Source organism: Esox lucius, chromosome 5 (genome assembly GCF_011004845.1).
Source record: "Esox lucius isolate fEsoLuc1 chromosome 5, fEsoLuc1.pri, whole genome shotgun sequence".
NCBI classification, from domain to species: Eukaryota; Metazoa; Chordata; class Actinopteri; order Esociformes; family Esocidae; genus Esox; species Esox lucius.
In genome coordinates, this window is record NC_047573.1 from 6,735,589 (window position 1) to 6,985,087 (window position 249,499).

The following is a 249,499-nucleotide window of genomic DNA, read 5'->3' on the forward strand; positions in this document are numbered from 1 at the left end:
TTTAAAATACTCCTTTTAACCAGTCGCTACATTGCTTTATTTGGGCATGAAGAAATTCATAGGGAAATAAAACATTCCAGAATGTCTCTTGAAATGTCTCTACAGAATCTCATTTAATATCTTGGATATTTCAACAAACTGTGATGTCACCCTGAAAGAGTATCATCATCGACATATAATAAATAGAAACAACTAACTTACTGCTCCATCTCACCAAACCCTGTAACGATATGACACATGGAAAATGATTCACATGAGTGATTCACACCGTTGGTTCATTCCAGTTCCATAATAGTGAACTGAATATTTTGATGGAAACACTCCGCTGACGTTCACAATCTTCCCCCAGAATTCCCTGCACACTGTACAACAATGGCAAACCTCACGTTCAATCATCATTTTTTTTGTAGGAAATATAATTAACCACAATTCAAAACAATTTACAGAGATTTACAGCATACATGGCGGGTCAGTTCGTCTGTCAGTTAAGCTTGGTTGTTAGTTAGCATCCTATCTCTGAGGGCCGAACAGCTGCAGTCACTTCCTGTACAGACTGATAACACTGATAAAGGTTTTTCAGCAGGTTTATCTTCGGCATACAATAGACCAACATAGTACACAATGTAGTATGTTTGACATTTAAAAAAGGCACCTTGAAGCTTAAGGAAATCCTGGCGTTGTTTTATGCTTTGAATTTGAGGGGGGTTCACACTATTTGATGGGGAAGTGGATGGGGCGGCTATTGAAGAGGTCAGCATGGTAGGTTACACAGGTGCCTCAATGAAAGGAAAGAGAGATAGCCATATGGTTCATAAGGACGTGTGGTTTGTCTGGGGGTTCCTTTGCGGTCCCACATTCACATGGACAGCGGAAATACAAACAAGAAACGTCGGGTCTTTCAAAACAATCCAATCTTCGAAAACAGAGCACCCATTTCTGAACACACAGCTAAAAAAGCTGTCAGGTAAAAAATGAAACCAACAAAATACTTTTGTTCTGCATTCCTCGAGGTGGAAGTCTCCTTCGTGTTCCCGAAAAGAGATGTGGCTACCAGCACAGAACATTCTCACCGGCTGCAGATTGGATCACACGGTGTGGTCCGAGGCCTCACAGAGACAACCTTCAGCAGATAGAACAGGCGGTGAGAATGTTGTGTGCCCCCTGGATCGGTGAGGGCTGTCCATCTTAGTGTCTGTCCCTACCCCTCCCTGGACGGTGTGGAGTTGGAGGCTGGCGAAAGGGAGGACGGCTCACAGCAGTGGCTGTAATGAGATGAACGAAACAGAATCAAAGCTGTTTGATGGTGTCCCGTTCATTCCATTCCTGCCAGTACATCTCGTCCTGGGGTTTGAAGCGTTGCCAGCCTCCACTGGTGGTTCTAGTTTCTTGTTCCCTCTGGGCCCTTGATGCTGGTGTCCACGGCCCCCGGTCTCAGGTTGCAGGATGAGGGGTCACAGTAGCCATTCGGGCCCGCATTGCCAGGAGGCCCAGGTACCCCAGGCTGGCCAGGAACGCCTGGAGGTCCCCTCTCCCCGTCACGCCCCTCCTGGCCATAACCAGGCTTCCCTGGCTCCCCTGAGGGTGGAGAAAATTGAGCTTATCAGACACTTCTGAGAACACCCACTATCTCATGGAACGAGGCTTGAACACCCACAACCTCAAGGAACGAGGCTAGAACATCCACAACCTATGGTTCACCTCAAAGAACAAGCCTAGAACATCTACTATGAGAACATGAGAACAACATATATTATCTCAGAAAATAAGGGATCCTCTAGGAGCTTGGAGAACAAATAATAACAAAAACTTGAACATTTAAAACCTCTCAGGTGAAGAACAGAACATCTATAAATGCAATGCAAATATACAAATGTAAGACTTACAAACTACAAACGAATATTGTGACTATTTGCAAGGTGTTATGCAGCGTCTAAAGAAGCAATTCATTTGAATGATTCTCATTGGTCCAGGGCAATGTCACTCACCTGGCAGACCAGGTGGTCCCGGCTGACCCTTAGGCCCACGCACTGTGGGACCTCTGTCTCCTCTATCGCCCATTTCACCTGACCCCCCCCCCCCAACACACACACACACACACAGACACACACACACGTTGATCAAAAAAGGGGGATAACAACAGTGCTTTGTGTGCACAAGCAGATTTTTGAGACAACTTGACAACACATCCTCTCCCCACCTTTGGGTCCTTTGAGTCCCAGTAGCCCAGGAGGTCCTTTGAGGCCAGGAAGTCCCCTTGCTCCGGCCTGCCCAGGGAAGCCACTGTCCCCTGGAGGGCCAGGTGGACCGGGACGACCAGGCTTGCCAGGAAGTCCCGCGGCTCCGGACTCTGGCCTCCTTAAACTGGCGGCCAACTGGGCCAGCTGCTCTGTGGGACCACGAAGGAAAACGGGTTTATGAAGCCCCTCTCTCATTCCTCCCACGAGGGAAAACGGGTTTATGAAGCCCCTCTCTCATTCCTCCCACGAAGGAAAACGGGTTTCTGAAGCCCCTCTCTCATTCCTCCCTTTTCATCCGTACCCTCCCGCTGCAAATACGCCACTTATTTCAGACAATTGTATATATATTGATGTGTGTATATATGGGGTCAAGGGTTCAATACAAAACTCCACAAGGCTTTTTTTTGCAGTGTTACTTCATCCTTCCCTAATGAAAATTCCTATAGATGCCACTTGACTGAGTTTTGTACGATATTCTTTCTCTCTTATAACAGACTTTGCTTTTTTTTTTTTCTTCGCTCTTAGCAATAAGTGCAGGTCTACTGGAGGTGAAATTAATTTTTCAGCACGTTGGGTATAAAAGAGTCATGAGCTTAAGAGGGGGGAGGAGGGGTGAGGGGTGGGGTGAGTGGGTGGGTTGGCGGGGAGGGGGGGGGGGTTACAAAACATGGGTTAGAGAACGAGACAGAACAGAGGCTGCAACTTGAAAGCATTTCTGGGGGTTTAGAGATCTTTCATCCTACCCCTCTCGTCAGACGTGTCAGGAAGCCGCCAACACAGACCGGCTGTAGTATAACAGTGGGGTTACCGAGTGTTTCCACGCTTAAAGGTAGCGTGGGCTACGCCGATTTAAAGAACACGGAAATAATGAGGCGCAAAAATGACTTGTTTGCCTTGGTTTTACCTTGCATAACTCGCATGCAGACTTGTCGGATGTGTTGATCGCTTGGTTCTTTACCCTGGAGGACACAAAAGAAAACTTTTGATGAACAGCTTTAATACACTGGATTCAGCTCCTTGTATTAATTTATCTTCTGAAAATTGGCGCAGTCAGCATATTTGTGAAGGGGGACATGTTCCCTCTATTGTCTTCAAAATAATTGTCAGTGTCTTGAAAGCTTTAACTTCGCAGCGCCACCAAAGGAGAATACAGACTAACAGAACAGATCTTTGAATTGTCTCCTTCGTGTGCTTCTAAAGAAATAAGCAAGCGTTCTTACATTGTAAAGGACAAGGGCACTTAATTACCAGATTTCTGTTAGGTTAAAATAATACTGAAATTGTGAATATGTTGCTAATGTCATTTCTGTGTAAGTGTGGTTTCTTACTTCTGGACCACTTAATAAGGCTACAAATGTGATTCCATTATAAACGACTGTTCACCTGGATGTACGTCATGGCTATTCCATCAGCCAATCAGTGCTGCATGAATATTATCCAATGTCTTTCCTAAGGAATGGCATATTTTATGCTGTCTAGACTGGGAAACGTTTGACTCCAGCCTCGGCTCCATTAGAGGTGAAAGGCCTACAGGTCACTTAGGCAGCTAGTGCAGGTTCACAGTGTTGGTTGTGGGTGGTTTTGGCTGGTTCTGGGTGGAGGTAGCTCAGTGGGTACCTACCGCTGGCCCCTGGGAACCCCTAATCCCGGTTGCACCCCTGTTTCCTTGCATGCCCCGCGGTCCGGGGGAGCCAGCCGGACCTTCGATGCCAGGCTGTCCCCTGCTGCCCTCCGGTCCTCTGTTTCCAAGCTCTCCCGGGTTTCCAGTCTGGAGTAAAGAGACACCACTGGTTCAGAGATACATTGCATGGGCCGGGCTGAGCATAGAAATCTAATCCATAGAATGGACATATCCATTGAGGTCAGTGGTGGCGTAACTAATGGAGTAACATTATTTCTGCATTCGTCATCGTTTTAGGGAAATTAAACCGCCTGTGCAGTGATCATAACTTTTCATGAGATGACAGCTTTTAAGTTTTGCTGCGAGTATTTCTTTTTGATTTTGTGTCACGCATTTTATGTTTTGAGACTCCTTGTGCCAGACGTGTTTTAGTGAAAGGGAATTCCGATTGGACAGAAGCACTCAAGCAATTGATAAAACCACTCGGTTTTGCTTGTTTGGAGCCAATCATTTCATTGGCCGTTGTGGGAGCAGCTCAAAAACAAGACTATAAAGACGCCAAAATGGCAGGCCGTTACATAACCTGGACAAAGCTTTCAGCTTCTCCTTATTAAAATGTAACCGTTTTTATGCATCCTTAATAAAGAAGACTTAGTTTCAACACAACTCTTGCGTTGGAATGAATATGGATTGTATTCATTTGAGCAGAGTCAGTTGTGTCTACTGTTGAAATGTTCAGTGCTGAAGTTATAATACTGAAATATGGCTGCTAACACATTCCAAGGGTGTAGAGCACAGGCCAGGGGTAAACATCATTTCAACTGCCGTCAATTCAGAAAGTAACACTTATTCCAATTCCACACGTTCCTGAAAAGTGTTGAAGAAAAATGTTATTAATATAGCCGTGTACCCCTGAACTGGCCGACATTTTTATGGAATTCACCCCAACCCTGTAACCTGTCTCAACTGTACTTTGTATCCCTAGTTTGGAAAATGTACGGCAAAAAATATGATAGAAAAGTGGTCAGAACTTACTGCTCCTTTGGGTCCAGCTTCTCCAGGATCACCCTATAATTGAAATGTCCATAACATGGTTCATTAGCACAGGTGGAGTTAAAACGTGTGAGTGTGAGGAGTTAAGGTTTCAATGTAATGATAACACGACTGAATAATGACAACTCACAACGTCTCCCTTGTCTCCAGAGTTTCCCTCAGAACCTTGTTCTCCCTACACAAACAAAAAAACAATTTAAAGGCAAACAAACACAAAACAATTTGGGTGATCATTTGTCAAGGATATGAAAAATGATCAGATGGATTATGAGTCATATCCACACCCAGCTGGTGAATCATGTAGTCGTTGTGAGCCAACAACAGACACTTTAAAAGCTGGTATCTTACCTGATCTCCCTTAGGTCCTATGTCGCCAGCTTCTCCCTGAGTTAAAATTGATAAGGTGGTTAATGTACAGGACAGGTCATACAGTGTCACAGCATTACCAGTTACACCGCCATGACAAGCTATGCCACAATAACAGCAACCGTCTGTTTATGTTTCAACTCAAGAGGGGGGCAAAGGGTCGTATTCCACTGCATTCGGCAACACTTTGCCGCTATATTAGCGAGCAACTAAGGCAAAATGAAGAAGTGTCACTGCACAGAAAACCATGGCAGCAAATGAAAACGGGTGATTTTTTGTGACAGTTGAAAATGTAACTGAAAACGAGCAGCGGGAGGAGGAGCAGAACGGCCTGTGGAGATGTGCTTTAGTGGATACTTGTCCATCTTTTCGCCGTTTTTTTCGGGGGTTCCCGTAACGAGGCAAGGCCTTATGCCCGAAATGGAGAGCACGGTGTGGGAGGTGTTGGGAGGTGTTGGGAGGGGAGTAAAATTAGATAAAATAATAATAATAATTATTATAAAACAGTACAATGTCCAGTAATTCAATGTCCTCTCAACTCACCCTCTCTCCCTTTACTCCTGGGAGACCTGGGGGTCCAGGAAGACCAGGAAGACCAAGATCCCCTTTAGATCCCTACAGTGGCAGAGAGGGAACTGTGAGGTCCGAAAGAACACAACTCTACAGGATGTGGTTCAAAAAGTACAGCAATGTATAGCATGGAGTCCTTTCTCTCAGAAACTATATCTACCAGCTCTCCGATCATTATAACACACACAATGACTCGCATGATGAGAAACACACACACACACACACTATGACAAACACACGGTTAATTAACTGTTCCCGGAGACTGCTGGCTCATGATCATGATTGAAAGCGCACAGGAAAGTATTAGAATTCCCTAAAACCTGAACGCAGCGTTGCTTTCGTATGCTTTTGTGTTGGTGTCTAGCCTCAGTGTGAATACCTTTGATCCCTGACCGTGTGTCCCTGAGAGGGAGGAATGTGAGAGAAACACACGGCTCTTTCAGCCAGCTGGCTTTGGTCCTGAATCTCACCGTACCTTGAAAATAGGCCCTGGGTGAGATCCTGAGGTCCTTGTCAGGTCTGTTCTCTAGGGAACTTCTGTGTAACCACAGTCAGGTCCACATTTAATTCATGAAATTGTCTGACCTTTCTTTTTTTTTATGTATTAAGTCATCCTCATAGAATGGTCCCCTGTTTAGTGGTGGCAAGTTAAATAATGATTTTATTTAAATTAAAATTATTTATGTACAACACTTACTGTAAACTTTACATTCCTCTTTTAACCTGTACTGTGATGGTTCATGTGATCAGTATGAGTACCGCTGTGTGTGTGTGTGTGTGTTGGAACAGTGTGTTGTAGCATTAGAACACAAAATGGTGTCATTGGTGTCCTTGTTATAACAGAGTCGAAAATGGGGAAAGGTTGAGGGTGTGGTAAGACATATTGTCATCCATTTTTATAACATATTGTCATCCATTATTACAACATTTCAACATGTTGTAATTGTCATCCATTATTACAACATGTTGAAATCCATTACTTGTGATTTCATGGTCTTTGGTCTCATCACTTTTTAGTTGGGACAGTGTTTGACTTGGTCCGGAACAGTGTTCTGATTTTAGGCAAACAGCGTTACGATTTCTTTTTTAGGCAAAGGATCCTGGATAGGTGCCTTTAATGGAAGCCTTATTAACACATACACTTTGATGTGCGATTTGTCAGTTCCTGCACTTATTTTATCCCAAGTCAAGGGTTGTTTTGATTAGTCATGATTGAAACACCATTCTGAAATGGTTTTCTTTCAGTTCACCTGGAATGAAAACACAATACAACACAATCCATCAGACAGATAACAAAAACAACAACATCAACAACTCACCCTGGGTCCTGGTTTGCCAGGGGGACCCACTGGTCCAGCTTCTCCACTGTCTCCCTAGTAAGGTGTCAGAAAAGAAGTACTGATTCATTCACATCGAACCCAACATGCAAAACGTTCTGCAATGATGTCCGTTGTGATCTGGTTGTAATGGGATCAATTGTAATCTAGCTGTAATGGTATCATTTGTTATCTGGTTGTAATGGTATCAGTCGTGATCTGGTTGTTATGATATCAGTTGTGATCTGGTTGTTATTATATCAGTTGTGATCTGGTTGTTATGGCATCATAGGAACAGCGTTGCCTGCTAGGAGTTATAATGAATGACAGGTCACTCACTGGTCCACCAATGGGTCCAGTGGGCCCGAGTTCCCCTGCCTCTCCTCTCTCTCCCTGCAGAGACACAACAATGTGACCGGTCGGTTACAGGATGAATAATGTTTTATGCATTCAAAGCATTTCACATTTTGATTTGGACTTTTCCGTTTCCGTCCCACTTACTGTTTTACCAGCAGATCCCATTGTTCCAATAAGACCTGGATCTCCAGAGCTACCCTGAAATAGAAAACCAGAAAGAGAGTTATTTATATTCAATCTGTTCTTGACAAACACACAAAGCAGGATATTATCATAATGTTGTCAAGAGAACCTTTTTCCAGCTGCATAGATGTTTTTGTTCACTGACAGTTTTCCACTGGGTTCCTATCTTTCTAATTTGAGTGCATGGTGCAGCAAGATTCCTGCAGTCTGTAGAAGAATTTTGATGCGTACCTTCTCACCACCAGTTCCTTTTGGCCCAGGTGAACCAGGTAATCCCTAGAAAGGAGACAAGATATTGACAAAAACTTATAATCCACACTAACAATTATTATTATGTAAAATACTGAATAACTCAACATTTATTTTATTAATTTCAAACACGAAAACCTCACATTGTAAAACTAAAGAGCAAAAGGAATGGTTGTCAGATGAAAATAATCTTCAAAAAATGCTAGAGACAGAGGTGTACAGAAGTAAAGCCAATCAGAACGCCTGTTGGTGTGAGGTCAAAGGTTCTACTTACAGGAAGCCCCTGAAGCCCCACCTCTCCCGCAGACCCAGCCTTGCCAATGGCACCCTGTGGAGAAAGAATTATGTAGGTTGATCAAAGTTTGGCATTCCTGTTATAATCTTAACCTGACAGCTCCTGCTGATTCCCAGTTCTACCAGCGGGAATCTCATGCCATAGTGGACACATAAGGTTTCTGTTATTGGTCTCACCAGCCTGACTGAAATATGACAATATGTATTTCACTTCTGTCCACACAAAATTTATAATCATTTGTCATTGCATAAACAGACCTTGGCTCCCGGCATTCCAGGAATACCCTCGCGACCATCCACACCTGGCAAACCCTAGACATGAAAACAGGACCACAGCAATCACTCCATGACAGGTGTTAACGTGCTCCCATAAAGGGCTCCACAGCCTTAAGGGCTTTGTGAATCCATGAATCCACAACGGACATGACGCGCCGTGACGGTTAGTGTTGTAATAACACAGTGGTACTCACGCCCTCTCCCTTAGGCCCAGGTAGACCTGTGATTCCTCTTCCACCTTGAGGTCCCTGGATGAAAAGAGGACAGGATTAGGAGGCAACAGTGTCATGCTCTCTTCACACGCGTGGACTGTGGCGCCTCAGGAACACTTGGGTTACGGAACGGTTGTAGATCTGCAAAGGTACACTACTGCTTTTCAAATGCCGGCACAAAAAAAGCCTCGGAGGGGTGAACAGTCCTCTCCAGAGAAAGTCTGAAGCAGTACTAATGTCCATCACTAGGCACCGCCAGAGGAGCACTTGTCACCCCTCCGAGCCTGGTTCCTCTCTAGGTTTCTTCCAAAATGTTGGCCCCTCTTAAGGAGTTTATCCTTGCCACTGTGCTTCAACACTGTTGTTGCTTGCTCCTTGGGGTTTTTGGCTGGGTGTTTTGTAAAAGCACTCTGTGACAACTGCTGATGTGTAAAGGGATTTATAAATGCATTCGACTGAACCAGCACTGCCAATCAAATCAAACAGCATTAGCGCAGCCTGCCTGTCTGCTGCCTGCTGAAAAAGGCATGGTTGATTTGTAAAAGGACTTAACCGTATATTTAGTAGAAATAAAAGGCTTTTTGCTACTTTACCATGAGGTACGGTGCTGGCATCGACACATTACATAATATGTCTGTAGGGTATTAAAACCTCACCTCTAGCCAGACACTAAGCAAAAATATTTCACCATGTTCAGTTTCTTTTCTCATTCTGATACACACCTCATCACCCTTCGGACCTTGTTCACCCATTATGCCTCTCTGGCCTTGGTCACCCTGACAACACAGAGAATACACATTTTCCAAGTCACAGAGAGGACGTCTTTTATCAAGAACACTACACCAATTAGTGAGGGCATTCATTGTCCATTTATTGACTGATTCTGTGGACGGGGAGTTCGGTTTCGGGGGACTTACAGTGGCCCCCGCAGCTCCCTGGGAACCTGGATCTCCATCGTGTCCTCGTGGTCCCTGTGACAACACAACGAGGTTTACAAGCAACAGACTCAACCTGACACAAAGGACGGGAACACCAACCAGGATTAAAGTAGAAATAACTTTAAAAGGGCCCTCACCAGTTCACCTTTGGGCCCCATCATCCCAGTGGACCCTCTGATTCCCTGAGGACCCTGAATCACATGACGGCAGAGTGGCCAATTGTCACTAACGATCACCACAGGCCATCTGCCATGTTATATTACAACATTGAGAATGTTTCATGTGTTCTATTTAAATGAAGGGAGGTCAATGAGAGGGTTCTACCGTCGGGCCCTGGGAACCACGGTCTCCTGTCGGCCCCTGATCACCCTCCTCACCCTGCAGACAGAAGAAACAAGACATCAGATGAAAACCTGTGGCTGACACAGACATGAGGACATCAGTAAGATGAAAACCAGTGTCCTGACAGAGACGTGAAGACATCAGTAAGATGAAAACCAGTGTCCTGACAGAGACGTGAAGACATCAGTAAGATGAAAACCAATGTCCTGACAGAGAAATGAAGACATCAATAAGATGAAAACCAGTGTCCAGACAGAGACGTGAAGACATCAGTAAGATGAAAACCAGTGTCCTGACAGAGAAATGAAGACATCAATAAGATGAAAACCAGTGTCCAGACAGAGACGTGAAGACATCAGTAAGATGAAAACCAGTGTCCTGACAGAGAAATGAAGACATCAATAAGATGAAAACCAATGTCCTGACAGAGACGTGAAGACATCAGTAAGATGAAAACCAGTGTCCTGACAGAGAAATGAAGACATCAGTAAGATGAAAACCAATGTCCTGACAGAGACGTGAAGACATCAGTAAGATGAAAACCAATGTCCTGACAGAGACGTGAAGACATCAGTAAGATGAAAACCAGTGTCCTGACAGAGACGTGAAGACATCAGTAAGATGAAAACCAGTGTCCTGACAGAGACGTGAAGACATCAGTAAGATGAAAACCAGTGTCCTGACAGAGAAATGAAGACATCAATAAGATGAAAACCAGTGTCCAGACAGAGACGTGAAGACATCAGTAAGATGAAAACCAGTGTCCTGACAGAGACATGAAGACATCAGTAAGATGAAAACCAGTGTCCAGACAGAGAAATGAAGACATCAATAAGATGAAAACCAATGTCCTGACAGAGAAATGAAGACATCAATAAGATGAAAACCAGTGTCCTGACAGAGAAATGAAGACATCAGTAAGATGAAAACCAGTGTCCAGACAGAGAAATGAAGACATCAATAAGATGAAAACCAGTGTCCTGACAGAGAAATGAAGACATCAATAAGATGAAAACCAGTGTCCTGACAGAGAAATGAAGACATCAGTAAGATGAAAACCAGTGTCCTGACAGAGAAATGAAGACATCAGTAAGATGAAAACCAGTGTCCTGACAGAGACATGAAGACATCAGTAAGATGAAAACCAGTGTCCTGACAGAGACGTGAAGACATCAGTAAGATGAAAACCAGTGTCCTGACAGAGAAATGAAGACATCAATAAGATGAAAACCAGTGTCCTGACAGAGAAATGAAGACATCAATAAGATGAAAACCAGTGTCCTGACAGAGACGTGAAGACATCAATAAGATGAAAACCAATGTCCTGACAGAGAAATGAAGACATCAGTAAGATGAAAACCAATGTCCTGACAGAGACGTGAAGACATCAGTAAGATGAAAACCAATGTCCTGACAGAGACGTGAAGACATCAGTAAGATGAAAACCAATGTCCTGACAGAGACGTGAAGACATCAGTAAGATGAAAACCAGTGTCCTGACAGAGACGTGAAGACATCAGTAAGATGAAAACCAGTGTCCTGACAGAGACGTGAAGACATCAGTAAGATGAAAACCAATGTCCTGACAGAGAAATTTAGACATCGACAAGATGAAAACCAGTGTCCAGACAGAGAAATGAAGACATCAATAAGATGAAAACCAGTGTCCTGACAGAGACGTGAAGACATCAGTAAGATGAAAACCAGTGTCCTGACAGAGACGTGAAGACATCAGTAAGATGAAAACCAATGTCCTGACAGAGAAATTTAGACATCGACAAGATGAAAACCAGTGTCCAGACAGAGAAATGAAGACATCAATAAGATGAAAACCAGTGTCCAGACAGAGACGTGAAGACATCAGTAAGATGAAAACCAGTGTCCTGACAGAGACGTGAAGACATCAGTAAGATGAAAACCAGTGTCCTGACAGAGAAATGAAGACATCAATAAGATGAAAACCAGTGTCCAGACAGAGACGTGAAGACATCAGTAAGATGAAAACCAGTGTCCTGACAGAGAAATGAAGACATCAATAAGATGAAAACCAATGTCCTGACAGAGACGTGAAGACATCAGTAAGATGAAAACCAGTGTCCTGACAGAGAAATGAAGACATCAGTAAGATGAAAACCAATGTCCTGACAGAGACGTGAAGACATCAGTAAGATGAAAACCAATGTCCTGACAGAGACGTGAAGACATCAGTAAGATGAAAACCAATGTCCTGACAGAGACGTGAAGACATCAGTAAGATGAAAACCAGTGTCCTGACAGAGACGTGAAGACATCAGTAAGATGAAAACCAGTGTCCTGACAGAGACGTGAAGACATCAGTAAGATGAAAACCAGTGTCCTGACAGAGAAATGAAGACATCAATAAGATGAAAACCAGTGTCCAGACAGAGACGTGAAGACATCAGTAAGATGAAAACCAGTGTCCTGACAGAGACATGAAGACATCAGTAAGATGAAAACCAGTGTCCAGACAGAGAAATGAAGACATCAATAAGATGAAAACCAATGTCCTGACAGAGAAATGAAGACATCAATAAGATGAAAACCAGTGTCCTGACAGAGAAATGAAGACATCAGTAAGATGAAAACCAGTGTCCAGACAGAGAAATGAAGACATCAATAAGATGAAAACCAGTGTCCTGACAGAGAAATGAAGACATCAATAAGATGAAAACCAGTGTCCTGACAGAGAAATGAAGACATCAGTAAGATGAAAACCAGTGTCCTGACAGAGAAATGAAGACATCAGTAAGATGAAAACCAGTGTCCTGACAGAGACATGAAGACATCAGTAAGATGAAAACCAGTGTCCTGACAGAGACGTGAAGACATCAGTAAGATGAAAACCAGTGTCCTGACAGAGAAATGAAGACATCAATAAGATGAAAACCAGTGTCCTGACAGAGAAATGAAGACATCAATAAGATGAAAACCAGTGTCCTGACAGAGACGTGAAGACATCAATAAGATGAAAACCAATGTCCTGACAGAGAAATGAAGACATCAGTAAGATGAAAACCAATGTCCTGACAGAGACGTGAAGACATCAGTAAGATGAAAACCAATGTCCTGACAGAGACGTGAAGACATCAGTAAGATGAAAACCAATGTCCTGACAGAGACGTGAAGACATCAGTAAGATGAAAACCAGTGTCCTGACAGAGACGTGAAGACATCAGTAAGATGAAAACCAGTGTCCTGACAGAGACGTGAAGACATCAGTAAGATGAAAACCAATGTCCTGACAGAGAAATTTAGACATCGACAAGATGAAAACCAGTGTCCAGACAGAGAAATGAAGACATCAATAAGATGAAAACCAGTGTCCTGACAGAGACGTGAAGACATCAGTAAGATGAAAACCAGTGTCCTGACAGAGACGTGAAGACATCAGTAAGATGAAAACCAATGTCCTGACAGAGAAATTTAGACATCGACAAGATGAAAACCAGTGTCCAGACAGAGAAATGAAGACATCAATAAGATGAAAACCAGTGTCCAGACAGAGACGTGAAGACATCAGTAAGATGAAAACCAGTGTCCTGACAGAGAAATGAAGACATCAGTAAGATGAAAACCAGTGTCCAGACAGAGAAATGAAGACATCAATAAGATGAAAACCAGTGTCCAGACAGAGACGTGAAGACATCAGTAAGATGAAAACCAGTGTCCTGACAGAGAAATGAAGACATCAATAAGATGAAAACCAGTGTCCAGACAGAGAAATGAAGACATCAGTAAGATGAAAACCAGTGTCCAGACAGAGAAATGAAGACATCAGTAAGATGAAAACCAGTGTCCAGACAGAGAAATTAAGACATCAATAAGATGAAAACCAGTGTCCGGACAGAGAAATGAAGACATCAATAAGATGAAAACCAGTGTCCTGACAGAGAAATGAAGACATCAATAAGATGAAAACCAGTGTCCCGACAGAGAAATGAAGACATCAGAAAGACGAAAACCAGTGTCCTGACAGAGAAATGAAAACATCAGTAAGACGAAAACCAGTGTCCGGACAGAGAAATGAAGACATCGACAAGATGAAAACCAGTGTCCCGACAGAGAAATGAAGACATCAGAAAGACGAAAACCAGTGTCCTGACAGAGAAATTAAGGCATCAGCAAGATGAATAACTGTGTACCACAAACCATGAAGATGTCAGTGAAATCAGAGTGTATGATATATTATGAAGGAACCACTAAAATTAATGACAGTATATGACTGATTACGAAGACATAAATACATCTCTCAGAGAGGACTGAAAGATGGATTTTTAAAGTTAGCAGAACCTTATGTGAAGATGTTTACATTTTAGTATGTTTTTCCTCTTATTTATACTTCTCTTATTTACGATTATGCTTAAAATGTTTTCAATCTTTCTAATCATTAGCCTAATGTTCCAAAACACCATAAACGGCCTCAATAAAACTCATGGACTGGAAATCAATGTTCCCATAGCTTAATAGCGCAGTCAGACATACACAAAAACGCTTTTCAATCCAATTAAGTTCAGCACTGATCATGCTGCTAATTTTGTGTGCGTCCTCTCAGCATTCCCAAGAGAAGAACCTGAAAGAGACCAGCGAAAACCATGCAGGTGCATCTTGTGCAAGACATGCTGAATGGATGGAGCCCTTTCCAGTGCATGAATGGGTGGAGACTAGGCGCTGACTGACAGGCAATAAATGGAGGAATAGCCCCCCTACAGATGCCATGTCTTAATATGAACCATTCTGCAGCAGCAGGAAAATAACCCAGGAGTAACAAAAATGTTGATTTGTCATGTGAATAATCATTCATGAAGAAATACTGCAGGGCAGCGGTGTGCAACTCTGGCCCGCGAACCCAGTTCCAGACCTGGACACCAGGTGGGCGAAAAATACTAACGAGGCAGAGCAGAAAACCAGCAGGCTCCGGATCTCATAGGGTAAGAGTTGAATACCCCTGTTGTAGGAATTGCTAAATGTTTTGTTGGGCCAAATCAAGCCAGAAAGCTTCTAGTGGAAATTACAAACTTTACAAACCTCATCAAACCACACAAAGTTTGAATCTCCTGTTGTTTAGAGGAAACCCTGCAGATTAAGATACAGCCTCTGATGTTTAACTGTGTGCAGAACTGTACCACACACAGCATGTGGCTAACAGAGCTGAATGAGTATGCGTTAGCACGGCATTCTACATCAATCATCAACGCGTGTCCCAAAAAGGGTCTGCTTTTCCACTATAAACTGCACTTCTCTCGACAAGGGCAAATAAGTCTCTGGTCATTAGTAGTGGACTTCGTAGGGAATAAGCTATGATTTAGGTCACAGTCATGGAAGACACTCACAGGCATCATCACTCACAACCATTCTGAATGCAATGAGGCAAAAAAAAAAAAAACACAATCATGTAACTGAAAAAAGCATGACGTTTTCTTGGCCCTGTGATTCGTATGATTTAGATGATTTCACACATATTGGTTGGTTTTTTCCAATTGCATTTCATTTTACATTTCTAAACCCCTTACCTTGTGGCCTTGTTTCCCTGGCTCTCCCGATTCCCCTTTGACACCTTTGTGACCCTGATGAACAGACAGAACAGGATGGAAAAACCAATGATTAGCCAGGAACGCCGCATCGGCCGAAGCAGTGAGAGTCGCCGCCGGGACAGTAATGGATGACTGCACTTATGGGGTCAACCTGTCACACCAAGTGACTGGAAAGTCGCTGACCCCTGACCCCTCACCCTAGACTTACTTTCATGCCGGGGAGGCCAGGATGACCAGGTGTCCCAGGTGGGCAGGAATTAGAGCACTAAACAGTAGAATGACAAAACAACATTAGGAGGTCACTAAGCATGCACACCAAACGCTGAGTTTTGTAGGACTTGGAATCAGCAAGGTCTTACCAACTCTGCACTCAGATCCTGCATTCCTGCTGCACCCTGAAAAAAAAAAGATGTTTTAGACAACCGTTGATCGGTTGATTACGAAAAGTAGCTGAGTGCCGTTTTGACCTAACACAGTTGGCATCCGGCCACACTGTCTACTAGGGCCGGTCCATCCATCACCAAAGCGGGAGACACAGTTTTTCATTAACAACAATTTCCCTCTTAGACAGTTTTAGTGGAAGGAGGGAAGAGCTGAGGTACTTAGTTTCATCTCAGACAGCGTTAGTGGAACCTGTGAAGGGCTGAGGTACTTAGTTCCATCTCAGACAGCGTTAGTGGAACCTGTGAAGAGCTGAGGTACTTAGTTTCATCTCAGACAGCGTTAGTGGAACCCGTGAAGGGCTGAGGTACTTAGTTCCATCTCAGACAGCGTTAGTGGAACCTGTGAAGGGCTGAGGTAGTTAGTTCCATCTCAGACAGCGTTAGTGGAACCTGTGAAGAGCTGAGGTACTTAGTTTCATCTCAGACAGCGTTAGTGGAACCTGTGAAGGGCTGAGGTAGTTAGTTCCATCTCAGACAGCGTTAGTGGAACCTGTGAAGGGTTGAGGTAGTTAGTTCCATCTCAGACAGCGTTAGTGGAACCTGTGAAGAGCGGAGGTACATAGTTTCATCTCAGACAGCGTTAGTGGAACCTGTGAAGAGCTGAGGTACTTAGTTTCATCTCAGACAGCGTTAGTGGAACCTGTGAAGAGCTGAGGTACTTAGTTTCATCTCAGACAGCGTTAGTGGAACCTGTGAAGAGCTGAGGTACTTAGTTCCATCACATACAGCGTTAGTGGAAGGGGGGAAGAGCTGAGGTACTTACTCTGGGCCCTACAGGGCCACGAGGTCCAGTCGGTCCTCTCACTCCTATGGAGCCCTGTGGTAACAGACATATTTATGAAGCTTAAACCATCAGTTATGCCCCTTTCATTCACCTATGACAGTGAACTTGCTAATTGAGGCTACGTCCTACACACTCAGAAGTACTGGTGGGTACCTAAAAGGGACCAGATGCTTGTCACGGGGGGAGGTTCCTTTTTGAAAGACAACTGTGTACCTTTTAGTGCCAGTCCATTTTTGTACCTTATCAAATTGTACCAGCAAATGACCTTTCACATGTTCTCAATGCTGCAGGGTCCAATGCAGCCCCTACCCTTGGTACCATTTCTGTTGGTCAAAAGGTGCTCTTCGGTCCCCATAAAGACCAAAATTGCACCTTTGAGGGAACATTTTTCAAAAGTGTACCTATAAGTACAGAACTGTTCTTGTTTCATACCTACATTTTTGAGTGTGTACTTATACATACAGTACTCAGCACTAAGAATCTAAATTCCAAACATTTGATGCATGAGCTGGATTTAAATGTTCCGGTATACCAATTTTTTGTTCTGGGCATCTTTATATTTAAAAACAAGTGCCTCAAGCAGAAGAAAAGGGCAGAGAGGCAGACACTTCAGTTTAGTGTTAGGAAGAGGAACTGTCACAGGAGAATGACCGTGTCCCGACTAAGAAGCTAAACGTCTGGCGGATCGTTAGGTCACAGAGGTCAGTCACGGCTACTCACAGCCGGTCCAACTTCGCCCAATTCACCGGGAAGTCCTCCTGGCCCAGGGGGTCCCTGTTCAGAGAGACATCATATAAAATCAACGGGTATTTAGAAAACACCTGTTTACTTCAGCAGTTCTTATAGTGTGCTTTGACAGTGGGATGCCGGCAAAGATCTACCATAGGATTACTGTTTTCAGCAAGGTCACCAGAATAAGTATTAACTGTGGGTGTATGCATTGTAACACCCTTTAGTATTATAATGTGTGGAAGATGTGGTAGTGATATTGTAAATGACTTACAGGGGGTCCATCTTCTCCAACACCCTATGAAGAAAAATAAAACACGATCCAATGACATAAGGCTCTACGGTGTTCATACAGGCACTATAAACTGTTTACAAACTGAGTGCTTCATTACAGTGTTCCATTTCAATGTAGTACGGATGGACCCTCAAGGTCTTCAGTATGTAACTATTGCTAAAACGAATAGATGGTTTAAATATAGTTGATATAGTAATAGTTGAAAGAGAATAACGAAACTTACGGCTAATCCACGAGGTCCAGGTTTCCCAGGTTCACCCTTTAGCACAGGAAAACACAGCATTTCAGGTTGATAGAAGGTTTAGTACGCACTGTTAACCAGACTGACTAACTGGTGAGCAATCTGGGGTATCTGCCTTGTTCAAACCCAACACTTGTACTGCTGGCCTCAAGCACACTGAACATAAGACCACTGGTAAGAGAATTGCTAATGCAGTGAATGAGCTACTGGTCCTCCATCCAGCCAGCAACGTCAGCCATGCATGCAGAATACATCAAATCACTTTGTTATTAAGCTTATTTCCATTTCCACAAAAAAACTAATTCAGTGTCTTTCTGTGAAATGTACATTTTCTTTGGATAAAAGCATCCTTGAAGTTGCATATATTACATTGATTCACAAACTATAATATTCTAGCCAAATCCTTAGAAACATTTGGAAATGTAAGTGGTATCATTGTCAAAGACAAACCAAAATAATTCAGTATCCTTTTGATTCCTAGGCTGTAATATTTTCACCAGTTTGTTCCTTCTTAGACAAATCAATGGATCTAAGTAATTATTCTAACTAGGGACTTAGTTATGCAAACATCATGAAGACATGCTTTCATTTGATCAGAATCACACACTACAGTTTCATACTTTTTATCCTCGTGTGTCCTAGCCAACTTTCTTCTTAGAAATTACTAGAGATCTCAGACGGTCTGAATTAACATTATAACCGTTTAATCTTGTGACTAAAAGCCTGACCCATACAGAGTGCATTTAACCCATTAAATGAACCACCAACAATGACTAGTTCATATTCTTTAGAAACCAAAATACAGAAAAAAATGATTAAAACTAGGAGAGACTCATTAAGTAAGAAAGTTTTCATTTGGGTTTTTGTTCCAAGGCGTTTTTTAAAACATTTTTCCTTGCGTGTCCTAATTAACTGACCCGGACGCTGGGTTTTACTCTGGCCTCATTCCCCACGGAGATTACCCCGAACTCTGACAGGGAGTTTAGGGATTAAAGCTCATTTCTCACGAGGAATCGCTTTAAGCGTTGTAATTGTAATTCCTGCTGTCTCTGCAACCAACAGTGGACAAATGGACGTTCAGCAGCTTGGCTCAGTCACTCAGATGAGGGTTAGTGAGTGAGTAATCACTGTCTTGCCAGCCGATATGGTCCTTTGACAATGAACCTGATGGTAACAGATCTTCTTGTGATGTCATGCATATTCCTACGGTCATTGGACAAAAGGATAGCCTGGTAAAACACGTCTGGGTGCGGTTCCTCACATCAATTTCCAGAATGATTGCCAGGACAGCAACAACAGATCTGGGACCAGGCGGTCTGAGGTTCTCTGAAGCAGAAACATTAAAGGGCTCATTAGTGATTAATTAGTTACTCACTTTCTGTCCAATGGGACCGTCAGGACCTTCGTCTCCAGCCGGGCCTGTCAACCCCTGCAGAGAGAGGACATGAGGAGAGAGGACATGAGGAGAGAGGACATGAGGAGAGAGGACATGAGGAGAACGAGAGGACATGAGGAGAGAGGACATGAGGAGAACGAAGAGAGGACATGAGGAGAACGAAGAGAGGACATGAGGAGAACAAAGAGAGGACATGAGGAGAACAAAGAGAGGACATGAGGAGAACGAAGAGAGGACATGAGAGAGGACATGAGGAGAGAGGACATGAGGAGAGAGGACATGAGGAGAACAAAGAGAGGACATGAGGAGAACGAAGAGAGGACATGATGAGAACGAAGAGAGGACATGATGAGAACGAAGAGAGGACATGAGGAGAACAAAGAGAGGACATGAGAGAGGACATGAGGAGAGAGGACATGAGGAGAATGAAGAGAGGACATGAGAGAGGACATGAGAGAGGACATGAGAGAGGACATGAGGAGAACGAAGAGAGGACATGAGGAGAACGAAGAGAGGACATGAGGAGAGAGGAAATGAGGAGAACGAAGAGAGGACATGAGGAGAACAAAGAGAGGACATGAGGAGAGAAGCTTAACTAATATATAACAACTTAGCCAAAATTGTCATCTAATAACTAATACATCAAAATGTAGCCCTAACTTTGATCTAATAACTAATACATGACAACACAGCCAAAACTGTCAACTAATAACTTATACACCACAACATAGCCAACACTGTCATCTAACAACACACCACAACATAGCCAACACTGTCATCTAACAACACATCACAACATAGCCAACACTGTCATCTAACAACACACCACAACATAGCCAACACTGTCATCTAACAACACACCACAGCATAGCCAAAACTGTCATCTACAGTAATTAGTAATACATCAAAACAGAGCCCTAACTGCCATCTAATAACTAATACATGAAAACACAGCCAAAACTGTAACCTAATAAGTAATACAACTTAGTCAAAACTGTCATCTAACAACACACCACAATATAGCCACAAATAACTAATATATCATCAAATAACTAATATAATACAACCCGCTGTGACTGTCCTCTAATAACTAATACATTACAATCCGCTGTGCCTGTTATCTAATAGCTAATACATCACAATCAGCTGTGCTCTGGAAAGCTTTGAGATGTAGAAGGCCTTGAGATGTAGTATGAATTCACAAGAGAATATCTACCAACACATTTTTTACACAAACGCCCTCCTTAAAAAGGGTTTTAGGGTTTCTTAGGATTGATATCTCAAGGAAAACCCTATAAGTTCTTCAAACAACCTTTAATGTGGGGTAACCCAACAAATGATTTATGGAACACCTTAAACCATTTCAGGTCTTCTTTACCTCATAATAAATGTAGCTGTGTATTTCGGGTCATTTTATGTCGACTACAGGGCTAATGGAGTGTGGTAGAAGCGCTAAACAGGGCTGTGCATGTGGGCAGGGCTAAATGATGTCCCTCCCACAATGTGAAATAGGTATCTAGCATGCTGCCGTCCACAATGGCAAAGCTCTGAATAGCATAGCCTTTTCCCTCCACCTTTGCTGACATTTATTTTTCAAAACTAGCTGAAACAAATGCTACCTTGGATTACATTGATTTATGATGGATCATGTTCAGTTTGTGTAGTTGGCATCTACTTTGGAGTAGGCTTCCTCGCCACAACACGGTCGGGAGACCAGGACAAACTGAACTCTATCTCTGAGACACATGATGGCTCTTTCTCTGAGACACATGATGGCTCGCCCTAATAACCCACATTCCTCTTGTCCAACTCAAACAAGCCCCACTGACAGGTGTCATTCCACACCAGTCTGAGGATTCTTAACGGGAGACGAGAGAAAACACCAGTTCAAACATTGCTGGGAACGGATTCACTCAGGAGTGTCAGAAAGAATACTGCCCAGCAATTTAAAAAGATCATGTCACAGTGACCTTTTGCAATGTTATCCGTTTGGAAATAAATATTCATAAGCTTGATATTTTACTGTCTAGGCTAAGTCACTTTGTGCAGATTGGTAAAGGGTATCACTATTTAAAATCAATTGTGTCTTAAATATCCTAACATAAACATCATCAATATGCATACTTGAGTATGTTTTTGGATATTAGGACAACCAGAGTGCTTTTCTGAAGCACTCTGGTTGCTCCAATTTGGATAGAACTATAGTTGATTAACTTTAGGGCGTGTTCTGGCAGTATGTGAAATTGTGTGTGGTACAACTTTGAAAATAAACTGTGACTCTGGACTAAAACATATTGACTTATTGGTTCTCAACATCCTCTGCTTTGTGTTTTTTACCCCTTGCAATAACCCTCATAAATTTCAGGATATTCATATCGTCCTGGCCCTTTTCATAAAGCAAGAGCCTGCATTTAAAATCAAGAGATGCAGCTGCGGAAACGTACCGTCCGCTGGCTACTGTACTGCAGTACAGTAAAAGCCACCGACGTCTGCTGGTTGTTCTGAGAATGACTACCAGCGTTACTCATCCGCTCCTATCAAGGGGTCAGAGACGACAAGGGTGCCGACTGTTCACAGACGTTGATGAGGATACTTACATCAGCCCCAGGCAGACCTGGCAACCCAGACGATCCTGGTTTACCAGCGTCTCCGTCCGGACCCTGACGAAACAACAGAGGGAACCCACCCAACAGAAATCACATGTCATTGAAAACAACACGCACCGCATCAACATAATAATTAGTTTATAGTTATTGTACAGTTGAAAATATTCAAGTTCATCATTACAGCAGGGCCATCCTCTCCGTCGTCTCCTCTTTCACCCTGGAACAGAGAGAGGAGATTGATCAGTAACGCGGCCGTAACGGGGGATGTCAGAATATACACAGATCTGGCCTGCAAGTCTTAGTTTAATTTCCAGTTTCCAGGGAAACATTCTGCCACGGTGTTTGCAAAACTGGTTTGGGACCCAACACTGATCACTTATTCACCACGTATGACGAACATCAGTTAGGAGATCATGGACCTCTCGAGAATCCGTTGCAAGCGCGGGTTGCAACGGAGAGTTTATCGTTTAGAATACGATAACGTCTGAGGGAACTTACAGCCACGCCATCAATTCCCGGGACACCGGCAGGTCCTGGAGGGCCAGTGGGTCCAAGGCTCCTCTGGACAAACAGAGAGGCGAACAATAGGATCTGTTATTATGGTTCTACATGTTGCAGGCGAATGGACATGCAACCGCGTAGACGGGATGCACGGTGTGTCTAACTAGAAAGGGAAAGCCTCTAATGCATACATGGCAGACTTGTTTTCGGCATAGCCAGTAATAATGGATTCCAGTAAGAGCAGGTGTATAACAGGCATGGCAAAGTAGGCATAAGTTGCCAACGCAGCTCGAGTTCATGTAATAGTGCATTATGAAAATAAATATTTGCTCTGTCACAGTCAGGTATTTACAACAACTGCATTACTGTCCTTTTTGTTTTGTTATTTCTTATCGATTGACCAGCTTCAGTAGCAGGACGATAGGGCCTACTAGCTGCAATATTGACACGTGTTAGTTTGTTCCATATCAATACATTCATGAGAATAACGTCATGCAGATGAGCACACCTGAAGTACCGCTTCGTCAGTCTGAAAGAAGAGAAAAACAGGTGTGATTAGGACTTACTTGTGCGGAGCAAATGAGGACAAGCTGTAGCAAAAGCACCCAAAGAAATGGCCCGCGAGCCATAGTTTCCCTCTGGTCTCCCCTGTCCCCAAAGGCAAGATAGGGTAAAAAGTATTCCTTTTTCTTGGATGAGTTGGGTTGACGGACCCCCTGACGAAAAGTCACCCAACTGAATCAGTTTCTACCAACTGAACGGCCAGAGGTACCATAGGCACCGAAGCCTCATGTATATTCATGATGTGTTTGGTTATAGGAAGTGATTGGCGGAGTCCAGGGACTGTGCACTAGCGTAAAATGGGAGGGATTACTGTGGGGACTCTAGGGCAAATGGAAAAGAATAGCGGGTTATTTAAATTGCCTGCAATTTATTGACCCACCACCAGATTAGTGTTATGCTTTATTGTTGTTACTTTGCCTAAGATAGAAAATACCAACATCTGAACACGGTATATTGAACATTTTGTTTGGTAATTTGTGTATATTGAAGGTTTAGTAATTTGGCAATGATTCTAGTCTGTTTCGTCAATAGTTCTTACCGACGTCCTGGCGGGTAGGTCAGCGCATGTCTGCGGTGGCCTGACATCACAATGAATCAGCATCGATTGGAGTTCAAACTGAAAATGAATTAAACAATAATCATTCTAAGATAAGTCCTATGCAACCGTAATATATAATTGATCAAATAGTGATTTGTTGAAATGTATCAGCACCAATCCTCAATCTGATTAATCACCACGTTTAGTACCAGTCCTAAAACTGATAAACTCATATAACACCAATCGTAATATTTGGATCCTCAATTAAGTAGCCTATGGAGCAAAATCATGCAAGCCTACTAAATTGGCACTAACAGTAGTAATGCGATACTTTTTTAAAACTTATTTTCTCTTTACTGGGACACCGACATTGAAATATGCCATAAAGGGCAGTGTTGCGCGACATTACTTTTTTGGCCAATGTTATGACAAATATTTCCCAACAATATGTCGGTGTCATTGCAGTAACTAGACCTTTCTCTCATCCGCAGCCAGAGTAATTCTCTCACCGGCGACCAGGTCATCTTATGGACTATAACCTACGTGTTACAATTCCCACGTATCTGTAGGATTTGTCCCCGTGGAGCGCAACAGATTCAATATAAGCAGTTTCTTGGGGGGGGGGGGGGGGGTCACTCGGTCATTTACAGTACAACTCCCTCTAAATTTGATGAAGGATGTGCGCAGAAAAGGCTGGACTTGAACATTAGGAGCGGCCGGGCGGTTATTGGGCAAGCACAACGTTGTCACAACGTCCCAGTCCCTCGTGATCTCGGCACTCTTAGCAAGGGAGGTATGAAATATAAGTTTACAAAACAATGAACTTACTCGTACTGCCGAAGCGGGATTGTCCTTCATCTTTCCAATAAAGGTATATCCATCCAGGTTGACTGTACTTCTAGGGGGTGTGTTCTGAGAGTCTATCAATATGCAGTCGACGAACAGAGTAACAGAACGCCTCCTGACGTTTAGTTGGATCTTGTGCCATTGAGAATTAAAGAGGAATGGTAGGACAGGGAAGATCGCTGTCTGATGCATTTTATTAAGTGTTGCAAAGGTAAATTCAAGAGATCGGGATTCTCCATTCAGCCTTACGGCAAGCTGCTCCTCTCCGTTCAAATCTTGCATTTGCCAAATATTCCAGTTATCCGTTATGGTACTACCGTTCATACGAAAAACTGTCATAAATGTGAACTCCTCGGGCAGTCCTTGAGGATATGTTGATCTGAAACATGGAAAAGTATAGTCTCTTGATAGTCACGTTCTTATCTTAGCTCTGCTATAAATGTTATTTACATCACATACCGCAAATGCTGCATGTAACGTTTATATATCGATTCTAGTCATTTAATAACACTTTTACATAAATAACATGAATTATACACAATTGATGCTATAGCTACTACAACGGATAACGCAGGGCTCGCCAACCCTGTTCCTGGAGAGCCACAGTCCTGTAGGTTTTCTCTCCAACTCTTATTCAGCACACCTGATTCTAATTAGTAATAGGATGAAAAGCAGACTCAGGTTAGTCACAAATGAGGCTGAAGAGAAAACCTACAGGACTGTGGCTCTCCAGGAACAGGGTTGGCCAGCCCTGGTATAAATGTTAGCAGCGGACTTTCGTGTAGGCGTGGTCCGTAACAACTAGACTTTCTGTTTCGCTGATTCAGAACCATGGACAGGGACAGTACCAAACATGACCAGTAGAGCGCAGTGCTGATAAATTAATAAAAACAGCATTACCAGCGTCAGCGCCGTTTACCTCGTGTTAATTCTGAAGTTGAATGCCGGGCCTATTGAGTAGGCAACGTGCTGAGAGGTTGATCCATCCACCTTCCTAACAGATCCTCTTCTGGCCAGCTCAGCGATTTTAAACTGGGACATAATGTAAAAACCTGTTGGTATAATTTAGGATGTATATATTACACACAGCAAGGACATTAGCGGACATAGGGATAGTTTGAATTTGCTTTGAACTTGATTAGTTTGAACTCCGACCTGGAAAACGATTATCTCCAACTGCAATCTGAGGACATGCACTGTGCTCTGCACCAATGCCAGTTCCAGCTGGAAAAGACAGCCCTGCAAAGAGAAATATAAACTCTTATGTCTTGGCAGAAGTAGCATACATGCATATTTCTGTGTGTGTGCTCTTTTGTGTGTGTGTGTTTTCCAGAATGCATGCCCGGCAAAACATCCAAGAGTTTTGTCTTCTTCTTTTCATTCTTTTAATTTAGGTCAGATAGACTGGTTGTCAAGAAGGAACAGGCCTCCTGTGGGGCAGGGATTCAAATAATGTGTAGTACAAACAGCATAGAAGACACATGGAAACATAGATATATCAGCAGACAGACAGATATGCCATCAAACAGACAGGTATGCCAGTAGACAGAACAGGTAAATCAATAGACAGATAGCTATGCTGGTTGAGAGACTGGTACGCCAACAGACAGGACGGAGAGATCTGCAGACTGACTGTTATGCCAGCAGATAGATTGGTATGCCAGCAGACAGGACAGATAAATCAACACACAGACAGGAATGGCAGCAGATAGACAGGTATGCCAACAGACAGAACAGACAGATCAGCAGACAGACAGGAATGACAGCAGATAGACAGTTATGCCAACAGACAGGACAGACAGATCAGCAGACAGACAGGAATGACAGCAGATAGACAGTTATGCCAACAGACAGGACAGATAAATCAACAGACCGACAGGTATGACAGCAGAATGACAGCCGTCAGGCAGGACCGATACTGAATATCAGTTGATAGAGTGTGAAGAAATGCAAATCAGCATTTGAAATACACCACCTGGCCCCATGGATGGAGACCTATCACAGAAACGCAACATGGTACAAGAATTAAACAGAGCAGAGGACAACATGGCTGAGACAACACAAACAGGGGACAACACGGGCTGAAACAACACGGCTGAGACAACACGGGAAAGAGACAACACGGGCAGGGGACAACAAGGCAGGGACAACACGGGCAGGAGACAAAACAGGCAGGGGACAACACGGGCTGAGACAACACGGGCTGGGACAACACGGGCAGGGACAACACGGGCAGGGGACTACACGGGCTGAGACAACACGGGCTGAAACAACACAGGCTGGGGACAACATTGGCTGAGACAAAACGGGCTGAGACAACACAGGCTGAGACAACACAGGCTGAGACAACACAGGCTGGGGACAACATTGGCTGAGACAAAACGGGCTGAGACAACACAGGCTGAGACAACACAGGCTGAGACAACACAGGCTGGGGACAACATTGGCTGAGACAAAACGGGCTGAGACAACACAGGCTGGGGACAACACAGGCTGGGGACAACATTGGCTGAGACAAAACGGGCTGAGACAACACAGGCTGAGACAACACAGGCTGGGGACAACAGGGGCTGAGACAACACAAACTGGTACAAACAGCATAGAAGAAACATGGAAACACAGATTTATCAGACAGATATGCCATCAAACAGGAAACATGGATTAGCAGAGAGACAGATATTCCATCAGACAGACAGGTATGCTAGCAAAAAGGACAGTTTGACTTGCAAGTTTACGTAACAGCTACAGTTGTCAGTGAACATTTTCAAGACTGAGAGCTTGATCAGCAAAAATTATGATCACGAGACTTTTGGAGATTGTTTCAGTTTAACAGAACATGACAGTCAGAACCTGAACTGGCTGCTGTATGTAGATTTATGAAGGTTTTTACTGTAACCTAACATCTACACTACAAGATGCTTCCATGAGGTGATTAATGGGGGTAGACAGGTAACTGGTTAGAGCTTTTGACTAGTAAATGAAAACTTGCTTGAACTAACTGTATACTCCAAGCCGGCAATGTGAAAAGTTTGCCTTGAGCAAGACAGTCATCCCTGTAATTAGCTCTGGATAAGAGCATCAGCCAAAAGATAACTGATGGCGTTATCTGGCCAGTCATCCAATCAATCAACTAATCAGACAATATTTGAAAAGCTGCTGCTTTCATGTAGCCCTGCTGGGAGCACTAAGTAAATGTTGTCTCTGAGTGTCGGTTGTTTCCTGTTTTAACACCATGGTCCCAGACTGGACCTCTCAGCCCAGTGATGGACGACTTCTGTCCAGTTAAACCATCAGGCAATTTCTTACTGTCATGTAATGTTGAATTTACATAGCCATTATCGTCCCACTCCCGAATATCTGACATCCGTTCTCAGTAACATCACAGAAGCACAATTAAGGCCATACATTGCTACAATACCTGTCATATATTCACATCATAAATTTTAGTAATATACATTTCCTACACCGATGAAGCGTTTCTGTATTTCTTCCACAGATGAAGAGTGATTACTTACTCTGTGAATGAAGGCCTGTGCAGAGACATTGTGGAATCACATAGCATAATGTATACAGGAGGACTTCCCTAAAACACAAGTATCATCACAGATGTTAGGAACCAGACTTTAAATGAACCATTTACTGTTTACTAGGGTTAATACAAACATGCATGCACATGTATATCAATACATCAACATTTACCTTTTGAATCCACCCATTAGTTACGCCTGTAGTGTGTTTCTGATGGCAAAATTGGCCCCAGCTGTGTAAGGAACAAGACCATCCAAAAGAACTCCTCTGACACTAGTGAAGTGAGGACGTTTACTCAGGGTGGTGGTAATGGGTCGGGGGTGGGTCTGGTCAGTAGGAGGGTCTGGGCGGTAGGGGGTGGGTCTGGTCAGTAGGAGGGTCTGGGCGGTAGGGGGTGGGTCTGGGCGGTAGGAGGTGGGTCTGGGTGGTGGTGATGGATGGTAGGGGGTGGGTCTGGGTGGTGGTGATGGGTAATGGTGATGGGTGGTGGTGATGGGTGGTAGGGGGTGGTGATGGATAATGGTGATGGGTGATAGGGGGTTGTGGTGATGGGTTACGGTGATGGGTGGTGGTGATGGGTGGTAGGGGGTGGTGATGGGTGACGGTGATGGGTGACGGTGATGGGTGGTAGGGGGTGGGTCTGGGCGGTAGGGGGTGGGTCTGGGCGGTAGGAGTTGGGTCTGGGTGGTGGTGATGGGTAATGGTGATGGGTGGTGGTGATGGGTGGTAGGGGCTGGTGATGGGTGGTGGTGATGGGTGGTAGGGGGTGGGTCTGGGTAGTGGTGATGGGTGGTAGGGGGTGGTGATGGGTAATGGTGATGGGTGGTGTTGATGGGTGGTGGGGGGTGGTGATGGGTAATGGTGATGGGTGGTGGTGATGGGTGGTAGGGGGTGGTGTTACGAACCCTGTGGCTCTAGCAGTCTAGGGTGGATGGTACAGAGACCCGTAACATAAAACTCATATAAATTGGCGTGGTGTAAATGAACAGTGAGAACAAACGACACAAACAACCAAAGCTACCGTCAAACATAAAACATTTATTATAAACACACAGTAAAGGGGTTAGGGAAAAGGGGCTGAGCTGGACCCATGAAATTAAATAATATAGTCCGCACCCCTAAACTGAACTTGCCAGCTTCAAGAATCGCTTAGCTGACTACTAACCACTACAAAAATACAGTGGGTGGTCCGCTCAGTTCTAACTATTGTTTTTAGACAAAGTTTTCCTACAGGTTGTGTATGCCCAAGGGCGACTTGCTAAAAAAAAAAGAAAAATCCCAGGGACACAGGGACAAACAAAACACACAGGTTGAACATGGGCTAAACAGCAAACAATTGACTAGACAACACCAAACAAAACACAACAGCAATACATACTCACATGAAACAAGATAAAGTGAGATGTATGTGCTAAACTAATCAATCAATCAAATTTATTTATAATGCCCTTTTCACAACAGCAGTTGTCACAGAGTGCTTTTACAGAAACACCCGGCCTTAAACCCCAAACAACAGTAGTGTTGAATTTCAGTGGCTAGGAAAAACTCCCTAAGAAGGCTGAATTTTAGGAAGAAACCTAAAGAGGACCCAGGCTCAGAGGGGTGACCAGTCCTCCTCTGGCTGTGCCGGGTGAGATATTAAGAGTCCAATTGGAATAATTAATAAATGCATGTGGGCTAAATTTACACTAGGTCAGAAGTATGACCAGATGGACAAGGACAGGGACAGCAACAGGCCCCCCAAACCTGGTACTCCGCAGGTGTGGACCAGGACCTCATGTCCTCCTAAAGTTTAAAATGGGAGAAGACTGGGAAAATTCAGAAAATGCAATCATCATATCAACAATGATTTATAGTGGAGAAGGAGAACTTAGTGGGGAAGGAGAACTGACCCAATCCCCCAGCACAATAGTTTAGCAGCATAAGACCTTGGGCCTGAGACGGGGGTCCGGCGACACTGTGGCCCTACCCGGCAGTCAGGCAATGCACTCACGACTGCCAGGTGGGAAACACCAACAAGCACAATCAGGACCATAAGGGACACCTGGGGAAACGGCAGGAGGGGAAAAACACAAACGCACATACAGGGTACCTTCATGCGTAACATTCCCACCCTTAAAAGAGCAAACCCACTATGGTTTGGGACACAATACATAAAAAGTATACAGAACACTATTCAACGTGCAAGGGCATCCATACAGGATAGAAAAGAAATGCATCTGCCAGAATGTTATCAGACCCATTTTTGTGGCGGATCGCCAAATTCTAATTTGGCACAAGAAGTGCCGAACACATAAGGCGTTGGTTCTGGTTGTACATATGGTGTAGAAAAACTAAGGGGTTATTGTCCATATACGCTATCATTGGCAGTGCACTAGAACCAACATATACTTCGAAGTACTGCAGAGCTAACAACAAAGCAAGAGCTTCTGGTTCAATGGTTGAATAGTTAATCTGGCACTTGTAAAATATTTTCTAGAAAATAACAGATAGGATGGTCTACTCCTTTTTGGTCTGCCTGCAGCAGAACAGCACCAGCAACTCTGGCACTAGCATCTACCTCCAGTTTAAAAGGTTGCTCGAAATCCGGAGCAGCAAGAACAGGGGTACTACACAAAAGTGCTTTGGCAGTGTTGAAAGCAGCTTGACAATCTGTAGTCCATACAAATGTTCTCACTGGACGGAGCAAATCCGTTAGCGGAGCGACTACCGCAGAGAAGTACTTACAGAAACTACAGTAGTAGCCAACCATTCCTTAAAAACGTAGCTCTCGTCTGGTAGTAGGTGCGGGGAAGGTAGTAATAGCTGAGACCTTGGCATCAACAGGGCACACAAGAAAGTGTCTAAAGTAGCCTAACACATTGTCCTTTGCACACAATCCTTCTGATAAAAACTGATCCCTAAGGACTTTCAGAGGTCTTCTGATTGTGTGTCCAAACATCAATTCAGCTGGGCTGAACCCCAGGGATTCCTGTACCGTCTCATGGACAGCAAATAAAACTAGAGGAACTCCCTCATCCCAATCCTTCTCGGACTCCAAACAATATTTATGCCACGGTTCAAGCGTATCCTGAGACTCTGGATGATATGCGCTTAACACACGATTCATTATTGACAAGGTTTTTAACACTTGTTTTAAAAGCTTAGAAAAGAAATGTGTACCTTGATCAGTTTGTACCACCTTAGGTAACCCAAAGGTTGAAAATAATTTAATCAATGCTTTGCTCACCACCCGGACCAGTAATCCTTCACAGAAGAATGGCCTCTGGGTATCGTGTGGCCACATACATAATCGTCAACAGAAACTGGTTACCAGCTTTCGTTTTCGGTAATGGTCCAACACAATCAACTACCACATGTTCGAAGGGTTCGCCTATGGCGGGTATGGGACAAAGAGGAGTGGGAAGAATAACCTGGTTTGGTTTTCCAGTTACCTGACAGGTGTGGCATGTTCGACAGTACTGAGCCACATCCTGTTTTAAACAGGTCATAAGTCTTGGGGACTCCCAAATGACCGGACCACTGGTGATCATGGGCAAGGGATAAAACCATTTGTCCAGAGGCTGTAGGAACCATTATTTGGTAAATAGCATTCCAATCTCCACCAGCGTCACCATGGGATGTCCATTTGGGCATGAGGAGTTTACTATCAATGAAGTATGCCATGTTTTTCTTCTTAAGCTCCTCCAATGTGACAACACTGGAAAAACATTTAGCAAGGCTATTTTAACCCTTTTGGGTGATGGGTGGTAAGGGGTTGGGACCGGATGTTGGTGATGGTGATGGATGGTAGGGAGTGGGTCTGGGTGGTGGTGATGGGTGATAGGGGGTTGTAATGGGTGGTGGTGATGGGTGGTAGGGGGTGGGTCTGGGTGGTGGTGATGGGTGGGTCTGGGTGGTGGTGATGGGTGGTAGGGGGTGGTCCTGGGTGGTGGTAGTGGATGGGTGAGTTAGGGTGGTGGTGAGTGTGTCTGTGACTGTGGCTGAACACTGTATGTTTAATTGAACTGAGGTAGTGAAATGGTACTCAGAAGGAGTAGGGCCAATTTAACTACACAATTAATCTACTTGACGTTTAGCAGCATGGTATAATAGATGACCCCCACCTCATCACCTCTCTCTGATTACCTATTTGCTCAGTCTGTGTTCCTGGCAAACATGTACCCTAGATTTTCTGGCATCTCCATGGTTCCCATACAGCCCTGAGTGAAATCTCACTTTATTACAGGTTCACTGGGAGGACACTAACACAGGCGTTATTTGGTGAACGTCAAGAAAGACTCTTTAACAAACATTCTGTTCATGAAGGTTAGGAAGAGCTAAAATAAAAGGCTAGTGACATTAGGCAAGAGGGGTGTGAAATATGGCTACAATATAAGGATACAAACCTCTGATGTACCACCAAGTACAACAAGAAGAAAACCAATCTGGTTTCTTTACAGGTTCAAGCCCTACTAGGGAGTTTGCCCCATACACTCTGCTTAAATATCTTGATGTTGCTTGCTCTTTAGGCTTTAGGAGTGTCTGTATAAGCACTTCTTTTTTTTTTTTTAATAAAATGGAGGTACCTTGAATTATTAACTGGTTAACAGTTGGATGGATTGAATTTCCATCTGCCCAGCTTCATTGCTGCCACATTGAGTGAGTTCCGGAGAGTCGAAGATCGGGAAATGCTTCTTTCAAAGCACATCACATATGCCGTATATTCCCTATTACACTGGTCGTTCAACCAGAAATCAGTGCGAATCCAACGAAGCAATTAAATGACCTAACGTAAACACTGAGAAATACAAATTGGGTCTGTCACATAGTGAATACTTTGCAGGGACCTGCGCTGCAGCCGCACAGTGTTTATGTTGAACAAAGTGCGCAGCCGCTTTCACTCTTTTCGAGATTCAAACCGAACGTCTGTAGCCTTGAGACTTGCCAGGCTGCCGAAGCTGATCAAGGTACTGCGGGGATACTCATGGAGGTGTTCTGTTCTGTTTTGAAGTTGACCTAGTGCATTTTATTGTCCTTTTATAAAGACGAATTTATATTTGAAGAAGTGTTCGTCTGTCTTAGAAACTCTTTTGAATCGGGAAAGGATATCAACGCGCTAACGAGATAGGAAGCGGCTACGAGCTAACGGTAAAGGCGACGGGTTGAATATTATAACCCAATCTGGAGCTTTATTGCTTGAAAGATGAATGTTACCTAGTTAGCTAGCGTAGCTAACGTCACGAGTTTCATGTTTTCATGCTAGCTAGTTATTGTTCGTTAATTAATGTATTGTAAGGACAAATTTGGCAAACTTGGCTTGCTAGTGAACATTCGTAACGTTGTGTTGTAAAACTGACAGTTCATGTTAACTGTTATACTAATGTTAGTTAGCTAACATTACATTAGCAAGTGTGGCTACCGTTAGCTAGCTACGTAGCTATGTCTTGCTGACTCAACCACAGTTGTTGTTGTACGTTTCTTCCGAATAAACCCATATACTTCACATATTGTCCAAATTACCCACTTCAGCATTATCTGGCCAGCTAGGATCTTTTGCTAGGACGTTTTTCTGGAAACAAAACTAAAGTAGCCACCGTAGGCTAGGTAGCTATTCTGATGTGTGATTTCACTATAGCTACGTTGTTACATGCAGTAAGGGACGGACACTGAAGATTTCAACATCTTATCCTGTCTTTTCAGGAAATACAAACGTTGCTCAATCAACAGGGATCATATCAAGTGAAAGAAGTGTTTTTGTGTGTACTATTAATATTGTAATGTCTTCACTCTTATCATTGGTTTTATCCCTCATGATCTTTTATTATAATTGATATATTGGAATTAGTCAATATATACCATCATTACAGTACTTAGTTTCAGACATGCCTCGGACGAGCCTTTCACTTCAGTTTTCGAAAGTTTATTGCTGCGGTCTGTTGGTTAGCAACCTTTACACAAAGAATGTTGGAAAATCCCTGTTGTTGGACAAGTGTCTGTCCTGGTTGAAAAAAGAGGCAAGGGTGCGATTGTCTGAGGGGCTCAATAAGCATTCGCAAATAGATAAGCTAGGCCACGCAAAAGGAACTAAAACCCTGCAGTTATTTAATTACCATGCAGTGCACAAGGCTTCAAAAGTGTTATTGAAATATATATGTAAAATGTGAATTATTAATGAGCTGCACTTGGAGGAATGAAGCAAGGGGCTCCAATCTACAATGTTGATTAGAAGAGTGAACATCTGAACTGCAACGTAAACATTCTGCTAGTGGGCATCTTGATCAGTTTTAACTCTGAGGCAGCATGTTTCTGTGGTTTATACAAAGTAGGCTAGATACCACTGTTGGTCATCTTTGTGGTTTTACTGTTTTTATTTCCTTGCGCTAACATATGCCTAGGGGATGCTAAGATGTTGGTAGACTTCTAACAGTCAGACGGAAAGCAAACCTTACCTGGCACGGGCGATTTACAGGCTTGATGGAAGTCAAGTTAACTGCTTGTTAACTACCAACCACTGTTCCCTCAGCTTGTCATTCTTAAAGGAAGGTAGCCCTGGCAAAAGCAGTCACCCCGGTGTATGGTGTTCAGTGACAGTTAGACGTGTGAGTGCGCAGCAATGTAGTTTGAAGACTGGTTGCAGTCGATGTAAAAGCAAGGATAGAGGAGATATCAAGAAACACATGTCATCCATGACAATCGGAACTGATTTTCCAATGGTGGGCGTTGCCTCACTTGGGCATTTTGCAGATTGCTTTGGGTGAAATTCTTGGGTGATGTTGAGTTCTTGTGACAAACAGAAATCTTCAGAAATGTCTCACAATGAGGATAGTGACCAGTTCTGAAATCTCAATGGTTTGACTCGGCTTGTTTGTGTAAATTGGTTATGCAAATCTGTTTGTGAAAACAGTAGTCTAGATCAATATACTCACTTACTATGCAAAACGAATTCTCTAATGCAGGGAGAACAAAGCAGTTCTATGCTAGATCAATAGTTAGTGGACAGTTTACTTGTCTCTTGTAGTTCAGTTACATTCTTTCTTTTCTTCTTTTTTTTAGGAATGAATCGATTCAGAAAGATTTGGTAACTCAAACTGAACTGTTGCGCTCACTCAAATATACCGGATGTACCAGTGTTTCTAGAAATCAGTTACTCTGGCCCTAGTACATGTTGTTGTGAAACATGCAGAAGCAGGTACTGGTATAGTCCCAAGAGCAATGTTCAACAGGTTTGAACACGTGTCTTCTTCCAGCGCCTCTTTATGACATGGCTACAGAAGCCTAGAGGCGGTTGTCATGACATTGATGGATCACAGATGGTCTGATACTTCATGCAGACTGTCGGGTTGGATGATGTCACTGTTGTTACATAGTGATATTTGTGGTCGATGTCCCTCCCTGCCTTACCTGTATTAAGGCATTCTAGTATTGCCAAACTCTTCCTGGATCAGTCATACTCAAGAAGAAGGGAGAAAAAAGGATTGGTTAGATACCGTTTTGAAAGAGCAGCTAACCCAAAGGCTGTTTGTGTTGATATCATTACACTAAATTCCCTGCATTTTCACAGAAACTGAGAGGTTGTTATGTCCGCTCGCCTGCCTTGGTTAGATAATAGTGCATAAGTCTCTCTGGTTCGCTCCCTGCCTGGGGACCAGGTCTCGTTGTTTATCTTCCTCCTCTGGCTCTGAGTGTGTGATGAAAGAACGGAGAGAAAGGCGATGTAAGACAGATGGACAAAGAGAGCCCAAGTCAGAGAGCGAGACAAACTCTGTTAGACACGACATAACAGACTTGATGGGAGATAGTGGGCCCTGCTAAACATTCTTCAATAAAGGCTTCTGTGGTGTTTGATATCATAATAACCACGCTGGTTTGTGGCACCTGTTTGGCCTCCGTCCTGGGTGCTATGTAAATAACCCTGCTCAGGTCCTTATAGTTCAAAGTCATGTAGGTGCCATTTATCGCCTTTGAGATTTCCAGTACTCCAGTGCTTTGCACTGCCAGAAACACGTTGCCGTTAGCTTGACGAGACTCAAATCATTTATTCATAACACACATGAGTTATTTCAAAAAGGTGTGGGTGTGATTTGCGAGGACAGTTTCTGAACCGGTCCTTGCTCCATGACTGTCTTTGGCTGGGCCCTAGGTTGGGCCTCGACTGCGTTTGTTTAGGATGAGCTGAGACTTGGAGTAAAATCCAGCAGAATATATTTAGTTGAGTTGAGAGACGTGTAGGATCGTACTGAGTATATTTCTAGCATTGTCCACTAGTGTGGATATAGTATTTCAAGATTATTTTGGCCTAGTGATTCATAGCCCCCCCCCCCCCCACACACACACACACACTTTGCCCTTCTGTATGTCAGGCTGAGCGTCCAGCCAATTAGGGAAGACGTGTTATTTACAGCCATAGCGCCCAGCAGTCCTCTTAGGTCGTGCGATCAGGGGGTTTGGTGCTGATTATTGGAAACAGCTGAGCCAAGTACAATTCTGCGTGTGTGCATGAGTGCCCGTCTCTGTGCATGCACATCCCCGCGCTTGTGTGACCTTGTGTGTCCCGGTGACTACTCTGTTCGGGTAACTGACGTGGATGCGGTCTCCCCCCCCCCCCCCCAGGTGTGAAAATGCCCCTGATGATGTAAGCGGCCTGTGCTCCTGTGAAGCTGACGATGAGCGAGGTACAGGCCACGGTGGAGTTTGCCGTGGAGCTCCGCAAGTTCTACAACGTGGACCTGTTTCAAAGAGGGTGAGTGCCTGGGCCCGTCTGCCTGTCGGTGTCGACCTTCTTTTGCCCCCCGGTTCTCGTTCTGTCCGTTTTCGGGGGGCTGCGTCTCTTTCTCTTCTCATGGCCTGACGCTTCGGGAACAGAAACCGTTGTCCATAAGCCCTGTCAGTCGGTGCTCAGTGCGAACTGTGTCCGTTCTGGCGGACGTCCTTTGGTTTCGGTGGGAGACGTTCTGCAGTGCTGTGTGTTGCTCCCACGTGTTGGACGTTTCTGACTCTGGCCTTGCTTTACCGTGTGGAGTCAGAAACCGAGGTACCAGATCCACCACAGAAGTTGAATGCACTTACTGGTGTAAGTCGCTGTAAGCAGAAGCATGCGCTAAATAACTAAATAATCTGAATAATGATGTTCATGGGCCTGTGTGTCCACGCAGTTTTAGTCTCTGGTTTGAAATGGATGGCAGATAATGGTTTAGGTGAAGTTTTGAAATGGCTGTTATGGGGGATGTTTTGAAACTGATGGCGGATGATGTTCTGGGAGATGTTTTGAAATGGATGAATAGAAAACGTCCCCCTTTAAAGGACATCGTAAAGCTATGATGAGACCACCAGGCATTTGAAGAATTGAAGTTAATGTTTTATCTCTGAGGACTTTGATCTGCCTGTATGAGTCAGGAGAGTGATCTTTTTTATTGTCCACTGCACCAAATAACAATGTTTTTCTGAGAATTGAAATTATGACATGGCACGCGACACATACGTGTAAGCATTAAGTCAAATATAAAGTAAAAAATACATAGCAATGTAAACTAGCAGCAATTCCAAAGAGTGAAGAAAACGGGGTACATGGACAATATGGGAGAAATATTAAATATTATATAAATATAATTGTAATAGTGCCTATGAATGGTACATTAAAATATGCTAATGTACATTACATTTACGTGAAGTCATCAGGGTTTTTTAAATGTTCATGTGAACAATATGGTCATTGATTAATGTTGCTGATTAAGAAGCCTTATGGCCTGGGGGGGGAGAGTGTGTGTCCGTGTGTGTCCGTCCTGCCTTCCTGATCGCTACCATTGTACCCTGAAGGCGTTTGAATGCCCCCTGCTGATTGGTGTTGGTGCTTTTTGAGGGTGTTTTCTCCCTGGAACGTGACTCAAACCACTGCTTCGCTCTACCCTTCAAGCCCCTCTGCTGAAGGGAGCCCTGCCTCACTACAGTAGAGCAGGTTTCAGTCTAATCCACAGCATTAGTTACCCTGCCTGCCGCCGGTTTCCATGGGAGGTTCACAGTGACAAAGTGACAGCAGCAGCAGATACTGCGGGCGGCTTGTAGTGGGCGACCTTTCCGCCGCCAAACAGTAATGAGGATTCCGGGACGATTATTCAGATCGATTGGAAGGCAGAGAGGCGTAGTTTGTACATGTCTCCCACCCAACTAAGCAGGGTTTCGGGTGCCAAAAGCTCTGTGGGAACAAACCTGCACCAATTATTTGGGTGATTTCTTTGTGTTGGGACGATGAAGAAACCTGCGCCAGTTATTTGGGTGATTTCTTTGTGTTGGGACGATGAAGAAACCTGCACCAGTTATTTGGGTGATTTCTTTGTGTTGGGACGATGAAGAAACCTGCACCAGTTATTTGGGTGATTTCTTTGTGTTGGGACGATGAAGAAACCTGCACCAGTTATTTGGGTGATTTCTTTGTGTTGGGACGATGAAGAAACCTGCACCAGTTATTTGGGTGATTTCTTTGTGTTGGGACGATGAAGAAACCTGCACCAGTTATTTGGGTGATTTCTTTGTGTTGGGACGATGAAGAAACCTGCACCAATTATTTGGGTGATTTCTTTGTGTTGGGACGATGAAGAAACCTGCACCAGTTATTTGGGCGACTTGTTTGTGTTGGGACGATGAGTCCTCCACTTCAGACAGACATGCTGTTCAGCTGTTTCGGCACACTACTGATCGTATTTTAAAATGGTTTGGATTTTATTTTAAGACGAAATCTTTTGAGTCTGAGCAGGAAGTCTGTTCCCAGCCAAGGGTCAGGGACTGAGAACTGGCCTACATGATTACAAGGATACACGCGTCAAAGGGGTCCGGCTGATGCTATTTGAAGGGACAATATTTGCAGACATGTTGAGCAGAGAGGATCTGTCATGTCTATTCTCAGTTAGGTAACTGTATGTTCCTGGGGTGTTACAGTAACTGTAGGCTATTCGTCCTGTTGTCTAGGCATCATTTGACTACCAGTTCTTGTTTCCACCCATGTGGCATGCCACCTGTGAGCTCTCAGACGGTCAGCGTCGTGCCACCTGCGAGCTCTCAGACGGTCAGCGTCGTGCCACCTGCGAGCTCTCAGACGGTCAGCGTCGTGCCACCTGCGAGCTCTCAGACGGTCAGCGTCGTGCCACCTGCGAGCTCTCAGACGGTCAGCGTCGTGCCACCTGCGAGCTCTCAGACGGTCAGCGTCGTGCCACCTGCGAGCTCTCAGACGGTCAGCGTCGTGCCACCTGCGAGCTCTCAGACGGACAGCGTCGTGCCACCTGCGAGCTCTCAGACGGACAGCGTCGTGCCACCTGCGAGCTCTCAGACGGACAGCGTCATGCCACCTTTCACGAAGGATCAAATAGTGGCCATAATGACCTCCTTCTTTGGCCAAGTAGATTTCTTGATAATAACAAACAACGTAAAGACCATTTGTGTTGACAGGGAGAGAACATGACTTGCCATTTGTTTAATTGATTAGAAAATGCAGCCTACTATGGCTGAATAACTGTCCTGTGGCTTTTGGTAGTAGATGCTGTATGTCTAACCTCTTCAATGGGTTCAATGGCCTGTACGTCCTCCACTACACCTCTGCGTTGCATGGTTAAAGCTACAGTCGCACCCTTGGTAAACCCACGGTATTGGACCTTTTAAATTCAATTTGAAATGCTTTAGTTGGGCTGTGTTGGGTCTGCCCGGAGGAATGCAACTGGTGGTGCCGACCCAGAATTCACCTGTCACACCAGTCGCACTGAGATGTGATGCAAAACGTACAAGATGTTCCCCCACCTGTGTCCTGTTTATTGTAACGGCCAGGTCCGGTGGAGTTGGAAACTCAGTGGCTGCGGTCCAGATGTTTTCCCCATCCGAGTCCCCTGGCTATTGTTCCTTATTGCTTCCTGGTTACTGTTCCCAGCAGAGACATCAAGGCCCAGCGTAGACTGTCACAGACTTGATCCCAAATGGCACTCTATAGACCCTAGTCAAAAGTGTTTTTCTATTTAATAAAAAATATATGAAATCTGTAAATGTAATTCTGTTATAGGTTTAGTTAGGGGTCTGTTTGGAATGAAGGCTCTGTTGTGTCCAGGCAGGATCTCAGTAATCTGGCAACTTTTCCAAAATCTCCCGACAATTTCTAGGCGGGCGGCCTGTTATATTGTCCCGTTATCCCAATGCGTAGGCGCTGATGTATGTATTGCAATTCTATACTGTATGTATTGCAATTCTATACTGTATGTATTGCAATTCTATACTGTATGTATTGCAATTCTATACTGTGATAGCATTGCTGTACGATGTTCCAGGCATTGCTCCTTATCTGGGGAAGGAAAACAGAGCCGTTACCAATCAGTGTTGATAAGTGAAGCAAATAAAAAATATACTGGCTGTAATCTGGGGTCCGGATCCTGTTTCACCTGTGGAGTCCTCAGGCAGCTCTGGCTAATGGTGCTAATTTAATAGTGTGATAGAATCTGAATCGCCATCTCTGAGTTCACATTATTCAACTGGTCTGAATATGGCGTATGATTGTCACTTGTAGTTCTAGAGGGGAAAGAATGGCACCGTTTGTAAGCAGTCGTGATTTGGCGTTCAGGTGCTTGCAGAGGTATTTAAGGACATGGGATTGAAGCAAAAAGCTAACATCAGCTAACAGCTACCAAGGAGCAGTATGTGTTACTTTCTCGTTCATTCAGGTTCTGGGGAAGAGTTTCCTTCTTGGCGAGAAACTACAATTAATGTTGCTGTTGTTATCATTATTCATTTTTTATTATTCAGACAAGTTGCGGTGTTTCCTTTTATGAATTTATTACCGGTGTCGTTAACCTGCTTTGTTGTTGCCCCTGCTCCAAAATCCATGTGATGATCATGTTTTGTGTCCAAGATCTGTTTCCTAGATCAAAGGGGCCCAAAGTGGGCCCTGTGTACATTTGAAAGGAAGTGTGTGAAGTGGGGTGTTTGTCCAACCAGAATGCAGCTTCGGCATTTAACGTAACCCCTTTGAATGTGGGGAGCTGCCAGGACGAGTAGTCGGGGAAGCAGTTAGTCACCAATCACCAAATGACGTTATGGTCGGCTCTGGGATTCAATCTAGCAACCTCTGGGTTCCTGGTCAGATGCTCTAGGCTGTCTGCTGCTACGACCCCATGCTTCAGACTGTGTAAAGCCATATGCCGCATTGGTTGGCTAGAGGGCAAAACAATGCCTTTAGTAAAGCCCTTAGTTAACCTGAACTACATGTTCTTCTCGTCTTACTAGGCTCTATTCTGTCTCGGCTTGTGGCTGCCGTTGACATATGCGTCATGTTCCCCTGTGTTTCAACACTTCTTTTGAAGAGGCCTAAATGTTCTCATCTCTGTTTTGTTAAAGCAGTGACTGCATGACTTGTGTGCTCATGACTGGTACACGCGGTGGTTAGTCAGGACTGGTACACGCTGTGGTTAGTCAGGACTGGTACACGCGGTGGTTAGTCAGGACTGGTACACGCGGTGGTTAGTCAGGACTGGTACACGCGGGGGTTAGTCAGGACTGGTACACGCGGAGGTTAGTCAGGACTGGTACACGCGGGGGTTAGTCAGGACTGGTACACGCGGGGGTTAGTCAGGACTGGTACACGCGGGGGTTAGTCAGGACTGGTACACGCGGGGGTTAGTCAGGACTGGTACACGCGGTCGTTATTGAATGATTAGTGCCTTCATCAAGAGGTTCTGATGTCTTACCTTCTGGTTAAAGTGTTGGACCGATACCTGGGTTTGGGCTGACCATATGTGTCCTCCCATTTTCATTGCTAACTGTGTGTGTTTTATTTCCCAGGTTCTACCAGATCCGGGCCTGTATGAAAGTGCCACCACGGGTTCCTCACAAAGTAGAAGCTAGTCTCCTTTACCCAGCAGGTCTGTTAACGCGCTTGCACACACACTTACAATATCAAATTGGACAAACCAAGGCACGCTTCATATATTTTATTAAAATGCCTTTATTAGGTTATGGTGTTTTCGAGTTATAAACCTCTTAACCATCAATGTTTTTTTTTAACCATTCCCCTTTTTCAATCAGGACTAATGGGAACTTGTCCAATAGAACACATGCTCTCAATATTTAATTTACTCACTGAGGGCTGTGTGCCGAAACAGTTTCTTACCTTGAACATGCCATAATATAATAAATGCATGTTAATCAATTATATGAATAAGTCAGTGTCCATTTTCAGGAGTTGGTTTGGATTTGTCACTGGATCACTGGATGCTACCTTGACCAAATCGATAATGGAGGTTTTGGTGGTTTTATTTAAGGTCAATCGGCCTGACATTGCCCTGTTTTACTCTGTAACTAACACAACATACACTTGTTTTCCTATCCATTTGGAGACCAGAAAATGACTGCCTTTTTTTGTCTCAAAGTGTAGTTAAACCAGGATCTCACACACACTCATACCAACCTTCCTTTGTCCATGCATCCATCCATGCATCCATCCTTCCATGCATGCACCCATCCTTCCATGCATGCACCCATCCTTCCATGCATGCACCCATCCTTCCATGCATGCACCCATCCTTCCATGCATGCACCCATCCTTCCATGCATGCACCCATCCTTCCGTGCATCCTTCCGTGCGTGCGTGCATGCATCCTTCCGTGCGTGCGTGCGTGCATCCTTCCGTGCGTGCGTGCGTGCATCCTTCCGTGCGTGCGTGCGTGCATCCTTCCGTGCGTGCGTGCATCCTTCCGTGCGTGCGTGCGTGCATCCTTCCGTGCGTGCGTGCGTGCATCCTTCCGTGCGTGCGTGCGTGCATCCTTCCGTGCGTGCGTGCGTGCATCCTTCCGTGCGTGCATGCATCCTTCCGTGCGTGCATGCATCCTTCCGTGCGTGCATGCATCCTTCCAAAGCGGTGATGTTTTGGTCCTCATCTCTTCACTCTTACTGGGTCCTTGGTTGTAGACAGAGGTCTGCATTTGCTTTTTAAGTGACCTTCTGTGGTTGACGTGCATATTCAACGCATCTCCCAGAGGAGGGCGTGACCCTCTTTCTGCTCACATGCGGTCATACCCGAGTCTGACGTCTTTTGAATAGTAATGCATTGTCGGGTCCTGACCCAATAAAGGGGATTTTAGTGTTCAAATTTATTTCAGCTTTCGGTATTATGCAAAACGTCCTCATAAACACACGTGCACGAGAACAGTCACACGCACACTAACACAACCTGTGTCCCCTAATAAAGCCCTGTCCCTCCTCTGTGCCCTGCTTTTGACCACGGCCTGTTGGGAACAGGATGCCAATTTGGTAAACAGCCTAGTTCTCGGTTTTGTCAGTTAATATTTTCCCTCATTGTTTTCAATAGGAGGATTGAGAAGGCAGTATTGACATTGTAGTGTGAATACAGTCTGTTGTTTTTAGAACAGAATCAACAGTAAGGCAAAATGTCAGCCTGTTTTGGGCAGTTAGTAGATTGGATGGTCAACTCATTTTTCTTTGTGGGTGGATTGGGGGGGGGGGGGGGGGGCGGGTGTGAACATGAACAAACCTGGGGGTGATTGGTTAACTGCTCTTGTTTAATTTCTCTCGTTTCCAACCTTGTCCCTAATGGAATGTGGTCATATACAACAGTTATCCCTCCTGGACTCATTCTCCTCCTGGACTCTGCATGCATCAATAATTCCACATCATTAACGCTGTTATAGAAAGCTGAGGTGTACATGATGTGATATCCAGCTCTGCCCTGAATGCTGTCATCCGACTCCCTGGGTCCCGGAACGATGCACACATTTCTGAGTGGTTTGGTTTATTTACCGTGAAAGATGGCGTTCACCTATAGTTCCAGCCTGCTCCACATGACCGTCAGTGACAGGCGCTTGGGTTTAAAGAGGTGGAGGGAAACCGATTTAGATAAATGTGGATTTGGTGGGCTCATCCGTTAGGGTTTGGAGTGGCTGCTTGGTCGGCGTTGCCAGGAACCGCTTGCTGGCGGCCTGGCACGGTCTCATCCCTCTGAAAGAAATGGCGAGTTACCCGCTCCGCTCAAGCCCCACAATGCACTGCGTTGTGTTCCCTGCACAATGACCAACCCTCCAGTTAAAGGATTAAACTGTGTACTGTAAGCATGGGTTTGTTTTTTGCGCTCCGGTGGTTTCTGCTCTGCAGCTGATACATACCTTTCACAGTCGTATCTTTAGCTGCGCTGAATTGTTTCCTTGACCTTTGCTCGTCTTGCTGGGTTGCCTTTTGTCTCTAGCTAGACGCCAGGTCTGTGGCTTTGGTACCGGGGGTGGGCTAAAGCTATAAATGTTTGAATAGATTTCTGGACAAACCTGGACTAGTTATCATTCTCTGCATAGATCTATTTCACTTCATGTATTCCAGTTCCTGGCTTGTTTCTTTTCCACCTTCTCTGTTTTCTCTCTCTTCTCCGTCTCTGATGGCATAGTGTCAGGTTTTAGTGCTGTTATTCCCATAGACAGGATTGGAGATGGCTAGTGAATCTCTCTTTGTCTCTGCCACGTAAGCCGTCAGCTATGTGTAGAAACAACGACCAGGAGACAGACACCCTAGTCCTGCCAAGACAAACAGACAGATGCCAGTTCATCAAGGAAGAATGTACTGTATGTGGGAGGATACTTGCACACTTCTCACCGGTTTCTATCCCCCTCCATGCCAATCTGCCACACTAGAAACATACCTTTTCTTTACAGGTTCTGACCTGGCATTCCCTGCCACTGTGGTGGATGACGTCATCTGCAGCAAGACCTTCCAGATCCTCTATAAGAATGAGGAGGTGGTGGTCAACGACGTGCTGATCTTCAAAGTCCTGATGCTGTTGGATGAGAAGAAGGTCAGGAAGACCGGCTTGTTCAGCCTTGTCTTTGCCCATGGTTGTTGCTTTGCTCCTCAGAATCACTTCTGTTGTTGGGCAACGTGCTCACTTCTGCCCAGACTAGCGAGGTGATGGGTGTTGGTTCAGTTCCAACATGCATTCTGTTTCAAGGTCCTTAATGACATACTGTTTTGAGTGCATGCCCAACACGTTGGTTCAATTGTGAGTGGTTTTAGTGTTTTCGTTTAAGTGTCGCTCTTGAAACCGATCTAGTAGTGATTGAGCCAAAATAACTCCTGAAGTGTTGTGTGTCTGTCTGTTCCTGTATGTTACCAGGTAGAAGAGTCCCTCAATGACATGGACTTCCAGCTCTCATTGGATCTGTTCTTCACCGACGGCGACTACTCGTACGTTCCGACCAGGCTAAACGTTGGGCTCCAGATGCTGTTAATGTACCTGGATTCAAATACTGTTTGAAATGTTTCAGATACTTCTTTCCTATAAGTGGCGAGTTACGACCTGTCGCTCCAAGCATGCAGGGACGCGAATGAGGGCCAAGAGTTTCCAGCATGACTTGCTCGTCTTCGTCTCGCCTGTCGCCTTCCAGTGTGGTGGTGCGCGTGCGAGCATGTCAACGAACTCGGCCCGCTCCCCAGAGAACCGGCCGGGCCGCAGGCCTAAAAGAGTAGTAGATGCTTGGATCAATATTAGAGACATCCTCAGTCTCAGCTCATCCAAGAAACATTTGTGTTAATAACAAATTACTCTGGCTTCTCTTCATGAAACTAATTTGTCTTGATCAGCCTTGTAGTGCTGTTTTACCGCACTGACTTTTGCTTATAACTTATTGAGTGTATTTACTACTACTACTATCTTTATATGTATGAGCTTCATGTAAGTTGCTCCAGATGAGAGCATCTGCTAAATGATTAAAATGCAGTGAGTGTCTTGTCATGTTCATGCTGGCAGCATGTGTGATGTTGTACAGGTTAAAGATCGGACCGTCTTAAGACAAGTCTTAACTATTTGAAAACAATTACTAGGCTAGTAGTGGAATACAGAAATTGTGTGTCATTTTTCTTCTAGTGGTGAAGGTTTCTAAATGATCTGCTAGGCAGTGGGACAGCAGTTGTGCAGTGATAAATCAATGGCACTTAACAGGAATTTCCCAGGGAATGAATAGAGAAGGAAAAGCCCCTGAGTTCCAGTGAGATGTGGAAGCAGAGAGCTGAGTTTGTAGTGCAAACTGCAGGCTTTATCAAGCTATTGGTTGAACCCAAAGTGTCTGTTATAGAGGGTGCCCCTTTAAGAATTACATAAAGAATCAAAAGATTAAGAAAGAGCATGATGTTTTTATTATAAAGCATTTAAGGGTCAGTTATACAAATGGTCAGTAAATCACATTGTTTTTTTTGTGGTTAAGAATAGAGAGATTTGAAAGCCTTTGACGTGGAGGCCTGGGTAACCCTGTGTTTCAGACCAGTTATGTAAAGGTGACACGCTGCATCAGTTGGCCAGAAAGCCGGAGTGCCATCACTTGTGTTTGAACTCAGGTCTGTCTATTTTTAGGTGGGTTTCATGGTTTGTGCAGTGCACCAGTGAATATCAAGTAGTGATTATATTATCTGCCATTATTGTATTTGGCTCTCGTCAGTTTACTTCAACTTTATCTCCTCTGCAGCAAATATGAGATGCAGAGTTATTTAACAAGCTCGATATCCTATGGTCTAATGTCGAAGAAGTCCTTTAGATGGAAGCGTTGCGTGCATGTTATAAATGAGTACTGCGTTTTGTTTTGATCGATAGTTTTTAATGAACGTTAGCTCCTTCCTCTGTCCCACTAGGCCCGAGGACCCGAGCTTGCTGCAGAACATCAGCAGCCGTTCGCTCCGTTTGCACTTTAGCCTGAACCGAGGCATCCACCAGCACGTAAATGTCATGTTTGACTATTTTCACCTGGCCGTCGTCTCTGTGGCCGTCCACGCGTCTCTGGTCGCCCTGCACCAGCCCCTCATCAGGTGACTAACAAACCGTTTGATCCGACTTTGATATTTCATTACTTCTATCACCAGGCTACAGTTTTTCTATCCAAACTGCAATCTTTTCCATTGTGCCGTTAGTTTCCCTCGGCCAGTGAAGAACACGTGGCTGAACCGCAATGCCCCTCAACAGAGTAAAGATTCTGTTATCCCGGCCTTGGAAAATGTGGTGTTTGGAACCAGCTACATCAAACAGGTGTCTTCGGATGTAAGTATAGATTAGGACTAGTCCGCCTCGGTGTGTGCAATACATATTTGTGTGATTTCCGACTGTCGTACTTAATACACAACTGGCTAAGGCGTTCATCTTCCAAAATGGATATCCGGACATTATGCGCTTTGCAACCTAAAAAGCCATATACGAAGTTGATGCTGTTTAACGGTTGCCCCAGGAAAAAGTCAGGTAAATAGCAGTAGATGAGATTGACGAAGGAAAGCCAGTTGTCGTACAATAAGCAGTGCCATGGGGAAGAACAACAATTGGAATCAATTAGCAAGAGATGCTCAATTCTGCTTGAGGTCAAAGAGTAATTTGTGCAATATTACATTGTCATTGAGAAGGGTAGCGCGCACCCAAGCACGCGCGCGCGCACACAGTTTGATTTAATGCCTAACTGCAACAGGCTCATTGAAGTGGAACAACAGAGGTGATGCTCAGTCCTCCTCATCTAACTCAGATAGATGCAGCCAGAGCTAATGGGGCATCTCTGAACACACACACACACACACACACCCTAAAGCAGTGAAGTCCTTGAAGCTATTCTCTTGGTTTCATAACAGCCATACTTCCTAGTGATGACTATCCAGTCAGAAGCATCAATATAGGTCATCACACATTAAATGAAGGGAATGGGATCCGATTATAGGATTGATATCACATTGGAGATGCAGGTTGTTTTGTGTGTTCAGGTTTGCCAAAAGACAACATGTAAGATGCTTGTGAGAAGGGACGTTGTAGTATTTCTCAATGCAGCTCATTCATTCCACAACCGACAGGAAGCGTAATTAATATGAAGAATCTGGCCACTTCAGCATCAGCACCCTATGGAATGGTCATGTTACCTGTACTTGGTTAAATAATGACAAAATTAATTAATAAAAATAAATACCCCCAGTGAATATCAAGTAGTGATTATATTCTCTGCTATTATTGTATTTTGGCAACGAGTGCAAAGCATCTCAATGGATGGCATACGTCATACGAAGATTTGTGGTGCCGCCTTAAATGATTAAACACATTGGTTTTGTTGTGAAAACAATTGCAAGGCACTCTCGACAAAGTACCTGTTTTTGGTCAACATCATCCTGTCTGTAGACGAAATATTTCCTTGTAATTGACGATTCATTTCTTTTTGTAACCAAGTTCTCCATTTCGGTCTTTTTTGCCTGTTCCTCACTCATCATTTTGTCACGCAATGAACCGTGTTTAAAATAATAAAATAATAATAAACTGTGTATCCAATAACCCATAAATCTGAGTAAATTACCTTATCAGATAGACATAATGCTGGTGTTCCGTTTGAACAATAGATATGTTGTGGACTGATATGTTTACCTTACTAAGTCACACATCCTGCCATGTGACTGTTGCGAATGCGTACATCGCAATGGCCCTATATCAGACCCATGTCTGCAGCGTGTGTTCTGTGCAGCACAGCTTCTATAACTTATTACCTGCTTATTAACACCCTGTGTCTCTTTCAGGGCAGGACGTTCCTAGTATCAGACCAATGTCTGCAGCATGCATTCTCTCTGCACCACAGCCTCTGTGCCAGCCTGCTGTTGGCTTATCAGGGCCTGTTTGGTTACTTCACCAGCGTCAGCCAGGACCTGCCGTCCTCGCACCGCATGGAGCTAGGTAGGCCTGCGCCACGCTTCATCCCGGCAACACCTGGGTCTCTGACTCCGGAACAGCAAACTCCCGTATCTATCACTTTAGCAGCTCCATGGTGGAGAGCTGTATGTGCCCGAACCTCTAGGGCAGCTCCCTGTGACACTGCGCTGTCAGGTGCTCTTTTCAGGCGCCAAGCTACTGACCACAGGCTAGGTTTGGACATTGACTGTGACTCTAACTGACCGTGCAGATTTGCCAGCATCAACGCGAGGAGCGGAGCGGGAGGGGTGTTCAGCGGGGATTTCCTGGTCTCATCCCGCTCTCGACTCCCACAGTCCGCATCGCTCACTGGGTTTGTCCGTTGGGTGGACGTGTCCTCACACGAGTTGACCCACCTGACCCAACTGACCCACCTGACCCAACTGACCCACCTGACCCACCTGAGGTTTGAAGAACATTGGAGGGGAGGGGGGGCTGCACCAATGATTCGGGCTCTCCCTGCTCTTTTGGGAGTTGTTGTGAGGACAGGTCTGTAGATGCAGTCGGAGGATCTATAACACTGATGGGATGTAGACAGTGTTTTGCCTACCGTGAGGGATTGAGTTAAGTCAATTAGACTCAGAGCCTAGATACCCAGTGAGATGATTACAGGAGAATCAGGTATTACATCCTAACTTCATCCTCATCCATCATCCAGAAGTACGCTGACATTGACGTCTTTTCCTGTCTTCTCTCGTACGCGCCTGGTCATGTTGATCTAGATCATGTCAGAAAGATGTAAGCACTGTATGTACGAATGAATAATGTGTGTTACTCATGTGCATTGCTGTGTTGTTTTGTCCATCATAGTATTTTCGTCCTATCATTTGCCCGCTGCTTTGATGAAGTCCTACCTTTTAGTTGTGCTGCGTTGGGCTCACATGCTCCCCTTTTGACACGCACGACCCCGACTTCCTGTAGCCTGGAAGTGGCCCCGGTGGTGGTTAACCTCGCTAACACCACATCTTAGTCAACACTGAATGTAACTGGAAGTGGCCCCGGTGGTGGTTAACCTCGCTAACACAATCTTAGTCAACACTGAATGTAACTGGAAGTGGCCCCGGTGGTGGTTAACCTCGCTAACACAATCTTAGTCAACACTGAATGTAACTGGAAGTGGCCCCGGTGGTGGTTAACCTTGCTAACACAATCTTAGTCAACACTGAATGTAACTGGAAGTGGCTCCGGTGGTGGTTAACCTCGCTAACACCAAATCTTAGTCAACACTGAATGTGACTGATACATTGGTAACATTATTGCCGCCTGGCTGATGAGTGGCTGGGGAGGCCCAGAAACAGGGTGACTGTGTCGGCAGGGATGTACTGCTCTCTAGTGACCCCTGCAGGCCACTAGGGGGCATGCATTAATTAAATAAGATTGTCAGCTGAGTTGGCATTCTCCCACTTGAATTCCAGTTGGAAGAGCGGTCAGCAGACAGCATGCAGCAGATAAAAGTGGGTTTGTCAAAATAGGGAAGTGATATAATTAGGTAAAAAAATTTAATATAAGATAATTGGGATCATTTGCATAACCCACCTCACCAATGCAACCTACTGGACACCTACAACCTGCAAATCATACAAATATTAACAGTAGGCTGCTTTCCCCAGACTCGGATCAACTTGGAAAATGTTTGTATCTTAATGCAGTTTGAAGAGGTAGTTTCAAGACCCATAAACCATACCCACAATTTGTTTATACTCCCAACTTGGAAAAATTACTTCTAAAGCCAAATTTCACACACTCCCTTTAAACAACTTGTACAATTAAACCCGAGTCCATGTGTAACTCAACACACCCGCGCATAACTCAACACCACTGAACATAGCGTCACACCCACACACGGCTAACATTGCATCGTCAGCCTGCTACTAGCTTTCCACCGGTGACTCAGGCATTGAGTCACGGTCAAAACAAATGTATAATCCCAAGCATGGTAAAACCTATACTAATCTCCTTGGGGCTTAGAGGACAGTAACGACAGCACCAAAGTTAAACATGCCCTTATATATGTGCCAATCAATCCTAGCCAAGCCCAGCATGCAAGTGCTCTATGAGAGAGTACTCAGAAGACCCTTCCCTCCAGACCAAAGGCACGTCTTCATAGGTATGTCCCCCCTACCCGAACCCTCCGCCCCTTCTCCCTCTACCCCCCCAAAATCAACCTTCTTCTTCGGGGGTTTCTTTCGTCCCTCTTTTCTTTGTTCCCCTACGTTTGGTCACTGCTTCTCCTGTCACTCTGCTTTGTTTTATTAGCTGCACATTCAATGAGTGCTTGACCTGCCTGTCTACTGTTAAAACAGTACAACCTAATGCCTTTTCACGGTTACAACTCCAGCAGCAGCCTTGCTCTTCCGTCCTCTCCTGGTCTCTCTTTGCTTCCAGCTACTACTCTCTCCGGCTACTCCCTGTACAGTTTTTCCTGTCTTCTCGCCGTCATGTCATGTTGATCTTACTGAATCTGGCGTTTAATTGTACTGACTCTCCAGCCTTTCTCTTCTCGCAGACTCCGCCGAAACAACTAATCTTTAGGTGATTGTGGAACTGACCAAAATTCTAAAATAAATTAAATTCTGACAACGGTTCTTTTGCTCCCCAGAGAAACTAGATGTAGAGAACCGTCTGACTGAACTCTGTCATCAAGTGAAGGTACAGTACTATTCTGCCATCAGCTCACCCCCTGAACCTCAGTTAAGTCTGTAGGCCTACTTAGAGTGCTCATCAATTGCAACATTATGGGTCAGTTTCACGGACACGGATTAAGCTCGGTCCTAGTATTATATAATGAATGTATTTTTTTTAATCCAAGACCTAGTTTAATTTTAGTCTTGGGGTAGGAATTTCACATTAATTACCCCCCCATGTCTTGCAGTCTTCTCAAAGGGAGAGTGTCTCTGTAACTTTGACTCTCTGAGGTTGAGAAGAAAGCACGCAACTTAAGGAAAGCAAACATGAAGACGTCCTATTCTGCCTGATTGGGATTTGGCTCTTTATCGCCGCCTGGAGGCTGTACCAGGCTGACCTGTTTCTCCCCTCTCACACAGCAGAGGGCGGAGAGCCCGGACGAGCTTGCGGAGCTGATCAACATGAACCTGGCCCAGCTGTGTTCTCTGCTCATGGCTCTGTGGGGTCAGTTCCTGGAGGTGGTCTCGCTGCAGGAGAATGTCTCCGCCCTGCTGGCCATGGAGCACCACACGCTCAGAGTGAGTAGAAACCCCCAGAATCATTCATTTACAGGCGTTTTCCAATTTCAAAAGCCACGGCTGCTGTGATGTTTCGACGGCGTAGCAGCATTTCAGAGACCAGAGGCCCAAGTGCTGTTTGATGTTTATGTGTAGGAGTAAATCTGATGTCATCCTGCTCTGTTGCTCTTGATCTCTTTCAGGTTCGGAGATTTGCAGAGGCTTTCTTTTGTCTGGAACACCCGAGACAAACAGCACTGGCCTATCAAGAGCTACAGTAAGACGAACTACAAACTTATTTCTGTGTGTCTTTCTGGTGCTTCTCCTTTGAGAATTTCTGCTACTGGCCAACATTGTTTGTGTTAATGAGAGCTCTAGTGTCACTGTTTTTTCATTAGGAGTGTTTTATGTCAATGTGAGCTCTAGTTGTATTGTTTTCATCAGTCTTCCCACTTCTTGTGAGCTCTAGTGGTGTTTATGTCAGGAGTGTTTTATGTCAATGTGAGCTCTAGTTTCATTGTTTTCCCCTCTGGTTTGTTTCATGTTAAGGTGAGCTTTAGTGATATCTTTCTCAATTAGAGTTTTATGTAAATGTCAGCTCTTTTGTTTCTGGGTTTTCAATAGGGTGGTTTTATGTTGATTAGAGCTCTAATCTCACTGTGTTCCACGCTGCAATTAATTAAAGACTGTTGCTTTGTGAGCAGGTTAATATGCTGACTAGTACTGCATGTCTGTTAAAACTTAAAAATGGTGGTGTTTTTGTCTGACAGTGAAGGTTTATTTTGCTGTTATAATAGAAGCCCTATGTACTCTTCCGGGTATTGATTCAGCTCTTATGGAACTTGAATGAACTCGACGATGTAGCCTGTTCTCCACCAGTAAAGCAGAGACCGTGTGTGTGATAATTAACATGTAGAGGTTTCTGGGCACTAGATTCTGGCCTCCAGCTGACCAGACAGCAAAAACAGACCCCCAGCTGTGTTCCTAATTAAACAACCATGTAAAAGCTATTGTGGGTGTGTGAATGTGAGAGAAGACGTTCTGAATTATATCATTTATTCTGACTCGTATGGTTTTTGCCAAATGAAATTAATTAAAATATTTATTTGCCGTTATTTTACCGGGGATGTACTCTAGGAATGGCTTTATTTAGCGTAGCGACCCGGGAGCCTGCAGGGTTGGCTGGGTTGCTCCGGGGCAGAATGACACTGTTGTTCTCCCTTTCGATTTGTGGATCAGAACCAGGTGCCCTCCCCCCACTGGAATATCCTCATACATCACTCACCTGCACTGATGGAATGATTTATTCGGACCCATTTAACTGTTGCTTCTTCACCAATGTAATGATGTATGTGGACAAACGGAATGAGATTGTTTTTGACCGATTTGATTGTTTGTTCTGACTGATATATATTTTCCCCTGGACAGTGCTCACAGTCACCAGCAGATGACCACGGCCATCAAGAGCTCCTCCTACTTCCTGTCTCTGCCGCCGCTACCAGTTGAGTGTGCCGATCTGGATGGGGACGTTAACTCTTTACCGATCATCTTCGAGGACCGATACCTGGACTCCATCACGGAGGGTCAGTAACAACGTGGAAACGTTCTGCTCTTCTGGGACTAACTAGGCAGACGAGGAGGAGTTTTAAAGTCCGACACAGAGATTAGGTCATTTCAATCCGAGTTAGATGAGGACAGTATTACTTTGGCGGTAGGTCAGGATAAAGAAAGTTTTCCTTAGGTCATGAATTTTTGATTAATCCGCGAGAATCAGATTTGTTCTTAAACTGAGAAATGAGATGCAATCCTGTTTGCAGATTAGCCCAGCACCAGTGGGGTTTTGGGGGTTGGTAATCAGTAATGTTGGCCTGGCCTGGTCACGCTCCAGAAGGGCCTTTATCACTAATTGGGGAGAACGTTTCTTTTTTTGTTTTATAATTTAAAATGGTGATGCATACCTCTTTATAGAAGCCCCTAGAAACATTGAAACCAAAAAGGAAAGGGACGAGAGAGAAGAGCTTTCTTCTGCATCTCTGATTGTCTTCCTCTAGTTTCTTTCACTTATTTACTTTATATGTCAATACACGCTATGTACACACTATGTACACACACATCACTTATACACACACCCGTTACAAGTTCACTTGAATGGGCGTGTCCAAATATTTGTCCAAGTAATGTCTGTGTATATACTGTATATGCACACATTACATATATACACACACAAAAGAAATTAACATATGGGTTTCCATGGTGGCCCCAGATCGTGATGGGCCGTGGCTGGGCGTGCACACCTCCCGGACTGGCTCCTCGTCCTCGGGTAACTCCAAGGCCAGCTCTGCAGCGTCGGCCTCCTTCCCCAGCCCAATCCTGGAGCCTCAGCCCCCAGCCATGATGGACACGTCCTGGCCAGACGACTGCCCAGAACTGCCCAAGTCAAAAGGTGTGTTGGATGTGTGTGTATATGTGAAGTCACTGTGGTAGCTGTTGCAAAGTGGTTCTTTTTGACTTCTCCCAGACATTCTCCCTGAAAATCTCCCAGACAAATCTTCTTTGAAAATAAGAAGAACCCTGATCATGAATTCAACTTGTTTTACCGCAGCATTTTCTCACTGATAAAAAAAAAAAAAAGCCATATTAATCAAACACATTTTTTATTTTTTTTATTCAAGGCAAGTCTGTCAAACTGAAGAAAACCACCAAGACCGAGAAGGAGATGTCCAAGAAGCTCATCAGGCAGGCCTCCAAGGATTCTGTGGTTCTGGTGGGCTATAAGAACCTGGGCAAGGCTACTAACCCACATGGAGAAGCGGCCAAAAAGGAGGCCCAGGGAGAGGAGAAGGAAAAGGAGACCTTGCTGAGCCCAGAGGGGACTGCTGGGGACCCCAGTACTGACCTTAGGACTAGTAGCTCCAAATATGTTCCAGATCCTGGTGCTGGTGTCACCACACTCAGCGGGCATGCAAATGCTCTTCTTAATTTTGACTCTTTCCTAGAGGATGACGTCCTGGTTGCCAGTGGCGTTGCTAGCCAGAAAGGCTACTTCACCGCCCTCGTGAGCTTGGACACCCAGAACAAGCCAGCCCAGGCCGGTACTGGAGCTGCATTAGCCGCGGACGGCAACAAAGCAATAAACCAGAATGCTGTCGTCGACCACTGCAGCCAGAAGCTGCCCCTCCTTCCCACGCCCGGATGTACCGCGGCAGGGCTACGGCACATCGACGTCAAGCCCAGTGACAAGGACCCGTACACTGGGGACAGGGTTACCATTCTGCTCCCCTGTCGGACGGACGGGGATGGGACCTCCAGGACGGAGGTCCCTGAAATTACCCAGACGGACTTGTGTGTGTCTGATCCTTTAAAAGGCCGCCCTCTGGACGAGTTAAAGTCAGACGCGTTTAACAAGCCCCGGAGTCAGGAGTTGTTGACGGAGGTCAGTCAGAGGTCAGGTCTGGTGCTTCAGCAGCAGGTGAAGGGGGATTGTACTAGACTCCCACCCGACGGGGGCGCCGGACTCCCAGCTGTCTCCTCGCGCCACTCCGACTCTGGCATTGAGAGCGAGCCCAGCTCCTTCGCCACCCAGCTGGCCACCCAGGGTTGGCCCGGAGGGCTTGCTGGAGCCCCGGAGCCGGAGTTTTGTCCCCAGCAGACGGAGCGACTCCCCGTAGGCCCGGTGCCGCGGCCTGCCCCGCCCCCCTCCCTCCTGAAGGGTGGTCTGGGGGCCGGAGAGTGCGTCAACCTGGAGAGCACGGTCAGCGCGGTCAGCGGTGTCCAGTCGTCCCTCACGTCCATCAACTCGCTGCCCTCGGATGACGAAGTCGAGGGGGAGGGGGGCGCGTCGGTGTCCAGGGGCTCCAGCAGCAGCGGGGAGGCCGAGGAACCGCTGGGTCCAGCGCTACGGATCAGGTCCAGCATCCTGGTACAGGAGCAGCAGAGCCTGGTGTTCTCAGGATGTCCGCCTGTGCCGGCGCACTGCTCCGTGCCCAGCCGAACACACCCGAGCCCTGGCCTGGCTCCCGGCAGCGCCAACCCTGCCAGCGGAGCTCTTGGTTCTCTGGCTCCGCCTCCTAGGACTTTATCCTCGACGTCGGAGTCGACGCTTAACACCGACCCCAGGTTGTTAACCGGTGCCTGTTGGGGAGTTGCGCCGGAGGCCCTGCCAGCCTCCTGCCCCTCCAGCAACTCCACGGCCAGCAGCAGTGACCTGGTCAAGAAGGGACTGGTGGAGAACTACTTCGGCTCTCGCTCCAGCACCGACGTCTCCGAGATCAGCCCTGTGGAGACCTCCGCTATCACCCTGGGTATCCTGACGGGGCCGCCTGCCGAGGAAGAGGACGAGGACGAGGACAACGAGATGATCGAGAATGGCTTCTACGAGGAAGGGGACGGCTCCGCATTTGTGAACGGCGTCGTCGTCGATGATGATGATGAGGAGGAGAAGAAGGAGGGGAACGAAGGAGACGGGGGGGCGGTGGGGCGGAGTGTGTTGTTTGAACAGTTGGGCCTGGATCATGTACAGGAGCCAAGGGGACCTCCTCCAGGCTACGGGGCCCCTGTCCGGTCCCTGCTGGCCCCCGGCTCGGTGGGCTGTTCTCAGGGGCGACCTCCGGTCCGAACCCCCTCTGCCCTCACCTCCAACGCCCTGCGGTGGTATGAGAGCGCACCCACGCCACAGATGAAAGCGTGAGTCTCCCAAGTCTGGTCGTGTCAGTTCACACGCTCGTTGCTCAATCATTTCATCACTGCTTCTTTCGTGCTTTATTGTTATCTTGCGCCACGGTTGATACATGTTGCACAGTTCACTGTTGCAAGGTTGGACTGGTACGATGCCTCATTGATTTTTATGTCGTGCCTGTGTGGTCCAGCTCGCACAGTGTCTGGCATCTCTGGTCCCTGGGTCACGGGCCGGTATTCACACATGTATATGTCGCTGCGGGGGAAAAAACCCCTGCCAAATGACATTTATTATCATTGTTCGTTTTCTGTTATAGGCAATATTATTAGTAATTTCTGGATATGTTCCTTGTGTTACATTGCTAATATTTATTCATCATCATTTCTGTATAGTGATAGATTTTTCCTTCCAACCAGTGTTTATCTTAAGTCTCTGGACAGGTAACTCACTGTGCCTGTTGTTGCTTGACCTCCTGCTATAGTTTTGTGTTGGCCAAAGAGGAGTTGAAACAGCTGAGACTCCCAGGCTTCCTGTACAGTGAGGTTGGACAGCTGGCCTCTAGCGTTCCTTATTTCAGCCTGGAGGAAGATGAGAACTGTGACGAAGGCATCCACCTCATCGTCTGTGTCCACGGACTTGATGGTACCGACGCTATGTATATTTAGTCAGTTCATTTGTCCTGTTTTCAGGCAAAACCAAACACACACAAAAAAAAGCCAAACAGTATTTGGAGGCAGTTCTAATCTGAAGGATCTTCACATTTAAGTGGGTTAGCCATCGCTCTTCTCCAAAGTGAATTCAGTCTGTGGTGTTCTGTTGTTCTGTGTGGTCCAGGTAACAGTGCTGACCTACGTTTGGTGAAGACCTACCTGGAGCTGGGCCTACCTGGAGCCAGGATCGACTTCCTCATGTCTGAACGCAACCAGGTAATGAACTACACGTTAGCTGAACGCTTCAGCACACCACACGGTAGCTCATCTGGCTCTTCATTTCCTTTTTAAATGGATGGAATTTGTTGTGGTGTCTTCTGATGCAAGTACAGTTTTGACTGTATTCTCTTATAAAAGCAGGGGACCTTTCTGTATTCTAGCATTGCAATGTTTGACTTGGTGTTTTTTCACAGAATGACACGTTTGCAGACTTTGAGCAGATGACTGATCGGCTATTGGATGAGATCATTCAGTACATTCAGATCTACAACCTCACTGTGTCCAAGATCAGGTGTGTTTCAGGTTTACAACCTCACTGTGTCCACAATCAGGCGCGTTTCAGGTTTAAAACCTCACTATGTCCAAGACCAGGTATGTTTCAGTTTACAACCTCACAGTGTCCACAATCAGGCGCGTTTCAGGTCTACAACCTATGTCCACAATCAGGTATAGCCTTGTGAAACATCTTAGGGAGGTTTCCTTCTGAGAAGTCATAGCAAATTAGCCATTGGTTAAGGAGGGTTTGTGTTCACTGCGTTTGCCACATTGTGAGACATTGTTGTGGAGTAAAGTTTGTCAGACCTCAGGAGCCCCCTAACAGCTGGGAGCCCCAAGACGTTGCCTGCCTTACCTGTTCCCAAGCTACACGTCTGGTTCTGTGGATCTGAATCTACAATGTGCGTGTAGTCTGCAGAGCAGTAAGCATGTTTTAGAACCGTAGGGTTCTAAAACATACTGTGTACCGTTGCATCATGAATGGGAACATGTCATGACAAGACCAAAAGACCTATCCAAAAGAAATAGTATACCTGTCCAATCTAAAAAGACCTATCCTAAAGAAATATTAGACCTGTCCAATCTAAAAAGACCTATCCTAAAGAAATAGTAGACCTGTCCAATCTAAAAAGACCTATCCAAAAGAAAGAGTAGACCTGTCCAATCTAAAAAGACCTATCCAAAAGAAAGAGTAGACCTGTCCAATCTAAAAAGACCTATCCAAAAGAAAGAGTAGACCTGTCCAATCTAAAAAGACCTATCCAAAAGAAAGAGTAGACCTGTCCAATCTAAAAAGACCTATCCTAAAGAAATGGTAGACCTGTCCAATCTAAAAAGACCTATCCTAAAGAAATGTTAGTCATGTTGTCAATCAATGAAATGCTACAAACATCTAAATGTAATACTTTATCCAGATAGCATCAGATACCAAGCCGTACTGACACAAGGTTGCTGTTCTGCTCCAGAACCCAGGACTGAGAAACGTTCACCATGGGGGTTTCTGGTTCTATTGGATTGGAGCTCTGACCTGTTTTCTGTTCCTCAGCTTCGTAGGCCACTCCCTGGGGAACCTGATAGTGCGTTCAGTACTGACCAGACCCCGGTTTAAATGTTACCTCAGCAGACTGCACACCTTCCTGTCCCTGTCTGGACCTCACCTGGGAACCCTGTACAACAGCTCTGCTCTGGTCAACACTGGTATGTCTCCCTGGATGCGGGCCTCATCTGACAAGCACCCTGCTTGTTCTTGACTGTTTTACTGGGAACATGTTGAAGATATTTATTTTTAGTTGAACCCTTGGTTCCTAAGCCGCTTATCAAATATCCACTTGCTGGTGTGTCCAACAGTTACTCGAGGCTGCATGTTTTGTCCAAAATGATTATGTAGACGCTGCATTCTGGACACTCCACCTTGCATTTACCAGTGCAACCAAGATTTAGAGTTTTAGACGAGCACAGGTGTTATTGTGTTCCACGTTCATCAACGCTCGCAGTAGCTTCTGTAGCTTGTGTGTTTCTCCAGTCTCTCGAAGTTCAACGTTTGGCCCCTAGCTTTTCAGCATCGCAAAACTTTGCAGTTCGTATGCACGTGTGTGACACGTATCTCTTACCATCCTTTGCTCATGTCCGTCTCGTCCCCAGGCCTGTGGTTCATGCAGAAGTGGAAGAAGTCAGGCTCCCTTCTTCAGCTCACCTGCAGAGACCACTCTGACCCCAGACAGACCTTTCTCTACAAGCTCAGCAAGAAATCGGGTGAGCTAAAAATCTGCTGGGCATCGACCGTGGAACGGTGCGATTTTGTTTCACGGTCCACGCTTTGTGTCATTCTCCCGGCCGTTTGAATGAAGTCTGTTGTCTTCTTTTGCCACGTTATCGGGGGGTTTTACTGTGTCAATGGGCCCTGGCAGGTCTTCATCACTTCAGGAACGTTGTGTTGGTGGGATCTCTGCAGGACCGTTATGTCCCGTATCACTCCGCCAGGATAGAGATGTGCAAGACTGCCCTGAAGGACAAACAAACCGGTGAGCCGTACATTTGTACCAGACGCAGGGGTGCTGTTGACGTTTGTACCAGACGTGAGGGTGCTGTTGTCCCTCGCTGGCACGTTTTCCCTCTGCCTCGCTCACTTTCCATCTCATTCCCCCATCCTCTCGCCTAGGTCCAGTGTATGCAGAGATGATAGAGAACCTTCTTCTGCCGGTGCTTCAGAACAAAGACTGTAACCTGGTACGTTACGACGTCATCCACGCCCTGCCCAACACCGCCAACTCACTGATTGGCCGAGCAGCTCACATTGCCGTCCTGGACTCAGAGATCTTCTTGGAGAAGTTCTTCCTGGTCGCAGGCCTCAAATTCTTTCAGTAAGAAGGGGAAGGGCCTACTAGTCCAACCAATGGCTGAATGAGGGACTAAGCCGCCCTCCCAATCAATAGCCTTGTCCCATCTCTGTTTGTGCCATTTTGGTCCTATTCTCTTAGACAAAAGGTGCGTCTGTTGTCATGTCAGGGTACGCGGGGTGAAATTTGCACATTTGAGGCCATGTCATCGGTGCTACAGTAAAATATCCACCCGTCTAGGGCAGCGGGCTAGCTGTATCCAGCGCCCAAAATGACAAGACAGCACAAACTGATTTGGGACCAGGCTACCCTATCAAACCTGTGTCTGGAGGGAGAGGTGAAGAGAGAACATGGAACATAGAAATATAACGGCTAGAATGTCAATCTAATGTTTCTATGTCTATGATGTGGAGCTTATTACCTCACAGAAAAACCCAATTCTCAATATTGTATCTGGTAAACTTTTTTTTTTAATATATATATATATATACACACACAGTATATATATATACAGTATATATGCATATTCTTCCATTTGGAAGGTTAACATTTATAGATGTTTTTGTTTTTTTCCATTTTTCTTTTCATGTTTGTGGATGTATGTGGATTATGTTCACCTTATTTTTCTAATCATAATTTTCTTAAAAATTTAATTTTATTGAAGTTATATCATTGTTTCACAGTGTTATTTATCTATTAAGTGTATATTTGTACATGGTTTTGTTCAAACCATTCATTCATGTATTGAAACAATTGAAAAACCGAACTGGAAATGTAGCTGCTAAAAATGAAATGGTTAGTGGTCAGTGAGCGGACCCAAGCGACTAATCTTCTCATATTTGTTTTCTTCACAAAAAAAAAATCAAAAACTAAAAATATTATATTCATTAATTTGCACCACAACTGCATAAAAAACGTTTTTGTACTGAGGATGGTCATTTTTACAATGTACATTTCTTACAATCAAAATGTTTTTCTTTTATTTATTTTTTTCATTTCGCAAAGGTATAGGCTTCCAGTTTCAGTCAAACTTACTTCACGGAATCAATTTGATTGTAGCGCGTACAATGCAGCCTGAGGCCGTGTGGTTGTAGCTCTGGTCCACAGCTATGGGGGCCGCTTGCTGATTCTGAGCCTTTCTAAACAGAGGCAGTGGCTACTTGTCATTGCACAATGGACCAGAGCTACGTTTTATACAGTATGCTGTTCCTTTGCCATTACAGCATTGTGCACAACACTAAACCCAACCTGGCGTTGGAAGCATTACAAAAGCCTTGCTTAAGCATGAGAGCATTTTTATTACGAGTGGTTTTCGGTGAACTTTAACAGTTAAACTACTTCAGCCACTGGGGTCGTATTCATTGTGGCACCGGTTGCAAAACTTTCTGCAACAGCGGGGAGATGGATGCTAAATTTAGCATTTCTTATTGGACAATTGGTTGATTATTCTTTCTTCCGCTTGGTACATAATGAATTCGGGCCCAGATGAAAAGGTGTTTAGCCAAGGGTCAGTTGTCATGAATAGCACATATCTAGGTTCATGAAAAGTATGTATGTGTTGGCTTCATGCACGGGGGAATATTATTTATACCTTTAAACATGAAAGTATTGTTTTTAGATAAAAACGTCTAATTTTGTCAATGGTTTGTATCATAGCACTCTTTACCATTAAATACATGTATTATAAGTATTTGTTTTGGTCCTTTTTTTGCCGATTTATGTAATTTGAGTGTAGCGCTCCAATTTGTCACTAGGTGGCAGTGTTTCTAGTTGTGTGTTTTTCCATTTGTTTCAGCTCCCAAGATTTTAACCAGACCTGCGGAGGTCTAGGCTGTTGCCTAGTCTTATTCTCCTTTTTAACTGACTCCTTGATGGATTCTCGTCAATCAAATACATTTTGTAATGCGCTTTTTACATTTACAATTGTCACACCGAAACCTAGCCCAAAACTCCACAGAGTAAGCAAAATGTTGTTGAAACCGTGGTCAGCAAAAACGTCCTGTAAAGGCAGACACTTTGAAAGAAACCGAGAGAAGTGGGGCTTTAGGTCTTGGCAGTCGACTTCTGGCGGTTCCGACGGTGATTAGCTATAGGAGTACGCGGCCTATGAAAAGATGGCTTGACAGTAGGTAGGCAAAACTAAAAACAGCTCTGTGAGCCCCGGACCACGTGGTAGATTAAATTATGAATATAGCTATTTTATTCCACAGTCTAATATAACGTCTGATTTAAATCCTTCTGATTATTTTGTCACATCTGTTACTATTTGAGATCATGTCAATGCAATTTGCAGCGACTGTGGTTCTATTATTCAGGTACTCATGCACGAGTAAACGTTCTTCGAAGCTCTCATTCATTCGGTGTGTGCGGGTTCACACGTCTCCCTTTCCGGTCTGGAGTTTCTCTGAAACCCATTTTTGCGACCAGCCACCAGCTGATCTTGGGAATGTTGTATCCCGTGGTAACACAATTGAGTCCCAATTTAAAGCTGCCAAGTAACTACCCCGCCTACACACGGACACAAATACACACAGCCATCGCATACAGAAACCCACAAACTCCCCCGCTTCCCATCTCTCAACGCCCCCTTTCAAAAAACCGAGGGGTATTGTTGGGGTGACGTAATATGTTCCAAAGGAGAGAAGGGGAGTCTTCCAAAGCTCTGCTGACCTGACTGAGAAACAGGGTGAGGTTGGGAGGGTCAAAGGGCTGGTAGCTGCCGGGTAAGGACGGTTGAGGTGGGGGGAGGCGTGGGCCGTTATTAGTCTCATCTCCCACAGAGACGACAGGAAGCAAACAATGGATGTCTTCTTTTTTTTTTTTTATCTAGTTTTAAAAACAACAGGGCCAGGGAAGCCAGAATAGCAGGTGTGAGTGTGTCACGTCGGTGTGGATTGGGGACAGTATTGTCCAGAGGTCACAGTCCTGTGGTTAGGTTGGCCTTCTATAATGCCTTTAACGCTTCCTTTTCCGCTGGCAGAGCGCATGTATGTAAACATTCTTACGTGCATTAATTAGAGTTTGGCAAGAGGACGGGGTCTTTTTTCCTTTCTGTCATATAGGTGTGTTTAATCGACACTTGAAAGCCTCTCGTTTTATATAGTATATTTTTTCTCAATTGAAAGCCTAATGTTAGTCACATAGCAAGATATAACGTGTAGGCTAATCTAAATCGTGAGAATCTCGCTTGAAATGACCTGTTAGTCTAAAATTATGTTTAATCTGCGTTCCAGAAGCTTTCCTATGTAGTGTAAGCATCTGTTCGAAAATCTTGTTTGATTACAATAATCGCAGACTTTAGCTAGACTAGGTAACAATGGAAATCAACAGGTTTATGTGGAGACAGAAGTATGGTCTCTAACTGTGGAACTAATTATCTGTAATCTCAGATGAACTATAGGTAATCTGGGTAATCTTCCAATTAGACTGAACCCCGCCAGGCTGGCTCAAACAGAAAATGTGTCTTCGTTGTTGGATTCCTTGGATGATTTCCTAAAACAATGAAGGATTTCCTAAAACAGTGAAAATGAGTTCACCTTTAATACCAGGGTAAGAGTAGTCGAAGATTTGTAATTTTTTTCCAATTGAAATAGTTTTTGAAGAAAGATTTTTCATGATATATACCCAGTAGATCTTTCACAAAATAAAATGATACTTTCATATTGATGGCAATAGTGGCATATTATAATGTTGAATAAAGGAATGAGCTGTGGGTATCTAGCTTTGAATCATGTTGAATCCATATTACAATGAAAATAAACACTGGCTAACATTATATTGAGTCATCCCAATGTAATATGTACTTTTGGAAGTCCTGGTTATAATATTTAATGTAAAACCTATTGATTGTTAATCATGGATGTTATGTCATTACGAGAAACTACGTGCTGAATTTAATTCACAGGATCACCGTTCACTGTTTAATTATCTCAACCTGTTGTATGCCTAGTTTGCCTACACGTAGGGCTACACCGTATCATTTGTTTCCAAGTTATCACACCAAGCGTGCTCCCCTTCGGTTGACTGCATTTGGTATAGTCCAGTCCTGCCTGTCTCGCTCAGCCCAGGCGCAACTAAAAAGTTTTTGAACATCACGCCAAAGTTGCTGCTTTACTCTGTCTGACAAGACCCTCAAATACTTTCCGTTATCTTGTGACCCCGATAATTTCTCTTTAAAACAAAAAACATAGTTTTGGTTAAGATACGTGATACGTTACGTCATATCTATCGGTAAGTGATTTATTTTTAACATTTTGAGCGGCTGTTGTGGTAACGTACAGGCACTTGTTCTATTGATTCCGCATTAATGTTTGTGTAAGTGTTAGGTAGCGTCCCATAGATAATATAATTATTTTGGTTACAAGTTACACGCTTACTGTTTTAGTCTGTACGTCTTACACTCTAACGATTCTAAGATATTTTCTGCATGCATTATTGGCTACCACTTTAATATAGCTTAATTATAATAATTACACATTGCCCTAGCCTATTACATTTGGATTTTGATATACGCTTATATACATGCATTTACACGCATTTATATTTATACATAATTAACGTTTCAGTATTATTTTTAGTGTGATGCTGTCAAATGCTTCACTAAGTCTCCGATTGACCTTCTTGGAATGAATGCCATTGATTCCACTCGAAGGATTGAAATATATCATTTCAAAATAAGAACTGTGTTCCTTGTCCTTAAGGTCTTTAAAAAGAAGGACAAAATATAGGTCCTTAAGGTCTATATTTTGGAGTTAAGACTTTGTTTTGCCAATGTCGAAAAGTTCTAAAATATGCAATGTCAGTCAGTTTATTGTTATTAGAAAATTGTTCCCTGGGCTTGGTTTTCCGTTTATAGTTATTCTCTAGTGTTTGTTTATAAAGATGCATGGAGTCAATACAGACTGTTTTTTTGTTTTTGTACGGTCATGGTGAAGGTAGCTGGCAGGGAGTTACTGGACAGGCGTGTAACATCCTTAAAGTTTATAAGAAACGTTTGAGTACAATACATATATACACCTTCGGTATTACCTGGTATCCTTAAATAACTAACTTTCGTCACGGGTTCTCATAGTCTATAATTGTTTTCTCTCTGTCCGTTGTCGGTGTACATTTTTCGAGTTATGATATCTGTAGCACCCATAATGGTTTGGAGTTGCATTTACCAAAGCATTTTGTGCTTGTTCAGGGATGTGGGGCAGGCTTCTAGACTGTGTTATGTTAGGTGTTATGTATAGCTAAGATTCACTTCGGCAACATACATCCATGTCAAAATGCTTCGCTGTTGAATACTAGAACTATGTTCAGATAGTGTGGTGTGTTTACTATCCGTGAATGATCATGGATAGCCAATTTGCACCGCATACGAGGTCCACGGGCGTAGTTGTTACGGCTGTGCCCCGAAATCTTTAACGTCCACATAACGGAGGGTGAAACACACTTTACAGGCAGTTATCCTCCATGAAGTATTGATGGAAAATTACAGTGTATAAATATTTACATATTCGGGGGTATACTGTACATGTGGCACCCTGCTCGACATTCACTTCACCAACACCGGACAGTGCTGAGCGAAAATGCATTGCCCGATTTCACTTAAGTGTCTACAGAAAATGGTTATGCACTTGCCCCACATTCAATATTCAGCCTTTCATTGACTCACTCACACACACACACACACACACACACACACACACACACACACACAGTCCTTTCTACCTAAGGTTTCTAATATAGGAATCATGAAATTGATTCTTTGCTCCTGGTATGGAGTGCTGGATGGTCGTGGAGTGATTTGTTTTTGTTGTGTTTGAATGTCTGTTCTTCTAAAAGTCCTCATAGTTTAGGACATTCTGCCAGTCCTCACAAATACATTTTTTTAGGCTCAGCGATGAAGTTTAGGGTTGAATTAGATATTTGCGGTTACGTTTAAGGATCAGGAAAAAAATATCATTTTGAATGGCACTCATTTAAATAATAAGTACAGGAAAAGAAAACAGCGTTTGTCGTTTTCAGGCTGCGGCAGCATTGGCCCCAATGAGTTGGACTTTACATCCTCACCATTACAAGTTCTGCCAACACAATGTTATCTACCACACGGTTACCCAGCAAAAAATTATCAATTTTGACTTCTACACGAGTCAAATGAAATGGTGTATGTTGCCCATGCTGCTGGCAGTTTCTGCAGTGACCTTTTCATTTCTAGACATGACCGACTAGACCGTTTCATGGCCACTTAGATGATACAAGTCTAACCAGCAGCATACATCCACAAGCGTTCTAGAGTTAGGGGAAGTTGGTGCAGTGGTGATGCATTCTTATAATTAAAGTGGGATGCTCATTTGTCCTTTACTAAGGGAATTCATTTCAGCCAAGACGTTTGAGTATTTCACAGCCTCCCCGTTTGCAGACCTGTTTGTCAGTATGGCTGTGTATGGTTAAATACTTCATAGGGCTATACATGGTGAGACGGGCAGGAAGGTTTAGCACTGTGTAACGTTAAGTCTCCAAGGCAACAGTGCTACTGCTCCCTAATTAAAGGGGCAGCCTAAGAGTCAGACAACAGTAAAATGGTCGCCCGCTATTTTGAAAGTGGTGAACACCTGAGATGGAACTGATTAGGGCTTGTTTACACTACAATGCGATTTCCGACGGATATCGAAGAAGACTTGAGACGCTAGATTATTTTGTGGTGTCAACTTGATATAGGTAGAGACGCTACCTTCTGAAAGTACTGCACTGTGCAGCGCATTTTAGATCGTTTTGAAGTTTTGCTTATGAAGTGTGAAGACGATTGTGTTGGAACTATATCAAGTGTCTGTGCAGCCAGTACCCATATCGCTAAGATGTATTTGATTGACGCCCGCAACTCTGCATGGCAGGCTACATTTGAACATGTCAGTGTAAATTCAAATGCTATGGAAATTATTATGCAACTATAATCATTCTATATTCTCTCTCGTTGTGTAAACAAGCACTGAGAATGCATGGATATATACAATTTGTGCTGCATTGGTGCCCCTTTCCATTTTCACGAAGTACAGAACCACCTACAGGTGCTGGTCATAAAATTAGAATATCATCAAAAAGTTGATTTATTTCAGTAATTCCATTCAAAAGGTGAAACTTGTATAATGTATACATTCATTCCACACAGACTGATATATTTCAAGTGTTTATTTCATTTAATTTTGATGATTATAACTGACAACTAATGAAAAACCCAAATTCAGAATCTCAGAAAATTAGGATATTGTGAAAAGGTTCAATATTGAAGACACCTGGTGCCACACTCTAATCAGCTAATTAACCCAAAACATCTGCAAAGGCCTTTAAATGGTCTCTCAGTCTAGTTCTGTAGGCAACACAATCATGGGGATGACTGCTGACTTGACAGCTGTCCAAAAGACGACCATTGACACCTTGCACAAGGAGGGCAATACACAAAAGTTCATTGCTAAAGAGGATGGCTTTTCACAGAGCTCTGTGTCCAAGCACATTAATAGAGAGGCGAAGGGAAGGAAAAGATGTGGTAGAAAAAAGTATGCAAGCAATAGGGATAATCGCACCCTGGAGAGGATTGTGAAACAAAACCCATTCAAAAATGTGGGGGAGATTCACAAAGAGTGGACTGCAGCTGGAGTCAGTGCTTCAAGAACCACCACGCACAGACGTATGCAAGACATGGGTTTCAGCTGTCGTATTGCTTGTGTCAAGCCACTCTTGAACAAGACAGCGTCAGAAGCGTCTCGCCTGGGCTAAAGACAATAAGGACTGCTGCTGAGTTATGTTCTCGGATGAAAGTACATTTTGCATTTCCTTTGGAAATCAAGGTCCCAGAGTCTGGAGGAAGAGAGGAGAGGCACATAATCCACGTTGCTTGAAGTCCAGTGTAAAGTTTCCATAGTCAGTGATGGTTTGGGGTGCCATGTCATCTGCTGGTGTTGTTCCACTGTGTTTTCTGAGGTCCAAGGTCAAACTTCTACCAATAAGTTTTAGAGCACTTCATGCTTCCTGCTGCTGACCAACTTTATGGAGATGCAGATTTCATTTTCCAACAGGACTTGGCACCTGCACACAGTGCCAAAGCTACCAGTACCTGGTTTAAGGACCATGGTATCCCTGTTCTTAATTGACCAGCAAACTTGCCTGACCTTAACCCTATAGAAAATCTATGGGGTATTGTGAAGAGGAAGATGCGATACGCCAGACACAACAATGCAGAAGAGCTGAAGGCCACTATCAGAGCAACCTGAGCAGTGCCACAGACTGATCGACTCCATGCCACGCCACATTGCTGCAGTAATTCAGGCAAAAGGAGCCCCAACTAAGTATTGAGTGCTGTACATGCTCATACTTTTCAGTTGGCCAACATTTCTAAAAATACTTTTTTTGTATTGGTCTTAAGTAATATTCTAATTTTATGAGTTACTGAATTTGGGATTTTCATTAGTTGTCAGTTATAATCATCACAATTAAAAGAAATAAACATTTGAAATATATTATTCTGTGTGTAATTAATGAATATAATATACAAGTTTGTATATTACTGAAATAAATCAACTTTTTGATGATATTCTAATTTTATGACCAGCACCTGTAGAACATTAATGTCTATGAAAAATATTTTTGGTATATAGTTTTTCAGGGATTTTATTGTTTATTTATTGGACAAAGCGGCGGAAGACAGAGGAGGGTTTTTGTTGAAAGAGCAGCAGGTCAGAACCAGGCCACAGCAATACCTGCGAGGGGCGAAGCGGCTTTAGCCCCTGGATCAACACAGGTCACATGGCCTTGCAGTTTGGATGCGTGACTCCGTTTTATCCGTAACTCGCTTTCCTGGACGTTATGTTAAACAAACACTGTTCTCAAGAACAGCCACTGGAAATACTTTGAGCACTGATGGGCCTCGTAATGTTTGGACGACCTTTGACGAGCTCTAAATGCTCGAATCTTTCATCAACCGTCTGATGCTAACTCAGTGGGGTTTTATAGTTTTTTCTATTAAAAAGGCCAAAACCATTTCAGATATAGATTCTACTAGATATCTAATGTACTATCTGACGTGAAACAATGCAGACTACAATACCCGAAAAATGTACACGATCAGTGTCTAAACAGGTGTTTCTGATATGATTGATTGAGGAATGTGTGACGTACTCAGTGTTAATAACCAAACCAGATTACAGGTGCCACGAGCTGGAATATATTGATTTAGGGTAATGTTTTGACCTTGTGTGAACCTACTTAACCTTTTTATGGAAGAAATGGATGCAGCTCTAGCACACACTGTACGCTGATCTTGGCTGCTCTGTGTATAGTTGAATGGATCTCAGCTATGAACGGTCTTGACCTTCATCAGGCCTTTACAGAGACGTGACACACATTTATTCCAAAACAATTGAAAGCAAAATGTCTTGAAGTTCACCTCAAAATGGACAAAGAGGGACGTTCACCCAGCACTGGAGTCTGGAGCCACTTCCTCAGATCAGATGTACAGTATACCAGCAAGGTATTAATACTATCCAATCTATTACCTGGGCCCTGGGGGTTAGAATGGCTCCGTTGTCAAAAGTAAAGTCTTTAAACCGCAGGGCTTTTTAGGCTGCTGGATTTTCAGGTTTCTCCGTGCCGATCAGTTGCTCCTGTCTTCCTCCGAGGCCCAGGTGTGATGAGGCTTTGTTTGAACATGCCCTCTCCAGTGCCTACCCAGAATTCCTTTAGCACGCACGAGTCATGCCCCCACACACGAGCACTCAACCTGAACGCACACGCACACACTGTGTTCATTCTTAAAGCGTGTAGGTGAATCAGTGAAATGAAATGTGTGAAGGACGGCTTTTATTTTACCTGCACTCTGACTCACTGTGAATCGGGTAAATAAAATGTTAGAAATTGTGTATTTTGTTAACTCTTTTTTTAAAGGACATAAACAGACCTGTGTTCCATATTTAAATGGAGCTGTATTTGTTTCATTTTCAACACTGAAATGGGCGTCTCGTCAGTTATTATGAACCATAGTCTGGTGGAATATCCTGACAGGTGGATCCAGTTTTAAAAGCATGTTGAATCATGTCAGACCGTTGTTGGTTTAGCATCAAACCCCTTTTGTAAATGCAGGAGGTTAGTGACATGTTGCATCATGTTTTGTGGCTGTGAACTAGGCCAGTCCTCAAGAAAAGAAAATCAGGTTGCAGCGTAAACCCACTTTGATGATGGATCCACCACAACTAAACCACACAGACCACAGAGGAAGTACATCTTTTTGACCATTCAGACGGTTGTTTTCACATCCTCCAAAAGTTCAGAAACTGTCAGGCTTCTTAATCCCCAGACAATCACACTAGCAACAGAAGGTAGTGTTTTTGCGGTTGGTAATTGAGGCTTGCCCAGCGGCCCCCGAACGGCCAATTGACCCAAAGCTCTGGCTGGTACAGTTTTAGCAGATTAGCGGAGGCAGGGCTCTCCAGATCAATGAACCTGGTTTGTGACACCAGGCAACCCGAGTCCCTCACTGGCCCAGGGGAGGAAAGGGCATTTGTGGTGTAACTGAGGTGGATTTCCCAGGCCAGGTGAGGAGAGGGCCTGTGTGGTGTAACTGAGGTGGATTTCCCAGGCCAGGTGAGGAGAGGGCCTGTGTGGTGTAACTGAGGTGGATTTCCACTGTGCTTATCCAATGAGATAGACTTGAAGGGAAGGCAGATTGAGGCGATATAGCTAGTCGTTTAACCCACGCTGTTGTCCTGTGCCAGTTGCAGGACAAATTAGTGTGATGTTACAGGAGGTGTAGACTGAGAGGCGGGGCTGGGATTTCATACGATGGTATGATATAAGGCCTAGAAGTGGCATTGCAAGTGCTAAGGCTAGCAGCTTCAACCACACAACCACCTCTGGACACTGACACTAATTTCTGACTGGATTGTACAGCACGTAGCTTTGTTTGCGCTGTTAGACTAGAGGAGCAGGGTTTAGGGAGCGTCCTTTTAGACTTGGCCATGTGAGAAGAAATGCGATGGTCTCCCAGTGCTTTTTCATAAACACCTGGTTAGTGAATTGGCCTCTTTAGGGTTTCAGCAGCATGGCTTCCAGAACTCTAATGTATTTGCTACTTTGGTTATTAATAGTGTCTCAGCAGAAGTGTTGTTACGTCTCCAAAGCGTGTACATAAAAAAAATTAAAAAAAAACGTTACTCGTCTATATTAATCTGTTTTTCATTGCAGAAAATGAACGAAAGTGCCCCTACCCAGGAAGACATGAAGTGAATGAGCAGGAAAGAGAGAGAGAGGGAGACTGAAGAGCCTCTGCAGGAGGGAGAGGAGGTGACACCTTTTACAGACTGACGGTCAACCAGACAGACAAACCCCTGACAGACATGTCCGTCTCCAGCACCAAGCAGGAGAGAAGTGTGTGTGTTCTGCTCCCTAATAAAGACCAGCTGGACATCACAGTGGGGGTGAGCAAGTCTGATTGGAATTCCTTCTGCTGATTATGTAGTCATTCCATTGAAACATTATCACAGTCTATCTGTTACAGTTACCCCATTTATAACAGCCGCCCTGTTACAATGACCATATTTATAACAGTCGCCCTGTTACAATGACCCTATTTATAACAGTCTCTGTGTTACAATGTCCATATTTTTTGCAACAGTCTCTCTGTTACAATGATCATGTTTATGACAGTCTACCTGTTACAATGACCCCATTTATAGCAGTCGCCCTGTTACAATGACCATATTTATAACAGTCGCCCTGTTACAATGACCATATTTATAACAGTCACCCTGTTACAATGACCCTATTTATAACAGTCTCTGTGTTACAATGTCCCTATTTTTTGTAACAGTCTCTCTGTTACAATGATCATGTTTATGACAGTCTCCCTGTGGCAACGACCATGTTTATAACAGTCTCCTTGTTACAATGGCCATGCACGTTTATTACGGTCTCCCTGTTCCCACCCCAACATCTTTGTCTCACCAGGCCAAGTCCACCGGACGTGATGTGTTCAATAAGGTGGCAGAGCTACTAGGAATAAAAGAGCTACATTTCTTTGGCCTGACAGTGGTGAAGGGTAAGTTCTGTTGTCTAGCGAGGCTAAAACAAGCCTTTATCCAGGACTCAAATTCATAAAACGTTCATAAACCCACCCAACTAATCATCCCATCCATAAACACACCTAACCAATAATTCCTTCCATAAAACCACCCAACCAGACATTCCACCCATAAACCCACCCAACCAATCATTCCATCTATAAACCCACCCAACCAATCATCCTATCCATCAGCCCTACCAATCATCCCATCCATAAACCCACCTAACCAATCATCCCATCCATCCCCCCTACCAATCATCTCGTCCTTAAACACCCCCCCAATAATCCTATTCATGCACCCACCTAATCATCCCATTTATTTATCCACCTAACCACCTATCATCCACCTAACCACCAATCATCCCATCCATCCACCTAACCACCAATCATCCCACCCATCCACCTGACCACTAGTCATGCCATCCATCCACCTGACCACCAATAATCTCATCCTTCCACCTAACCACCAATCATCCCATCCATCCACCTAACCACCAATCATCCCACCAATCCACCTAACCACCAATCATCCCACCAATCCACCTAACCACCAATCATCCCTCCAGTCCACCTAACCACCAATCATCCCTCCAGTCCACCTAACCACCAATCATCCCTCCAGTCCACCTAACCACCAATCATCCCACCAATCCACCTAACCACCAATCATCCCACCAATCCACCTAACCACCAATCATCCCACCAATCCACCTAACCACCCATCATCCCACCAATCCACCTAACCACCAATCATCCCACCAGTCCACCTAACCACCAATCATCCCACCAATCCACCTAACCACCAATCATCCCTCCAGTCCACCTAACCACCCATCATCCCACCCATCCACCTAACCACCAATCATCCCACCCATCCACCTAACCACCAATCATCCCACCAATCCACCTAACCACCAATCATCCCTCCAGTCCACCTAACCACCCATCATCCCACCCATCCACCTAACCACCAATCATCCCTCCAGTCCACCTAACCACCCATCATCCCACCCATCCACCTAACCACCAATCATCCCACCCATCCACCTAACCACCAACTCATCCCACCCATCCACCTAACCACCAACTCATCCAGAGTGACCTACAGTAGTAAGGAAATACATTTTCATCCTTTTATCAATTTGGGAGTAGGCAGACTAGTGATAGGCCCACTATAACAGGGCAACTCTGTTGCTACTCTGCACATACTTTAATTGAGAAACATTGACGTCATAAATAATAATTTTTTGCCCCACCTACAACATCAGTACACACCTAATGACAGACCAGACCTGCCGTCTACTAGGGTTCGGGTTACATAATAAAGATGATAAATGGGTTTGTTGATAAAATCTGAAAAATAAGGCCTCCGTTGTTGTTGTCGTTGTGGTTGTAGCTTTTCTACATTACGGAGGCTGACATGTCTAATGTTCTTTAACCTTTGGAGTTCAAATTTGAGTCTTTCCTTCTCACTGTTCAGTTCCTAGTCTGCCTCTTTCTCTTTGTTCTGCCATGTTGAAATGCCTTGGTAATCTGGCTCAGCTCCCGAACAAGAGCTCTTTTGTTTTTGTGTGTGTGTGTGTGTGTGTGTGTGTGTGTGCGCGTGTGTGTGTGTGGTTTGTGGGGGCCAGTCACCAGTCTGGTCCGGGTCTGCCTGGGATTCCAACAATATTAACTTCATTAAGCCAGGAATGCGCTTCTACATTCCACCTCTTCACTCAAGAGAGGGACGTTTGATGGGATGGAGGAATAGAGGGATGGCGGACGAGAGGGATGGAGGACGAGAGGGATGGAGGACGAGGGGGAGTGAAGTAGGCAGGGGGTACATTCATATGAGGTGACACGGGGGGTGTCCAGGCCAAGGAGTGATCGGGAGGAGGAGAGGTGAAAGAAAGGGAGTCAGAAAACAAAGGAGAAAGGGTTGGACGGACGAGTGATTTGATCGTGAGTCATGTGTTGAAAGTGGCACAGGATGAACCCGAACAAAATGCTATGTAAACAGAAAGGGGTGAGGTAAAGAAGGAGAGGAACAAGATGGATGCCGTGAAGCATGTGGGGTTGAAGCAGGGGAGTATCGGAGGACGGACAAAGGGGACATTTCATTACCACGTATCACTTTCCACACAGCTGCAGTCATCTTATCAGGTCCACTGTTGAAAGAAAACACATTGAGATAATTAATGAGAGTGTTGGACAAATCTATTTTGTTTCTTTTGAATTCAAGAGAATGAGGCCCCGTTAGAATGAGAAGTGAACATACATCATAGGATGAATTATTTACAGTGTATTTCCGTTTAAAGGCTGATTGGCATTTTATAACCCATTAATAAGCCATGCACAACAGATTTATTAGCTGCACATTTGCATTTAATGCTTTTGCAGGCATGTTCACTCGGCAGACCTACCCAGCCAACAGTCAACAGAGTAACTTTCAAGTTCATCGGGCATGCTGTCATGCCAGCAAAGTCCACAGGCAAACATGTCAGCATTAGCATAGCCATCAGCAAAACTGTTTTGTCATTTGCCTGCTGGTTTCCTTAACCACACAAATAGATTTCTTCCTTTCAGTGCTCTAATTAATGCCGTTGTTCGGCAGATTTCACGCCTGAATTCATTATTCTTTTGTTTGGTGACTGAGGGTGTTCCCATGTCCTGTGTTGCCTTTGTTTTAACTCCAGACAACGAGCACATCTTTTTGGACATGGAGGAAAAGCTGACCAAGTATTTCCTAAAGGAATGGAAACAAGATTCGGGGAAGGTAAGAGTGCCATTAAAACACACACATACGGATTTACTGCTATAAGATCGATGGCTTTTGGCTTGCTTCAACGCACCCACCTCCCCCTCGCTAACAAAACCCACCTCACAGCACTCGCTGCCCTACATATCATCCAGCCGAGTGTTGTCCGTGACACGCCAGATTGGGCGCGCCAAGCCAGTACGTTGCGTGACGTGTACTCCTGGGTTATATTCTGACTTGTTATGATAAAGACAGCGAGGATTTTTACTGGTCATTCAAGTTATTCCTGGCCGATACTGTAACACCCGGAGATAAAGGTGGACGGACCGCGTTGTGCGTCGACGTTCACTGCGGTTGTGTGGTTCTTTCTCGACAGGGGACACTAAAGAGAGCCCTGCCCCTGGTGCTGTTCCTCAAGGTGCAGTACTATGTGGAGAACGGCAGGTTGATATGGTAAGGCTCAGTCCGTCTGAACCACGCATCAATGCACTGGGGGAAAATGGGGTATCCGGGGGAACTCAAAAAAAAAGAATGGCAGTGAAATTTGTCTTGCACAAGATGGGAATATCCCAGGAAATGAATTTTCCAGGGCAAGTGTAAATGTCGGTTACTTAGAGGAGCAAACCAACAGGGCAGGGGTGAAGTCCCTGGGCGACATGTTTTATTCCTGGTCTCGGCAGTCATACATTGCCCGTGTGTCCCGCCCGTGGACATTGCTAAATTTGGAGGGACAAAGAATATTTGCAGAAAAAGATCCAACTCGGTCTCTTGCAATGTGTCCACTTCACCTGACTATGAATGTTGGTATGTCTTAGTGAGCGGAAGGCAAGGCGTCTGTACTACTCCGACCTGAGAGAGAGGGTTCTGCGCTCTGAGTGCCGACAACAGGAAGAGGTCTGTTCTATTTTTTAAGAAAGAAATCCCATTTTGGACGTATCTAGAAGGCAGATGGATCTATGTTACAATCCCCAGCATGATGAACATATAAAAATGTTTTTCCCAGGTGTACTTCCAGCTGGCTGGCTATGCTCTGCAGGCGGACCTTCAAGATCATCCCTTACCTGTGGAGAGAGACCAGAGAGGAACACCGACCCCCTACTTCCAACCCAAAGAGTACTTCCCTCCCTGGGTAGGTTCTGTTTTCTCTTTCAGCCATAACTTTACCAGGTTAGTATGCTAACAACAGATTGTAATTTACAGCAGCAACCTGGGAACAGTTAGGGTTAGTGGCCTTTCTCGTCGGCTCTGGGATTAGAACCAGCAACCTCCCGATTACTGGCCCAGCTCTCTTGACCCGAATGTGTGATGGCCTGTTCCCGGTCCGGCCTCGGTCCAGCCGGACACACTCACTATGGGCTGGAACCATAGTGTTACACTAGCTAGATGGTATTTCTGTAACTAGTACTAACACCAAGGACTTAGGACAAAAAACTGCTGAGATACTGATTCACGTGTACATGAAAACCAATCCCAACCTTAATCCCAATCTTAATCCATTGTTCATCCCTCCCTCCCGCCTTCAGATTATGGCCAAGCGGGGGGTGGACTACCTCCTCTGTCACGGGCCGAAGGTGCACCGAGAGCTGTCCGGCATGACCTCACGTGACGCGGTGCTGCACTTTATCAAGGAGGCCTGTCATCTTGAGGACGTCCCCGTCACCTTCTACAGGCTCCAGAAGGTTAGTCGGAGGTCATTCCCCATAATGCACCGGTGACCCAGCAGAGACAGGCCTGCAGAGGCCAGGATGTTGTCACTGAAGGCAGGAAATCTGCAGAGGAAAGTCAGAAGGGAGGCCCGTCCTCTTTGTGGCGAATAACCCCGGTCCTGATTCAAAGTAATTGCAGATTGAATCCTGGTTACTGCGTGCTGACGGTGCCTTGGGGTTGTGCACGGAGGGCTGCGAAAGCCGCCTCGGCACCGTCTGCGTCGGGGGGGGTGTCGGTCAGAATTGCCTTTGTTGCATTTTGGCTGCTGCCTGTGGTTAGTCGGGTGAATGCAAGCTCAGTTGTCGTTGTTGGCAGGGGAATGCGGACTCCTCCAGCGCATGTGAGCTGTGTTGTAAGAAAAAGAACGGCTTCTGGGACACGTCTCGCTTTTCAACCCCTCCCGACACCAGTTGTAAAATACACCAGTTAGCTTCTGCATCTCCTGGCTCCCCTCCTCCAGTCCAGCCTACACTTGATGTTCAAAATTGCACCCTATTCCAAAATATCACCCTATTCCAAAATATCACCCTATTCCACCTGTATTTCATAGCTGACTTACTGTTACCAGAGCACTGTGGGATCTCGTCAAAACTAGGATCTTGAATAGGTGATGTAGTATGCCATACGAGAAACATTTAGCAGATGCTCTTATCCAGACAGGCTTACAGTGATCACATTGATCTTAAGATGGCTAGCTGGGGAATACCAATCTACCCACATTCCCCAGGGACAAGTGGAGGGGGTCTGCTTGTTATCTTGTTATTTTGTGTGTGTGTGTGGGGGGGGGGGGGTCTCGGATGCTTGACATCTCACCTCTCGTTCTTCCTCTTCTTCCATCTCTCAGGACAAGAAGGAGGGGAAGGGCACAGCTCTATTGGGACTGACCCTCAGAGGAATGCAGGTTTATCAGGTCTGTGTGTGTCTGTGTGTTACTGTGAGTGTGGATGTGTGTTTAATCCTACTCCTGTGTATGTGTCTCATGATCTAAGTGTGTGTGTGTGTGTGTGTGTGTGCGTCAGTGCTTTAAAATCCTCATGTCATCTTAACTATGCCCCCCCACATCAACAAACCATGGGAGGAATGTGTAGCTCATCCAGAAACGGACATAAAACAAGGCAGGGGTTTTCCAAATGACACCCACTTCTCTGAGAAGGGCACTACTTCAGCAGTGGCCTGTGGGTAGTATGGGGTGGAGTGTGCCGTTTGGGATGCGTCCATAGGCTGGGAGCCAATGTACCGCAGCCTTTTGATCGGTCCATCAAAGACCATCTGGGAGGATTACACACACACACACACACACACACACACACACACACACACACACACACACTGGATGATTAGTTAGGGGTAGTAGTGATTTAGGGGAGGTCAATGTGATTAGATACCCAGTAGACCATGAGATGTGTGTCTGTTCAGAGCAAGAAACCTCTGATTAAGTTAAATATTTTCTTTGCAAATTGCTTAAATTATATCGACATGTGATGTCATTTGAATATCTGCAAAATTCTACCACAGTCTTACATTTGATTATTTAGTCTCACATCTGAATATCTCAGAATTATTACCAGAAGTCTTATGAATATCTCTGAAGTGCTACCAGTTGTCTTATGAATATCTCTCAAGTGCTAACAGAAGTATTCAAGGGGTCAGTCCCAAACTGCACCCTATATATCTGCCAGGCTGGGTCTTACACCACAGGACCAACCGAAGACACTAGCTATCAACATAATGATTCACCATCAACTTCTAATCCATCCTTAGCTTCATTTACCTCTCCTAACATGTGACTTCTGTTTTCGCCAGGAGGTGAACAACATCCGCCAGCTGCTCTTCGATTTCCCCTGGTCTAACGTGGGCCGGCTCACTTTTCTGGTACACTGTTTCTGATATACTATTTAGAAAACACTGCTCTTGGTGGAGTGTGGGTCTGAATGGTTGTCGGTGTCATTTTGCCCTGTACTTGTCATTACAAATGCACTGATTATTTCATGAGTGTGTATTCATTACAAAGGGCTGTGCGTGGCTCCATGGCGCTCCCGCCCTGCCTTGCTTGTTCCACCTGTTGGAATGAATAAATAACCGTTTGATCACGTTCCGGCTGTCCCAGGGGAAGAGGTTTGAGATCCAGCCAGATGGTCTGCCGTCGGCCAGGAAGCTTGTCTACTACACGGGCTCGCCGTTCCGCTCGCGCCACCTCCTCCTCCACCTCAGCAGCAGCCATCGCCTGTACCTCAGCCTTCAGCCCGCCCTCAAACACCTCCGTCAGCTGGAGGAGGGAGAGGGTGAGACAGGGAGGGGAGCAGGACAGGGATGGGTGGGAGTTGGGGTTGGGGAGGACAAGACTAAAATTAATGGATACAAGTGTTCTTGTTTATATTAGCATTTTGTAAGTTTTTTTTAAACTTTTTTCACGCTTTTTTCACTCTGTCCCATTCAGTGGGTTAGGGTTAGGGTCATTGTGACTTTCTCGTGGATTTATTTCTCCTCTCCTCCTAATTCCCCTCAAGCTTTGTACTAACTCCTTGCATTATCTAAAGTGTACTGAACTCCCTTCCCCTTTAGAAAAGAAACGCTACAGGGAGTCGTACATCAGTGATGACCTGGATGTCGACCCCCCAGGGGGGAGTGAGGGGGGCAGCCCTGGCCTGTCCCGCCACTCAACCTCCAGCTCCGGCATAGAAGCCGACCGCGATGCTACACGGAAACACAGCAGAATCTCTGTGGAAGTGGGATCGGTGGAGGCGGGAATGAGGAAGAGGTCGGAGAAGAGTTTCAGTTCGGCAGCGAGTCACGGGAGTTCACACACCTCAGGCGTGGAAACGGGCAGCAAGGCACGGACTGATGAAGAGGAGGGGCAGGAAGATGGTGAGGAACATGTTGTTTGGAGTGTCTGTCAGTCAAGACTCCCTTGTCTTAGGTCAGGCAGTGTCATGGTCAACCAATGCTTGGCTCTCTGATATAAGACAACAGGCTGTTTGCTGCATGGTGGTTCAACAGAATAGAGGAGAATAGAGCAGTAGGAATGGACAGAATAGAGCAGTAGGAATGGACAGAATAGAGCGGTGTGAACAGACAGAATAGAGCAGTAGGAACAGACAAAATAGAGCAGTGGAAACAAGCAGAATAGAGCTATGCGAACGGACAGAATAGAGCAGTAGGAACAGACAGAATAGAGCAGTAGGAACAGACAGAATAGAGCGGTGTGAACAGACAGAATAGAGCAGTAGGAACGGACAGAATAGAGCAGTAGGAATGGACAGAATAGAGCGGTGTGAACAGACAGAATAGAGCAGTGGGAACAGACAGAATAGAGCAGTGGGAACAGACAGAATAGAGCAATGCATATGGACAGAATTGCTGTTATCTCAATTACTCAGCATAAAAACAAGTATTGCAAATCAGACGTGTCACCTGATGAATGAATGAGCCATAATTTCAAAGGCAGTGGAGCAACAGCATGTAATTTGTCTCTGCAAGATTATGTGTTCTTGAATTTCTGACTAAGGTACGTTACTGGCATTCCTGTCATTGCTTATCTATCCAAAGTTGAAGTTTGAAAGATAAAGATTTTGCAAATGCATTTTACTCATATCCTGGTCTGTTCTTGCTATTACTCAACACACATATGTTATGAAATGTCCATGGTGTTCTGCAAGCCTTTGCCAAGTTCCAATTCCTAAACTAGAATATTCTTGACACTGGTTAAAGAAAGTCTGTGAACTCTTAATGTCTCTTAAAAACTTTTATTTTCGGTATTTTTGCGTGAAAGGTGATGATATCTTCATCCTAGTCATAATAATGAATACGCACACAAAATACATAATTAAAGGCAAACTATCACTGCTATTGGTAATGGTGAGGGGTTAGCATGCTGCCAAATTTAGTCTGGCTTAATTTAACTGTGTTCAGAAACTCTGCCTATGTGTAGTCATGTGACAAAGTAGGTTAAACCCCCTGGAAAGTATTTTTTCTGTCCCCTTTTTACATATTTTGACATATGGATGTGGTCTTCACAAATACTAACAAATAGTTAACCTACCTTAACAGATGATACTGAAAGATTCGATTCGAAGTGTTAATGTGAAATAGAAATGCAGTTTTGTGGTGCAGAAAATAAGTACACTCTTGTCTTCAAAAGCTGGTGTTGCCCCCTTCTGGCGGAAATTACTTAATGTAGCCGTTTCTTGTAACTGTCTGTCAGTCTGTCATATCGACTGGGGGGAATTTTTGCCCACTCTTCTTTACAGTGTTGCTTCAACAGTTTCATGTACAAAGTTTTTTTTTTTGCATGTAAGGTACTCTTCGAGCATTTTAAGAGGGTTGTTTGATTTTGATTGAGATCTGGGCTTTGAACTGGTCCTTCCGTAACTCTGCGTTTTCCTGTGTGTTTCGGGTCATTGTCCGATGTGGCACAAATGCGCCCCATCAGTGTCGCAGCAACGCCCCCAAGGAGGAAGGCCGGAAAGTTCTAGAACATTCCAGCGGCCAGCCCCACCCTGTGCCCAGCTGTGAACCATCAGGACCTCATCAAGGGAGACATAAAGAGCCTCCTGGAGAGTTGGCGGGGGGTGGGGGGGGGGGGTCGCTGGAACAAGCCTCTGGGAGAAGATAAAGGAGCTGGAGAGGCACAGAGAGGCCGCCACAAAGACTCCACCTCCCCTCACCCTTCTATTAGTGATAATAAAACGCACAACAGTGCTCTAAAACACTTCTCCAGGGTCCGTTCCATGTGTCTCTCCCAGTTACACCCGCTGCAGTGTCTATGTTCACTTCAGCTTCAGCTTTTGACAGATGGCCCCCAAATTACCCTTAAGATTTCTCCGGTGAAAGATGCATTTCATGGTTGACTCCATGATGGCAAGTTGGCCAGGCCCTGGGGTTAAACCGGGATACCACTGCTTCCACGCTTCATGGTTGGTATGAGATTCTCCAGTTATTCTTCTTTCTTGCTAAGCATGGCATCTGGGATTGTGGCCAAACAGCTCTACCTTTGACTCTGTCCAGAGCACATTGTTCCAGTAGTTTTGATATTTACCCAGGTGTTGTCTGGCAAACGTCAGTCGTGTCTTGATATTCTTTTTTGAGAGCAGAGGCTTCTTCCTTCCTGAGGACTCTTGAAGTTTCCTTGGGGTTCTTCCATGTGCACCTTTCGGTAAGATCTTGGGCTGAATGTGGTGAGACAACCTGTCCTGTGTAGACTGCCAGTGGTCTGGGCTTTTCTCCATTGGTAGATGGTCTGTCAGATGTCCTTTGAATTGCTTGGAAATGGCTTTCAGCACCTCCCAAACTCATGGGTATATATTCTTCCTTCTGAGGGCCTTGAATAGGTATTTTGCATGGGTCCAAATATGTAAAAAAAAAAACTACTTTTAGGGGGTCTATTTACTTGTATGAAGCATAACTCTAAACACAACACTAATGTATTGATGCAGTGATGTATTGATGCGTAAAATGTTGTCATTGCATGCAAAGAATATGGGACCAAATGCACAACATTTCAGTACTCTTAATATACTAATTCTGTTAATTGTATCTACATCTATGATCATTACTTAAATCACGTTTTATATGCAGAGATAAAGAAAATGCTAAATGGTTCAAAAGCTTTCGATGTTTGCCAACTATAGTGCATTATTCTGAAGTTATATTTGTGTCTTTACAAAAAACAAAAGCCAAAACAAAGCCGTTCTTTTTGTTAGATCATGGGTTCAGTCCTGTATTCCATTACATGTTAGGGTGGACATTGTTCAATCAGTCATTTGTTCCATTATTCTGTCCTTCCTCTGCAGACACCCAGCAGCTCAGTGCTGACCGTCCAAGAGAGGTTTCTGTGGATGACCCAGAAGAGATGCTGCGATTGGCTGAGCTGATAGGGATAGGGGGCGTGTCCGTTGACTGTCCTGTGCTCACCTCAGAGAGTCATTGGGAAGGTGAGTTAAAATGGCTAAATTCTAGTTCTAACATAGCTTTAATGCACCTCCTTTTATTTTAGATTTTTTTTACATTTATAAAACAAATTACAGGTGTTTGACAGAAAGAGAAATTGGGGAAAGAAAGAGGAAAGACTTCTTGCTGAATGAGCTCTGTGTCAGATTTAAACCCGTGCAGCAGTGTAGACTTCTATACCACACTAAGCCAGGGCATTGCTAGGACTACAATACTTTCTGTGGTATATATATATATATATTTTATTTTATTTTTTTCTTTGGAGATCCGGGGCTATTCATAAAAGATGTCTGTAGCTTAGTGTCACAGGCAGACAAATTTACTGTCAGACATTGGTATTTTGAGCAATGCCTTCAGTTCTGAAAAATATCTGCTCTGAAAAGATCTTATGTGGACCTACTGTGTACACTAGCGCTGTCACAATATCAGATTTTAACTACACGATTATCATGGCCTAAAGGATTCACAGTACGATATTATTGCGGCACCTATAGAAAATGTGAAGGAAAAAAATCTGTCAAATTAATCTTTGTTTAATGTTTGTAACCATAGCTGTACAAATTAAAAAATGTAAGCGTACAAAAAAAAATAATTACACTTAAAGGACAGTGAAAAGGCAACCAGATGAACTGATAAACAAAAGAACCAACAGGTCTAACACCGAGAGGGTTTTCTGGAAAAATACAAAACATTTTCGCCTAGTGAATAGGCTACGAAAAGGTGTTAATTCAAACCCTAGTGCATAGGTCCAGTGCATAGGTCCAGTGCATAGGTCCAGTGCATAGATACAGTCTCCTTGTTTAAGCACATGCATCGTTTGTGCCATGAATAAGGTATCGAAAGCTGAGAGTTTTAGGAAAAATACATTGTCCTTTTTTCCATGTGAAAGAGCTACTGAAACGGTGCGTCTTTGCAGATCTCTCTCGGGGGTTCTAGTGGTGCTAACAAGTTGATTTCAATGCCAGTGCATAGGTCCAGTGCATAGGTCCAGTGCATAGGTCCAGTGCATAGGTCCAGTGCATAAGTCCAGTGCATAAGTCCAGTGCATAAGTCCAGTGCATAGGTCCAGACTCCTTGTTTAAACACATGCATCGTTTGTCTATAGGTGATGTGAAAAGTTTTAGGAAAAATTTAACTTTAGTTTCGCCTAGTGAATACAATATTATCAGATGTGTATTATTAACATTACTTCAATATTTAATTTTTTTAATATCACGGTTATCATCAATACTGGAATATCGCGACACCCCTAGGGCACACACAGCCAAAAATCTTACATACATATATTGATATTAGTTACGTTTCTTTTCAGAATGTGGGTATTAAATTAAATCCAATTGGATGACTAAAGGATATTATTTTTGACAGGATTCAAGGGGGATGAAGTCGATGCTGGTGAAGATCTGGTGACACTACGCTGCAAAGACACAATGGGACAGGTCAGATAGGCATCCTCTATTAAAGACACCATGGGACAGGTCAGATAGGCATCCTTTATTAAAGACACCATGGGACAGGTCAGATAGGCATCCTCTATTAAAGACACCATGGGACAGGTCAGATAGGCATCCTCTATTAAAGACACCATGGGACAGGTCAGATAGGCATCCTCTGTTAAAGACACCATGGGACAGGTCAGATAGGCATCCTCTATTAAAGACACCATGGGACAGGTCAGATAGGCATCCTCTATTAAAGACACCATGGGACAGGTCAGATAGGCATCCTCTATTAAAGACACCATGGGACAGGTCAGATAGGCATCCTCTATTAAAGACACCATGGTACTGTCCTTTTCTCACCCTTGTTCCCTCTATTTTATTACTCTCTCCCCCCTGCATAGCAGGTCTTGAAGTCGAGGTCCCATTGCGTGGACCGCCACAGCCAAAGTTTAGATGACGTTCGCTTCATCCCCCCTCCCGCGCCCCTTGGCACGTCCCTCCTCCCTGACTCCTCCCACAGCTACACTTTTGGCCTCCCCCTCCCGGACTCCCAGGCCAACACCAAGAGCCCCCCGGGGGGTAGCGACGGGGGCTACTACCCTCCCCTCCATTGCCTGGCCAAGGGCACCTTCAATGGCCACAGGTCAATGAACTGCCTCTCCCTGGATCTACTGGGAGATGATCAGCTGTTGGAGTTCATACTGTAGATCAGCACAGAGGCCCGATCTGTTCTCCAAGCCAATGCACTGTTTCACAAACACCCCTCTCTAGTGATTGGTTAGGACGCAGGGAAGCGTGCTGCATGCAGGAAGTGTTCAAACTGTTACGGTTTTGGTCTGAACAGACCTGTGCCGTTGGCGTGGCAACGTCAAGGAGCACCGAAATCTTTAGGTGAACAATGTGGTCACCCTTTTCACATTACCGAACAGCGCCAAGCGACACTGTCATTTCCAGTATCGGGCTCCTGAATCAAGCAGCACTGATGCTCCACTTCCAGCCTGCGCTATAGCCAACCTCTACCTCCAGTGACACTGTGTGATGTTACCACAGCAACACTCTGCAGTCAGATGCTGAAGGACATGGTGGGGACATGTTTCGGAGGGGGTGGAGACGCTGCAGTGTAACTGGCCACGGCCACATTAGTCCCAGTCGGACCATGGGCCTCTCCATATTTATTAAACATGTTTCAGATGATTTACATTTCCTTTTTGTAGATACATTCGTACATATTTTTTTATATTCAGTTATTTTATTTTTTACTTTTGGTACTAACTCTTTTTAACCAAACTGCTATTGCTCCGAGAGACTGTTTCTGAAAGTGTCTTGCTTGGTTTTTCAACCTTTCATTCTAAATTAGTTTTAGAATTGTCTATTATCCTATGTATAAAACAATTTAATTAATAGTTTATATACTGTGAATTGTTCGTGACCATATGAATAATAGTAAATTGTACACAACCTTATACTCCTTACTAAAATAAGGGTGGACATGGCATTGCTTCTGCAGTTAGTTTGTTAACAGGTGCATAGTTTAACTTGTACCTCATGAATACAAGTATGTTACTGTCTGTTGAGGAGAAGAAAACACTCCAATGCTTGTTGACATCCTGTGTAAGTTAAAAGTATAATCACTACATTATTCAGTAACCAACAGCTTTTTAAATCTTATTTGTTACTTTTATATCTGTTTGTCGGGATTTTACACAATGAATGAACATTACACATACAAGATTCTTATTCTTGTGATAGTAACACTTAGGAATCAAATGAGCTTTTTTGTATGGTACGTCTTTCATTGCTGGAATAATGTATTGTCTGTTTTTGTTTTATACAAAGTTTTTGTGCTGTGAAAATAATTCAACCCATGTTTGTGTCTATCACATTCACCCCAGTATTAACATATACCCATCTATATAAGTCGTTACTGTATAAGAGTACCAGTATTATGTATAGGTCTATTTCTGTGACAGTTGTAAGGTGTATGGAACAAATAATAACACACCAATACAAATAATGTCTTTACATCGTTCTACTTGCATACTGGGGTCTGGCAGTTGCCTAATGTGTAATTGGTCAGTTTGTGCTTTGTTACTAGAGTGTAATTTGTATACCTTGAATTCGATATATACAGTAAGCCTAAACACAGGTATTAGTATATGATCACTCTTCTTTTTCCTTTACAGTATAACCTTAATACTGACCCAATGGAATACGGATATAATTTCCCACATTTATATGCCAGTAATTTTAACAGTTGTTGTTGATATGCTGAAATATACTCTCCTTTCAGTGAAAGGCAACACTATTCTAATGTGATGGATAGTTAAATAAATACAAATGCAACAGGTGTGTCTAATGGTGAATTACTGTATAAAAGTCTATTGGTTTGTTCTAATGCCATATTGAGTGTTCTAGAATGCACTGATGCTCAAAACGTTTCTGCTGAATTTTAATTGTTTACATTGGACTTCACATATAAACCATGCATGAACGGCTACTTCTGAAATGACCCACAATCTGAACTGCTACGAGCAAATATTTCAGCCGGATTTGTGCACATCTGCCATAACCTGAGCAATATTGAGTAATCGCACACACACAAAACACACACACATACAAAATTCATACAACATACACTTAGATACACAACCACACACACAACTAAATTCTTAATTGCATTTTTTTTTAACATGATTTAAATAATGATCGTATGAATATTTTTTCTTATTACATTGTAAAATGCTTGGCAACATTGTTGAAAATTGCAACATTAATGCCAATAAAGCCGATTGAATAGAAATTGAATTGAAAGAGAGAGAGATAAAGGGCGCCAGATTTACTGGGGAGGGGTTTGTTCTTGGAGTGCAATCGACACCGTTTGGATCTGCATACAATGTAAATCCAGTGTCCGGGATTATGGTGTTGATGTCCCGTACTACCGTCCGGACTTCCTCACATAATATATCAGTACACTAACACCCTAACCATTAATGAAACAAGATTTACAACAAATACGCCTCACCTATCAGAATAGCAATATATTTACATCTCAATAAAATTAAAAAGGGACCTTTGCCCACTTCCCTAACCATTACCATATTTTAAACAGAGTTCATCCGAGCTCACTCTCAATTCCACTCTTCCTCTCTGTTCTGGATTATGAATTTCTCGCGAGCGTTTTCTTTGGCAACTGTGACGTATAAGGAAGTTCACGTGTTGACAAAACACGATTACCGTTCTATTAGCAGCAGGATATTACGGTGTCTGAACCAACGCCGTTATAATTTTCTAAATACTAGTCGCACTCACAAAACATTTATAGATTTTTAGTAAAACTGTAGTAAAGCCAGCTTTTGTTTGATAATTGTTTGATTATTGTTACCAATATTTCACTGATTACAGAAATCCTGAACTTTTGAAAGCTACTGTTATAGAAATCGCTCTAACCTATAAATATTTTGAGATTGGACAAACACTGCTGAGTTGGTGAAGATGAGGAACATTGTACACTACTTATGCTAGTGCTTGATTGTGGTGATATACCATGCATGTATTAGCGTGGATATTGAGACCTGTAGATGCAGTTTGTAATGCAGCATTGAATTCTACTACTAGTAAAAACATTTGCACACATTGTCTTTTGCACACTTCTGTTGGCTGGGACTACCCGGCTTCCAGAACGGCTAAATATTGGTTACTGTTTGCTTATTAGACTGTACCCCATATACTTTGGACCGTCCCCATCTGGACGTTTCAATTTGTTCCTCGCTATCATCTTAAGTTGTTACAAGACAGTAGAGAAAGAAAAACTTTTTTCTTCAAGGCCGTAAGTACAGGTGACATACTTGAAACAGTGAAGAAGACTTGATTCTAATGAGCATTTCGCGAATGCCATTCACCGCCTTACAGAATAGTTTTCTCACTATTAACCAAAAAATACAACAAACTGTACATTGACCATTTTAATATTGTTCTTAATTTATTAAGTTTCCCCCATTATTTACTCTTTGTATTTGCTTATAAAAAATACAAAAATTGCCTTTTTACAATTCACTATATTTAGAATTACACACATTGCAATACATCTAAATTGCGGCTTTTATTTGGAAGATTACCTCATTACCATACGCATTGCCGTCATCGTTTGTGCTGCTGGCAGACTGCTACACTACTCAAAACGCGTGGTCAACTGTGTCTTCATGTACACAGAAGTAGGCTTGTGAAATGTCTTCTATTTTAATCAATGCCCTTTTATCGAATTGCTCAGATCCCGATACTTTATTCAACACGTTATGTTGGCCAAGCGACTCGTGCCCGGACAGAGAAAGAGTTGAGGCACTGACAACGTTCATTGAAGGAATTGGTAAACTACCACAGTCTGACACTTCTGACGATGGCGGCAAAGTTTCCTTCTCAACTGCAAAAAAACACTCATTTGCACAAAGGCTTGAGTCTATTATTTGGACACAGTGTTTACCACTTCTCTCGAAAGTCTCAAACGACGACTTCAAAAGTAATGGTAGAGGTGAAATGACTAACGCTGTGTGCAGGCTTCTTGGTGTCTGCATCAACACGTTGGATGACACGGCTGTTTCGGTACTAGTCGCCCGCACTGTCCTTCCATCTTTCCGGCTACCGGACGAGGAGACGGGAGAACTTCCCGGCAAGGCCGATAGACGGCTGGGCATCGATGTGGCTATTGAGGCCATGTCTGTCCTCCTTCCTGCACTCGCATCCGACGAAGACTTGACCGTATCGATCCTGACATCCGCGTTGTCCTGTATAAAGACTTTATCGGACACTCTGGTCTCCAAAATCACCGTAAGGCTTCTATTCACTCTTCTCAACTGTTACAGCGAGAGGAAGGTGGCCACTACAGTCCAATTCATATTAGAGGATCTGTGTAACTGGCACGAGAGTGACAGGTCAACCTCGAACTCACCTCTGGTAACGGAACGCATCCTGCTGTGCTTTACAGCTCTTTCGGACTATCTCTTCCCTCCGGGAAAACAGGGTCAGAGTCTTAACTACACCGGATCAGACCCGCGTGGTTCTCTGCAGTTCTGGATGGTCCTACAAGATGGACTGACACACAAAGACAACGTGTCCAGGAAACGGGCTTTGTACCTGTTGAAAAGGTGTGTCGCTCTGTCAGAGGAGGAGGCGGCTGAATATCCAAGCCATTCAACGTCGGGTGAAGGAGGTAAGATGCATGAGACAGACAGACGGACAGTATTGGGTTATGTTCTACTTAACCAAATGTTGCCTTGTATAAATCCACCATTGACACACAGTCGACTCTTCCAGACCAGTGAGTGTATGAGAAAAGATTGATGTTCTAAAGTTATGCAGTCTACAACTGTGTAGGTTCATTGTGGCTTTGTGGTTTCTTTGTAGGCAAGGAAGAGATTATGTTCAGATGGGTCCCAGACCAAGCCAAGCTGCTCAGAGAGTTTTGGGAGGACTACGCCTTGGTCATGGAGACGTTAGAGGAGAACCAGGTGAGGAGCAAGCCTAAAAGTACAAATAAACCTTGGTCATAAGACGTTAAAAACTTTTTTTTACAACATCGTAAATGTCCTCCATGTTCCTATCCAGATTCACGTGGTCCGACCAGTGCTCAACAGAATTGATACGTTGATCCAAACGGCAGCGAACGATAGTCAAGGTAGTTGTGCGTGTGTGTGCGTGTGTGGGTGTGTGTGTGTGTCGACTATAGTGTTAATCCACATAGCCCAATACCTTCCCTCCAATGCTGTGCGTGTCTTCTCTCAGGCGTTAGTCTGTTCCACCCGTCATGGCTGCTGTGTGTGTACCATCGAATGTTCCACAGCGAGAACAAGTCTGTGATGAGGGAGGGAGTGCATCACCTGCTGGAGCTCCAGGCACTGCGGCGTCCATCCTTCGCCCGGGCCTTCTCACAGGTACCTGGGATGCTCGCTCCAGTGTCCCTCTGGGCGAAATAGTAGTTCATATTGGAAAGTCCTCGAGTCCTTTGTCCACGACAAGTCTGTCACGCACGCTCTTCTTTTCGGTCAGTCGGGAAAGTAAAGTCTTGGCTGCGGCTTGAACTCGCATAACTCTAGAAGTGTCTTGACCGATTCTTTTACCCGGGGAATCTATCCACCAGGGAGTAGTACTTAACACTTTAATGTATAATAAATGCAGCTGTTCACTGTTGTTCACTTGTTCCTCAGTTCATAGTGGGCCCATTCATGGATGTGATGTCTGAAAGCTCCCTCTTTCACAGGTCAGTGGCTCATTACTCAGTCATTGGTGGTGGCAGGGTAGCCTAGCGTTTAGTGTGTCTTACCTCAGATGTTCTGTCCCTAATCAGGGTAACCCCAAACAGAGCCCTGGTTGTTTCTGTTGCTGAGTATGTTCTCAGTCTTACTTGCCTGGTATCATATCGATACCGTGACAACAAAACTGACAGGTTTATACAGTTTGCTGTGGTGTCTCACAGTGCTGTTATCTGTCCAGAACTGCAGGCCAGAGTGTTGGAGAGTGTCCTGAGCTGGCAGTCAAGCTGCAGGGCTTCATGGTCGCTTTCTTCGACAGCCTTCCTCAGGAGAGCAGAGGTGCCGGCCCCCCACGACCAACCTCATATTCTCTCTGTGTACATTTTGGAGACAAAAACCTTTTCTTCCTGCTGACTTGAAGAATTGATCCATAATGTGTCTTTGTCGACTGATGTTATTCCCCCCCCCCCCCAGGTCCCGTGTTGCTGCAGCTGGTCCGGAGGTTAGGGTCTGAACACTGGTGTGCCGTCCCCATCCTCTTCCTGTCTCAGGCCCTGTCCCGCCTCCCTCCCCGCCCCCTCCTGGGCCCTGACGGTCTGCATGCACTCAGGTACCCTGCCAGGGGAAATGGGTCTCGTCTGAAATGGTACCCTGCTCACTAAGAAGCCGAGGTGTTTAGCCTTTTCCTCTGGGACATTTCCCCCCCGCCGTTTGGCCGTTTGGCCGTAGCCCTGGACAGGCTCTCTTGATGTCATCACTAAGTAAGTGCTTGATGGTTAGCTGTCAAGTCCAGTCCGGTGTTCTGCTTTGGAATAGATCAAATGTGTGTAGCGGCTCGGGTCTCTGAGGAGGGGTTTGACAACCTCCCCTATAATGCAACACATTTTTCAGACTATAACCGGGTGTGAATTCTAGGAGTGAAGCAGCATCACCGGTGCAGTTTCACTCCTCGAATTCAAGGCGCTTGAGACATGGCTAAGTCCAGTCTCTGTCAGGGAAACTGACCCAAATGTTTCTGTGTTCTGTCAAAGGGAGGTACTTCGCTGTACCATGATCACCCACCAGGTGCTGCTCAGAGGGGCTGCCCAGTGTTTCCTGCTCCACAGCGCCCTCTCCCTGACAGATGTGGTAAGACTGCGTAGCGATTCAGAGGCTGCGCCTCTTTCGGTGCAATAATGACATTTTGTCAAGGAAGGGAGTATGTCCGCATGCGAATGACAATGGCGGCTTTGTTTTGGGGACTGTTTTGCTGATTTGCATTTGGGCCATCTTCTGCAGACATCTGTGACACTGGACGATGTGTTTGGTTTTCTGGTCCACTTCAGAGCGGACGAGTCTCTTGGTAGGGGGACATCCCTTTGGAATCAGGTACTGTGCGTGGGGTGGGGTTGGAGTAAGGGATGACAATTTTTATTTTTTTAAGCCCTACTCATATTTGTTAATGTATATAATCTGTCCCTTGTGTATTTGTCATCTTCCACTAGCTGTGTGACTGGCTGTCTGACAACGAAGGCAGCTTCCGGCCCAGACTCGGAGAAGCTGGTGACGGTACCAGCACCGTCCCAGAAGGAGAGACTGTGAGAGGCTACGTCCAACGCCAGATGGAAGCCTTCCTCCGAGTCCCAGCTGGCGCAGGTGAGTCAAGGCTACACCAGGAGTCAGAACAGTGAAATCGGGGATTACGCTAAACGCACTATCGAAGACTGGATAAGAACTGTCCACATGGAACAAGACTTATATCGCTCCCTGACCTCTCACCCCCGACCTCTCACATAATGGTACATTCTGTGTGGTAGATGTTGTTGATCCTCAGCTTGTGTTGTGGCGTCCTCCAGCCCAGCCGGACAGGTTACCTGAACCCGGGGAGGCTGAGCTGCTAGCCAGGGCCACCCTGCTGTGTGTGGACATGGAGGTGAGGAGGTCAGGACAGAAAACTGCTGATGCCAGTGCCGGTTTGGAGTCTCTCCTGCGCCCCCTACTGGACACACTGAGCAGGCTCGGTACAAATGTTTACCTGCCACTGCGCAAGACTGACAAGAGCCTGCAGCTGCTGCTGAGACTGGTGCAGCTGAGACACGGCAGACACACCGAGGCTCCAGAACTGCAGCCAGACAGAGAGCAGGGTATCTACTCTGCTTGACTACTGTACTCTGTTACACTGCTGTTTCTATTGAACTACTGTACTCTACTTCACTGTGCTGTCCTGTACTCCACTGTACTCTGTTCTGATCTACTAAACTACGCCCTGTGCAATTATTGCTTCAGGTTGATTCATAGCGAGCTCCCTATCGCTTTATAGAACAGGAAACCATGCAAAAGGGACAACGCGGTTTCAAACAAGATTTGTGTCTTCTCTCTTGAACAGTTGACAGCGTGACGGTCTCCATGGAAACGCTGGTTCTGGGTGCGGTGGAGTCCATTCAGGAGTTCGTCCTTCGAAGATTGAGCGGAGAACTGCAGGAGGTGAACTCACACACTCCACTTACAAACTCCTCACTCCTAATCTATAAGGCTGGTGTGTAGCAGCCGTGGTCATGGGGTGTGTCGTGGTCTCTCTCCAGCCGTGGTCATGGGGTGTGTCGTGGTCTCTCTCCAGCCGTGGTCATGGGGTGTGTCGTGGTCTCTCTCCAGCCGTGGTCATGGGGTGTGTCGTGGTCTCTCTCCAGCCGTGGTCATGGGGTGTGTCGTGGTCTCTCTCCAGCCGTGGTCATGGGGTGTGTCGTGGTCTCTCTCCAGCCGTGGTCATGGGGTGTGTCGTGGTCTCTCTCCAGCCGTGGTCATGGGGTGTGTCGTGGTCTCTCTCCAGCCGTGGTCATGGGGTGTGTCGTGGTCTCTCTCCAGCCGTGGTCATGGGGTGTGTCGTGGTCTCTCTCCAGCCGTGGTCATGGGGTGTGTCGTGGTCTCTCTCCAGCCGTGGTCATGGGGTGTGTCGTACGTGGGGTGTCTTGTGGTCTGTAGCCAGTGGTGGTCAAATGCTGTCACAGTGTGTTGTGGTCTGTCTCCAGCTGTGGTCATACGGTGTGTTGTGCAGGGGGTGTGTTGTGGTCTGTCTCCAAATGTGGTCATACATTGTGTCGTGGTCTCTCTCCAGTTGTGATCATACAGTGTTTCGTGGTCGTGGGGTGTGACGTGGTCGTGGGGTGTGAGGTGGTCTGTTTCCGGCCGTAGTCATACGGTGTGTTGTGCATGGGGTGAGACGTGGTCTCTCCAGCTATGGTCATGGGGTGTGACTTGGTCTGTCTCCAGCCGTGGTCATACGGCTTGTCGTGGTCTGTCCCCAGCCGTGGTCATACAATGTTTTCGTGCATGGAGTGTGTCGTGGTCTCTCCAGCCGTGGTCATACAGTGTGTTGTGGTCTGTCTTCAGCCATGGTCATACAGTGTTTTGTGCATGGGGTGTGTCGTGGTCTCTCCAGCCGTGGTCATACAGTGTGTCGTGGTCTGTTTCCAGCCGTGGTCATACAGTGTGTCGTGGTCTGTCTCCAGATGTGTGATGTCCAGCGGGCTGACCTGTACCTGTCGGTGCTCAGAGAGCTGGTGGTGAAGTGGCATGTCTCCAAGATACAGGACACCTTTTTCTCTCGACTTGTCAGATACGCCCTGAGGACCCTACAAGCAGACCAGGTAAAGTCTGACTGTGTCTGTCTGGCCCTCCCTCCATATTCCCCCTCATGAAAGCTGAGTTTCTGTACCTGATAGTAATTGGTTCATTTATAAAGTAAAATGACAAAGTTGAAGTAAAACTTTAATTTGTGTGTGTGTGTGTGTGTGTGTCAGATCCCCACAGTGGCTGGTCAGGTGATTAGGGCAGTTGCCATGGCAACATTGGCAATGACCTGTGAAGTGGCAGAGCTCGGAGTATTCAGCCACCAATCAGAGACCTTGAATCTACTGGTAGATCTGTCTGGATATTTCTACTGTCCTGATGCCTCCCCACTCTCCCTCCCCCACTTCAACCAGACCCTGCTGAAACCCCCAGCTGAGGAACACTCAACCCGGTCAGTAGGGCACCTCTAACCTCAGAACACTCAACCCGGTCAGTAGAAAACCTCTAACTACAGAACACTCAACCGGGTCAGTAGAAAACCTCTAACCTCAGAACACTCAACCCGGTCAGTAGGACATCTCTAACTACAGAACACTCAACCCGGTCAGTAGGACACCTCTAACTACAGAACGCTCAACCCGGTCAGTAGGGCACCTCTAACTACAGAACATTCAACCCGGTCAGTAGGGCACCTCTAACTACAGAACGCTCAACCCGGTCAGTAGGGCACCTCTAACTACAGAACACTCAACCCGGTCAGTAGGGCACCTCTAACTACAGAACACTCAACCCGGTCAGTAGGGCACCTCTAACTACAGAACACTCAACCCGGTCAGTAGGGCACCTCTAACTACAGAACGCTCAACCCGGTCAGTAGGGCACCTCTAACTACAGAACACTCAACCCGGTCAGTAGGGCACCTCTAACTACAGAACACTCAACCCGGTCAGTAGGGCACCTCTAACTACAGAACACTCAACCCGGTCAGTAGGGCACCTCTAACTACAGAACACTCAACCCGGTCAGTAGGGCACCTCTAACTACAGAACACTCAACCCGGTCAGTAGGGCACCTCTAACTACAGAACGCTCAACCCGGTCAGTAGGGCACCTCTAACTACAGAACGCTCAACCCGGTCAGTAGGGCACCTCTAACTACAGAACACTCAACCCGGTCAGTAGGGCACCTCTAACTTCAGAACACTCAACCCGGTCAGTAGGGCACCTCTAACTACAGAACACTCAACCCGGTCAGTAGGGCACCTCTAACTACAGAACACTCAACCCGGTCAATAGGACACCTCTAACTACAGAACACTCAACCCGGTCAGTAGGGCACCTCTAACTACAGAACGCTCAACCCGGTCAGTAGGGCACCTCTAACTACAGAACACTCAACCCGGTCAGTAGGGCACCTCTAACTACAGAACACTCAACCCGGTCAGTAGGGCACCTCTAACTACAGAACACTCAACCCGGTCAGTAGGGCACCTCTAACTACAGAACACTCAACCCGGTCAGTAGGGCACCTCTAACTACAGAACACTCAACCCGGTCAGTAGGGCACCTCTAACTACAGAACGCTCAACCCGGTCAGTAGGGCACCTCTAACTACAGAACGCTCAACCCGGTCAGTAGGGCACCTCTAACTACAGAACACTCAACCCGGTCAGTAGGGCACCTCTAACTACAGAACACTCAACCCGGTCAGTAGGGCACCTCTAACTACAGAACACTCAACCCGGTCAGTAGGGCACCTCTAACTACAGAACACTCAACCCGGTCAATAGGACACCTCTAACTACAGAACACTCAACCCGGTCAGTAGGGCACCTCTAACTACAGAACACTCAACCCGGTCAGTAGGACACCTAGAAAACGGTGGAATTGTTCTCAAACAAGACATTGTGTGTTTTCAATGACATGTCGTCTGTCCGCAGTGGCTTGGAGCCGGGTCCTCTACTCCAGGACTGGGGACGTCTGGCTGCTCGTTTCATCAGGGATCAGTGGGCATGTCTGGGCTACGGGAGAAGACTTGGATCCCCGGGGCCCCTGCAGTTCTCCAGGACCCCAGAGGCCCTCCAGGCAGCTATAGAGGCCGTCTCTCTGCTCCCCAGTGACCTGGTGCTTCCTGTGCTGGACTTCATGGCTTCTGTAATGCCGCAGGTGGAGCACATTTGAGCTCATTGTCAAACCACCCATGATGCTGTTTCACTCAACAATAAAAAAAACACATTTATGGTTGCTTTGCTGGACTGTCTGCCGGGGCATTGCCCTGTCAGGTCGTTCACTGTAACTGCCGTGTTGTTGCTCATGAAAGTAGTTCTTAAGCAGGACTGTGTGCACGTTTGTTCATTCGGCTCTGCAGGGGCTTGTCCAGGTTTATGTGGCGTGATGAACGTGTGTCTGTCCCCCACCCCCACCACCAGGTGGTGCTCTCTGATGAGGCTCGGTGCATAGAGGCTGTGACTGTCTCCTGGAGGCTGGTTCTGGGGCTGAGCAGTAACCCCCGGGACTTCTGGCCGGCCCTGCAGGGCTTCGTGACCATGGCCTTCCAGCACAGCCTGCTGGGGCTCACGGAGGAGCAGGCCCCGGGTCTCACCTCCACGCTGCAGAAGGTAGTCCGGCGTCAACCCCTTACCGGGCCACCGTTCAGCGGAGCCTGTTGCCGTTAGTAAAGGAATCGCACTGAAGCTCCTCGATGAACAGCGCCACCGCCCGCTGAGCCTACGCATTGACTTGAAGTGTGTCATTCTGATGCACACCTAAACAACTGCTGCCTAACGAACCACTCATCCCCCTTCAGATTGCCGGTGAGCTGATGGACCTGTCCCAGGCCAAGACGGGTGTGTTCAGTGTTCTGATCCAGCACTGTTGCAACACCTGGCTGCCCTCCTGCCCAGGAAGTGAACCAGGAAGTGGAGGCCTAAGCCAGTCAGATGCCGTGTTTTCCAGTGCCCTCCTGCATGCTGACATCCTGGCTGAGGCGTGTGTGTACGGACCTGTGTTCAGGAGAGACCAAAGGTGTGTGTGTTTGTTTGTGTGTGTGTGTGTGTGTGTGTGTTAAAGGTTTGTGATTATGTTGACATTTGAGTCATTTAGCATATGCTCTTCTCCACAGAGACTTACAGTGCATTTATGTTAGATTGGCCCCCACTCAACCCAGGTTGAGATTGTATGTTAATTTGAAGTAAATGCTAGACTAGAGAAAGTGTTTTTATATATATGTATGTGTGGGTTGGGGCTTAGAGTTAGTATGGAGGCTGGATCTTGAGGGGTAGTTTGTGGATCCACATACTGATCATGTATTGCCCACAGGCTTATCCAGGAGGTCCAGGTTTATGTGGAGAGGCTTGGAGAGGAGTGTGCTGCCAACACTGCCGTGACCAGGTCAGATTCTGGACTTAATGTACTGTGACTGTGTTCCACTTACCTGACCTCTTCACTGTTGAGGGTTTAAAATGGTGTTGACATTAGGGCTTTCGCAGTTATTACATACTTACCTGACCACGACAATTAAACATCTACAAAAATTTAATAATCGTGACAGCCCTAGTTGACAACATCACAGACTACAGTGGACCTGCTTTACCCTGGTCCACTAGGACTGTAGTTCCCTGATTCACTGCGGAGATCAATTGTCCTTTTAGTTTTTTTCGTTCATTAGTTCATTATTTCTTTTCTTTCTCTGGTTCTTTCTCTCTCAGTGATAACAGGGATGACCAGTTCCCTCGTGTCTGTGTCTTGGCGTTTCTGAGTTGCCTCCAGCCCTCCGATAAGCTCCATGAAAGGCTGATGGAAGACCTGGTTCTCCGCTTGCTGACAAAAGTAGGACACAAGCTCTTTCACAGTTCTCCTGTCCTCGATTGGTTGGGTTCCCTCGCCTCGTCTTAAAATATGTATTGGAGGACAGCATCCAAGGTTCCTCCTCTCAGAGCTTCTCCTCCAATGGGGTTTGAGAAGGAGCCTGGTAGAGAGGAGCGAATATGTCAATTTAATCCTAACTGCTGGTGTTTATTAGGGAAGATGTATGTAAATGTGTTCATGATTACTACTATCACACAGATGCATGCAATTCATACTTCAAAAAACATGTTGTATGTCTTTTATCGATTTATTTGAGTTAGTAAATCGATAACAGATGTATTGATTTACCCCCCCCGTGTTGTCCTTGTCCATGTGGTCATGCTTCCAACCTGGACTAGGTTTAAATAGACTCTGGACTCAGCCCACATGCATTTATTAATTATTACAATTTGTACTATTAATATGTTCACCCGGCACAGCCAGAAGAGGACTGGTCACCCCTCTGAGCCTGGTTTCTCTCTAGGTTTCTTCCTAAATGTTGCCATTGTTAGGGAGTTTTTTCTAGCAACTGAAATTCAACACTACTGTTGTTTGCTCCTTGAGGTTTAAGGCTGGGTGTTTGTAAAAGCAGTTTGTGACAACTGCTGTTGTAAAAAGGACTTTATAAATACATTTGATTGATTGATTGAGATGCCTCCTCTAGCTGGTGGTGCCTCCTCTAGCTGGTGGTGCCTCCTCTAGCTGGTGGTGCCTCCTCTAGCTGGTGGTGCCTCCTCTAGCTGGTGGTGCCTCCTCTAGCTGGTGGTGCCTCCTCTAGCTGGTGGTGCCTCCTCTAACTTGAGGTGCCTCCTCTACTCTTTCTCTTCTCAGGATGAGGCCATATCAAAGTCAAAACAGCGTTACTACAGCAACTCCCTGCAGCATCGTGTGAAGAACAGAGTGTGGCAGACACTACTAATGCTGCTGCCCAAACTGAGAGAGGTGACGCACGCACGCACACACACACACACACACACACACACACACATAGAAACACTTACACACAAAATGACCTTGTGTTTGTTTCTGCAGGAGTTTGTGGGGATGGTTCTGGTTCGTGTGTTTCAGGCAGGCTTCGTCAGTAACCAGGCATCTGTCAAGTATCTCATAGAGTGGATGATGGTTCTGATTCTGTTCCAGTTCCCTGAACACATGGACTGTCTCTGGGCCTGCTTCAATGTGGTATGTATCTGATCCCTCTGTATTCATCATATCTAGCTAATCACTCTGTTTTCATCTGTTACTAGGTTTTTGAATTTACTCAATGTTGATATCAGAAAAGTGCTAGAAGGAAGTTCAGGTTTATTTGTCAAATGCACTGAACAACACATCATCCTGTTAAATGAAATGTGTCTTAACAGTGTGATTCAGGAAGGTGGGGCTGATGGAGGAAATGTGTCTTAACAGTGTGGTTCAGGAAGGTGGGGCTGATGGAGGAAATGTGTCTTAACAGTGTGGTTCAGGAAGGTGGGGCTGATGGAGGAAATGTGTCTTAACAGTGTGGTTCAGGAAGGTGGGGCTGATGGAGGAAATGTGTCTTAACAGTGTGGTTCAGGAAGGTGGGGCTGATGGAGGAAATGTGCCTTAACGGAGTGGTTCAGGAAGGTGGGGCTGATGGAGGACGTGGGTTTTAATGGTGTGATTCAGGAAGGTGGTGCTGATGGAGGACGTGTGTTTTAATGGTCTGGTCTGTGTGTGAAAAGGATCAAGAGAAGACCAAGACCAGCATCTGTACGTTCCTCTCTGTCCTGGTCCATCTAAACATCATCCTGCCTCATCTGAAGGAGAAGGTGAGGTCCACATTTCAGTTATATCTGCAAGTTACCCTCTCACCCTGCCCCCACACTCACCCTGCCCCCACACTCACCCTGCCCCCACACTCACCCTGCCCCCACACTCACCCTGTTCCCCTCTCACAGGCTCTGCATTGGCGCAAGGCCCTGGATGTTACACTCCAGTGGTGTTTCAGCCACAACTTCAGCGTGCGTCTGTACGCCCTGCTGGCACTAAAGAGGGTTTGGGGCCTGGAGGGGCCCAGGGCCGAAGCGGAGGAGGAGGCCGGGGGCCCAGACAGTTTGGGGGGCCTGGCAACTGTCGTCAAGGCCTGTCTGCACCAGGCGGAAGCTATGCAGAGTACTGGGTGAGTTTGGTGACGGGTCATTCCCCTGGTTCACTAGGCAGAGTGACGGGTCATTCCCCTGGTTCACTGGGCAGAGTGACGGGTCATTCCCCTGGTTCACTGGGCAGAGTGACGGGTCATTCCCCTGGTTCACTGGGCAGAGTGACGGGTCATTCCCCTGGTTCACTGGGCAGAGTGACGGGTCATTCCCCTGGTTCACTGGGCAGAGTGACGGGTCATTCCCCTGGTTCACTAGACCAGGTAAGCTACTATAAATTAAGTTGTTATTGTAAAAGATACTTTCAGTGGGTGAGTCTCCTGCTTTTATTGGTAAGATCATAGTGCTGTTTGTAGGCTTTCCATCACTGTAGGACATACGTTTTATTTGAATGATGTCACTACTGAAGGTAAAACCAATTAGGCTTAAAAAAGTGCTGAGTGGTGTTTTGTTATTATTACATACTTAGGAGACAGTCTGTGATGGATCCATATTGTTTATGGAGGCATGTCCTTTGGATTCTGGCTTATAACTGCATGTCTCTCTACAGAAATGCCAATAAGAACTGGACCAGGATTCAGGAGCACTTCTTCTTTGGTGCCTTCCACCCTATCAGAGACTATAGTGTGGAAGTAAGTCAGTGTGACTGTTAGATTGTTGGTTGTTTATTTGTTTGTATTTACATTTAAATGGTTTTATATTACGTTTAAAAGTGGTGTTGAGTGTGAATTGTTGTCTTGAGTTGTATTATCACCAAATTGCATAACTTTCACATACTGAGTTGCTAAAGTCCTCGTCCGTTGTCCCTGTCCATCCCAGACCATATTCTACACATTACCCAGCCTGTCAGAGGTGTCTGAGGACGAGTGGATTTTGCCTGGGAAGTTTGAGAGCCTTGTGGACTTTTCCCAGAGTGCATCTCTTCCGTTGAGGAACCCTGTCCCTGACCTGAGCCTGTTGCATCCTGGGGACTGGATCCAGCAGGATAAAGGTACATCCCCTCTGGGATCTTAAAGTTTTGTTGAACTGATGTCAAGTGAATCAAATTGACGAAAAGGATCACCACTAGAGGGCAGTTAAGACTGTACAGTACAGACTGCTGCTCTTGTCCAAGTGGACAGCTACTCTGTGCAGCTATTCAACTGTTGGATTTAAAGTACTACTGGTTCGCTTGAATAAATAATCAATAAAATGTACTTAACTAGAACCCTGATCTTAGGGAAGGAATAGAAATCTGAAGTGTTCTGGTCCTCCGGGACATCTGGTTTATTCTTGCTGTAGAAGGCTGAGGTGTTGGGTGTTGTTGTATGTCTTCAGGTTTATTCCTGCTGTAGAAGGCTGAGGTGTTGGGTGTTGTTGTATGTCTTCAGGTTTATTCCTGCTGTAGAAGGCTGAGGTGTTGGGTGTTGTTGTATGTCTTCAGGTTTATTCCTGCTGTAGAAGGCTGAGGTGTTGGGTGTTGTTTTATGTCTTCAGGTTTATTCCTGTTGTAGAAGGCTGAGGTGTTGGGTGTTGCTTTATGTCTTCAGGTTTATTCCTGCTGTAGAAGGCTGAGGTGTTGGGTGTTGTTGTATGTCTTCAGGTTTATTCCTGCTGTAGAAGGCTGAGGTGTTGGGTGTTGTTGTATGTCTTCAGGTTTATTCCTGCTGTAGAAGGCTGAGGTGTTGGGTGTTGTTGTATGTCTTCAGGTTTATTCCTGCTGTAGAAGGCTGAGGTGTTGGGTGTTGTTTTATGTCTTCAGGTTTATTCCTGTTGTAGAAGGCTGAGGTGTTGGGTGTTGCTTTATGTCTTCAGGTTTATTCCTGCTGTAGAAGGCTGAGGTGTTGGGTGTTGTTTTATGTCTTCAGATTTATTCCTGCTGTAGAAGGCTGAGGTGTTGGGTGTTGCTTTAGGTCTTCAGGTTTATTCCTGCTGTAGAAGGCTGAGGTGTTGGGTGTTGCTTTAGGTCTTCAGGTTTATTCCTGCTGTAGAAGGCTGAGGTGTTGGGTGTTGTTGTATGTCTTCAGGTTTATTCCTGCTGTAGAAGGCTGAGGTGTTGGGTGTTGTTTTATGTCTTCAGGTTTATTCCTGCTGTAGAAGGCTGAGGTGTTGGGTGTTGCTTTATGTCTTCAGGTTTATTCCTGCTGTAGAAGGCTGAGGTGTTGGGTGTTGTTTTATGTCTTCAGATTTATTCCTGCGTTAGAAAACTGAGGTGTTGGGTGTTTTTTGTGTGTTTTTTTTTTAGGTGAGCAGGATCATGAGGAGCGCTGGGCGGAGGTGCAGAAGAAGATGACCCCCTGGAGGTTAGGGATCCAGGAGCCAGAGCTGGGCATGGTCCCCCAACAGAGAGCAGCGCGCCTGGGCAAGCTGAACAGCGCCCTCCTGGTGGTCGCCACGCTCATTGACAAGCCCACCAACCTGGGAGGTGAGTAGATATGTCCTGCTCATTCATCATTCCAACCACTCATTGGGTTTTTTTGGGCCATGTTCTGCTCATCTCCCTGGATTGAATGTGTGATCGAGCTGGTCCAATCTGCGATGCACACCTGACGTTATGTAGTAGCTCCCCCAAGCCAAGGCATTGACTGGAAAAACTACCAGGACCATGTTTGTAGAAACGGTTTCCTGAACCGGTTTTAAACCTGTCAGGAAGCCTACTGTAAGATCACAGACATATCTACATGGCATCGTGTTCCGGTCTCTGTTTCTTCTAATAGCTGCCCAGTGTACAGTATTTGGTGTTGCTAAGCTCTGCCGTGCAAACAGTCCGTCACCAGGAAAGTGATACAAAGACTGATCAGCTCAGTCCCGACCATCTGAACACAAGCGTTTTTTTTTTGTATGGTTACTGATCGATTTCATGTTCTTCACTGGGCTGGCATATCGCTGCTTCTGTTGTTTGGTTTTATGTGAAGCACACACTGTAAGGTGAGTTGACACAGGTGAATGCCTTATAAAGCTTTACCTTATAATATTTTATAAAGCAATATTGACATGTCTGCTTTGTCCTAATGGCACCCTAACCCTATGAAGTGTACTAATTGTCCCCAGAGCCCCATAGGCCCCTGTCAGACATAGTGCAGTACATGGGGAATAGGGCCATTTGGGAAGATGTTTGGACTGTATGTAAATGTTTTAATATACGTTTATGTACATTTTATCCTCAATGAGGATGACATGGGAGGTTGGATTTAGTCTGTAGTAGTGGTTCTCTTCATAGTCCTGAACCTTGTGTTATTCCTCTTTCTATTTTAATGAATGTGTTTATATACTGCTCAAAACAAATTAAGGGAACACAATCATCACAATATCACACTAAGTCAATTAAACTTCAGGGGTGTCTGAAGTCTGTCCAGTTAGGGAGCAGAAGCGATTGTGAATCAATGTCACCTGTATTGGTGCGAATGAAGGTGACAACAGGTGCACTGGAGAGGCAACAGCAAGACAACCCCCAATAAGGCAATGGTCAGGTGGCCACAGACAATTGCTCTCTCCTTATCCTTCCTGACTGATTCTTCTCTAGTTTTGCATTTTGTTAGTGTCCTTGTCACAGCTGGTAGCGTGAGGCGGCACCTGCAGCCCATTCAGGTTACACAGGTAGTCCAGCTCCTCCAGGATGGCATATCCATACGTGCTGTCGCTCAAAGGTTTGCTGAGTCTCCTAGTACAGACTCAAGAGCATGGAGGAGATACCAGGAGGTGGGCGCGTTACACAAGGAGAGCTGGACTGGGCCGTAGAAGGGCATCAACCCAGCAACAGGACAAGTAACTGCTCCTTTTGAGAGGAGGAACAGGAGGAGCCCTGCTAGAGCCCTACAAAATGACCTCCAGCGGGCTACTGGTGTGCATGTTCCTGACCAAACTGTCAGAAACAGACTCCACGAGAGTGGCATGAGGGCCCAAAATGCTCTAGTGGGACCTGTGCTCACAGCCCAGCACCGTGCCGCTTGATTGTCATACGACAGAGAACACCAGAATTGGCAGGTCTGCCATTGGCGCTCCATTCTCTTCACAGATGAGAGCAGGTTATTTTTACGACAACGATTTCTTTGCATAAAATTTATATTCCCGAAATCATATGTTTCCCATCTGAATTCGGGAGATTCATGCTGACGTTAGAAACCATGTGATTGATGTTGGTTTCTTTCAGTTCGGGTGTCTAGCCCAGCGGGGGAAGCAGAGAGATTTACAGCTCTGTGGAAAGTTATAGGTGCAGATAATTTACTGGAGGAAATTTGCTTCTTAATTTCAGTATGTTTAAACCCAGTTTAGAATTGTTTTTCAATACAACGTAATGAAATTTAGCATTATTAATTAATAGACAAACAGGTTTCAGTTTCCTATTTGTCATATCAACTCTGATCAACAATAGAAAACAACACACAAGTGTGTGATTTACTCCAGAAAGATGATGATCAAAAGCATGAACACCACATATCTAAAGAACCATCTCCAGTTCACCATGTGTTTTCTTACAATATTATTAGGCTTACACTATAATAGTGGCATAAAATTAACAATATGGACAATGAAATTGTTAATCGCCATTATTTATGTGACAGTTAATCATCAACTGAAATCTCAATCATGACCGCCCTAATGACCAGTTTGATGGTGGGTCAGTGATGTTTTGGGGAGGCATGTCCTTGGAGGCTCGCACAGACCTCCACTCGCTAGTCAGCAGAACCCTGACTGCTGTTAGGTACTGGGATGAAATACTTTGACCCATTGTCAGACCCTCCAATACTTTGACCCACTGTACCACCACGCTGGTGCAGGTTCCTCCTGGCACCGGACAAAGCCCGGCCTCATGTGGCCAGAGTCTGTAGGCAGTTCCTGGATGACGAAGACATTGATGTCATTGACTGGCCCTCATGTTCCCCAGACCTGAATCTCTGGAATGATATGTATCTGTGCATCTGATGCCGCCAAGTAGCGCCACAGACTGTCCAGGAGCTCCCTGATGCCCTGATCCAGGTCTGGGGGGAGATCCCCCAGGACATCATCTGGCGTTTCATCAGGAGCATGCCCAGACGTTGTCTGGTGTTTGATGTGAGACTGTTACTCCAGGGCATACAGCCACATGGGGGCCATACACACTACTGAGTCACATTATGAGTTGACGTGATGACATTCACCATTGTTATGTCATTTTCTTCTCAATTAATTACACTCTACAGTAAAGATTTTCATCTTTAATACATTTTGTTCAGTGAGTCCCGATGTGTGATTTAAGTGCTTCCTTCATTTTTGGAGCTGTGTACATAAAAAGGTCTATCAGGTACCAGTCAAAGATTTGAACACACCTTCTCATTCAAGGGTGTTTATTAATTCTCATTATTTTCCTCACAGTAGAATAGTAATGAAGACACCAAAACCATTGTTCGTCACTTCAAACATGTAAACATCTCAGTGGTTGTAACGTTAACTGGGAAATAAATAATGTTATAGGCAACAGAGTAAAATGAAACAAGTAAATCCAGATTTAAATGGCATTCAGATTTTCCACCTCTCAAACACATTAAATAGATAGTTGAAAATATTAAACCCTCAGGATGGTGGGTCCATGGTCAAATAAAATGTAATGAAAGACATGATTCAGATTGTCCGATGTACTGCAGTAGACCCCGAATGGCTCATTTCGTATATGATTGCTGCTTGCAAGGCCAGGGTTGTGAGTTCAATTGGATTTTAGTCATTTAGCAGATGCTTTTACACAGAACGATTAGTAGCAGTGAGTGTTTACATTCTCACAGGGAATCAGTATGAACACGTTTGAATACAGTCCCCCCCGGATGCCGTTGCACTGAGCCTTTTTGAAATAATAAAGTCTTAATGTAGTAGGCAGGGGCGCCGCTAGGGATTTTGGGCCCCATGATTATACATCACATCGGGCCCCACCCAGATGCGCCAGGGAGGTGGTGGTGGTGGGGGGCGGGGCGGGGCGGGGCGGGGGTTCGGCATGATTCATAAAGTGGAATTCAAAATTTGATGCGAGATTGTTAGCCCCTATAAGAAATGTGCTAAAGGCCATCTTCTACAGTCTAAATGTTTTTTATGGTCTTGACTGGAAAAATCTCAACATTTAATATAAATAGCTTAAAATAAATGTAACTTAAATATACATTAACCTCTTCAATTAAATAAATTAACATTATCATCTATAGAATTATATAGAATGTTTGAATTCTTATAATTGAAGAGGATTCAATCATTTTATAATAATTTTAATCCCACAGACCCCCTGCAATTGACATGTCATTCAACACAATGCTGCTCACTTCCTTCAGTTGGGAGTAGGGCTGGTTCAGGGGGATGGGGATGGACAGACAGGGAGTAGGGCTGGTTCAGGGGGATGGGGATGGACAGACAGGGAGTAGGGCTGGTTCAGGGGGATGGGGATGGACAGACAGGGAGTAGGGCTGGTTCAGGGGGATGGGGATGGATAGACAGGGAGTAGGGCTGGTTCAGGGGTATGGGGATGGACAGACAGGGAGTAGGGCTGGTTCAGGGGGATGGGGATGGACAGTCAGGGAGTAGGGCTGGTTCAGGGGGATGGGGATGGACAGACAGGGAGTAGGGCTGGTTCAGGGGGATGGGGATGGACAGACAGGGAGTAGGGCTGGTTCAGGGGGATGGGGATGGACAGACAGGGAGTAGGGCTGGTTCAGGGGTATGGGGATGGACAGACAGGGAGTAGGGCTGGTTCAGGGGTATGGGGATGGACAGACAGGGAGTAGGACTGGTTCAGGGGGATGGGGATGGACAGACAGGGAGTAGAGCTGGTTCAGGGGTATGGGGATGGACAGACAGGGAGTAGGGCTGGTTCAGGGGTGTGGGGATGGACAGACAGGGAGTAGGGCTGGTTCAGGGGTGTGGGGATGGACAGACAGGGAGTAGGGCTGGTTCAGGGGGATGGGGATGGACAGACAGGGAGTAGGGCTAGTTCAGGGGTATGGGGATGGACAGACCGGGAGTAGGGCTGGTTCAGGGGGATGGGGATGGACAGACAGGGAGTAGGGCTGGTTCAGGGGGATGGGGATGGACAGACAGGGAGTAGGGCTGGTTCAGGGGGATGGGGATGGACAGACCGGGAGTAGGGCTGGTTCAGGGGGATGGGGATGGACAGACCGGGAGTAGGGCTGGTTCAGGGGGATGGGGATGGACAGACCGGGAGTAGGGCTGGTTCAGGGGGATGGGGATGGACAGACAGGGAGTAGGGCTGGTTCAGGGGTATGGGGATGGACAGACAGGGCTGCTGAGCCTGAAGCTGTATCTGTTGGGCCTGGCACCAGGCAGGGACAACTGATTTAGTATCAATAGCTTGCTAAAAGTCTGCCTGCATTGATTAAATGTCAAACAAAATGTAAACATAATTTTTTGTGAAGATAATAAGTAACTAACATTAGGGAGCAAAAGTAGCCTTTTTCACTACAGACTAGGATAACAGATCCACCACTCCCAGACTACACCCTTCCTCCCTGAAAAATTGGGTAACATACTGTCACCCTTTCTTTTCTCTCTTCTGACTGTTTCTTCCTTTTTGTTTAAAGAAACCATTTTTTTCTTAAGTTGCGACATTGTTGCTCAACCAGCTTTACTCACTCTCACTTCATTGCTAGTGATGAGGAGAGGACCGAACCATTTCGTGGGGGGGGGGGGGGGGGCAATACGCAATAGGAAGACTCTGGATGTTTACTTTTTGCCAAAAACAAGAAAATAGAAAAGGTGGATAGGTTGTTAATTTAAGGTTGAATTAAATAAAATTAGGCCTTTACAGTCATCCTAATTTGCTCCTGGTAGTAAAATAGTGACTAAATCTGTTCTCTGCCCTTTGTCCTTTTAGATGTGACCTCTTAGTTCATCAGCATTTCTGTGAACATGTTCTTTTTATTCTAACCCTGAAAATTCTCTTAATTCACTCTATCACTCCTCTGTCAGCGCACATCCTGTTTTACTTAGGCTCAGCATTTGTGTTCCAAAAGTCTCCTGGTATCAGAATGGTCTCGCCGGGCTTCCCTGTCCACATGTTTAGAATGGATACCTTGGCCTAGACAGGTCTTTAACTAGAAAGGGATCCTTTTCTTTGAGTGCAACGAGGAATGCTTTTTTGACTTCTGATCCACCGGATGTCAACGCCTCGTACATCACCCTCATCTTGGCCTGCCGGGTCGGTGCGGCCCTGATGTTTTCATATACCTCGTCGCTGATCATTCCCTTTGCGAGGAGAATGTCTGCTATGGAAGAGACGTTGTTAACTCTGTCAATGAGCTGTGGTCTGCATTTCTCCACAAAGTCAATGTCACTTATAGATACGTCATCTCTGTATTCATCCGCCCTTATTCCTGCTTTCCATACGCAGGGTCCCTTCTCACTTATCAACTCCATCTCAAAGTCCTTTGCAGCGTCTTTTATGTATACCTCAAAGTAGTTTATTATGGTGCTTCTTAGTTTAACTTTTTCTGGCGTAATCACGGACGGACACGAGGTCTTCAGACAGAATTGACTCCCAAACTGAAGAGAATTCTCTGGCTTTGGCTTCGGCAATCTGACGAATCCATATGACCTCTCCTTTGCCTCCAATTCAATTTCTAGAGATGGATCAAATCGGATCAAATATGTGTGTAAGGTAAGCATTGCTCTAGTGTTCCTAAAAATCAAAACGTTACAGTGCACTTTCCGAACAAACCCACGTCTCAGTACCAAACCCCTCCCAGAGAAAGAAGGCTGAAGCAGCTTGGCATGGTACCTCATTACCTCATCCACTTCTTCTACTACCACTCTGTTGTCTTTCACATGTACAGTCTTTATATTCTCTCTCAAGGTGGATTGTGGGCAGTCGGCCTCAATACAGACAAAGTGTGGCAGGTGAATTTCTTCTAGTTCTCCACAGGTTATTGTGATGTCCAGTAATGGACCTCCTTCCTCCAACTGCATGTTCTTCAGCGTGGCCCTGTGAGGCTCCCAGGAGTTGAATTGATATTTCAGCTGGACTTTGTTTTGACACACCAACCGCAGGCCTGACACACTGCACTCATAACGCCCTGCTGTGGGACATGTCAGAGTGTAGACCGTGGTCTCATCCTCTGTAGACACTGAAGGTTCAACCCGAGTCCAGGTCTTGGAGCTCTTCGTGCGATCACAACTCAAACATCCCTTGGCACTATCGGTTTCAAGGTCAAACTCTTTTTGGAGACACATGGTTGAACTAGTTGAACTGTCAGAGAGGAATGGATTTACCATTAAGTGATCCACTCCAACCACTTTTGTCAGTCTGGAGACCGTGTCCTCGATCAGCGTTCCTACTGAATCATACCAGTTTTTAAATATTCCAGTGATGTAGCCACTACCGTCCTTTTGTCCAGGCTTATTGATGCCATCGTTTTCATCGTTCATCTCATGATGCTTGGGTTCTTCAGAGCCTCTCTTGATATATGTCAGTACGCCTTTAAGCCTGTACAGAGTCCGGTGAAGCCAGCCATAATTGATGTTATCATGACTGATCTGATTACCAATATCTTGTATTATCTTGGCAAGCTGAAATATTTGTTTTTCTTCTTCTTCCAGGAGGCACGCCTTTTCATCTTCTGATGCCTCATCAAAATTCATTTTTTTAAACTCTGTAACCGATTCATCAAGATGATCTGAATATTCTACCATCTTCTTAATTTTCTTAATAAGGGCTTCTTTTTCAGTGGTTAACGAAGACCCGGTAAGGAATGGATTTGGATCATCTGACGGAGCAGAAGAGCTTGCTTTCCAGTTATCATCATGATCTTTTGATGTGGCCATTTTCACTCCGGAGAATATAAACAATCCTCTAGTATGTGTACGGAATGTATATCCAGCTTTCTTTTTCCAAATCTGCTTTGTGAATTTGGTTTTCTTTTATCTCAGTAAAACAGGCAATAACTATTCAAACAAAAGCAATAAATCAAAACGGAGTTGCGGTAAAGTAACCTTTTCCTTTGTGAGAGTTGCATTCAGTTTTAACTTGGATTTGAACTTTGTCTGGGAGGGGCTATAAGGAAGTCACAGGCTTTCGGCGTTAAGGTGGAAAGTTTTAAGGTGGAATTGTTTTTGTATTTTCGCCGGGCCGTGTTATCGGAGCCAGCCAAGAAAAGCGAATGTCTCTTACTGGGTGACTGACTGACTGACTGACTGAGCAATTACCACTTGTTAAATAGCGTAGTGGTTAGAGAAGTGGACCTGTAAACTAAAGGTCCCGAGTTCGTATCTCCTCACAGGCGAAGCGATCTACATTATAGTAAGCCTGAAATAAAACAGTTTACGGTTATATTGCGACTGTTTCTGGTGGATTTTCGAAGTACGCATCTGTGCATGCGTTTTGGGTCAGGATAGACAAACACATTTGCTGGCTACAACAAACAGTAGTTATGTTTTGTAAGCAACAGTGCCTCTCACATGGAAGACCTAATTTCAAATCTATTGAGAGCAACAACATTTATTGCGGCCCACAAATAATTAATAAAACTGTTTATGGTTATACAATATTTTTCTCGTCTCTCACTTGATGAAAAAGTTAGTTATCGTCACCTTTATTGATACTTATTGTATCAATATCATTCACGAATGAAAGAAAAAAGTAAATTGTTTTGCCATGAAAGAAAAAAATACGTTCTTATGCCATGAAATGAAATAGCTTTGTCAGACTCGCTAGCAATTGCTCAATTCTTAATGACAATTCCAGTAAGTTGGTAGATACCGGCAAAGCCTATAACTGGCTAATAAGCTGTTAAAACTAGGGGTGTAACGATTCATCTTAACAACGATTTGATTCGTATCATGATTCGTGGTTGTCGATACGATTCAAGGCCAATATTGGTTCATTTAGAACGATACGATCCGAAACGATTCAGTGACTTGAAATCGATTCAGTAACTTTTTAGCCAAAAATTCTACCAGTGTGACTGAAATAAATACCTGGATATTGGACAGTGCAGGTGAAGTTTCCTAGATTCCTGTTGTTTCTTGTAATGGAATCAGGTATCAATTAATTATGGATATAAACAAACAAGTAAACAACAATTAATGGCAAATGCATTCACCTTTTATTTGAATAAAGTGCAACCAACACTTTAGGTTGAATTAACATGAAGTTAAAATGTTCTGCTCTCATTTTCAATATTCAATACATTTTCAATAAGTACAGTAAGTGCAACCAACATTTCAACAGTAGGTTTACCTGCTACTTCTGCTTTTGTTTTTCAACATAAAAATACTACTATATTAATATCAAAAATAAAATGCAACCAACATTTCTTCAGGTTGAATTAACAGTAGGTTTACCTCCTACTTTTGCTGTTGTTTATGAACATAGAAATAATACAAATACAGTATTAATATCAAGAATGAAGTGCAACCAACACTTTCCACACACTGGACCGCAATGGTGGCTTGATAATTTCTCACTTGTCGGCTTCTCCTCTGCCATCTGCCATGCTATATTTTGTTGTCTTTGCGCTGCTGCTGGCGGGGGGCGATGACGTCACGGATAAGCAGACTGAATCGAGTAACGTTTATCAAGTAACGTTTAAAAGTGCTAAGAAAAAACATTAATATTAAGTCTGACGTGCTTAAATCCAATGGGTAATTTCCCAGTATCGATACAATCGATTGATTGCATTTTAAAATAATGTTAGATCGATAAAGCAAAATGTCGTCCGGAAGGCCAACTTGTAGTTGGATCATAGGAATATAAATCGATACATCGATGTAGTAGATGGATCGTTACACCCCTAGTTAAAACGCCCAGTGGCAGACGCCATACAGTGCATAGACGCTATTTGTGGTGGAGGTAAACTTAGTAAGAAACATTAGTCAGTTTAACTGTATCCGTGTCATTCAGGAATGGCCAATTAACTATTAAAACGGCCAGTGGCAAAAGAGGATTTGTTCAGGATTGACTCGAGAGGGCAACACTTGCTTGCCGGCTGAATGTTACGGCTGATCGGTTTGTTTATACCTTCCACAAGGTGGAGAAGCAGGGAGTTTTAGAGGCTATGGTGGGGGGGGGGGGGTGTCTGAGAGGCTATGGGGGGGTGTCTGGGAGGCTGTAGGGGGAGAAGCAGGGAGTTTTAGAGGCTATGGTGGGGGGGGTGTCTGAGAGGCTATGGGGGGGGGGGGGTCTGGGAGGCTGTAGGGGGAGAAGCAGGAGGTTTTAGAGGCTATGGTGGGGGGGGGGTGTCTGAGAGGCTATGGTGGGGGGGGTGTCTGAGAGGCTATGGGGGGGTGTCTGGGAGGCTGTAGGGGGAGAAGCAGGAGGTTTTAGAGGCTATGGTGGGGGGGGGGTGTCTGAGAGGCTATGGGGGGGGGGTGTCTGGGAGGCTGTAGGGGGAGAAGCAGGGGGTTTTAGAGGCTATGGTGGGGGGGGGTGTCTGAGAGGCTATGGGGGGGGGGGTGTCTGGGAGGCTGTAGGGGGAGAAGCAGGGGGTTTTAGAGGCTATGGTGGGGGGGGGTGTCTGAGAGGCTATGGTGGGGGGGTGTCTGGGAGGCTGTAGGGGGAGAAGCAGGGGGTTTTAGAGGATGTAGGTGTAGATGTGGGGTGGAACATGTGTAGATGTGGAGGCTGTGTGTTAGGTCTTACTGAACTCATGGGGACCGAATGTCCCAGTAAGTAAGTAAAACTAGAATTTTTTCCGGCCCCCGTGAGGCAAAAGTCAATTTCCGCCTCAGGGTTTAGGTTTAGGGTCAAACTTGCAGATGTAACGTTTGCAACTTTGTTAAGCACCCCCCGAAAAGGCATAAGGTCTGTATATATTTGATGACTGTTTTGTGTAATTCGCTGTTTGTTAATGTCTATGATTGAGTTTTTGCACTTGTAGTTAATTCGCGCTTCTTATACTCTGTTTGTTTAGCTCTTACGGTGATTTTTGAAGTCTCACAGTGATATTGATGTGAAAACAGACTCAATGAATAAACTTCATGAACATCAGTAAAGTGTTGGCCATCAAATTGATTTTATAGTTAGGATTGGGGTTTCTTTAAGGTCCAGGTGTTGTTGGTTAAGTTTAGGGTTAAGGTTAGGCATTACATCTAGGTAAAGATTAGGCATAAATGTTACTTTATTGAGGTTAAGGTTAGGTTTAGGGTTAGGTTTAGGGTTAGATTAAGTTTAGGTTAAGGTTAGGGTAAGGGTTAGGTTTAGGGTTAAGATTAGGGCAAGGGAGCATGCAATTTCTATTTTCTGATCCCCATGAGGGTAGCTGTACAAATGTGTGTGTGTGTGTGTTTGTGTGCGTGTGTGTAGGCCTTTGTCGGACGTGTGAGATCTTTGGTGCCAGTGGTCTAGTGCTGGACAGTCTTCGCCATGTCACTGATAAACACTTCCAGGCCCTGAGTGTCTCCTCTGAGCTCTGGCTCCCCCTACTGGAGGTGAGTAACACAACAGTATGTACAGCTCTGGAAAAAAATGAAGAGACCACTGCACCAAAAAAAGTTGAAAAGGAAGGTTTTGAGTGAGGAACAGAAGGGTTAAAATTAAGAGACCATTGCAAATTTAACGCTTCTATTCCTCATTATACTTTTTTGGAAAGGAAAGAAAAAGTCTCTTAATTTCTTCCGGTGCTGTATTTATAATAGTGAATTTCAATTTGGGGTAGGGGGCTGGTTAAACTATGTATTTTCATTTACATTTGAGTCATTTTGCAGACACTCTTATCCAAAGACACTTACAGTAAGGGCATTCCTCTTAAGGTGTCTGGAAAACCATCATCTGACAATCATAAGTAATTTTTTTTTTTTTTTTTGGGGGGGGGTTGCCAAGACAGAGAAGAGTTTGGCCTTGGCTGAGTGGGAGCTGCCCACCCGTGAGGGTTGGGGCCAAAAGACATGAAGTGGCAGGTCAGAGTGCACAGGAAGGGTGGGAGGGTTTAAGCTTGGCCTGCAGGCAGGGAGATGCATTTCCCTTTGCTGCTCCACAGGCAAACACCATGGTCTGGTAGTGGATGCCAGCTCCTACTGGAAGCCAAAGGAGCTAGTGGAGGAGAGAGGTGACATGGGAAAACTTGGGAAGGTTGGACACAAGACGGGCTGCAGCGCTCTGGATAAGTTGCAGGTGCTTGATAAGCACAAGCAGGGGAGCCTTAATAGTCCAGACGGGAGATGACAAGTGACTGGATCAGAACCTGAGCCGCTTCCTGTTTAATGTAGGGTCGTATTTTGCGGATGTTGTACTTCATGAATCTGCAAGAGCGGCTCACTGCTTTGATGTTTGCAGAGAATGACAGGTTCTTGTTAAGGCTGCATGACTAATTGACTTCTAATCGAAATTGCGATTACTGACGTGCAATTTCTTAATTACTGACGTGCAACTTCAGCTTTATAAAAAAGGTGAATGAGATGCGCTTCACACTAGGCACTGGGCGCACATCGTATCCCCCCCCCAGACGTCCGTAGACACAGAACTTCTGAAGAGAGGGGAGAGTAAGAGGGCAAGGAACCAGGTAGTTCACTGACCGTGGGGCCAGAAGCCTGAACAGGTTGAGTGGAAGAGGAGCGTCTCTTGTCAAAGTATCAATTTCATTTCTTTTTTAAATCCACTTGACCCTGCTGTAATAAAACAAAAAAGAAAAAGACTAATCTCTGATTTTTCCTGAAAAAGAGTAAAATCCTGGAGGCATTAAAAAACCCTTCTGTGAGTAGGCCTAGATAAGAGTGCCTGCTAAATGGAAATTAAAATGCAAAATAATTAATAGCAAATTTCGCCCAAAATACAGTTTGGTTAACAACAGTTTTATTTCTTTGATTGTGTCAACCAGGTAAAGCCCATGGAACTAGCTGACTTCCTGCAGGGGAAGAAGAGGGAGGGATATTGCATTGTGGGAGTGGAGCAAACAGCAAAGAGTCAGAGCCTCCAGGACTACAGGTTCCCTAAGAAGACTCTGTTACTGCTGGGGTGAGTACAATACGCACACACAGAAAAGTGTGCATTAACACACACTTTGTCTCTCTTGGTCTCTCACATTCTCTATCTCCTTTTGTTTTTGTCTCTGTATCTCTCACTTCCTCGCTCTCTCTTCCCTGTGTCTGTCTGTTTGTTGGTCTCTGTTCATCTCTGTTCGTCTCTCTTTCTCTTCTGTCCCCCCCTGTCGCTCGGTCTCTCCTGGCTGTGGGAGTCTCATGGGGGTTGGATTGAGAGCTGACAAAGCTCTTTAATGTAATCTCTCTAATTGTGTGAGTTGCTCCCCTTGGCCTGTCAGGCTCCCCTGTGTCCCACTGCAGTGAGGAGACCAGTCCAGGCATGCTGCTGTCTAATAGACCCTCTGTGAAGGAAAGAACTGGAACACACACACACAAGCAGGCAGGCATTCATCAAAGTTGGTAATATATAGATAATACACTGCCCAAAAAAAGGGAACAACCATCACAGTAGAAGGTCAAGTCAGTTAAACTTCATGGATATAAACCTGTCCCGTTAGGAAGCATAAGCGATTGTGAATTAATGTCATCTGTTTTGGTGACAACAGGTGCACTGGAAAGGCAACAGCAAGACAACCCCCAAAAGGGGAGTGTTTTTGCAGGTGGTGGCCACAGACAATTGCTCTCTCTTTATGCTTCCTGCATGATTCTTCTCTAGTTTTGCGTTTTGCTAGTGTCCTTGTCACTACTGGTAGCATGAGGTGGTACCTGCAGCCCATTCAGGTTGCACAGGTAGTCCAGCTCCTCCAGGATGCCACATCCATACGTGCTGTCGCAAGAAGCTGTGTCTCCCATTATATTCTCAAGAGCATGAAGGAGATACCAGGAGATGGGCCGTTACATGAGGTGAGCTGGACAGGACTGTAAAAGAGCATCAACCCAGCAGCAGGACTGGTATCTGCTCCTTTGTGTGAGGAGGAACAGGAGGAGCACTGCCAAAGCGCTACAAAATGACCACCAGCGGGCTAATGGTGTGCATATTTCTGACTGTCATAAACTGACTCCATGAGTGTCTGATGTCCTCTAGTGGGACCTGTGCTCACAGACCATCACCGTGCAGCTTGATTGGCATTCGCCAGAGAACACCAGAATTGGCTGGTCCACTATTGTCACCTCGTTCTCTTCACAGATGAGAGTAGGTTCCCACTGAGCACATGTGACAGACGTGAAAGAGTCTGGAGATGCCGTGGTGAACGTTATGCTGCCTGCAACATCATCCAGCATGACCGGTTTGGCGGTGAGTCAGTGGTGGTCTGGGGAGGCATATCCTTGGAGGGTCACACAGACCTCCACGTGCTAGCTAACGGTACCCTGACAGACCTTACGGTGGTGCAGTGGGCCCTGGGTTCCTCCTGGTGGAGGACAATGCCTGGACTCATGTGACCGGAGTGTGTAGGCAGTTCCTGTAATATAAAGGCATTGATGTCATTGACTGGCCCTCACGTTCCCCAGACCTGAATCCAATTCAGAACCTCTGGGACGTTATGTATCGGTGCATCCGATGCCGCCAAGTAGCGCCACAGACTGTCCAGGAGCTCCCTGACGCCCTGATCCAGGTCTGGGGGGAGATCCCCCCCCCAGGACAGGAGTCCAGCCTTCAATTGGTTGGTGATTTTGCAAGCAAGCAAGTTTATTTATATAGCACAATTCATACATAGAAGCAATTCAATGGGCTTTACAGTTAAAATAAAAATAAAAAAATGCAATGGAATTAAAACTTTCAGATTGTTACAATTCTCTAGCTCCGCTCTCTCCTGGGGGACTGCATTAACTTCCCCCGGTATCTCAATCCTCGCATTCCATTGCTAGGATAAACCCGTCAGTCCCTTTGTGAGATAATCTTTGCATCAATGTCTTACTTGGCTCTCTCCAGGGGGACATTTATGCCATGTCTGTACATGCATTTTATATTTATCCTCAATGAATTACAGTTTCCATAACTGTTTACTGAACCACTCCGGTATCTCAATCCTCATGCTCCAGCACTTGGATAAACTCGTCAGTCCTTTTGTGAGATAATACCCTACATCGATGTCTAAACAGAAGCACAAGAACATCCACAGATTTGTTACATTTACACAGAGGTTATTCCTCTGATGGCACTAGAACTTGCATTAAGATTGGTAAAATATAGCAAAATATACATTTAATAACAAAATAAATCAAAAAGAGAAATATAAAATGCATAAAATAACAGGATAATAATAAAACAGAATAAGAAAATAGAAATAGAGGAGAATAAAATAAAACATGATAACGACATAGGGTGCTATAAAAGCTGTAAGACTAAATAGTTAAGTTTAAGCGATAAAAACATAGGTAGCTGTAAGGCTAAACAGTGTGGTTAAGTTTAAGAGCTCAGTCATAGGCACGTGAGAAGAGAAGTGTTTTTAACCAGGATTTAAAAATGGATATGTATGGGGCACGTCTAAGATCTTCTGGTAGTTTATTCCAGTTGTTTGCAGCATAACTGCTAAACGCAGCTTCTCTATGTTTAGTTTGGACTCTGGGCTCTACTAGCTGACCTGTGTTCATGGATCTAAGAGCCCTGCTCGGTAATTGTTTTTGAAACATATCAGAAATGTATTTGGGTCCTAAACCATTCAGAGATTTATAAACTAAAAGCACCACTTTAAAATCTGTTCTGTATTCTATTTTGGTTTCCATTAACCGTTATGTCATTTTGTTCTCAATGAATTACACAATGTACAGTAAAGATTTTGACCTTTAATATATTTAGTTCATCGCGACCTGATGTGATTTGTGTTCCCTTTTTTTGAGCTGTGTATATAGAGGGGCAGTGTACACTCACCTAAAGGATTATTAGTAACACCTGTTCAATTTCTCATTAATGCAATTATCTAATCAACCAATCACATGGCAGTTGCTTCAATGCATTTAGGGGTGTGGTCCTGGTCAAGACAATCTCCTGAACTCCAAACTGAATGTCAGAATGGGAAAGAAAGGTGATTTAAGCAATTTTGAGTGTGGCATGGTTGTTGGTGCCAGACGGGCCGGTCTGAGTATTTCACAATCTGCTCAGTTACTGGGATTTTCACGCACAAACATTTCTAGGGTTTACAAAGAATGGTGTGAAAAGGGAAAAACATCCAGTATGCGGCAGTCCTGTGGGCGAAAATGCCTTGTTGATGCTAGAGGTCAGAGGAGAATGGGCCGACTGATTCAAGCTGATAGAAGATCAACTTTGACTGAAATAACCACTCAATACAACCGAGGTATGCAGCAAAGCATTTGTGAAGCCACAACACGCACAACCTTGAGGCGGATGGGCTACAACAGCAGAAGACCCCACCGGGTACCACTCATCTCCACTACAAATAGGAAAAAGAGGCTACAATTAGCACGAGCTCACCAAAATTGGACAGTTGAAGACTGGAAGAATGTTGCCTGGTCTGATGAGTCTTGATTTCTATTCAGAATTTGGCGTAAACAGAATGAGAACATGGATCCATCATGCCTTGTTACCACTGTGCAGGCTGGTGGTGGTGGTGTAATGGTGTGGGGGATGTTTTTTGGCACACTTTAGGCCCCTTAGTGCCAAATGGGCATCGTTTAAATGCCACGGCCTACCTGAGCATTGTTTCTGACCATGTCCATCCCTTTATGACCACCATGTACCCATCCTCTGATGGCTACTTCCAGCAGGATAATGCACCATGTCAAAAAGCTTGAATCATTTCAAATTGGTTTCTTGAACATGACAATGAAGTGCATCCCACAAATCTCCATCAACTGCAAGATGCTATCCTATCAATATGGGCCAACATTTCTAAAGAATGCTTTCAGCACCTCGTTGAATCAATGCCACGTAGAATTAAGGCAGTTCTGAAGGCGAAAGGGGGTCAAACACAGTATTAGTATTGGTATTCCTAATAATCCTTTAGGTGAGTGTAGAGGGGCAGTGTATATAGAGGGGCAGTTGTCTAATCATTGAAAGTCTTTCATTAATTGGCTTGAAAACTCTTGATGTTTGATTAAGAGCAAGTTATGTAAGGGCAGAACATAAAAACAGTCGCAGAAAAACTGTGTATATTGCTCAAACACAGTTGTATTGTTGTATTTGTCTTGCTAAATAAAAATGCACTATTTTAATCTATAAACATTGTTCAATTGATCAGAACCATGTTTTTATAAATCTTTTACCTTTCATAAATATCAACGACCGTTGCTATGAACACACATTGTTCACCACACCTTGTTCTTTCCTTGTGTGTGCTGTTAGCAAATGGACCCCATGTCTCTTGGCCTGGACAGTGTGATTGAGCTGGGTAAAACCACCACATCACAGAGCTTGTGTAACCACAGGAGAGAGGGTCTATCTGAAATAAATAAAACATTATCCATAAGTGTGTATCTAGCTGTCAGTGAACACACACACACACCCATTACTAAGTGCACACACACCTGTGCCCTGCTTTGTTCTGACACAGCAGGGTATCGCTCTAATCAAAACCCCTACTACCATATTATCTGTCTAATGTTGTTCACAGCAGGCCGGCGCAAATGAACATAATGAGGTTGACTTGAATGAGAGCGTTTCATCTAGTCTATTTCTATGGCCACAGCGTCCTATCTGGCCTATATATGCACCGTGTTCTGTTTCCTACCTGTCTGCTAAATGACTAAAGCGTCAATGTACATTTATTTAGTCTCCTTTCTATTTACTTATTTCTGCTACTTGAAAATTGTTGCTTTGATGGTAAACCTCTGTTTTTTTTAATAAACCTTGGTCTCTTCCTGTCTCTCTCCTCCATCCCTCCCTCCCTCTCTGTCCTCTCCCTGTCTCACTTTCTCCTCCATCCCTCCCTCGCTCTCTGTCCTCTCCCTGTCTCCCCCTTCCTCCATCCCTCCCTCCCTCTCTGTCCTCTCCCTGTCCTCTCCCTGTCTCACTTTCTCCTCCATCCCTCCCTCGCTCTCTGTCCTCTCCCTGTCTCCCCCTCTCCTCCATCCCTCCCTCGCTCTCTGTCCTCTCCCTGTCTCCCCCTCTCCTCCATCCCTCCCTCGCTGTCTGTCCTCTCCCTGTCACTCTCTCTCTCTCTTCCCTCCCTGTCTCTCCTCCGTTAGTAATGAGCGCGAGGGTATCCCAGCCAACCTGCTGCAGCTGTTGGACGTGTGTGTGGAGATCCCTCAGCAGGGCGTCATTCGTTCCCTCAATGTGCACGTGAGCGCCGCCCTGCTGGTATGGGAGTACACCCGCCAGTACCTACCGCCCGCCGGGGGGAAGTCAGACTGACGTCGGCATGGACCACCGGGACTTTCTGAACAACACACACACACACACACACCGATGTCTCCTATCTGTTCTAAAACACTTGATGCACGCCGAATGAACACTTCCCTAACAGCTCACCGCTTATGTGTAGTTGACACCTTGCTTCTGTCACCTTGGACTCAACAAGTGCCCTTTCTGGTGGTTCTGGTGCCAGCATTACGTTTTTTTAACCTGTTACAGTTCTGCCTTAACCATCGGCTGTGGATGATAGTGATTTTCTTTATTTCCAACATGCGTCTCCTGATCCATGGGATTTGCCTGCTTTAGGCGTGACTAAACGTTACATTAATATATTCCAGTGTGTTAATGACTGCTTGATGTTTGAACAAGGTCATGTTTGCATAAAGCAGCAGTGTTAAACTGAAATGTGATTTCCCCTGACGCAGTTCTTCCTTGTTGTCAGCGTAGTTTGTGTGGCGGTTTAAAATGGATCTGTGAGTGTGACTGGTTGTTGAAATTACCCAGAGACACCCACCCCAGTTTTAGAATTTGTTCTTAGTATTTTGTTTCATACAAATATGTGCTTTTTATAGTGGAAAATTGTTGATCAAAGTGATGTATATTCAAGAATAAATAAACCATTGTTTTATATAAAACAAGTTTCTTTTTATTAGTCTCATCTCTTTTCATTTGATTTGCCTGTTATACTTACAAGAACGTTATTTCTATATCGGACTGTTTCATAGACTGGAAATGGATTTACAGAACAGAATATTGAACGGTGACGCGTTGCCACCTTGCACACGCCACGCCCACTTCGATCAAACGGCAGCGTTGCACAGGTTGGGAACCTGGCAGAACCCTGGCGACCAGCAGAGGAGTGGAAACGATGGATGACAAGAGAAAGTGTTCTGCGAGATGACTAACATTTATTGGGTGCGCCCAGTATAGAATATAATATATATTGACATTTCTGCGTCCAACACTATTTATTCTAACAACTTGACCAGAAAGTTACAACTTAGTCGCAACGACAACAAAAGTCTATGGAGCAACTAGATGCCGTGTGGATGGATGAATTCGTCCCTTTCCGGGATGAGATGCAATTTTCTTTCGTGAATGCGTCCGGAGTGACGCGGGTCAACACGTCCCCGCGAACTAAAATGGTTCTTGAAGTGCTGATGGTGCTGATGTGTCTCGGCGCAATCACAGGTGTGTTATAAGGCCGCGCGCATCGATTAAAACACCACGAAACCGTTAGACTTTGTCATGGATATATTCCTCAAAAGCTTTTTCAACGTGATATTTTTCCCCCCGTTGTTCTAGTGACTTTTTCACTTCTGAGATAACGTGTCGTTGTATTGTTTACATGTGCCTATTTGTTTAAACTGTATTTGTTTAAAAGCCTCTAGATCACCGAAGGACATTTATGTCCCGAGAAAAGGAGAAACATTGACATAATGGCTGTTGTTTATCTCTCTGGGTAGGGTGCTACACATCCGTGCCAGATGGTTCTCTGTGATGATATGGCCTCCCGTTTCTGGCACTGAACCGTTTGTGATTGAAGCACCCACAATCATCCATCATCTAGCTGTTTTTAAGTATCAGTCTGTGACTTCAGTGCAATGAAAAGTATATGCCGGTGTTTCTCTGTCCCTCTAGGCAACATCCTGGTTATAGTGATAGTGGTGGCCACCAAGAACTTCCACTCGGTGACGTCGGTGCTCATTATAAACCTGGCCATCAGTGACCTGTTGGTAGGGGTTGGGATCATGCCGTTTGTTGCTATCTCCGTCATGAACAACGGATGGGTTGACTGCACCGTGAGTCTGGCCCGGGGTGTCGTTGTTGTGGTCCCTTAAACATTTTGTGTGATCTGTGGGTGTTGTATTGTTGTGTTTAAGTGCTGTTGAGGCGGCGGCCTCCTCTAATGGGGAGCCGCTGCTATGCCAGGGTAACTGTTTGTCTGGGTTGCCATCGGTTACGCCGCCATTGCCCAAATAAGTCTTTCAATTGGCTCTTTGTGAGAGATGGGGTCCGTCGTAAAACACTTCCTGGACTGCTTGGTCTTATCCAACCAGAATCCGGCTCAGTTTGGATACATTGTAATTATAACTAAGGCCGTCTCCTCCCCTCTGTTCCGACAGGACCTGTGTCTGTATGTGGGCTACACCTCCTCGGTGTACTGTACGGCGTCGGTCCTGACCCTGGCGGCCATTGCTCTGGATCGGTACTACTCTATCATGGACTGCTTGCGGTACAGGTGCGTCCCAACGTCACACGTGGACCCGTGGGCTGTGTCAGTTGTCCAACCCGTTACTGACACACCCTCAGGGGGAATCGTTCCATACCTATCTTTCACTGACACGTGCTAGCAGTGCCGGCTCCAGCCTTTTATGGGCCTTTATCTAAATTTAATTTGGGCCCCCCTCTTGATGGGGGGCTCCCTAGAAGTCAGAAGGGGCCCTAAGCAACTGCTTATGTTGCTTATGCCTGCAGCCGGCTCTGCGCGCTAGCGTCCCCCGGTTTAACCTCTAAAACCCAGCGAGCACTGGAAAAAAAACATTGTAATTAACTTGAACGATTATATTCATCTGGGTTCGGATCACTCAGGGAACCCCTCCGACAAAATGAGACGGGCCTGTTTTAATTGGTCGACGATGTTCAAGTTAGCACACGACGAATCAGTGTGTAATGCGAGCCCTGATCATTGTGACTTTTGCAGTTCCCGCTGTACGCTGTCCAGAATCTTTGCGGTGGTGCTGTGGATCTGGTTTCAGGCCCTGGTCACGAGCTGTCCTCCTCTGCTGGGCTGGGGGGCTGTTTCTTATGTGGCTCCAATGTACAGGTGCGTTCTGGTTCTGTTCCTGTCAGGCTCACTCATACCAGACGTTTCACTGAGGGGCAAGTCATGTCATAGGGGGGATGCCTGTTATCGGAAGGTGGGATCAAAAATGAATATGAAAGGAGCCACAGCCAGGTAGAAAATGGCCAACCAATTTTATTGACTCTTTTTTGTTCTGTTTTCTGTTCTGTAAGCAATCTTGTGGAAAAAAAAGAAGAATTTACATGTTTGTTGCTTTAACAGTTGGGGAAATGATCCACAGTTGGAATGGCATTCAAAGGTGCTTCACCAAATATGAACACTAGCTTTGTGTTACCCTCTCCTTTAATAGTGGACTTCGAACACCAGGGGAGAATTCATTCCCCCCAAAGGAAACATTTTCGTTGCATATCAGCGGAGCACTTGGACCTAGCTGCATTTTGTCCAAATGGAAAAAGTTTGAAACCTTCCCTCCTCGTGTCAGTGTTTGCATTTGTCAAAAAAAAAATACAATAATTAAAGACAAAAAAATGTAAACATCCCCCCCAAAAAACAACCAAGGTGACTGCAAATAGCATCCAGGCTTAAACAAAAGAACGACAACGTTTTGTGCCCTGAGGACTAGATTTCAAGAGCCCTGGCATAAATAAGCAAGTATTTAAATCTCATCCTTCTTTAAATTTCATTTTGAAGAATAAAATGTCATGACTGCAATGAGTGTAGACCTTCAATTGGCACAAAATGTATAAATATGCTAATATGCATCCACTTACTGTAGATGTAATATGCTAAAAAGGCCTTTTAATTGTTATAAAAAAATCTACTAATCCCACTCTCGCCTGCTAACCTTCTAAATCGACCAACCCCATGCTGTGTATAATTATTACACCCATTTTATTATATACGATTTTGTTACTACACATATGATTTTTATTGCCATCTTAGTATCCTGCCCCTTCTATAATATATAACACCTCCTCTATAATGTATCTTCTAGCTGTGTGGTGAACTGGAAAAGCAGTCCCAGCTACACCGTCTTCATGGCTGCCCTCTCCTTCCTGGTGCCGGCTGTGGTCATCCTCTTCTGTTATGTCCACATTGTCCGTGTGGCGCGCAGTCACGCCCGGAGGATACACACCCTGGAGGACCACCTCCAGAGGAACCAGGGGACGTCGACCTCCTCGACCCCGTCCGAGAGCACCTCTGAGCGGGCTAGTCCGACGTGTTCGGGTGCCTATGGTTCTTCCACCCCCAGGCTGGTGTGCCACCTGAGCGGCCGGTTTGTGTCGGAGGCCAGCGAGGAGGCTCGGGGAAGGACTCCTTCGCAGTCCGACTCTACTGCTGGAGCCGCGCAGAGCTGCGGTCACCCCGGCTCCACCTCTGGCTCCAGCGCTGCAGCCCGGAGGCTTTTCTCCTTCCTGGCTCAACACGTCCCCCATAGCCACCCCCATCCGCCCCAACAGAACTCCAACTCCCATCAACACCATCACCACGGGGTGGTGCGGCTCTTCCTGGTTATCTTTGCCTTCTTCCTCTGTTGGACTCCGTATATGGGCGTTGCGTTAATCCAGGCCACGGAGACTGCCCTGTCGTGTCAGTCCTCCTTAGTCCCGTCCTCGGCTGTCACCTTCTCCTATTGGCTGGTTTTGTTCAACTCAGACATCAATCCTCTTTTGTACGCGCTGCTCAGTAAGAGGTTCCAGGGAGCTCTTCAGTGCCTGAAGCAGAAGGTCAGAGTGCGTCTGGGGGGCAACTTGCTGAGGAGGTGGGGGGGCGAGTCCAGGTGGGTGGGAGATGGAGAGGAGGGGAGAAGCAGTGAACCCAGCAGTAATAGGAATTCCTCCCATCCCCACACCCATTCAGGTCTTGTATGCCCAGGAAGTGGGTCTGATGCCCAGAACCCGCCAGCAGGAGACGGGCCAAGACGAGCCTACTGCTCCTCTGTCTTCACGGTCGACTCCAACTTCACCAACGGCCCCAGGGACTGCCTGTGTGATGTGCTCCACCCTGGTAGTACGTCCTCCACCTATACCTGCTCCTCCTCTCTATGGCAGAACACAGTTGGTGGAGGTGGGGAGAGGAGTTCACGCAGGCTGGAGTGCCTACAAGTCCCCACCAGGACACCAGAGGGCAGCAGACCGCCATTTTCAGCAGCCGGAGGAGACGGTCGGGCGACATTCTTCTATGGACAAATCACTGTGAGCGTGGAGCACGAAGTACGCTAGTCAGAATGGACCACAGAGGTCCACAGAGACTGTCGCCAGGCCATTGTGCCCAGGAGCAAGGACAGAAACAGTAGTGTTGTACTGTGCCTTACCCAGCCGTCCTACCTCAGAGGGGACTGGGGAGGACAATTTAACACTTCAATATCCCGGAGACAGTCCGGGTGGGTGAGTGATTTGCCATTCAGTTCCAGTCAGTCTTAGTCAGAGGAGCTGCACTGAAACTCCAATTATCCCAATTATTTTCAAGACTTTTTGTTTAACTTCATAGTTCCTGTTTCCTTTGTTGATTGTCACATTTCAGTCATAGAGCTCACCCGGGAAACAAATAAATACACAATTAATGTATTTAAAAACAGTATTTTTATTTAGTACATGTGATTACACTTCTTAAAGACAGCAAACTAGTTGATCTAATAAACCGCCTTTTCATTTAATCCAACCATGTTTTGAATTTCTTCGTCCTCAAATTTTATCATATGCAGCATATATTATTTCAGTGTAAAAATCTTCATTCCTTACAAAGGTTTACAGTTATGTCTAGCAATAATCCCAGAGGAATACAATATCATTATTATATTGTCATTATAAAGAACGACAATGGTAGATAACAGTGCTGATCTAGAACTTCTATTCTAGGTTGGGCTCAGTTCCATTTCAATTCACAAGTGAAATTCCAATTCCAGGGTTCCTCAAGTGCTTTTCCATGAGGAAAATTACAGTGGAATTTGGAATTTCAGTTTTCTTTTGGGATTGGAATAGAATTGACTGCACCCAGGTACTCTCTATTGCAGAAGGAAAAGGCAGTGATGTGAAAGGACTGGACTGATGTTGGATCTGGTCATCTCTGCATGCTTGTTCGGTACATGTAGAAGTAATTTCAGTCACTCACTGTCCCTTCATATCAGTAGTCAAACTGAACACAAAAATTGAAAAAAACATTTCCATTATTAAATAATAAGCATCAACGAATTTGTTCAGAGAAAATAAGTGTAGTCAGATGAGTGCAAGAAGCTTTGTGGTCTTCCTGGTGATGAAGACTGTCATGTCTACAGGCTCGCATTGCCTTCCTCCATAGAAATAGAAAAGATAGATAGCACATGGAAGGCGGTGTGTGATTGGTTGGTTGAGCAATCATCATGTATACATTCACAACAAGGCAGAGGTTCAGCCCACTTCTGGTTCAAGCCCCGCCCACTTCAACCTCCACATTGTTTGATTTGTCCTCACAGTGGTTAAATGGCTACATATTCAGTAACCAGGAAATGTCCTCACAGTGGTAAACTTGCCTTAGAAATGTGTTCAATGGAAATGAAAAAATTAAAAGGGAAAGAGCTAATTGACTTCTTCAATGTACAATTAGTTAAAATAAGAGTAGTTTACCCACACCTTACACAGGATACAAAGCCATTACAGATAATAATTTGCTGTTTGAGAGGTTCCCGTGTGTTTTACTTTTACCGGTTCCCTCACTGTCAAGACATGACAATCCCATTAGACTTGGTAAGGGAGCACAACCCGACAGGCTACCAGGCTAGAGTTGCTACGCTGGCTAACTGACAGGGTGACACTTGTAGTGCCTGTCTCCTGACACATTTACTTGGAAGGTGTGAAACCTACTGACAGGCATCCCAGCAGAGGCTAGGGACATGGGGATGATGTTAAAATATCATAAGGGTTGCTGCTTGATTGAGTCGGCCCAGTTTGGCGGTTGGTGTCTGAAGAAATGGGACTGAGCAGAGGGTGTTGGTACCAGCAGGAGCTCCGGTCCTGGCCTTAGGGGGAGATAGATCACAGCACGTGGCCAATCACTGTGGCCATAGATGGTCCTGGCTATTCTCATTGGTAGGAGAGGCAAAGTAAGACATGCAATGGCTCATATTGATAATTAAACATCCAGACAGATTCGTTCACAGCCCAATGTCTACAGGCTTCTGAGCTAGAGGGCGCCCATGGATTGAGTTAAAGGGATTGTACGGGATATTGGCAGTGAAGACCTCAATCTACCTGCCCAAAGTCAGTTGAACTTTCGGACACCATTTCAATGTCTTAGCGTTGGCTATTGAAACTTCCTTAAAGATGATTTATGGGTTCTAAAGCACACCAAATTCGCTTTTAAACATTACCAAGTCAGCTATATGCTACACCTTTAGGTGACTTCACGTTCACAACTTTTGGCTGAAATTATTAAAAAAACACGTTTAATATGGCACGCCAACACATAAAAATGATGTCCAAGAGTTTATATGCCTATAACGGGCCTCCTCGCAAAAATCCACAGATGTTTCTTCAACACCAAATCACCCTGTGCTCAGCTGTGTAAATCTGAGGAGGCGAGAAAGGTCCGACGGGGAGACAAAACCTGCACATACCCACACTGATCATATCATTATTCAATCCCGGTTGGCTGTGGAGTGGGCAGTGGTTTACACTTGAAGGAAGCAGGGTCCCACACTTCTTCTGCTTTAGATCTTGATGGTAATGGGAAACCATGTTGTTCATGCCATTATGTCAATAATCAGTTTGGCGTCAATGTTGTCCAAAACCTGTCTTTTCAAAAGCAGAGGCAAGTCTTCCCTGTACCTGTATGAGCCCAGTGGAATGATTAAGAGGTATTGCTGAATGAAATGATGAATGTGAGTCCACACACCAACTGTTTTAACAAAATTATCCTTGACTGTCAAATTAACCACCATTAACAGCAGTGAAATTAGATGGTAATGAACAGCCCAGACAGTCTGAGGCCAACAGGTCGGTTTCCATAGAGATGCATGTGAACGGGAAAGTGAAAGAAAGAAAGAAAGAAAGAAAGAAAGAAAGGAGAGAGGAGGTGGCTTAGGTCAGAGGTCGACCGTTCAGGTCTTTATGGCAATCAAGTGTCCAAGGTGGCGTGTCTCCAGTCTTGTTCATAACACCACGTGTTCCGGTGCCAGCCTGCGTGTCCTTCCATCCATTCCACCACATGAAACCGCGTTCAATGCGTGAAGTTGGACATGGAGGTCCGCGCTCTCCTGCTCCAGTTGAGACTCGACCCGGGCCCGGTCTCCACCTCCGCCGGCTCCTCCCGTTTGCTCCGTATCTTGGCGTGGAGCCGGATGAAGCACTGGTCCCAGTCCTCTGGCAGCAGCAGCATCAGGAAGCCCAGGCAGATGATGAAGACGGCGATCAGGCGCACGCCGTTGAAGTGAATCTCACACGTGTACAGGTCCACCACTGGAACACAGCGTAACAACAGCTCCCGTCACTAGACCCCACTCGTAAAGCCTGTTCTGAGTTACTCTACTTTATGTGGACGGGGTAGCGATGTGCCGGACGGGCGGGAAGCAGAACTTACTGGCATTGACCGGGACACTCAGAACGATGCCCAGAGAGATGGACGTAGGGTACGTGACCGCGACGCCAAAGTTCACCAGGATATTGAAAGCTGTGGGGGAGAGAAATTCAAAAGTCGGACAGCAAAAAAAAGAAAAATGCTCATTGTATTGTAGCTTATTGTATTTGAATGGCCTTGTGAAAACTTTGCTGATCTTGCGAGCTCACATTCTGTTTACCTACATGGATAGGGAACCCAATGTGAGCTCCCAAGGCTGAAATACAGGAGAAAATGGCACAATTGAATACCATTTCTTACAGCTAGAAGGAAAGAAGAACATATAAACAGATCCATCCTGCTAACAATGTAAGATAGTTGCAGTTTTGCTTCAGTCTAAAGACTGGAAATGAATACGAAGAGCTCTGTGCTTACCAAAGTTGAGGCCAGCCACCCCACAGAGACAGAGCCAGGGGATGTCCCCAGGAGGGCCGAAGTATTCCACGCCCGTCAAGTACAGGATTAATGGAACGAAACTCATCAGGACAAAATTTGCACCCCCCACAATCGTTAGAAAGAGCGCTGCCTCTCCGAACTTGGCACTGCCCAGGACCATTTTAAAGAGCACCTGAAGAGAAGGAGGGGGTAATGTGGAGAGGAGGGGGTGGTGCGGTGAGGAGGAGGAGGTGGTGGGGAGGAGGAGGAGGTGGTGGGGAGGAGGTGGGGAGGGGGGGTGAGGAGAGAAATTGAAACTCAGAGGAAGTAGAGAAACAGAAAGAGGGGATGACAGGGAGAGGGAATTGATTATTCGGGGAGACGTCTCATAAATTCACCTGCTTGTCCACCTCTCGTAGCAAAGACATGAGGGAAGACCAAACAAGGCCAGGGAGAACCTGACAAACGTCTGCCAGCTATCTGTCGGCCCACAGGCAGAGTGCCACAGTACTCTGTTTATCACATTAAGCCTTTATGAGAGCAGGGTAGGGGGCGCCACAGAGTAGACAAACTGCATATAGTATACCCATCCTCTGTTAGTGTCGCACAGAACAGACACAATACATATAGTATACCATCCTCTGTTAGTGTCGCACAGAACAGACACAATACATATAGTATAACATCCTCTGTTAGTGTCGCACAGAACAGACACAATACATATAGTATACCATCCTCTGTTAGTGTCGCACAGAACAGACACAATACATATAGTATACCATCCTCTGTTAGTGTCGCACAGAACAGACACAATACATATAGTATACCATCCTCTGTTAGTGTCGCACAGAACAGACACAATACATATAGTATACCCATCCTCTGTTAGTGTCGCACAGAACAGACACAATACATATAGTATACCATCCTCTGTTAGTGTCTCATAGAACAGACACAATACATATAGTATACCCATCCTCTGTTAGTGTCGCACAGAACAGACACAATACATATAGTATACCATCCTCTGTTAGTGTCTCATAGAACAGACACAATACATATAGTATACCATCCTCTGTTAGTGTCTCATAGAACAGACACAATACATATAGTATACCATCCTCTGTTAGTGTCTCACAGAACAGACACAATACATATAGTATACCATCCTCTGTTAGTGTCTCATAGAACAGACACAATACATATAGTATACCCATCCTCTGTTAGTGTCGCACAGAACAGACACAATACATATAGTATACCATCCTCTGTTAGTGTCGCATAGAACAGACACAATACATATAGTATACCATCCTCTGTTAGTGTCTCATAGAACAGACACAATACATATAGTATACCCGTCCACTTTTTTTCATTGATATTTCTGTCACAGTCTCAACATTACAAACTGTAGGCCTATGAAACCAAAAAGTTAACACCAAACTGGCTACCCCAGCTATCAGTGTTGTGGTCCATATTGAATGAACCAGGTGGCGATGACAGTCTGTTCATAACTCACCTTGTTGAGTGCTGACATGGAGGCTGTTCATAACTCACCTTGTAGAGTGCTGACATGGAGGCTGTTCATAACTCACCTTGTAGAGTGCTGACATGGAGGCTGTTCATAACTCACCTTGTTGAGTGCTGACATAGAGGCTGTTTATAACTCACCTTGTGGAGTGCTGACATAGAGGCTGTTTATAACTCACCTTGTAGAGTGCTGACATAGAGGCTGTTCATAACTCACCTTGTGGAGTGCTGACATAGAGGCTGTTTATAACTCACCTTGTAGAGTGCTGACATAGAGGCTGTTCATAACTCACCTTGTAGAGTGCTGACATGGAGGCTGAGGTCACGACAGAGGTGATCCCCATGACCGAGTTGCTGTGGAAACCGTCGGCGTACGTCATCATCACAATGCCGGCGATGGCAAAGATGGCCGCCACGATCTGCACAGTGACAGGGGGGTATGACATTAGAACCAACAGTGGTCCCTCTACCGATCAGCGTGTTTCTGGATTAAGTGAGGTGGTCTGATTTAAAGGTTTCACTGTTTGAACCTAGCACATTAAAACTGCACTTTCGTGGTTAGGCTACCATCTCTTGTCTACTGTAACATTTATTGTACTTCAGAGGTTCGAAGCAAGAATGTCAACTGGATTGTATCTTGGCTGATATCATTCCAGTTTCAGACATGAAAAGTCTATCGACACTTTATGTAGATGTTATGACAGTGGGTTTATAGATCCCTGTTAGCTCCAAACCAGTTCACTCCCCAATGGCCATGTGTGTGTGTGTGTGTGTGTGTGTGTGCGTGTGCGTGGGTGCATGTGCGTGTGCGTCAATAAGAGAGCTCCTCCCCCACCGCCAGTCTCATGTCCACATAACGCCTGGTTTAACGGGAAATGCAAATCCAAACCCACATAACCTACTCTAGCATGAAGACAGTGTTGATAATCCACTGTGATCTGATCTCAGGGCCCGGCGTCATTCCAGCCAGTATAGACAGCTTGTCTCCCATAAAGGGCAAGATTGATCGGCTGTGTGTGTGTCACAATGGATAGGTTAGTGGGTGCATTTATTTACTGCCATCTGGCCATACTGCCAACTTTGGCCGGACACATCAAACCCTTGGAAAATTCTGTCAGCATTACCCACATTACCCCTGGGAAATAATCACTGGAGCAAACCAACTTCTTGAGTATACAAGCCATGATAATAAAACAACCTCTTGAGGCTCGAGGTTTCCTGAACAGGTTTTGCCGTTCAGGGATGGATCTCCTCCCCACAGAAGGTCAGGAAAGAAATGACAACCTCAAAGCACACTTGAAGAAAAATGATATGGATCCAAGCTACTTGTCAGGCAGATAACCTAATGGTCAATAGCCGTAAGGTTGCTGAATGCAATCTAAAAGACGAGAGGTTAAAAAAAACAAGTATATCAGTATGCCCTTGGGCAAGGCAATAAACACAATTTCTCCTGTAAGTCTCACCGACGAAGCTCAATGACAAAAATGTCAAACGTTAATAGGAAATCCATTCCCTTGAGAGATCCTCTTGGAGGACCAAAAGCACTCGACAGAACCTCGACTGTTAGAGGCTGAAAAGAGAGAACCAGCTAGCTGGGCAAACATCACACTGCAAAGCCCGGACACCAGTGCCAGTAACAACAAACCCTGGAAGCAGGATGAATGATCCCGGGCCACCCTGTGATGAGTTCCGCCAGGGATGGACCTCTGAACCCATGGACAGCCAGATCCATACCATAACCCCAACGTTAGGTCCCTGGGGGGTAAATAAAAGTGTGTGTATGATGAATGGGGCCTTGGTTTGGCCAGCTGAGTGGATCAGACGTCTTAAGGGAGGTGTCAGGAAGACAAACGAGCTGTGCGGTTATGCCTCATCAGAGCAAATGACTCCCTGTCCTCTTTCAAAATCTAATTTAAACAGGCTTTATTGGCACGGGAAACAATTGTTTAAACTGCAAAAGCGCAAAAAAAAATGTGTTCAAATAATAATTAACAAAAGTGAAATAATCCGATATTCCAGGTAAATATTACTCACAGATTTAAAAAGATGAAAAGTTTAAAATAGAGAAAAAGAGAACCGCTTTCCATTAGGTGGTTGTAAAATCTTAATTCTTGTTTTTCTCATTAGTGGCTATATTTGTGATTCTACTTTGCATGCATCATTTGGGGTTTTGAGCTGTACTCTCAGGAAACATTAGCAGAATGAGTATGCTTTCTGTACGCAGCGTCAGTTCAAACTCTTGGTTGGTAGGTGCACCCCACACCTCACTACCATAATGGGCATTGGGCTCAACAGTTGGTTGGAACGTTTTAAGCCACAGAGATGTCACGATTACAGTTATTTTTGGAGTAGAAGAGCCTTCTTGATCGGCCTCTTAGATTAGTAAATCTTTAAGATACCCACAGTGTTGACAGAGGTAGATGTAATACTTTGTTCCTTTCTTGAGGGCAATGGTGTCTGGGTAGAATTTATGATCCTTATGATCCTTGTCTATGATTCCCTGTCAGGGCCCAGGTCTCTGTTCAGAAGCCATAGGTGCTGCTGTAGAATGTGACTTCTGTGTCCATAGGGGGGAACTGGGCCTTGCAGATACTTGTTCTGCACCTCTGTCTCAACCCCTGTAGAAGACATCTGACTTGTATACCAATTTGAACTGCACACCTGTTTGTACACACTGGCTTCATAATAGTGTGTGTTTTCCCCCACCTGATACAGTTTCATTTGTACAGCAGACCGTCATGCCAAATTGAGATAGGAGCTTTTCTAAAATTGACAAAGCATGACAAGACTTAGCTGTTTTTATATTAAGGTCTGCATGCTGGTCTGTTGTGCTGCTTTGGAAACAAGCCCACTTGACGTCTGTGCAGGACCGTACTTTCACTGAGGACATGTTAGAGTCGGCTGATGGGGTGTAACCACCTCTGCTGAGGTCATTGTTCATGATGATGGGGTTAAATCTGTCTCTGCTATGGTGTACTATCAGACCACGGCTCCAAATGCCGTGGAATGGGCCAGAACTGAGGATAATGTGTTTAACGATGGATCTGTGCATTTTATCATTTTGTTTTGTTTAATTATGTTTAGAATAGCATCAACACCACAGTGCTTTTTGACTTGTAGGTTTAAGTTTCATCTGTAAGGTTCTGTTTTGTTCTGTTTGTTCCGTTGTGTTTTTGCTGTTGTCCCTGAATGTAGCCTGTTGTTTTTTTCCCTTTGTTCCTACATGTAGCCTGTCCTTTTTTGCCGGACTGCGTAAGCAGAACCAGCCTAGAAGAACGAATGTCTCTTACTGACTGAGTGGGTAAGTGAGTGGGTGACTGACTGACTGACTGTCTGATTACCCCTTGTTAAATAGCGTAGTGGTTAGAGACAAGGACTACAGGACAACAGGTCCCGCGTTCGACTCCCGTCACAGTCAAAACACATTATGCCTCAGGATTTGTTCAGGACGGACAAAAGCTTCGCTAGCTACCACCTTCAGTAGCTAAGTTATAGTAAGCCTAAAATGTAATTGTTTACTGTTATATTGCAACTATTTCTGCTGGATTTTCGAATTATGTCTTTGGATTTGTTCAGGATAGACAAAAACATTGTGGACTACACGATTCTCTTGTCTTTTCACATGACGAAAAAGTCTGTTATCGTCACATATATTAATACAGTAGTTATTGTATCAATGTCATTCACGAATGGTTAATAAGCTGTTAAAACGTCCAGTGGCAAAAGCCATTCAGTTCATAGATGCTACAATGTTTTAGATTCCGTCTCTCACAGTTGAAGAGTACCTATGATAAAAATTACAGACCTCTACATGCTTTGTAAGTAGGAAAACCTGCAAAATCGGCAGTGTATCAAATACTTGTTCTCCCCACTGTATATCTACCATAACAGAGGTGTATATATAGTAACTCAAGTACCTACAGTATCAAAGATGTATCTATAGTTACAGAGGTGTATTTACAGTATCAAAGATCTACTACAGTAACAGAGGCGTATCTTCAGTATCAGGTATGTATCTATAGTAACAGAGGTGTATTTACAGTTTTAGAGATGTATCTACAGTAACAGAGGTGTATCTTCAGTATCAGAGATGTATCCATAGTAAAAGAGGCGTATCTACAGTATCACAGATGTATCCATAGTAACAGAGGTGTATTTACATTGTCAGAGATGTTTCTATAGTAACGGAGGTGTATCTATAGTATCATTATCTACAGTAACAAAGGTGTATTTACAGTATCAGAGATGTATCTATTGTAACATACTGACAGATATCTACCCACCTTAAACAGACAACAGCACTAAGGCCACCAGGCATCTGCAGGTTAAGTACCAGAACACACACATTAATGTAGGCCCAGGCAGGACAATGCCATACTTCACAGAGGTGATGTGATTCTTCCCATCTTCCAACCACTCTTCTATTCCTCCCTTCTATTTTCATATAAGTTAAGCCCAGCCAATATCCCCGGCATTACTGCAGACATCAAAACACTGCAAAACCCATCACCAGAAAAAAGGGAGAGGATAGACTGAGAAGACAGGATGGGCAGCAGGAGATAGAGAGGGAGAAAGAGAGGAGAGGAAAACAGAGAATAGAGAGGAGGGAGGGGATAGAGTGAGGGGAGAGGGAGAAGAGAGGGGAGAGAGAGAAAAAAGAGAGGAGAGAGAACTGCGAAAAGAGAGAGGGCAAGAAGAGAGACAGACATTGGGGGATTACTCAGCTTTCATCACAGATGGGAGAGCGAGGAGAGCAGAGAAGGAGATCCATTCTGCACAGAGGGAAGAATAACTCCATATATTTAAACAGCACTACAACACTGTGCGTGTCGGAGAGACAGAGACAAAGTGGGACAGAGAGACAGACAGAGAGAGAGACAGACAGAGACAGACAAACAGCCAGAGAGAGACAGAGACAAAGTGGGACAGAGAGACAGACAGAGAGAGAGAGACAGACAGAGACAGACAAACAGCCAGAGAGAGACAGAGACAAAGTGGGACAGAGAGACAGACAGAGAGAGAGACAGAGACGGACAAACAGACAGAGAGAGACAGAGACAAAGTGGGACAGAGAGACAGACAGAGAGAGAGAGACAGACAGAGACAGACAAACAGCCAGAGAGAGAGACAGAGACAAAGTGGGACAGAGGGACAGACAGAGAGACAGACAATAGAACATATGGTAAGTAGGGAGACCAGAATCCTAAACTACTCCTCCATAAATCAGCTGTGCATCTCTTTGTCACGAATTCCCTCTTTGCCCTTGAGGCACACCCTTCTCCTCCCTCTCCCCTCCTCTCCTTCTCCTCTCCCCCCTCCTCCTGTTCCATTCATGACTCCCATTAAGCATGCTTTTACAGAAAACCCTTTTTAATTTGAAAATGAAACAGGTCTGGCCTGTTACTGTACATTCAGACCACTTGTGTGAATGATGGTGTTCCAGAGCCAATAAACAGCTGTACACACGCAACCACATACACCCACACAAACACACACAGGGGTACAGCCAAGACGGTATTCCCTAAAGCCACTAGAGAAATTCAGCACGCAGCCCTGGGTTCTCTCCAAGTGCTACCGGTGCACCACACACAGTGTCCTGATTGGTTACCGCTGTACCACAAAGAGCGTCCTGATTGGTTACCACTGCAACACAAACAGCGTTCTGATTGGCTGCTGCTGCACCACAGAGAGCGTCCTGATTGGCTGCCACTGCACCACAGCGATCGTACTGATTGGCTGTTGCTGTACCGCAGAGAGCGTACTGATTGGCTGTTGCTGTACCGCAGAGAGCGTCCTGATTGGCTGCGTCACGGCCCGGTGTGGAAACTCCATCCAAGACGTATATCTGATACCATGCTGGACCCACCATTAAGGAAATACATGTATATGTATCACCCCAGCCACGCACTGCTCACTGGCCTACCACACTGAACCGGAGCATAGGGTCTCATACTGAGGGGCTTTCAGACAGTCTCCACCCCCACGAGTCATCAGAACACCTGACTACCGACACTGACCCTGGTCCACTGGGCTCACAAACTCACTCACACCCTCTCACCCAAGGAGACAGGCATGCATATGTTGTGTCAATGTTTCTGTATTAACTATTAGCAGTGTACATACTGTGTCTTGCTATAATACAGTTTTTGCCGATTGCTACCACACTGAAATTGAATGCTTAGACAAAAGCCTTATCTTTTGTAACCATGCCTTAAACAAAGGCACCAACAGCACAAACACATGTTTTGCTTGGCATTTTATTTGATGAGGGGATGTGGCCAGACCCTAACAGAAGGAGGGATTCATCCACCTCCTTACAATAATATATTTTGTTTACCATTGCACTGTTATTTTACAGTATTGATGACTGTACTGTAATTTCTTTGTGTTTATGTTGTTGTAAAAACCTGCAATGGCAAATAAATAAGCTGTATATATATATTTGTATATATATATAATTTTTTTTTGAAGCCTTTCTATTTTTGTCTTAATTGAAATGTGAGTAGATGTACTGTACTGGAACAATCTTTCACATACTGTACGAGAAAAAGGTATACAAAGTACTAAAGACAGCAGTGTTTTGTATAAAGTATATCAGTGTGTTGTTGCTCCTTTGAAAGAGTAATTCAAATGGTGCATATGTGTATCATTCTGGTGCCAAAATGCCATTGTGAAAAAGGATTGTAAGGTTTTGATTGTAGAGTTTCATTTTGACATAGAAGTGAGATGTTTATCTCCAAGTTTTGTGTCTTATTTGGCTTGTGTGTAGAGTTTTTACACAAATTCCGCAACATGCGTGTAAGCAATCGTAAAAAATAATTATTATTATTTATAATATTATTTTGCTGTATATTTCAGTATTTTTGTATTGACAATAAACATTCCGTTTGCCTTTTGTGCTCGGCGCAGGACTATAAAAATTAGAAGGTGAGCACAGACTCACACCTCAATCAGTATTCCAAATCCTCCCCAACAATGGCAACCTGCTGGTTGACGGGCTTGTTTTAAAGACTTCATAAAGAGGCTCTCTGGGGAGTTGATAACAGGATGGAAACAGACGAGTGCTTCCAAGGACACAGAGACACACACACACACACACACACACAGTCACAGAAAAACACTATGGCTTTGTTCTTGAAAAAAAATAAAGACGATCAGAATGCAACATTAAATGTTTAGTGTTGTAAACAGTAATGGCTGCTTCAGGGTCAGCGTCAGTTATGTAACCTAGAGAAGTTCTGCAGCATTAATGGGAGCAATTAAACAGGAACTCCTCCTGTCAAGATTCATTAACCTACATTTTGAATAGGTGTCTTCCTTACTGGTATTTTTAAATCTGGATTTGGGTCACTAACAGCCAGCATAGTTTTCATGCTTAAGTGTTACCACAAAAGGTTTCACGCTAAGGAGTACCGATCTACAAACAGTGTTACTTTTTGGATCCATAATGATCCGTTACCTTGGACAGGGAGAACCACTCAGAGTCCGTTTGTTAAACACATACCCAGGACCTAGTCTGACAGTTCTTAATGTAGGCTACAGGTTCCCACAGACTCATTCCTGTCTTCTGTAACCTTGGGAGCGAACTGTTCCAGTTTCAAAGAGGATCATGTATAAATCATGTCTCTGCAGAAACTCACTCCAGTTTCCACATTAGGCTTTTCAGAGCAGGACTCAGCAGTACATCCTTTCTCATCTGTTATTTTATTTGTAAGGCACATTGTTATGCAGAAATGTGCTATATAAACAACATTTCATTTGATCCTTATCTTGGCTCTTTCCAGTAACATATGACTGGGAACCGACCAGGCCCTCTAAAGCCGTCACATGAGGCGTACGTGTTTATAAGAACGCAATCTGTTTGGTTTGGACAGACGGTAACTGACCCGGATCCCCATGAAGCGGTCTCGGAGGACGATCCAGGACAGGAGGAAGACGAAGGCTTTGTTGCAGCAGAACAGAGCCGACACGTCTGTGGTGTTGATCTTCCTCAGGGCCTGTGGAGGAAATCAGATAAACTACACGCGCCACCTGACAGCTTCCAACATCCCCACCCGCGCCGCCGACCTGCCAGACGTTCATCACCGTCGCTGCCTGAGATGTCAACAGTGATTGCAGAGCAGAGGCTCACTTCTGGAAGCCCGGTAAAGGGGCAAAGACCGTAAAGGAAGATATACTTCTGAGCCAGAACAATGACCCCCTGATACACCTGCAGGCAGTATATCTTCCCGGGGACACACAGGCACGCGTGCACGCATACTCAAGCAGCTACATGTGCACAAGCAGGCACTCACATGAACACCCAAGTATACACACACACACACACACACACACACAGGGTAAATCCTAGAAATGTTCACAGTTTCTAAAACACATCGGAACCACGAAACACCTCTCTCAGTCCTGCTAATCACCCATCAGAGGGAAGCAAGACACATACTTCATAGACACATACCTTCATAGACACATACCTTCATAGACACATACCTTCATAGACACATACCTTCATAGACACATACCTACATAGACACATACCTTCATAGACACATACCTTCATAGACACATACCTTCATAGACACATACCTTCATAGACACATACCTTCATAGACACATACCTTCATAGACACATACCTTCATAGACACATACCTTCATAGACACATACCTTCATAGACACATACTTCATAGACACATACCTTCATAGACACATACTGGTGGAATTCCAGCACCAACACCAATAAAATGACTATAAACACACACACAGACACATCAGCAGAGTACCTGAAGGTACAGGTAGTTGGTAAGGATCCACAGAAGGCCAAAGGGAGCCACCTTAGTGAAGAACACCTTGACTGTCAGCCCGTCCTCCCCGAAGAATCGACAACACTCCCTAGAGAACACACACACAGATATAGATGAACACACACACAGAGATATAGATGAACACACACACACAGATATAGATGAACACACACACAGAGATATAGATGAACACACACACACAGATATAGATGAGCACACACACAGAGATATAGATGAGCACACACACAGAGATATAGATGAGCACACACAGATATAGATTAGCACACACAGATATAGATGAGTACACACAGATATAGATTAGCACACACAGATATAGATGAGTACACACAGATATAGATTTGCACACACAGATATAGATGAGCACACACACAGAGATATATATGAGCACACACAGATATAGATGAGTACACACAGATATAGATTAGCACACACAGATATAGATGAGCACACACAGATATAGATGAGCACACACACAGAGATATAGATGAGCACACACACATATAGATGAGCACACACACACATATAGATGAGCACACACACATATAGATGAGCACACACACAGATATAGATTAGCACACACAGATATGGGTGAGCACACACACAGAGATATAGATGAGCACACACACATATAGATGAGCACACACAGATATAGATGAACACACACACAGATATAGATGAGCACACACACATATAGATGAGCACACACAGATATAGATGAACACACACAGATATAGATGAACACACACAGATATAGATGAACACACACACACAGATATAGGTGAGCCCACTGTATGGTCAACATGGAGGCTGGTGTGCACTGTACAGTGGATCATGAACCGGCCCAAGTACAGCATCATTTCTGGGAGATCTCAGAGAGCTAGTTAGAGGTGGTCAACAGCAAGCAAACACAGCGCCACTGAGAAACAGAAGGGAGGAACCACATGACAGACCACACACTGACAGGACAGGACAAGGTCACCGATTCACAATCTGGGTTTTGGGGAACAGACACAACATGCTGGGCCCAGGTCTATGAGCCATAGCGGCCCGGTTCTGAAGATGTGTAGGCAGGGGAGTTGGTTTTGGTCAGGCTCCAGAAAACATCGGAGTAAAAGCCCACTAGACACTAACAGCCAACCACATGCTATCACTGTAATCTGAGTTAGAGGGCCTGTATTCATTATCAGTACCTGGCTGTTGACCAGAATCCAGAACAGTCGTGCTCCATCGACCGGGATTGTAAAGCTCAAAAACCCAAGGAATTTCAGGCCTGGAACTCCAGTTCCAGCATCAACAAAAATATTATTTATTTTCTGATACTAGGTTTATCGGTGTTACAAAAGCTCAAGAAAATAAATGAGCTGGATGTCGAGGATACAGCTTTTGAAGGCAAGTGGTGAAGGATCTGGAATCCTCAGGCAACACTGAGCACCTCTTATAGAAGCCTTGTAGACAACCTGCCGTCGGGCCCAGTCCCAGTGTGAAGGGACACATGCTGGGGCTGGACGGATCCCTCCCGGGGGAGGGGAGTCTGGGGGCTGGGAGAGGGAAGCCGACAGTCAGCCCTCCTGACGGCTCCTGCCGTGTCCCGCCAAGCTGCGCCTCCCACAGTTCAGACTGGTGCGTGTTGCCCTGCGGCCCTGGCAGAGGCTTTGACCACGTCAGGATGATGACCTAGTTGGTTGTTTTAACAGGAACGTAAGTCCAGTGAGCAGGAGGCATACCAGCGTGAGTTCCAATCTGTACCCCACTGCCTACATGGTGAAAATCACTGTTGGACTAGCAAACTACTTTATCACCCTGTGGTCTAGTGATGGGGGACAGATAGGGAGGAGGTCAGGTAGAGAGGAGGTCACGTAGAGAGGGAGAGGTAGAGAGGGAGACAGGTAAAGCGGAAGACATGTTGAGAGGAAGACAGGTACAGAGGAAGACAGGTACAGAGGGAGACAGTTAAAGAGGGAGACAGGTGGGGAGGTAGGTGGGAGACAAGTACAATGAAATGATAGAAAGCCCACATAATAAAGTTTGTTTTAGAATGGTAACCTAATAAAGGCTGTTTTAAAATGGTAACCTAATAAAGGCTGTTTTAAAATGGTAACCTAATAAAGGCTGTTTTAAAATGGTAACATAATAAAGGCTGTTTTAAAATGGTAACATAATAAAGGCTGTGTTAGAATGGTAACCTAATAAAGGCTGTTTTAAAATGGTAACCTAATAAAGGCTGTTTTAAAATGGTAACATAATAAAGGCTGTGTTAGAATGGTAACATAATAAAGGCTGTGTTAGAATGGTAACATAATAAAGGCTGTGTTAGAATGGTAACATAATAAAGGCTGTGTTAGAATGGTAACATAATGAAGGCTGTGTTAGAATGGTAACATAATAAAGGCTGTGTTAGAATGGTAACATAATAAAGGCTGTGTTAGAATGGTAACATAATAAAGGCTGTGTTAGAATGGTAACATAATAAAGGCTGTGTTAGAATGGTAACATAATAAAGGCTGTGTTAGAATGGTAACATAATAAAGGCTGTGTAAGAATGGTAACATAATAAAGACTGTGTTAGAATGGTAACATAATAAAGACTGTGTTAGAATGGTAACATAATAAAGGCTGTGTTAGAATGGTAACATAATAAAGGCTGTGTTAGAACTGTAACATAACAAAGGCTGTTCTGCATGCAGGCTGTGCAGGAAGAGCAGAACACTAGTTCCTTGCTGGAAGACTCTTAGAAGCTTCGACAGGGTCGACGGGGTCACACACACACACACACACACACACACTATAACACAAATACATAAACACACACACACTATAACACAAATACATAAACACACACATTATACTATCATTGTGGGGACATTAATACTGCTATTCAAAACTGTACTTTCCTCAACTCAAAACCCAAACTTTAAACATAACCCCAAAACCTTTATGCCCTATGCCCAAACATTTTCCCAGCAGGACAAACACACACACACACACACACACAAACACACACACACACAGTGCATGCTGGCACAGCCCATCCACAGTGAATATGCAGAGGCAGCAGGCTACGTAGATAAGGGTTTCCTCTGAGAGGAAGAGGCTGTCACATGACCATAGCCGCTGGGGTTTCTCAATGCCCTGCTGCAGTGTGACAAACCACACCTTCCACTCTGGAGAGAAATGACTTCACACTAAGACCTTTAAGCATTCACACTTAAAATGAAATAATGACTGAATATACAGCATAAAGACAGAAGCCCAGTTCTGATCTTTTCTACCAGACGGGTATTTTGTCCAACAAATGGGCAAAGGCTCAGTATTCGGTGGCCAATGTAAATGGAGCTATTGATGAATAAGCGCTGTTATCCAAGGCCACTCCCATCCCTGGACTCCACTGTGCTAACGTGTGGCCGTAGTAGGAGACCAACCCAGGGTCAGTCTGTGGTACCATGGAGCCCCACCCACTGAGCCACCCATCACCTGTTGCTGTACCCCTGGCTGGTCCATGACACTCCACTAGGCCGCCTGACATTGTTTTCACCCACTCTTTGCCCCCCCCACCCCCGCGCTCCCTAGCCGGCCTTTCGGGGGGACAGCTGAAGCAAACGCGTCGTGTCGACTCATTGATCACCTACCTGAATCTCTGTTTGGGTGGCTGCCTCTCGGGGCTCTTACACAGGTGTCCCAGGTAGTAGAGGGGGAAGAACAGGCAGTTCCAGGTGGTGGCGAACCAGGTGAGGGTGAAGGGGGCGTCAAACTGGGCACCCCAAAATAAAACGGGTGACTTACACATCTCAGTGAATCATTTCATGATGGCACATTCTAGCACCCGGCGGTAGACAGGTGTGGGTGTGAGAACCCTCTTTACCTTCTTGAAGGTGAGCTTGGCCAGCTGCGTTGATCCGGCCCACGAAGAGCACACGCACATCACCATGGCAACGCCCCACAGCACTTTCTGCACTTGCGCGGCTGTGATTTTGACGCAGCAGCGGAGTCTCCGCCTCCCTGTGTCTGGCTCCGCCCCCGTCGCCCCACCATTCGCCGCCTGCCCGTCCACTGTGCAGCTCACTACATTGTCCCTGGGTCGGTCTTCTCCTGAACACAGAGAACATTTATTAACCTAGTGTCACTACATTGTCCCAGGGCCAGTCTTCTCCTTAACACAGAGAACATTTATTAACCTAGTGTCACTACATTTTCCCAGGGCCAGTCTTCTCCTGAACACAGAGAACATTTATTAACCTAGTGTCACTACATTGTCCCTGGGTAGGCCTCCTCCTGAACACAGAGAAACAATTATTGATCTAGTGTCACTACATAATCCCCAGGTCGATCTTCTCATGAACACAGAGAAAAATTAATTAATCTAGTTATTAACCTAGTGTCACTACATTATCCCTGGGTCAGTCTTCTCCTGAAAACAGAGAACATTTATTAAGTTAGTGTCACTAAAATGTCCCGGGGTCGGTCTTCTCCTGAATACAGAGAAACATTATTGACCTCGTGTCACTACATTGTCCCTGGATCGGTCTTCTCCTGAACACAGAGAAACAATTATTGACCTAGTATCACTACATTATCCCTGGGTCGATCTTCTTCTGAACACAGAGAACATTTATTAACCTAGTGTCACTACATTGTCCCTGGATCGGTCTTCTCCTGAACACAGAGAAACAATTATTGACCTAGTATCACTACATTGTCCCTAGGTCGATCTTCACATGAACACAGAGAAATATTTATTAACATAGTGTCATTACATTGTCCCTGGGTCAGTCTTCTGCTGAACACAGAACATTTATTAACCTAGTGTCACTACATTATCCCTGGGTCAGTCTTCTCCTGAAAACAGAGAACATTTATTAAGTTAGTGTCACTAAAATGTCCCGGGGTCGTTCTTCTCCTGAACACAGAGAAACAATTATTGACCTAGTGTCACTACATTATCCCTGGGTCGATCTTCTCCTGAACACAGGGAACATTTATTAACCTAGTGTCACTACATTGTCCCTAGGTCGATCTTCACATGAACACAGAGAAATATTAATTAACATAGTGTAATTACATTGTCCCTGGGTCAGTCTTCTTCTGAACACAGAACATTTATTAACCTAGTGTCACTACATTGTCCCTGGGTCAGTCAACTCTTGAACTAGAAGTTGAATTGAAGGTTTCAAGTTCATCCTAACAATTTAAAATTGCATTAGAAACACATAACTTGTAAATCCTACATATTTTAATACATCGAGATTACAGAGACATTTTGGAGCATTTTTTGATTTTGGAGCATTTTAAAATTGTGGTCTTACACACTATTTTCATTCTGTAGGTCATTCAGAAAATGGCAAAAGTGTCTTAAATATATTGCATTTACATTATTATACAACTATGAAATGAATAAATAATAAAGTTGAATATTCCACTGAATTTTCTTTGAGGTTGTTTACATTTCTTCTTTTCTGTTCTAAAAATAGTTATTTTCACAGTTTGAGCTAGGAGGAAATCTATCAGACCTGTGAGTCAAACCGTGTGATCACAGGGTGTGTGTGTGTGTGTGTGTGTGCAAGTCAGTCAGCCGTCAAACAGAGGACAGGGGAGGGCAGGGGCTGATACCCAATCTGAGACAACCTCTACCGCTGTCTTACTGACACACGCAAGAGACACACACAGAACAAACACACACAACGCACACACACACACACAACCACATACACACCCACAACCCTCCTTAGGGCAGAGTGGAAATGACTAACTTCTGAAGCCTCTTTAAACCATGAATACTCCCTGTAAAGCTGCTAGAAATGATCTCTGCAAACGACGACATGAAACGCCAAGCTGGGCTAGACATTTTATTGTTTATTTTGCAGACTTACGCAGAGTATGTTTGAAAGGTAAAGGGACACTCCAGTCACATGATCCTCCACCTGGAATCTATTTCCAGGAGAAAATTCCCACCTCGCAAACAAAGAAGACAAGAGTGACATTCGGTTCTGTCCAATTGAAACGGACAGAGCAGTTCATCCCTCGGCCCAAACAATCTGCTATAAACCTCATTACCTTATTTGAACTGGCACTGTGATTGGTGGTGACATGTCTGAGACAGCGATATGGCACCTTTAGACCAGGCGAGATCCCGTTTTTAAAACAGCATGTTTTTGAAGGAGCTTGGCAAATTCATGGGACCGGAAAGGCATCAGAACCATTTCAGACTGGAGTGTAACCAGAACTCTCCATATCTTGGCGGCATCATTTTCAAAACAGGAGGAAATGAAGGGGACAAATCCAAAAAGCCGGATCAGCCTTCGTCTCTCAGGAACATCTGGAGCTCCAAGAAAAAAATAACCCAAATGGAAATCTGGCTTTTCAGCACTAAGCATCACTACTGTAAGGACAACAAAAACCAAACATCGAAACTCACAATGAGGACAACACAAAGGTTCATAAACATTTGTCTGCTACGTGGGACCAGGTCAGCGACATGGACTTGAGGAGGCACCAGCCAGGATCGAGAGAAGGAGACGCGAAGGAGAAGATGGGGTTGGATCGTCCGGACCCTCCAGAAGCTCCCTCGAACATCAAGCTGTTGCGTGCCTGCCTGTATCCTGGAACCAGCAAGGTAAACAGAAGAACGCCAGGGAAACACCTGGAGGCGGAAGCTTGAGGCAGACACCAGAAATAGCCGGCACCGAGTGGAATAAGATTGAGTGGATGGCCTGGGGAGCCGTGCATCAAAGTACACCAGTAAACCAGTACACTGCAGGTTCACTGCGACAACAGACTGAGCAAATGAAGACACTGTGCAGGAAAATGTAACGATGTCTCCTACTTTAATGATAATAATAATCTAGAGCAGACTGAACAAATGAAGACACTTTGGAGGGAAATGTTACGATGTCTCCTACTTTAATGATAACAATAATCTAGAGCAGACTGAACAAATGAAGACACTTTGGAGGGAAATGTTACGATGTCTCCTACTTTAATGATAACAATAATCTAGAGCAGACTGAACAAATGAAGACACTTTGGAGGGAAATGTTACGATGTCTCCTACTTTAATGATAACAATAATCTAGAGCAGACTGAACAAATGAAGACACTTTGGAGGGAAATGTTACGATGTCTCCTACTTTAATGATAACAATAATCTAGAGCAGACTGAACAAATGAAGACACTTTGGAGGAAAATGTTACGATGTCTCCTACTTTAATGATAACAATAATCTAGAGCAGACTGAACAAATGAAGACACTTTGGAGGAAAATGTTACGATGTCTCCTACTTTAAAGATAACAATAATCTAGAGCAGACTGAACAAAATGAAGACACTGTGCAGGACAATGTTACGATGTCTCCTACTTTAAAGATAATAATCTAGCAAACTGCTGCCTTTATTTTTCCCCGTCTTTCTTTGTGTTTGTTTCTCCATTACATTAATATGAGGGATTTCCCTCATGGCGTTTTCACTCCATAAAGATGTGGTGTGTGTGTTTGTGTGTCGGGCTGTCTGTGTGTGTGTGTGTGTGCCATAGGGAAGTTAATGCCTTCTTATCTCCAGCCGTTAGCTAGCTCTGCATGGAATACAGAACATAATCCTCATGCTGAGCCTTGGCAACAGAAGAACGTTATGCAACTTCTGTCAAGGCAGCTTGAAACCAGAATGAACATTGTTTCTTATAACATCCGGTGCATGTACACTAATGTTAAAACACTGACGATCCAAAGACACGACAGGACCAATATTACATGCTGTATTCATGTTCTTTAAAGGTCTGGAATATTTCATTTGTATTTACGTGTGAAATAGACAATAATCAGAGTGATTGTTCAATGATTTCACCACCGTCATGTGAAGTTGATGACACCATTATTGTGTCTGAGTGACCAGTCTGAAGGAAGTTAGAGGTGGTTTTGTGGGAAAATGCCTATTTGCATTCACTTAGGTCAAGGCCTGTTAGCGCTCAAACTTCAAACAGGGAATTCAGAGACATTCAGATTGTATCCAAATGTCAATGGGATTCTTAGGAAGCAGATACAGTCCATTACTGCCAAAATCCTGAAACTAGGCTTAGTGGTGACATTGATGTGAAATGTAATCTCAAATCAATAATGTATCCAATTAAGGAAGTCATGTTAACACCTGTCTCGATGAGCAGATTGCACATAATGGTGTAAAAAACCAAGTGTTTTTTAAGGATGTTTGAAAGTACACTGCTGTGGATTTGTTCTGAGTTGAACAAAGGTCATAAATAGAATTTGAAAAAACTGGTTGATGCTACAGCACAAAAAGTAAGAAGAATGAGGTCAACCAAACAAAAAAAACAAAAATAAATCTAAAAATGATTTAACATTAAATCCCAAGTAGCCGTAGGATTCCGGATCCCTCATAAACATATGACAGCACGATTCATCATTCACTCAAGTCCTTGTCTTGTTACCGGTTTAAACCTGGCTCTATTTTTGGGGTAGTTTTCCATACCTTAACACCTAGCAGCCTGTGAGACTCCACTCTCTGACTAAAGGACTGTTCAACTTTGGCCTGGCCCCCTGAGACCTCATTCACGGCAGTATTTAGGAAGGGACTTCCCATAATGCAACACTTCAGCGCTGTAGGTATTGGACATGGGAAAACCGAACACATGTTCATATGCACATATGGTCACGCTGGATAGCACAGGCACTACTGGTTCAGTTCTGATGACAGTTTGGGGATTTATGCATAATACTTAGAGATACAGCCTTTTAGCAATTACACTCATTGGCATTGACAGTTCTAACGTAAATACAAGGTCACGCCTTAATCCCGTTTGACCTAAAGTCATATAATTTGGTACATAGGCTCCTCTCCTCTGGCCCACAGCCACAGCATCTATGTATAAAGGCGGCTCAATGAGTTTCACCTTAGTATAAAAACAAGAAACCAGGCAAGCCTAGTTCAGCCAGACAGGGCATAAGAACATATTTTTTTCTTTCATGGCATAACAATGTACTTCTTTCTTTCATTTGTGAATGACATTGATACAATAACTATCAAGAAAGGTGACGATAACTAACTTTTTCATTAAGTGAAACGAAGAGAGAATCATGGAAATAAAATAAATAAACGTTGTTGTTCACAATAGATTTGAACTTGAGCCTTCCACGTGAGAGGCTCTGTCTTTAACCATAATGCCACAGCATTACGCATTTCACCAGTTTCTAAACCCTACTGAGCATTGTGTTAATCTGACTAACGTTTCTTATTAAGTTTACCTCCACCATAAATAGCGTCTATGAGTTGTTAGCTTTTGCCACTGGCCGTTTGAACAGCTTATTAGCCAGTAATAGGCTTACTAGTATCTACTAACGTCTTTGGAATAATCATAAGAATGTAGCAATTACTAACGAGACTGAAGATGAACTTTTCCATGCCAGAAACAGTGGCAATATAACCATATACAATTTCAGGTTTAGCCAGCAAAGTTTTCGTCAATATGGAATAATTCATAATGCATACTTCGCTTCGCCTGTGAAGAGATATAAACTCAGGACCTATAGTTCACAAGTCCGCTTTTCTAACCACTACGCTATTCAACAAAGGGTAGTCAGTCAGTCACTCACTCAGTAAGGGACATTCGCTCTTACGCGGTCGGCAAAAAACAGCCACAGTTGACCATTAAGTATTCACTTGGGTGTGGTCTCACGCATAAGTGCATGAATCAGCAAATCAAAAAATATCAAAAAATGATTGGTAGTGTCAATGAAAACACCTATGATATGTTTTTTACATTAGAAACCATATCAACCAAACGGTAGAGTTACAACAAGCACATATTTCATATCTCTTGATCCATTTGAGTCAAAGTTATGAAATCTGGCACACACGCTCAGGGACTTCAGTTTTGTTAACGCACGTGACATTTCAGAAACAACTGGCACAATGTTGACTAAAATGATTGCTTGTAGTCACAGAGACATGACATTCACAAAAGTACAGTGGTTGGCCCAGAATCTCAGCGTGAATCAGTGAGAAAGAACGAGAGACAAACTGAGAGTGAGTCTCTCTCTTAACAGCTTAATTTAAAAAGGGGACTCTTTCAGGAGGAATCAATACCATGCATTGATGGTCCTCCATACAGATTTATCAAATGTTTCGTGATTTTTAATCATTCATATAGAAATGTCAACCAGTCTGACACAGAGAGGGTCTGATCTCTCTCCTGCTGAAACAGGAGCCTGGAAGGCAGGTGCCTGTTTGACTGAGTTAGCCAGCCTGCACCAACGCCACTTTGGACAGAATGAACATATATTATTATAGTACTGCCACCGCGTGCGTCTCATCTGGCCTGAGCGGTCCGGTACAACACAGATTACGGTCTCCGACGGCTGAGCGTGCAGAGGACCTACACACCACTCAGTCTCCTGAGCAACTGAGGAGCCTTGAGTTGAGATGACGTACTTTAAATATAATTGAACTTGATTGGACTTAGAAGCTTTCAGGGCTGAGACGGTTCCAGGCAAAGCCATGCAAATTGTATCACGTGATGAGCAATAAAGGCACTATCAATCATTCTATGAATATCCATTCAACATCGTTGACTGATCGAAATGCTGCAGGTTAGATGAAATGCTCCAGAAGATCAGATAAATGATGGAGGAAATTAAACTGATTCAATGTGTTTGGCATGTCAAGTAGAAAGATGAACCATTAATTAGAGCATTTGACTCCACCAAGTGGCAATAAACTAGATATGGCATTGTGATTAAAGACAAATCCAGAATGTCTGGTCCATTGGGATAAAATTCAGCAAAGGGAATAGAAACGTACAGACTCACATGCACACTCACGCACGCATGCACACACACACACACACACACACACACACACACACACAGACATATCAGAGTTTTCCTTCCCCACACACAGCGCAGACAATGATAAGAGTCGTGTTTCTCCAACACTATTCTGAGCTCTGACTGTCTCTTCTGTCTTCATACTGAAGGTCACCTCAACTCTGCTCAGTTTGTCCTTCCTGGGACTCTGTCCCTCCCACATCCTGTGGCCACTGAGATGTGGGTGTGGGTGTAGGTGTGTGTCTGTGACAGTGTTTTGTGTGTGTGTGTGTGCGTGTGTGTTTCTCTGTGTGTGAGTGGAACCCTGGCCATACTGCAGCACACTTTAATCTTCTACACACAGCCCAGCCAAGCCAGACAATCAGCCAATCAGAGTCCTGGGAGACTCAGGGATGGGGACCAAGCTAAGCACTTTATGCTTCGTCAGCCTGGCTGGATTTAATAGATTTTTTGGACACAGTTAGTTACTGCCATAATTACAGCACTGCATTGCCATGGTGACATTATAATCTATTGTGAGTAAAAAAGTTTCAGTGTGACTCAACGATAGTTATTTAGGGGGATATTATTAATATTATTATTATCCACATGGTGACAGCCTCCCCATTCTCTAAAAACTTCGAACACTAAGAATTCTTATTTAGATGCAGCCTGTTCTAGAATCCACTCCAGGATTCCGCTCAGTCTGAACCAGCGGTTTGGACATGAATCTTTCTTGTCTAGCAGGCCACTCACTCATATTTTATTTGGACAGTGACCACATAGATTGTGTTAAATTGTGACTGGTGTTGTACTGACGTTATTTACATTAGCCATGACAACAAACTAGAGCGTAACACATCTCGGTCATGACTTATCCCCTTCAAATATAGCATTTCTTCCCCACTCCCAAATCCTTCTCGTACATGAGGCACATTTTCTCCTTTTGCATTATAAATCAGATAACATTAATATTACAGAACGAGGACGGCAAGTGTGCATGCCACAACCGACTGCTGCTAAATCAAACTGCAAATGAGGACCAATTTTTCACCTGCTGAGGCATTAGGAACAAATGATCTATAAAAGTATGCGCTCAGCAGCTAGCTTGAAAATGAGTAATGGCGTGGCATTAACCATGACCTCTAGTGCTAAGAAGTGTACAGCGATACGACCAAAGGGTTGAGTGTGGGTCCGTACGTGTGTGAACAGAAAAGGTAGGGTTAGATGGCGAGTGTCCTTTACAAAATCACACGGACTATTGGCCTATCAGACCCCACAGATGAGGAACTACATGGGGGATATGTATTATGGAAACACACCACCAGCTACTGACTGTAGTTACCAACATCTGTGGCACGACGCTGAAGCAATACTGCTAGTCAACGGCCTCTCTCCTTTGTGTTCAACAGTTACTTGCGTTTAATACTATCAGGTCCTGATTCCAACCAGTTCACCTCCATCTCTGTACTAATTCTAAACCTTGACCATAAACAGTCAATCTGGATGTGCTACATTTAAGGACCTAAACATGTATTTTATTTAACTTCAGTCAGAACTGAAGTTATCAGCCGTTTTTACTTTAAAGTCCATGTGAAGAAACGTTGTACATCCTTTAAACCTTAACTCTAAACTTATGGATGGTCAGTTCTTGCGACCACACATGCATATTTACAGTGTGTCCAAATGAGAAAGGGCTGGTTCCTGATCTGTGGCGTGTGTTTGTTTGCTACTCTTTTCTATGTGGTCCATGCGTGTGGTTTTCTTTTCCACAGTATCTTCATTTGCCAGTGGAAACGGACTTGGGGATCCGGAAAAGTCTTCTCCACTTTCCCAGCAGCACACGTCTCTGACTGTAAAGGCATTTGGAAATCATGAACCACAGATGAAATCAATGCCTCAGCGTGGCCGCTGCCTGAAGTCTGAATGCCATCTACTGACATGTGAGCAGAAGTGGCAACAACAGTAAAACGCTTGGAGATGTGGCCCTCGGTACATCCTCACCCAGACAGGCAGACTCTGCAGTGCAGATCTCTCCTGGTGAGAGCTGCAAACCCTTTTCATGCCAGCAGAACCCTGTGGTCCTGCCTTGCCGGCTGTTTTACCTTGATCCTGTCCACAGAGCCTGGCTGTGACAGTCCCAGAGAGTACCGCGCTGGCTCCTCCCCACCATCTGACACGCCCCGTCCCTGCCTCCCTGCCTCCCACACATCCACACCCAGCCACACACTCCTCCCTGCCTCCCTCTCATCTTCACACAGCCACACACTCCTCCCTGCCTCCCTCTCATCTTCACACAGCCACACACTCCTCCCTGCCTCCCTCTCATCTACACACAGCCACACACTCCTCCCTGCCTCCCTCTCATCTGCACACAGCCACACACTCCTCCCTGCCTTCCTAACAGTGCCAATTGCAGACCAGTGTCAAAGACCAGCGTCACAGACCAGTGTCACAGACCAGTGTCACAGACCACTCCAACAGACCAGCGTCACAGACCACTGCAACAGACCAGCACCACATACCAGTATCACAGACCAGCGTCACAGACCACTGCAACAGACCAGCACCACAGACCAGCGTCACAGACCACTGCAACAGACCAGCGTCACAGACCACTGCAACAGACCAGCACCACATACCAGTATCACAGACCAGCGTCACAGACCACTGCAACAGACCAGCACCACAGACCAGCGTCACAGACCACTGCAACAGACCAGCGTCACAGACCACTGCAACAGACCAGCACCACATACCAGTATCACAGACCAGCGTCACAGACCACTGCAACAGACCAGCACCACATACGAGTATCACAGACCAGCGTCACAGACCACTAGAACAGAACAACACCACAATCTGGTCAGGATTAAGGCAGTTTGTTTCAGAGTAGTCAGGACCAGAGTAGTTTGTTTAACTCTAATCAGGAACAGGGAATTCTATTTCAGAGTGGTCTGGACCAGGGCAATCTGATTACGAGTGATCAGCACCAGGGCAGTCTATTTCAGAGTGGTCTGGACCAGGCCAGGCAGTCTGTTGACTATCCTGCTGTGTGCCAATCAGACAGTAAGTCATGGTCAGGTGGAGTCAGAGAGACTCAGCTGTGACAACGCCAAGCCTTTTGGGTTGGGTCCTAAGGCAGGACCTGGGTCGAGACATCACTCAATAGACTGACAGAGAGCAGCACCCCTCAGAGGACCAGGCTGTGTGTGTGTGTGTGTGTATGTGCTCTCCCTGCTGGGTAGCGTGCACCAGACCAGATAACGCCCTACCCTTCGCTGTCAGACAAAATAAAAACAGAGAGGGAACAACACAACCCAAACAAACCGATTGGACACGTCAGAGGGAGGGATGGAGGGACTCAAGGGAGAAAGAACAGACATCTCCCTCCCTTTCTCTCTCTCTCTCTCTCTCTCTTTTCCATCTCCCCCTCTGTCTTCCCTCCCCCCGTCCCCTCTTTCGCCTTCACCCTGTGAGCTGAGCCCTTGTTACGGCCGTGCGTCATTGAGTCCTGGTCGCCCACCTGGAGGAACTGGAGCTGTGGTCAACAGTCACTGGTAAAACCCTGCAGGTCACCCAACAGGAGTGTGTGGGTGTGTGTTAGTGCCATGGGAGTCACACACTTTTTCTGCACACAGTGGTGAATATTCAGGAATTCCAATATTTTGGGGCCTGTAAAGCCAGAAAGTGAAAGCAAGACATTTGCTAATTTCAGGCTAAAAGTTGACAAGCTGTTGGGCCATCACTACAGGGGACAACTGACCCTCTGAGCATTTCTTAATAGCCACCATATGGTCCAGAAAAACTACTGGAGTAACAGGTTATGACTACATGACAGATGTTAACCTACACCCCCCACCTTTCATCCCCCCCTCCCTGTCATCCCTCTGTCATTAGATGTGGTCTACCTTTCATCCCTCACTCCCTGTCATCCCTCTGTCATTAGATGTGGTCTACCTTTCATCCCTCACTCCCTGTCATCCCTCTGTCATTAGATGTGGTCTACCTTTCATCCCTCACTCCCTGTCATCCCTCTGTCATTAGATGTGGTCTACCTTTCATCCCTCACTCCCTGTCATCCCTCTGTCATTAGATGTGGTCTACCTTTCATCCCTCACTCCCTGTCATCCCTCTGTCATTAGATGTGGTCTACCTTTCATCCCTCACTCCCTGTCATCCCTCTGTCATTAGATGTGGTCTACCTTTCATCCCTCCCTCCCTTTGTTCCCTCTGTCATTATATGTGGTCTACCTTTCATCCCTCACTCCCTGTCATCCCTCTGTCATTAGATGTGGTCTACCTTTCATCCCTCACTCCCTGTCATCCCTCTGTCATTGGATGTGGTCTACTTTTCATCCCTCCCTTTGATCCCTCTGTCATTAGATGTGGTCCACCTTTCATCCCTCCCTTTGATCCCTCTGTCTTTTAGATGTAGTCTACCTTTAGATGTGGTCTACTTTTAGATGTAGTCTACCTTTAGATGTGGTCTACCTTTAGATGTGGTCTACTTTTAGATGTAGTCTACTTTTAGATGTAGTCTACCTTTAGATGTGGTCTACTTTTAGATGTGGTCTACCTTTAGATGTGGTCTACCTTTACATGTGGTCTACTTTTAGATGTGGTCTATCTTTAGATGCGGTCTACCTTAAGGATGGACGTGAAGGGGACTTCCTGGATTCCTGTAATCCCCTGTTTAACAAGCTGGCGGGAGTCCCAGCATGACTTTTCTCTATGGATCAATATTGTATTAAGACTTGCCAAAACTCTCTTGTTTAATTCTTGGATGGGCTCTTTGGCCAACCACTACAGGTGTCTTCCCCAAGCACAGGTTCACCTCACATGCCCTGTGATGTGTGTGTATGTGGGTACCCTAGTCAAAATAAGAACTTCACTTAAGTGTATTATTTTGGAACCAGCTAAGTTGTACTTTAGTAGTATTAAAATATTATTAATATGGTAGTTTTAAATAGTATTAATATAGTAGTATTAAATTGTATTAAAATATTATTAATATAGTAATTTGTATTCTTAAGTGCGTTAAAATGGACACATTTATTTCAAAATGTAGTATATTAAAACACATGATCGGAAATAGCATTTAGTACATTTCACATATATTTATAATTTATTTCAAATATTTTAATGATTTTATATTATCATTAATATATTATGAATAAATTAGGAATACATTTTAAGTGTACTAAAATGCAATCTCCATTGCTCTATCATAAATATAAAAAATTATGAAATATGGTGTATTCATTTGTTTTGATGTTTTCATTGTTTTTATGTTATTGTACTTTCCTATATTTTTCTTTTTAAAGCACATTGAATTGCTTCGAAATATGAATTGTGCTATATAAATAAACTTGCTTGCTTGCTATAAATATTTGTTTTGTGTACTGATGTACAACTTGGGTGGTTCCTAAATAAAGTTTTTTGTTTGTTTGTTTCTGTTTGTTTGTTTTCTGTTCCATGTCACTTTGGTTATATAAATATAATGTTTTATTATCATTAAGTACAATTCTTGTTTTGACTAGGGATGCTACTTGGAGAAGGAATGTCCTTGGACTCACAATACTTTGAATGGCAGAATTCAATACACATTTCATAAGTTACCAAGCACAGCTTATTAAAGGAACTAGGTTAGGTCTTTTTAGGCCAGTTTTTCCAGAGCTTCTGCCCATTATCTTACACAGGAAATCTGCTTGACTGGTAGAGAACAGACAATTCTGGAAAATGGGGCTTGTTTATCAAAGTTGGATCAAAGCTGAATCCATATCTGCACGATATCATAATGGTCGAGGGTATTCAGGGCTCCGTAACAGGATGCAATGTAATTACATAGTTTAAAAAACATTGGTAAAACCAACAAAGAAACTGTGGATGAATCACAAACGATAATTATTATTATTGAGCACATTAACCATCTATGCAAAATCAGATTCACTTCATTGGAATCAATAGGGAGCTTACGGTTAACGTGAGAGTGTTCAACTGCAGCATAGCGTACCGTGCGTACTGTGTAGAATCCCCAGATCTTTGGATACCGTAAAAACCTGTTCCCCAGCCTCTCCAATCTTTCTAATAGCGGCCGTCCATCGCCACTTTGCCTGAAGCAGTGTGAGAAAGGCAACCTAACAGGGAAAAAATTTATTTGTTGAAGAGGTGCCATCTTTTAAATAGAAGTTTAGTTTACTTCAGCATTGGTCCACAAGAGGTGGGAAATCGAATCCATACATAAATTAAACTTATGAAAGCAGGAACAAATATGATTTGTCGAAATATAGCCAAGATGCCAGGGGACAAATCTCCCAGGTCAATTTTATTTACAGATGAAAGCAGGACACATAAATAACAGATTTCTGACAACACGGTTTTGCCTTCTGTGAAGCAGCACTTAGAGACTTTGTCACAGCCACTGCTGATCTAGGCTATTTATTTTCATGTCTATTTTTCATAAGAGGGAGCAAAAGCCAAGTCACTGCCTCGCAGTAAAGCTGTGTCATTGCGACCAGGGTTACCAATCCTTCCACCAGGTTCTGCGGGTCCATCAGGGGACCCCCCCACCCATATTCGTGCGTGAAAAGGGCTGCCTTTCCTCCATGTGATAGGTGGGTTGTTCGGAAGCTCACTTGTGGTTGCTGGCACGAGAAAGCGCTGTCCTCCGGACATGTGGCCCTCGGGGAATTGATTCGGGGTTGGGCGAGCAGAGTGGCATGGCGAGATATGCATCGGTGGGCGCGTCTTGATATTTGACTCACCCCGACGGGGTGTCGCTGAGATGAAGAACACCCATCATCTCAAATTGGACACTGCGACATTGGGGATGAAAATGATCATTATAATAATACGAACATGCACCCTAGTGCACGGTTTGGGAATAGGGAGTCATTGGGGATTTGGACCCACGCCTGGGCTTTGAGGAGAGATTTTAGCCTGCGGGTGTGTTTCGCACCAGCAGTTTTCAGTCCATTAAAAACCACTCATTTTCAGAGGATTTCCCTGTGATAAGAAGCCTCTGCACAGTTACATATCAGGTTTAAATACCGAGGCCATTCCAATGCAGACAGCGAGTGGTCAGCTGGTAGCGCTTTTCAGACTCAAATAATGTTGTATTGGATACGTAACGGAACCACTCATGAATAAACTCATCCTGACCTTCGTCGGACTGACTGCGGGAAATAGCCCTACATCCATTTCAATATTGCATGGACATTCTCAGAGTAATGGCCCTGTGTCTTCAGACATAGCAGGCGTGTTCGTATATCACTACGAGGTAGCTTGTACCTACACACCTTCTACAGATACAAACACCCTGCATCTCTCCTCATTGGCCGAGTCACCAGATCGGAGTGGGGGTCTCTTCCTCTTGTGGGGCTAACATTCAGTCCAATGTGTCCTAACATTCAGTCCAATGTGTCCTAACATTCAGTCCAATGTGTCCTAACATTCAGTCCAATGTGTCCTAATATTCAGTTCAATGTGTTCTAACATTCAGTTCAATGTCCTAACATTCAGTCCAATGTGTCCTAACATTCAGTTCAATGTGTCCTAACATTCAGTCCAATGTGTCCTAACATTCAGTCCAATGTGTCCTAACATTCAGTCCAATGTGTCCTAACATTCAGTTCAATGTGTTCTAACATTCAGTTCAATGTCCTAACATTCAGTCCAATGTGTCCTAACATTCAGTTCAATGTGTCCTAACATTCAGTCCAATGTGTCCTAACATTCAGTCCAATGTGTCCTAACATTCAGTTCAAGAGGAGTGGGTGGCGTTGGTCCTTGGGCATCTATTGAAAACCAGCCAGCATTATGTGTGTAGATACACACCATAGTTATTCTATTCATATAATATATTATTATATTACATACTATATGCAGTCACAGACTACAGTTTTTCTATTATTATGATATACTGTTATATTATATATGCAGTCACAGACTACAGTTATTCTATTATTATGATATACTGTTATATTATATATGCAGTCACAGACTACAGTTATTCTATTATTATGATATACTGTTATATTATATATGCAGTCACAGACTACAGTTATTCTATTATTATGATATACTGTTATATTATATATGCAGACACAGACTAGACCTCACTGCACCTTTGTGTGGATGGCCTGTGGGACATTCAGGGACACACAGGTTCCTTTATGAGTAGACAGCCATCCACACTTTGGTCAAGGGAACAGGAGCCATGGGGATAAGGCCAATCACAGCGTGGTAACCCGTGCGGTAACCAACCCATTCTAGCCGTGGCAGCCAATGGCATTTAATCTCCCTCCCCTGAGACGTACGAGTGGCTTAAAGGTCTTTGAAAGACTACGTCCCAGTGCTACTGTGTTACGAATCCGATAATAAGATTAGAGAGGTAGAGGGACTTCACTGAACTTCTCACTCTGTCTACTGATAATAGATCAATTACACACACACACACACACACATACACACACACCTCTGAAGCGCACCAGCTGTAAATATATGAGAAGAGAATTCAATAGTTGATCATTCCAGAGAGGTCTTGACAGGGTGAGAGTTCTGCTGTGTTACCAGGGCCGGGAGGGGGGGTATTAGAATATCACTTAGGTTCTCTCACTTAGGTTAATTATCATTTTCATATTTTTGTACTTACTTTGGCAATGTAAACACATTTCTAATACAAACAAAGCCGTTTTTTAATTGAATTGACAGAGAGGATTTGAAGAGAGAGATTAATACCGTTTTTGGTGTGAGAAAATAGGGGAAAGGTTTAAAGTAAACACTCCAGAGAGGACAGATAGTGAATAAAAGGCGGGTTGTATGGTTCTGACTAACACACGTAGATGGATGGAGCAGCAGGTGTGTCTGACTGGAAGCGGTAAACACACACACACACACACACACGCATATTAATAGGCAGTGGCCCCAGTGATTCAGTTCACCTGTAGAGTGGGAGTAACGCATGCATATGTGGACATCACAGAAGGAGGCTGTTCAGAACATGCTGCGCCTCCCTCAACTCCTCTCCTCCGTTTCTCCTCTCTCTCTGTCTCTCTGCTCCATACTTCAACATTTCTCCTCTTCCTGTCCTGCTGCTCCTGTCACGCCAGGTCTCTTCTCACATCTAGTCACGTATGATGGTCTCTCAGTTTCTCGTGTAGACACGTGATCTTCTTACCTGCAGCTGCTAATCCGTCAAAGTCCACCGGCCAAACGTCACAAGTTAACGGCACAAGAGTCTCAGCTCTCAAACACACAGGAAGTAACCCCCTCAATCCATTTCCCCACCTATATGTACAGTACGACTCACTGGAGATTGACCCCTTGACCCTCACATCTTCAAGGCTGACAGGTCGTTCTTCAAAGCCATCGAGGTCACTGAACAAGGACACCGTGTAGTAACCAAGGCCGGGAGTCAACCCTAAAGCGGGTTTGAACGCTACGCTCACAGAGAACACTATTCACGGTCAATGGGGCAGATTCCATATGTCACAGGTCTCCCATCTGAAATGGCCCATGCAAGGCTGCAGTGAACATGACCCGTGCATCTAAACCAGTCTATTGTGTAGGAGGACGCTTCAACGTCCTCTCGTCTGTCACGATAAAAGGTGAACAATCACTGTCACAGAGCATTCCCCCCCTCTGAAGCTAAATGTCAGGTGGTCCACCAAAAATGGGTTTGCCTGTGGGGGGATGTTGAGGGATATAAGAGCCACCTGTTGAACGACACTGAGGCTTGTTTGTCACATTTCACATATATCCCAAGTGTTTTATCTGGGAGATGAAAAGGTGTTTCATGTCTGAACCTCTACCCTAGGAGTGGAGAGCTTGTGTGTAAAGGTCTATTTTTAAACACAGCACGAGAAGATTAACAGGACACTGAGAGACAGGTACACACACACACACACACACACACACACACACACAACAGGGAAGAAGATTGCTTAAGTGGGGGATTGATTCAACAGTATAAACACAGATTTAGGACACGCACATGCTAACACAAACACACACACACTCAACATCCAGCTGTGGATATAATACTGTAATGAGTCTCTTTTTAATTATCTTAACAGGAAAAGCTAGTTTCCTCTGTGTACTCCTGTGATCTACCAGTGGAACATACAACAGATGCTGTCTCTTCATTTGAGCCAGTTTCTCATGGCTGGAAAATAACCCGGCAGGACCAGGACTAGTGACTTATTATTTGGAATAAGATTTAAGGAAATCTTTGTAAATGCTGATATTGTTTTTGTTTGGGAAAATCAAGTCTGGTATTAAAAGTAGACATTACAAACCACAAATAAACATTTTAACCTTGAAGTCACTTCTCTAACGTTCCTACAAACAACATGGTATCTGTAGAATTGAATGTGATAATAGTAGAACTCTGAAACACAATGAAGTATTCTGTGATCATAGTGGAGCACTAAAACACAGTAGAATTGTGTATGCTCATACTGGAACTCAAGGAAACCAGTTCTGTTCTCATTGTGGAACTCTAAGACATACTGGAATGTTCTGTGGGTCACCGGTTATCCTAAGACTGCACACACAAACTGCAAGAGGAAGAAGCATAGCAAGCATTCACCAGTCACCAAATGAATGTCACACAGGGAAGAAATTACAATAAACCTCTGGCTGAAACGCCGGGGGGGGGGGGGGCAATGCCCCACACTGGTGTACTAAGAGGAGATACCCTCCAGTGTCAACTTTGGCAAACCTTTCTGGTTTTTATAATTTCTGGTTTTATCATGGACAACAGGTCTACTGTAGTTGGATAAGGTGGTCTGATTGTACACACGATGGAAGAAGGAGATGGACAAAACGTTATAAAAAATAAAAAAAGCAATGACTAAGATTACACACTTCTTGTCAAACTTTAGCCCTTACATTTTCTCTATGAAATAATACACATTTAGGTGACCTCTGACCTCCCATCATATGCACAATCAACACACGTCCAGGTACATGAGGGCTTTTATCTGGTGTTCCCAATGACAGGAATACAGAAACACAGACATTATGTCTTACTATTTTTAGTCCACTAAATTGCCAGTTAGTGTGCGTGTGGGGGGGTATCTCTGCGCCGTCCTGCTGAAGGAACAACCTGACGCCCTTTCCTCCCCCAAGCACTCATTCATTATGAAAACAGGACGACCCACTCCAATTTGCCGGGCCATGTTTCATGTGCAACAAAAAAATCTATTTCCTCATAAATCTGTGGTCTCATTCACGTTGCACTGGCTTCGCCGAGTAAAGTTTACGTTATAGCATTTTGTCTTATACCAGCTGTAGGGGGAAATCATGACAATGTTTCTTACAGTCCAGAAAGAAACAGGTAAATGAATTACTATCAATATTATCGGAGCAGTAAATAACCTCTTTCTATTCAGGGCAGTGACATGTTTAACAGAAGGCACTGACTGGTGGTCTATAGTTAAGTTTCATCATCCACCATGAAGGGTAAAGCCAAGGCTTTCAGCCTGTCAGTAATTCAGAGCGTCTTGGCAAGTAATGGTACATGTATAAAAGTTCATTGGTGCCTCAAAGCAGACAACTGGCTCACTAACGCCAGTCCTCACCCCATCTGACACAGTCACACAACACCAACACTCACAGCCCATGCCCTTTTCCTGCCTGAGTTACAAGCTTAACCTCAGTGAATGAGGCTTCAGCGACCGACAGAGGTGTTTGTCTTTAGGCATGACCCAAGTCCAGTCCCAGAACGGAGATGTCCCTACCTTCCACTTTAGTCAAGGTGAGCACCGGGCTGTTGCAAGCGGACAGAGGGGCGACCCTGGCCGAATGCTTCTTCATAGTGACGAGCTCGGATGGGCTGAGCTCTCCCGTCTTCGTCTACATCCCTGAAGCTGGTGTGGCGCCAATCTGTTCTGTGACGGTCCCACTTCTTCTGCTCCTCTCTGAACCGCGGCAATCTTCCACTGCCTCTCCTCCTCCTCTGTGGTGCAGTCAGCTCTTCGCTTCCCTAGATCTCCCTCCCTCCCTCCCCCCCCTCCCACCCCCTCAATTCAAATCCCCTCCTTCATCCCCCGCCCTCGTGCTCCCCCCCCCCTTCCCCCGGCTCTGCAGTGAGCTATCTCGTGTGCTGGCCCGTCACTCTCCAAATGCAGTCGGAGCAATTGCTGCAATTTGCCGCGTCGCCGGTCCATCTAGCTTCAGAGTCTCGCCGCCCCCCACCGCCCCACCCCTTGCCCCGAGCCAGACGCGACCCCCCCCTCTAAAACACATACCCCAGCCCCCCTTCAACCACGCCGCCCCCCACCGCCTCACCCCTGCCCCGAGCCAGACCCCACCCCTCTAAAACGCACCCCGCTGGGGGGCGCCACAGTTGGTCGGTCACTCGGGGGCCGGGAACCTGGTGGTAGAGGAAGGATCGATGGCAGCCGCGCACCGGATTGGCCCGGGTGGCGGTGACTGATCTGATGAGACCGGCACCGATGGGGGACAATGACAGCATCGCTGTTCAAGAGTCATGTGGAGTGACAGGGCTCGCTTTAGTGCGGTACACATTCCCTGTTGAGCCCTATGGACGTTCCACCAATTGTACTCCGTCATTTGTTCTATATATCTGGGCAGGGGTGGGCAAGGGGAGGAAAAAGCCTGACACCCACCACCTAGACTAGGCTTCATACGGGAGGTTGGTATTTGGTAGGCTGTTCCTCTTGTTGATAAACGCACATGCCATTACTGCGTGGGGCTGTGAAGGTTTAAACACGATCCACATGGTTCCTTGGCATGTTTTGTCTCCACCCCCGGCCGTTATCTTTCACCTTGTTCTCTCCTTAACCCGTTGGAGACATAAATCATTCACTACCAAGCAGGTAGAAAGGGTGCAAGGAACCTCTGATCCACTCAATAACCAGTGTGTGTGTGTGTGTGTGTTGTGTCTGTCTGTGTGTGTGTGTCTGTGTGTGTGTCTGTGTGTGTCTAAAAGATGTGGGTTGAGCGTGCACTAAAAGAAGTCACCCTGAATAATTCACTGGCTAGACTTTTCTTCTTCTGCATTTGATTCCGGCGTAGAATCCCCTGACCTGTTTAACTAGGACACATTGTGAATGCTGGATTGCAACTAAAGGATTGCCAAATGTGTAAAATTAAAACAAATAATATTACTCCAGTCTGGGGGGGTGTTACCCCAGTCTAAAAATAAACAACTGATTCTAGATAAAATGTGTGAAAATGAACACACTCTTCTGCATACTGTTTTCTAAATCAGTGCCTCCCAACCTTTTTCAGTTACTGTACCCCCAAAATGTTTTTGCACTGCTTTCAGTACCCCTGAAGTACCCCCTCATGTTAATTTCACTAGTAAGTCAATGGTGTCATGAGTGTTTTCAAGTACCCCCTGTGGAGAGGCCAAGTACCCCTGGTTGGGAACCACTGTTCTAAATTAATTTTTTCACAGTCCCAGCATTTTTCATACAGAGTTACATTAGCATCACTATTTAAGAGATGTTGTGTCTCAAACAAAAACTTGCTAACATTCTAAACCAAGAATATCAGCCTCGTTAAAATACCGACAGTGACAAAGCTGGAGAGGTTGACCCCTTGTGTGGCCTCTCAGGCCAGGTTACACCACGCTAGGTCCTTGTGAAATCAATGTGGATGTATGCGGATGAAGGTGGCAGAACCTATTTGAAAATAGTAACGCCTCACATAGATCCACATAGATCCATAGATCCACATAGATCCATAGATCCACATAGATCCAATCAAATGCCTTGCTTAGGCGAAGGGTCATAGCTCCAATGGATAAGGCTTGTGTCAAGTGACTTAGTCCACTTTGAACAGCGATCCGATCCTCGATGGAAGCTACTTTTCCGTGATTGTTCCAAGATCACTTTTAAAACGTCACAGGCCCTTGCAGTACCTTCCCAGGCACTCTCCCACCTGACTGCCTGCTTACCTTAAGACCCAGAATAACAGAACGCACAGTTCCTCAAAGGAGAGAAACATCCCGTACATAAAGAGCAATGGACAGAGTGCTTACACTGCTCTTCAGTGTAATTCTGGCTGGCACGATAAAATGTGTACACCTGATCAGTAACCAGATCATCAATAAACACGTTAATCTTAGAGACACAGAGAACATAGTGTAAAGGGAATTACGCTTTAGAGTGGCCATGCCCTTGTTGGCTCTGCCCCTGCGCATATAAAAGTACATGTCATGTGCTTTCATTTGAACATACTGTCACTAGAGACACTTCATTATGGGCTGGTAGTTAGGGGACAAAGTGCCAGAACAGCATTTTACTTTCCAAAGCAAAAGGTTCTCCCAGTCGGCTGTTTCCCTGTTCTTCTCAGTCATGTAATTCATTGGACAGTTTCTAGCATTTTCCTGGTCTGCCGTGCGTCATTGTCAGGGTCTGTGTTTAGGTTAGCAGGAGGTAGAAGAAACAATGGATGAGAACTGATGAATGAGAAGACAGAATAGAAAGAAGGTGGAAGAGAGTGAAACTGGGGCAAAAAGTTGTGGGGGAGAGAGGGAGAGGGAAAATAAAAAGACAGAGGGAGAAAGGAGAGCGAGAGGGAATGAGAAGTTATGGTCCACTCTGAAAATGTGTGAGGGAGAGAGAAATGAGAGAGACAGTGAGTGTGGGAGTGAAGGATAAGGAGAGAGAGAGAGTTTGATGAGGACGGAGAAGGCAACTGATGTGGAGAGAGGTAGAGATATCTTTACTGGATGAGATATTGTTGGTAGAGAGGTCTGTACTGGAAGAGATATTGTAAGTAGAGATATCTTTACTGGATGAGATATTGTAGGTAGATATATCTTTACTGGATGAGATATTGTAGGTAGAGATATCTTTACTGGTTGAGATATTGTAGGTAGAGATATCTTTACTGGATGAGATATTGTTGGTAGTGAGGTCTGTACTGGAAGAGATATTGTAAGTAGAGATATCTTTACTGGATGAGATATTGTAGGTAGAGAGGTCTGTACTGGAAGAGATATTGTAAGTAGAGATATCTTTACTGGATGAGATATTGTAGGTAGATATATCTTTACTGGATGAGATATTGTAGGTAGAGATATCTTTACTGGTTGAGATATTGTAGGTAGAGATATCTTTACTGGATGAGATATTGTTGGTAGTGAGGTCTGTACTGGAAGAGATATTGTAAGTAGAGATATCTTTACTGGATGAGATATTGTAGGTAGAGATATCTTTAGGGTAAAGGTTAGGGTTAGGTTCAGGGTTAAGATTAGGGCATGGGAGCATGCAATTTCTATTTTCTGGTCAAATGTGTGTGTGTGTGTGTGTCCATTCCAGCACTTTATGTGTCTCTTGTCAGAGTGAGATCTGAGAATACAAGACGGACAGTCTGTCATACAGAAATGCATCTGTCATCACATTCAAGTCGTTATCTGATTAGATCTCTCCAACCAATATTCTACAGAACCTTCCTTAAGAGTTCCCAGAATGTCTGAGGGACTTCAGTCCCAAAACTTACAGAAACTCCATAAATGTCTGTACTTTCTAAATTCACTATATTCAATATTTGTGCCCCCCTCCAAAAAGTAATCCATATGGGAGACATTGCCACAATTAGGGGAGACCATATCCTTGCACCTTTACTAATGACATGAATAATCATTAGACAATATAGTTGTCTGGAATGGGCCCACGCACGCACGCACACACACACACACACACACACACACACACGCATACAGTAACTACAGTACATAACAGATGAGCAGCATTCTGTACTTACAGTGTGTGTGGGTTCAAGCCCTGTCCTAGAGCCCACCTTTCCTAGCCTGGGACAGTCATATGGCGCATATTCAGTGCAGAGGCAGAAGAAGGAGAGGTAAAAGCAGAGAAGAGGTAGAAAAGGAATGTAGGGGGAGATGTGAGGAGAGGTAGGTTGAGGTAGGCATAGGAGATATCCCAGGGAGTGAGTCACAGACCTCTATATCACTAAGGAAGGATGATAACACCTACACACACGCACACAGACACACATGCACACACGAGCACGTTTCCTCGCTGCCTTAACACATGTTTGAAGCATAATCTCTCTTTCTGAGACTTTGAGAGGACAAAAAGAAAAGGATCTCTTCTTCGTGCATGGTGAACCATTCTATTAGCCCCATCAGGCAGAGGGATGAATCTGTTTTTAAAGGATTTAAAAAAGGGGAGAGATTAGCCTCATCAGGCAGAGGGATGAATCTGTTTTTAAAAAGGGGAGGGATTCAGGAACCATTTCTCCAGGTCTCTAGTTGATATTTACTGTAACTCCATCGGGCAACATTACTACACTCATCCTGCTAATGTAAGCACCACAAATGTCTCTGAACAAATACAAGCGGATGATTAGGCTCATAGATGAAACATAATTATGTCTGAATCAATAACATTGACAACACAAGCTCTTTTAATTGTGTAATCCACAGTCAGTGCATTGGCATTTACGTATATCGTATATGGTTTAACATGGATGATATATAACATACTACACACAGTACACTGCCCATCCCCTGGACGGGCAGTGTACCAACACTTTATAATCTGAAGAAACCTCAGAAGTCCTCTGTTCCGTGTGTGTGGGTCCATGTATTCAAACCTCAGAAGTCCTCTGTTCCGTGTGTGTGGGTCCATGTATTCAAACCTCAGAAGTCCTCTGTTCCGTGTGTGTGGGTCCATGTATTCAAACCTCAGAAGTCCTCTGTTCCGTGTGTGTGGGTCCATGTATTCAAACCTCAGAAGTCCTCTGTTCCGTGTGTGTGGGTCCATGTATTCAAACCTCAGAAGTCCTCTGTTCCGTTTGTGTGGGTCCAGGTATTCAGCGGGATTGCCCCTTTACTGACATGCACATATGTGTAACCTACACATTAAAACATTAATTATTTGACACAAGGCTACAAAGAAAGAAACCCTGCAAATGTCTAATGGTCATCATGGGAGGGATTCAAACCTATTAGTTCTATCCAGGCCTGGGGGCATAATCTGCAGGAATAAGAGAGCCTGGGGGACATAACCTAGAGGAATGAGGGCCTGGGGGACATAACCTAGAGGAATGAAGGCCTGGGGGACATAACCTAGAGGAATGAAGGCCTGGGGGACATAACCTAGAGGAATGAAGGCCTGGGGGACATAACCTAGAGGAATGAAGGCCTGGGGGACATCATCTACAGGAATATGAAGGTTTGGGGGGCATAATCAATAAGAATATGAGGGCCTGGGGGACATAACCTACAGGAATATGAAGGTTTGGGGGGCATAATCTACAGGAAAATGAAGGCCTGGGGGACATAATCTACAGGAATATGAGGGCCTGGGGGACATAATCTACAGGAATATGAGGGCCTGGGGGACATAATCTACAGGAAAATGAAGGCCTGGGGGACATAATCTACAGGAAAATGAAGGCCTGGGGGACATAATCTACAGGAAAATGAAGGCCTGGGGGACACAATCTACAGGAATATAAGGACCTGGGGGACATAATCTGAATGAATAGGAGGGCCTGGGGGACATGTTGTCTCTGTCCTACTGGAACTGATCAGGCTGTTACTGGAGTTGTTTCTGTCTTACTGGGACTCTGGGACTATAAAACACTTATATCTACAAAGATACAGGAGGGGGGGGGGGGGGCGGATACTGTAAATAGTCCTGAGTAAGTGCTGGCTTCCACAACTAAGTCTTGACAGCATATTTCCTCCTCTGTGAATAATGTCCTCTTCATGGAGTCCTGTATGTAATAGATGTATCCAGAAACATCCAGTCAGACCATTTCCCAGGATCCCTCACTCACCAGGCCTCATCATAGCACGCGGGAGGAAATACGGGCCAATTCAGACGTTATCAATGGAGGAAACACACACGCACCAATATACACACAGATACAGACACACACGCACATACAAGACACCTCTGGGACTGAGGCTGGAGAGCTACAGCCCTTTCAATTCAATTAATGAGGGACAATGCCGGTTGCACAGGGCTGCGTCCTAAATGTCACACTGCCCCCTAAGGCACTGAGCATAGCGCTACGGGCCCCAGGTCAAAAGTAGTGCACCAGAGAACAGGGTGCCATTTGGGACGTTTACCCGTGCACTGATGGTTCCACGGTCTGAAGGGTGGCGTGGCAGACGCTTCACACGGTTTAATAAGTCGATAGTGTATCGGATATGAGCTGGGCTGCTGTAAACAGCACTAATCCACAGCAGGAGTCTTTATCAGTTAGAAATTAAGTTTGGCTCTTGGATGAAGATTTGCTGAAAGCTGTCCTACATCAGACCACATACTATGGGTGTGACAAAAATGTTCTGGCTGTCTAGCCTTGTGAGTTAGTTAGGTATAATCTATAAACCCTCCCCACATACTCACACAACCCTCAACTGGACAAATCTATAACCCCTCCCCACATACACACACAACCCTCAACTGACAAATCTATAAACCCTCCCCACATACTCACACAACCCTCAACTGGACAAATCTATAACCCCTCCCCACATACACACACAACCCTCAACTGGACAAATCTATAACCCCTCCCCACATACACACACAACCCTCAACTGACAAATCTATAACCCCTCCCCACATACACACACAACCCTCAACTGACAAATCTATAACCCCTCCCCACATACACACACAACCCTCAACTGACAAATCTATAACCCCTCCCCACATACACACACAACCCTCAACTGGACAAATCTATAACCCCTCCCCACATACACACACAACCCTCAACTGACAAATCTATAACCCCTCCCCACATACACACACAACCCTCAACTGACAAATCTATAACCCCTCCCCACATACACACACAACCCTCAACTGGACAAATCTATAACCCCTCCCCACATACACACACAACCCTCAACTGACAAATCTATAACCCCTCCCCACATACACACACAAACCCCCAACTGGACAAATCTATAACCCCTCCCCATATACACACACAACCCTCAACTGGACAAATCTATAACCCCTCCCCATATACACACACAACCCTCAACTGGACAAATATATAACCCCTCCCCACATACACACACAACCATCAACTGGCCAATTTGGCACCTTACAGATGGATTTAGTATGGGACTTTCCATACATTCAGTAACAACTGTGTCTTGTAGACAGACCTGCTTACTGGTTTTAACTAAAGGTATGGAGCAGATCACACTCTGAGGAGTCCCCAGAGAACTGAAACATCCAGTCTGCAGGGACACCGTCATCTTCAACCACCGCTAGGTTTCCTCCTGAAATCCTAGGGTGTTGGTACCCCTGTCTGGTAGCTATGAGGACGAACTTCCACTCACATTCCGGCTCTAAAGAGGGCCACTTAATTACAGAGTTAGCTAATTACTGTAAACTCAGCAACATCCATTAGAAGCAATCGTGTTCTAATACCCAGAGAGATATGATAGGTAATAGCCAAGATCCCTGGAGGCCTAAACTTCAAACAGTAGGAGAGAGAAGTTACGTTTTTCCTTTCGTTCTCTAAACCTGCTGCTGTTTTTTTCTTCCCCCTCCCCAAATTCTTGACATCTAATCTGTGATTCTGGTCCTGCCACATCGTAGCAACTCCAACAGATATTGGAGAGTTGAAGATGGAGAGACGTTTTCTTTAATGCACATTTCGCCACGCCTTTCTGCAACTTTTCACACTGCTTGCCCAACCAGAACATTTTCCCCAGACAAAGAAAACGAGTGAGTTTGCAGGAGCCTGACCTGCCATAAGGAGTCACTAGAGCGTGATGAGCCATGGCAACCATGTCCGACACGCCATATCAAACCAAATGTCAAATTCTTCTGAAGGATTTTGTACACAGTTGAGTGCAAAGGTTTAAGGCCATCTGAGATGGTTATTTTTATAGTTATTTACCTAGGCCGTGTTCTTTTTCATTCATATGTTTATATTAAAATGAATACAAATAAACATAAACACACCTTAAATGTACCAGAATCTTTGTCTAAATAGTAATTTGTTCATGGGACGACCACACAAAATACTTACAGGCTTAAAAAGCAAGATATTTTAGACGCATTTAATCAAATAATATTTTCTTTACTTCCCTGGTATATAGTCAAATAAACACTTACTGTTTAGATAAATTACTTAAAAAATGTGTTCTCAAATCACCTAAGGCTTTTGCACAGTACTGTATATAAATAATGTTATCTTGATTTCTCATAGAAGAAACTACAGTATGACCTCACATCAACACCCCATTAAATGGGGACAATTTCAGTATTTAGGATTCAGCGGCTCTGTAATACATCATATTATGTAATGCTGGTATGTAAATGTATTGTAAGGACACCAGAAAGGAAGACGGGTTAAGCTGCATGCTGGGAAAGAGAGTGAAAAGTGAGAGTTGCATTATGTGAGAACTCATTGTGTGAGTATTCATGTTGGCTGAGGAAAGAGATAGAGACCGATAGACAGAGACAAACAGACAGAGACAGAGACAGACAGACAGAGTGAGACACAGACAGGCAGACAAACAGACAGAGTCTGAGAGACAGAGTTGCTTTTGTATAAAACCATCTGCTAAATGGAACATTTCTAAATGTACCATCTCTCATGGATTTGATGTTACATACCACATGTCCTTATTTCACTTTAACCATAACCATATTCACTTGAAACTCAAGGTCAATATGGACAAAACATTGGTACTTTATAAATATATATTTGGAAGTTAGTCAAGTACAACATTACCAGTTACAACAAAGACAGACATTTCTGAAGATCCCAAAAAACTCAGGTAAATTACTAGTACAGCTTTGCAATCCAACATGTAACCTAATGATACTGGTTATCTTATTCATCCACCCTTTCCATGACTGATATAGAGTACCACAGTCTAAACATGACACATGAATAACACCTGAGGCTACACGTACAGACAGTGAGAGCTTGATGTCCCGTGTAGGAAAATGGTATTTACCTAATCAGGTGAGTCAGTTGTCATTGGCATTTGATTGCAAAGGGACAGGAAAAAAACACATAAACACATAACATAAAAACATAAGTAAAGAGACAGTGAGAGGAACACAGTAGTATGTGTGTCTTTGTAAAAGGCAGACAGACAGTGAGAGGTGACATGAGGTGGTGTGAACACCTGACAGGCAGGGAGTGGATTTGATGATGCTGGTGGTGACAGGACAGGAAAGGACATGTCACTGCAGCCCATGTCACAGATACTGTCCTTCTCACGCACATAATAACACACACACACACACACACACACACACATTAAGGTAGTCACTGTTCTTGCTTCTTCTGAGTGAGAAGAACAGTGTGTAAGACGTGTTTAAACGCTGCTCCACTCTAAAGCCACGTCTGAGAGCAGCACAACGTGGACACTTAAGACGGAGGAGTGAGTTCCGTTTGCTACACAAACACACACTTAACACACACACACACACACACACATAGTTTCTATACACACACATTGCTGTACACACACACACATGATGCACAGTACACACACACACACACACACACTTGTACACAGACACACACACTTGTACACAGACACACACTCTACTCTACAGGTCTTCAAATGTTGGATCTGTTCCAAAATGAACTCATGCGTTGCCCACCCATCTCAGACATTTGGATCTAGTGGACCTGTGAAGACCTCTAAAACATAGGACATGATCCTGTCCTCAGACACAATAGGGATCCTGTCTTCAGACACAATAGGGATCCTGTCTTCAGACACAATAGGGATCCTGTCTTCAGACACAATAGGGATCCTGTCTTCAGACACAATAGGGATCCTATCCGCAGACACAATAGGGATCCCGTCCTCAGACACAATAGGGATCCTGTCTTCAGACACAATAGGGATCCTGTCTTCAGACACAATAGGGATCCTGTCTTCAGACACAATAGGGATCCTGTCCTCAGACACAATAGGGATCCTGTCTTCAGACACAATAGGGATCCTGTCTTCAGACACAATAGGGATCCCGTCCTCAACATATTATTTGGTGTCTATGAACAGATCCTTAAACTCAGGGACGGGTATTTAGACTTTATAGAGGTCCTTCCATTCAGTTTGGCTGCCTTGGCAGAATATGACACTTCTTTTTAGAGGACGGTAAAGTTGCCCCTAGACGCTGATCTCAGGACAGTTTTGCATTTCCCCCTTAAATGGTCATGGTAACTGGGGAATGGGTTTGATTTCCAGTTTATCATACATGAGTGCCCTCTACTGACAGAGAATTGAATAACATGCCAAGACTCCGACGCCTAAACTCACGAAGCATCCCAGGAGCATGTGCTTTAATCTAGGATAAGTTTTGCTTGTTAAATCACACTGAATAAGCAAACATGGACAGGGAGGTTCTGATCCTGGATTAGCGCAGGTTATGGTCACCAGCATAACTACTGGATGTGATCCGTCATTCACCTAGAGTAAGTCCACTGAAGGGGGTCCTACTCGATACTAGACACTGTACCTCATGTGCTGTACCTCAAAAAGTGAGCATTCCAGCTAAGATTTGCAATGATGTGGACGATTCATTCATAACCAGGATGAACAACATCAAAAGCTGCTTATGGTAGTGAGATATTCCAGTCAGTGGTTATATCTTTGAATGAAAAGCTGCTCAGGGTAGTGACATATTCCAGTCACTGGTTATATCTTTGAATGAAAAGCTGCTCATGGTAGTGACATATTCCAGTCACTGGTTATATCTTTGAATGAAAAGCTAATCATGGTAGTGACATATTCCAGTCACTGGTTATATCTTTGAATGAAAAGCTGACCATGGTAGTGACATATTCCAGTCACTGGTTATATCTTTGAATGAAAAGCTGACCATGGTAGTGACATATTCCAGTCAGTGGTTATATCTTTGAATGAAAAGTTGATCATGGTAGTGACATATTCCAGTCACTGGTTATATCTTTGAATGAAAAGTTGATCATGGTAGAGACGTATTCCAGTCAGTGGTTATATCTTTGAATGAAAAGCTGCTCGTGGTAGTGACATATTCCAGTCAGTGGTTATATCTTTGAATGAAATGGTATAAAAATGGTATTTGATCTACTTTGTTGGCTAAAGACGAGGCAAATCCAATGGGACATGGGAGGACAGATAAAACATAAAACCTTGTGTGTTGAAAGGTAATCACTTTCCAACCAAGGGCTCTGTGGCATTGCAATGATGCTAGCAAACGGATACACCAATGAGAGCTCACCAGACACTTCAATCAAACAGATTCACCAATGTGAGCTCACCAGACACTTCAATCAAATGGATTCGCCAATGAGAGCTCACCAGACACTTTAATCAAACGGATTCACCAATGAGAGCTCACCAGACACTTCAATCAAACGGATTCACCAATGTGAGCTCACCAGACACTTTTATCACAGTATTTTCAATATGCAGTAGAGCTACATTCGCAGCTTATTAATTAGCAGATTGTTTGCTTCCAAACAAGTAAACATGCCTTGTTTCTTATACTTCATGAACATTCTTCAACAAAAATAGCAACAACATAGAATAAATGACAATAAACAACCTGGGAATTATGTTCCCTCGTTCATTATAAAAGCTACAATGAAACATACTTAATTGTTGTATTAATAAAAAAAAAAATCTATTTAAAATTGTGGTGTTAGAAAAGTGTGTGGCAAATATTGGGTCTCAACTGAGAGACCCGTGTTTGGTTTGGGTCTAGTGGCCAAACCAGATGAGAACCGGTTAATTTTTGTGTTGACATGAGCCAGAATCACTGCCAAGAAACAGGGCCAATTGTCAGACAATACAGGCATGACATTTCCTGGTTGCCACACTCAAAAGTAGAAAACCTCAAATGAATATGATAAATATAGTCACTGGATGTGTCTTAGACAAGCATAATGGCTAATGACCCAGATATTTTAACTTAAAAGGAAGCTGTCTTGTAACACCAAGCTGTCTTCTAACACCAAGCAATCAGACCATCAATTATATATATATAGCCTAAACTACACAAGAAGATAGAGCTAGGTGTCTCCTGACAGTTAAGGAGAGTCAAACTGCATTATATAACACAGGCTGTTCTGTAGAAGAAGGGGGTAAGGTGACATCAGGAGACAGCTGGACCAGGGAGAGATTCATAATAGATGAGGTACAGGTGACAGTTTGGGAAAAGAGAGACAGAAAGGGGGAGAGAGAGAGGAGAAAGGGAGAGAGGAGAGACAGAGGAGAGAAAGAACAAAAGGATCTGGCTGCAGCCAGGCCCTTCTCACAAAAACGGAAGAGGGAAACAGAGGCGAAAAGGGGAAGAGTGAGACAGAGGAGATGGGGAAGAGTGAGACAGAGAGTCACAGTGATCATTTTCAGGGTGAACTATTAGCCGACTTCGTTGTGTCTGTGACAGCCAATAAACATAGCTTGGAGCACTGGTCATCCAATCCACATCTAGAAACCAAACAAAATGTTTTATATTGATAAATACTGGTAACGGGGGAAACGACTGACAGCAGCAATCACAAGTAATCTATAAAGAAATGACCATTTAGAATGCATACCCAAAATTACATCACAATTGGCCATACAATGTTTTCATAAATACACAGCATATCTTATGACATGAGTGGGGTTGAAAATAAACAGTAACAGTAAGTGATTGTGTTCGTTGCAACGAGTTCTCAGCCCCTACAGCCAGTCTAGTGGATGTAGTAACATGGAATAACCAGCAGGGGTCACTGTGGCTACATCTGGTGTTTCACAGCTGCCCTGAAACCGTGACCCACACGCACTGGAACACCTGCTACAGTTCTGATGTTGCAGTGCAAGAACAGCTCCGGAGAGAAGCAGCGATGAACAGAGAGTGGACAGAGACGCAGGGCAGGTGTTAATCCCGTCCACAGAAATGGCTGATATACCACAGATCCATCAGGATCCAGCAGGATGAGTGTGTCACCATTCTTACAGGTGTTAGCATATTGGACATGTCTGGGGAGGAGGTGATAGGCACCAACTTGCAGACAGACTGGAAGGAGCTTGATGTTCTACTTCCGACTAGTTCCAGGTTAACAATGATTGGGTACCAATAGACGTTGGCATTAAGGCCACTTTGAGTAATTTAGCAGAACCAAGTGCCCAGCTTGGGATTTTTGAGATTAATAAGGAAGTGTGTGACATGCAGACCTGTGACAGGGAGAATGGATTTGGTAACGGTGGTGGTGGTGGTGGTGGCAGGACAGGAAAGGACATGTCCATTCAGCCCCTTGTGGGACATGTCCCACACGCATAATACACACGTACACATAATACACACTCAAACACACATTAAGGACAGCACTCCACTTGCTTAGCGAGTACCGATTCAGGTCTTCCCTCAAGTGACATAAACGTATTCTACATTTGATCCTATTTTACATTGTACATTTGATCCTATTTTACATTGTACATTTGATCCTATTTTACATTGTACATTTGATCCTATTTTACATTGTACATTTGATCCTATTTTACATTGTACATTTGATCATAAACCTAAACCCTGAGCCGGAAATGTACTTCTGCCTCATGGGGTTTCTGGTTTTACTATACTCATGGGGACATTTGGTCCCCATGAGTATAGTTAGACCTAAAACACAGACACACACATATATACACACACATACACACACACACAGACAGTGACCTAATCTTTATGTCTACACTAAACCTTTGAGAAACTCATTTTCCAGTGACCCACTGGTTGCTTTCCCAGCTGACAGTAATCAGCCTCTGAGAGAGATTGAGAGGGAGGAAGAGAGAAAACATGGTAGCTGACAGCTTTGTGGTTGTTTGAACGGCATAATGCCTCTGTTTATGAAGGGAATCTCTAACTACATCACCATCAGGGTTGTCAAAGTCTTGGATCGACCCGGACCAACCTCGTACAACATCAGTGTGCCTCATTTGACAAATGTAACTCATTCACTCGCAAAAATGTACCGTCAAACATTGGTTATATAATTGTTCTTGTCTTGTGCCTGGGTTGTCTAGGGGAATAACATGCCACTACAATGCTTTCAGGAAGGAGTCAGGTTCTACAGACTGTGTGTGGTCTCCCATGGGGTGTAGACTGGGTCTTTACACTCTATTAACTTCCTGCTGTTTTTGTGTTAAATCCCATTGCACTTGTGTGGCAGTGAGATCAATGAGTCTACATTATTCCAGGTCCCCACAATGCTGACTGAAGACCGAGTCCATGTACATTCTTCAGTCATCCAATTCATTGGTCCAGAGGTGAATGGATCATAATCATGTGACTATGTAAGAGTGAGGGTGACAGCAACTATCAGGCAATTCTCCACGCTACATCCAGACAGAGACCATACCTCATGGCACTCATCTACTAGATGTCCCAGAGGCTATCTACTTAGGACTACATTTTACAGTTTTTTATTTTACTGCTCTCCCCTGGGTTAGAGGAAGCGATGGTCTGCTCTCCTGTGCTCTCCTCGGACGAAGTGTCGTTCCACGGCCACATGGCACGTCAGAGATTGAAGAGGACTTCCTGGTGCCCGTGTCACTTCCCTTCTCTCTGGAGCCAGGGATAATTGTCTCTCTGTCACACTCCGGCACAGCCAGCCCCTAGAAGACAACTAATTTTACTGTCACACACACAGCACACACACACACACACAGGGCCACACACACAGCCACACACACACAGCCACACACACACAGCCACACGATTGAACTATGCTGGACTATAAATAGATGTGTACAGCCCCTCCTTGGGAGACAAGACTGGCTGAAATATTAGTGCCACTGGAAAGGCACATTACACAGGGGGAACACATGGACACATTAAATACAAAACTAACAGGCTTTAAAAGCCTCAATTAAAATAATAACAATACTAAAGAAATAATACCACGTAATATATTCCATTAAGCAGATGCTGTCTTTTATCCAAAGCCACTAACAGGCATGCATGCATAGGTTTGACCCAGAGTGGTGCAGAGGACTGGATCTCACTGGCTGGAGGAGAGGTGTGGAAAGGAGCAGAGGTAATGAACAGGCAGTGTTGAGGTTTAGTCCTAACATGACACTTTACACAGTAACACGGCCACACACACACATACAAACACACAAACTGTGGGATCTGATCCTAATATGAGTCTGATCAAGAAATCCCACACACACACACACACACACACAGCATAGATTTGAATGAATAATTACACACACAAACACACAGCCATGTATTATACTAATCATGAATTACACACAAACACACACAGCCTTGTTTTAAACTAATAATCAAACACACACACACACACATAACCTTATTTAACAAGTTAAATACACAGGCTTGTTTTACATGTTTTCTGTCTGGCAGAGCTTTAAACTCAACACTTTAGGAAACATTTGCTTCCATGTGGGTTCTACTTAAAACAGAAAGGTTTTCTTCAAACGGTTCTTGTATGGGGAGCAGGGCATCTCCAGGGGGACACTCAGTCTCTCCCCCTCAGCAATAGCAGTCCAGGTTAAGGGGGCTTTTAACTGGCCCATGCTTCAGCCAAATGAATTCAGGTATGTGTGCCCTCACTCTGCCTACTTGGGAGGTGTGTTGCTTTGGCTGAAATCTAGGAGACGGCGCTTGTACAAATGCCTCAGGTAAACGAGCTTCTAGCGCCAAGCATGATCCGGGGTCAAATCGCTGCCCCTCCCTTCCTACTGAAGCATGTTTCTCATTGGCTGAGACGGGCATATCGCTCAGCAGCTAACTCCCTCAGACTGTGCAAAACGTCTGCAGAGCGCCCCCTTGTCTGTTGACCCCGTTACAGGTATCAAGGTACCCACACTGGTGAGGCTCCACGTTTAACAGCCTGGCGGATGGCGTGCTGTTGGCTGAGGCAGGAGTGGGTGTTTAGGCAGCGTGTGTATTTGGCATCACACTCGGGAAATCGCTGACGAGAACCTTACATCACGTATATAATCCTGGTTCCCTGAACAAGGGAACGAGGAACGAGCAGACCTGAATCAATGTGGTCGGGCAGGGGGCGTGACTCTGTCAGAGGCTTCCTGTCTGACTCAAGTCTTCATTGGCCTCAAAAGGCATGACTGAATGGTTAATTCAGGTTGTGTGGGCGGTAAGAGGAAGTGCCCCCATGTGTCCTACTACCGTTCACTCCTTCATGGAACCAGATGTATACAGGTATATGTGGGACAGTTGATGAGTTAATCAGTGGTCATGTATGCATGTCAGAATGCTGTCCGGCAAAGTGTGAGGCTTTGATTGGATTTCTACCCTCTTATCAGATTGGACTAACAAACTGCAACCCCATTTTCTCCATAGTGCAATTAAGTTTGACCAGTATAATCATAAGATAAATAATATTGTAACTCCCTGAAATGTCACAGAAATGACACAGAAATGCCAATGTCTGCGAGTGTGCACGGTGTACACCTAAATGGGAAGGGCACATCATTCATGTTCTGGCCAGAGGGTCACATCATATGTTCTGGCCAGAGGGGCACATCATATGTTCTGGCAAGAGTGTCACATCATATGTTCTGGCCAGAGGGGCACATCATATGTTCTGGCCAGAGGAGGGCACATCATATATTATGGCCAGAGGGGCACATCATATATTAAGGCCAGAGGGGCACATCATATGTTCTGGCCAGAGGGTCACATCATATGTTCTGGCCAGAGGAGGGCACATCATATATTGTGGCCAGAGGGGCACATCATATGTTGTGGCCAGAGGGGCACATCATACATCTTCTAGCCAGAGGGTCAAATCATATGTTCTGGCCAGAGGGGCACATCATATGTTCTGGCCAGAGGGGCACATCATATGTTCTGGCCAGAGGGGCACATCATATGTTCTGGCCAGAGGGGCACATCATACATGTTTTAGCAAGTGGGGCACATCATACATGTTCTAGCCCGAGGGACACATCATACATGTTCTATTCAGAGGGACACATCATACATCTTCTAGCCAGAGGGGCGCATCATACATGTTTTAGAGAGTGGGGCACATCATACATGTTCTATTCAGAGGGACACATCATACATGTTCTAGCCAGAGGGGCACATCATGCATGTTTTAGCCAAAGGGGCACATCATACATGTTTTAGCCAGAGGGGTACATCATACATGTTTTAGCGAGTGGGGCACATCCTAAATCTTCTAACCTGAAGGGCACCTTTTACATGTTCTGGCCAGAGTGGCACATCATACATGTTCTAGTCAGGCATTCTGGCACCGATCCAAGTTGGTTGTGATCCTAGCTGGGTGTAAGGTTTCACATTGTTAAAAAAAGACAGGGTTCCAAAAGTATTTGGTGAGGCCAATGAATAACCCTTTTTGGGTTTCAGGTAAAACTTGTTGTATTCCATGTAGAACAGATAAAACCAGTTTCATGTAGAAATCTTTCTACACAGGGTTTACATGGAACCCAAAAATATGGGGTCAGCTGAACAAACCTATTGGAAGCCCTTTTCTTTTAATCAGTTACATTTTTTCTGATTACGTTTATTTTCTTTCCTCATATTTTCTTTTATTCTGTAGTGTTTTTGCCGGACTGTGTAAGTGGAGACGGCCAAGAAGGTCCAATGACTCTTACTGAGTGTAACGTCCTGGCTATGCCCCTAGCCATCTCTGCGCTGGGCTGGGGGCATAGTCAGGACAGGACAGGAGGTGGCACCTCTAGCCACCTCCAATCCTTTTAGTCTCCCCAATTGGAGGCAGGTGTTGGTCATTGCCTCCAATTGGGAACCCAATTTAAGTTCCCTTTTTTGCCACACCAGTGTGGTTCATTTTGGTTTTGTCTGTGTATTTGATAGCCCATGTCACTGGTCGCTGTTTTATGGTTTGTTTGAGTTTTTGTTTCATTAAACATGGATTACCTACGTTTATTTGACTCTGCGCCCGTGTCCTACCTCAACCATGCCACTGACTGACTGACTGACTGACTGACTGACTGACTGACTGACTGACTGACTGACTACCCTTTGTTATATAGCGTAGCGTAGCGCAGTGGTTCTTAAACCTTTCCTGGTTTTAGTACACCTGAATTAAATTGTCGACTAATTATTAAGTACATGGCTGCTTGATACAGGTGAGTTAGTTTCAGGGATACACCTAATGCATGGAATGGCAGTGGGTCCCCAGGAGAGATCTAAGAACCACTGGTGTAGTGGTTAGAAATGCAGACAAGTGTCTGAGCCTCGCCACAGTCACAACAAATTATGCATTAGGATTTGTTTAAGAAATACAAAAGCTTTGCTGGCTACAACCTTCAGTAGCTACATTTTAGCAAGCCTAAAATAAAACGGTTTACGGTTATATTGCAACTATTTCAGGTGGATTTTGTAAGAATGCATCTGTGCATGCTTTTTTGAATAATATAGAGCACAACCCCTTGTGCAGTTAAAGAGGAGGGGTTTCCACAATTCCCTCATCTTTTCACTTAATGAAAAAGTCAGTTATCATCACCTATATTGATAGTTATTGTACCAATGTCATTCACAAATAATTAAATTTAATTAAATAGCTTTGGCAGTGTAAAGTTAATGTTCAGTCTCGTTAGCAATTGCTCAATTCTTATGACTATTCCAAGTAATAATGGTATACCAACACTCAGCACAGGTGTAGCTTAATGGCATAGTGGTTGAAAACACAGCCTGTCACATGGGAGACCGAGGGCAACAACATTCATCCTTTCAAATCGTGGGCCGGCCAAACTAGGCTTGCCTTTTCTTGTTCTAAGATCAGTCTGTCCTTATTTTTGTCAGGTTCTCTCAGAATTCTCTAATTTGAAAACAATAAAATTGGAGGTTCTACATCCACAGCAGCGCTTAAATGACACTGCTCAAAAAAATTAAGGGAACGCTTAAATCACAATTTCGGATCCCATTGAAGGAAATATATTAAAGATCAAAATCTTTACGCTACATTGTGTAATTCATTAAGAACAATATGACGGAACAACGTTCAATGGAAACCAAAATCACCAACAGATTCTGGCTGGATTCAAACTCTCACCAAAAATCTAAGTAAACAATTGAAATCACAGGCTGTTAATAATGTGACTCAGTAGTGTGTATGGCCCCCACGTGCCTGTATGCACTCCCAACAATGTCTGGGTATGCTCCTAATGAGATGGCGGATGGTGTCCTGGGGGATCTCCCCCCAGACCTGGATCAGGACATCAGGGAGCTCATGGACAGTCTGTGGCGCTACTTGTCGGTGTCGGATGCACTGATACATAATGTCCCAGAGGTTCTCAATTGGATTCAGGTTTGGGGAACAGCAGTCAGGGTACGGTTGGCTAGCACGTGGAGGTCTGTGCGACCCTCCAAGGATATGCCTCCCCAGACCATCACTGACCCACCGCTAAACCGGTCATGCTGGATGTTACAGGCAGCATAATGTTCACCACAGCGTCTCCAGACACTTTCATGTCTGTCATATGCTCAGTGTGAACCTGCTCTCATCTGTGAAGAGAACGAGCCACCAATGGCAGACCTGCCAATTCTGGTGTTCTCTGGCGAATGCCAATCAAGCTGCACGGTGCTGGGCTGTGAGCACAGATCCCACTAGAGGACGTCGGGCATTCATGCCACCCTCATGGAGTCTGTTTCTGACAGTTTTGTCAAAAACAAACCTTTTTGCGATGGCACGTATGGATGTGCCATCCGGGAGGAGCTAAACTACCTGTGCAACCTGAATGGGCTGCAGGTACTGCCTCATTCTACCAGTAGTGACAAGGACACTAGTAACATACAAAACTAGAGGAGAATCAGTCAGGAAGGATAATGAGAGAGCAATTGTCTGTGGCCACCACCTGCAAAACCATTCCCTTTTCGGGGGTTGTCTTGCTGTTGCCTCTTCAGTGCACGGTTGTCACTTTCACTTGCACCAAAACAGGTGACATTGATTCACAATCGCTTCTGCTTCCTGACTGGACAAAATGATATCCTTTAGTGTTATACTGTGATGATTAAGTTTTCCCTTAATTTTTTTGGAACAGGCTGTAATGGTGGCGGTTTTTATACACTCTTGGGTTCATCCCTCTGACTTAACAGCAGGGGTTTTGGAAAGCCTTCAAAAGGCCAGAAGAGGAAAAGGTGTTTGCCTCCAACAGACAGAGACCAACTCTTCCCCCAACTCATGGAGAGTCACACATAGCGATCTGACAGTACTGGTAGAAAACATGGAACAGAAGCTTCCAGACGTTGGCACGAGGATAGAATATATTCTATTTACTCTTGGAAATGAATAAAAAAAGAGCCACACCCTGGAGGCCTACACCTGGATCTGATCAAGACCTTTCTAAATATATAGGAATAAACAAATAATAAAGTCTTACTCATTTTCATGCAGTAGCAATTGTTTGCAAGATAGCCCAATGTTGGATAGGAGAATAGACAGTGAAACACAGCAGTCAGTCTACTGGGAAAAACACAACTTCAGTGCCAAGAGAAGAACAGGGCTTAGCCGTCCCCTGGGAATGGATTTTCTATTCCAAGGTCACAGTTATTGATCTGTATTCTGACTATTGAATAGGAATAAATGCATAAACATTTTATGAACACAATGGAAAAATGATTGTCTCAAATGGGGGCTCCCAATCTATTCATGGGCTCAGGCAAAAGTATTGAGCAAAAGATAGTGTTGATTACTCCTGCTTTTCCATGTCTTTTCCCCACACAAAACAACCAACCGCAACAGAACCTCCCCCATTTCCTCCACTCTCCCTTTATATCTCCCTGATATTCTCCTCCCGCCTCCCACCAATCACACGTAACCGGACCAAAAAACAACCAACCGCAACAGAACCTCCCCCATTTCTCCCAGCATGTCATTCTTTTATTGATTCCATTCGCAGTACAGCCTAATCATTCGACCTCAGTGTCCAAAAAGGCCTTGAATCTCCATGTTCGTATGAAATAGCATGGCAATGTTTTCTATTATAACAGGGTCCACCAATCTGCAGATCCAATTATACCCTGATATTGTGATTTGACAACCATTTCTGGACATGACCCCAGATGTGCCTCTCTTAGTAGCAAGCTGGAAAACCAATTTGGATTACAATTTCGGTAAGATTGAGGCATTAAGTGAGTGGTTCAAAGCTTTGGGAGTTCAGAGTTTCATACTTGTTATATAATTAGGCATGCCTTATGTCATCTCGTTTTCTATTTCAGATAAATAAAAAAACACATGGCTGACATTACATTCTCAAAGTGATTATTCTGGTGTTGGTTTGGCCATAAATACAGAGCCATGGGTGTACAAAAAAAAATGTGTTGACTTAAAGATTTTCTATATTTTTTGCCAAACTTAATATTTAATTAATGGTTGTAAACAATTATCCCATACTTTGTTGTACTTATTTAATTTATTTAACCAACAAAGTTAAGCTATGCCCAATGCAATAAATTCACTAAACAAGTCATTGTGTTAACTCAACTGCCATGACTGCAACCAAACACTCCCTGCGGTTGTTGATCATTTACTTCCTGTAGTTTAACTTTTCCCCCAATTTGGTGATATCTACTTCCAGCAGATTAGGGACAGTAGATATTTAGATGTGTCTTCCAAAGCACACCCAATGCTGTTTCGCTTCTTATCATCCTACACACTCAATGAGGAAGTCCAAACCGGAATGGCTCACTCAATGAGGAAGTCCAAACCGGAATGCCAGAACGAAGCCACTATCAATTCTACCTTGATTGAGCTTACAGGTGGCTAAACTGCCCCAATAAGTTGATAAAGAGTGACAAGGCAAGGCAACCAGATGTAATAAATTAGCCCCGAAATCTCCAGGACCCCTGGGCTAATCTGGAAAATTATTGGACTCATAATGTTCCACTGTTTTCAATATTTATGCCTTTTTAGTCGATGTTTAGATTTCTTCCAAAGCACACCCAATGCTGTTCTGCTTGTTACCATTCTACTCTCTTAACCAGGTACTCGTTTTCAGGTCTTTTCCCAATTTCTAGCCTGGTAGTGGTAGTGTAAAGTTTTGGGGATGCTTTGCTGCTTTGGTTGCAGTCCTTTCACAAGCGTTGGTTGCAGTCATTTCATTTTTGGCTCAGAAAGGCCGTATGTGTCTAAGGCTGTATGTGTGTAAGGCTGTGTGTTTGTAAGGCTGTGTGTTTTTGTGTGTGTTTGGGTTAGTGTGGACAGTTAGTCGGGGTGAGTTAGGCTGTATGTGTGTATGGGTGCGTGTGTAAGGCTGTGCGTGTGTAAGGCTGTGCGTGTGTAAGGCTGTATGTGTGTAAGGCTGTATGTGTGTAAGGCTGTGTGTTTTTGTGTGTGTTTGGGTTAGTGTGGACAGTAAGTCGGGGTGTGAAAGGCTGTGTGTGTCTAAGGCTGTGTGTGTCTAAGGCTGTGTGTGTGTAAGGCTGTGTGTGTCTAAGGCTGTGTGTGTGTAAGGCTGTGTGTGTGTCTATGGCTGTGTGTGTGTCTATGGCTGTGTGTGTCTATGGCTGTATGTGTGTAAGGCTGTGTGTGTGTGTAAGGCTGTGTGTGTGTAAGGCTGTATGTGTGTAAGGCTGTGTGTTTTTGTGTGTGTTTGGGTTAGTGTGGACAGTTAGTCAGGGTGTGAAAGGCTGTATGTGTGTAAGGCTGTGTGTGTCTATGGCTGTGTGTGTGTAAGGCTGTGTGTGTGTGTAAGGCTGTGTGTGTGTAAGGCTGTGTGTGTCTATGGCTGTGTGTGTGTTAGGCTGTGTGTGTGTAAGGCTGTGAGTGTGTGTGTGTGTAAGGCTGTGTGTGTGTGTGTGTGTGTGTGTGTAAGGCTGTGTGTGTGTAAGGCTGTGTGTGTCTATGGCTGTATGTGTGTAAGGCTGTGTGTTTGGGTTAGTGTGTTTGGGTTAGTGTGTTTGGGTTAGTGTGTGTGTGTGTGTAAGGCTGTGTGTGTGTGTTTGGGTTAGTGTGTTTGGGTTAGTGTGTTTGGGTTAGTGTGTGTGTGTGTGTGTTTGGGTTAGTGTGTTTGGGTTAGTGTGTGTGTGTGTGTGTGTAAGGCTGTGTGTGTGTGTGTGTGTGTGTGTGTGTGTGTGTTTGGGTTAGTGTGTTTGGGTTAGTGTGTGTGTGTGTGTGTGTGTGTGTGTGTTTGGGTTAGTGTGTTTGGGTTAGTGTGTTTGGGTTAGTGTGTGTGTGTGTTTGGGTTAGTGTGTTTGGGTTAGTGTGTTTGGGTTAGTGTGTGTGTGTGTGTGTGTGTTTGGGTTAGTGTGTTTGGGATAGTGTGTTTGGGTTAGTGTGTTTGGGTTAGTGAGTTTGGGTTAGTGTGTTTGGGTTAGTGTAGACAGTTAGTCAGGGTGAGTATGAATATGAGGTCATGATCACTTGGGGAGGGGGATGCTCTCCCTGTCACAGCTCCCACCGAATTACTCTGGGTTCTAGACTGTGGGTTCTAGACTGTGGGTTCTTGACTGTGGGTTCCTCTCACTGTCACCCGCTAGAAACAACATCCTCATCATCAGACAGGCTGGTAACTAACTCCACAGACTTTAAAGTGGTTTTCTTTTAATGGCCCATAGAGTCGGATTTTAAAATGTGAGTTCAAACAAAGTCTGTTTTAGTTTCTTTTCAAGTTTCTCTTTTTGTAGAAACTTTTATTTTGGATTATAGTTATTTTGTACAGTGAGTTCAAGTTTGACTGATAGCAATTTATAAATGCGGTTATGTTTCTCAAGAGCACATTAACTGAATTTTGAGTTCATCTGATTTTTCTCTCTTTCAACTCCTTATAGTCTTTGCACCAGTGCAGACACACATATACACACACACACACACACACAAACATGGACACACTTTTTTTGTTTTTCTATTCTTTTGGGTACCAAAAAAATTTATTCCTATTTTCATTATTCCTAATGCTAAATCTAATCTTATACTTATCTTAACCTTAAAACGAAGCCTAAACCTAACCACTAATGCCTAGACACAAAACTAACCCAAATTCTATCATTTCCACAAATGTAAGTTTTACAAATGTTTGAAACGTATTGTCATGTTTTACTATCTTTCTGGGGACATCTGGCCCCGATATGCATAGTAAAACCAGGCTCACACACACAACGAGACACAGCTCACACACACACACCCAGACACAGCTCACACACACACACAACCAGACACAGCTCACACACACACACAACCAGACACAGCTCACACACCCACACACAGCTCATACACACACACACCCAAAAACAAATTGTCACATTCTCTTTTTTACACTCTCCCACATTCAGAAAATGTTGTTTCCCATCTTCATGCAGATGTTATTTACTGTTTCTGCAGAGAGCTCAATGATACTGAGGGCCGAGACTGATGGTCGCTTGGGCTTTTTCACAGCTCTGGAGTTCAACAAGTTACAACCAGTCTACCACTATTGATTATGACTGTCTCACCAGCACATCAACGACTAGGTGAATGGTAGTGAGAGACAGAAGGTGACAACTGTGTCCTGCCCCCTGCACAAAATAATAACTCTGATACATTAGCATCCATTTTCACATATTGTATTCACAGGCCACATGGGCAGATGTTTGGTAAGCTGTTCGTTTTCTGGATGGTAACAAGCGTTCCTACGATAAATGTTTGGTCAAAAAAATTTCATCAGTGCTGTTGTGACTCCTTCCTTGTGCCAGGTACATCTTCTGCATTAAATGGTTGGACGGAAACTCTGCAAATGGGTTGAGCTTAAGTGCTGTTTCAGTTCAGCACTTTGACTTTGCCAGTTGAATTATATGACATGCGTTAATATCTTGTGTTCTAGCTACTTCACAGAATGTTATTAATAGGTTGGTAGCATTTCAATGTAGAAGTGATTCTCTTTAAAGTGTCTGCTGAGACTGGCCTCTGATCTCAGCTACAGTATCGAGTCCTGTCAGGGGCGCAATCGAGTTCTCCACAAGCTGGAGGTTTCACTACCATCAATAAGACATCTACCACTGGAATCGGACTAATTCTAGACTTTAATAACTTGCTATCTAAATTGCGTGAGAGGATAAGATTGACATTACTGGAGATTGGAAAAGTGAGCTTTCATGTCATCTCAACCTTTCTGACCGTCCGATCTAATAGAAAATGCCACACAAGACAGGCTGTCCATACCCCTCACTGACTTTCGGTGAGACATCAGTGTGAACCAATTTCAGAAAATTCATTTTCTCCCAAATTGCTATGTGCTGATGATTCTCTGAAATCTAGAAATAGATTGTTTACATTTGTTATCTTTGCTGTGTCCATCCCTTCCCCTGATTCTGAATATCCTCTCTTGTTTACTCTCAACAGATATACACTGAAGCAGACTGAGGAGTCATCCAGTGTGTGTGTGTGTGTGTGTGTGTGCAGATGCAAACACCTGTACACAGTCACAAAGTATGAGATGAGAGAGACATACAGCAACTCTTCCCTTCTACAAATATGCTGAGCATTGGCATCAGACCATTGTTTCATCAGACTGAATCATGGAATTCTCTCAGTTAAGTTTTCCACAACTGTTGAGCGTTCCACGCGTGTTAAGAAAAAGGAGAAAGACATGCAAGAACCAGGGGGGGAACCTTAACAGGTTCTCACAGCTCTGTCTTGACAGGTTACAGGCATGTCCCCGCCCCATACCTGAAAAATCACTGGATTTGTCTAAATAGCCACTGATTAAAAAGTACTGTTTTCCCAAGCATTCTATTCCTTTTCCAATGGACTCTATGGTACAAGTACATTTTCCACAGATCTGTTAGCAAGAGTTGAATGAAGACATGGTTACAGTAACGGCACTTGGCTGTAAAGGATATTGTATTTGCAGCTGGTTATGCAAACATCAACCCAAGCAGAATCTTTCTGAGGCCCTTAGAGCTGTGTAGTTCTCAAACAATCCCTATTGGCTAGCAGATTGTTCCACAGAGACACACACAAACACAGACTCACACACACACTCACAAACACACACACACACACACACACACACACACACACACACACACAGACACACATACTCTCACACACACTCACATTAAACTACTTAATTTAGATCCACAAATCAAATGTACATTTCAAGTAAGACCCAAATATCCCACACAGGTCATTGTATGTATGGTTACTCATTGGTCCACACTGTATGTATGGCTACTCCCTGGTCCACACTGTATATATGGATACTCCCTGGTCCACACTGTATGTATGGATACTCCCTGGTCCACACTGTATGTATGTATGGATACTCCCTGGTCCACACTGTATGTATGGTTACTCCCTGGTCCACACTGTATGTATGGATACTCCCTGGTCCACACTGTATATATGGATACTCCCTGGTCCACACTGTATGTATGGATACTCCCTGGTCCACACTGTATGTATGTATGGATACTCCCTGGTCCACACTGTATGTATGGTTACTCCCTGGTCCACACTGTATGTATGGATACTCCCTGGTCCACACTGTATGTATGGATACTCCCTGGTCCACACTGTATGTATGGATACTCCCTGGTCCACACTGTATGTATGGATACTCCCTGGTTCACACTGTATGTATGGATACTCCCTGGTCCACACTGTATGTATGGATACTCCCTGGTCCACACTGTATGTATGGATACTCCCTGGTTCACACTGTATGTATGGATACTCCCTGGTCCACACTGTATGTATGGCTACTCCCTGGTCCACACTGTATGTATGGATACTCCCTGGTCCACACTGTATGTATGGCTACTCCCTGGTCCACACTGTATGTATGGATACTCCCTGGTCCACACTGTATGTATGGATACTCCCTGGTTCACACTGTATGTATGGATACTCCCTGGTCCACACTGTATGTATGGCTACTCCCTGGTCCACACTGTATGTATGGATACTCCCTGGTCCACACTGTATGTATGGCTACTCCCTGGTCCACACTGTATGTATGGATACTCCCTGGTCCACACTGTATGTATGGATACTCCCTGGTCCACACTGTATGTATGGATACTCCCTGGTCCACACTGTATGTATGGATACTCCCTGGTCCACACTGTATGTATGGATACTCCCTGGTCCACACTGTATGTATGGATACTCCCTGGTTCACTCACTGCAAGCCAGCATACATGGTCCAGACTGCCAGGAATTCGTACAAAAATCTGTATGTATCTCTGAAGCTGTCCATATTTGCTACAAAATACTGGTACTTCTGTAAAAGCCATGTAGTAACTAGTAACTAGTAACCCACACTCACAACATTCCTGACCATGCTGTCAAACACGCATGGACCTGAGGGAATTGACTGGGTAGGGCAAAACAAACTTCCCCAAAAAGCTACAATTAACCCTCCTCACCCTAGTCCGTGACTCCACACACACACACACACACACACACACACACACACACACACACACACACGGTTTTAAGTTAATTACTTCCTAGGGGATCTTGTCCCTCTCATCTCCACAACATGTGTCTCTTTTGAAGACTAACAGACCTGCTAGCTTGACCTTTTCTAATGAGGAAGATTGGTCACCAAAGTCCTGTGCACTTGGTTGATAAGAGCATTATGGAGAAAAGGCCTGCTAAGTGATATTATTTTTCATTAATTTAGAAGCTTTACGGGCTACATAATTTTTTACTTTTAAATAATTGTACGTAGCCATGAAGAATGAAACATAGAAATGCCTAATGAGGTTAGTTCAACTGTGTCCTGAATCAGAACCCAAAATGTAGACTTGTTTTACACCAATGTTTGTAAACGGCAGTGTAAACAAAAACCGAATTTCATCCAATCATGGTCTGTCTTGGCCCTGTATATGAATCAGGAAGAGTTTACATGTCAGACCCATCCCAGAGGACAACTTATTGTTTGTATTAAGGATTCTAGTTTTAGAAGCTGTAATATTTTTTGACAGTTTTTTTCCGCATGGTCTGATGGCTCACAAAACATTTCAATTTCTTCAGCATTTGCTTTGTACTGCAAATGTCAATTTGCCATTTAAGCTTCAGTTTGAAGCGTTAGCCTTACTTTGCTATTTTAGCCCCAATTCACATAGTTAACCTCAGCTTACTGTTTCAGCCTCAGTTATCAGTGTTGGCTTCAGTCTGTGGCGTTGTGCTGTGCCTCAGTTTGCAATTACAGCCTCACTTTCAGTGTTAGCCTCAGTTTGCCCTCGGTTTTCATGGACAACAGGGTCTGTTTTAAATGAATGTTCAACCTCACATGCTGAGTTCTGGATAATAGAGTTGCAGAGGCAGCAGAAAAGAGTAGAAACGGTCACATGATTAGATTTTTCTCTCCTCTGCATGATATTCCTGCCCTCTCCTCAACTCTACAATACTGATAATACAGAAAGCAGAAAAAGTAATGATACTGAGGGAGTGGATAAGAAAGAGAGAGGAAGAGAGAAGGATTATAGTGGATGGAAGAGAGAGAGCGAGAAGAGAAGTGAGAAAGGGAAAAGAGAGATGGATGACAGGGAAGAAAGAGGGAAGAGATTGGAAGGGGGCGAGAGAGGCAGGGGGAGAGGGAAAGAGAGAGAGGGGGAGAGAAAGGGGGGAGAAGGGGTTAAAGGGAGAAAGGGAACAGCTGAAGTGAGGGACTGAACAGGAGATGAGAGAGGAAGAGGGACATTGGAAAAATAGAGAGATGGAAAATCAAAAGTAGAGAAGTGAAAGTAGAAAAGACAGAGGGAACGGTAGTGAGGCGGGGGCATCAGCAGTGATGTGGGACTGACCTGGTTTCATGACATGCGGGGAGGAGACACTATGAAGGGGTCGATCGATGGACCCTCTCTCGTCTAGACACAAATAACAGACAGGCAAAGACACGGACATTGTCTCGTTAGACTAGATCCCGATGCTACGGGCACTATGCCTGGGACGGCTGCTTTGTATCATCCTGCAGAAATCTACATCATGGCAGCGTTTCTCAAACTAGGGGTTGCAACACCATAAGGGGACAACTAATTTAAAAATGGGGTTGAGAGAAACTGGGCCAGAATAACAGAATAACCGGAAAAAAGCCGGTTGTCGTGCGGTTCTGTTACCTTTGTACAAATGTGGCTCTAACTTAGTAACATTTTCAGCTAAAGTATTATGACCCCATTCCTGATAGGTGAAACTAAAATATGTTTAATTCAGAAAGCTTTGGAATAGAGTGGACAGCACCAGGTAGTAAATCAAATAAGAGAAATAGATGTTTCACAACAGAAGAACGTACAGTTATTACTCAAACCTTTCTTCAAATTGAAATATTATCCCAAATAAATCTACAAATATTTAAAAGCGGTCACTCCAATGAGTGGTTTAATGAAACAAAGTTTGGAAATGTATGTAATATTTCTCATAGTTTAAATGCAGAACAAGTAAATAATACATCTAAATTGTACACGAAATTGGTAAGTCGACATTACGGTTTAGTGTTATTTAAAGGGCTTTTTGCTCTGCAGTTCTTTTGTAAATCCTATAAGCCGATGCGAGACATATTAGTCGGTGACGGTGAAATAGACAAACAATCACAGTCACGTCCTGTCACAGACCGCCACAGAAGACGCCAGTGGTAAAAGAACAGCTGAGCTGGAGACAACCACCAAAATCACATACACATTTACAGTCTACAGACCACCAAGAAATACCCCCCCCCCCCCCCCCCCCCCCGAAGTCCCAAATGACACAGACCCATATGTCATTTGACTTGTTCCAGGTTAGAAGCCTGCACAAACCACCAGTCCTATTTCCTCACTCCTTCTTTCCCTCTTAACTATCCATCACCATTATCTTGCTGTCCCTGTCCTTATTGACCCCCTGGAAGTAGAAGGCAAAGGGAAAACACTTGTCACATAACCTCAATCCCTCCCTTCAATCGTTCTCTCTGTCTCTCCCTCAGTACGTCTGTCTCTCACACACTGTTAGAGCGCAGTGAAATGTGAACTTCTAATTAGCTCTCACCAGATTTTCCCGTCTGAATGACATACACACTATAACGGTAATTTCTGACAGCAGCGAGTTGTCATGGCAACGTGATGCTGGGTAGACTACAGCACTTTCAGACATCCGCTGTTGTTTTTAGGCTGGTCCTGGTTTCTGACTTGACGGGGATATAATCCCCTTACAGAGACAACATTAAAACAGCCACTGGGGAATCAAGAAGTTGTCACTCATTCCAGCCTGCCAGGGACTGAAGATCTGTTTTTATTCATATTTATTATTCACTCTATGTAGTGTTTGTTCCTGCATTATCCCAAACTGACGCATTCCTGCCAACACTGAATGACTGCTTAAGGCTTCTGAAATGACTGCCCACGCTTATGAAATGACGGCCCACACTTCTGAAATGACTGCTTAAGGCATTTGAAATGACTGCCCGTGCTTATTAAATGACTGCCTGCGCTTCTGAATTGACTGATGCTTCTGAAATGACTGACGCTTCTGAAAAGACTGCCCAAGGTTTCTGAAATGACTTGCCACAGTCTTGGCAACGTGTGTGTACACTACGGGCCTAACACCTGGGAACCAGCAGACAGTTGGACCACAACACCAATTAAAACACATTACATCAATTTCATCTACTGAGTCTATATGTACTTGGCAATAATTGTCAAACTCATAAATTAACTCTATGAGTGCATACAGGTACACAAGCAAGCACACACACACACATAAACACACAAACTTTATGAACAAAGAGACATCTTCTTGTGTCAGCTTAGTCAACATCCTTTTCGGTATCTAGGGCAATTCACAGTTTATTAGTTTTAACCTTGAACCTGGCACAGTAGGGAATACTCTGCAGTCATTTGAAAGCCATGGATTACATTCAGAAATACAGGCACCAGTTAGCTAATACTGAATGGCTGGTATTTGGCTCAGAGAGATAAACTATTTAAAAAATAAACATACACTGTGACTTATTAGACATGAAGTGATAATTCAAAAATAACATTACACTACCTGGGGAGACTACCAAGAGTCAAACAAATACAAACCATCTTTCTATAGGGAAAACAACCTCAGAAGTAGGCCACTGTTCACTAGACAATTCCAGAAGGTACAATAAATTAGCTAACAATAAATCTAAATGAAAAAAACTTTGCACTAACGAAATCCACATCAGAGTAGAGACACTGTGCAACCGCCAATAGGTCTGACTCACACAGCCCATTAGCGAACTAGCTCGTCCCACACGTTCATACCAGCCATTCAGAATTAGCTAACTGGTGCCTATATTTCTGAATGTAATCCACGGCTTTCAAATGAATGCCGAGTATTCCCTACCACTGCAGGCCAGGTCAGACCTGAGAGGACTGAGAGGAGAACGTTGGCTCACCCTGAGCAACTTCAGCTTTCCCCAGTACCCACACTATATTCAAAGCACCTTAAACATTTTAGCATTAGGGTGTCTCTGTAATTGAAAGAGGTGGAAGAAACTGGACTGGGAATCCAGACAGGAGACAGCTACGTGTTAATTGATGAGCTGGTACAGTAATCTGGACTGTGCTGTATCTATCCTCTACTGTGTATGTGTGTGTGTGTGTGTGTTTAGTATAGTAATACATGGCTGATCATGATTATTTAATACTTTTGGGGTTTTGTGTGACAGTGTGTACACAGGGAGACAGTTCAGCCCATGACCAGGTTCTGTCACTTCTAGAACTTCCATTCCTCAACCAAGACTCAACTTGTGACACCACCCACATTACCTCCACTGCTGACACACACACTTACTATTGTCATGCACATCCACTACTGACACACAATACCTCCACTTGTGACACACACACATCCACTACTGACACACAATACCTCCACTTGTGACACACACACATCCACTACTGACACACAATACCTCCACTTGTGACACACACACATCCACTACTGACACACAATACCTCCACTCGTGACACACACACATCCACTACTGACACACAATACCTCCACTTGTGACACACACACATCCACTACTGACACACAATACCTCCACTCGTGACACACACACATCCACTACTGACACACAATACCTCCACTTGTGACACACACACATCCACTACTGACACACAATACCTCCACTCGTGACACACACACATCCACTACTGACACACAATTCCTCCACTCGTGACACACACACACATCTACTACTGACACACAATACCACCACTCGTGACACACACACACACATCCACTACTGACACCAACACCCTTCCCTGTTGACACTTACAACCTCCAATACTGACACATACACATCCACTACTGACACATCCACTACTGACACACACTACCTCCAATAATGACACATACACATCCACTACTGACACATCCACTTCTGACACACACTACCTCCAATAATGACACATACACATCCACTACTGACACATCCACTTCTGACACACACTACCTCCAATAATGACACATACACATCCACTACTGACACATCCACTTCTGACACACACTACCTTCACTACTGACACACACTACCTCCAATAATGACACATACACATCCACTACTGACACATCCACTTCTGACACACACTACCTTCACTACTGACACACACTACCTCCAATAATGACACATACACATCCACTACTGACACATCCACTTCTGACACACACTACCTCCAATAATGACACATACACATCTACTACTGACACATCCACTTCTGACACACACTACCTTCACTACTGACACACACTACCTCCAATAATGACACATACACATCCACTACTGACACATCTACTACTGACACACACACATCCATTACTGACCCACACTACCTCCACTACTGACACAAACACATCCACTTTTAACACACACACACTAAGTAATTGTATGTCCGGCAGTTACATTTATTTGTAATTTGTGATGAATGTGAAAGAAATCATTTTATATACTCCCACAAATTTCACATGTATGTATTTTCCTGTATGTTTTTCCCTACGGTATTTGTGCTTGCTTGCATGTGTGTGCCTGTTACATGGCTGAGGTAAATAATAGGGTTAAATATTAATGTATTATATTGCAAAATTATCTTTGGGCTAGTTAACTGGGTCCACATCAAACTCAAGCACTTTTCCTTCAAAACTTGTTCTCTTTCATTTTAGGCAGGGAATAAATTGGTTTTCAGCATGAAATCATGTTTGGAACTGTGATGGTAATTCCATCAATAGGAACTCTTAATGGAAGTAAGTACAGAGACAAAATTCTCTTGGCATAATTAGCAGTTTATTTGCAAATAAAGAGATGCATCAAAAACTTACATAATAAACCTGTGAGGAATCTCTGTGGAAAATACATGAACAGTCAGTATTTATTACAGTTAAAAGGGGTTTGGTCAGATTCGGCCCAGCTGTCTTGCGTCAACAATACATAGGTTTTACCCGAAAGGGTGGGCCGTCCCCCCCATCTTATGCCAAGGAAATAAGGACACTGGAAGTGACCTATTCAACTCAGAAGGGACACACACCATCTGGACAAAGGACAGATACACTGATGATTTAAACAGATAGACAGATTGATGAATAACCCAATGATCTACTGGTACAATTCAATGATGATAATAAACAAATACCAGATCCCCCTCTCCTACATTCCTTTTCTTATCTAAACAAACGGACTCAGTACTTTTAACTAGTAACTCATTTATAGATTTAAGTATACATCAGTTCAAGAATTTCCATAACACAACATCAATGATTTCATTTTTTTGTGCTAAAGTTGTATTTTGAAGTTCTTGACTATTTTCAGGCCTTGTTGTAGTTAAAGGTGGTTGGGATGAACAAACAGGTTCCCAATAGTGGGGCTATTGCACCAGTTTGATGCTGAAAGACTGAATAGACATGATTTAAGATGGACCAAATTAATATTTTCTACGTATCTTGCACGTTCTATGGCAGGCATAGTGGACATTTGTTGCCCCCAAAACAGGGCGAGAACATATTGCGAGCCAAAGTTCCTGGATGCGCCAGTCTGATGTATTGCTGTAACGGCCACTCATGGCCAGCGTCGTTGCAATTTGATTCTAGCTCTCCTGTTTCTATGTTCAGTCTTGTTAGTGTATTGCTTTCACCTGTGTCTCATTAACCCCTTGTTCAGTCCCTATTTACGTTCCTCTTGTCCTAGTGTTTCTTGTCTCTTATTGTTTGCTGTAGATGTTTCATGTTCCGCGTGATGTTTGATGTTCCTGAGTTTGGCAAATAAAGTACGTTTGTTCGATACCTCTGTGCCTGTGTCCTGCCATCTAAATATACGGGACAGTTCCAAATGTTTTGTGATGAATTAAGGAACTGTGATGCTGTACATTAAAATAATAATTAAAAAGGTTTCCAAAACGGTTGTTACGTTATCTATGTGGATGAACACCATTTTTGGCTGTAGAAACCTTTTTGGGTTCCTGGTTGAACCTTTTGGTTAAATGCATAACAAGAGTTTTACAAGGATCCCAAAAGGTACTACCTAGAACAAAATTGTTCAACCAGGAAACAAAAAGGATTACACCTGGAACCAAAGAAACAGTTCCCTCAAAGAGACCTTTGAGGGAATATTAAATCTTTAATATTATTTGTAAATTGTGAATGAGTCAAGTTTGTCTTGTGTAGCAGGCAAACTTGACTCATTGGAAGGCAGGTGCAAAGCCCAAGGTGTTCATTACACAAATACTAAGTCATACAAAAAAACTCTTTAGTGGCCTCTCTTGGCACAGGTCAAAACCTTTGGAAAGCTTACTCTAAGGGTCCTTTGGAAATCTTATTCTAAGGCTCCTTTGGCAAGCTTACTCTAAGGGTCCTCGGCAGCACTGTCTGTGAGGGCCGTAACACAGGATTTTCAAATGGTTCCAGTACTTTTCTAGAACCTTTTTAGAAACCAAAAAACCCTACTATTTGTACAGTAATGGGTTATATATTCCTAGTATTGCAGATAGTGGATAGTTAGATTAATATAATACATAATAATGTTTACATGCTTTGCAAGAACAACTATATCTGAAAATAAATCCTGTTCTGAAATCCGGCAACAACGTGTGTCTCATTGGTCACAGCACTTCCTCTTCCAAGGTCCAGCATTTAACCTTGGTGATCTTTGTATGTGAAAACATGTAAATATGCATACAAAGTATTATTGAATGACCGGTGTGCATGCAGAAATACTGAATGTAAAAACATTCCCTTGAGTTTCCTTAATACATTGGTAACCCTTCAACCACACTAGTACACACACACACACACACACACATTTATCAGACACTACCAGCTGCAAGGTTTCTTCCCAAGTGATCACTCTTCCCTGTAATTGAAAATGCTTCCAATCTAAATCAGTTCAATGGAATTGGCCTTTACATTTCTGAATTGAATGAAATGTCTATAAACTGCTCTGCATAGTTATAGAATTGGCTGAGGTATGGTCACTTTAAAAGACACGCTCTTGTAAATGGTATAAATACTATTAAAATATTGGAGACATGAAATCCATACACGACCTCCCCCATTTTCCACAAGCAGGGGAAGAGGGCTCAAAATGATTGGAATACTTTTCTTAATATACTAACAATCAAACTAAAACGAAGTATGAGATTTCATATTTCTTCTTACTGCAAAATAACTATAATCAAACGGTGAAGAACTGGCACCATTTCACATGACTGACAGCAGACATTTAGCTGATAAGTGTCGTGCTACACAGCAGCCGTCAGTGTCAGGGATTTACATCCCCCATTGAGGAAACATTCCCTTCAGTCAGTAAAATATGTTACAAAGCCCATGTTGCGTTATGCTCAGTGGTACCGTCAAAGATCAACGACTGACAAGGCAATAATGAGGAAAAATGTGATGTGGCAGGTAGAAAGTCACACTGATTCAATGCTGACGACAAGGCAACACAGCGACCCTAGTGGAGCTGAAGTGTAAAAGTCCTGTCAGTGACAGACAACAATTCCTTTGCCAAAATGCAAATGGGGCCAGTTCTGTCTGAGCAAGACGACATTTTTGCATTTGCATTTTAGTTGTTTAGCAGACACTCGCATCCACCAAACGATTATTTCGCCTGAACTTTATATACTATGACCCACCTCCTGTAGTGTACCTTATTCATATTTTGCCTGTTTCATTGTACAGTGCTTTTGATTGTACTCATGTGTAACAGAGAGTTGTTTGTCTGTCGTTATGCCTTTGACCAGGTTGACACTGTAAATTCAAATATTTTCTCAGTCGGTTTATTGAAAAGTCTTCCTATGCAGGTTTACACCATAGATCTATCATACTTCAGTGGAGATCCTATTGGATGTAGGAAATCATGCTGAGCCATTCTTAAGTTGACAGCAGAAAGTCTGGTCAGAAACGGTCCAAAAATGCTGCAAAGGTTTACCTGGTCTGGGTACTTCTTTGTAATGCTCAATCCTTCATCTACTGATTCCCTTTTAATCTTCCATTCTTTTTCTCCCTCACTATCTTCCTCTCTCAAACTCGCAGTTTTTGTTATTTTTACTTTTCCCCCTCTTGTAAACGAACTAATTTGAGATGGGAAAACCTGGAATCTTTAATGCTGCTGAAGCCTTCACCTCAAGGCAAAGGACTGCGATGTCACCCGTTAACATAAGAAGAAAATATCCAAAATAATAGGCAAAAAATGATTGAGAAGTAGTACATTTACTTAGTCCTATTCAATAATCAATGAAATAGATAACGTATGGAATTACTGCTGCCTATACATTTACTCCAGACAGATTAATTTGCCCATCCATATTTGTGTCTACTTCTGAGAAGATGTTTCTTTGCTGACTCATTAAACATTAGAACTATTTACAATCGCATTTTTGGCTCAAATTTCTCAGTCGCTTGGTAAATATGCCTCGAAAACAATAAATAATAATAATGCCCAGCACTGGATTAGTTCCGGAAATATGCTACTAGCAGCCAAATTAGTCAACATCATAGATAACCAATTACAGAAAATTGCTTTATTTCTGATGATAATAATAAACATAATAATTATCCCAAAAAATTATGAAAGTCCTTTCATCTTCATCAAACCCCATTTGACCACCCAGTTCCTCTCATCCCTATCATAAACTCAATGTGAATACCCAGATACGCACATCCCTATCATCAATCCCATGTGAATACCCAGTTACACACATCCCTATCATCAATTCCATGTGAATACCTAGTTACGCACATCCCTATCATCAATCCCATGTGAATACCTAGTTACGCACATCCCTATCATCAATCCCATGTGAATACCTAGTTACGCACATCCCTATCATCAAACCCATGTGAATACTCAGTCCCTGTCATCCCTATCATCAAACCCATGTGAATACTCAGTTCCTCTCACCCTATAATCAATCCCATGTGAAAACTCAGTTCCTCTCACCCTATCATCAATCCCATGTGAAAACTCAGTTCCTCTCATGCCTATAATCAATCCCATGTGATTACTCAGTTCCTCTCATCCCTATCATCAATCCCATGTGAATACTCAGTTCCTCTCATCTCTATCATCAATCCCATGTGAATACTCAGTCCCTCTCATCCCTATCATCAAACCCATGTGAATACTCAGTTCCTCTAATGGTTATCATCAAACCCATATAACCACTCAGTTCCTCTAATGTCTATCATCAACCTCATGTGAATACTCAGTTCCTCTAATGTCTATCATCAAACCCATATAACCACTCAGTTCCTCTAATGTCTATCATCAACCCCATGTGAATACTCAGTTCCTCTCACCCTATCATCAATCCCATGAGAAAACTCAGTTCCTCTCATGCCTATAATCAATCCCATGTGAATACTCAGTTCCTCTCATCCCTATCATCAATCCCATGTGAATACTCAGTTCCTCTCATCCCTATCATCAACACCAGGTGAAAACTCAGTTCCTCTCATGCCTATAATCAATCCCATGTGAATACTCAGTTCCTCTCATCCCTATCATCAATCCCATGTGAAAACTCAGTTCCTCTCATCCCATTCATCAATCCCATGTGAATACTCAGTTCCTCTAATGTCTATCATCAAACCCATATAACCACTCAGTTCCTCTAATGTCTATCATCAACACCATGTGAAAACTCAGTTCCTCACATCCCTATCATCAATCCCATGTGAATACTCAGTTCCTCTAATGTCTATCATCAAACCCATATAACCACTCAGTTCCTCTAATGTCTATCATCAAACCCATATAACCACTCAGTTCCTCTAATGTCTATCATCAACACCATGTGAATACTCAGTTCCTCTAATGTCTATCATCAAACCCATATAACCACTCAGTTCCTCTAATTTCTGTCATCAACTCCATGTGAATACTCAGTTCCTCTAATTTCTGTCATCAACCCCATGTGAATACTCAGTTCCTCTAATTTCTGTCATCAACCCCATGTGAATACTCAGTTCCTCTAATTTCTGTCATCAACCCCATGTGAATACTCAGTTCCTCTAATTTCTGTCATCAACCCCATGTGAATACTCAGTTCCTCTAATGTCTATCATCAAATCCATATAACCACTCAGTTCCTCTAATGTCTATCATCAACACCATGTGAAAACTCAGTTCCTCTAATGTCTATCATCAATCCCATGTGAATACTCAGTTCCTCTAATGTCTATCATCAAACCCATATAACCACTCAGTTCCTCTAATGTCTATCATCAAATCCATATAACCACTCAGTTCCTCTAATGTCTATCATCAACACCATGTGAATACTCAGGTCCTCTAATGTCTATCATCAAACCCATATAACCACTCAGTTCCTCTAATGTCTATCATCAAACCCATGTGAATACTCAGTTCCTCTAATGTCTATCATCAAACCCATATAACCACTCAGTTCCTCTAATGTCTATCATCAAACCCATATAACCACTCAGTTCCTCTAATGTCTATCATCAACCCCATGTGAAACCTCAGTTCCTCTAATGTCTATCATCAACCCCATGTGAATACTCAGTTCCTCTCATCCCTATCATCAATCCCATGTGAATACTCAGTTCCTCTCATCCCTATCATCAACACCAGGTGAAAACTCAGTTCCTCTCATGCCTATAATCAATCCCATGTGAATACTCAGTTCCTCTCATCCCTATCATCAATCCCATGTGAAAACTCAGTTCCTCTCATCCCATTCATCAATCCCATGTGAATACTCAGTTCCTCTAATGTCTATCATCAAACCCATATAACCACTCAGTTCCTCTAATGTCTATCATCAACACCATGTGAAAACTCAGTTCCTCACATCCCTATCATCAATCCCATGTGAATACTCAGTTCCTCTAATGTCTATCATCAAACCCATATAACCACTCAGTTCCTCTAATGTCTATCATCAAACCCATATAACCACTCAGTTCCTCTAATGTCTATCATCAACACCATGTGAATACTCAGTTCCTCTAATGTCTATCATCAAACCCATATAACCACTCAGTTCCTCTAATTTCTGTCATCAACTCCATGTGAATACTCAGTTCCTCTAATTTCTGTCATCAACCCCATGTGAATACTCAGTTCCTCTAATTTCTGTCATCAACCCCATGTGAATACTCAGTTCCTCTAATTTCTGTCATCAACCCCATGTGAATACTCAGTTCCTCTAATTTCTGTCATCAACCCCATGTGAATACTCAGTTCCTCTAATGTCTATCATCAAATCCATATAACCACTCAGTTCCTCTAATGTCTATCATCAACACCATGTGAAAACTCAGTTCCTCTAATGTCTATCATCAATCCCATGTGAATACTCAGTTCCTCTAATGTCTATCATCAAACCCATATAACCACTCAGTTCCTCTAATGTCTATCATCAAATCCATATAACCACTCAGTTCCTCTAATGTCTATCATCAACACCATGTGAATACTCAGGTCCTCTAATGTCTATCATCAAACCCATATAACCACTCAGTTCCTCTAATGTCTATCATCAAACCCATGTGAATACTCAGTTCCTCTAATGTCTATCATCAAACCCATATAACCACTCAGTTCCTCTAATGTCTATCATCAAACCCATATAACCACTCAGTTCCTCTAATGTCTATCATCAACCCCATGTGAAACCTCAGTTCCTCTAATGTCTATCATCAACCCCATGTGAATACTCAGTTCCTTTAATTTCTGTCATCAACCCCATGTGAATACTCAGTTCCTCTAATTTCTGTCATCAACCCCATGTGAATGCTCAGTTCCTCTAATTTCTGTCATCAACCCCATGTGTGTACTCGGTTCCTCTCATCCCTATCATAAACCTTCTGCGCTACATTGGTTCGGTCAACAGCTACACATCAAAATGCTCTGTCTCTCAGTGAGCTGATGGAAGAAGGGATGGGGAGTAGAAGATATAGCTGAATGGATGCAGAGGAGAGGTCATTAGGCCTTCAGCGGTATGACTCAAGGCTACCATAGATTGATGTAACCAATAGAGACATAGATTACAGCACACTGTGTCTCTCCGGGTCTCTCTGTGTGTCTCTCTCTCTCCTCCTCTGTCTCTCTGATTCTCTCAAATGCTGTGTCACTTGTCTCTGTCTGTGTGTCTCGCAGCTTCTCTCCGTGTCTTTGACTCTGTCTGGCTAGAGCTGAATGCTGTGGGTGGACAGGTAAATACCTGGTTCAGTCCATGACTTTGTAACCAATACAACACAGGATCAAAACGTCTCTGTGTAGAGTCATATGGTACTGGTTGTATGTGAGGTAGAGCATCTGTTGGTTTTGGCTACAGGTGTTGTATTTGAAGTAGAGCATCTGCTGGTTTTGGCTACAGGTGTTGTATTTGATGTAGAGCATCTGTTGGCTCTGGCTACAAGTGTTTGAATACTGTTTTATTACATACAGACAAGCAGGGCTTCAGACTGTTACTCTCTTAAAAATAACATTGGTCACTGTAGTCTTTGGACCATAGAGCGGTTAAGTTAGAAGAGCAAATCACTTGCACAGCAAGAGAAGTGGGTTCGATTTCCACAGGGGACCATTATGAAAAGTATTATGCAAAGATTACTATCAGTCTGAACATGAGCATTTGCAAATTACTCAAATGTAGATTCTGATCAAAACTGCTGTGAACCTCTTTTCAGCACCACAAACTTGGTGAGAGGAAAGTACTGCCCTCTAAAGACTAACAAAAAAGGGGATTTACTTATTTACTGTTAACTTATTTCAACTCAGTGTAAATCCCCATAACATCAATCCGAGCCAAATCAGTTTGCAAAATAAAGCAAAGCAACCTAGTTATGAGAGAACTGTATTAAAGTGTGCCAGGGAAGATGTACTGCACTGTATATAAAGGCTTTTCATTCCAAATATGTGTTTGCATGTATGCGTGTATGCACATGTGCACGTATGTGTGTTTGCTTGTTTGCATGTGTATGTATGTATGTGATGTGTATTTACAGCATACAGTATATGTTTGAATGTGTGTGTGTGTGTGCATGCGTGCATGTGTGTGTGTGAGCAGTAAACAAAGACAGCCAGTAGTTTTACTCTAGTTTTAAATAATAGATTTTTGCGCAGTGTTAAACGCTGCTTGATGGTTGACAATTCCACCTCAGGTTCTAAGACAAGAAAGGTCTACTGTACGGGGGGGGGGGGGGGGGGGGGGGGGGTTGAGCATGAGATTGAAGAACGTTAATTTACCTCACTTGAATAAGAGGTGGAGATGAAACACAGTAAAGATAATGCAGCTGCCGGAGGTTACAGAGAAGCAATGAATATCAATGAGAGTTGGGAATATTGAGTGCATATCATGACGGCTCTGTCATTTGAATTTCCGTTAATGACTAGAGAAGCAGGATGATCCAGACAGGTATTCAGCGTAGATTGGGGAGTGGGAGAACTCAGTATCTTTACGTTAGCAATGTTCTCCATCATCGTTCATGCTGTATATTATTTAAAGGATATCCTAGTTTTTCAGATTTTAGATGCCAAACTATTTGAGGTCATTCAGTGGACTTGAACTGCTCACATTTCAATAGAAATGTAAAATCTTTTGACTGGTAGTGTATATATTTGGGAGATGGAGTTTTTGGGTGATTCACTGCTTTAAAATCTGCTACTCCAACAGCAACCTGCCTTCAGATAGACACACGGCCAAGGTGCTTGCAGCAAGGGGAGCTTCCCCTACCTATCTTCAGGCAATTCTTCAGGCAATTCTAAAACTCTACGTCCCTACCCAGGCTTTTGTTCTTTTCTATACCCGCCCAATCGGAGGGGCAACTCCTCACCTGCCCATTCAAAACTCTTCTCTGTCCTTGCACCCCAATGGTGGAACCAAGCTCTTATCTGATCACTGTACCTGTTGAATCAATCAAATCTGTGTCGAATCTGTGTCACTTGCCATCTTTACTGTAATTTGACTTTCAATTTTTTATTCCCTTGTATATAGTGTCTATTAGTTGGTATATGTTTGTTACATTATTAGGTTATTTTGTGTGTCATCTTGCGATTGAATGTCTTTGGCCAGGACGTCATAAAAAATTTGAATTGGTTTTCAGTTGACTAACCTGTTTAAATAACCGTTAAATAAAGGTAGCTCTTGTGCAAAGGAAACCTACACACAATTGAATAGTCAGAGTATACCATCCATTTAACACTACGATTCATTCATCAACTTGTTTTTGGTTTTATCAGTTTCTTAATTAATTCATCGACTCAGCTGCAGTAGCTGTTCGCTTGCACAGAGGACAGCTGTTTTGGATAGGAGTATTGACATTCTTAAGAAACACCAAGCCTATAGGCTGCCTTATAAGGTATCCTTCCCTAGGTGGTGTGTAAAGAAGACTTCCAGGCTGACAGTGACAGTGGTATGACAACAAGGCACTGCAATAACAGGACAGTCAGCCGGCAGGCCCAGTCCAATGTTCCAATGAAAATCAAAACCGTCTCTATACTAGCTAGTGGTCAGAATCTGAGAGCTCTAACTATGTTTACACAACAGTAAGAAGTGATCTCAGTGGCACTGTGGTTAGGTACTCTGGCCTAAAACTGAAAGGCTGTGAGTTTGATTCCGGTCATGTGTCAAAGATGGCAACAATGCCATGCGCTGCATCACTGTGGGGCATTAGGGAAAATAGACAAGGGGGTCAAGCCTTCCAGTGTTAACCAAACTCCAACACCATGGAGGTCCATTTCTTCTGCAGTAAGTCTAGTTCTCAGCACCTCGAACACTATTTCCAGACACCAAAAACAATCTCCCTAGATTGAGGTTAGTCCAGAGCCAGAACACCCATGAAAAGGCATTTTGAAAATTCTTCAACAATACCGTACGTGGGGAAGGATAGAGCTGCTAAGGATTTTAGTTTGGGACATTGGGTCAGCGCCCTGCAGATGTACCTTATCTACAGAGGTCTCAGGCTAGAGAAACCGGAGTTGGGCTTGGACCTAACACTAGGGTTAGGTCCAAGACCAACTTTAGGTGGTGGCGAGGATGAGATGTGAACATATATAGTGTAGATGCCAACAGGAAGCTGAAGTATCCAGCCAACATCTCTGAGATTTTCTGGGACTGGCACTTCTGATTAGAAGGTGTACAGTAAACAAACAGTGGAAAATGTCACGTTACACTGTGTGTCAAGGCCGAACCACTGAGCTGAAATAGAAAGCGGTCTCATTTCACGGGTGGTAGAGCCCTGAATGCACTACGTCCCAAATTGCACCCTATTCTCTAAACTGCACTACTTTTGACCAGGACTCCTCGGGCTCCCACTGGGCTCTGGTCAAAATGATGGCACTATCTAGGGAATATAGTGAGATCAGTGCGGGTTTGGCGAAAACTAATGTGAGGCTATCTCTTTCCAGGGGTTGACAAAATAACAGAACACAGTGACATTTGAGGTTGGGGTGGTTAAAGCTTTTGGAAAGGTTTCCCTGAAGAAAAGCAGGGGCAGTAGAATATGTGCCAGTAAATCACTGGTTCACATGAACTTTGAAGACGATTAGAAGCATATTTTAGTTTACAGTGGTATATTTGCACATAGTCACTACTCAGACATAACTAGTTTGTGGATGAGTGAGAAATTCTGTTTGTTTCTAAACATTCATACTCATCTCTCTCACTCAATCCATGCTCACAGCCTTTGTGAGTGCTGTTACTGTCTGTAACTGTAATTGATTATCAACAGCACAACGGGGATGACGACAGAACCAGTTTTTCGGTTTGAACGATTTCCTCCAAAACACACTACATGCCGCTCTCCTCAACAACAAACTTACACACATGCACAAACACGCATTTTAAATACCTAGGTTGCATCCACAAATCGCTTTACAGTCATAAGTATTACAACAATGTAAATGTCATGGATGTGTAAACAGTTGGGTAAAGGAGGCTCTTCATCCAGGCTGCACATCACCTCTGACCCAGGGCAGTACCATGTGGTTTTACCTTGGTTTTAGACAGGCCTTTAATCTGAAGGCCACACACACCGTCTGTGAGTGTGGCGCTGACTCCCAAATAACGTTACTAGATCAAAACTCAAGGCTGCACAACACATCAAACATTGAAGCTGATGGAGACAAAAAAAATATTTTACCCAATACTACATAGATTTATTTAATAAAGTGGCTGTTTTGTGTTAATTCTAGGCCAGCGTGTGTGTGTGTTGTCAAACACACATGGCTGTCCTCTATCGGCATTTCTTAAACCTACTGTCCTACAACAAATCTGGCTCTTGAGTCACGCAGTGTGGATACTATATTCTGAGGAGTACACAGATCTCTATAATTGCTACACATGAGTGTTGTGTTTTGCGTTTGGGTGTGTTTCTTTTAACATGATTCCACAGCAGCAACATCATCTGGGATAATCAGGCTGGCTTTATTCACTCTTCAACCCTAAGTTACTGCAACAGCCATGTATAATTAGGTGATTAATTCAAAACACGAAACACTGTAATTCACAAGCTAATTGCTGTTGGGTAACAACTTATATACAGTTAATTATCTCAAAAGAGGAGAGTTCTTTAGAATAGCGGGACACACACAGACACAATCCATGAGAGCAGTTTTTTTCATTAACGTTTATAGTTCCAGCAATTAAAAAAGGGTCTTCACTTGTTTCCCAGTCTCCTTTTCTAACTGTGTTCATGTTGTGGATATTGGGCCTAGAGATATGTCACAAAACAAATCCTACTTATAGACCCACAACCTAAGTCAGCGTCTTTTAAATTCCAAAGTAATGTCATACTACTATGTTAACCAGCACTGTTTATCTGCCAAGCAGCTGAAGGTAAAGAGAATCAAACTTATCAACTCACTGTTGTTGTAGACTGCATTCCAGGGTTGATAACCATAGTAACCGGTGATCCTTAAGATCCTCTCCTCTATCGACGCACTGTTAATGTCCTCAACGGACCGGGACGATTTTAAGGAGTCTTCTTTGATGGACTCGTCCACCACCAGATACTTCAGTTGTCTTAGTTGGGGGCTTATGTCCGAAAGCCGTCTAGGACTCACGTCGGACGACTTCCGCATCCCGCTGTAGAAAGAGAAGGACATAAGAGACGGTTAGAAAGCCGGCGGGAAGCGCGAGCGCCAGGTGAGGTGACAGTTTGGCACACCAAGGAGGCTAGTTCATACCAAGGGGAAGGCGAGAGCTGGAGTGCGTGAGTGCGGGCGCGCGCAGCGCCAGTGGTTGAAAGGGCAACATAAAACATGATTCACCACGTTTAATTTTAAACGCAGTGAACCACTAATGTTAAGGATTGGTCTAATTCGTCTTCTTCACTGGAAGCCAACAGCGTGCTGGTGGGAGCGAAAAACGGGAAATCTTCATCCTTCACTGGCCCAGCGCTCGAGAGGGGCACAGATGAAGACAGAGACACTAACCGAAAGTGACTGGCCTACCACAATGCTACTGCAGTGAATATGAATACACGTTTTTTTTTTTTACTCATATTAAAATGAGAAAGTATAAATAGGATACATGTAGGCTAACGAAATAATATGTAGACTAAAAGCCGTTTGCAACTTTTATTAAAAGTTATATGGAAATGCGAGAACAACGCGTAACCTGCGTACAATGTAGTAGGCATGCGCCAGTGCGCGCCATCGAACCCATTCCGCAGTCATTAGGCTCTGGATAACTGTAGCCTAGCAAAAAACTGTACTAGGATGGGCTACCATTTGCTTTTTGTCTGCTGCTACCAGCCATGGGGCGTTATAGCATTAGCCTACGCTGGGAAATATGAGTTGAGTAAATGATAGGCATTACGACCACCAAATTGAGACCAATTTGTATTGTTAATATTCTTCGAGTCGTTAATTGTGTCAAGTGTCCACATAAGTGTTGCGCTGTGTTCATCTATTGTATATTTAACCATAGCATATCGTGCTGAAGTTCATGGATATGACATGGACATCACTCAATGAAATCGACCACCTGTCAACATTAGCCTAATAATGATTTAGTATCGCTCTGATTGCTTTACTTAAGCCTATCAGCTCAACCGTAAATGGTCGATGGTCAGTCATTTTGTCTCACACGTTGTTTAGTTGGGTAAAACAACTGTTTGGAAAGACTCCAGATGTGTTTCTGGAGTTGTCGCATATGGGTATTGCCCACATTCGACATATTTTATCGCACTACCTAGAGTATTTTTTCTTCTTCACTGTAGGTACGCTGACGTGATTACATATAAAATAAAGCACAGTCGGTGAGATTAAACAAACAGTTAACTATTTAACATAAACCAAACATTTCTTGTTGGCTTGCAGTGTCTGTAGCTAATGGTTCGCATACAGGCATATATATATATATATATATATATATATATATATATATATATATATATATATATATATATGTGTGTGTATGTATATATATATATATATATATATATATGTGTGTGTGTATAGATAGATGTGTGTGTGTGTGTGTGTGTGTGTGTGTGTGTGTGTGTGTGTGTGTGTGTGTGTGTGTGTGTGTGTGTGTGTGTGTGTGTGTGTGTGTGTGTGTGTGTGTGTGTGTGTGTGTGTGTGTGTTTTAGCAGTTGCTTTTTACGCATGGGCGCATGAAGTTAATTTTTTCCAACCGACTAGTTTTTTGTTGTCTGCGCACTGCTGACTGACTAGAGCCTACTATGCCAAGTGACATATCTAATGTTTGAACAGTCTAGTCTATTTAGAACTTAATCATAATTCTTACATGGGCATCAAAGTAGTCGGGGGTCCGAGGTAGCACATGCAGTCCCGACGTGGGCGTCCGACTCGGTCCCATACCGTTCCCTCTCCATCGCCGTACATGATTGAGGCCACTCAAACGGGGAACACGCGAGCGCGTTATTGTATATCCAGTTTAACCGCGGAGAAAAATACCATGGTCCCTTTCCTTCTCACCCACACACATATGGCGTTGCAATTACATCATTTGAACACAGGCAGATAGATAGTCTCTGCTCTCATCTCCATACTCTGGCGCACCTCGGGGTTGTCTTGGCCATCGCAACAGTGCCACCTACTGGCATTCAGAAATACATTTTACCTGTAGGGAGGCCCGAAGCAAATTTACAACACTCTACATTTCTTTGTCTATTTTTTTCTCATTAAAGCAATTACTGTGAAAAAATAACGCTCAGGTCTTGCCTTACATCGGATGACGAAAGTAAACAATTAGCCTGTATGTAAAAACTTTGCTCTGCTGAAAACGAATAAATGCCTGTCTGTTTGTTTTCCAGACTGGACTAAGCTGTGTAGATAACTATAATATTCAAGAAAGCTTTTTATATGAGAGCAAAAGGTACCCCTTCAGCTGTTTCAGTATATTGGTATGTTACCTTAAAGGATTTCATCCAAATTTGGGTGCTGGCAATCTGTTGTAACAGGAGATATGACCACAACCTATTGACTTAAAAAGTGCACAGTTTAGGGAATAGGGTGACATTTGGATTGGAGACCTAGCCCAAATGTCACTAATGAGAAAAAAGTTGTGTAAAATGCACTCACAGAGAGAAAAGTTCTAAAATCTCAACTATACAAACACACATTATCACAAAATAAAATGTAATAAAATAGTTAGGAAGACACTATTCTACAATTGTGGTCTTTTCCTTTGAAATATTGGAATGCGTGATGTGTATGCTCCTCAAGTGTCTTCAATTCTAGGCATATTTCATTTTAGGGCTGGTCATCGCGCTGTAATGAATATGTAAGACGCCTTGACTGACTTTGAAGTATGTAACCATTTCACACTGACTCTCACTTCAATCTGAGGTCAACAACATTACCTATCAGCATACAGATCAAACTAAATTTCGCATGGGCTCCAAAGGACAGTGTATTTGCTTTGGACTGGAGCCCATTTGGAGAGAGAAAAACCGAGCGAGAGGGAAAAAGCAACAGTTGCGGTCTCCTACCCTCTCTGCTTACTATCCTCTGCATTGTTTAAGGCAGTTTCTTTAAAAGGGCCAGCTTCTCACTCTGTCTCTCCCCCTGTCTGATGCAGGTGAATGGAGACATTTCCTATAGGCACCTTCAGTGTGCATGCCTCTCGCTGTCCACCTTGGTATATACTGGAACAGATGAATGGAAACAATAGAGAGAGAGAGAGAATGGAGGATATGGACAGTGAGGCAGTGTGCAAATCTTTAAGGACCCTCTCTGTAACTGTAGCTTCTACTACAGGAGGTATAAGCCCCACGGTTTCTTTCTGAGTCAGATGGGAAGGAGGGAGTGGGGGAGGGGTCGGGGAGAGACATGAAGGCAGAGAAAGAAATACCTTGGTTTATAGATTTGTTGTAAATTGAGTTCTCTGTCACCAATTGCTTACATATCAAAATCTCTACAGGGGCACCTCAGTGAACCTGTTACTTGTTTCCTATTGGTATTATTGCTCCCAGACACTTTGGGGAGAAAATTTGTATGCACTGTGCAGAATAGCACTGGGACGAGGCTATCCCAATGATTAAACAGTCTTTTAGCCTATTTTGCTTAATACTACAGGGAGGCAGAGTATAATGAATATCAATTACCATCAATTTTTGGTCATGAATATCAATTGTCATGAGTTTTATTTTATTGTCATCCGTTTTATGTTTCGACAGTATGCTTCGAGCACTACTTTCATGAAGTACTATAAGGCAGTTTGGGAATATTAATCCGTTTTCCATTAAAAGGGAAGAGTTAGCACGGCACACCAGAGAGTGGCAAGTCTTTTTAACTGACTTTTCAACATTTCAGTCACATGTAGCCTGGCATCCCTCAGGCTCGGCTGTGCGAGTGCATTCCATTTACACATTTTCTGCCATTAACAGTTATTTTCTATTCAGTCCATCGTCTAGCACCACAGACTGTTCTGTTCTCCTGTTCACTTTGGCCCCATACCCTAGAGAGGCTTGCCTGTTACCCCCACCCTGCTCTGTTGCGGAAGGCAGGCTGAGTAGCAATCAACACTTCGCCAGCCAAATATCATGTGGCCGGATAGTCCCCACGAACTAGAGAGAGAACAAGAGGGTGGTTGTAGGTGCCGGGAGAGTACTGCACAGGATATAGAATAGAACATTACAGCATATACGATAGGATAAAGCTGGGTTTCTAAAACAATGGGTCGGGACCCAAAGTTTGCCAGTGGCATGTATTATGTGGGTTTTGATTTGTTTAGGCAGTTTAAGCGGCAGGAAGATCTCCTTTTTCAAATTTGGGCCCATTTCAGACTCAAAAGAAGTGAGTCATTCGGTTATATACACCATCTCAATAGAACTGCTTTATGTTCCTATAGAGAACAGTACATCCTTAACAGTACAGCTTTATAACCTTGTGTTGAGGGGCCTTGTGCATGATCTGTAGGTCCCTGGGTTAGGGTCTCTGATGTACGTAAATCCTCCAGAGTGGTACGTCAGGCATGCTCTGACTGTACATGACATGTATGTAAAGCTTTAGAGTAATACATTATTTGTACTTTCAGGGGTGTTATATGTATTCATTGCAAAAAATATGCCTTATCAAATATATTTAACTTGTTTTCAGGTTAAAAATTCCATAAAATAAGGAAAACATTTCTTAACAAGCTAGAATATACCGCTTGTTTTTAGAAAATATGCCTTGAATATCGTGTAATTTGTCTTGTTCCATTGGCAGATTATTTCACTTATTCAAGCCAATATCTCCTCAAAAATAATGAAATTGTCTTGTTCCATTGGCCAATTTTTTTTGCAGTGTTTGATGTACGCGTTGAAAACAGGTACTCTGCATTTGTTTAGTACACCTAAGGGACAGCGCAGACCTCGCCAGGCCCAATATCCACTCAAAACACGAGGCTGCTGAGGGAATAACACCGGTGTTTACAGCAATGTACTTTGTCTTGTGTTTGAGCGTCTTGTTTTCTGTGTATTGTTTTGTCTGTACACTGTGTTTTTTCTTTTTCTGTTAGTGTTTTTTAATCATTGAACCTGAACTGTATGTGTGAACATGTATATGCAGGGCCCAGCTGTAAAAGACACTTTAACCTATGTCTGTGTTTCTTGTTGAAACAAAGGTCTAATAATAACGATAAACAGTAGAAGTACACAGTATTTCTCATCGTATCAGATTTCTGAATATATTGTGTCCCAAAAAATATTAGGGATCAGCAATTGTGTCCGAAACCATCCTCTTAGTATCTTTCCAAACTTTTAACGAGAGAATAATATTTAAATCTTTCGTTATGGAATACCTTTAATAATGCAGAGCAAACCTGGTCGGGTTGTGACAAAAAAAAACATTTCCTGAAGAGGGACTGTCAATGTATTCTGTAAAATCTACAGAGGGTTTCATGAGTGCGATTCCATCACAGCTCTACCAGACCTCAGAGTCAGAATGGAAGAGAGGCTGACAGGACAGAAAAAGAAATGTAACACTTGTTTTTTCCTCAGGCTGACTCATTTACTGTGGCACTGTTGAATGGTCTAACCTTTAAAGCTTTGCCTGATGAATGGAAAAGTCAGCACCTGTACCAAGCTCACTGATGGTACTGAGTCATTTACATGAGCATCAACGATCTGACTACAGCTCGTTACAGGTGTCCAACAAAGAAACTGGGACCTGTTCTTCAAAGCACATGCTGTCAAGCCGTTCTGCATCTTATCACACTCATCCAGAAAGTAGTCTGGAACCGGGGAGAGAGCGCCGCTCCAACTAACCACCACGTTTTGAGCTTCCAGGCAGAAGACTGTGTGTGTGTGCCGCAGTCAGGATATGAACCGGAGTCACAACAACGCCATTTCTTTTTAATTTGGGTTATCTGAGAAAAACTGGGCTCACGGGACTACAGTGCATTGCTAATTTGAGTCTCAGGCTGACAAAGAGAAACCGTGGGGATAGGAGGACAGAATGGGGAATTAAAGCAAGTTGGTAGAGCACAGTGACAAGGGGAAGAGTGCACACACACTGACCTCTGTTAACATTAAAAATGTATGTGTATCTGGACATATTTCAATGGAGTAGAGATGCACAGCGGGCGGGGTTAGAGAGAGGGGAGATGGGAGGTGCTGGGAGAGGATGGGAGGAACTTGGAGAGGAAGGGAGGTGCTGGGAGAGGTTGGGAGGAGCTTGGAGAGGATGGGAGGAGCTGGGAGAGGATGGGAGGTGCTTGGAGAGGATGGGAGGTGCTGGGAGAGGATGGGAGGAGCTTGGAGAGGATGGGAGGAGCTTGGAGAGGACGGGAGGAGCTTGGAGAGGATGGGAGGAGCTTGGAGAGGATGGGAGGAGCTGGGAGAGGATGGGAGGTGCTTGGAGAGGATGGGAGGTGCTGGGAGAGGATGGGAGGAGCTGGGAGAGGATGGGAGGAGCTTGGGGGGGACGGGAGGAGCTTGGAGAGGACGGGAGGAGCTTGGAGAGGATGGGAGGAGCTTGGGGAGGATGGGAGGAGCTAGGAGAGGACGGGATGAGAGGGGACGGCAGGGGATTGACTGACTGTTCCGATGTACAGCGTCATGGTCAGTTTTTCAACTGACCATGTTTTAGAGAGCACGAACACACACCCCATCTAGACATTTATCTGCCTTCAACAAACTATGAATGGATGACACTTGAAGTGCTCTGATCACTGTACTGCAGTTCAATGTACTTCAAAGGCAACTGGAGGTCCTTAACGGTGTCATTAATAATGAAAGATACACTGCACTGCAACTGTTTATTATCTATCCTGTCTAGTCACCCCCACCTATTATATGTATGGAGACCACATCCTACCTCTGCAACATCTATTCTATTCTCTGTGACGCAAGTTAGGAAGTGGAACACACATTTATTTATGTATGGAGTTATAACATATCACCATCTGCTGCAGAAAGGCTGTGAAGGAGGGGACTTGCAGCTTAAAAAGGGGTTAAAAGTATTCATAAAAATGTCAAAGTGTCAATACTACTTCCGGCTCCTAGGAATACTACTTCCGGCTCCTAGGAATACTACTTCCGGCTCCTAGGAATACTACTTCCGGCTCCTAGGAATACTACTTCCGGCTCCTAGGAATTCTACATCCGGCTCCTAGGAATTCTACTTCCGGCTCCTAGGAATACTACTTCCGGCTCCTAGGAATACTACTTCCGGCTCCTAGGAATACTACTCCCGGCTCCTAGGAATACTACTTCCGGCTCCTAGGAATACTACTTCCGGCTCCTAGGAATACTACTTTCGGCTCCTAGGAATACTACTTTCGGCTCCTAGGAATACTACTTCCGGCTCCTAGGAATACTACTTCCGGCTCCTAGGAATACTACTTCCGGCTCCTAGGAATACTACTTCCGGCTCCTAGGAATACTACTTCCGGCTCCTAGGAATACTACTTCCGGCTCCTAGGAATACTCTTCTGGCTCGCTGTCTGGTGAGGTCCTCTGGCTTGTTGAGGCCAGTTTAGACAGTATCTGCAAGTCACATATTGTACAGGGGGTGAGGTTACCTCAGGTTGAGTTGGCACAGGGGTGCTAGGGCTGTCCAATATCCTAAATAGAACTCTACCCCCTATTCGCCCCTATTTCCTCTGGTCAAAATCAGTGCCCTATGAAGGGAATGGTTGTCATATGAGTTGCTGCTTCCGCTCCCCCTGGGGCTGTAATTAGTTGGCCCACTAGGGCCTCTATAACACCGGCCCTCCACAATTTATCCGTACATATACCAGCTAGTGGCTCTACCGTCTGCCAACTGGCTGAGATTCAGCACCTTGACAGTCGTTGACGGATGTTGTTTATGAGACACCTGGACAGGACGACTGAGGGATGTGGAGAGATAGAGAGCTTATCACTGAAGTATCTCTGGACCGGGGCCTTCCTGTCAATGTAGTGTTACTCAGCATGTTCCACTGAACCTAGATCATCAGTCTTACTTTGAGAGCCTTTGGGGGAGAAAAGGACCAACACTGCAAAGTATCTCTAAATCCACCTCAGTAGATTCAATTATGTTTTTTTTATTTTTATATATATTTGTAGTCCCCTCAGGACAAATAGACAATAGGGTAAATTGGTCCCATCAGTTAAACTTTTAATCAATATCGTTATTGCGGAGGGAAGATGTAAAGTCACTTCCTGATGTATACAAATCATAGAGGGTTAGGATCATGAGATGTAGGGCTAATACAGTATACCCTGTAGTTTCCGATGAAATACACAGCAGTCCAAATAAAGTCTAAATAATGTCACACCCTTTCTGTTGCAAGTATTCTAAGTCAGGAGATTCATATGATAATATTTCTGCATCAAAAACTTTCCAATCACTCAGAATGATTACTAATGAATACCACTTTACTTGAACACAAACATGAACACATTGCAAATATCGACTCGAAAAGAAGTAATTTGATGAAGTTCTCATAACCTCAACATATTCCAGACCGTAGAAAATTAGAGAAACTTAAAACAGCTAACTGATTTATAGTACTACCCCGCTGTGAATGATCTTGACACCGAGAAGCAAAGGAGCGGTTCAGGTACCTGGCATAGCGCTGGCATGGCCGTTGTCCACAACCAGAGATCTCCATCACGTTTGTCCCTGCTCTGTGCTGGTCTGTCCCCTGCATTGCGTCTGCATTCTTTGGGCTCCCGTCTGGAACGGACTGCAGATTGGCATTTGTACACAGCCCCTCTGACCGGGTGGTGTTTTTTTTTTTAAAAGACCAGTTTCACAACGATTGGAGAACAGGCAGCTGGACTCACGCATCCACGCCAAGTGTGTGGGGAATGGGTGTGTGTGTGTGTGTGTGTGTCTATATAAAACTTTTTGCTTGTGTGTACCTGCAAGTGTAGGTGTGTGTGTGAACCTGCAGGGTGGGTCCAGGCGTACTATGCCTACTCAAGCAAAAAAGTGCAGTCCAATCATCAATATGCAGGTCGACACATCTCATCGGTATCGTAGATGGATTCCCAACTGCCACCCCATTAAACTACAGAGCGCATTGCTTTTGACAAGAGCTCTATGGGGTTGTAGTGCACTAGGAGGGGCATAGGGTGTCATTTGGGACATGGGACTCTGCTCCGAAAGGAGGGGATTGAGTTTGTCTTGCATAATGCTGCTCCTCTCAATTCTGCCTCTCCACTCAGTTATACACTCCCAGAGGAAAGCCCATAATCAATTCTCATTGTGGAACACTTCAACTTCACACACACACAAATGATTAGAGATTAGTGGATTTAGGATGTTGTGGGTCTCTACATTCAGCAATACAACAAATAGAGAAAAGGTTCAGAGGTGACGTAAATGAATTATATTTTAATTGAATTCGGGAGGCCATAGATCATACGTAGCAGGGCTATTAAGTATTCATGTGGTCAGACCAAAGATCTTTCACTGTAATCTTCTTCTAAAAGAGCTAATTATAAAGCATGAACAGACTGCTTTAAATAGATCACCAATTGACCCCTCTGCCTGCAGACCAGTGTGTGTTTGTGTGTGCATGTGTTTCCCAGAACTGTGGTTAAATCAGAAAAACGTGACTGAAGGGTACATGTTTCAGGTCAAATTTAGAACAATGCTATTTTCTGGGCTTATGTTTATGGCAAAACATACAATTGGTGTTAGGGTCAGAATTAGGATCAAGGTCAGGCATTACGGTTTAGGGTTTGTGTTCAGGATAAGTTTAAGTTCAGGCAAAAAAGTTATGTTGATTGGATTAGTAACTGCATTTTCAATGACAATAAAGTTTAATCTTATCTAATTATGATTAGTAAAAATAGGTTTCTTTAAGGATTATCAACTTTAGTGTCCTGATGTAGATAGCTAAGTAACCATGAGTGTGGTGGTCTGTTCTCAACACTGGGGTTTCTGTATCGTGATCACAGACAATTCTGACAGGACAAGATCAAGGACATACGGAAAATAAAGTGCTCAAAGGAAGAGAAAGCATAGAATATGATAGAGCAGTCCTATTAAGTCTGCAGACATCAGACTCTCTGAAAACATTGGAGTAAGAGCCTTCTGAATGGCTTACTCTTTTTCTGATGAAAAAGACTGTGTGCCTGGTTCATAGACACCCAGAGTGATAATACCACTGCTGGTGATTGAGCAAGATGCACACTGGATGGCTTTAAGGGATGTATTACACAAAATACTAATGGCTTTAAAGGGATGTACCACTCAAAATACTAATGGTTTTATAGGGATGTATTGCTCAAAATACTAATGGCTTTAAAGGGATGTACCACTCAAAATACTAATGGCTTTGAAGGGATGTACCACTCAAAATACTAATGGCTTTATAGGGATGTATTGCTCAAAATACTAATGGCTTTAAAGGGATGTACCACTCAAAATACTAATGGCTTTAAAGGGATGTACCACTCAAAATACTAATGGCTTTGAAGGGATGTACAATATCTCACAAAAGTGAGTACACCCCTCACATTTGTGTAAATATTTGATAATATCTGTTCAACACTGAGACAACACTCAAGAAATGACACTTTGCTACAATGTAAAGAGTGTACAGCTTGTATAACAGTGTAAATTTGCTGTCCCCTCAAAATAACACAACACACAGCCATTCATGTCTAAACCACTGGCAAAAAAAGTGAGTGAAAATGTCCAAATTGGGCCCAAAGTATTTTGTGTGGCCACCATCATCATTTTCCAGCACTGCCTTAACCCTCTTGGGCATGGAGTTCACCAGAGCTTCACAGGTTGGCACTAGAGTCCTCTTCCACTCCTCCATGATGACATCATGGAGCTGGTGGATGTTAGAGACCTTGCGCTCCTCCACCTTCCGTTTGAGGATGCCCCACAGATGCTCAATAGGGTTTAGGTCTGGTGACATGCTTGGCCAGTCCATCACCTTTACCCTCAGCTTCTTAAGCAAGGCAGTGGTCATCTTCGAGGTGTGTTTGGGGTCATTATCATGTTGGAATACTGCCCTGCGGCCCAGTCTCCAAAGGGAGGGGATCATACTCTGCTTCAGGATGTCACAGTACATGTTGGCATTCATGGTTCCCTCAATGAACTGTAGCTCCCCAGTGCCGGCAGCACTCATGCAGCCCCAGACCATGACACTCCCACCACCATTCTTGACTGTAGGCATGACACACTTGACACCATCTGAACAAAATAACTTTATCTTAGTCTCATCAGACCACAGGACTGATGGTTCCAGTAATCCATGTCCTTAGTCTGCTTGTCTTCAGCAAACTGTTTGCAGGCTTTCTTGTGCATTGTCTTTAGAACAGGCTTCCTTCTGCAGACCAATTTGATACAGTGTGCGGCTTATGGTCTGAGCACTGACAGGCTGAACCCCCACCTCTGCAGCAATGCTGGCAGCACTCATACGTCTACTGCCCAAAGACAACCTCTGGACATGACGCTGAGCACGTGCACTCAACTTCTATGGTCAACCATGGCGAGGCCTGTTCTGAGTGGAACCTGGCCTGTTAAACCATTGTATGGTCTTGGTCACCGTGCTGCAGCTCAGTAGCCTAGGCCATCTTTATGTAGAGAAACCATGAGGTCATGAGGTGCCATGTTGAACTTCCAGTGACCAGTATGAGGGAGTTTGAGAGCGATGACACCAAATATAAGACACCTGTGCTCACTTTTGTTGCCAGTGATTAAGACATTAATAGCTGTGTCTTGTGTTATTTTGAGGGGACAGCAAATGTACACTGTTATACAAGCTGTACACTCACTACTTTACATTGTAGCAAAGTGTCATTTCTTCAGTGTTGTCACATGAAAAGATATAATCAAAATATTTACAAAGATGTGAGGGGTGTACTCACTTTTGTGAGATACTGTATCTCTCAAAATATTAATGGCTTAAAAGGGATGTATCACTCAAAGTACTAATGGCTTTAACGAGGTGTATCGCTCAGAAAACTAATAGCTTTAAAGGCATGTTTTGCTAAAAAAACACAAAAAATAACAAATCCATATGAGTCTATCATCACGCAGATGAATTTGGTCATGTCATTATATGTTTCGTCATGTTTGTGTTAGCCACACCATTTTCCTTATACTGTCTTCAGCAGAATCTTGCGAACCAGGCAATATAAACAATTTCAGCAAATGCATTAGCAGAATGGTTCATTTTCGGTATTTTGTTGGAGGTGGGGTGGGGTGCCAAAATGAGACAGATGTCATTAAGACGTTTGTAAATATCAAGCTTTTTCTGACACGTATGGTGTACATCAATCAAAAGGGAGAGCCAGAGTCATCTACATGCTGGTCATTGCAGTTATCCATTCACACACAGAGCACTATATACAGCTGAATCCGTCTGGAGACGCCAGTGGAGGTTGTCTTGTCACAGACAATTGCAATGACCAAACAGTTGGACCAATAAACTCATACTTGACTCCATTTGAATCAGGTGTGTCTGTAACACGTGAATGTGTTTAGTTTTGCTGTAAGACACCCACAACCCATGCTATAAACCGAAAGCTAAGCTAAAGAGTAGGTGAAGCAAAAGCATTTAACATTTAGTAGCATTTGCCTGTAAGATGCTGGATGGTCCTCTGAAATAAACCACAAGTTCACAAGTTGACATTCCCTGGCAACTCAGCTCAGCTCGTTAATTATTTAAAGAACAAATAGATCTTGCTTCTCTTCAAAGGAACGCAAAACAGTTATTCTTTGTTGCATCAACAAGGACCTCTTTTTTCAATGGTGCACAGCTGAAAATCGAAGAAAACTATACATGTCAAAACATATTTTTTCAAGTGAAATAAGAAGATTTAGAATAGGTATACTGAAACATAAATTTTGCTCTTCATTTTGAAAAATGTTTACTCATTTCAAAAACGGTCTTCTCGAAGTACCTCTAGGTTTCCGGAGCCCTAATAGCTCTGCCATAGAAATGTTTAATGCAGAGGCCCCTCACAAAAGTGCTCCATTTCCAACTCAAGCGAGGATTTCAGGAGACAGCAATACTGTGGCTCCTCCTTCTCCTCCAAGTTAGTGCTTCTCCCTCCCTGTAACACCAAAGACATGATGCCATCCCCACCAAATGAATATTCTTAAACAACCACCCCCTTTGACAAACCTTTCACCCAAAAGCCTTTTTTGAAAGTATGCAGGCGAGGGAGAAATTGGGTTGAGGGATACCCTTTAAGAATATGATGCAAGCTTCTCACAATCAATATTTCATGCCCCGTAGGCATGGTAACAGTGTGATAGGATAGCTCTGATTGGCTGACCATGGAGGAGCAGAGAAACTCTGGCCAGAATTGAAAGAAGGTGTTCTTAAATGTTTCCACCATATTCAGGTATATCTGGACCTAAGTGTATAGTATTCACCCAAAACATTTTCGTCAGTTTGTATCCAAATGGAAGGGTGAAAGTGTCCAAATTGGTTCTGTGCACCTGACAGACTGTGGCCTCAATCTATCCTCTTGGGATTCAGAGTAATAACAGAGAAATAAAAGGAACTGCGGTTAATATTCCTTCCAATCCTAGTCTTTTGGCCCAGGATCGATGGAAACATTTGAGGTGTACTCAGTAGTATCACTGTCTCAGCAAGCTATACTGGTTGACAAAACATCATTACAACACGCTCACTACAAGAACATTCATAGTTTGATGGAAAAAATCTAGGTCCAACCAGTAAAGCAGAAGTTGGGTTTGAAATTAAATCTATTTTGCTCCATCGTTATGACTCAAGTATGAGTAAACAGTCATCTTTATGCTAACGCTCTTCTGTGAAGACAGCTAACACGGAGGCTTGGCAGTTTTCTTAAGGGCCTGTTTGCTATTCCGGTCCTGTTAGTAGCAAGGATTGACATACACTTGGAAAAGGCCTGGCAGGATTTCCCAAAGGAACGAACATGTGAATGCTACAAATATCACCCAGGGGGACTTGTTTGGTACGTCTCTCTAGCAAAACAATTTTCCCAAAAGATCCATCTGCAGTTATTTTTCTCCACAGAAACACATACAGACTAAAACTGAATAACTACACCTAAATCAAACCAATCACTTGGGAGACACTAATCTTTAAGAATGTAAATATGAGACTAAATGTCTGGGGTGGTTTAATGTGTGTGGTCTTAAGAAAACCACAGGAAATCTCTCTCAGATCTGAAAGGGGGCTCCACAACACTTCTGTTTAGCAGGATTGGCGTGAAAGTCAGTCAGTCAGTAGAAATTTGGTAGCGACAGCATTTCAGTTTGCTTCTGAATTGACAGGACAAATATGGAATTGTCAAAAAAGCCTAGAATGGATTCCACTGCTGTATCAATCGCTCCATACACATACTCTGAAGCTGTCATCCTAGGTGATGTCTACGTTCTCGTCAAAATGAGTATGGTAAAAAACAAATGAAGCACCAATTGGTTCTGCTCTAACCGTTCAGGCCAAACAGAGAAAAAAAAAACGTATGTTATAACCATCAATCAATCAAAAATGATATATATAGCTCAATTCTTAAATAAAAAGTATTTACTGTGGATAAAAAAGATGAACTGAGGGACCGACTGGGCATATCTAAAAACATTTCAGACATGTATTCTCATGCTAGGCCATGAAGCACTTCAAAATTCAATATAGCAATTTTAGAAACTATTCTAAAACTAACAGGCAGCCAATGTAGGAACTGTAAAATAGGTGTTATATGTTCTCTCATTTTAGTCTTGTACTCATGGAGTTGCATCCTGAATAAATTGGACCCTCCCATTGGTTTCTGGGACCAGTCAGAATGGTCAGAATGTGTTTGCATTCAGCAAAATGCAAGGAAGGAAATTCAGACTCATTGGGGATAAGAAATACTAGCAGTTTCAATTTAAAGCACATGGTAAAATAAAAAACATCAGTGTCATTAGTCTTAGACACTATTGTGCCTCCAATATCTCCCATAATAAACTGCAGTAGACCGTCTAAACCTCCACATAACAGATTCTAGCGCCCACAGCAGACTACGGGAGTTCATTTAGAAATCTAAAATCCCATCAAGGTCTGTGTGGTATATTTGTCTCACAGTGTGCTGGAGGAAATAGGAGAGATCATTGGTCTGTCGGTACATGAAAAGGATGTACAGTACTATTTGTGTCTCTGAACCCCAAAGACGTCTGACAACCTCCTCCAATTACAGAGGCATAGATGGAGAGAGAGAGGAAGAGAGAGCTGGAGAGAGAGAGAGGAAGAGAGAGATCAAGAGAGAGGGAAAGGGTGCGACAGAGGTAGAGAGATGGATTAATTCACTCTTGGTATTATAATACTACTACTCAAAAAAAGGTTTTACTTTATTTTTTAAACTGTCCCCCTAGTAGAACCATTTTGTTTCCTGGTAGCAATACTTTCTTCATAGCCCCAATTATTCTATTTCATAGGTCCAATTTTAGCTCCAGTTAAAACAGCTGTAGTAAAATCGCTTCTTAAAAAAATCAATAGGTCTTGAGGCAACTATAGACCTATTTCTAACCTATGTTTTTTCGAGTAACATCCTTGAGAAACAGTCAAATTACCATCCAACTAAACATTCCACATTTGGAAAATATCAGTCTGGCTCTCGCACCCAGCATAGCACAGAGACAACATTCATCAAGGTTGTAAATGACCTCAGGATATACACAGATGGTAAAAAGCTCTCAGTGCTTCTACTAATGGATTTAAGTGCAGCTTTTGATACTATAGATCATAAAGTCCTTCTTGGCAATTTACAAAATTGAGAGGCCTTCGGGGTTAAGTGGTGAACTGGTTCAGGACTTGACTTTTTTGGGGCTCTGGGGGACCATCTCGATTTGTGGATTTACAATATGTTGCTCGGTCTGTTTATGTTATTGCTCAGCACCATCAATAGAAAGCCTGGTATTAATTTTCACAGCTTCATTGATGATACACAACTCAATATCTCCACGTCTCATAAAGATTTTAGCCGTATTGACTTAAATACATGGATAGCATTTCTTGTAACTAAACAGGCATGAAACTGAGGTTTAGTTTTTTAGTAAAGCGGCACAAAGAGAAAAACTGACAGTATGTTTGCCCTCACCAGAACTATATTGGACACAACAAGCAAAAAATGAGGTGATTTGAGACATAAAACTGTCAGAAATGCGGCAAAATCTTTAAAGAAACATTGCAAAGGTGAGTCCATTCCATTGCCAGTCCAACGCTAAAGGACTAATGCATGATGTTATCACTAGCAGGCTTGACATTTGCAATTCACTCCTGTCTGGTGTTACCCCAGAAAATATTAGCAAGTTGCAATTAATTTAGAATGCAGCAGCACAGATTCTAACAAAGGCCAAAAGGAGAGAAAACACCTTGCATTGTCTGCCTGTTTGTTACAATTGCCATATTGTTCAGGTTTAGGTACAGTAGGCATATGTGCCAGTTTCCTCTATCAGATCTTCTGCCGCTGGCCTTTTGGTTACGCCACATGTTTGGTGCAGCCTCTATCAGCCACAATGGTCGTGTTCTTTGTCCTTTAATTGGTCCAACTTTTCTCCTCCTCGTCTTCCCTTACCAAACAAGACTGGTATAGTATTAGGATAGTACTGACCAGGGTGATTTAGCGGCAGTAAGGAAAGTACTGGCTGGCTGGTATAGTATTAGCCAGTCTGGAGTTGGTTTGGGTTGGAAGGAAAGTACTGGCTGGTATAGTATTAGCCAGTCTGGAGTTGGTTTTGGGTTGGAAGGATAGTACTGACTGGTATAGTATTAGCTAGTCTGGAGTTGGTTTGGGTTGGAAGGATAGTACTGACTGGTATAGTATTAGCTAGTCTGGAGTTGGTTTGGGTTGGAAGGATAGTACTGACTGGTATAGTATTAGCCAGTCTGGAGTTGGTTTGGGTTGGAAGGATAGTACTGACTGGTATAGTATTAGCCAGTCTGGAGTTGGTTTGGGTTGGAAGGATAGTACTGACTGGTATAGTATTAGCCAGTCTGGAGTTGTTTAGGGTTGGAAGGATAGTACTGGCTGGTATAGTATTAGCTAGTCCAGGGTGGTTTAGGGTTGGAAGAATAGTACTGCAAGTGTTTTAAGTCTAAGGAAATTACAAGTCAATGCAAACTGATAACATCAATAAATTTAAATGGGGAATTTCTCTGTCACTCGTACTTACTTCGTAGAAAAATATTTTTTGAAACATTAATTTAAAACATCAACTGCAGCTGTCTACTGTTCGTTTTGCTTGTTTTTATGCTAGTGGTACAGTAAAAATCACATGTTGCCCCTTTAATTTTTCACATTGAGGACTGGTGGCTTTGATTGAGCTTGAGGTCCACTACAGTTTTCTACCACAGTCCCCTGTGTCTCTGTCAGGATTAAAAATAGCTCTGCACAGCCAGAGAACAAAAGTACCGGGGCTATGTTTTTGTGCGTGCTCATGTGCTAGCGAGCGTGTCTGTGTGCTTGTACATGTGTGTGTGTGTGTCTTTGTAAGTGCAAGTCTTCTAAAAGGGAATCGGGCACACGCGAGGCCCCACTCCAACTGATTTCTGAACCTGCCCAAATGGCCAGGGGGTACAAGCTGTGGGTGTTGGGACCAGCAGACTGTGGTCAGTTGGTGATGAGGAGAATGAAGACGACTGGCTCTCATAATATTGTAAAAGAGTGTATTCCCCTGAGCGCGCGATTTATAGCACGATGTTTTTATAACGATGATGAGGGACTAATATACTCTTTTCACCCCCAGCATACCCGGGTAAGATTTCTAATGTGACTAATGTTATGAATGTGTAGCCAAGGGCCTAATATGGTGTCAGAGACACAGACTACTTTCAGATATCCTTAGCTAATAGCATACCACTTACGGACAATGTCTTGGCGTCAGGATTAATGAACCACTTCTCAAAAACTATTTTGATAATATAGCAAAGAAATTGAGAGATTAAAAAAGGTGGTCAGGCAATTTGTTATACAGCCTCGCAGGAAACTTGCAATTAAGTTGATGATTTGAAGAAAACGTCAGTTTAGACAGTTTACATACAAAACCTGTGTGTGTGCATTGGGCGAAAGCGCCTCCTGATGATGGATCAACACGTCACTCTCCGTAGGCAGCAGTCACCCTGTGTGGAGTCCAGAACAAGCGGAGAAACGGGAGGACAGAGCCTGTGATGCTACTTACGTTTTTGGATGTCAACAATCTATACTGGATTGGTTGAGCAATGAAAAAGACAACCTCCCCTAACAGTTTTCTTTTTCATAATTCACTATTATGGGGGCTGCCTACTTCCAGGCGTTTTCTTTAATGCTTGCTATATTTAGTTATATGAATGTTCGCTTTGTCCATTTCTGCATACGTTTTGCTAGCCGACCACTACCCTAGATTAACACACTCAACTCATGGTTAGTGATGGCCATTCTAGGCTTCATTAGCGTTATTTTAGCAGTAGGATATTATGCTGGCAGCACTCAGATTTTCTTTATCACAATAAAAGCCATCATTGAAATGTATACGGCAATAAAGTTAACAGTCTAGTCTGTGAAAAAGAACAGACAATGATAACATTGGAACGGACCTTAAAAAATAAAATTTACAGACTAGATTGTTAACTATATTACCATATATATTTCAATGATGGCTTTTATTTTGAAAACAAAAATCTGAGTTAGCACTGCTAGCATAATATCCTGCTGCTAGAAGAACAGTAATGAAGCCTTGAATGGCCATCACTACTCACGGTTGTTGAGTCGGTAACTCTCCTACACAGGGCTGGCCCTAAGCATAAGTGATGTAGGTGGTTGCCTAGGGCCGCTAGTCAGCCCCAGACTGCTAGGGGACAGGGGACCCCCAAATCAAATTTTGTTGAGGGCCCCCAAAAAGGCTAGGGCCTGCACGGCTCCTACCATTACAACAAGTGCCATAGGATCTCAAGAGACCATAACGAGTGAGGGAACCTGTTTAATGTCCCATCTAACCTGGTTATTTTGCTGATTTGGATTCAGCCCAGAGATTTAATATATGACTGAGCGTCACAGCCCATCTGTCTTTTGACTCCCTGGTCACCTTACTCTCAAACGATATTGATGAAAAAGGTGACCTATAAAGTATTTTAATAATCTGCCTCCGGTAGAGCCAGAAGAGGACTGGCTGTCCTCAGCAGACTTGATCCTCTCTCGGTGTCTTTCCGTCCTAGCCACAGTCAACATCCTGCTAGCTTTATGGGGTTTTAGGCTAGTTATCTGTACAAGCATTTTGTGAGAAATTCAGATTTAAATAGGGCTTATAGTATAAATGTGATTGATCAGATACAAGGCACACTGCACAGACTACTGCCCTGGGGCACCAGGATTTGATCCTCAGACTAAATAGAAGAGTGCCCCCTGCTGGTCATTCCGCAGCATCTGGTCAGTGGCATGCAGGGTGCTACGCAACAGATGTATTGTGCTTTTCATTGCAACTAAGGACATTAGTGTATCGTGTATGTGTGGTGTTGTCGTCGCAGGGCGCATACAAAATAGAGAACTTGGCCCGAGTACTGACCACTTGGTTGTGTAAAAAGGTAAAGAAAAACAAATATACAAACTGTCTGGGCTCGAGGCCCAAATGCTACCCTTTTCATTTCACTTTTGACCAGAGCCCTATCTGTAGTGCACAATAAACGTGTCCACTATAGAGAATATAGGGTGTAATTTGGGACGGACTATAGGGTCTTTCATCTTGGCTGCTGCTCGGTCGCACTGTGAGGAGGAACGGAGATCAAATAGCAATATTAATGATCTGGGATATTTCTGCTCTTCAGTTCACTGCATACATATGTACAGGCTCACACTCACACAGACCCAAATGCACACACAGACATATACAACACACTCACTCAAAACCACACGACACTCACACACATTTCCTCTAATACATTTCTACTCTCTGAGGCTCAGTAGGCGAAGAATTGTTGACCTGAGTTCACATTATATTTGAAATCTTTCAAATGTTTTTTTATTTGCTGAAGCTAGTCCGAAGAGGCTGGGGGTCAGTGGTTACTAGTTTGTGACTGATTCTGTTGATTCCATTAAGCCAGGCAAGCTCAGTCGCACACAGGTTAATTATTTAACATGATATAAAACAGTACCTGACCCACGGTCTGGTGTTAGGTACAGTCGATCCTAATGTTCTGCCCTGATGTGCCCAGTATGGTCTTCCACTTCCATGATGAAAACAATTCCGCAGTAGGATTGATGAAAGGGGATTATGGGGGGCAGGTATAGGGCCGGAAATCAAGGACTGGTTTACTGGTGACTTCCGATTAGACAGTTTTCCAATTTGTACTTTTATCGAATGAGTTACAGCCAAAGACAGTATAATATATAATAGTCTGATGGTGAAACCCAAGACCAAGGCCTTTATTGTTTCACGGACAGTGCATATTATGTATGTTGAGTTAAAATCTGTGATATAATACTGTTTTCTGTGTGTGTGTGTGTGTGTGTGTGTCAGTCTGTCATCTTTATGCAGCAATTTCTGCTTGACAATGTTGCTGCTGCTGCCAGTCAGATGCATAGATTTGAGATGAGAAGTGCTGGCACATCAGAGACAATAATGTCACTGGGGAATTACTAACATGGCTGGTGCGGAATCCAATAAAAACACACACACACACAGAACAGCCAGCATATGAACTATGCCCTACTAACTCTCCGAAGACAGACATATAGGTTGTGTCTGAAAAACATTATTTAATGACAAATCCTCCTGTACTTGTCTGACACACTTAATCCACAGTGACTCTCTCCCTCATATTTCTGAGTGGACAGAAATATCAGATGGGTTAACAAGGACAGATGAAGCAAGGATTTGACCAATGTTTTTATGAAAAAAAACATCCTATATTAAACCTGCTTGGGTCGATCGTGAAGCTCAGTCAAATTATTAAAACAGCGTGTAGTCAACTGTGAAGCTCAGTCGCTGTACGGTATATCTTGTAGTGTAGCACTGTGACAGAATGACCAGACACCTCTGACATGAACAAACAAGTACAGTAGGTGTCATACATCCCTGGCAGTTAGGCCGGAACCAGAGGACAGACACAAGGGAGTCGTGCAGATGGAGATGTCTACCTCTTTCCCCTGGTCTTCACAATGTGGTCGTTGTACAAAATAAGCCGATAATATCGAATGAACCAAGAGTATTCACGATTCACGGGGGAAGAGAAATAAAAAAAATGTCCAGGTGCTGTAAAAAAATATTTTTCTAAAACTATGGACATCTTCTCAGAAAGAAGAGGAGCTGCTTCTAGAAAGGTCAACTTTCGTTCAAGCCACAAAATACACATCTGCACGTCGGTCTGATGTGCAAATTAACACCTTTCATGCTTTTAAGAGAGCATCTCTCCTTAATCATGATTCAGTGGTCTGAATTGTGTTTAATCTGAGACTTCATTATTCTCTGCCAGTCACCCTTCTTTGATAGAAGAGCCCCACACCGACAACAAAAGGCTCTCTCAAGAAACATGTGGCCAACCCGGCTTAATGTCACGAAATAATAAACCATTCAGAGTCCTAGCAAAAACTTCAGAACTCTGGAAGATCAAAGCCACTTGGTTACCATCTGCCTATATCATTTCTGTCCTTTCTTTCCTCTTTCCTCTCTGGCCACTTTATCCTTCTCTGATTCAAGCAGCAATGTGCCCATGTCCACTGGCCCACCTGTCTCTGCTTGGTAAAGGGTTCTTCTCACAGTTGCATTAGCGTGTCTCATTACAATGATGCCATAGCCTTGTTTAATCTGTCTTCCTACTCCGTATTTTACACTTTCCTGATTGAACCTATACTGTAGCAGTACATGTGCACCAAAGATGCACAAAATTGGAAGTGAAATTTAAGTCAAACAAGAAAAACAAAAAACAATTTACATTTTGTTTACAGACTCACTGACGATTCCTAAAGGGTTGTTTGGGTGTGACCATAAGAGAACGCTTTACGTTTCCAAGAAGAACCATTGTTGGTTCCACGTAGAACCCTTGAGTTCTATTTAGAATCCTTTCAGGAAAGGGAACCAAAAAGGCTCTTCAAAAGTGTTCTCCTATGGGTACCACTGAAGCATCCTTAAAGGTTTTAGATAGGAAATAAGTGCTAATAACATATAAGAAAATGGAGAGAACAAGTGCAGTATATTGATTCATGAAAATACATGCATATTCGGCACCTTTGCTGTACCAGTTGGTATTTTTTTAATATTTGGTTCATGTATGTTATTTAGGCCGGTCTGAGTGAAACGGTTACACAACTACACAGATGGAGAGTTTATAGGCTACTTTGTTAACGGGAATACTGTTGCCAAGAGCAACCAGTCACCATCATCTGCCACTCCATCAGCCAAAAATAAAGTACTTAACCTCTCCCCTCAGCAGTACCTGGAATCCAGACCATAATCATGTACCCTTCACATGCACACATACGGGGGGGGGGGGGGGGGGGGGGGACAGCATGCGACGAGAGTGACACAGACTAACTTGCAAAGATGTTGACTGTGAAAAGCGCAATTACCCGGGTGGAAATGAAGGCTACGTTGAAATGACTGAAATCTGCATTTATTTCTATGAGAAATGAAACAAAGCACGATAATACATAGATATTGTCTTGTTGCAGATACACAGGCCACTGAAAACTGCACATCACACAGCAACACAGACCAGGATTGGAAGATAAACAAATTGTGCTAAAAGACCAATGTGGCATATCTGTCATTCAAAGAACAGAACACTGCTTTGCAAACAGCCTATTTTTAACAGCAAAATATCAATGCAACTGTCAAGTCCCCTTAGGAAGTGATTGTTCACACAATTACAAAACATTTAAAACCAGTGTTTGGTAATTGTTTGCTGTAGAAGAGTCTGGTGGAAAGAACTATAGTTGAAACAAAAGACAAAAACATTATAATACATAATTCCATACGTCAATACAAACAGTACAGTTGTTTAAATGAAATGTCTACAGTCTGACATCTGAGACTCTACAATCAGGTAGTCCCATTTAAAACAGTTTAATCATACAATGTAAAATGTGTTGATTGAGTATGATGTGTTTACCTACAAGCAAGATAAGTAAGTACATCAGGATGACATCATTACAAATATTTACTTTTTTCTTGCACATCTTAAGTTAACATTACATAGCAGTTAACTGAAAACCAGTTACAAATTAAAAATATGTATGCATTTATTCTTTAATTATTTATGAATGTCTTATGAATGCCTTTTGAGCTTCGTTTAACAGACTCCTATGCCATCAGAACCCAAAATATTCTTTAAGTTTGTTTTACAACGTTTGTAAACACAGTACATGTATACAAAACAAATAAAACATTCTAGCCTCAAATAGCTAAAACTATCATTGTATACTCTTTCTACACATTTGAAAGTAGTCACAATTCTCCAGCCCTGCTCTTTAAGCTTTTTACAGCAATGGGTAGGGTACAGAAGGTGGTTTTAATTGTGGACTGTCCCTTTAAAGAGTTGTCCAGGGAAATGTTTAAGTCTAAATGAATGTAAAGAAGTCCAGCCCTGCTGTTAATCAGTGTGATCTATCTTCAAGTGTACCTTTACTTTATTAATCTTCATATTCTGCCAGCATTCAACTATACACCGTAAACACTACAAGCATCTTCAAAAAATACTAAGATTCTTCTAAAAAAATGTCTAAAATAGTTTATATTCTTGTTTTTGAAAAGAGATTTTCAGCAGCAAATAAGTCTGAAACACAAAGCAGCCCTAAAGCTTCCTACAGACTTCCAGGCAACTAACACCGACATCAATTATTCCTTTCCTTAGATGACTCTCTCTGCCATCTTAAGTCTGAGGTACAGGAGAGGACTTCCCAAACTAATCGGCTTAGGTACAAAATGTTCAATCCAGCAATATCCCATTTTCACCACATAAGATCTACGGTAACCTGCTGTGATCCGATGACTGAGGAAAATACTTGGCAAAAAAAACAAGGTGCTTTGCGTTTTCATAAAAACCTTTGGAAAGTCATGGTGAACCACCCACGTACTGCATCTACACAGCTTTGTTTCATCTAGGTGTGTAAAATGCTTGAGGCCTGCCTCTGTCGAGTTCCCTTCAAAAACAGCTTTTTCCAACCTGCAGTATAATAAACAGCACATCAGGCCCAGTTAAGCCCCTTTCTTTCAGACAGATACACGTGACTAACACGCACAGCACATGCGCTACTAAACGTTTACCTCAGAATAACATCACAAATAAGCACCAAACAAACGTCTGTAATTAACATTCAAGGCATTCCCAATGACGAAATGTGCTACTCGCTGTTTACCTGATAAACGGTTGCCTGACCACAAGCGTTGTTAACTCCAGTAAATTACACCAGGAAATACATCAAACACTACAGATACAGACACTACGTGATGTATGGCGTCTCAAATGTTCCCCAACGGGTCATGTCGGTAGCGCTCTCAGTGAAGCTCACATCTACGTATTTATACTTGTGCTTAACAGGAATTACATGCCGGGTCGTCCGAGCCCTGATTGGCCGAAAGCCGTGGCATATGATACCGTACACCAAAGGTATGGCAAGAAAGTAGATTTGACTGTTCTAATTATTTCGGTATGCTGTTTATTATAGCAATAAGGGGTTTGTTATATATGGACAATATAACATGGTTATAGCCTGTATTCAGGCACCCTTCATTGCGTCGTACAGACGATCAACCCTGTGGTATACTGGCGATACACAACCCCTCCCTGTACATTTGGGTTTAATGACTGCCATGTGAATGTATTCCTAATCCAAACGGATCAAAAAGGTTCTGACAATCCAAACATAGCTACCCTTCCCTTTGTATTATGTTAACAAGCCTACAACATAAGGTTATATTGTGTTTTCCCTACAGCATGTCTGTTTTTACGATGCGAGTGAACAACGTGATAGTTATGTTTCCCACAGGTGACAAAATACAACCGTTAAATGTCAATATTAGCAACAATTGTCAAGAATACAGTTGTAGCTTTCGTATTTAAATTGTATCTTATTCTTATGATCCTTATGCTCTAATGCACTCACACATATCCACCTATGTTCCAGAGTGCCCGCTAGATTCTCTCATTGGCTGCATCCCCATTCTCTGCGTTTTTTCTTGTGCGAGTGTAGACCCCCTGCTAAGGGAAGCTGTGCCACTGAGGGTTTTAGCCACAGAGTTTCTCCTGGAGAGAATTGGTGACAGGTAGTGCACACTTCAAAAGCACAGAGAAATAGGATGCAACCAACCTGATCACCTCCACTCCGCTTCTCCTCCCTCAACCCTTTTAAGCTCGTTTAACCAGGATGCATTGACAACCCCCCCCCCCCTCTATCTGATCATGGGGTCGTCCCCGCCAGGGGAGGTTAACACAGGCATGCTGACCTCCTTACACTTCCCCTCCTTGACCGAGCTGGCGTTGGTCTGGTGGGAGACGGAGGTGAAGGCCAGGTGGTCGTGCTCCAGGATGGCCAGGCGGTCCTGGGGTTTCTCCTTCTTCAGGTAGAACATCTTCCTCAGAGTCTTCAACTGCTGCAGCTCACAGAAGGTCTCCAGGACAACCAGCATCACTACCAGGCCCAGGAGCAGGTAGACTGGAGAGGAGAAGAGGTGGGGGGGGGTTTAATTACATTTATATTTGCCATGGTTGACTTTTCTTAATTTGGGAATATTTACTTGTGAATAAGATCGATCAAATCAAGAGAGACAAAGTCAGTCAGTCAGTGAGAGACAGTCAGTCAGTCAGAGACAGTCAGTCAGTGAGAGACTCAGTCAGTCAGTGAGAGACACAGTCAGTCAGTCAGACAGTCAGTGAGAGACACAGTCAGTCAGTCAGACAGTCAGTGAGAGACACAGTCAGTCAGTCAGTCAGTCAGTGAGAGACACAGTCAGTCAGTCAGTGAGAGACACAGTCAGTCAGTCAGTCAGAGACACAGTCAGTCAGTCAGTCAGTCAGTCAGTGAGAGACACAGTCAGTCAGTCAGTCAGTGAGAGACACAGTCAGTCAGTCAGTCAATGAGAGACACAGTCAGTCAGTCAGTCAGTGAGAGACACAGTCAGTCAGTGAGAGACACAGTCAGTCAGTCAGTGAGAGACACAATGTGTCTCACGACAGGAGGGAGTAATAGTGGGAGGAGTAGCTCCTGTAAATGTCTGCTGAGTCATTTTGATAACAAACACCTTCTGGACTGCAATGTCCCGTTCTTCTCATCCACACAGCTGCTACTGACTGGGCCATCTGCAGCGATCCTTTCTCATCCTCTCCTCTCATTCCCTGCTCTCATCCTCACCCAGTCTCTTCTCTCCTCTTATCAAATTATGTCATCCTCTCCTCATCATTCACGTCTCTCATGCACTTTGATAATTCCCTCGTCCTCTCCACTCATCCGTCATTCAGTCCTCTTCCTCCCTGGCTCATTATTGTCCCAGTGACACCCTCAGGGGTCTGAGCTCACAGTCTGGTAAAAATGTCCTCACAACAGTCTACCAAGCGTTTTTCTATTGCTGTGACTTAGGCTCACCACTAGGGGGAGTGAGAGAGAAAATATTCACAGAATGCAGCATGGTAGAAATGTGTTGGTATGAGTTACCCCTCTATACTACCACATTAAATCAATGTGATGATAATCGTCACTAGTAGTAGATACTGCACATGTTATAATCAAATAAAGTGTGATTAGATACACTAGAGTGCAAAGCCTTGTCTATTAATTATGTGACAAGTTATGATGAGAATTATCTTTTAGAGAAATGGAAAACACCTGCCTCAGAATCAGCCAGAAATGTATACAAGTTGCAATAAGTAATGAGAGCAATCCACATCAAATATTCAGATTCCTCTTTTATGTTACAATCTTCCAAATCTCTATTTTCAGCAAAGAACTGTCTCCTCTTTCCAGCTGTAAAGAATCTGGAGTTTTTTTTTTAGAAGAGTCAATTTGTGACTAGATCTCCATTAATATTGCTCTTTTAGTTTGCTTTCATAGGAGGACCCAGGCACTGTATAATTCAAGTACCTTTGTGAAATACCAGCCCGGACTGTGCAAAAAGAGAATATAAAAACACACTCATAACACTCACCAGTGATGCCCACTTTATAGAGCTGTCTGAACCTCTGGTTAACAGACTCCCCTGGTACATAATCTCCCAGGCCAATGGTACTGAGTGATATAAAACAGAAGTAGAACGACTCCAGGAAGTTCCAGTTCTCCTCCAGGGAGGAGAAGATGGCCGCCGGGATGATGAAGAAACAGGAAGCAGCCACGATGGCGAGGAGTGTTGCATGGACCACGGCTACCAGAGGCTTGGACAGGCCCCAGCGGGTCGACACATACGTGATGGGCCTGCGTGTGCTGAATACCATTATCCGCTGGACCACGGCGGTGAGGAAGAGGAGGGTGAAGGGAATGCCGACCAAAGAGTAGACAATACAGAAGGCCTTGCCTGCATTAGAGAGTGGTGCTGTGTGGCCATAACCTGGTGGAAACAAGAAGGGACGGCTTGGTTCACTAAATGGTTGAATGGCAGAATGTGGTAATGTTATACATTTCACAGATAATAGGCAGAATGTGGTAATGTTATACATTTCACAGATAATAGGCAGAATGTGGTAATGTTATACATTTCACAGATAATAGGCAGGATGTGGTAATGTTATACATTTCACAGATAATAGGCAGGATGTGGTAATGTTATACATTTCACAGATAATAGGTAAATCTATTGTCAGTAGTTCAATGCTATGTTCATATTTCTTCAAACCAAGTGCCTGTGCTCCAACTCAGTTCTATTTGTTGTAAACCTTCCATTTCCAAGATGGTCTCATAGAAAAAAAATCATGTCGCTTGCAGAAAGAACAAATCCCTTTAGTAACCATAATGAAAGAAGCCTGTTTCAGAAGGGGTTCTGGGTGTCAGCTTTTCCACTGAAAGCTAACAAGCAACTAGAAAATGGCTCCTGGTGGACGCCCACCACTTTCTCATCTACAAAGCATTCGTGTTAGTGACAAAAACCCATCGCTAGTTCTTTTGATGGCGCCTCACAATGAGAGTGAGGAGTAATAGAAAACCATAGTATCAGATGCAGATAGGCCAAACAACACGCGTTCCGGGCACTCACACAAGAAGATGACATTAAAGAACCGGGAGAACGCAGCACGTTCTGGTCAAGAGGTCCCAACTCGAGTGGTCAAAATGCCACGGCCCTCTGGCACAACAGTGGCAAACGAGTAAAACCCCACTAGCCTAGTTCCTTTCATTTTAGGCCCGTTAAGATACAGTGCTAATGCCCCTCACTATGTCAAAGGGGGACAGGAAGCTACACTACTAATCTTTTCTGCAGCGAGGTTATACATCTCAGGTGTAGGCACAATGACCCTCCATGCAGGCTGTGGCACAGTCTGAATCAGTGAAGCCACACAGTGACACAAAAAACACTGAGGCAGGAGGCGACCCAATGGACCGTTATGGAAAGACCACGATGGAAAACGGAGAGAGATTCAACGCACAGATTGAATGGAGGGAGAATGAACACCAGTGCCGTAGCTTCCTGTAAACAAGGTCGTGTGGTGGATTTTATCGACAGGAAGTGCTGAGTAAGCTCGGCTGTCCCACAGGTTGAGCAGACACCTCTGTCCCAGCTTGTCCCCTGGTACTGGAATCAGCCTGTTCAAGTGTCTCTCTAGCCATGCGGTAACTGCTGGATATTGTGGCAATGACAAACAACCACAGCAACCTGCATGAGGGAAAGGCTGGACACAGGAGGGTGTAAGCTGAGATCTTGTGAAAAGACATGAGGACAGACACATACTTAATAACAATGGGTTAGTAATCTGGTAAAACCAGATGGTCTGCCACGGGCACACTCCTGTTGGCCAGTTTCAATCCTTGCACCATGGGGCCGAACCCCACTAAGTATCACTCAGGAACAAGGCTGGAACATTAGCTCAGACACTTAAAACAAGGCACACATATTACAGGGAAGGTGGGGTGTGTAGATGGGCTGGGGTGTGTAGATGGGCTGGGGTGTGTAGATGGGCTGGGGTGTGTAGATGGGCTGGGGTGTGTAGATGGGCTGGGGTGTGTAGATGGGCTGGGGTGTGTAGATGGGCTGGGGTGTGTAGATGGGCTGGGGTGTGTAGATGGGCTGGGGTGTGTAGATGGGCTGGGGTGTGTAGATGGGCTGGGGTGTGTAGATGGGCTGGGATGTGCAGATGGGCTGGGATGTGCAGATGGGCTGGGATGTGCAGATGGGCTGGGATGTGCAGATGGGCTGGGATGTGCAGATGGGCTGGGATGTGCAGATGGGCTGGGATGTGCAGATGGGCTGGGATGTGCAGATGGGCTGGGATGTGCAGATGGGCTGGGATGTGCAGATGGGCTGGGATGTGCAGATGGGCTGGGATGTGCAGATGGGCTGGGATGTGCAGATGGGCTGGGATGTGCAGATGGGCTGGTCCGTCAGCTGGAAAACAACTGTAGTCTGGGATAGAGGGGGCAGGGAGGGGGTTCTCTCTCTCCCTTCCTTTTGGTGAGCCTCACCTAATCTAACATACTCAAAACTTCAGACCCACTCTCTCTCATATCTAAAACACAGTACAACCACTCACAACATTTCATACTATAATCACAAAACCCTCATCATACACACACTTACACACACGGACATGTCTATTCATGCACACATACGCACTTCCCTCACCCCCACACCTCCCTCACCCCCACACCTCCCTCACCCCCAGCATGACTGTCCCCTGAAGCGTTTAGTCAAATACTGCCTTTATAGGTTTCATGTGTTTTGTGTTCATGAGCTCTGTTTATGTATTTCAAATAGTCTTTGTATATTGTATGTTACATGTCTTTTTACACTCATTTGGGTTATGTAAGGCTTGTGGGTTTTTGTATTTAATTGTATGACACATAGGACAAAATTTAAAGCCACATAGGGCTAATATACCATCCTTAAACGGCCTGTTTCTAAGATTTTGACTAAACTACAAGCATAAATTACCAAAAGACATCTGCAGTTCATTTCTAAAGTTAATGTTTCTAATACTTTGTTCTGAAAATTGTTCAGAATGATATTGGGTCACATTTGGTCTGTCTCTCCATTTGCATTGACTGGTAATCTCCTCATACTCACTTTAGACACTCACAGTACTTCCCAACCTAAACCACCCTGGATTGCTAGTACTCTTCTGGTCTGGCTGGGTAAAGAAGACGAGGAGGAGACAAGTCTTATCGTTGTTTAAATATAGTCTTGTAAATGTTAGAGGCAGTTTACTACACATTAAACACTCATTAAATACTGTCCTTAGGCTGAAAGGCCTGCAGATATATTTTGCCATTTGAAATGTTTGGCTGACATGTCATTTGGGACTTGGATGGAGCAAAATTTATTAAAAATGTGTTCATTGTGTCAGAAACAATGTGCCTTTACTCACTGCAGAGACACAGGCAGACAAGCAGACACAAATGTTTTGTTTTACTGTCATTGAGTAAAGAAAACAACCTAAAAAAGGATGTACATTTAAAGTCAGAATTTTCCTAACCCTTAAAACTAACTCTAACACCCCTCTGTCCCAACCCTAATTCCAACCCATGCCAAACACACAAGGCAGCTCCTGCTCTGCCCAGTCAAAGCTCTTCTTTGTCCGGGCCACCTCAAGTGGGTGGAACCTGCTTCCCCTTGAAACTAACACAGGAGAGTCTCTGCCCATTTTCTCAAAAATGAAACCCAACTTTTTTTAAAAGAGTATCTGAATGAACAGTTCAGCGGAATCAGTGAGTAAGATGTAATTACTGGGCTGTGTGGTTGTTCCACCTAGCTATCTTAAAATAAAGGTACTGGATATGAGCCTCTGAAAAATGACTAAACTGTTTCTACAAGAATAAAAAATACCTACAACTTTTTGTCTGTGAAAATGGATGTAAACGTATGCTAATTTGAAAGCATCTTCGTCAACATCAACATAATTCTTCCATTGAGGAAGAATTGGAAATCACAGACAGGGACGAACTGACCCAACACTGTGACCCAACACTGTGACCCAACACTGTGACCCAACACTGTGACCCAACACTGTGGTTAGACCCTTCTATACCACCTAACAAGTCCAAATGAAATACACTGCTGAATAAAACTAAAAAATGTCATTGCATCCAGGCAAATACAAATTAGAAAACCGTCAAACCAATCTGAAATACTAGGATCTCAACGATTTCCAAACCAATCAGAAACAGAATGATCACATCTGGTCCCAAACCAATCAGAAACACTATGATCACAATCCGTACCAACCAAATCTGAAACACCATGACCACAACCGATATCGAAAAAACGTTTTTGCTGGTGAAGTTTGGTAAAATATATTTTTTTTTATCATGGCTTGACTTCTGGAAAGTTTTTTTAACAGAGTAAATCGAGTAATCGTATCGTTAAACTGAAACATTTACGTTGTTGATGATTCGTAATACCTACTTAGTGTAGGTAATTTCTCCTGTCCTGCTGTATACATATACGATTAAAGATGCATTATTTAAATCTGCGAGGAATGTTAGGCCAAGAATTCTGATTTCATTTACATATCAGTGTATTTTCATATCTCGATGTCACGCCCAGCACAACACAAATATACACGGCTATCCATGGTACTGAAGTAACAGGCCGACGCACAGGTGAATTCAAAGCCTACTGAACGCCAGCAGAGCATAGCCGCCGCCTCAAGGTGTGGAACGTGGCCTTATGTAGTTGCCTTTTCAACAGGATTGACATGTTTTTATAACAACGGACCCCACCTCTCGTGCAACTCAAAAGCCGGCTAATTATAAACGCCAAAAGTAGCAAACGTGGACACTGGAGACAGTGCGGAGGAGTATGTTGTATACATCCTGTGCTACATTGGCACCTGCCCTGCATGGAAATCAAATGCCATCATTTAATCTGTTGTCGACATGCTTGCGGATAAAATCGATGGGCCAGGTTAGCCGCGCCCTCGCTCGGGGTATAAGTGACGCAAAAACTGCTCATGGAGGCTGTGCGCGTAGGCCTGCGTTACAAATTGCTTTCAAGACGTCTAACCACCAGAAGAAAGAAACTCGTTTTTCTGGAAAATATCAAAACGAAACAAAACAACCCTAAAAGGGACCTAGCCTATTTCAGTGGGGGGATGTAGCTGTATGACGCACAGCCTACATCACCTAGATTGACCCGGGTTGATGTCTTTCAACGTTTTATCCATAGATAGCTGAAAAGATGGCCTCTTAAACTAGATTTTAAAAACTACTGCCTGACTTACCTGTAGTAGACAATACAGTACTGGCGAAAAACAGGGAGGAGGTGAAGTCCCAATTCCAATTTGCCGACGCGTTATTGAGAATGGACACGCCGTAGTTACTCGCCTCCAGAGCCTTCTCCAAAAACTTCTCCAGGCGTTCTTCCGACAGACATTCATTATCTTGGAGGAATTGTTTTTTGATGGTTCGGAGCTCCTGTCGTAGAAGGTCTTCATAAGGAAGCTCCACCGAGGAGAACACAACCGCTCCGAATATAAGATACAAAATATATCCCAAGACTAAAAACAAAAAATACCATGTCGATTTGTGCGTTTGTATCAACCGCACACATGAATTGCTAGTTATACACTGTAGCATTTTAAACAACACAATTATTAACAACGTCGGCTAAGATCCTCTAGCTTCTACCTTATGTAGTTCAAGTGCACGGTCCTATAACGCCAACGAAACGCTAGAATAAGCATGGGTCCCCCTTCAACGGTTTGGTTTCTTTTTCCGCCTTCTCTATTTTCTGTCCTCGGATTAATTCAATTCATTTTCACCGAGGTGGCTCGAGCCCGCAGCCGAGAGGAGGGTGATGTGGCGGCCGAGAGTGACGTCACGTCAGTCGGTTTCCCCTATCTCTCCTCCCAGGTGAGACAAACATCGAAAGACGTTTTACGTCGTCTAAAGCTCTTTAGCTATTGTCGTCTGTCTAGAGTGACTGACGGAACTGTAAGATCAAAAACCATGGGCGTAGAGAAACCACACCCTTTGTTTTGTCTGAAACGAGATTCTTTATTGCTGAAAGTGAAATCGGGGGGAGGGGTACTTTTGACAACGGTCTCCCCTACCCTAAGAGTGAAAGGCATAATGAGTATATTGAGTTACCTATCCCCTTGCTCTCTCTCCCTCTCTTGATGTTTGCGTGCGCATGTCTGTGTATATTCGTTTCTGATCCCCACCTGTGACCAGTGTGATTTATTACCTTAATTTGAATAAGGATAAGAGCTGACAAGCCTAGGTTGCTGTCCAGATCCTGTATTGTGTAAATTTTATCTCTGCACTTCGACCCGCCTGTGTTAGTACACGCCTCAGTAACTGTTGAACATTTTATAGTTCTGTACAGTTTGAACAGTTTTGCATTCTCAGCATTACAGCCGTGCGCCAGGGTCGTGGGTCAATTTAAATTAGTCAGGGAATCCCAGAAACAAAATGTACAACCCATTTGCAAAAATGTTGTGACGCTGTGTAAAATTGAAATTAAAACTGAATGCAAAGATGTGCATTTAAACCCTATATTCAATAGAAAATATAATTTTAACTCCTAGTTAAATCAAATGCTAGTTAAATCCCATGCAAAGAAACCAGATTTAAACAAGATCCAGAAACGCTGCCACATTCTCTGGGCCCAAGCTCATTTAAGATGGACTGAGGCGTAGTGGAAAACTATCCTTTCTGATAACTAAAAATGTGAAATTACTTTTGGGAATCATGGACGCTATGTCCTCCGGCCCAAAAAAGGGACCATCCGGCTTGTTATCATTGCACAGTTCAAAAGCCAACATTTGTGATGGTATGGGGGTGCCTTAGTGCACGTGGGTGATTGTGAAGGCACTATTAATGCTGAACAATATATACAAGTTTTGGAGCAGCATATGCTGCCATCCAGACAATGTCTTTTTCAAGCAAGGCCTTGCTCATTACAGCAAGACAATGCCAAACCACATTCTGCACGTATTACAATAGCATGGCTCTGTAGTTAGAGTCCAGGTGCTAAAATGGCCTGCCTGCAGTCCAGACCTATCACCCATTGAAAACATTTGGCGCATTAGAAGAGGTGAAGCAACACAGTGATAAAAATGCCCCTGTCCCAACTTCTTAGAAATGTGTTGCTGGCATCAAATTCAAAATGCATATATCTTTCCAAAAACAATAACATTTCTCTCGTCCAACATTTCATGTGTTGTCTTTGTACTATTTTCAGTTAAATAAAGGGATTAAATTATTTGCATCACATTGCATTCTGTTTTTATTTGCATTTAACGCAGCATTCCGACTGTTTTGGAAACAGGGTTGTATTAACGATTCAAAAATGTAACCAGTTTTTAATATATTTTAAAAAAATCAAAAACATGAAAATATGTATTTGAGACATTTTTATTTTACTTCACATTTCTTGGATTCTACGTTAATCAAATCTGAATATGTACACTACAGGCTTATGTTGGAACCCACGTGAGTCATCAATCTGTGGACTCACTGCTGTCCTACCAGGCGATCAAACGCCTTCTTCCTTTATTCCCTCATGTTCCCCTTCCACCCACAAACAAACACCAAATACACACAACACACACAAACAAACACACAATCAATCAATCACACAAACACAAAACATATGCAAAAAAACTGCGCCTACACACTCACTCACACACACACACAATACACGCCTAGACACATACAGTCACACACAAACAAACACACCTTTTTCATTTCATGACATGTTGCCAAATTACATGACATGTTGGTCTCTATGGCAACAGCCTTCGCAAAACTTCTCGACCGGAGTCGCATTCACTGCCGCGCTGCCATCTTCATGCGTGCAGCATTTCCATCGGTGTACACGAAGCTTCAAAAAACTTTTCCCTCAAGGCTACGTGTTGCACATTGTATCGTTCTGTTCTTCAGTATAAACAGTGTGCAACTGCGCGTCTCAATAAGCTGTCCAACACTTTGTCAATCCTCACAGCTTCAAGAACAACCAGTTTGTGAAGGCAGCTCGTACATCCCAAAAGGCACCCTATTCTCTATTTACTTTAGAGCAGTACACTATTTACGGAACAGGGTGCCGTTTAGGACTCGAGCACTGGTTGGATATTTCGGTCACCTGTGTAACATTTACTCATTCGTTTCCTGCTGCAGGTTTCAAAGGGCTGTGGGTATGAGGAACTAAGACGACCAGCTGCTTGTCTGGTTATGACGTTGAGTACGACCACACAGGGCAGTTTCATTGAGGAAGTTACTTAACAGTGAGGTGCCTTGAGGTAATCTCTTCCTTTAACCTAGTTGGCTTCCACTTACAGTTTATGATAATAACATATGGCTTGCTATTTACGATATTAGACCAACATCATTTACCAAGATAATGGTGAAAGTTCAAAGATAAAAAGAAAGTGTCCTCTGTACTGACATGACAGCTAGTGTCCATTGTTCTGTGTTTTGGATCTTGTACGAAGTCTACAAGTAAAACATTAAGCATTGCCTCTAAAGTTTAAGTGACACAGATTCTAGTCCTATTTTATTGATTAAGTCTGAAAGCAAATCACATCACCTTTGGACCATAACCATACTTAAATCACAATATATTTACAAACCCGATTCCATATTCACTGTACAATTGTGAATAAAAACACAATGCAATGATGTGGAAGTTTTATTCAGAATACAACATAGATGACATATCAAATGTTTAAACTGAGAAAATATATCACTTTAAGGGAAAAATAAGTTTATTAAAAATTTCTGAGAAACTCCTTTCTGATATTGCTCCACTATTTTTAGCCGCAGCATTGGGGGAATTGGTGATCCTCTGCCCATCTTGACTTCTGAGAGACACTGCCACTCTGAGAGGCTCTTTTTATACCCAATCATGTTGCCAATTGACATAATAAGTTGCAAATTGGTCCTCCAGCAGTTCCTTATTTGTACATTTAACTTTTCCGGCCTCTTATTGCTACCTGTCCCAACTTTTTTGGAATGTGTAGCTCTCATGAAATCCAAAATGAGACAATATTTGGCATGACATTACAAAATGTCTTACTTTCAACATTCGATATGTTATCTATATTCTATTGTGAATTAAATATAAGTTTATGAGATTTGTAAATTATTCCATTCCTTTTTTACTCACAATTTGTACAGTGTCCCAACTTTTTTGGAATTGGGTTTGTATCATCTATGCAAGTCTATATCCACACCAAAGATTCCTCTGGGTTTTGCAAGTCCATATCCACACCAAAGATTCTTCTGGGTTTTGCAAGTCCATATCCACACCAAAGATTCCTCTGGGTTTTGCAAGTCCATATCCACACCAAAGATTCTTCTGGGTTTTGCAAGTCCATATCCACACCAAAGATTCCTCTGGGTTTTGCAAGTCCATATCCACACCAAAGATTCTTCTGGGTTTTGCAAGTCCATATCCACACCAAAGATTCCTCTGGGTTTTGCAAGTCCATATACACACCAAAGATTCCTCTGGGTTTTGCAGAAATAAAAAACCACAACAGCACTTCTTATTTCCCAGAATTGTTAGCTCATATTATGAGGACCATATTACTTTAATATTGTAACTGTGGAATTATTCTGTTTCTACAAGGTCCAATGGTTGGTAATTAATGATTGTACAAATATTAGCGTATTTCTTTAGACTACATTGGTTATACAGTATGTACTGTCAGTAATGAAGCCAGCACTCATCAGTTAGGTATATAGTTAGGTATCAGTATAATTGCTGTGTTGTACTTAGGTAAGTTACAATATGGACAAGCTGGCCTTGAATGAACACACTAATTCCACTCTGTGTCTTGGCTCTGTGCCAGTTAGTGAAGTGGCCCAAAATAGACTGTGTTCTGAGGAGAGTAGTTATTTCAAGGCCCCGTATTGGATATTTGAGATTCCTAGCAAGGGTAGAAGTAATCAGAAGTCAATCCAAGGTTATATACTTGGCATTTGACTCCCAGCTTCTGGTTGGCAACAGAATCTCTGGTTTTATTCGTTTCTGTCTTCCTTTAACCTAGTTTGTCTGCCCTTTACCAAGGCACTTTACAGTTAACCAGCTCCCAAGTTGTTGTTATATGGTTCACTCCTTTGTTTGGAAAGGTACAGTATGTCTTTGTTTTTACATGAGGTTAAGAAGGACAGGTGACAATGTCATGTTGAACATTCCTGTTCACTGAACACTAATCTACTTTTCTGTTGTCATACATCTCTGTTGTCATAGTGTCAAAGGAGAGTGACTGAAGAATACTCACTTCATGAATACAATGAAGGCACAACTTCTGTTATAATAGAACTGTATTCTAAAAGAACAAAAGATCAGAATGCATGGTGGAAAGAGCCTGTGACTGATCATAATGGAGACTACACTGGAAATGATTGTCCACAGAAAGAAAACAAAGCTAGGATTCTGTGAGGCTGATGAAAGCTTGATGGCAGTATGAACACTGAAAGCGTATATCTACGTTAAAGTTTCACGGTGACATATTCATTTAATTTTTGCCTGTCCCCAATAAGCCCAAATTGAAGCATGTGAAATATTACAGTCATGAAATGTAATCAAAGACATTTTAACAATGCATGGGAGTACTAACTGAAACCTACAGAGTCTAAATATGGGGAAGGCCAAAGAGAGTAGCTTTTCTTTAAGTTAGAAGGTGACACAGTGGAGGTAATTTGACACCAATCCTGTTGTAGGACACAGAGGACACCACTCAGGGGGCCACACACACACACACACACACACACACACACATTTGCTCTGTTGTTGAGGTTTGAGGGCATCAGGTTGGCTAATGACCATTGTATTGACCACCTCCACAGTGCTTTGGCATAAAAGACTGTTGACCATTTTCTAATAGAAAACGCTGTAATGTCTATAGAAAGTAACATTTTCTATAGATCAGAAAATTTCAGTATCCAAAGCCTTTTACTCCAGAGAGGCTTCCATCCAGCCACTCCACCACCATATAGGCCATAATGATGGAGCACATAAATATCAATTATATATATACAAAATTAATCAAATATATTTTATAAAGCCCTTTTTACATCAGCAGTGGTCACAAACCGCTTTTACAGATAGCCAGCCTGAAACCCCAAAGAGGAAGCAACAAATGGATTAACTAGGAAAAAAAAAAACCCTAGTAGGTAAGAACTTAGGAAGAAACCTAGAGAAGATACGTATTGATATATAAACTGTAAATGTGTGCATCCTTATGCTTCTTTTGACAGACAGGGGTGGTAGAGGAGTTTTTTGCTGAAAGAGCCCAAACTCCAAGGCAATACTCTAACAGGACATGCTAAATGGTGCTAGCGGCTTAGACCCCTGGAGAAGCCTAGGACACCTGGGATTACAGTTTAAGTGAAAGACCACACTGAAAAAAATCTGAAAATAGTGTTTGAATATAAATCAATAACTGCATGGAGAACAAAGTAATTTTGGTGTGTTCGCTCCATGTTGCACCTGTTCTGAGGCTGAATGAATAGCACACCATCTACTGTTACAGTTTTTCCACACAACTCACAATAGCATTCTACAACAATGAGGTCAACCCATTATTCTCCGGGCACCATTATGTCAACTGACCCGAAAGAGTCTACACATTATTGCATGGGTGCAACCATAGCAGTTTGCTGTACACCGCCCCCACAGATTTGAGCAAGGACATTTATTTTCGAATAGGACGTTTTTTCCCACGGGTAGCTTTTTCATAGCACCATACAATTTTGTGGACATACTATATTACTGATAAATAAAGCAATTGTGCACTCAAGAGCATGCAAAATAACTTTCTTGTAGGTACGATGTCTTTGGTAGGAGGTACGAGGTGTGTTTAGCACCACCTTGAGTGTAGGCCTGTAATTGCTTTTCTACAACCAATTCAATTAAGTCGATTATTTTGATGAATGGATCATAGGTCACATAATTAAGGTAAGAGAAAACACAAATAAGAGGAGACAAAGGGTTGTTCAATTTCATGAATTAGGTAATGGCTATAAAATATACCCATCTTTGCTGTGAATATACCCATCTGGAGCATGAATGTCTTTTCCTGAAAAAGGCCACACATTGAAAAGGATGGTTGAAAGAATAAAAACTCTCCAAGGATCACATTTGAAAAAATTGCAATAGTTGGTTAGAAGGTTAGATTTCTAGATCTGTCTTGTATGTATTTTTTATAGCTTTACCAGGGGGTTGAATAGCTCTAGAGGGCACTGTACAAAGTGGAATATAATATTAAAAACAAGATATCTAGTGTCCCCCGGGAATGACGCCAACAGCGATCCCCTTCTCTGTTGTTTTCAGTGGATGATGTTTGGAACGGAAGCTGCAACACGCTAGCCTCTTCTGGGAGTAATTTATTAATAACATCAATGAATCCCTAAATGCTGAACCCCCAAATCGATTGACTGCATTTGAATTTAAAAAGTTTTACAGTTTCTCGTTCCATGATCGATAAGACCCCTTTAATTTAATTATTTTCGCAAAACAATAATATGCTTTCACATAAAATACCAACAATAAACAAAACTCTCTACAAAAGACATAAAACACAATAAATCAAAATTAAGACATTTGGTCACAGCTGATTCATGCCTGATGAAGGTTTGACCGAAACGTTGCAGTCTTTGAATAAATTATAACACTTGTAAGCATTATCAGTGTGCAAGACTATTTTCCATTTCACAGCTGATTTAACCAACTCACTTGCAGGTAAGCAGGTTTGCACATATACCCAACGTCTTTGCACGTATACCCAACGTCTTTGCACATATACCCAACCTCTTTGCACATATACCCAACCTCTTTGCACATATACCCAACCTCTTTGCACATATACCCAACCTGTTTGCACATATACCCAACGTCTTTGCACATATACCCAACCTCTTTGCACATATACCCAACCTGTTTGCACATATACCCAACGTCTTTGCACGTATACCCAATGTCTTTGCACATATACCCAACCTCTTTGCACATATACCCAACCTCTTTGCACATATACCCAACGTCTTTGCACGTATACCCAATGTCTTTGCACATATACCCAACCTCTTTGCACATATAATTGTTCAATATCCAGTTATTTATTCATGCGTGAAGAAGTCATCTTTGAGTTTGTAATAGTAATAATGGACCGAGTAAATTTCTCAGATGCTTGCTAGTTCAGTAGCTCAAAGTGGAACACAAAAAACTATAGATTTGGATTAAATTCTTGCCACCGTTAATGGCCCTGCTGTCAATTACCTCTAATGACAATCGTGTCACTGTACTTAACCATGTTCTTGCACATGGCTTGACAATTAGGGAAGCTGAGCGAAGAGTGCAGCCAAACCTAAACCATTACAATGTTGCCTAAATTGTCTAGACTTTCAGAAGTGAAAATAAGTTGCTTATTCTAAACTAATCTGACAATTGAGCTGAACCCCCCAGTTTTTCGGTGGTCTGAGTCTGTCTGCAAGACCTCACGCAGGACAGTAAGAGAAAATGTTATGAACTTGAAACTTGTATTCATACTCAAGAAAATACACGTTTTCGTTTGTTTGTAGGCTGGAGAGACCCCAGTTGATAGTGTTAGTTTAGTCTTGATTTCTCAGGCCCAAGAATTACCCATTGTGTACAGATTTCCATTTAGTGAAATCCAGTCACAAAGAAAAAGTCATAACAATGACAATTCCTAAGGTACAAACCATCAGAAAATATATCCTGAGGAGTGGATGAAAATCGTTGACCCAGGTCAGGTACAGAACGCTGAGGTTGAATAATCATTCATGTTTATCACTATAACCATATACCTGTCTAAAAACACTTGTCCCTCTTGGCCTACATTTCTAATTAATTAGAGTACATCTCCCCCAAAATGAACAGTTATGTTACGTGTGTATTTTCTGTACACTTCAGAATGATCTCTAGACATATTTTACAGTCTATAATATAATACAAAGTAAATAATTCATGGGGTAATTCTGGAACACAATGGCTTTGGATTCATTCATACTTCATTATAACAGTGTTTAAAATGACACACTAGTGTGGAATGGGCATTCAGTGGATTCTTCAGTGGAGTGTATTTTATGCTCTTGTGTGACTTCTTAGGGGAAGGTTTTGTTTATATTCCAGATAACAGAGTTTTCAAGTATGTTTCATTTTGTGTGAGAAGCACTCCAGTCATGTGATCAATTAAAATGTCCTACTAATTGAAGTCCCATCTTGCACAAAATCATTGGTAAAGACAAAATAATAGTGACAATTGATTCTTGCTTATTAAAATAAAGATAGCAGGTACCTTTCTCCTAACAGACCTGCTTCACACCTGAACTTCAAATTAAACCAAGATAAAATCTTACAAAAATGCCACAAAAATAAAAGAACGAGTATTAGTAAACAGCTGGATTCTCGGGTCCTTAAAACCAGGGATCAAGTGCGTAATCTTGGTGTTCTGATAGACTCAGACCTCACATTTAACAGTCATATCAATGCAGTCACCAAAACAGCATTCTATCATCTAAAACATATAGCCAGAATCAAAGGCTTTGTGTCCCAAAAAGACCAAGAGAAGCTCATTCATGCTTTTATCTCTAGTAGGGTTGACTACTGTAATGGCCTTTTAACTGGACTCCCGAAAAAACTGTAAAACAAGTGCTGCTCATTCAGAATGCTGCTGCTAGAATGTTAACCAGGATCAAGAGAACAGAGCACATCACTCTGGTTCTTAAAACTTTGCATTGGCTTCCAGTCAGTTACAGAATAGATTTCAAAGTGGTGCTTTTGGTTTATGAATCTCTGAATGGTTTAGGACCCGAATACATTTCTGATATGTTTGCCGAATATAAACCGAGCAGGGCTCTTAGATCCATGAACACAGGTCAGCTAGTAGAGCCCAGGGTCCAAACTAAACATGGAAAAGATGGGTTTAACACTCATGCTGTACAAAACTACCAGAAGATCTTACACGTGCCCCAAACATAGCAATTTTAAATCCAAGATAAAAACACTTCTCTTTTCACGTGCCTACGACTGAGCACTTAAACTTAACCACACTGTTTAGCCTTATAGCTTCCTATGTTATTATCAAATGTTTTGAGTATTTGTTTTTAGGTTATTGTACTTTCATATATTTTTCTTTGTAAAGCACATTGAATTGCTTCGATGTATGAATTGTGCTAAATAAATAAACTTGCTTGCTTCACTATCATTGAGATGGGGGGTCGATTTGACTAAGACAAGTAAAGGTCGTGTTTAGACAGGGTGAGATCACATTTTAAGTCTATTTTTGGTCATGTGA

The 249,499-nt window shown here is 43.8% G+C and overlaps 8 protein-coding genes across 26 annotated transcripts; 4 read left to right on the forward strand and 4 right to left on the reverse strand.

The window, feature by feature from the left end:
- Window positions 1–568: 568 nt before the first annotated feature.
- On the reverse strand, window positions 569–23,284 carry col9a1b (collagen, type IX, alpha 1b). The gene is made up of 32 exons (XM_010867150.3): window positions 23,128–23,284; window positions 22,559–22,621; window positions 22,242–22,277; window positions 22,052–22,114; window positions 19,434–19,487; window positions 18,041–18,076; window positions 17,797–17,820; window positions 17,514–17,567; window positions 16,773–16,826; window positions 15,926–15,961; window positions 15,775–15,831; window positions 15,546–15,599; window positions 9,997–10,050; window positions 9,810–9,863; window positions 9,652–9,705; window positions 9,457–9,510; window positions 8,717–8,770; window positions 8,505–8,558; window positions 8,227–8,280; window positions 7,935–7,979; window positions 7,665–7,718; window positions 7,503–7,556; window positions 7,167–7,220; window positions 5,821–5,892; window positions 5,260–5,295; window positions 5,042–5,086; window positions 4,894–4,926; window positions 3,859–4,005; window positions 3,142–3,196; window positions 2,198–2,386; window positions 1,986–2,063; window positions 569–1,575 (listed from the first exon to the last, which is right to left on the reverse strand). The coding sequence occupies exons 1-32, from the start codon at window positions 23,188–23,190 to the stop codon at window positions 1,379–1,381; spliced, it is 2,031 nt and encodes a 676-aa protein (XP_010865452.1). The 5' UTR covers window positions 23,191–23,284; the 3' UTR covers window positions 569–1,378.
- A 38-nt stretch (window positions 23,285–23,322) lies between these two features.
- On the reverse strand, window positions 23,323–28,297 carry LOC105008220 (collagen alpha-1(IX) chain). The gene is made up of 7 exons (XM_020046539.2): window positions 28,209–28,297; window positions 28,025–28,092; window positions 25,665–25,748; window positions 25,429–25,561; window positions 24,492–24,888; window positions 23,664–23,741; window positions 23,323–23,445 (listed from the first exon to the last, which is right to left on the reverse strand). Exons 1-7 carry the CDS (start codon window positions 28,223–28,225, stop codon window positions 23,350–23,352), a joined length of 873 nt encoding a protein of 290 aa, XP_019902098.2. The 5' UTR covers window positions 28,226–28,297; the 3' UTR covers window positions 23,323–23,349.
- Window positions 28,298–32,883: 4,586 nt separating this feature from the next.
- Window positions 32,884–61,817, forward strand: fam135a (family with sequence similarity 135 member A). Of its 7 annotated transcripts, XM_020046534.3 has the most exons (23): window positions 32,949–32,986; window positions 33,102–33,167; window positions 36,630–36,759; window positions 41,826–41,905; window positions 44,699–44,838; window positions 45,157–45,227; window positions 46,665–46,838; window positions 46,941–47,067; window positions 48,564–48,717; window positions 50,762–50,839; window positions 51,332–51,381; window positions 51,777–51,935; window positions 52,118–52,191; window positions 53,343–53,497; window positions 54,178–54,357; window positions 54,587–56,597; window positions 57,071–57,231; window positions 57,424–57,515; window positions 57,713–57,810; window positions 58,840–58,991; window positions 59,436–59,546; window positions 59,702–59,815; window positions 59,953–61,817. In XM_020046534.3, the coding sequence occupies exons 3-23, from the start codon at window positions 36,683–36,685 to the stop codon at window positions 60,156–60,158; spliced, it is 4,464 nt and encodes a 1,487-aa protein (XP_019902093.2). In that variant the 5' UTR covers window positions 32,949–32,986; window positions 33,102–33,167; window positions 36,630–36,682; the 3' UTR covers window positions 60,159–61,817. The 7 variants fall into 7 exon arrangements, with proteins under 7 accessions (XP_010865469.2, XP_010865464.2, XP_010865475.2 ...); XM_010867167.4 differs by lacking the exon at window positions 33,102–33,167 and having other exon boundaries at window positions 32,884–32,986; XM_010867162.4 differs by having other exon boundaries at window positions 32,889–33,167.
- A 974-nt stretch (window positions 61,818–62,791) lies between these two features.
- On the forward strand, window positions 62,792–86,404 carry zgc:172136 (FERM_F1_FRMD1 and FERM_C_FRMD1_FRMD6 domain-containing protein). 5 transcript variants are annotated; one of them, XM_010867212.3, is made up of 15 exons: window positions 62,792–62,816; window positions 71,348–71,580; window positions 72,110–72,200; window positions 74,903–74,982; window positions 75,341–75,417; window positions 75,780–75,858; window positions 75,968–76,093; window positions 76,488–76,643; window positions 77,516–77,581; window positions 78,475–78,543; window positions 78,779–78,953; window positions 79,234–79,536; window positions 82,461–82,601; window positions 83,986–84,056; window positions 84,461–86,404. In XM_010867212.3, exons 2-15 carry the CDS (start codon window positions 71,500–71,502, stop codon window positions 84,764–84,766), a joined length of 1,821 nt encoding a protein of 606 aa, XP_010865514.2. In that variant the 5' UTR covers window positions 62,792–62,816; window positions 71,348–71,499; the 3' UTR covers window positions 84,767–86,404. The 5 variants fall into 5 exon arrangements, 4 of the variants coding, with proteins under 4 accessions (XP_010865514.2, XP_010865504.2, XP_010865495.2 ...); XM_010867202.4 differs by lacking the exon at window positions 62,792–62,816 and adding an exon at window positions 63,558–63,679; XM_010867193.4 differs by lacking the exon at window positions 62,792–62,816 and adding an exon at window positions 64,191–64,360.
- A 2,390-nt stretch (window positions 86,405–88,794) lies between these two features.
- On the forward strand, window positions 88,795–120,599 carry tarbp1 (TAR (HIV-1) RNA binding protein 1). The gene is made up of 30 exons (XM_034292349.1): window positions 88,795–88,880; window positions 89,038–89,262; window positions 89,457–89,560; window positions 89,658–89,727; window positions 89,835–89,983; window positions 90,257–90,309; window positions 90,543–90,640; window positions 90,776–90,911; window positions 91,333–91,429; window positions 91,580–91,669; window positions 91,786–91,936; window positions 92,098–92,424; window positions 92,667–92,764; window positions 93,787–93,924; window positions 94,078–94,298; window positions 95,787–96,012; window positions 96,276–96,464; window positions 96,653–96,870; window positions 97,165–97,236; window positions 97,554–97,674; window positions 98,524–98,634; window positions 98,725–98,874; window positions 99,396–99,482; window positions 99,612–99,832; window positions 100,360–100,441; window positions 100,629–100,800; window positions 102,034–102,213; window positions 113,059–113,183; window positions 114,569–114,705; window positions 119,814–120,599. Exons 2-30 carry the CDS (start codon window positions 89,127–89,129, stop codon window positions 119,980–119,982), a joined length of 4,128 nt encoding a protein of 1,375 aa, XP_034148240.1. The 5' UTR covers window positions 88,795–88,880; window positions 89,038–89,126; the 3' UTR covers window positions 119,983–120,599.
- Window positions 120,600–120,829: 230 nt separating this feature from the next.
- LOC105008060 (alpha-2Db adrenergic receptor) lies at window positions 120,830–125,033 on the forward strand. Of its 5 annotated transcripts, XM_010867272.3 has the most exons (6): window positions 120,830–121,173; window positions 121,624–121,784; window positions 122,109–122,224; window positions 122,687–122,809; window positions 123,783–124,515; window positions 124,649–125,015. In XM_010867272.3, the coding sequence occupies exons 1-6, from the start codon at window positions 121,008–121,010 to the stop codon at window positions 124,985–124,987; spliced, it is 1,638 nt and encodes a 545-aa protein (XP_010865574.3). In that variant the 5' UTR covers window positions 120,830–121,007; the 3' UTR covers window positions 124,988–125,015. The 5 variants fall into 5 exon arrangements, with proteins under 5 accessions (XP_010865574.3, XP_019902450.2, XP_019902451.2 ...); XM_020046891.2 differs by having other exon boundaries at window positions 123,783–125,033; XM_020046892.2 differs by having other exon boundaries at window positions 121,093–121,173; window positions 121,449–121,784; window positions 123,783–125,033.
- Window positions 125,034–125,454: 421 nt separating this feature from the next.
- slc35f3b (solute carrier family 35 member F3b) lies at window positions 125,455–215,808 on the reverse strand. Of its 5 annotated transcripts, none has more exons than XM_020046895.2 (11): window positions 215,757–215,808; window positions 207,117–207,337; window positions 190,598–190,660; window positions 142,963–143,189; window positions 142,730–142,851; window positions 139,062–139,170; window positions 138,169–138,279; window positions 130,576–130,701; window positions 128,753–128,945; window positions 128,342–128,431; window positions 125,455–128,220 (listed from the first exon to the last, which is right to left on the reverse strand). In XM_020046895.2, exons 1-11 carry the CDS (start codon window positions 215,801–215,803, stop codon window positions 127,982–127,984), a joined length of 1,548 nt encoding a protein of 515 aa, XP_019902454.1. In that variant the 5' UTR covers window positions 215,804–215,808; the 3' UTR covers window positions 125,455–127,981. The 5 variants fall into 5 exon arrangements, with proteins under 5 accessions (XP_019902454.1, XP_019902453.1, XP_019902455.1 ...); XM_020046894.2 differs by lacking the exon at window positions 215,757–215,808 and adding an exon at window positions 209,006–209,284; XM_020046896.2 differs by lacking the exons at window positions 190,598–190,660; window positions 215,757–215,808 and adding an exon at window positions 209,006–209,284.
- Window positions 215,809–229,697: 13,889 nt separating this feature from the next.
- On the reverse strand, window positions 229,698–240,256 carry kcnk1b (potassium channel, subfamily K, member 1b). Its single transcript, XM_010867296.5, has 3 exons — window positions 239,456–240,256; window positions 234,241–234,636; window positions 229,698–232,754 (listed from the first exon to the last, which is right to left on the reverse strand). The coding sequence occupies exons 1-3, from the start codon at window positions 239,808–239,810 to the stop codon at window positions 232,492–232,494; spliced, it is 1,014 nt and encodes a 337-aa protein (XP_010865598.1). The 5' UTR covers window positions 239,811–240,256; the 3' UTR covers window positions 229,698–232,491.
- Between the last annotated feature and the right edge of the window lie 9,243 nt (window positions 240,257–249,499).

Excerpts from the sequence above, each read along its gene's own strand:
- col9a1b (XM_010867150.3), bottom strand. The coding sequence starts at position 23,190 with ATGGCTCGCGGGCCATTTCTTTGGGTGCTTTTGCTACAGCTTGTCCTC. Across the intron at positions 15,600-15,774 it reads CTGGCCTCCCCGGCATGAAA|GGTCACAAAGGTGTCAAAGG; the intron begins GTAAGTCTAGGG and ends TCTGTTCATCAG. Across the intron at positions 4,927-5,041 it reads CTGGAGACAAGGGAGACGTT|GGTGATCCTGGAGAAGCTGG; the intron begins GTGAGTTGTCAT and ends TTTCAATTATAG.
- LOC105008220 (XM_020046539.2), bottom strand. Across the intron at positions 25,749-28,024 it reads CACAGGCCTTCATTCACAGA|GGCTGTCTTTTCCAGCTGGA; the intron begins GTAAGTAATCAC and ends TTCTCTTTGCAG. Across the intron at positions 25,562-25,664 it reads TGGAGATAATCGTTTTCCAG|GTTTTTACATTATGTCCCAG; the intron begins GTCGGAGTTCAA and ends TTATACCAACAG.
- fam135a (XM_010867167.4), top strand. The coding sequence starts at position 36,683 with ATGAGCGAGGTACAGGCCACGGTGGAGTTTGCCGTGGAGCTCCGCAAG. Across the intron at positions 51,936-52,117 it reads TGGAGCACCACACGCTCAGA|GTTCGGAGATTTGCAGAGGC; the intron begins GTGAGTAGAAAC and ends GATCTCTTTCAG. Across the intron at positions 56,598-57,070 it reads CCCACGCCACAGATGAAAGC|TTTTGTGTTGGCCAAAGAGG; the intron begins GTGAGTCTCCCA and ends CTCCTGCTATAG.
- zgc:172136 (XM_010867212.3), top strand. The coding sequence starts at position 71,500 with ATGTCCGTCTCCAGCACCAAGCAGGAGAGAAGTGTGTGTGTTCTGCTC. Across the intron at positions 75,859-75,967 it reads AGTGCCGACAACAGGAAGAG|GTGTACTTCCAGCTGGCTGG; the intron begins GTCTGTTCTATT and ends TGTTTTTCCCAG. Across the intron at positions 79,537-82,460 it reads AGAGGAGGGGCAGGAAGATG|ACACCCAGCAGCTCAGTGCT; the intron begins GTGAGGAACATG and ends CTTCCTCTGCAG.
- tarbp1 (XM_034292349.1), top strand. The coding sequence starts at position 89,127 with ATGGTCCTACAAGATGGACTGACACACAAAGACAACGTGTCCAGGAAA. Across the intron at positions 92,765-93,786 it reads TGAGCGGAGAACTGCAGGAG|ATGTGTGATGTCCAGCGGGC; the intron begins GTGAACTCACAC and ends GTCTGTCTCCAG. Across the intron at positions 99,483-99,611 it reads TGCCTCATCTGAAGGAGAAG|GCTCTGCATTGGCGCAAGGC; the intron begins GTGAGGTCCACA and ends CCCCTCTCACAG.
- LOC105008060 (XM_020046891.2), top strand. The coding sequence starts at position 121,008 with ATGGAGCAACTAGATGCCGTGTGGATGGATGAATTCGTCCCTTTCCGG. Across the intron at positions 121,785-122,108 it reads ACGGATGGGTTGACTGCACC|GACCTGTGTCTGTATGTGGG; the intron begins GTGAGTCTGGCC and ends CTGTTCCGACAG. Across the intron at positions 122,810-123,782 it reads TATGTGGCTCCAATGTACAG|CTGTGTGGTGAACTGGAAAA; the intron begins GTGCGTTCTGGT and ends TGTATCTTCTAG.
- slc35f3b (XM_020046894.2), bottom strand. The coding sequence starts at position 209,103 with ATGTACGGCGATGGAGAGGGAACGGTATGGGACCGAGTCGGACGCCCA. Across the intron at positions 139,171-142,729 it reads CCACCCAAACAGAGATTCAG|GGAGTGTTGTCGATTCTTCG; the intron begins GTAGGTGATCAA and ends TGTGTTCTCTAG. Across the intron at positions 130,702-138,168 it reads ACCGCTTCATGGGGATCCGG|ATCGTGGCGGCCATCTTTGC; the intron begins GTCAGTTACCGT and ends GTCACTGTGCAG.
- kcnk1b (XM_010867296.5), bottom strand. The coding sequence starts at position 239,810 with ATGCTACAGTGTATAACTAGCAATTCATGTGTGCGGTTGATACAAACG. Across the intron at positions 234,637-239,455 it reads TACTGTATTGTCTACTACAG|GTTATGGCCACACAGCACCA; the intron begins GTAAGTCAGGCA and ends TGTTTCCACCAG. Across the intron at positions 232,755-234,240 it reads CTATAAAGTGGGCATCACTG|TCTACCTGCTCCTGGGCCTG; the intron begins GTGAGTGTTATG and ends TCTCCTCTCCAG.